This window comes from Mustela erminea, chromosome 13, assembly GCF_009829155.1.
Source record: "Mustela erminea isolate mMusErm1 chromosome 13, mMusErm1.Pri, whole genome shotgun sequence".
Classification (NCBI taxonomy): domain Eukaryota; kingdom Metazoa; phylum Chordata; class Mammalia; order Carnivora; family Mustelidae; genus Mustela; species Mustela erminea.
This window is the reverse complement of record NC_045626.1, coordinates 43,046,884-43,335,241: the sequence shown is the minus strand read 5'-3', so window position 1 is coordinate 43,335,241 and position 288,358 is coordinate 43,046,884. Positions and strand designations below refer to the sequence as shown.

The window sequence follows — 288,358 nt, the reverse complement described above, 5'->3', positions numbered from 1 at the left end:
TATTGTTGGATTCTTTTCTGCTGGAAAATGGGAAAAATGTGAGCAACTGTGAAATATTCTAGTGTCCTTGACAGACAACATACTAAAATAGAGAAGTATCTGGAAAATGAGTAACCCTGAACAGCCCATTTGAAACACAGAGGCAATCACAGAATTATCAGAATTTGGCATTTGAGTTTATTTATTTAACTTTATGAACTCCTGATGATGACTCTTTCACTGATATTTTTATAACACCCATATCTCTCTGACCCAGTTTAAAGATAAGGCATAGAAAAGGTACAAGGAGAAAAACAGAACCCTAGACAAATAAGGAAGGGAAAGAGAAGGTGATGATGGAAATGCCCACCAGACAAAGACCACCAGGAACACACCTACATTTGAATAAGTTGAATGGTTCCTTGCAACAAGGGAAAATGCACACGATGGGGGAGGGGAATGGCAAAGGATGTCTCAGTTAGACAGTGCTAGAAAGTATTGGGGTTTGTGTGACTGATTTGGAGGAGGTTTGAAGGACTTAGGTCTTTGTTCTGAACTGGATACTCTCAGGAAGTGGCACTAATATCATGATTGGACAACTTAATAAATCTTCTCTAGAAAGAGGGAAAACTAGACCAAGGATGAAGTTGTAAATAAGGAACTTCTTACAACTTTTACATTAGCCAGTCATTCATAGTAGCCAGGATGGGGAAAATGTTAGGTCATTTTTGATGTGTGGTTACTCTTTATGTGTTTGTCTGTAGTCATAAATGGTTATGGACTGATTTTATTTTTGTCTCAATCCAGTATGGTCAGAGTGGTTTTGTCTAGTCTCGGTGTTCTGTGAAATAGCTTACACCCAACAGGAGAAGGCTTAATTGTGAGTGTCAGGCTAGCTCCTAGATCCCAAGGAATGCTCTTCTATCTTTTGGTACTCTGCTTGTCTTCATTTGTCACATAGTGACACTTAGTCATGGAAAGCACAGATGCCTTGTCCAGAGTCATAGTGTTAAATAGATTATAGAACTGGCCATCCTGCCCTTAAAGCCTAGGTCCCAAAACACAGTATTATGCTTCCATCAACAAAAGAATAAATATTTCTTTTTCTTTTTTTTTTTTTTAATAACCATATATTTTTATCCCCAGGGGTACAGGTCTGTGAATCACCAGGTTACACACTTCACAGCACTCACCAAAGCACATACCCTCCCCAATGTCCATAATCCCACCCCCTTCTCCCAAACCCCCTCCCCCCCGGCAACCCTCAGTTTGTTTTGTGAGATTAAGAGTCACTTATGGTTTGTCTCCCTCCCAATCCCATCTGTTGCCACAATCAGCTTCAACATTCTGAACAAGTAATTTCTTTTGTGGTTCATTATCATCCAAGGGCCTTGCTCTCTTCCCTGATGCTCTTCGGAGCTCCTACTTTTCTCTCTCACTAGAGCATTTTATAATATGTACCCTCTCCATGGTGTCTAAAAAAGAGGAAAACCAATTTGGATGATTCTGCTATATAAAAAGTTGCCTGAAAAGTATGATTACTGGATCTAATGCACGTACACATACACACACAGAGAAATATAAGATGTCTAGTTAAATTTTAATTTCAGATAGTGAATACTACATTTTGGATAGGTATGTCCCACATATTATCTGGAACATACTTATCCTAAAAAAAAAATTATTTATTACTTATCCGAAATTCAAATTTAACTAAGTAGTTCCATATTTTAACTGGCAATCTGACCCTAAAAGTTCAGTGAAAATTTAACATTTTCAACCATGAAATCAATTTCCTTTTGCCATCTTTCTGTCCATGATAAAAAAAGAAATCATTTACTTACTCCTTGGAGGCTGAACATGGTACCATATTTATTTCTGTATCTCATTTGATGAGCATAGGTAGTCTATAGATATTTTTTAACTAAAGAAACTACAATCTGAAGTCTTCATGCACATATACATCAACATTACCATTTGATAGCTAAAGACAAGCACATGAGTACATGAAGTAACAAAAAAATAGTATTATATTCTTTTAAGATTAAAGATGTTATTCCTCGTGGACTCAATAGTCTTTTATGGGGCCCCAACTAAGTGCCAGGCTCTATCAGGCACTGGGGATACAAAGAGAACCCCACAGTCTAATGAAAGCTAATGGAAAAAGAGAAAAGATTAGCTCATCTAGCTCTTCATTTATCTTACCCATCCTTCAATAGAACATTTACTCATTGGTTTTGTGAAACAAATATGCTTTAGCGGTTTGTTTGGGAGAACATGTAATTAATTTTCTTCTTGGTCTCCACTAGACACACATGGATATCTGTGCTCTTAGCTGCTGCCTGTTATCAGAGTTTGGTGTGCATTTGCAAGCAAGCTTTTTCTGATTATTATTGCGTCTCACTCAGACCCGAATCATAAACTGGATATGTAAGTATTTTGACTTCCATACCACTAGGGATCATTTACTACCAAAGGATACTTTAAGGTTTGGTTATCACAGGATAGATTGATAATCTTCACAATGAGAAAGTATGTGATCTGAACTCATTTGTTGGAAAAAGAAAATAGCTGTGCTTTGTAATAGTCTCAATAGCAACTTTATGCCAAAACAAATGCCATAATCCTCTGTTCAAGAGGAACAAAAGAGAAAAAATAAGCTTAAATACAACCCACTAATTATTTTCCCGGAAAGCACTAACTAAATGTAGTAAGGTATACAATTCAGATTTATCTTCCTAGTTTATGACACATATGGGCAGCATCGCTCTGTGAGTACTGAATAGTATTTGACTGCCTGGAACATCTTTGTTAATTAAAGAACAAAAACTTCCAGCAGCTCCTTTTCATGGAGTTGAAGGAGTTCTCTGGAGCAGCAGAAGTACCCAGGGTAGTGATTTGAAATATGGGAGGGGAAATTACAGTCCACAATGAGAAACTCATTGGAAAGTGACCAGCAACATACACCATGTGTAGAAATGTGGGAAAAGAACACTAAGTATTGAATGGATAGCATAATGACTAAGAACTATCAATGGATACACCTCAGTGTTGGATAAGTAGGGATGTAACATGATGAAAAAAGTTGACGTAGATTTGCTTAAAGTATCTGCAGATTGGTTCTCAGAGCCTCCATAGTACTCCAGGATTGGGAGATATGTACTCGCAAGTGCTTCAAGAGGAAAGGTAAGACTAGCCAAGGACATGGGACTCCTCTGTGTTGCTATCCTAAAAGTTGCACAATCAGACCTCTGCCCTCATTTGCTAATATCATTTGCCTGTCTTATTTGCCTGGAAGTGTTGCATGGTCCCTCTCAGTGATGTTTGCAAACACAGTCACCACTAGTAGGTACTGCTAGCTCTTTTGAAAGGCTCTTATACTCTTAGGTTTAAGGGACTTATGGCTATGACTTTGGATCATTTGATGAACAAACTCCAACAGGATTATAAATGGTCAGGTTGAATATTCGCAGCTTGTCAATAGGGTTGGGTCATATGAAAGACCTAGAAATACAAATGCCACCATTTGTTGTGGCTTTCTGACCACCGGACCAGTGAAAACACCCGGCCAAATGCTTCCTTGTCCAATCATGCATCAGGATATGGCAGAACTCCTGAGCTTTCCCTGGGTTCAAACTTAACTAGAATGTAATGTATGCAAGTTATCTATTAATATTCAGCGTGTCCTTTAGTGATTTTATCAATATTTTCCCATTATTCATCAGACCTTTGTCTCACAGTAATTTTAAAGCAGAATGTAAAAGCAATTCCAGTTTGCAATATAATAAATTGAGGTGTAGAAAATAGAAGTGAAAACTATAATTTATATGTCAGGCACTGTGCTTGATGTGTAAATACATTCTATAATATAATAGTCACAACAGTCAAGAAAGTTAGGAGTTATACCCACTTTCAAGGTGAAGAAACTCAGTCCCACAAAAGGCTATGGAACACGATTGGAATTCATTATAAACTGTGGCCCAAATAAAATTGCTCTAGTCAATGAATTGAGATTGTAACTTAGGCAGATAGTGTTTTGTTTTGTTTTTGTTGGTAGTGTTCATTTTGTTTGGCATCTGATGTATGCTAAGGTATATACCTGCATTACTTATTTAACTATGTTTGACCAAAATTGTCTGACTGCATGACATCATGTTACATGACTCCATGAAGAAAAATCCAAGAAATATGTCATGAATCAATTTGCTTTACAAAAATGCAATAGAAGTGTACTCCCTGGAAAAAGTCCAATAGTTTGGCCTCATATTTGTAGGTCCAGGGAAATTTCTAATATCTTTAATTTTAGGTTTTAAGGTCTCACCATTGGTAAGAGATCCAAGAAAGAGAGAGCTAGAACTGAGTGACGTTAAATTGCTCCCAGCTTGGAGATACAGTTTACTTACTCACACAACAATGCTGTTGAATCTGTTGAGAGAGTTTGTAATTCCTCCTTTTCTCCTTGGAGGAACTTCTCTCTCCAAAAATTTGATTTCTTAAATCCAGTACTCTGTCCAGTACTCTTTCATTCACTCGCCTCTGTGATCATGGCACTGAAGATGGGTCTGCCCTGAGCAGGCCCTTAGAAGCAGGGCAAGTGTGCCAGTGGGTTAGCCATTTGAATAATGGCTCACTGCCCCCTAAGGAGGAATTTACCATAATAATTTCAGAGGAATCATTATGCCCTTTGCCCCTTCTGTCTGGATGGGGTAAATCAATTTTAATGAAATCATTTCAGTTAATCTTTTATGTATAACTTGCTTTGTTCCATGGGTGTGAATTTCACCAGGTCAACCCCCAAATGCTTCAGAGGTGCTTAGGCTGTCAAACCAAACTGCCTGAAATAATTTGCCCAGCCAGGGTTACACGGAGTAGAGGACTAAGCTTAGAATGGATTTCCTCGTTCCTAAACCAATATTCTGTCCTCTTTCACTGCCTTTTTCTCCCCCCTAATAATACTGTTGTAGCTAATTGCTGGATTAGGAAACCTAAAGCCATATGAAAACATCCCTAATGGCAACAAAGGTTAAAGGGGGAAGTAGCAGGATGCATTTGTGTGCTGATTATCGTTGAAGGACAAAAGTCTTTTTGAAAATCATGTTCTTCTCCAGCAATAAGCTCTTATAATAGATCTCCACCCGCAGAGATTAAAAGGCTTCAGGGCTATACAAATAACAATAATCAGACCAGAAACTGTTAAAAGCGTAAGACAGGTAAACCCAATGAGAAGCCTTCAGAGGGAAGCAGATAAGCACTACATCAGAGGGAAAATGTCAGTGAAGCTATTTTGCTCTAGAAGATTTTTTTCTCTCTCTCTTGAAGAGAGGAGAAGGCACTGATTAGAAACAGAAAATATGTATGCATTTTAAAAAGAAAGAGGAGTGTCAACGGAGGCATATCTGCCTGGTAGACTCTTGTCCCTGAAAGTTTGGGGGCTTACTTTGCAGCCACGGTAGCTCGACCTTATCTTTTCAAAAAAGTTGAGACTCAAAAATATATGCCAGTCAGGTATAAAAATAAATGTTAAACACATTAAAAAATTTTAAATGAGAGAAAACATGTGGTTGAAACACATTCAGATTCAAAGTTGGGTGGTGGTAGGACCGTAACAGATAAAATGCTGATTTATTTCCCAATGCCTCACCCAGGTCGTAGAGGTCACCAAGCGTAAAGAGAATGGGGATCCCGTGGATTTGTTCTCAGTAATCCACCCACCCCAGAAGGCGGCCTGAGCTGGGCTCCCCCTTTTAACTTACTTCATGAGAGTCTTGATTGCATAGGAAAGATATGAAATGATTGCCTGATGTAGATAAATGGTTTTCTGCCTTGACATCAACACTCGTTTTTAATACTTCTCTGAGTAACTAACTCAATTTCTTTGACCATCAGTATGAAGGTACAATTTACATATCATACAATTCACCCATTTTAATTGGTAACTCAATGGAGTCTAATAAAGAGGGAGAGTTGTGTAACCATCACCTTAAGATTTTCTCTTTGTCTATGACTTTCTTCAGTTCAATTACACTCTGCCTTGGTGTCTTCTTTGGTATTCATTCCCTTGGATGTTCTCTGAGTCTCCTTTATCTGTGGTTTTGTGCTGCCATTAATACTGAAAAGTTCTTGACCATTATTGCTTTGAATATTTCTTCCACTCCATTCTCTTCTTTGGGTATTCCAGTGCCGTGTGTGTGCTCCTTTTGCTGTCGAACCATGGTTCTTGCATGTTCCTTTCTGGTTTTACTTACTTGGTTTTGCTCTTTCTCTTTGCACTTTCAATTTGGGAACTTTCTCTTGAAACTCTCTGCCAGCTCCCTACTTCTTTCTTTGGCTGCGTCTAGTTTCCTGATGAGCCTGTGAAAGACGCTCTTCCTTTCTGTTACTATGATTTTGACTTCTAGAATTTCCTTTTGATTCTTCAAGTTTCTGTCTCATCCATCACCCATTTGTTCTTGCATGTGGTCATGTTAATCATAGTTATTTTATTTTTTATTTTTTAATTTGTATTTATTTATTTGACAGAAAGAGAGAGCATAAGCAGGGGGAGTGGCAGGCAGAGGAGAGGGAGAAGCAGCTCCCTCCTGAGCAAGGAGTCCAGTGGGGCTCGATCCCAGGACCCGGGATCATGACCTGAGCCAAAGGCAGACCCTTAACCACCTGAGCCACCCAGGTGCCCCAATCATAGTTATTTTAAATCCCCTGTCTGGTAATTCCTACATCTGTATCATATTTTAGTCTGATTCTGATTGTTTTGTCTCCTCAGACTGTTTCTGTTGGGGAAAGGGATTGTTTCTATACTATTTTGCTTGTTTGTTTTTTTGGCCTTGTCATTTTATGTTCGAAGCAAAATGTATTGATAGTGTTAATAGGAGAAGAGATAAATAGGCCTTTAGTGTGAGGATTTATGGTAACCAGCCTACAGTACAGGCTGTAAGTGCCAGAGGCTTTAAACTCCTCTAAGTGTCCTTGTTTTTGTCTCAGTCTCTTGACCCTGGGCTTCCCCGAGTGTTCCTCTTTAGAAAGAGGACAACCTGAAAGGGCAACTCTTTCAATTGTCATCCACTGTTGTTATACTGGAATCCTTCAGGTGTGATGATAAGATACGAGGGGGGAGCATTCTGCTTTCTTACACTTAATTATCCTAGTTTTATAGTGGGCCTATATCTTCATATATTCTGAATACAAGTTCTTGGTTGAATATGGGATTTGTAAATATTATCTTCTAGTTTGTAACTTGGTTTTTTAAATTCTTTACAGATCTTACTAAATTCACTCATTGAACCATACCGTACTAACTAGTATAAACAGACATTTAGACAAATGGGATAGAGCAGAGACCCCAAAAATGAACCTCACATATATAGTTAAATGATTTTTGATAAGGGTGCAAAGGCTATTCAATGGAGAAAGGGCCATCTTTTCAATTAAATAGAGCTGTGAAGCTACATAAGAAGGAAAGAAATGAAGTTGGACCCTTACCTAAAACCCTATACAAAGATCAACTCAAATGGACCAAAGGCCTAAATGTTAATGCCAAAACTATGAAACTCTTAAAAGAAAACATAGCACAAAAGCTTCATGACTCTGGATTTGGCCAAGATTTCCTGGATGACACCAAAGGCACAGGCAACAACTACAACAAAAATTGGACTTCATGAAACTCTAAAATCCTGTGCACCAAAAGACATTACCAATGGAGTAAAAAGGAAATCCAGAGAATGGGGAAAATATATTTGCAAATCATATATCGGGTAAGGGATTAACATCCAGAATATGTAGAGAACTCCTAAAATATAACAACCAGGAACAGGCTAATTCAAAAATAGGCAAAGAGTGTGAATAGATAGTTCTCCAAAGATCTCCAAATGGCTATTAAGTACATGAAAAGATGCTCAACATCACTAGTCATTAGGAAAGTGCAAATCAAAACTACAATATAAAAAATAAAAAATTAATTAAATTAATTAAAACTACAATGAGATACCACCTCATACCCATTAGAATAGCTGCCATAATTAAATAAAGAAATCCAGAAAATATCTTGTGTTAGTGAGGATGTGGAGTAATTGGAACCATCCTGGATTGCTGATGAGAATGTCAAATGGTATAGTTGCTGTGGAAAAGTGTGGCACTTTCTCAAAAATTAAAAGTAGAACCACTATATGATCCAACAATTCCACTCCTGGATGTATATCCCAAAAAATTAAAAGCAGGGTTTTGGAGAGATATTTTTATACCCACGATCTGAGTAGCATTATATGTAGTAGCTAAAGCATGAACACAACCCTTATCTATTGTCAGATAAATGGATAAGCAAAATGCAGTATATACATAAAATGGAATATTGTTCAGTCTTAAGAAGAAGGAGATTTTGGGGGTGCCTGGGTGGCTCAGTGGGTTGAAGCCTCTGCCTTCAGCTCAAGTCATGATCCCAGAGTCCTGGCATGGAGCCCAGCATCGGGCTCTCTGCTCTGCAGGGAGCCTGCTTCCCCCTCTCTCTTTCTGCCTGCCTCTCTGCCTGCTTGTGATCTCTGTCTGTGAAATAAATAAATAAAATCTTTTAAAAATTAAAAAAAAAAGAAGGAAATTTTGACAAAGGCAACAACATAGTGAGCCCTGAGGACACTGTGCTAGGTAAAATAAGCCAGTCACAATGACAAATAGTACTGAGAGTAGTCAAAATCATGGACAGAAAGTAGAATGGTGGTTGCCATGGGCTAGAAGGAGGGGAGAGTGGGAAGTTACTGTTTAATTGGTATAGAGTTTCAGTTTTATAAAAGGCAAAGAATTCTGGACATGGATGGTGGTGAGGGTTGCACATTATGAACATATTTACTACCTTAACTATATACTTAGCTGTACACTTAAAAATGGTTAAGATGGTAAATTTTATATCGTGTGTATTTTACATCAGAAAAAAAAAAGATCACAATAACTAGAAAATTCCATGTGATTAAGAATTAACAAGCACTCTTTTTAAAACTGCTGGAAATCTTAACTGAAATAACTTCCTTGGAAAGGAAGTTGGCATTATGTAGTTAGGCTTAAAATGTTTATATCCTGTGGTCCCACAGTTCCACTTGTAGGTTCATAAGCTAGAGAAAATCGTGCATGTGTGCAGTAAAAGACATGCTCCAAATTGTTCAAAACAGTAGAGGCTGTGACAATAAAAAACTAAAAAGATTCTAAATGCCCATCAACAGTAGAATGGATAAGTTGTGCATATTCTATAATGGAATACTACACAAAAATGATAACTGAATTATACGTCTATAAATCAAAGGCAAAGATTTTAAAAAGTTGATATCATACTAATATTCATATGAAAATAACAAATATTTAAGAGTAGCCAGAAAAACACTAAGAAAGTAAGGCTATAAGGAAGACTACCTCACCAGACATTGAAACATATTGGAGACTCTAATTATGGGTTCAGCAGGCTTCCATGGCTCTACTCGGCTCACTGCTAAAGATTCTATGATTAAACCATTATACAGCACTGGCGCATGACAAAACAGACCAGTGGAATAAAATATATAGCCCTGAAATAGAACCAACTACATGTACAAATTCAGTATATGACAGAGCTAGCATCTCAAATCACTGGGACAAGATTGACTTTTATAAACCTGGTGTCAAGATAAATCGTTAGTTACTAGGGAGAAAATACAGGTAGACCTATATCTCATGCCATTCACCAAAATAAACTCCAAATGCTTTAGGTATCTACATGTAAAAAAATGAACCATAGAAGTTCAAGAGTAAAACATGGGTAAGTTACTCAGAGTAGATGAAGGCTTTCTAATTACTACTCAAGATATAGAGGCAAAAAAAACATTAAACTTGACCACCTAAAAATTAAAATTTCATGTGACACAAAGTTTCCAAAAAAAGACAAAATACAACTGAAAAAAGTAGGAGAAAATATTTGAAAAATATACTTCAAAGGGCTGAATGTTTATTATCTATACTTACATAATATATGTAAATATATATTAAATATATAAATATATAATTTAAAATTTGAGGGACAAAGGATCCAAAGCCTCAAAAAAGAGACCCAAATAAGCAATTCACACAGACACAAAGAATTTAAACAATCCTGAAACCTATGGAAGAAATATTTAAATTCAATCATAATAGGATATGTAAATTAAAACAGCCCTAAATAGAATGTAAGATCCTGGGTTGGAACCTGGAACACAAAACACGCTGGTAGAAAATATGGTGATATTCATAAAGGTCCGTCGTTAATAGCACTTTTCCAATGTTAGTTTCCTGGCTTTGATCACTAACTATCCAAGACAGTAACTTTAGGGGAAGCCTGCTGAAGACTATACTGTAAGGTGATTCTCTGTACCATTTTTGTAGCAGTTCAGTAAGTCTGAAATCTTTTCTAAATAAAAAGTTTTTATAAAACAATATATTTAGTTTACAACATCTTCAGTAACAATACTAAGAATCACAAAGGAATGGCAAGAATAAAATATAGACTAGTAGTTACATCTGAAGGTGACAGATGGGAAACAGATTGGGGAGGGTACTCAGGGGACTTCAAGAGTCATTTTAATATTACTGCTCTTAGCATAGGTGTGACTACACGAGTTCATTGTAACATGACTATTTTATACTTATTATATATTTGATAATTCTTTTGAATCAATGCAATATATTTAATAAATACAATATATGATCCTAGCAGAAATATAAAGTGTTTACATTGCAAAGAGGCTTTCTGTAGCAATTTGAAGTTGCGCTGCATTAAATCAATACTTCTGAAAAGGCCTTTCGATGTTAAAATTTGAAGTGTTAGGTTTGCTTACTTCTCCATCTGTAGGTCCCTAATGTGAGCTGGCTTGCGTTTAAGGATAGTAAAATCTTGGCAACAATGCAGTTCAGTTCTGAGTGTGGTATCAATGGAGAAAGGGAAACAGTTGGAATATTTGCCTTTGGATACAATTTTAAGAAGAACAAATGGAAGAGAGTACTTATTGGCACATACTGCGAAAAATCCCCCTGCAGTGAGTCTCAAGATACCCAATTAAGATAAAATTAAATCATGCAAATATTGATCCAGCTAAATTTGCCAGGGGTAAGTCTTATTATCAGTCAAATTTCTTTATATCAAGTAGCAAGGAACTGTAGAAAAGACAAAAATGTTTCAGATATTTTTTAAGTCAGCTGAACAGTAATAGTAGAGAAAAACATTTCATTACACTTTTATTACTTCCACTGGTTATTGATTCGTAGTTTTGGTTATTGTGACCAATTGCATTTGAAGCATCAGACCCTTTCTCAGGTGTTTAGCACTATCATAGGTAATGCTCTACCCTCAAAGAGCTAACATTTTTCTTTGAATAAGATGCACACATTTTAGGTAATTTGTACAGAGCTAAATGCATAAAATGGCCAGCAGCATACCCAGGAGCACAACAATGGCACATACACTCTGAATGTCCTTGGAAAGTGTCTATTAGTAATTTCATTGATCAAAGTAATCGGATTTACTTTCATCACAGACTGAAATCACCTTCTGGGGAACTCCATCCAGCTGTTGTAGCAAAATACGTATTTAATTCCACAACTTTGCTCTAATGAATGCAGGTCTGAATTTCCTTAGTAAGATTTTTTTTTTCCTTAAAGATAGTTTCCAAAAGCAAAATATGCATGCATTTAAAACTTTGCAATAAAGCAAACTTTAAAAAAAAAAAATTGCCTCCAGTAAGAAAGGTATAGACATTTGGTCATGAATTTTCCTAAAATTGCCTTCCTTGTTTTGGTCGTTGTTCCAAGTTGTTAGCCATAATCTAATAGGTGTGTCTGATAAGGAAAGTAGCTGATTTATTTAAAGCCTACCAATTTTGCATGTCTGTGTGAGTACAGACCACATCAAAGCACTCACCTTGGAGGTCATATTTACCATCGATGCCTACCCTTGACCAAAACATTTCTGGAGTTCCTCTTTTGGAATTGCTCTCAGACCTTGAGATACGCTTCAGAGAATCCTCAGTAGAGAATCTTAATCCTTTGATAATGAATTTGATTTTTGAAAAGGAAGTGATGTGGAGTTCAGGATAGTGAAAAAAATGGGTGACGAATCTGGTGAGTAGAATTCTGGGCTAAAAATGAGGCATGAATGTATTCAAGTGGATTGCACACAAACGGCACCTTAATTAAAATGAGCACATAAATTTGCAAAGAACCTAATTTGAAGAACAATATTCATTTGTTTGCCTTAGTTACAGTATTGATATTTAAACTGGGGGAGGTTCTTGTTTATTGTCTTAAATGTTGGAGGAGAGTTGCACACACCTCTGACAAGCCATCCTATTTCTGGTGGGCCAGGTCTCTTGCCTAGAAGTCACTTCAGCACTATTATTATGGGGGACTGCCCTGAGTTCCTATGTCTTCTTCTAGAATGGGTGGAACACAGAAGGTTGTAGCCACTCTTCTCTTTCCTCACAGAGCCCACAGCCTGAAGGAAGCCACAAATGAAGGCTGTTTCAAAGAGCTGGAGTAAATGACAACAAAAGCCACAGGGTTACCAAACCCCTCAACCCTACCAATTTGTTGAAATTCGATCAAAATGAAATGGAAAACAAGTTCACTAAAGGAAGACACACAGCCAAGAGACATGTGGGGAGCAAACAAGAGATATTTTCACCTAAGGCACTAGTTACATGCAGAGAACTCCGCTTCTGTCAAAAATAGTTGGCAGCAACTTCTTCTCTCTTCCCCGGACTGTAGCTTTTCTCCCTAACTTGCCGTTCATTTCCCCTCTTCGGACATCCTCCCCGGCCTCCAGCCTGGCTGTCCATCCCAAAGGCCCTCACAGTGCTTAGGGCAATTGATGGCTCCTGTGAGTCATATCCTGACCCCTGATTTTGTTTCCTCTCCCCCTCACGCTTTTCCAAAGATAAGATGAGGCCACTTTCTCTCCTCTGGCTGTTCAAATTGCTTTCTCATTACCTTTGAGGCCATACAGGAGGGCGGTTAAGTGCACAAGTTTGAATCTCCGCCTCACTCCTTAATAGCCTTAAGATCTACCTCACAGGCGAGTTATGAAGATTGAATGAGCTCCTGCTCCTAAAGCTCTGAAGGCCAGAATGAGCCCTCAGTGATGTGGGTTATGATTGTTCTTATTAACACGGACTTCACCGCGCTCAGCAAATGCTACCTCCCTGTGCAGCCCTTTAAGGACCTCGCTGGGCATATTCAAGTGTCTACCGCTTTCGGCTGGCCGGCTAGTTGCTCTGCTTGCACTTAGGCCTGGGAGGAGCTCCAGGCAGGGGGAATTCTGTCACCTCACGAGACTTTTATCTGGAACAGCCTTTATCTCTTTCACTGTGGGGATTTTCCCCCAGGCTCTTTTGTCCTCTCTTTCTGAGGCCCTTTTGCCTCCTTTTTGTGCTCCATTTGCTTAAGGGGGGGGGGGGGTAAGTTGGCTATAGGGGGGTAGAGTTGCCCTATTTACAAGAGAAGCTATCGCCATGGTAACTTGGTATTTTGATACAGGCATGAAACAATTCTGAGGGAAAAATAGATCCCTTATTTTTCAACTTTGGCACGTAGATGTATGGGAATCAAAATTCTTGCCCAACGTTATATAGCTGGTTCAAATGTCAAAGCAAAGAAACAAGTTTTGTTGATATTTTAAATAAGTATTGAGCAACCGCAGCATGCTATCAATGGAGCTGAACATTCTCACAATTAATTTCTGCCTCTGAGGCTCTAAACGCTTGAAGGCAACGCAGCATCTACTACTTTGGTGAACTCATTCTCTGAATGAAAAAAAACCGGGGACCCATGGTTAGACAAAGAATGGCTGTGTTCACCCAGATTGCAAAAGGCATTGTGAAAGATGTCTTTCGGAGTTGCTGGGATATTTTGATTGTTTATTGAGAGGGAACAAGACAGAGAATTTGAAAAATCAGCCTGTTCTGCTGGGTCAGAGGAACAGTGTTGCAGTGTATCCTACTTCTATACGTGTAGGGCCCAGGGAGGAGGCCGGTGTGGGTTACCGACAGCCAGGCTCCCTAGCAGGAACTGCTAATGTAGATGAGTGACTTGTCACTCCTGCCTTTGGCGCTCCTCATCTGCTGTGGAAACGAGGAATTCCAATGTCATGTGGGGTCTCTGAAGAGAGCTCCGAGAGGCTGTGAGAGAAGGAAAGAAGGCCTCCTAGAGATGAATTTTGAACTGTTTTGAAGGGTGGCCAGCTGGTAAAATCAGGTACTGGTGACACTGGTGTGGGACCTCTCTCCAAATGATGAGCTTCTGTGCTCCCTCTGCCTAGTGAGGCCAAGCCTCGTCTCTCCCTTGGCATATTCCGACGCCCTGGGTGTTCCTACGAGCAGGCTCGCTGACAGGCCCCATGTGAATTCCCATGTGCAGCTATTTTCAGTTTGCCAAATGCGCCACGTTTTCTCTGCCCTTTGCTCATTTCGGTCCATCTGTCCAAAATCTCCCGGTTGCACTGTGACTCGTCCTCTCACCATCCCACATAACTGCTTCCTCTTAACCAACGTTTGCAGTCTTTCTGGCCTTGGCTTCCATGTTTTCCCCTTGGATAACTTTTGCTGATGCCTGGAGGGTGGGCTAGCCCTCCAGGTTCTTTCTGCGGCATTCTCTACTTCCCTTCCATCGGTGCTTATAAAAGTGTCCTGTCGCTGCCGGTTTTCTTGTCTGGCTCTGGCAATTTCCCTCACTCCTTTCGCTCCCTTTGATGTTATGGCCATACTAGGTGCTGTTCCCTTTTGTGTTCCCAGGAACTAAATTAATTTTTATTAAACTGATGCACAGGGCGCCTGGGTGGCTCAGTGGGTTAAGCCGCTGCCTTCGGCTCAGGTCATGATCTCGGGGTCCTGGGATCGAGTCCCGCATAGGGCTCTCTGCTCAGCAGGGAGCCTGCTTCCCTTCCTCTCTCTCTGCCTGCCTCTCTGCTTACTTGTGATCTCTCTCTGTCAAATAAATAAATAAAATCTTAAAAAAAAAATAAACTGATGCACAAATGAAGAAAGGGGGGACATTGTCTATTCTAGGGAAGAAACTACGTTGTCTCTTAATACGGTTTCTTGGGTTCGTTTAAGAGAATCTTCCTGAAAGGTGTTTTGATGTTTTTGGTCATTCAGACTGAGTTCCAAGAGTTAAGTATTTTGCAACCAAGTTCTTTGTCCATAGATTTTTTTGACAATATTCTCTTCAAGGCTGAAGTCTGCCTATTCATTTTCTTTCCCTTATCTTCTGATGAGAAGAAGACTTTAGTTTTGAAGAAGCTCTCTAATTTGTCTTTTTTTTTCCTTTGTGGTTACTGCTTTCTGTGTCTAAGAAGACTTTATTTGCATTAGGAAAGTCTCCTTCAATTTCTGGTTTGCTAAGAATATTTTTAAAAGCATGAATGAGTATTGAATATTAAAATTTTGTTTAATTCTTTTTTTGCATCTATTGAGGGAGCTATATAATTATTCTTCTTTATTCGAATAATATAGTGAATGACATCGATTGATTTTCAAATATTAAACCAATTTTGGGATTAATCCTAGGTTTTCATGGAATATTATCCTTTTAATATACTGGAAACTTGATTTGCTATTATTTTCTTAAGGTTTTTATGGTGATGGTTATGAGAGATATCAGTCTGTAGTTTTCTTATAATGTCTTCACAAGGTTTTGGCATGATGATTATGTTGGCCTCAGAAAATGAGTTTTGAAATATTCGTTCTATTTTCTGAAATAGTTTTGTCAGGTGTGTATTGTTTTTTAAGTGTTTCTTTGATGGAAATCATAAGTGGAGGTCCCCAGGTGGCTCAGTTGGTTAAGTGTTTGACTCTTGGTTTAGCTCAGGTCATGATTTCAGGGTCATGGGATAAGGTCCCATGTTGGGCTCTAAGCTCAACAAGGAGTCTGCTAAAATTTCTCTCTCCCTGTCCCTCTACCCCTCCCTGAGCCCACTTGCTCTTTCAACCTCTCTCAAACAAATGAATAAATCTTTAAAAAAAAAAAAAAAGAAAGAAAAAATCACAGGTTAAGGAACCTAAATATGACATATTCAGTGAAGGAAGGTTTTTGATTATGAATTCAGTTTTCTTAATAAATAAAAGGATATACCATGTTTTCCTTTTATCATATGGTAGTTTTGATGAGTAACATTTTCAAATAATTCTTCTTTTTCATCTAAATTAAGGTATGTAAAGTTTGTAGTAGTATTTTCTTCCTATTCTTTGAAGTCTATAATCTATAACAGTATCACACTTGTGATGGTTAATTTTATATGTTGATTTGACTGAGCCACAGGTGTCCATTTATTTGGTCAAATATTATTCTGGGTGCTTCTGTGAGGGTGTTTCCAAAACACAATTTTGGATGAGATTAACATTAAAATCAGTGGGCTTTGAGTAAAACAGATTGAGTTCTATAATGTTGGTGGACCTCATCTAATTAGTTGAAGGCCTAAATAAAACAAACTAGTGTTTCCTGAGATAAAGTTCCATAATGTTGGTGGGCCTCATTTAATAAGTTGAAGGCTTAAATAAAACAAATAGGCTAGTGTTTCCCGAGCAAAAGAGAATTCTCTAGCAGATGACTTCTATTTCATCTACAGTATCAGCTCTTCATACTTCTACAGCAAACTAGCTTTGGACTTGAACAAGAACATTGGCTCTCGTGACTCTCCAGGCATTCTGTACTTGGCAGTATCCACAACTGCATGAGCCATTTCCTCATAATAAACAAACAAGATAAGTATCCTGTTGGTTTTGTTCCTCTGTAGAATTCTAATACAACTCATTTAATTCCTGATATTGGTAGTTGTTTTCTTATTAATCAGTCATGCTAGATGTTTGTCAATTTGTTACTCCTTTCAAAGAGCCAGATTTTTGCTTTATTAACTGTTTTTGTATTCTGTCTTTTTCCTACCTCATTAATTTCTGGTCTTCTATTTGTTCCTACTTTGGGTTTGATTTGTTCAAATTTTTATTAAGGTGGAAATGTAGATAGCCTCAACCTTTCTTCTTTTGTAATATAAACATTTAAAGCAACTTTTTCTTTCTAAACACTGTTTTAGTTGCCTGCCATAGATTTGGGCAAATATTTTCATTATCTCTTACTTTGCCATAATGTCTAATTTCTCTCGTGATTTCTTAAGCACATGGGTTATTTAGAAGTTTGCTCTTTAACTTCCAAATATTTGGAGTTTTAAAATATCTTATTATTTACTTCTACTTTAGTGTTGCTGTGGTCAGAACTCCTAATCTATAATGTTTTAATCTCTTGAAATTTGTTGAGACTGTTTTATGATCTGTCATATGATTTACCTTCCTGAACATTTCATGTACACTTTTAAGGAATATGTATTGGACAGTAGTTGACTATTCCATAAATATAAATTAGATCAATTTGTTTAATAGTGTTGTGCAATTCACTATTGCATCTTTTGTATATTTTTTTCCTGTTACTGAGAGAGGAATGTTGATATCTGACCCTTACTGTTGATTTATCTATTCCTATTTTTAGTTCCATCATGTTTTGCTTTTGTATTTTGCAGTTGTGTAGGTAGGTACATATGTATTGAAGATTTTATATCTTCTTGATAAATTAACCATTCCATCATACTCAAATCTTCCTCTTGTCTGGTGTTATTTTTTGCCTTTAAGTCTTTCCTTTTTCTTTCTTATTTATTTATTTATTTTTAAAGATTTATTATTTATGAGAAAGAAAAAGACAGAGAAACAGAGAGAATACGTGAGTGGAGGAAGGGTAGAGAGAGAGAGATGGGGAGAGAGAGAGAGAGACTCTCATGCAAACTCCCTGCTGAGTGCAGAGCCCAACGTGGGGCTTGATCCCAGGACCCCAAGATTTAGATACCTACATGTATCATTTACAGGGCTCTTTGTTTTGTGCAGTAGATCTGAGTTGCCATAAGGTGTTTTTCCTTTAGCCTGAAGAACTCCCTGTAGCATATATTATAGTGCAGGTTGGATGAGAAAGAATTTGCTCATTTTTGTTTATCTTAAAATAATAACCTTTATTTTTGAAGAATATTTTAACTAGATATAGAATTTTGAGTTGTTAGATTTTATTTTGGGGAAGTCTGAAGAATGTTGTTTCATTGTTTTGATACCACTGTTTCTGAATACCTGACTAAAATTAATATTTTATCTACAACGCATCATTTTTTTCTAGTTATTTTTCAAAATTTTTCCCAGTAGGCTTCTATAGGAGGCCTTGAGGAATAGATGCAAGGGACATACTATACCCCACTACTTATAAAGACACTTTTATAGACAAATATTTAATTGTGAATTTGATGTGATGTTGACATCTACCTCAACCATTAATGAAAGAGAAAGAAGCTCTTCTTAAAAAAATAAATAAATAAATAATAAAAAATTGCTGAGTTATTTATACTTTGGGAAGAACTATATAATAGTCTCTTTCTGATATGAGGAAAAGGGACACATCACTTGAAAAGTGATCACTTTCAAACTCTTTTTCATGAACTTATATACTAATTATCCAAACAGTAAAAGTAATAGTAAAAGTTGTTACTATATATTCAAGGCATTGTTGAAAGTACTTCATCTATATTAATTCATGTAATACTGAAAATAATGCTATGAAATAGGAATGATTATTAATATTTGTTTCCTGGTTGAGAAAATTGAGACTTAGCCAGAAATAAGCTGAAAATACTTCAGTCCTTATTTTTATAGGCAAGAACCTGCTCTGTGGGTACAGAGTGTAATCTCTCCTCCCGTACATATTTCTGGTACTGGTATTTTACCCTCTTCTTCCTCCTTTAGTCCTTCGTGTTTGCTTTTCACGTTCTTCATTTGACAGGATTTTAAGAGTTGTAAGTTATCCAAACTCTAATTTTTCTTTATCTTTAAAAATACTCTCCAGTCTTGGCAAACATTCACATTTCTAAATCACTCCAGTGAGTGTCCATTTTGTCTTTTTATCTTTCAGGCTTCCTGTCACGAATACTAATTTGACTTGACGAAATCATTCCTTTTCAATTACAAGAAGCAATAAGCCGTTTCTGTCCCCAGAACAACAATCCTCAAACTTCTTTCAATTGTCTGTCCTCCATGTTGAAGTATGTGTAATGATATATTGGTGTGACTTGATATCCAGTAGGGGATTGATTTGACTCTACCAATCTCCCAATCTCATTTCTTCTAAGTCTTTTAGGTGCTTCTAAGACCTTTTGAATGGGGATGATAGATCTTTTCTTTTGGCGGGGGGATTATCATGTCACTTTAAAATTTGAAGTTTTCTTTTTTGTAAAAGATACAGTAAAATTTTTTGCAGCCTCATAAGATACTCTATCAGAATAGAAATGAAAAACAAAAACAAAACACAACAGTGAGATGCCATACAGGAAGAACAATTAAATGATAACTTACAAACGTTTCAACATTGGGCATCATCTTTGTTCTAGTATTAAAAACTAGTAAGAGTCTTAAGTAGCTCAACATCTATGGGGAAGTTTAGTATACATTTAAATCAGTATTTTTAGTTCAATCTGCAGAGAGCTGGCGTTCACTGAGAAACATGGAAATGGAAACCAATAAAAGGGAAATGGTTTCCTTCTCTGGGCTGCCTATATGAGAAAATATTATTAACAATAATGGAGGTTAGTCATTCACATTGAGAGGGCACTATGCCCATAAGTGCTCTTGAAGCAACATGTCAAATTTGCCTGTTTCTAAAGTTCTGATTTATGTAGTGCCTTATCCGCTGTGTAATAATATCAGTCTCTGAAGTGCATCCCATAATTATACTGGCAATAACCATTTCTTTTTGTTTATAAAAGTAACAGCGAGTGAGCAGCTGAAATGTAATTTCCTGGAGCAAAGATCTAAGAATTGATAATATCTTTTTAACTCTCTTTCTACCATTTTCAAACCCCAGTTCAAAAGGTCAAGATTTTTGTTCATAATGATTTTGAAACTATGTTGCCCTGTAAAGTAATGGAATTAACAATGACTGAAAATCACAGATATGTTATTGATTAGCTTTCAATGACTAAAAATGTTAAAATAAAAGCAAACCTCAATTATTCACTGTAATATAAGGAACAAGACAGTCTATGTGAATTTGCTGGTTATGGGAAGTTTGAGTCATTTCTGCTAGATGTATGAATCAGTTTACTTAATTTGCCTCATTGAATCACTTTGTATTTTTTAAGATATTAACATTAATGAACCACCAGACTTGAATTCAGAAATTAAAATATTTATTGCATGGTCAATAGTCTTTAGAAAGTATTATAAAAACAGAAATTTGAAGTTTCCACCAAATCCCATAGGTGAAAAAGAATAATTTTTCCCATAAAAATGACTAATTATTTCAAATATAAAATTTAATTCAAAATTTGATGCCAAAAAGTTTTGCAAAACAACTGGATAATTTAGAATTTATGTAATATCATTTTAAGAGATGATAAAAATGCAAATATGAAATTGCCTTTGGCTCTCTTAGCTAAGAGAATAAATCCTAGTTGAATCATTTATCCCCCTTTATACATATTTATATTTTTGCTGTAGCCTGAAAACTTAGAGGTAAAAAGTAAAGGCCTTTAGAGGTATCTAGGATGCGATCGGTAAACAGATTAAAAGTCATGATATTTAGCCATGTGCCTTCTTCTGCCCCTTTCTCTCAGTGCCTGTGCCTATCTCCGTATGTGCCTCTGTCTCAAGGTAAGCACTACCTTATTTTCTCCCAAATGAATAAGAATTAAATTTAAATTTCATTAAAAAAATTTTTTTTTTTGCGATTTTATTTCTTTGTCAGAGAGAAAGGGAGCACAACCAGGGGGAGCAGCAGGCAAAAGGAGAAGCAGATGAGCAAGGAGCCTGATGTGGGGACTCGATCCCAGGATCCCGGGATCATGACCTGAGCTGAAGACAGCCACTTAACCGACTGGGCCACTCAGGCATCCCTAAATTTCATTTCACTCATGTAAGAAATTAATGCCACCTACCTGACATGCAGAATGACATGATTTGGGTAAACCGTTAACATGACATATGGCTTTCCTCTCTTCAAACGGTATAGTTATTTTGGGGGGTCATTGTATAAGAGACAGCAAGCTTACTAGAGATTTTTTGTACTGTCTCTTTATGAAAATTGATTAATATTATATATACAAGAAAAACATTTAAATGAAATTGACTTTTCCTTTTGCAAGAAATTTTTGGCCAGACACTTTGGGGATTATGAACCAATTAACCATTCTTGATTTGAGACTTTCTGGGTACTGGTTATATTTCTTAGGACTTGTTTGATTTTTGCTATAAGAAAATTGTTCTAAGGAAAGTCAAATTTAGTACAAGGGTGCAAGGGTGTCTTATTCTTATTCATTTGGGTGTCTTATTCATTTGGGTGTCTTTTGGAACCCCTTTTGCAAAGGGGTTGGTACTAAGGAATGTCTGAGAAGGAGGCACTGTGCTGCTATCCCCATTAGTTTTGCCTTTGGGCAGTTGCTGGGTTCCTAGCTCCTAGTTGCAAACCAGCTCCCTTTGTTTCTCAATTCATATGACACAAAGTGGGTATTTAATAACTCCACAATTACACTGCCTCCTTTGAGAAATGCCAAGATGAAGCTGAAGTCCTATTTGCAATGAATGACATATTTTCAGAGGCCCCCACCCATTCTGTCCTGAAGGTGGGATTGTGTTACATGGCCATAGTGGTGGTTGTTATAAATTGTGTAAATGGTGGGGAGAGCTTTGAAGGTACAATATTCTTTGATTTTAACTCTCAGATTGCTTCATAAAATTTTGACGTATTAGAGAGATAGATATGTATTGGGCCAACTGGTTGTATTTACTGATTTTTTTTTAATATTTATCAATGATCAGTTAGGTATCATTCAAATAAACCTAGGAAGGAAAAGCTAGAATTGGCCTATAGAATCTTACTGCTAGTGTACAGAGATGTTATCAATATTTGCTCATTCAGAATCATATTGGTTAGCAAGTCATATATGTTTGCTCTTTTTTTATTTTTAAAATAAATAGCACTAGACAATAGTATGAAAGAAAACACAAGCACATAGGTTCATATGTAGTTGTAATTCTTAAATGTTAATTGTTGACTCTGGCATTCTCTGATGTAATGTGGCTCATAAACATGAGGTCAAAAGGCAGGGATGGTAGAAAATTTGGTGAGATCATGGTGTTGTTGAAGCCAAGGTCAAAGGTGTGAGCTCCGTGTGGGCCACGTTTCTTAGAGAGAAAATGAAAAGCCTACATCTCCAACCTCCCTTATTCTCTATATTAACAACATACCATTAAATAGGAGGGAAACTGGTGATACTTAAAGAGATTTCTTTTTTTTTTTTTTTTTCTCTTTTTTTTTTTTTATTATTTATTTATTTATTTATTTATTTTTATTTCCAGCATAACAGTATTCATTATTTTTGCACCACACCCCGTGCTCCATGCAATCCGTGCCCTCTATAATACCCACCACCTGGTACCCCAACCTCCCACCCCCCGTCCCTTCAAAACCCTCAGATTGTTTTTCAGAGTCCATAGTCTCTCATGGTTCACCTCCCCTTCCAATTCCCCCCCAACTCCCTTCTCCACTCTAAGTCCCCATGTCCTCCATGCTATTTGTTATGCTCCACAAATAAGTGAAACCATATGATAATTGACTCTCTCTGCTTGACTTATTTCACTCAGCAACATGGACGGGACTGGAAGAGATTATGCTGAGTGAAATAGATTTCTTAACCAAAATACCTGTCCCCCCCTTACTGTATCTAATATCAACTTCATATATAAGGGGAGTTTCTTATTTAATCAAAAGACTGTCTTAGTTCAAGAGTGAATCCAGGGACGCCTGGGTGGCTCACTCAGTTAAATGCACCCCTTCAGCTCAGGTCATGACCCCAGGGTCCTGGGATCTAATCCCATGTCAGGTTCCTTCCTCAGCAGGGAGCCTGCTTCTCCCTCTGCCTTTTTCTGCTCACTGCTCCCTCTGCTTGTGCTCTCTCTCTCTCTCTTTCTGAAAAATAAATAAAATATTAAAAAAAAAAAGCAAATCCAGGAAATTTATATACTCTGGTTTCTATGGAAAGAGATTCTCTTTACTTTATTAATCTTAAAAAAAAAAAAAAAGGTATAAACACTCTGTGACCTAACAATCGTGAAGCCATTTCCATGGCCTAAATAAATCATAATGTATACTCTTCCTGAAATCTGTAACATTTCATGATTACTATGATTTTACTACAATAGCAGCTATTTGTTTGAATCTGTCTAATTCCAGTTCTTAGGTCAGAAATAGAAGAGGGAGATGAAAAGAGAGAGAAAAGATGAGATGGAGAAATAAATATTTATAACGTTCGAAGAAATATACGATTTGGGGGACGAATGTGATACTATGAGAAGTTAAACATCTTGTAACTTTAATCTATTTTAGATGCCCAGAGTCACTAAGTTTTGAAACCAACCAAAAATGAGTCAAAGGATGTTTCAAGAAAAGCAAGTTAGAAGTGTTTAGGAATTTTACAACGTGGTATTACACCTCAGTGTAGATATCCTTAGAAACCTGAAGTTACTCTTAACTATGATTTTCCAAACTCAGTTAAAAATTAACCAGAACTTACTAATTTTGATGGTACAGTGTATTAGCAAGGGCTAATGATTTTAGGTAGCTTTGATTGAAGAGCTTCCCCTCTTTGGGATCCACGTGGATAGTTTTGCTAAGATACAGTAAATTAAAGAAGAAGAGAATATTTTCCACTGATAAAAAGTGTAAGTGCTTCTCACACAGTTGTGAAAGGATGAGGTAAAGACAGACCTGCCTATACCCTTTCATTTTAATAAACACATAATAGGGTAAAACATACCCCAAACCATTGTGATGTCTCTTTCAATACAATTTTATTTCACTAACAGCAGGTGCAGCAAAGCACACACATATGAATATTCTAAGACTGTTTTCTTTTCCTCCTTCTGTCTGTGTCCATTCGGGGTCTGGTTTATACTGCTGTCTGTATCCATGTCCATTAAGCTAGTCAGTGGGTTGTGTCAGTTAACTCCCCATCACGTTCTGACATGATTCTAAGAGCAATCTCAGCGCCATTACGCTGTGATGGTCAGATTTCTTTTCAAGGCAGTGAAGGTGCCATTACGGCAACTAGGAGGACAGATTTCTTTTACTGGAATCAGAGTAGTCTATTGTCTCTTTGATACTGTTGGATTTTCTTTCAGGGACCCTTTCCAATTTTAGTATGATATCTCTTTCTACCTTAAAAATCCATTATTTTCTAACCCAACATGTCCCTTAAAGGGCCATACCGCAATATTAATAATCCATAATAAGATAAAACATCATCATAGCCAGTGCTAAACCACCCTATAAACATTAAAATATAGTGAAATAGTCACACTACTGTGCTTTCTTTGGTCATTTACCACAGGACTTTATGCAAATCACTTTATTTTATCTCATTTAATTCTGTTCCTAGCTTTATTGAGCTATAGTTGACATGTAACACTGTACAAGTTTAAAGTGTACCACCAGCTAATTTGATACGCTTAAAGTTAACCTCAAATAAGGTTATTTGAGATTTATCTTTTTTCTGATTATAGGCATTTATCACTATAAACTTCCCTCTGGGATATGCCTTTGCAGCATTTTATAGGTTTGGATATGTTGTTTTTTCATTTTTTGTTTGTTTCAAGATATTTTTGCTTTACCTTTTGATGACTTCTTTAAATCATTGGTTGTTCCAGAGTGGATTTTTTAATTGCCACATATCTGTGAATTTTGCAGCTTTCCTCTTGGTGGTGATTGCCAGTTTCATACCACTGTGGTCAGAAAAGATAGTTGGTATTATTTCAATCTTCTTATTTTTGCTAAAACTTGTTTTGTGTCTTTCATATGATCTACCCTGTAGAATGTTCCATCTGTGCTTGAGAAGAGTGTGTACTCTGTTGCTGTTGGATAAAAGCTTCTGTATGTGGCTGTCAGGTCCATTTGGTCTGAAGCACAATTGAAGTCCAATGTTTTCCTCTTGGTTTTCTGTCTAGATGATCTATCCATTGTTGAAAGTGGGGTATTGAAGTCTCCTGTTAATATTATAATACCATCTATTTATCCCTTCAGATCTGTTAGTATTTGCTTAATATATTGAGGCGTTCTGATGTTGAGTGATACATTTTTATGATTGTTACCTTTGTTGATCAACTGACCCGTTTTTATTATATAATGATATTCTTTGTTTCTTATTACTGTTATGGGCTGAAAATATGTTTTGTGTGCTATGGTCATCCCTGTTCTCTTTTGCTTTCTAATTACATAGAATATCCATCCCTTCATATTCAGTCTTGGTTATCTGGAAAGCTAATGTGCATCTTTTTTTTTTTTTTTTAAGATTTTATTTATTTATCTGACAGAGATCACAAGAGAGATGAGGCAGGCAGAGAGAGAGGAGGAAACAGGCTCCCTGCTGAGCAGAGAGCCTGATGTGGGACTCGATCCCAGGACCCCGGGATCATGACCTGAGCCGAAGGCAGAGGCTTTAACCCACTGAGCCACCCAGGCGCCCCACTAATGTGCATCTCTTATAGGCAGCATATAGTTGGGTCTTGTTTTCTAATCCATCTAGTTACTGTCTTTTGATTGAAGAAATCTACCTATTTATATGTAGAGTAATTATTGATAGGGAAGGATACCATCTTATTAATTGTTTTCTGTTTCCCTTGTTCCTTGCTTCCTCTCTTGCTGCCTCCCTTTGTGAGTTGATGATTTTACATATGGGTAAGTTTGGTTCCTTTGTAAACTTCTTTTGTAAAACTACTCTTAAGTTTTTGCTTTGCAATTGCCATGAGGCTTACATAAAACATCTTATAGACATAACCATCTATTTTATGCTGACAACAATTTAACTTTGATCACATACAAAACCTCTACCTTTTCTTCCCCCTCCTTTTATGTTTTTAATGTCATGATTTACTTCTTTTTATATTTTATATCCAATAATATATTATTATAGCCATAGTTATTTTTAATACTCTTGTCCTTTAAACTCTATGTTAGAGTTCAGTGGTTAACACTCCACAAATAACACTGTTATTCTGAATTTGACTATATACTTAAGTTGGCCGGTGTGTTGCGTATTTTCATGTTACTAATTCTGACCTTTTCATTTCAACTTTAGGAATTTCTTTCGGCATTTCATGTGAGGCAGATCTGGTGGTCATAAAATACCTTAGCTTTTTTTTTTTTTTTTTTTTTAATCTAGGAATGTCTTTATCTCTCCTTCCTTTTTGAAGGAAAGCTTTACTGTGTAGAGTATTCTTGGTTGGCAGTTTTTTCCTTTCAACATTTTGAATATATCATCCCATTCTCTTCTGGCCAGTAAGGATTCTGCTGAGAAATTTACCTTATGTAGATTCTCTTGTAAGTTACAGCATTTTTTTTTTCTCTTGTTGCTTGTAAGATTCTCTGTCTTTGATTTTGACGGTTTTATTATAATGTGTCTTGGAGGAAATCTCTTGAAGTTGATTTGGTTTGATGATATATGAGCTTCATGAACTTGGATATCTGAATCTTTCCCCAGATTTGGGAAGATGTCTACTATTATGTCTTTAAAAAAGGTTTTCTGCCCTCTTCTGCCTTTCTTCTTCTTCTGGGACTCTAGTAATTCTCAAAATGGTTTTCTTAAACCATCTACATCTCATCCATAGCTCACATTGATTTTCTTCATTCTTTTTTATTCCTTTTTTTTTCTTTTTCTTCTTCTTTGGCTGGATAATTTTGAAGTTCCTGCCTTTAATCACATGGAATCTTTCTTCTGCTTGCTCAAGTCTGATGTTATTGCTTTCCATTGCATTTCTTTTTCATTTGATTCCTTGTGTTCTTCAGCACCACCGTTTCTTTTTGGCTCTTTTTTAACGATTCCTATCTCTTGGTTAAACTTCTTTTATTTGTGTATTGCTCTGCCGATTTCATGACTTGTCTTTCTGCTTGTGGCTCTTTGAGTTTCCTTAAAGCAGATATTTTGAATTCTGTATCAGCTAAGTCACTGATCTCCCTATCTGGATTCAATTATTGGAAGATTATTGCGATTCTTCTGTGGTGTCATGAATCTTGGTTTTTTTTTTTTTTTTTTTGGTTAGAAGAAAAGTCTATGATTTTATTTTCAGTTTTTTGAAAATAGTTTTCAGGAAAAAAAAAATGATAGAACACAGAAAAAAACTTGAAATCTCTCATTGAACTATGAACTCAGCAGAGGAAGAGACTTTGAATTCTTCTCCTTCTGAAAGAAGAAATCACTTCCAAAATGTCCCTTGCTCGTGTAAATCTTTCCCAAGTTTGATGTACTTCATCTCATAAAAGGAACATGATTTTTTTTTTATCATTTAAAATGAAAGAAATAAAATAGGGAAGGTGGGTCTCTCGTGTTATACATTTTTAGAGAAAGGTTACATCTTTAAAGCAGCTTTGTAATCCTCAGAGCTGCGTCCTCATCTATTAAAAATTAGCAAGTTGTATTCATTCAAGTACCTTAATTCACGGTACTTCATATAGTTTTATAGATGGAAGGAGGCACAAACAGAAACAAAACAGAACAAAACAAAACAAAAACAGCTAGCACAGAGCTGTAAACAAAAAATAAAATAACTTTAAAATATTGATTATTATGAGGTGGAATCAAATGAAAATTAACGCTGGATGACAAAACAGATCTCTAATTACATAAATAAGTCCTATTATGCGCTGAAAATCTCCACTATCAGAATTTCCCGGTTACAGTAAGGAAATATGTAAAAGGGGAACATAAGTAAACATGGTAATTTGGTTCTTTTCAGGTCTACTGGTCCAACTGCCAGCCACGTTGAGTGTCCGGGTTTTCAACAAATCTTGGTTTTTCATACGAATTCCTTAAAGCTTTGAGTCACTATCCTCACATTTGAAGTAGTAGTTACCTCCTCTAGTCTTTACCAGCTTCTTTCAGGAGACAGACATCGTCTAGCCCTGCTAGAAATTTGGATGCTATCTCCCAACTTCCATGGGTACACTTGCTCCATGTTTCTTGCTTCTTGTGGAAGAATTCTTGAGCTCATTTGCTTTCTTTCCAGGCTGAGTGCTGACAGTTTCTGCTTTGTTTTTCCAAACACGGTGCTGAAGCTTAAGATTGTGGTGTCTCTCTGGCCTATAGGCCAGCTTTCTCTGCATACTTACTAGCAGTTTGCCAAGGTTCACCCTTGTCCCACCATTAGAAGCATTCACAGAGCACCAGCAATGGGGTGGTGGGGGTGGGGATGTGGGTGAGGTGCACAGAGTGCTGGACCAAGATCTGTCTACTTATTACTGAGAGTAAAAACTCTCAGGTCCCTTGGCATGTGGTGCTGGATCCTAAAATTCCCACAAAGGCTGTTTGTCCATGGATGGATGCCAAATTTTTGTTGGTGGTGGGGGAACGGGGAGAGAAACAAGAGACATTTTATGCTGCCACAATGCTTGATTTCATTTCATTTTGTTTTACCTTATTTAATTTATTTTTTAGTACAAAAGTCAGAAACAGAGTCATATCTACACTGAAAACAAGTGTGATCTTTGCTCTAAGCCTGTGGAATTCTATGGTTAGTCGGATCAGTTCACTCAAATCCTGAATATTGTCCCTATAGGTGGATTATGATGTGGCCTTGGCCTTTAGGATCATATCGTTCTTCAATTCACAGCAAGGATTCCAGCATTCTGGTTTTTTTGTTTGTTTGTTTGTTTGTTTTGTTTGTTTGTTTGTTTGTTTTTGTGGTGTTTTCTTTCTTCTTTTTCTTCAATAGAGAACAAGAAGGAGAGATTAACTATCTAGTGGTCATCTCTGTTTGGTTGGTTTGCAACAGCAGCCCTTTGGCATTAAGCTATTTTGAAATACACTTTTACTCTGTCACCTAGACTGACAGAGATGACTGTGGTCTGAACTGCCAGTCTGGAAACCTAGTAAATCTGGTCAATTCAGTGGTGACTAGTCTTTTTCTCTCTCCATCAACCATCAATAAACATTTTTTTGGCTTTATTGATTTTTTTTCTTTTGTTCTATGAATTCATTTGTTCAAACTATACTGAAGCTTCTCTTAAACTTGTTTAATCTCTCCATCTTTTTCCAGGCCCACAGACAAAGCCAACCATCTGTGACTTGGTCATCACTCTTGTGGACTCTTGCTGTGGATGTCTAACTTATCTCCTTCCTGGAGCCTTAGCCCACTGCTATGCCTTCTTTCTGTGCTGGGCTAAATGCTAGCATATAGGAAATTGAGAAAATAATTAAGATGGTTTCATAGTTAACATTTCAAAACAGCATTGAAATTAATCAGTATGAGAAATATCAGAACATGGTCAGCTTTCTACACATTTATTTTTATAATTTAATGTTGTTTTTACTTTTTACATATGGCAGAATCACCATAATATTGTCAATACATAAGAACTCTGAAGATTTTCTTTGGGTCCTGCAGACTCTATGGAGCTACTGGTGTGACTGCTCAAAAACAAACAAACAAACAAACAAAAAACCCAAAAGCAAAAAAAAAACAAAACACACTTACACACACACACACCCTTAAAGATATCTGCCCTTCACTTCAAGTTCTTCCATAGCTTTCTAGAACACAAGGCATAAAATTCTGAATTCTTTAGCATGCTACACAGGGCCGAACTTCGTATAAACCTGTCTTCACTTGTAAGTGAGCCTAATTCCTTGTCACTCCACCCTGTTCAGCCATTGTGTCAAATGGCCTGACCATTGCTAAACTGTGCCTTTTAATCACACACCTTGATGCTTTTAATTATGTTGTTCCTTTCTAGAATGTTCTTTTTCTCCCCTTTGGGCTTAAGAAAATTATCCTTCCACTCATATTAAGTAGTGCCATGATGAAGAGGTAATTCAAAATGGAGCTATGTATTCCTTTTAATAGTTCCAATGAAGTAGAGCCTATTTCTGATATGCATGTACCACTTTATGTAGTGGTCGGTCATGTGACTTATCTCCTTATTAGACCAGGGAGCTCTTGAGGGTAGACCCCAAGTCTTAATCCCTTTAGAGACTCAGGCTTGGCCTGGTGTTCAGCACAATATAGACCCTCGATCTTCATCCATTAATCAATGACTATGTATTTTTCTAGGTTAAAGGACAATGTGCAATGTGCTTTCTTAATGCTTTGTATCTTTTTTCTTGCACTGCAGGATTTGTTTTTAAGGATTAAAAAACATTTTTTAAAATTCCCATATAAAGTATTAAACCTAACAAAACCTATTTAGGAGACATCACTAAAAGCTGAACTCTTTGATTGATATGAATGACTATTATCCAGCTGCACTGTGGATGCAACTGTAATATTGGCAGAAAATAGATTACCTAGGGAAGGTCAGATATTTTTAGTTTATGTTTTTAATTTCACTTTGTCTTAACCATGGAAAACCAAGCTGAGGCTATAGACTCAGTTCATGGTCTTATTCATAATGAACAACTGCTGTGATAATCACCAGTTGGGGGTTAAAAGATCAAAATTAATATTTATATACATTTACATTTACTGAGTCTTTTCTATACGTTTTCTTTTTTGCTTCTCAGTATAGCTTTTTAAATTAAGTACATGGCAGGCGTTGTTATTATGACTATGGCACAGATAAGGATGCAGATGAGGCCAGAGTCTACATGGTTCCTCTGTTGTCATATCATTACTAATTGTCATTCTTGGATACTAACTCAGGGCTTCGGCCTTCAAAACTCTTCTCTTTCCACTAAACGATACATCTTTCTGTTTCCACGAATCTGACTCCCTGCAAACTCCTTCTAGAAAGCACAGCAGTCTAGTTCTCACTCATTCTTCCTTAGATTATATGTTTCTCTTTCTTACCTCCTCTTCTCCTGTTTAGAAGTAATTATTTCTGCTTGGCCTCAAAACAACTTGGAGTAGGAGGCTGACATACTCATTTTACTCAAAGTAATGAAACAATCAATTTCTAAAGATATTCTGCTTGAAAAGGAAACTTTTATTGATGCTGATTTAATACAAAGGAAAAGTGCAAGCTAAATAGTTAAATTCATTCAAATTCAAAACACAAAGTAAATTTTACATTGGGATAACTAACATCCTGCAATTCCATGTTTTAGTTCTCTTTGCCGGGAACATTAACAGCATTGAAATGACGATAAGGTCATCTTTCAAATATCTTAAAAGGCTGATGCCTTATCAGAACATGCAAAATTTAGAAGTGAAGTCTGAAATTTTGCTTTATTAGAGATAAAGCCAGTTTTTATGGGTATTTATTATAGTTATAATAAAAACTTTGAAGAATGTGTAGTAGTTAAAAATGGGATTTTAGAATTAGACATGCCTGAGTTTTCCTTCAAACTCTGTAATTCACAACGTGATTTTAGGTAACTTACTTATTTTCTTCAACATTAGTTTACTCAACTGTAAGACAGACTGATGTTTGGATCAAGTAAGATAATTTATTTACAGCATATCATCAAGTGTAAGACATGCAAAGTGAATTCTTGTTATCACAACATGACATTAGGCCAATTTATCTCTTTGTTATTTTTAATGTGTATTTTTAGCTCTTTAGTCAATAACCATTGATATGTAACCCTCGGTAACATGAAAGAAAAAATCTACACACTCATCTGATCTAATTTGCTCTCTAAATTCTGTTCACTGTTTTTCTAAAATACCTATGGTGTATACAACACAATGGTAGGATTAGGAGGGAGTCAAAGATGTAGGAACTGCATTTTAAGCTTCCTAGACAGAAATTGAACTAATAGCTGAGTACTTTGGTTAATCAAGAAAATGTTGAATCCAGATAGTCAAGTCAGAAAAACATCTGCTGTAAATGGAGAGTTGCAGCTTGCATTTATTTTGAAAACACCAATTTTTTAAACCTTCTTTAAAAGTGTAGACACACATTTGGAAAATCACACATGGTATTCATAAATTGGAGATATATATATAACTTGATAATATAGTCAATGTTTATAGACCATGTTTATCCTCACATATTTGCATCTTGATGAATTTTATAACAGATAATTCTTACCTCTGACACCAACATTATTAAGGTGATATAAAGTTTTAAGAGGAGAATGAGATATATCAATCTTTGTCTTTTCCCAACTGAAAGCATTTTTTCAAAGTTTGGAGGTTAAAGTTAGCTTTAAATTTGGTTTAGAAAATGCTACGTAATATATGTTAAAGGGGAATTAATTGTATGGTACCTCCTTTTATGCTAACAAATTACACTTCATTACTTCCTAGATTCTCTTTTTCTTGGGGAACCAACCTCTAGTATTTTTTTTAATTAGTTCCTTACACAGGACTAAACAGCATAGTGTAATACCATGTCTAAACTTCTATATGTATAATCTAATAGAATTAGGGCATCCACACCAATTAATTGGTCTACTAATGGCAAATACATGCAAATTTTATCTGCTAAATTTGGATATCTGAAGGAAAGCAAAGACAGTTTTAACAAGGAATTAAATTATTCAAGGGTCATATTTATAATCTAGATAGAAGGAACTCCTTTATTTCATTTCATTTCATATCATTTCATGTCATTTTTTGATAGAGTGAGAGAGAGAGAGCACACGCCCGCGAGTCGGGAGTGGAGGGCAAAGGGAGAAAATCTCAGGTAGGCTCCCTGCTCAGTAAGGAGTCCAACATAAAGCCCAGCATGGAGCTTGATATCATGACCCTGAGATCATGACCTGAGCTGAAATCAAGAGTCAGTGGCTTAACTGACTGAGCCACCTAGATAAAAGGAACTCCTTCAAATTGTAGAACTATATCCCTAGATGTTTACACAAAGAGTGTACCTTCATTTGTCAGAAGAAATGTGGGCTTTGGATCAGGTTACTTTTATTTCTTTTATCGTGTTTTCAGGAGTGCATTCTGCCTTTCCCACCCCTTTTGTTTTTTGGACTTCCTCTCCTTCCAGTGTAGCTGGAAGCACATTAAGTCCTAGTGACTTTTCCTCCATTTTCTTTGGCAGCCACCTGAGCAAGCATACAAGCCTTTCCATATACGAACTAATTGCTGTGGACAAAAGTTGGGAGTCATAAAAACAAAGCAAAACAAACAAAACACCTGCAATTTTAGCTATCTCCTGGGGTCTCAGTGTCCTTGAGAACTCAGTCAGTTATTTCTGTTTCAATCTGTCACTCCCACTGCACAAACATTTCTGCTGACTCTTTACGTGATTGCCACAAAACACCCAAAACACACTACGACAAAAAAAAAAAAAACAAAAAACAAAAACAAAGCTATATCTCCAAACTTTTGTATATGTCTTTTATTCTGGAAATGGAGGGGGGTGATTTATTTACAACAGTACACATTGAAATCGAATATCAAAAGTCCCCGGTACTAAGCATTTCCCCCACTGTTATTTAATCATGGATCTTTTCCCACCTTTACCTCTGTGCTCTGTCCTCCCTCCATTCCCCACTCCCACCCCACTCCTGTCACTTCAAATGTGGCACTCCTTATTCACCTCTTTTTTGCCCTCAGTCTCAATCCCAAGAAGTTATCTTCCTAAACGAAGACTTCGTTCTTATAAGGGGAATTCTTATACCGGTTGCTTCGATTTGTTATTATGCCACATAATGAAGTGGCTAAGTTACCAAAGTTAAAACAAATTAATAAGCATTCAATATGATGTCCCTCCCAGAACCTTCTATAGAACTGAAGAATGTATTTCCCCAGTTGCTGAGATTGCTGCTACCAGATAGTTCTACTGACATCCCTCACCCAAGGCTGCCTCTACTGAAGAGGGTCTACTCGCTCAAGGACAAAAGCCCTCCGAGGGTGGCATGCATCAAATGACTGGTCTATGTAGGTATGTGTGGCCCCTCATCTCAATTTGTAACTACCCTTAAGGGCCACTGTAGCTTTATATCAGCCTGAGATGTCAGCTGAGGTCTTCATTGAGACTGCAAGGCAGCCCAACTTCTTCTGCCTAATCCAACTTCTCCCTCTTCCTATCCATACATGTTGATCCCTAGAGCCCTCCCTGATAAACTTTCTGCATGCCAATTATCGCAGAATCTGCTTCCTTTGGAACCCATCCTGGGCCATGTTCTTAATTAGTGTTTCTCCATATGGTTACCAAGTGTCTCAGTCACAGTGCCAACGATGCTTTTAGGCAAACCAGGACAGGTTCTTCTCTTGGGCAAGCCTGCATGACAGGTTCATTTGCTCAGGCTGGGCCTTGGGAATATTAGGTTGGGAAACAAGTTATCAGTATTTTTGGAAGATCCTCAGGTACTAATGTATAGGCACCTTCAGGAATCTTCCTACTCTTCCTCAGGCTCTATACCTCTTTAGCTGCATTTCCTTCTTAAAGGAACCCTTGCTAGCTCTTTGGTGTTTTTGCGTCTGACCTAGGGAATCGTTTTATTTGATGCTCATCTGAAAAGCTATGCTTTTAGCACCCTGAGACTAATGGGTGACTTCACTCTTCTTGGCTGAGATTAGAGCTTCTCCATTCTTTAGGAATGCCATGATTTATTCACATATCCCATCTTTCCTAGAAGACGGGTGTAGTCATGTTACTGTACTGGTTTGATGACGGAAGAATCAACCCAACATGCAGAAATAGTCAAAGACATTATCTGCCAAAGGACAAGGAATTGTTTTTTCACACCATTGAATCATTTTATCCCACCATTAACAGGTCATGGTGGAGGTGGTCAAAATGTACAAACTTCCAGTTATAAAGAAATTCTGGGGATATAACCTACAACATGGTAACTAGAGTTAACAATACTGTGTTGTATATTTGAAAGTTGCAAACAAAGTAGATCTTAAAAGTTCTGATCAAAAGAAAAAAATGTGATTATGAGTAGTGATAGATATTAAGTAAACTTAATATCAGAACTTAATGTTGTGGTAATCATTTCATAATATAGACCTGTAGCAAATCACTACCTTGTATATGTAAAACTAATTTGACTTTACATTCCAATTATATCTCAATAATAAAAAGAAGTCATAGTTACAGTAAATTATTTGGAAAAATAAAAGCAACAAGCAAAGAAATCCTGGACCAAATGGACAAATTAATAGCTCTATTTCTATTCTGTCTTTCTGGGTTGTGACCTCAGTACATTCTGGTATAGCCAAGTACTTGCTTTTAGTACATAAAGAGATACATATTTGAGGCTTCCTTCTAAGTATCATCTTTTGGACAATACATTCACTTTTCTAAGTTATTAATTTAATATTTAAAACCTAACATTTATACAGCCCCTTGCAGTTTATAAAGTATCTTCACATCAGTTTTCTCATTTGTCATTCTTCAGTTGTGCTGAGTGACTTAATAAACCGGGTGATACCAGCATTAGGTTCTTACAAAAATGTAATCATGATTAACAAAAAGCAATTTGATATATTTGCTTCTATGCCCTGTATATCCAGTTATTAAAATTTAGTGTTTCATGATGACCTAATTTTTTAAAGATTTCTATATAAGCAGTCAAGGGCTTTAAGAGGGATGGTGCTATTAAGAAGGGGAATATTAGAAAGTGGATTTAGAATTAGGTGAGCCAAGCTAAAATGGATGATTCTGCTCACATAGCTGAGTTATGAAGTCTGTACTTTTCATGCCCAAATCCACAAGGAAAATCTCCAAAGTAATAAAGTTTGATCTCTTTAGAATCTATCATTTCCAGGCAACCGAATCAATTTTTAGAATTCCTGTAGTTCCAGGTTTCCTGGATATACCTGGATGTTTTTCCAGAGCTGATGATCAAGGAAACAAATCTGACAGGTGTTAAAGCACTCTGGTCCGTGCGATCTGGAATCATGCATTTTTGCTTCAACAAGCTTCCTTATTAGGGCCAAAAACATTACCTAAAATACATTTAATACTTCCTTGGACAATAGTAAAAGAGTTTACAACATAGAATGCAAAACTAACACAGAAATTTTCTTCAACTGGAAGAAGTAAGGACTCTTGTGAAGGTAAGTATGCATTAAATGCATGGAAAGAATTATGTATTGCAGAATCATGAAGTTCTTATAAAAATTCTGACTGAACCTTGACAATCATTTTTGAAAAAGTAACTAATGACAGTAACTTAAAGTGGAAAAATTTTCTGAGAAGGAGAACATTTTCTTCTTCTGTAAATTATAAAATGACATGAGTATGGAGATAAATATGACTGTGTCTTAATAACAATAGATAGACGTGGCTTATTTTTCCAGAATGCTTACAAGCTTCCAGGTCACGAGCACTGTCTTGTGACGGATCCTAAATTTACAGCCAAGGTCACTGAGAGGTCAAACAAATTATCAGAGGCCATGTAGCCATTTAGGGGCGGGAGGACAATCTGAACCCAGAGAGAATCAGTCTGTGCCTTCTGGTAAACTTCAGTCTCTCCTCAAGGCGCTTGGGGTTGCTGCTATGTTAGGGAAGGCCACACGTTAGTATATTGGAAAAACAAACCAGCCATGTTGGATAAAGAAACAGAATAAAAGATTCATCTTTCTTCGTGGAGGAGAAAATGAGTTTCTGCTGGCCGACTAAATGTTCCCCTAGAGCCTGGAAATGTTATTTTGATTTCCAAAACTGTTCAGCTTACAACTAGAAAATGAAACGTTTGGGCCTGAGACGGCGGGCAGGTCTTGTTGAATGTATGAATGAGAGAGATTGTCGATCGCGGCTGAGAGCAGAGAGAGGCTCTGAGTAGCTTTCTAGAGCCTGAGGTCAACAGAGCACCGTGCTGTCTGCCTGGGACTGAGGAGAGATTGAAGAATAAGAACGTTAAGAACATGTCAGTCTCAGGGTCAGCAGTGAGGGAAAAGAATTTAATAAGTCTAAGAAATTATTAGATTTAAAAAAAAAAGAATTCCCGCTCATCCTAGCATCTCTGATTCTTTCATGCCGCATGCCTCCTCGTGAATGTGCGGAGTGTTGTGTAGGATATGTATGGTTCCTGGTGAAATATACGGTTTAGTTTGAAAATTCAGGTTGAACTCATTTAAAAGTTTAACTTAGAGATGGAAATTAAAAGATTTGCCCGTCTTGACGTCTACGAATCGGTGATGATTTATCCCAACTTCACAACGCTACTGTGCAACAGAGCAGCTTTCTCCTTTCTTCACCAGCCCTGTGGTTTTTCACTCCACGCCTGCTGCAGCCAACGGGTAGACATTACGTGTGAGTTCAGGAGTCAGAGAGCTGGGCTTAAGTCTCAGCTCTGGCACTGACCAGCTGAGCGTCAGTGGATGAGCCCCATAACTTCAGCTGTGGCCTCTCCATCTGATGAAATTGGACAAAATGAAAGCGATCTGGCCGTTCAGTACGTATTTCAGACTCCAAGACACAGATGCTATGCACTATTGTTACTGAAAGGTATTGATGTAAAAATTTCACACAACTACCACAGCACTGCGTCACCTGGCTGGGACTTACTCAGTCGTCGTGTGATGCTCCTTGATCTTAGAATGGTTCAATTGTGGGAAGAAACGGCATGTCCAAGAGAAGGGTGAAAGAAGGTAATTACTGGAAGGATTAAATGAGCTAATAGGCCAAGTGAATGAATAGAATCGTTGCACATAAAAAGAACTCAGTATTATTGAAATCTAGCCACACTGTTGAATGTGTGTACATGTATGGGTTTATTTGAGACCGCCCATAGTTATTAGTTCATATATAGTCTATGAGGCCATGTTCTCTGCAAGTACGAAAGAAATCAACTTCAATATATAATGTTCATAACGGGGCTGGGAAGCAGAACATTGACTCAGTTTGAATTACTCTGAAGGTCCCAGAGATCCTAGGGCAGTGACAAGAGCTAAGTGCAGAAGGTGAAAAAACTCTGGGGCAAAGGGAAGAAGTTTCTTTGAGTCTGTGATTGTTGATGCCTTTATTGATACTTAACAATCAACATGGATTTGAAACAGGAAGATAGGGAAAATATCTAATGAAACAAGAAAAACACGATAAAATACAGTTTATGAAATCATCTAAATTAGAAAATATTCTTATCCAGTATAGTCATATCTCTCCTCTGACCTCAGATGTTATACAATAAATGACTTTACCACAAATACCCTATTAGAAAAAGGCAACAAACTCCAAAATTCTGTTATGCAAACTAGCTTTCGCAAAAAGTAGAAACTGAAGAAACAAACTCTCACTGACAAATGTTTATATATGATGTTTAAGATAAGTCAACATTCTTAAACTTGAGCTTTCTTATTCCGAGTATGTTAGTCACAGAGAAAGATTAAGAAAAAAATTACTGTAGAAGAGGACCGCCATTCAGTAATTAAGTTGATCATACATCCCTGAACTTAGAAATCCTTTTAAGAATCAGTCTTGAAATCAACATGTTCAAATTTTAAGAAATGGAATATATGAATCCAATATATTAAGTATATATTGGTTCTTCTAGAGAAATAGAATACCTCAAAACTATCTGCCCACCATGTTTCTGATTCACAAAAATGTTTTTCTTTGAGAAACCTGCTCTACCCCTCCCCACTCCAACCCCATCTAAAAGTAGGCACTTAAAATAATCAGTAACATAACTCTTATGTACACCTGTTTTTCTAAAACAGCCCATAGAGAATGAATATATTCTCCAACTTTAGCTGTACTTACAGTCAGCACAATCATTTGTTGGAAGAGAAATTAAGGGAATCTAAATTACTTTACATCTACAAATAATCTCTCCTCCAACTCATTTCAGCTGCTGCAGCATCCATCATCTCTTCTTCCACCCACTGGACTCTTAATCAGAATGGTTACTAAACAGAAAAAAATGGAGATATAGGAGTTTTTATCGATCTTGCAGAAGCGCTAATGATCAATTAAAAAGTAGTATCTATAGTAAGACTGAATTTGCTGCATCAAGAAAAAGAAAGAGAAATGGTCTTGCTGCCCTCCCTTCAAATGCCATCCTAATGGAGGTCAATGAAATGCCATTTTTCTAGGAAGGAGGGGTTTCATTTGTTTGTTGTAGAACACATGGTAAAATACCACCAGGCATTTTATATTTGTTTTATGTCACTATCATTCTGAATGAGTTCAGCAAGATAGTATGACTCTCTTAGGTTTGGTCCTCCAGTTTTTCCTCTAAATATGAAAATGATAACTTTTTTCTCCTAATGAGGAAAAATAACACAGTGGATTTTAAATAAACAACTAACTGTAAAGCTACAGGTATGATGAGGAGGGAAAGAAACCTGGCTTTTTCGTGGCTTTACTATTCTTTACACCACTGAGGTCAATTCACATGCTGGTAGCTGGGAGATACCCTAAAAAGCAGTGTGAGTGATTCCTGAGAGTGATTTTTCACATGCCGAGTCCGCGGAGGTCACCCTAAAAATACATGAATGGAGGTTACTGACTGCAAAGAAAGTGAACTGCAAAAACCAAGTCATTATGGAAGATTGATGTTTTGGCCAGTCCTCTGTTTTCGTGCCTGTTTGAAAATGGCAGCAATGTAAAAAGAAATTAAATTAATATGTTGTTTCCAGAGATACAAAAGGCAAAATTATCCAAAAGCCTTCAATAAAGAGACGCACCAAGCTTCCTCAGGCGAATGCTAAAAAAAGAAAAAGAAAGACGGGCATGGATATACAAATATTCATACCAGACAAAATGGATTTTAGAGCCAAAAGCACTAGAAGTTGCCAAGGAAGATATTTCCCATCGATAAAATCTGCAATCCAAACTTGAGGATAGAACAGTTTTAAGCACATATCAGTATGACCTAGAAATACACAAATCCAAAACACTAGTGGGAAATGTTAGTAAACCTCTCTCAGGAACTGATAAATCAAAGATTAATAAAACACCAATTATTTGAAAACAAAAGTTACAGAGTTAGAAAAATGTATGCCCTCTAAGCAAGTGAATATTTTATATCAATAAATAAAACAGCTGGTTCTTTTAACAGAAAAATAAATAGACACTCTTAACGGCTCTGCTGAAGAAAAAAAGGGAAAAAAGCAAGAGAAGAAAAGGGAGAAAGTTATACAACAGATCTTTAAAATATTGTATGTAACATTCTATGAATAAATTTTTTAGAAGTTACATAAAATGGACAATTATTCAGGAAGATGTAAATTGTGAAGATTGGTTAAAAAGAAGCATAATGCCTGAATACACCAATTCTTATTAGGGAAAATTTATCACCACAGTGGTAAAATTGTAGGAGAATTCTAAAAATTTTCATAAATAGATAATCCCAGTTTATATGAACAATTTGAGTGCAGAAAAATGTGACAGTCTTCCTAATTTTTTATTTGAGGTTAACCTAAATCTCAGACTAAAACTGAGCAAGAACATTAAAAAAAAACAAAAACAGAAAGTACAAGGAAGACACATATGAATTATAATTCCTAAGTAAAATAACAGCAAATCAAATTCATCAGCCCATTAAAAGAATAATATTATAATCACGATCAAGTGGGATTTATTTCTGAGATGCAGTGGTGGTTCAATATTTGCAAAACAATTTACACATTATATCACATCAAAAAGAGAAAAGAAATGATCATCTCAACAGATGCAGAAAAAGCATTTGACAAAGCACAATATCCATTCATGATAAAAACCTTAACAAGTAGGTTGAAAGGGATCATACCTCAACATAATAATGACCATATATGAAAAACCCAGAGCAAACGTCAGACTCAACTGTGAAAAACTGAGAACTTTCAAATTACAATTAGGAACAAGAAAGGATATCCATTCTCACCAGTTTTATTGTACAGAGTACTGGAAGTCCTAGCCACAACAATCAGTTAAGAAGAAGGGGGAAAAAAGACATCCAAATTGGTAAGGAATTGGTAAGGAAGAAGTAAAACTTTCACTATTTGCAGATGACATAATAGTATACATAAAAAACCCTAAAAACTTCACCAAAAACCTACTAAAATTGATAAATGAGTTTAGCAAAGTCACAGGATACAAAACCAAGGTACAGATATCTGTTGCTTTTCTATACATTAATAATGAAGTAGCAGAAAGAGAAATTAAGAAAACAATCCCAATTTTATCAGACCAAGAATGATAAAATAGCGATGAACAAACGATGAAGGGGCAATGGACCTGTTCTCTGAAAACTGTGAAACATTCCTGAAAGAAATTCAAGATGATGCAAACAAATGGAAAGATAGTCGCTGTTCATGGATTAGAATTAATATTGTTAAAATGTCCATACTACCCAAAGCAATCTACAGATTTAATGCAACCTTATCAAAATAACATTTTTTCACAGAACTACAACAAACAATCCTAAAATTCGTATGGAATCACAAAAGACCCTGAACAGCCAAAGCAATCTTGAATAAGAGCAAAACTCAAAGTATCCCATTACCAGATATCTGGATATACTACAAAGCTGTAGTAATCAAAAGAGCAAGGTACTGGGACGAAAATAGGCATGAAGATCAAGGGTATGGAAGAGAGAGCCCAGAAATAAGCCCACAATTATATGGTCAATTATTCTCAACAAAGGAGGCCAGGATGTGCCATGGGAAAAAGACAGTCTCTTCTATAAATGTTGTGGGGAAAAATGGGTAGCAGCATGCAAAAATAAAATAAAAAAAGAAAGAAAGAAAGAAACTGGGCCACTTTCTTACACCATACACAAAAATAAACCTAACATGGATTAAGAACCTAAATGTGAGATCTGAAACCATAAAAATCCTGGAAGAAAGCATAGGCTGTAATTTCTCTGACATCAGCCATAGCAATATTTTCTAGATATATTTCCTGAGGCAAGGGAAACAAAACCAAAAATAAACTTATCGGGACTACACCAAAATTAAAACCTTCTGCACACAGCAAAGGAAACAACCAACAAAACTGAAAGACAACCTGCTGAATGAGTGAAGATATTTCCAAATGACTTATCTGATAAAGAGTTGGTATCCAAAATATATAAAGAATTTACACAATTCAACACACACACACACACACACACACACACACACACACACACACACACACATAATCCAATTAAAAATAGGCATGAATAGGGGCACCTGGTGGCTCAGTGGGTTAAGCCTCTGCTTTCGGCTCAGGTCCTGATCTTAGGGTCCTGGGATCAGGCCCCATGCCGGGCTCTCTGCTCAGGGGAAGCCTGCTTCCCCCCTCTCTCTCTCTGCCTACTTGTGATCTCTGTCTGTCGAGTAAATGGATAAAATCTAAAAAAAAAAAAAAAAAAAAAAAGTATGAATAGACATTTTTCCAAGGAAGACATACAGATGACCAACAGGCACAAACTGGAAAGGATGCTCAAAATCACTAATCATCAGGGAAATGCAAATCAAAGTCACAATGAGATATCTCCTCACACCTGTCAGAATGGCTAAAATAAAATACACAAAAAGCAAGTATTGGCAAGGAAGCGGAGAAAAAGGAACCCTCTTGCACTGTAAGTGGGAATGCAAACTGGGGCAGCCACTGTGGAAAACAGTACAGAGGTTTCTCAAAAAATTAAAAACGCAACTACTATATGATGCAGTAATTCCACTACTGTGTATTTACCCGAAGAATATGAAAGCACTAATTCAGAAAGATACATGCACCCCTATGTTTATAACAGCATTATTTGCAATAGCCAAATTATGGAAGCAATGCAAATAAATGTCCATTGATAGATGATTGAAGAAACTGTGGTATACACACACACACACACAGAAATATTACTAAGCCATAAAAAAGAATGAAACCCTGACATTTGCAACAACATGGATGGATCTAAAGAGTATTATGCTAAATGAAATAAGTCAGAGAAAGGCAAATACCCTATGTTTTCACTCATATGTGGAATTCAAGAAACAAAACAATGAATAACAGAAAAAGAGAAATAAAGAAACAGACTCTTAACTCTAGAGAACAAACAGATGGTTACTAGAAGGGAGGTAGGTGGGGGGGCGTGGGTAAAACAGGTCAAGGGGATTACTAGTACACTCACCATGATGAGCACTGAGTAACATGTATAGAGTTGTTGAGTCACTATATTGTACAACTGAAACTAATATAATACTATATGTTAACTACACTGGAGTTAAATTTTAAAAAAATTAAAAAAAAAAAAAAAGAATAACATATGACCAAGCCAGGTTTATTCCAAAAAAGTTTGGTTCAATATTAGAAAACCAAAGGCATATAGAAATTTTTTATAAAATTCAGTATGTATACTCATAAAATCTCAAAGTAATCCAGTTATACCATGAAATATATTTATGTCTACAGTAGGTATTATATATAATGACAAAATATATAAAACCCTCCTCCAAAAGTAAGAAACAGCAAAATGCTTATGATCATTATTATTAACTACACAGAAAATGAACTAAGTATTAATCTTAGAGAAAACAAATTGTCATGATTTGCAGCATGATTATCTGTCAGGAAAATCCAAGAGAATCACCAAAAAGCAATTAGAACTAATAGAGGAATAAAGTAAGACAAATAGAAGATAAATACATAAAAGTAGAAAAATTTCCACTACAGCAGTAAAAGAATTTATTCAAGACAATGCTGTGAAATGTAGATCTCACTCATTATATTAATTAAAATCATAAAAGTGTGAGAAAATGTTTAATGAAACTCTATGAAAGTGTAAATTAGATCTGAAAAGTGAGAGATTCACATCTTATTGGATGGGATAATAGATGAAAACTACTAACTTTCATAACTTAATAAAATTTCCAGTAAAATTTTTTAAGGAACTTGGTGTTTCTAAAATTTATGCACAAAAGACAATGTGGGAAAGAATATAGAACATTTTTGAATAGAAGAAAGGAGTGGCTAATCCAGCTGGTGGTCTGGAATAACAGTTTAATATTGTGCAGGAATTAAAGATCAATGGAACACTGTAAATCATCTCGGAACATACATTTAGTGGGAATTGTGTGGATGATGAATATGTTATTTCACATTATTGGGTTCAGGTTGGATTTTTTTAACAAGTGACATTTAGAAAACAGATCATGTATCTAGAATTTTCTGTAAATGTTATATTTCTACCTTATACAAAGGAATTTCCAAGTGAATTAAAGAGCTGAATAAATCCAAAACAATTTTAAAAACCCCAGAAAATACAGGATAATAACTTTCTAATTTAAAGGTGGGAAGAACTTTTCAAAAATCTACAGTTGAAAATACTGAGAGTAAACCACATAAAACAAAAATTTCAGTATTTAAAAACACCATAGACAAATTTACAAGATTAGCAAAAGACCAGGAAAAAAAGAATGCATTTAACAAGTTCTTAGTAATTAATTGGAAAAGCCAAGTAATTCAATAGAAAAAGAAAAACAGTTCAAAGAAGCACAAATGGCTAATACACATAAGAAAATAAATCACCATCCTGTCTTACTAGTAATCATTAGTAATTAGCTAATTAGTCATAATTAGCCTGAGATATCTCTTGCTCCTCATATTGGACATTATCATGTTGTAATGTCCAAGACGGCTGAGGGTGAAGGTCCACATGTTGTTGCACAGTGTTGGTGGAATGTCAGTTGGTTTAGTCTTTATTACAGCAACTTGACTGTTTCATTAAAATGTAAAATGCACATATTTTACCATAGAAAACAGCCTATTGCACAGAGATTTCAGCACTGCGTACACCTTTTTTTTTTTTGGTAATGTTACCGAAGAGATCCAAATCACTAGAAACAAGCTAGTGAAACACGTTTTTGGATGGGGTCCATAAACCACGTTCACAAATATGGTTTTCAAGGTTTTATTACATCACATGGTGACAGTCATTTCAGAGTACTTGAAACCAGTACTGTTGCCTGACTCAAAGACTACCTTCCAAAGAAAAAGAATAAGGCCTTGGTTAGGTTGTCTTACATTTTGTGGTTACTATTTTGAGCCGCATAAAATCCCCTTGCCAGAAGAAGTTGTTGCTGGCTTTTAGAAAACCTCATCTACTTTTAGCTAAAAGTCAATTCTAAATGACATTAAAATACTTATAATTTTGGTCATATTTAATTCATTTCTCTCCACATTTTTTAATCCAGCATTTCCATCTCCAACCATCTCATTTAGAGAAATACCCCATGGGAAGTCATATGTCAAAGAATGTTAATTGTAGCATTGTTTTCAGTAGCAAAAAAACTGGAAAATGACAAATTACTAAGGAAATGGCTAAGTTACCCATATGTCCATATTAAGGAATGCTCTATAGCAATTATATATAGGTTTATATGTATGTGTATGTATATATGTATTATATATACACACAATTATATATTATATATCTATAATATATTACAGATATTATAAATGTATTATACACACACACACACACACAAATATGGAAAAATTTCCAAGGCACATGGCTTAGTGAAAAAGGCAAGTTACAAAAAATATGTAATATACAAACCCACTTTCATGAAAACCAAACAAAATAGAATCTTAATGGAAATGTGTTTAAAGATACCTATTGGAAAAAAACTAGAAATTACACATCAAAGAGCTAAGGAAAGTTATTCCTTTATCAGGGTAGGGGTGGAGCTTCCACTTTTTATTGGTTTCCTTTCTGTTTGTTTTGAAAAGTGTTTTCACAAATAGAGTCATGTATTACTTCTAAATATTGTTTACAATATTTACTGATTGTGAGTTTATAGAATGCTTATTAATCATGCTTAAAATGTATATATATATATATATTAGATATGATCTCTGACTCTATGTCAACAATAAATAAATAAATCTGGAGTGTTTGTTTACCTAAATGAGGCTAATTTAAGTTCTGTGTTTGAATTAAGAAAAATAGTTCAGTATTCATTTGGGTGTATAGTGGCACAGCAGCACAGACTAAGAATCCATTTTTAAAAAGACTATGCCAATTAGCAAATTTGGTAAGTTTCATTACAGAAATTCCCAGAGGCAACCTCTGGCATTTAATGATTAGAAAAGTAACAAGAAAGTATTGCTTACAGAGTGAATCAATAGAAAAGTGAATTTCCCTAATATAAAATAATCTTTATGTTAAGCAAAAAGACATAGAGCTAATTAGAAGAGGTATACTGTATAAATGTTTTTTTAACTGAACAGTACAATCCAGTGTGATAATCATCACGAAGCAAATAGAAAACAGTGAAATGTTCTTCAAGTCTCTTAAAGTTCACTTCTGAATCATAGTAGGATCCATTCATAATTTTACAACATGTAGTAGGTTCATTTCCCTTTTTTGTTCTCTGTGACTCTCTAGATAGGCCTAACACTGTTCTGTATACTCAAAATTTGCTAAGACAGTCCATCTGACGCACACACACATACACACACAAAGGTAACTATATGAGGTGATGGATATGTTAATTAACTTGACTGTGGAAATCATTTCATAACGTCCCCATATATCAAATCATCATGGTGTGGTTCTTAAATATATGCACTTTTATTTATCAAGTATATCTCAATGAAGCCAGAAAGAAAGAGTCAATGAACACAAGTACCAGAGTAGGGTTCACTACGAGCAGAAAATGGCTTCAGTGAATTACCTGAGATACTAGGTCTTTCAGAGCCAGTCCTCTACCTTTTCACCAAGCTTTTCCTAACGTGGGTGCTCGAATGGGAAAGGCCCGTTAGAGTCGCTGTAGCCACGAGCTTGAGTGGAAAGGAATGAAAGCCTAAGTGATACGAAGAATTATACAAAGTTCTCTGAAGTTACAAACGTCCTTTGTATACCAACAACAGCACAGTCTCTTCTGGATGTTTTTCTTCTGTGCTGGTAAGATCCGCGGTGAGTCTCTCTGTCACGCCCTGGCCACGGCTGCCACGCTAAGGGTTTCAGTTTTGAGTGGCCCAAGAACAAATGCATACTTTGGTGAAACTGTTGTTCTCAACAAAACTCCAATACCTCGGATTTTCGCAAAATTTATAGCAGCTCAAGTAGAAAAGAAAAAGTTCAAACCAGTCACCAGATCCAAAATTAGCATTTTATTCAGAACGCTGGGGTCAGAGGTGTATCATTTATATTCTGGTACACAATACAGAGGCAAAGCTGCTGTCAGAAGTCTCTCCAGTTTAAAAGCTTGTTTTTTTATTCATTTTTTTTTTTAAAAAACACAGACTTAGTAGTGCCTCCAGTGTCAGGCCACCCCTTTCTCTCTTTCCTTCCTTTTTTTTTTTTTTTTTTTTTTTGGTACAAATTATGTAAAACATTTGTGCTAAGAACTTTTCTCCCTCCCCAAACAAAAAAGAAAATAAAAAATAAAAAAAAATTAAAAAATTAAAAATTGAGTATTCTAACTACAGCTCAACAATCGAATCAAATGTCACTTTGTTTTGTAAATACTTTATCCATAACGAAAGATATAAACATGCAAAAAACCTGAATCCATAGTCCAAATAATACATACACATGTTCTGAAGTTTCTGCACTTCTCCATAGACTATGCCAATAAAACATTATGTACACATACCATTTTTACAGTGAAGTGGAAAAAATACAGTAAATAAAAAAAGTGTACATGGATTAAGACCAAAATGTATCTAACATTCTAGTTTATGAAAAAATTCAATTTTGCTACAAATTGGTGATATGAAAACTCCCTTTATTTGCAACCAGCTGCGTAAGTTTTAAGATTTTAGTGAAAAAAGAAAACTAAAGTCTAAAACTAGAAGTCATGTACATTTTCCAATCTCATGGTCTCATCCCCCAAGATAATAAAATCGCTCCATGAGTTTTTGCTTTTTGTTTGTTTACTTCTGTGTTTTAATAAAAGCAAATGCAATGTAACAAAAGCGTATTGAAGCCTATCATGGTTTAACTTCCTGCTCCCACCACAAAATATTTTGTCTTTTACTTATCGTTTCAGAAATCAGTACCATTAAAGCCTTAAACATAAAACTAATTCCAATCTGAAAAAGGTACAAAAAGGCACATAAAATCCCAGTGCTTCTGTACTGTAAAATTCAAGTGTAACTGAGCTCAGTGTTTTTCCAAACAGTATTGGATCACTGATATTCCCTCTGAGCCCAAACTGGTTTGCAGCCTATGCCAAAGCCTCCAGCAAGCACTGTGCTAGTAGACTACAAAGTTAAAGCCTAGCTTCTGAATGCTTTTTGGGAATATCAGTTGAAATCGTTTGTCCGTGTCCGAAAACCACGTTCACCCTGAAGTTCAGTCGTCGCCTCCGCCGTACATGTCAGCGAGTTTCTTGAAGCGCGGCCCCCAGTCGTTCAGATAGTCATAGTCCTGCTCGCCACCACTGCTGGAAGAATGAAGGGAGCTCAAGGACCCAGCAGTGGAGCCGCTGCCTTCATAGTCAAAGACGAGGAGGGAGTCATACGGCGGAGCTGTGGGATCATTGTCAGCAGCTTTAAGGCCCTACAGTTGGGAAAGACAAAGAAAGAATGTACAGAGGGTTAGAATGTGCAAGCCAGGGGCGCCTGGGTGGCTCAGTGGGTTAGGCCACTGCCTTCGGCTCAGGTCATGATCTCAGGGTCCTGGGATTGAGTCCTGCGTCGGGTTCTCTGCTCGGCAGGGAGCCTGCTTCCCTTCCTCTCTCTCTGCCTGCCTCTCTACCTACTTGTGATCTCTCTCTGTCAAATAAATAAATAAAATCTTTAAAAAAAAAAAAAAAAAAGAATGTGCAAGCCACCAGCAGATCCCAGGGGTCTAGCAACCCCTGTCTTGGGGTCTTGCAGATCCCGGGGGATGAAACACTTGTTTGTAAGTCTCCACCTGCAAAAATTTTCAACCTGCAGAAATTGGGGTTATCACTACGTTTAAAAGTTGGGCAAAAACGAACGTACGCCCTTCCTCTGCAGGAAAGAACTGAGGAAGTCTAGCTTGGGGAGGCTGAGACGTACTGTGGGAGAATGTCCTCGACAGGTGGCAGAAAGGAATGGCCAACTGCTTGAGGCTCAGAAGGAAGGATCTCAAACTCTGGTAATGCGTCTCTATCACAGTGCACTTGAATGAGTTATTACTGCTGGAATAAGCTACATGAGATCATGCAGAGGGCTGTGAAATCAGGTCATACGCGACGCTAATCCGGAGTCAGAGTTAACGGTTTCTGACGAACAAGAATTACACATGCAAGGCCAAGGCAGAGATAGACAAATGGGGGCCATGTGGTCCTTGCCCCTTGACAAGCTTGTAATCTAGCATAAAGGGCATTACTGTAGTATCACGTGAAATAAATGATAAAGAAGTAATAAAACTACAATGTAGAGGCAAAAATAAGAATGCTAAAAATAAATAAATAAATGAATAAATAAAAGAGGAAGAAAAAAACCCCAGACTACCACTGAGAGCTAGGAGTTCAAGGAGGACGTGGTATATATGGCCTAAATGTGGAAGGAAAAAAGAAGGAAAATCAAAGAAAAGTGAAGGAAAATGGAAAACTGGCCAGATGTGATTACAATGCAAGGAAAGTTACTTGTTAAGTCATTTATGTTCTTCATTAAACATAAAACGTTACATTCATTGATAAACTGCGATCAGGTCTTATTTTTTAAGAATGGAGTGACTGACTTCTAGTTCCCATAGGCCCTATGGAAGTCATTATCTAATGTCTGTATGTAGAATAAATACGGGGGCCGGGGGACTTGATAATTTAAACTAAAGACTGTTAAAAAACTAAGAAGCAACGAAATTATTATCTATATATTTAACTCTTGCAAAAACATGCTTTTTAATATGTGATTCATGTATCCACAGCCAATTCATGATTACACTTTATAGAATCTTAAAGGTTTAATAAATTTAATAAATTTGATAAAGGTTTATTAAAGGTTTAATAAAAGGCCCTTTTGGTGTTTTCTCTAATTTTCCCCCACTTCTAGTACTCCAAGATATACCATCATCTGCTTTTTACTCTGCTTTTTTAAATGCTAATGGGTTATGGTAGCCTCCCTTATTGTCCTATATTCAACGCTTCCAATCTACATGTATTTGATGAGTATGTGTATGTGGGACTTTTTAATCTGTATGTGTTCACCTAGTTATTCTTCTGAGTTGATAGAGGAAGAAGAGAACAAAAGAGCATGAGAATTAAGGTAAGACTAGCATGTATACCGGTTAGTGGTGAAGAGATCAGACTTTTCACCCACTAAAGGCTGGGGTCACCTCAGCTCTACACAGTATCTCTGTGGGATTTCAGCTAAGTTCTACAGGCTTCGTTTCCTCATCTGCAGTTATAATAACAATAATAAGATTATTATGAAGACTAAATAGAATAAAGGCACCATGGGCTCATCACAGTACCCGCTCTGTTGGGACTCAACGAAGATTAGTCTAAAAAAAAAACTTTTAAGTTTAGAGAAAAATTTTTTGCCTTGGAACCTGAGAAAAGAAAAATGTGAAGACATACTATTTTAAGAAACAAAATGGCAGCTGCTTGACTTCCATCAAAAATGAAAGAAAAGTACACACTCCCAGTTTTCCCATTCCAAAGTCTCTCTTACCAACCATCCTAACCATTTAATTAAACACCACTTTCCCTCATATCTGGTTGGACTATGTATAACTCAGAAAAGCCAGTGTAGAATAACATAAAGCACATCTTCAGCAAACTACTTCAATGTATAAAACATAAATAATTTTAGAAAGGACTTCATTTATCATATTTATAGAATAAGCTACCAGGCAATTTTGCTAAGGCTGAAAATCACAAACTACAATTTCTCAGAAGTCCTCATTCCTTTCTGTGGTAGACCCTGTTACTGTCCTCAATGATTCACTATCCTTTCCTTGTAGGTGGGTCCCGTGCCCACACTACCACAAGTGCCTCCCTGGAGCCAGAGTTTACTTCCCAAACCCACTGTCAGGCTTGGCTACAGGCTGGCTTTGGCCAAAACAACGTCAGCAGCAATGAAGAGGAAACTCTGTAAGACCTCCATCTGATGGGTTTCCACCAGTTCCTTCTTGCCCACTCTCCCAGGAGACTAGATTGCCCTAGCTGGGAGCTTTCCTCCTGCCTGGATCCTGAAACAGAAGACACAAGAGGACCCAGCCCTTGCCAACCCCACAGGGAGCACAGAGTTCAGGCAAGAAGTAAACCTTTGTTATTGTAAGCCACAATACGTGGGAGTTGTCAGTTACTGCAGCCTTAGTTGGTAAAAATCAAACAAAACCCCTTCGTTTGTGTTTATTTATCCAACTCAAGATATAATTATTGAATATGTATATTACCATGTACCCTGCTTAGTGGTGGGGACACAGCTATTAAGAAGAGAGATCCAACTCCTGTTCTCACGGAGTTTATATTCAAAGGTGAGCATGTGCCCTTTTCCCTTTTCCCAACAAAATCTAGCAACTGCAAACGTAAGCGATAGGTGATTCTTTTAGTTCAGCATGGGTTAACTTGGGGCCCTCGAAGAGCCAGACCCCAAAAGATCTGAGGGGAGATCAAAAAAACAAAGAAAATCCTGATGAGGAGAATAGGTTTCTGAAGACAAATGCAGGTTTTCTGGGCCTTCAGAAAGAGCATTCATGAAGATGAAACCTTCGAAAGCTGAAATGGCAGAATGCAAAGAAGCAATTACCATTCGTTATAGGACATTTTTTGAGCATTCCCAGTCCCCAAAAAGAATGCCTCTGAGGCTTTTCTGGTGCCTTAGAACACATGTTGCTAACAGATGCCCACGATAAATGGAGATGAAGCAGAGATGCTCAGAGCCACAGTTCAAAGCCAAGCAGCTGGCTGCGAGGGGCGGGGGGTAGTTCTGGGGAAGGAGCCCGGCGGGGCGCTCTCGCTGCCTGGGGTAGCACACTGCCTTTCTAACAGCTCCCTGCAAAACAAATGCTGTGCATTATTTTTCACTTTCCACCTTTTTTCATAAAAGCAAACTCTTCTTTGGATTTCCTTGGTGAAAGCAAGCACAGATGTAGGTCTTCCACAGAAGTGAAGCGGCAGAAGGCGGACGGACAGATGTTTGAAAAGCGGCGTGGACCAGCATTCATCGGTTTCCGTCATGACCTTCAGTAAAACTGCTTTCTAATGTGCAGAACAGAGACGCGGCGGATCAACGTCACCATGTTCAGGTCATTTGCTTTTATCATGACTCAAAATTTAAATAGAAATACAGGGGCTGTGCCCAGTCGTTATGGTGTCGGCACCAAACTGGAAATATGAAAAGGTTACGACTAAGATTATAAGTCCTAAAGAGTCAGTGGCAGGGCGTCAAGTGTTGTATGGATTCAGTGGAGAGGAAGCAATGGCCTGTGTTTACTAAGACTTAGGGACGAATGCGGGACGCTGTCTGGTCTTCACTGGTGTATGGAAGGACCAGAGCCTCTTCATCGCATGTCTATGCCCCCTGATTCAGCTCCTTAATATAAGCACAACACTGCTGAAAATCTAGTCCCCTCCTCACTACGGAGATTCTGAAATATTTTCATTTCTTCTAAATTTCTTTTAGCTCCTGTCCTTGTTTTTTTGGATCAACCTGGTCATTTTTTGTTTCCTCCTTCCTCCTTTCCTCCCACTACCTTCCTACCTTCCCTCCACACTGTCTCAGGTCTTAAGTACTTAATTACAAAAGATAAAAAGAAAAAAAAAAATCCCTGGACTTTTCAAGAACTCTTAGGTAAGCCATCTTGCTAGGCTGAAAGTTAAGTATCCTAAGCCTCCTCCACTTGGAATAGCACTGATTTTTATCTGAGAATGAATTACGACTCTTCTGGATGAGGTATTCTATAAATTCTGAGTCCTGTTTTGGTAATTCTAAAAAGATCCTAGTTAGGTTTGGAGAGACTGAAAATGACAGGTACACAGGCAGAGTGAACGTGCTGGAGAAATCCGGTGGGCCACGTACCCATCTGGTCCTCCCTTATGCGATTCCTTTATTCTTAGGTGTGGACACCATTTCACATAAAGGGTAATGAACTATTGTCAGCTCTGCCAACTATCTGCATGGGTTTCTCTTCTCCACCTGGTTTGACTAAATCTGGCAGAGTAGGTGCCTATTTCACCTTTCCTGGAGGGGCAGATCTTGAACTCTGGATAAATCTGAACTGTTTTCTATAGTTTGAGGTGTCTCTGTAGAATGAAAGAGCCCGTGGCTCCGGCTGAATTCTTGCTGAGCTTGTATTTATAGACTTCTGATCCTATGCTTTATGGATGGAGATATGCTTTTATGGGAGCTATAAAAACCCACATTTTTCAGTGAGGGAACACATGAGGGATATAAGAGGAAAGAGGTCCTATTGATTCTCTTACATCCTGCCTTCTGTTAGCTCAATGCCACCTGCCTTAGTTCGGGCCCTTTTTATATCCTGCCTGGACCACAGCAAAAGCCTCTCTAACTGGTCTCCCGGCCACCAGTACTTGTCCTGCTTCTTTCCTACAATCTACTAGTTTCTCTCTCAGACGTTATTTGAAGTCGCTCCCCCAAGTAAAACTCCGATTGCTCTCCATCCCCTACTGCAGTGTTTCCTGCATAAGGAAGGGGTTCCACGGTGGGTGGGCAACAAGATTTTTACTGGTGCGTGAGCACTTTACAACAATCACCTCTATTTAAAAAAGGAAACTAAAAATTGATTAAAAGTTTAAGTGAATACTAGAAGAGGTATGTGGATATGGGGAAAACAAGCAAACACACAAACAACGAACTAGAAGGCGTTACTCAAATGCTGGAGGTCTGGGTAACCTGTAGGCTCAAGTTAAAACTCTTTAGCAGATCATGCAGTGAACCTGGAGTGTTCATGCACGTTTTCCATCTCAGCCATTCTCAACTTCAGCAGCCACAACTAAATTATTTACCAAAATTCCAAATCTAAAGATGTCATGTTTTTGTGCACCCTATGTTATTTGTATATTCATTTTCTGCAAGCTGAAATATGATTTTCTTTATTTGAAACTTCCTCACTCATAATTTTCACTTGGTTTACATCCATCCATCCATCCATCATCATTTAAAGCCCATTAAGATGTCACTTTCACTGCATGGATTATTTCCCCCCGTCATGACTGGGGGTCATTCCCAAGGTCCCCTTTACTTTCATTGCCATGTTTTGGTTACACTAGATCGTGACACCCTTTTCTGCAAAGCATGTGGATATTCATTTCATATCTTACTGTCTACCCCAGTGCCTGACATCCAGCAGGCATCCTAGAGGGTCGTTTGGTACTGCTGTCCCGGACTTAGGCTCTCACCTCATCACCTTGCTCATCTCCATAGACACTCCTTTCAGAAGAAGCTAGGATTTAGATTTCAAATGCATGTGGACATAAAATAAAAGTATGCTAGGTTTACATTACAGTGGAATTCTGTAACTTAATGCCAACATTACTATGTCCTTTCTGAGAATTTCAGTTTATCTAAAGCAAATTTTTTGGAGGGAGATTTTGTTTTATTTATAACTGGAGAACAGTAACTTGTCCTTTAACTAATAAAACACTGATAATAATTAAGAGATTTTACTATGTGATGGGCACTATACCAAACACTTTGTGTGGAGTATCTTATTCGGTCCTTACAGAAATCTTAAAAGAGGATTTATTATTATCCTCATTTTATATATATATATGAAAGCTGGAAATCAAAGAAGCTAAATACAAGGCCCTTGACTTTGTACAGGGTAACAGAGCTGTTAGGTGAAGCAGCTGGCTTTGAACTCAAACAAACGCCCGACTGCTCTAAGAAGTGGACAGAGACATGTTAAAGAGGACAAATAAATTTAATACTGGAAAAAAGGCAAAAGTTCTATGCTTTAGTAGTTTCGTGCAAGTTATTTAAGAAGCACTTTCTGTAAGTTTTTAAATATCAATCAAAAGTTGGTCTTTTAACAGAAATATGTCCTTGGTTTTTGTATTTTTGAGATAAAGAAATATATAGGATTAGTAAAGTTATTGGAGGTATGTTAATATCTACTGTCAGGCTGAGATTAAATGAATTTGTTTCAACTTTTCACCTTCTGAAGGTCATATTTAAAAACCTCAAAATAGAATGAAACTTGGCAGTTGAAATTTAAAAATGTGTGATTTGTTTTACTCTATCTATCATACTAGAAACATAGTATATTTTTGATAGTCAAGGCAATATTAATTGATTATTTAAATAAACAAACTAGAAAATGTTCTCATGAGCTTACTTACTCCGCACATTAGAAAAACACTCCATTTATAATCCCACCATACTATTCTTCCTTTGAAATATTTGGTACTGTGCTAAATCAAATAACACCTGGGGATAAAGAAATTTGTTTGCATTTTACATGTAGTTATAAAATATGCTTGAATTGTTTCTAGGTGTCCTCAACTTTTAAAACTTGCCATGAATGTATTTTTATCTGTCAGTTATAGAAAGATAATGAATATGTCTTCATGGGTGTGTTAAGTGGAACTATCTACATGGTATACCTGATGTTACCTGTCTTAGGCCTTTTGATGGTTTCATCCCCCTGAATTTTCCCACAGACCTGACCACCTCATTCCTAAACTCTCATTGTAGTTTATTCTGTGACACCTTCACCTCTGTAGACCTTCTTCCTACGTCTAAATGTATGGCATTTCTAGTGTGAATGTTTGGTCTTCTAACTCGTCCACATTTCTCCATCTTATAATCCCATTCAGAGTCATGGATTCTGTAGTTATTTGGAGAAACATTTCCAAATGTGATCCAGTGCATTCATGTACTCATCAAACCAATGTGTCCCACACTGCCCCCAGGGACATGTGCACCCCTTCCCCTGGAGGCAGAAGCAGACCCTGAGATAGGAATCATGAAGGAAGATGAGTCCTGGATATGATAGGATGTCACCGGATGGCCTACCCCAAACTCTGTGTGCCTGACCTTCTCTGAGTTGATAAATACTTAATGAAGGAACTAACATCTAGAAAAAGAGGGAAGGACACTCTATGCAGAGAGGACAGCATGGGAACAGGTACGGATATGGAATTACGAGCTGAGCCTGGGAGGCAGAAGTAGAGTCCCTGTCCTTAGCCTGTAAGATGCAGGTTTGGGGCGGGGAGGGCGCTGAGATGAAACTGTAGAGCTAAGGAAGGATTACACCCAATGGTGTCTGGCAAAGGAAGGCGTCGGATACTAGAATGTTTGCCTGGTATAAAGACTATGCTTGCAGCAAAGTAGGGAGTAAGCACAAAGAGAATCCAGGTCTAATTTATTTTCTTTCTACATATTACTAGTACAAATATGTACACACAGGAGATGTTCAATAGTTATTTGTTCAATGAATGACCCTAAACCAAGCTCAAGATCATTTCAAATGAGCCTTTTTTAGCCAAGGCAGACAATCCTCAAATTATGAACTGACTGCATTCTAGAAGTTAATTTGCAAGTCAGTCGTTTGGCACCAAGTTTTTCATAGAAGTACTGAAACATGTTCATTATGGTCTCGAGTTACTTTTTAGGCTGTGTATGTTTTAGGTTGAGCACTGTTCTAGGAAGAGGAAATTACAAATGGAAATTGTGACTGGAACTCTTTCTACTGTGCCATTTGAGGGGCTGCGTAGCTAAATTTAACTGAATCTTATTAACTAATCTTCTCTACCTACTGAAGAAAATCCAGTTCCTGTAAAAAAGGTAAATGAATACATACATAGACACAACCACAAAACACGCACTACAACACAACTTAGAACAATCAATATCCTATTTTCTGAAGTTTAGTCAGCTCTAGTAGGGTAAAGGCCCAGACAAAAATCCCAATCAACTGCACATCAGGTGGTACTCATCACTTAACGCCCTATACACCTGCCACAGCATGTGGATCCCTTAACACAACAAAACCTAAGAGCGAGGCAACACACTGGGTTTGGAGGTTACTCAAAAGATGAACAAGATAAAGCCCCCACCCTGGAAAGCAGGCACAGGCTCACGCAGGAGAGAGAAATGTTGACAGTTACACCTCCGTGGCTGGGCTTATCATGCAGGAAGTGTCTTGTTAACTCTTCCCAGAGGGATCAAAGAGGGCCTCACAGAGAATGGGGTGTTTGAGGTGAATCTGAAGGCTAAGGGGGTGTTTTATTGATGGTAAGAAGGTAAGGGCTTTGCAGAAGTTACATTATAGTCAAAATTGGGATGATCTGAGGAACTGCAAATAGTTCAACGGGGCTGCAGCCCTGGAAGGAAATGTCATGGGGGAAGAGGGCAGGAGTCAGATTGGAACAATAGTCTTATACATGACACCTAGCGCTTGACTTCTTGTCACTGAGAAAAGAACAGTGCTGTGGTTGGAATGGAATCCCACAGAATACTGACACTTCGGGGAGGCAGGAACACTCCGGTAAGTATTTGTTGAATGACACTGAAGCTAAAATGCTTGCTCTAAGAAAGCCCAGTTCCTGCACCTCCATTCAAAAGATTCACTGTATCTCAAACCCCACAACCACAGGGCTGACACAACGATTTTTCGTGACAACAAATGCTAAATTAGAAGTAAAATCATCAGTGGTGCCTGGGTGGCTCAGTGGGTTAAAGCCTCTGCCTTTGGCTCGGGTCATGATCTCAGGGTCCTGGGATCGAGCCCCGCATCAGGCTCTCTGCCCAGCAGGGAGCCTGCTCCCCTTCCTCTCTCTCTGCCCGCCTCTCTACCTACTTGTGATCTCTGCCTGTCAAATAAATAAATAAAATCTTTAAAAAAAAAAAAAAAGAAGTAAAATCATCAGGCATTCTTAACTATTCAAAAAAGATCTATGTAGTCATAGATATAAAATTCCTTGCAAATCCCCTAACCAAGTCTCTATACAAATAAGTGGAAAAGTCAGGGCATATTTTTATAGATAAAGAAGTTATTGGGACTCTGTGGGTTCACCTTCCATCTGTTTTCAAACCGTGACTAAAACAAATTAACCTATTACCTGTTTAACAGAGGTGAACGCATTATGTTCAGAAAGCAGTGTGCATTTCAAAAATAGACAGTAATGAAGAGTTGTAAAGGGAGAGAAATACTCCAAGCTTGTTTCAAAACTTTTTTTTAACAAACGATAACTGCATCTGAAAACCTAAAGTAGTCTGATTGTGTATATATAATATAGGACTACAAGGAAGTCTGGGAAATAAGAGTGTTATCAGCACATGACAGAAGGCTATACATGACCGAAGTATTCCACCTTGTAATACTCTGAGACCTATTCTGATCTTAGAGATACTCAGTAGCAAGACATGGCCAGAGAATAGGAGTCCCACCACAGACTCGCAATTGACATCAATAGGTATCAACAGGTATTGCTCTCTTATACTTAACACGAAACATTCAGAAGGAGAATTGCAGTAGAACTATGGACACGATCAAAAGAAGCAGCATAAATCATTTTACTTCAAAACTTAAGTATTAAATGTAGCAGAACTCATGGTCAGTAATGAAATAAAAGAATGCCCATAATAATTTTGACAGTGGGAATCATATCTGTTATATTCAACAGAGAATTAGCTGCCTCTTGGAGAAGCTCTTAAAACTCCTCAACTAGACAAGTATTTAAATCACTTACATAATATTTAATTTAGCTCCTCTTCCTACTAATCTCATTTGATGGAACTCTAGTCATTGGGTAGGCACTGAATTCTCAACATTTGTGGGATCCAAAGGGTACAGTGTGAGGAAAATGAAAATGAACTATTATTACATTCATCAGTGCTAATAAATGAAATTAGAATACAGTATAACAGTGTTAGTCTATTTATTACTTGTAATCTAGGGGAAAAAGCCTTTTGGAGATAGTGTGACTAATACTGATATGTATATGAATGTCATTTACAAATACAGAATATTAATTGACAGATATGCTTTTCTGGCCCATCAAACCAATTATATCTTTCTGTTATTGAAGCCACATTTGCTTTAACACGAAGGGAAGATCAAGAAAATCAAGTGTGCTTTAACAAACCACATAGCTGTATGCTAAGCAATCTAGTCTACATATAGCTAACTGTTAGCATAAAATAAACACCCTTATAAAGAAAGTGAGCTTATCTCTGCACCTCATTAATGAAGTCTCCAATGTCTCCAGGGTGTGGGGCTGCAGATCGGACTGGGTACTGGGGCTCGGCGTGGATGGGTCTCTCATCCAATCGTCGGATTCCTACAGGCTTGATGGCATCAGGTTCCACGGTATCAGGCTGCTGGAGCTGGCTCAAGTCATAATCCTGCAAAAGACAAAATCAAAAACCCATGGTAGATGGGCATAAAGATGGAAAATTACAACCTTTGTTTTTAAACACATACCCAGAATGCATAGAAATGAGTGAAATTTAACATAATGGAAAAGTTGCCACCATGAGTTTTTCGTGTTATGATTAAATATTTCTTTCACACAGCTCTTTCTTCTGTGCTTTTCATTCCTGCAGTCTGTGCTCCATCTGCTTTCCTATGTTTCTCATCAGTTTCCAATGGAAAACAGCAGTGAGATAAGGCCCCACTCTAAAATGACTAAAAACTGCCTAGAAGATAGAACGGTACCATAGCAGCCAAGCTACTAACTTAATGTGGGGTTCGAGACCCACTACCCTAACTTAGAACACCTTCACATATTAGGTATTTCAAGTTGAAAGAATAATTAAAACAAACAAACAAAAAAAAACAACAACAAAAAACCAAAATCAACAGCAACAAACAGCAAGTAGGAAGGTCACTCTAACTCCCCTCACCCTTGCCCTTCTTCCTTGAAACAGGTCATAAAAGCTCCCACCTGAAAGGTCCCCTTCCTGTACCGGGAGGCGGAAGGAAGACACTCTTTTCATCAGAGACAGAGACTTTGGGGCCAAGGAATCTGTACCAATAAACCTAGTTAGACTAACCTTTATTTCCCTAATTACTTCTTCACCATTTACTAGCCCTCACCCAAACCTTTGGTCCGTCAATTCTCAGAAATGTGTTGTTTCTCTGTCTAAAAGGTATAAAAGCTTCCCGCTCTGCACACTTTGGGTCTTCATTCTCTTGCAAGGCTCCCACGAACATATTTAGAAGTTTAATGTGTATGCTTTTCTCTGTTCATCCATCTTTGCTAGTTTAATTTTCAGACCCTGAGAGGGTCGAGGAAGCCTTTTTTCTTTCCTACAATGTCTTTAACATTAAAATTAGAAAAAAAAAATGATGCTGATGTGTTTTCCTTAAAGAAAGGCATTAGTTCACCGAGGTTTCAAAACCAATCTCCACTCGTCCTTCCTTTCAGCGGTCTAGAGTTGGCGAATTATGACAGTGAGCTTCATGGAACCCATTTCCTATTTTTCTCAAAGAATGACTTTTACTTTTGTAAAAGGTTATCTAAAGCAACACTAACAACAAAGGAGAATATACCACAGAAACTATACGTGGCCTACAAAGACTTATATCAAGCCTTCTACAGAAAAAGTTTGCTGATCTCTGGTCCCATGGTGTGAGGTGAGGGGGAGTAGATTCTCTTCCAGGGCAGCGCTCTGGGAATGTTCCAGAAAACCAGCCTGCCCACTTTCAGAAAGACAGAACACTCATGAAGAAGGATGCTCTGAGCCCCCCAGTTTGGGCCCTCAGAACTATTTTTGGCTTTAACATCAGCCAGTGAGACAGGAATAAAGAAACGGACTATAATGTGGAAATGCATCAGTATTTTGGGTTTGGGCAAATACTTTGTAGTTTTCAAGCTCCTAAATTCTGATGATAGAAGATTCTCCAATTTAATGTGGGCATTTACAGAGAGTGCAGACTTTCTGGGACTCTTCATAGTTCAGACTTCATCTTTTTGTCTAAAACCAGCTTGGCACCATCTGAAATATCTCTACAGTGGTTTTGATTTATTCAACACTTGAATACTCAGCCCGTACTGGCACTAGCCTTACATGTGTTCCCTCACATCATCCTCTGATCACCAATGATCCGTCGTCAGCTTTATCATCCCCACATAAGAGTTGAGATGGAATCTCAAATAACCCAAGTAACTACGTTCTTGGTCCCAAATCTACTAAGACTCAGAGATAGGGCCCAACTGACGCATGTGAGCCTTACTTCAAAGCCTCGCTCTTTGACAGTCACCTAGGAGAGTGAGTCAACTCCAAGCTCTGAGGCCAGAGTTAAAAAGTAACAGATTAGGGACTCCTGGGTGGCTCAGTTAGTTAAGCTGCTGCCTTTGGCTCAGGTCATGATCCCAGTCTCCTGGGATCCAGTCCCGCATCAGTCTCCCTGCTTGGGAGCTTGCTTCTCTCTCTGCCTCTGCCTGCCACTCTGCCTGCTTGTGTGTGTGCTTTTTCTCTCTCTCTCTCTGACAAATAAATAAATAAATAAATCTTAAACACACACACACACACACACACACACACACACACACACACACACACACAAAAGGTAACAGATTAGATAGATTGAATATGGAGGGCCAGGAGAGCTGAGACACTCTCCTCCTGACTCCCGTCCTGGAAACAACTCCTTACCAAGAGATTCAGCTAACCTAACCACTGAAGGCACCGAGGAAAAGCTCTTCCTCTCAGAGGATGTATAAGGGGCTACGGGGCATGAGGAGACAGGTATGCAGGGCAGGACAGGCCATGTAAACTTTGTATATTGCAAAGTACAAAATGCTCAAGGAGAAAACCTGTGTGAGGTTTGAAACTTGAACAATCTACGTGTGTGAGAGAAAAGACACTTCTGGGATTATCAACAGCATAAGCAAAGATATGGGAATGCTGTTTTCTTGTCAGGATAGAGGACTTCAGACTCTCCATATAAAACCTGAGTGAAAACAGCTCGATCGTTTACAAATGTGCTCCATTTTAAATTTTATGGGATTTATGAGCAATTTATAGACTATCTTGGAGACATACAATGATATAACAGATGTGAAGGCCTTTGAAATGCTAAAATCCTATACAAAATAAACACAAGGATTTATTTAGAGAACTCTGGATGCTTACACACCAGAAGCATGTTTTCCCAGGTCATGTTTAACTGCATAACTCCCAGGTATAATAGAGTGGGATTAAACCATGAATAACTGTGTCTCCTGACTGTGACTGAAGCTTTACATAGGAAGGGAAAAATAGGTTGTAAGTATACTGATAAGAGTTAATAAATATTTTTATGCTGAGGATGTAAAATATTTTATAAAAAGTCTGAATTACATGAAATTAAATAATTGAGTCTTATGGTTAAGGACTGTCTTTCACCTGGTGACAAACCCCTTGATACTCAGTATCTTGTATGATAATTCTGTATAGGAATTTTCTGGGCATAACTAGAGACAAAAGAAGTAAACGGGCTTTGCTCATGCTATTCCTTACCTGGAAAGAACCTGTGGTCCCTGATTGCTTATATAGCTTCCACTATACCCAAAGGTTACAAAGTTGAATGCATTTTGACCGGCCAGCAAAGCCTTAACATTTTTCTAATAAATTGCCAGCATTTAGACATAGGGATAGTTTACCTGAAAATGGGATGATCTGGCAAAATAGAGCTTAAATTCTGACATAATTTGTTAGACCTGACTGCAGCTATCTCCTCTGGACCAGGACAGCATCTCCACCTGGCCTGCTTCACTTATTAGGGATATATATAACAGCATATTAATTTATAGGTTTTTTATCTTTCTTTTGATATCCTTTTCCTACCACCTTAAGAACCAGAGAGCAGGAATAGCCTTCAAAGGTTTGTACTGCTGTTCCGTCCTTTCCACCATCAAAATGGCAAGCCTGTGGAAAGCACTCATTAAAAAATGTGTTGAATAAAGTCTTAGCGATGATATTCATGCCAAATGTTCAAAAGAGCAACCAATTTAAGAAACGTGCCTTGGATCGCATTCTATTCCATCAGTACGCAATGGGGAGGGACAGAAAGACCCTCCCGCCCCAAGTCCCGTCACTGAGATTCATTGCCCTGGTGAGTCCCCCACAATGATGGAAACGTGTCATGTTCCTCAGCTGTGATGGTATCAAAAAAAGAGGCAGAAAACCACTGATTTATGGGAAATTAGAAACTGGCTTAAAATGGGTGGCTTAACACTTCTCTGTGATGGTTTCTCCTGCCTATTACAAGCACAGAATATAAAAAAATCTGATAATGCTAAGGAGTGCGCAGAAGTGTCTTCAGGTCACAAGGACGGGTTTTTCTGTCCACATCCATCTGTGTTATATGGCAGAGGTCCTGACCTCAGGGTCCAATTTTAAGCCTTTTGATAAGGGGTCACTCTGTGCAAACCTCCTAAATTATACATCTTTACAATCCCATAGTACTTTACTTAAACACACAAATTACAACATGTAGGATGAGAATTAGAAAGACAATTACAGAGACTGAAAACATCCTCAAGGTCATTGGGTTCATGGTCTTACTTCTGAAGATTACAAAGAAACAATCCAAGAAGAAATCTTTTATTTTGATTCTAAAACTCTAGAGAAAAAGTAGATCTGAAAATTCTCTTATGATTGTCAACCTTTATTTGCAATATTAACTTCCTGAAAAAACTGAATTTTCAAATGAAGGCCAAGGAAAATCTTGTTTTAAAATATTTGGAACATACATTATTTGGTAACAACCATTAGAAGTAGGCATGGAATTATGGTTTTTAGAATATTAACATTGCAATTAACTATTTTTTTTTGTCCATCTAGGATTTAAAATATCTTAAGGGTGATACAATTATGGGAGAGTTACTAAAAAGTTAGTTAGCAGCTAACTCTGGTTTTGGCTTTTCTTGTTAAATTCCACTGACTTGCAATGATTTATAATTGGTTCAGTAAAGATACCACGAATCTACCCTAAGGCATTGGTTATGTTTAAATAAATTAAAATGCTGCATCAGTATAGATAGAATTCTGGAACCAAGGTAAAAATTTCAGGGAGCTAAAAAAAAAAAAAATCAGAAGCTACATTGCTAGCAGCATCTATAGAATTGTGCAATTAAATCTGGTTTAGAGAGTGATGAAAACACTCATTTACTGTTTCACAAGTATTTAAGGAGAGCCTACTGAGTGCCAGATGCCATTTTCAGCTCAGGGTATGTATGAAAGAAGGAAACCAACCTTCACCTGGTGCCCGTCATCTGTCAGGAATGACACTGCATGCTTTCTTGAGTGATAACTTCACGTACTCTGAGCACAAATCCTTCCAAGTGTGTGTTGTTCTATCCCATTGATTACCATAGGTCAGAGAGGTTAATGATTTGCCCAAGGTCACAGACTCAGGTAGGCAGTGTGGAAGGATAAAACAAGAGACCACCAGAGCAAGCGAAATTTAAAAAAAAAGCTCTGTGTATCATTGATCATTGCCCCAGGGGCCATGAAGACATGCACAGGACAGTTTGCTGAGGTGGGAAACATGAGGGGGTTTCCCATGCTAGAAGAAGCGTTCAGGGAGGTTATGCTAAGTAAGCTAACTAGGCGCGGGGATCTAGCCCTCTGGCCTGTGCAGTTGGTTCAACCGTGCCTCGTTGAATTTTAGTCAGAATTTAGGATTCTTCATTTAGGATTTAGGTCTGACATCAGGAGGGCCTGTGCGGAGAGCAGGAAGGGAAGCACTGAAAGTTCCCGGTCGTTTATCAGCTTCCACTGGGGAGAAGAGAAAAGGAACACAGCAACCAGCGTCCCTATCTCCTAAGCAAGGGCTGGTACAAGTGGAAAACTTTCCTTTTCTAGTAGCAAAGGCAAGGAACTTTCAAATTCCCGTATAGATAAGGAAAACATTTCTAATGTTTCGAGACTGAGTGACTGAGAGAAGTAAAAATACTAACATGAAAGTAAATGGACCAAATTCTGAAGGGAAAAAAAAAAAGAAAGTTATCTGGAAAAAATCTGACTGTGGCACAGGCAAAAACTCTTCAGACAGACACAAAAAGGAATGGAAGATGGAAGAGAAGAACATTATTATCTCACCCTCTATAGCTCCTGGCATTAAAATAATTGAATAAAATAGTGATAAGGTGTCAACACATTACCATACCACTGCTGACAAGTCAGTCAAATACCCTTGCAAGCTTTATGTAAATGATGATACTCCGTGATTTTCCTCCACAGTGAAATATAGCTATGATGGTAACTCCCTACCCAGGCGAAATGATGTGGAAGACTAAGTAGATTCTACAGATTATGAAAGCCCCCGAAAACAAAAGATTTGCTAAAAGCTTTTCTGGTTTGAATCATGAGCCTTACAGAGATAAAATAACTTGGGGGACAGCTGAAGGACTTCTATTCTCTGCTTTCATATACATCGTAATTTCACTAGAGGACTAGTTTCCCATTTCCCACCAGGAACGTAGCCCTGTCTCCATGAAGAGGGAACACATTCATTGTTTCTGCCTCATGGTTTACTGTTAAAGCTGCCCTGCCACAGCTTCTTTCAAAATTCTCTCAAAATTCAGTCTCCAGAATTTTGAATGTGTTGAAGTTTCACTCTTTGGTGCAAAATGATGATTCTGTTGTAGAAAACTGACATTGCTGAAATTTTATCACAGCTTAGTCCCTATTGTAAAATTATGGCATATCTCTTGGAAAGATGTTGCAAATCCCGCTCCATTAGATTTGATTCAACAAATAGTTTTCCGGAGAGTCTCTTGCCTCACAGACACAGTTGCCCATAGAGCTCTCAGTCTGGTGACTTTTAAAAGAATGCATTCAAAAATGATGAAAACTAATATAATGCATATATAATTACAAAAATATGGGAGGGGAAAGTGTGAGCTGCTGGGGGAATAAAGGCTGTGGCTGTGCGGGGCCTGGAACACGGAGCAGAGGAACAGGGCTTCAGAAAGACGACATTGCTCCTGAAATCTGACATTTATTTTTTTATACTAATGTTTGTCATTTCCCACCCTTTCAGTGCAATTCAGTTATAGCCCTATACTTCTTAACCCATTCAAGCATGTCTGTCTGGGAGACACACGGTATGCTTTCTAAATCTGTCTTCAGGCCATGCTCCCACCTCAAGCTCCAAATTCTGACAAAAAATACGAATGTCACCATTCAGACAAGATCAAAGCCATTCGATGTTAGTCTGAACTAGTATTCTATCTTGGAGGAAACCTAAAAATAGGGAGGATTTGGTTGAGAATACGGTGACAGAGCCTCAAAAATCCTTCTCCACTTTAAGTCACATTGTTTTAGAATTTCCTAAGGAGAACTAATCATTGCTTAAGATAAACGTACACAGCAAGGGAGTGTACTACAATGACTGCAAAAGATAGAGTCTGAAATCAAAATGCCTTGATTGCAAACCCTGACTTTACCATATCCAACTGGATGACCTTGGGCAGGTTCCATAAAGGTCCTGTGCTATCGTTAAGAGTGTTTAAACTTCAGACAAAATGCTAATGAGGGCTCCATACCCTCTAACCCCTCAGGGGTTTAGTTAGCAAAACTTTTTTAGTAAGGGCCAGAGAGTACACATTTTAGTATCTTTGGGCCCTATAATCTCTATTATAGGCTCTCAACTCTGCAGCTACCGCATAAAAGTAGCCACAGATAACACGGAAACAAAGGACAAGGTGCATACATGGTTGTGTTCTAACACAACTTTATTTATAAAACCAGGCAGTTGGTGGATCTGGCCAGGTGACCAAACTTTGGCAAATGCCACTTAGTGTCTTAGCTTCCCCCCCGCCCCCAACCCCGGCCAAGGCACAGTGTTAACGCACAGCTGGCATTCAAAATCCTTACCACTGTTATTACTGGGATATTGGGAACTTTCTATTCCTCTAAAACTGAATCTAATAAACTTATGATTAGTCAGGAAGAATGAATATTAAAATGAATTCCAGGAAACATTTTGTTCTTGACAAATAACAAATAAAAGGTCGGGTGCAAATCACATGCACATTAAAAATACTTCATGCCCGGTGGGGAATGAACGGGCCCAGACCAGCTGAGAATATGCCGCTGGTCGCCTGCCGATGTGCGTCACCTGCCGGTTATAGTTTTGAGAAGAGCTAGCACAAAGGGAATGACAATGTACTAATACAATCCCTGGTGAAACTCCTCTCGTGAAACCAGTATCAGCCTTTGCATAACTAACATATACTCGTATTTGCACGTGGGTATACGTAGATGAATAACTGGAGAACGTAACAAGAGTGTGCTTCAGCCAACAATACAATCTCCACAGTTGTGGAATGGTCTCCACAGTTGTGTCCAGAGTCAGCCATCTGTCAGTTTGCTTACACAGCAGAAAGATTTTGTAAAACAATTATCTCGGAGAATCAAATATACTATGGTTAAATTATATAATTTCATTCTCTGCTTGAGTCAGAGGGCCTGGGTTGGTTGCCCACACCAGGGCTGGATCCTGAGATTGGCAGGAAGTACAGGGAGACAGATCTCCCCACCGCCCCACCTCAAGCCAAGGTCCCTTGACTTGGGGAGTGGCTCCTTTGCTCTCAAGGGGCTTTCTTCTACCTGTACCCCTTCCCTCTGTCTAGGCATCCAGCCTGGATTTAAAATTTTAGCTCCTCTCATCTAGATTGTATACTTGGATTATTTTTTTTTTTGGTAATAACTTGCTTGCTGAGATTGCTTCTCCAGATTCTGACTTTGTTAACGTCAAAATGTGCTCCATTTTGAAAGCCATGTTTAAAAATTAAGTGAGTCTTACTCTTTCTCTGTTCTAAAGCCGGATTACCAGTGGTCTTCTAACAAACCATGGCTAAAGGCCCAGCCTCACTGGTCTTGCCAGTATCACCTGTGTGCTACAAATCAGCAACACCATATACAACATCCGTCATATGACCGCTGGCAAGTGCATTAGGAGTTTGGCCTCAAGTCACATGGACCTTGGGTTCAACTACTGGACTAATAGCACTGTCTACTGCACAAGGTAGTTGGGAAGATTATAAACGAAATGCAAACTAAGGGCACAGCACAGAGCCTGATACAGCGCAAGTATGCCCTCCCTGGTTTTTGTGAGCCTTACGTACAGTGTCTCATTTTTATGAATTATGCACCTCCTGTGTCCCCTGTGAGCACACCTCTTTCTGGCATATCTGCAGCAGTCACAAAAACAATGCACATGAGCTAGCATTCTACTGTGGGAGGGCCCTAGGAGGAAACTCCTCTCAAAGAACCTCAGAAAAGATTCTCCAAACTTAAGTACCTATCAGGGTGGGGCAGAGACTTCCAGCTGGTCACCGAACCCACTTCTTCTTCTTCTTCTTACTAGGTACCTAGCCAACAGGTTATTTCCTAGGCAACGGAGAATGGAAATCATGTGCACCAGGCCTATCCCATAAAAATCTCCCACAAATCCTCCTCCTTGCCCTTTGGTTATTCAAGGATTGCAGGTATGGATGGCTGGGGTGACCCTAGAAGCCACATGAAGTAGAGTGGACCTTCCCTCCCCACCCCCAATTCCTATGACCTGAAACCCAGTGACCACGGAATAAGTGAGAATTGCATTTCAAGCAGGCTTAGGTCCCTGAAATTTTAGTTTGTTACTGCAGTTGGCCTATTTTAACTTATTCATCTAAATATGTTTATGGTGAGTCCACTTTCTTTTCCTCTTTTCTGTTAAAAAACAAAACAAAACAGCACTACAGAAAATTGTTCCATGGTTTCAGAACACTGTGGTATCTTCTCCTTGTAGAAATTTGTTTTTTGTTAATCCAATGTCTAATAATTATTATATAATTTAATCAGAGTCAGCAAAAATACATTTCTATAAAGGATTGGTTTATAACATAAGTTAATAAAGCTGGCCTGGGATGAAAACAAGAAAACAAGAACAACGGTCAGAACATATCTGCCTCGCTTAAAGAGAGACGCCTCTATTTGGTTTCCAGTGATTGTTGTCAAGGGTGAATGCTGGCCGTGTTTCTAGATCTTTCAACTTTCTGGAGAGGCTTGGGAGATCCAAAATTGGTATGAATTTTTTCAATTTCTACACCTTGCAAGCTATATTAAAAAGTCCAGACACACCTTCCCTCCCTACCCACAGTTAATGAAATATAACTTTTAGAAGGAAAGGGAATCCAACTGTCAGACATGCCCCCCGAAACATGAGGGTTGACATTAGGCACTTTCTCTGAGAGTTCAGAACCATCTCCGATGCGAAGGCAAGACTCTAAAACTTAAGACACCAAATGTGGGAATTCAGATAAGAGTCCTCACAGTTCTGGAATGTGTATTCTCCTGAGTGCAAGAGGGGCTGGGCCTCTTCTGAAGAAACCGAGAGACAATAATCTGGCCGATGATGATGTTACACTCGGCAGCAGCTGTGTGGGAAGACAGACCGGGTACAGGGGAAGAGTAAGGATCCAGAGTCCAAGAGATCACTGATGTGGAACCTTTAATTAGCCACTCACATTTTCTGTCAAGACCAGCTCTGACCAGCACCAGCTTTCATCTTACATGTGTTTTTCTGTGGAGAGGGCACTGCTCCCTTAACGCGTGCTTTGAACCAGCAGCCATGGCCCAAACCTTCCCAGTGTCCACTCACTGTCACCTCTGAAATTTCTCCACGTGGCCAGCAGCAGCCTCTCTCACAAACCCAGAGTCCCCATAGGAGTCCTTCAGCCCCAAACTCAGAATGGGAAAATTTCCAAGTCAAACTTCAAGAGCAGAGGAAGCTGCCGGATGTCCCAGAGCCCATTTTAAGGAAGGGACATCTTCTGACGAATTCAAATGACATTATGAAAGGTGCGGTTTTAATCGCCTGGTTGAACCTGAGCGTTGCCAAGGATGGTACAGGATCCGGGAAACACACCACTTTCTTTGGAATCAGATGGACAGGGACTTAATCTCCACGTCCTTACTTTTTAACGTGTGCCGTCTCTGCTCTACTGTGGGAGGGTCAAATGAAATAATGTATAAAAAGCACTTACTACAGTGCCTAATTCATAGGGTACCTCAAACAATAGGCTTTGCTATCATTATGAAGAATGAAACTGTGTAATGGTAAGTGATGGAGACAGAGGTTGTTTAAAGTGAGCACCAGTGAGTGTTGTAAACATAATACACACTCCATAAATGTTTATTTAATATAAAAGCAATCGTAATTAAGTCTAAGCTTTGAAGAACAGGAAGCTAACAGTTTCTGTTTCCTATCCTGGGGCTAAAAGGAGGTTTCCATGAAAAGCAAGCCATTGGCGATATTGTACAGATTTTATTAGTGATGCTAATATGGAGGCCACTCACTGCAAAGAACATTAAAAGCTACACAGCATCTGCACCCAGCCCCACTGGCCAAAAGAGCACCGATGAACATTTACTAATGAGGGCGATTAAACATGACTTGATAACCACCCAACGACCTGATGGTAGGGAAGTGAAGCAGATAAAGAAGGAACCTCGCCCTCTGACAAGAGAACAGACATTATACTAAAAGGGTCTGTCCAACAGCCAGAAGGCGTCTAACGCTAACTTCAAATATGGGACCCACTTAGGGTCCTGACAACCTAAACCAGAGCAGAGTATCGATACGCGCTGGTATGTTGTTGTTTTTCTTTTCTTAGGCTTCTGAGCTACTCTGTTAGAGAAATTAGCAGCCTGTGTCCTGGCACGGAACTAAGACAGCCAAGGATGCTAATCAATGGCTGGGAAGATAAGGGCTACCCTTGCAAAGGGCTGCTTTGCTTTGTTTTCTTTCTAATCAGTTAGCTTCTCAAGAAGGATACTTTCTGTTGGCAGAAGAAACAGGAATGCTGGCCGAGACAGCCTGAGGCTGGGTCTTACAGCCTTCTCAGCTCAACTGTCTTTGCCTGTCACCACAGACACTACCCGGCTTCCCCAATGGCCTAAACTACCCTCTGAGACCTGCACATCTTTTGCTAAAGCTGGTGATTCTTTGGCAGCTGAGACATCAAGCAGACCCTGCCTGACTATGACAAGCCATGTCTGCCTCGTATGGTACAGTCTCCAATCCACAGCTTGAGGTAACACATGTTCCATAAAATTCTACCTACGTGTAATAAAAATCAGCTAAAACTTGTCTAAAATGTACATGGCAGCAATCCCATTTCCGAAGGCTACTTGTGTAAAGAGATAATATCTTTCCCCCCAAAACTAATAAAAATGTATGATTCATATTCTACTGCCAAAAAGACTTAATGTACACTACAAAGAAACAAGTCATGGGAATAAGTCTTGGGAATAAGGCACAGTATATGGAATACAGTCAGTGGTATTGTCACAGTGTCCTATGGTGACAGGGGGCAGCTTTGCTTGTGGTGAACATAACCTAACATACAGACTTGTTGAATCACTAGGTTGTACACCTGAAACTAATGTAAAATTGTGTGTCAACAGGAAAAAAAAAATAAGACTGTATAACAGAGGGTCATATGTAAATTATGGAAAATAGAAATAGAATGTATTTCACAAAGCTGCACTTCTCAGGAACGGACCATAATTTTAAGATTTAAAGTATTTGCATCTTGTTTAGAAAATGGAATAGTGGGATGTCTGGGTGGCTCAGTCATGAAATGTGTGCCTTCAGCTCAGGTCATGATCCTGGGGTCCTGGGATGAGCCCTGCCTCCCGCTCCCTGCTCAGTGGGGGAGCCTGCTTATCCCTCTGTCTCTCCTCCCCACTCATGCCCTCTCTCAATTAAATAAATTAAATCTGTTTTGAAAAAGAAAATAGAAAAATCTTTGGATTAAATTTACTTAGAAGTAAGAGTGTAATATAAATGGTTTAGTTTTTCTTAAGGAAGAAAAAGTAAAGGAGAAATTCCACCAAGCACTTTAATGCAAATCTTGATGAATTCAGTTGGAGAACAGATGCAACTTGATGGAAGAGATTGTAGAGGGATGGCAGTGAAACAGAACAAACAGTACAACTCAGGGTCGGGAGGCCGGCCTGCAGACGCACGTGCACAGGGCTGCCGGGCAGACGCCCACGCTCAGAACCACCTGCTTCGTGATAAGTGGACCTCAGCAGTGCAGTGGAGAAGGGTTATCTTTTTAGCAGCAGGGCCGGACATCAAGGGAGAAAACAAAAAAGAACTCTGATAAATATCTCATGGCAAATGAATAATCCATTAGAGAGATCACAGACTTAATGTGATAGGTAAAAGAATAAAGCTTCAAGAAGACACTATGAAATTTTTTGTTTTTCTTTAATTTTTTTAGGGGGAGAATTCATTACCTCAGAGTCGACAAAGTTTTCTTAAATAAGACATAGATGTACTAACCCAAACGGAATAAAACTGTTATACTGGACTTCATTAAAATTAAAAATTTTTGTTCACCCTAAGACACCATGAAGAGAATAAAAAAGCAAGCTATGGGTTGGGAAAAGATATTGACCATACATTTATCTGACAAAGAAATGATATTCATAATATAGAAGGACTTCATACAAATCAATAAGATAAAGACAGACAACACTAATATAAAAGTGGACAAAAAAAGCCAAACAGAAACCTTGCAAAGATGTCAAAATGGGGGGCACCTGAGTGGCTCAGTTGTTAAGTGTCTGCCTTCAGCTCAGGTCATGATCCCCTGGACAGGGTCCTGGGATTGAGCCCCACATCGGGCTTCCTGCTAGGTGGGAAGCCTGCTTCTCCCTCTCCCACCCCACTCCCCCTGCTTGTGTTCCCTCTCTCTGCGTCTCTATCAAATAAGTTAAAACAAAAACAAAAACAAAAAAAAGATATCGAAACAGTACATGAGTCAGTAGGAACATACTGAGATACATGCCATCAGAGTGGCTGAACCTGAAAGACTGGAAAAAGCCAAATGCTAGTGAGGATGTAGGTGCACTGGAATTCTCATGCACTATGATGATGAGGGGAGGGGTCAACTTTGGAAAACTGGCTGCTTGTGCTAAAGCTGCCCACAGACACCTTCTAGGACCTCGAGATTTAATCCCTATGCACATACCAACAGAAATGCACCAAACCCTCCCCGCACCCAAGAATGTTCATAGCAGTTTTATTCATAATAATGCAACTGCATGAACTCAGTCCAAGCATAGTAGAATGGATGAAGAAAATGTGGCTAATTCCTACAACAGAACACTTTTCAGCAACTATAAAAATGAACTACTTCTGTATATAGCATGGATGAAACTTACCGATATAAGTTGAGTAAAGGAAGCCAGACACAAAAAGGACCTACTGTATGACATCCATTTACATAATGAAATCTAAAACCTGGCTATGCTGTTCTATGATGATAGAAATAAAAATACTAGTTACTTTTTGGCAGAGGGCATACTTCCTGGCAGGGGATACAAGGAAGGGTCCCGGGGTGCTGGAAATGTTCTTGCTGATACGTATGGTGGTTATACTCTTAAACCTTACAGGAAGACTTCTGCTTCCGGTTGGGTTGTCGAAAGTCATGAGGCTATTATTCACATTCTAATGCAAAGAACAAGCCAGATAAGTGACCAAATCACAGATTTCTGAAGCCATAACTGAGAACATAATGTGGCTAACTGAATAAAAATAAAGAAGCTAACAAGCTCTAAGAGAAATAAGACCCATAACTGCTTTTATCTCTGGAGGAGGAGAGAATGGAAGAAGAAAGGAATCTGTCATTAAGGAGGTCCAGGCTTCCAGTCACGGAATGAGTAAGTCACGGGGATAAAAACCACAGCGTAGGAAATATAGTCAATGATACTGCAGTAGTGTTGTATGGTGACAGATGGTAACTACACTTGTGATAAGCACAGTGTAACATAAAGACTTGTTGAGTCATTATGTTTTATATTTGTTGAGTCATTAGTTTCATTAAGAAACTAATGTAACATTGCATATCGACTATATTTCAGTAAAAAAGGGAACACTACTGCCAATAAGGAAAATATTTTTAGAAACTATGTCTTGACCCCAAAAAAGTAGAGAGGGGAGCATAAGGACAAATCACTAGACTTGCAAGGAAACTTTAGTGGCCAGGTGTGGACAAGCCTGATGGATTTGCATCTTGAGGGAGTGTATACTCACCATCAACTCTTTCCCACAACCCTCTATCTGCTCCCTAAGGGACTGTACCAAAGGGCCAAAGACCTGTCATGCCAAGGAGGAAATCTGGATTTAATAATTTCCAAAGAGCTGCTGGGGAAGTGAAGCCAGAGACAGGATGTTCATTAGGATGCTATTACAGGACAGTGATGATTCTGATCTAAGTTAAGTTGAGGCAGTGGCCTTGGTGATGGAGATAAGCAAAGGGATTTATTTCATGAACCACTTTACGTATAGACAAAACCCTTGTTGGTGTAGCATTCCCACACTGCATTTGTATTCTGCTATTATGAAGTAAGTCACAGAATGAATAAAAAACCCATTACGTAATTTTGTCACAATTTTGTTTTCAATTATTTATTTATTATTTATTCATGTTGATAAAAGACCAGTTTATTTTGCTTCTTAATCCACCTGGCCTGCTCCTTCCCTTAGCCCTGTCACCTCAATCTATCCTTTCCAATTTTTTAAAAGACGTATTTATTTGAGAGAGAGTGAGAGCACATGTGGTGGGGGAGGGGCAGAGGGAGAGGAAGGGAGAGAATCTCAAACTCCCAGCTGAGCCCAGAGCTCAAAGTGGGGCTTGATCTCAAGACCCTGAGATCATCAGCTGTACCAAATGAAGAATCAGATGCCCAACTGACTGAGTCACCTAGGCACCCCAACTTGTCTATAGTTTTCTATAATGAGAATTGCAAAAAGAAATCATGACAGAGAAACCAAGATGGACAGAGGCTTTTGATCTAGTTGAGCATGGCTTCAAAGAACCAAGAGGCTAGCTACCAAAAGGAGCTATAGGAAAACCAGTACTAAATAAAGAAAATTAGACACAGAGGACAATATAGAGAAAGTTCCAGAAAAATCCTTCAACTCTTGGGGAAATGGGTAGAAAACAAAACATTTGTGCCTAACAGCTTATCTGGGGTCAAAGAAAATTTCAAAGGTCAGTAAAAGAAGAGGCTGAACATTTATGAGGATGACTTTAATAAATCTTGCAATAGGTAAGTTTGACTTCTTGGATCTCAAGAATTAATCTAAGTGGATAAAGTCAATAAAGGCAGTCAGTCTTAGCTAAAATAGCGACAACAATAAAACCTCATTCAACACTTTTGCTCAAAGGAATTGGTGGGAAGGAGGGTTTCCAGGAGAGCAAGCTCAGGTAACACCGAGTGCCCTGGCCCAGACTCCCAGACGTTGGGAATGATCTTGGTCCTTGCCTCTGGACCTCTAATTTTGTGAAACACCCAGTTAAGACTGGTAGCCTTCCAGTTATTACTATTTCTACTGAAGCTTCATGGAGTTGGGTTTAGATTTATGCCTAGAAAATTATGCACAATGACATGAAAAATAAAATACTGAAAGTAGAAGATTTATGAGATAATGTGATCAATATACGTTTGCTGATCCTGAACACAGCTCAGGAAAGTGAAAGGATAGATTAATTAAGGATTAAGCCAAACATGAATTTTAATATCCAAAGACATTTATAAGCAAGAAACCCTGGGGCATATTTATAGAGCCACTTTAATTAGTCAGTATTCAAAGAAGCTTTACACATGAGTTAAGTTTTCAACATATTTTAATAGGCATCTCTTCTACATGCAAGAGTTGAGGTGCCATAAACCAAGTACGGAATCTGGAATCAGAAAAGGTGGACCTCAGTTTTGGCTCTGCCAGTTACAAACTCTGAGAGTTCATCATGCAACTGGCTACAAACGGAACATGAAGAACTCTAGTGGGTTGCCATAAAGGCTGAACACAAGAGTGGATGTGAATGTGCTTTGGAAAACAGAAAGTGATATAGGGGCACCTGGGTGGTGCAGTTGGCTGGGTGACCAGCTCCTGGTTTCAACTCAGGTCTGATCTTAGGGTCAGGAGATAGAGCCCCATATCGCATTCAGCTTGGAGTCTGTTTGAGATGCTCTGTCTCTCTCTCTGCCCCTCCCCCAATGTGTATTCAGGTTCTCTCTCAAATAAATAAATAAATAAATCTTTGAAAAAGCAAAAGCAAAAAAAACAAAAAACAAACAACAAACAAATAATAATAATAAAAAAACCCCACAACACCCAAAAAGTGATCTATTATTTCCTCAGAGAAAGGAAAGAGAAAAGACGTTCATGAAAATTTGCTTTTACTCAAATTAACAGTCTTATCACTAATTGTCTACATATATAATTAAGACAGTACATTTGAATTTACTGATGATAATCCATGACCCAAGAATTCTGAGTTCTTTTTTGACTATCGTGCTGAAGTTTGTATTTTTAAGTTGGAAATAACATAATTATCAAAGTATTTAAAATATAGTGACCTGTCATGGTGACTTTTTGTAGATTACATTAGTATCTTCCAGCTAATTACGAGAGGTACGGTCTCAGGATGGTTAGTTTAGGCTGTGGCATCAGACAGACTTGGATTCAAACTCTGTGGCCATCACTTCTTACTTCTGTATGAGAATCCAGTCAACTTTAGCTTTGTTTTCTATCACAAAAGGGGAGATACTCACAGTGTAATATCACAGGGTTTCGAAGATTTAAGAGAGACCAGCTTTTATGACACCCAGCAGAATGCCTTGTATGTGGTACAGGCATTATAGATGTGAGCCATGGCAATACCTAAAATTTGCTTTCAAGCACATAAAGGTGCTCCACATATTGGTCACCCTCATCCTTGAACATGTATGCAGTTCCTTATGTACACAGTGATATAGAAGCTCACGTGATTTTATAGCCAAATGGGAACTTCCACATGTATGACCCAGGCAACATGAAAGACTCTACTGATACAAAGAAGAACTAGATATGGTCTCCAACTTCAACTACTTCTCAAGAATTTAAGACTCTTGAGGGCAGATATTTGTTGGCTCTGCCCACTTCTGTATCTTCAGTGATCAAAATGGTGTATAGAATATTGAACTTGCTTCGTAAATGTTTATAGAATGAATTATCTAGTGCTTTTCCTGTATATTTATGTATATATAAATCCCCTCGTAGAAACTAATTTTACTGATACTTTAGATATCCAAAGAAGAAAAACTATAAAAAAATATTTTTATTAGCATTACTATAATTGGAACTGGGTTTAAATCCTAGCTCCTCAATGTTAACGATTTTCTTGCAGAAAAAAATACGACGACATTTGGCACTTTGAAAAACAAAAATCAAGAAATGTGCGGCACATCTAGGGAAGAATTCCCCCCAAGTATTTGATAAAGTGACAAACAGGAAACTTGAGACCATTTCCTTATTTCTTGTATGTATTAACATTTGTCCTACCCCTTGAATTACGTGATCGCAAAATTTCATCTCAGAGGTTTAAAATATAGCTCACCTGGTCTTCTTCTCCTCCACCTTCTTCATCGTATTTTAAGATATTATCTCTTACATCATCTTCTGGATCAATTAAAAGTTGCTTGGCCTGACGTTCTTTATCCCGGCGTTTCATCCATACCACAAACATGAGAACAAGGACTAAGTAGAAAGAGTTAAAAAAAAAAAAAAAGTGTCATAATTTTAAAAACATGACCTTTTTAATCACTGCTTTTCACACTAATAACATATTATCTGGGTCAAGAGCATGTAAGGCCTTTCTCAGTCTGTTCCCTCTCTCTGGCCTGCTGTGAAGAAAGAGAAGGCTGTGCTGGGGCCGGAGCGCAGGACACAGAGCCTGAAACCTTGGGTTCCAGAACCTTGTCCCTCGGAACTCACTAGCGGAATGCCTGGCCTCCATTTTATCATTTACCAACGGGGGACAATAACCATGTCTGTCTCTGACTTTGGCTTGCTGGAGGATAGGACACTGCTAATATAATGGTTTGTGAATTCTAAACCAACAAACAATAATAAGTTAATTGTTCCTTGTTATGCGACTGCTGTGTCACTGAGGTGGGTCAGCCATCATGATCCTGTCCCCCTCAGAGGGAAGAGCACTGCCCAAGGAAGGAAGGTGCCTACTAGGATGACTCGAGTAGTAAATCGGAATTGGGTTGGCAATTGGCTCTTGAGGATTTTTGGCTCCCAAAGGCTGGTGTTTTTCTCCTGTGCTATTCTGCATTCCCTCTCCTACTAAAACGAACGTTTCACTGAGAAGCTGACGGGATTCGTTTTGAGCGCTGAAATAACGTTAAGCTTTCCTGTTTTACACGTTTGTGCCAGATCTGGCACCGTGATTTTTCCAGAGGGTTGACGTTAAAATGAGCACCGGTTCATTTTCTTTCAAAATGCTACAGTCACTCCTTCACACCATCATCCATCATATCAAAGTCTTTCTTGATAAGGTTGGCATATATGCCACATTTTAGTTCAAACTGAAACATATCCCTAAGGGCACATCTAAAGAGGGCGTTCTCTCTCTCAAATCTGAGGATATCGGTTTACATCCTGAAGCAAGAGATTTAATGACTCCTATTTGAGCACATTTTTATTATTGGCCATAAAAGTAAATATCCTCCTTTTAAAGCCAGATACATGATCTCATTTGCCATTGTTCCCGGGCTAAATCTAGCAAGTGGATTATTAGTATAGCATGCAGGTTTCAAATTATAGTCAAAGTAGTCTCCACACAGGAAGTAAAAAATGCCCAGGCTTCTATAGTAATTGCTCGGAATAAAGGGACAGAATTCTAAATTGCCAGAACACTTGTAAATGGAGAAAACATAAAAGAAATGGCCAACATTTTCAAGGAAGTGATTGGTGCATAGCATGGTCGCACAATAAGCTAAGTCCTGCTGCTATTTAACAATAAAACACAGGGCCCCGGCAATTTATCCCTTTAACCTGCACGCTTAGAAGTGGCTCCTAAAGTACTTTCCAGTGGTTAATTTCTTGCATTCCCTTGAACCAAAGATTTCAAAGTGTCTGAAAAAGGAGCAATTCCTTAATCTAAACTTGCTCTAAAGACAGACAATTTATTGAGCTATGCAATCACTTCTATTATCAAACGTGCTGTATGAAGTACAATCGCTCACTATTTTACGTACCCTTCAGTAACAAATACCTTGATCCCTGCCTGACCGGAGTCGGCTGCTGACTGTGCTTTATACGAAGGCAAGCCAAGGAAAGCAATATACTTATTTTCCTAAATCATCAACCAAGTGCCATGAATCCATACTCAAATCATAAGCTAAGAGCTCACACTTAGAACCGTCTAACATTTTTCTATGAAAAGAGTTTGCTACAGCTCCCCCCAGCCGTCGGCTGCAATGGGTCAGGGGCGAGGAGGTGGGTGGGCTAGATTTGCTCTAAAGCATGTAAGTGCCCCAGGGATTTTCTCACTCTGCGGGGGACCTGACTGTCCCATATACGTTGGCCAGAATGCGTTCAGAGGTCGAAGAGAATTGTCAGATGATGTCAAAAGGCAACAGCAAGAAATGACTTTGCAAAACATCTTAGGGGGTTGAAGAATTAAACTCTAGGAGACAATGTCAGCACTTACTGAGCAGGATAATGATGCAGAGGAGGATGGCAATAATGGCCCCCGTGCCCAGCCCTGCGCCCACGATTCTGTCCACATCGGTGCAGTCCCCGTTGGAGTCGCACTGGCAAACCTTCACGCGAAGGATGGAGATATTCGATTTGGGGGGATTCCCCGAATCTGTGATTATGATCGGAACTTCATAAATCCCAGCTTCAAGAAATTTTATCTTCAAATTAAGCTGAGCGAAATCACCTACATGAGAAAGGAAGAGGTATGGTGGGTAGTTAATACATCATACGGTAAAAAAACACGCAGCATTTTCCAGAGTGCATTTACTACTTAAGAGTACATATCAAGCAATACAACTATGCTACACTGTGAAGACATTTTTTTAAGCTGTGAGAGTTTTTAACATCTTACTTAACTTTAAGTAGCTTTTAAAATATATTTAATGAGAATATTATAAAGCACCTAAAATTAACTTCTCATATCAGGCTTCAAAACCTCTCAGCTGCACCTATCGTCAAATAATTAACCTGTTCTTACCATTCAGCCGAGTGATGGTCCAATTTCTCTTAATAGTCGCTGGAGACAAAGGAAGATCAAAAGCAAATGGTCCAGCATTTGGATCGATGTCATAGTCAAGTGCTGTGATGTTAATTGAATTGGGGTCTGGAGTTTCGCAAGTCTCTGCCTCTTGAGGTAGCACTTGAGGGGCATTGTCATTAATATCAAGTAAATAGATCTGCAGTGTTCCTGTTCCGCTCATAGGGGGTATTCCTTCAAAGAAGAAAAATCACAGAACAATGCTGAACAGGTCTTTCCTTTGAGTCTCCATTACGGTGGAATTCTCAAAGCTTCTAGCCCGCTTCCCCTCATCACTGTGTAACCTTGGAAAAATCTAGTCGCCACAGCACCTAGCAGACTGTTTCTCCAACAAGGCCACTTCCTGCTTCCTTTCTAGGATGACCCTGAGCTGCCCCTTTTGGTGTGCCCAACTGAGCACTGGGACAACGCATGTCCCTGCAAAGTGCGATCCTGCACCTGCTTTTCCCTCACTGACCATTACATGGGGCCCTGTGCATACCACGTTCCTCTAGCCACTGTGGGGAATACAAGAGAAGCAGAACATGGGGCTTAAGACCTTGTGTATTTTTTGGATGGAGAACCAGGACATGCATGAAAAAGTGTGAGAATGCTTTTAAGGCTCAAACATAGCTATGAAATATTCAACCAGTCTACAGATGGGTAACACAGACCCACAGACCTCATCTTGGGAAGGAATGCCACGGAGAAAAGAAATAGGATTTATGGTTCAACCAACTACCTGCTTGACCAAGAATTAGGCTGCTCTATATACATTATTTCATTGTAATCCTACGAAGCAGATTTAAACAGATGGAAAACCTATAGCTCTGTGAGTTGCTCATGGTCACACACTCTTGGAAGTGGTGGGGTTACTACTCAAGATGGGTCTGCCTGACCCCAAACCCGTTCTCATTCCACACTAAAAGCTATCTCTACTAGTTTTTGTGATTCTTTAATCTGGTCATTTGGCCTCTGCTGTATTATATGTATTTTCAGTATTATATTATTATATATAAATAACGAGGTAATTATTTTATTTCATTTAATTACATAATTTACATTATATGAATAGAATAGAATAGAAATAGAAAAAAATGTTAAAATCCTAAATCTGAGACCCAGAAGTTTCAGTGACCTGCCCAAGAACATGTGATTAGAACTGTGCACACATCCACTGCTGAGACAAGGAGAAATCTCTTTGGACCTGTCTGAAGAACACAGACGGTTCTGGGAGCAGGGAGAATAAAAGTCGCAGGGTCAGGGGGCGAGGTGGCTGCGTACAATATTCTAATAATGAATATAGCACCAAGAGCTCAGTGATAGTCCACAGTTTGATGAACTTTCACACTCATGATCACACATAATATCATTTGACTCTCATCACAACTTTAGAGAATAGGCAAGCCGCTAAAATAACTTATCAATAATGAAATGAAGGCACAGAGAGTATAAGAGCTTGCCCCATCATTAAGAAGCAGAACCAGGGCTTCACATTCAGCCTCGATTAAAAGTCAAGTGCCTTGTCAAACATCAAGGCTAATACAGACACAACCACCCACTTCTCTCTCCTATCAAATGTCCTTTCAATTAGAAAAATATCCACCTTGGTGAATGACAAATCTGGTTGTAACGCACAACCAACATCCATACATATAATTTTACAGCTCTTTAAATCTTGACATAATGGTGCAAGATATATTGCTTTAAGTTCCCTCATAGAAGAAAGCCACCACTTACATGCAGTGAGAACATAAAACAGACACTCATGCTGTGCTCTGATGTGCAAAGGCAGAAGCTGTCCCTACTATGTTTCAACTCCAAATATTTGAACAGTAGGTCTAACATTAGAGAGGATAAGAAATATAGCTTTGACCCTCTCACCATGTAGATTTATGATAAATAATCATCTCACTGAATCTTACTATAGAGGATTCAGAAAGGTCCATTGAAACGGTTCTTATCAAAAGTGTCTACAAGCCACGTTTTTCAAACTGCTCATCTTGACGACCAAACTGAAGCCTGCTACTTTTATTAGATACTAACGTTGGTAGTCTAGGACTGAACGATTTTCAAATGTGGTTGTGACTCAGTTTTAAAACTATTAACAGAAACATTTATTCGAGTCTTTATGTCAGGCACTGTTTTAAAAACTATGTGTACAAAACACCTTATCTTCCCCAATACACTATGAGTTAAGCACTGCTGCCATTATCCCCAGTAAAGAGAAAAAGGAAAGGAAATATTTAAAATCTCACTGCCAATCCCACAGTTAGGAAGTAGTAGATCTGGAGTCTGGGTCCAGATGGTCAGGCAGACCTTCAGAGGTTGTACTCTTAAACACATGTCATACTGAGGGCTGACAAGGCAAAATAAATCCATCACCAGGTTTACGGAAGTCATTTTTGTCTTATATAACTAAGAGAGAGAGAGAGAGAGAGAGAGAAGAAGGAAGGAAGGAAAAGAAAAGAGAAAAGAGAAAAGAAAGAAGGAAGGAAAGAAAGAAGTCTATCTATTAATCTCAATCATTTAGAATTTGGCAGAGACCCAGAAAGGGGAAAAAAAAAAAAGGACTAGACTTTATGTTCTGAAACTAATATACAAAACTTGTGTACTCACTCACTTTACGCATGAAATTATGAGTTTCCTATCCATGGCAGAATAGAGGCAGAGAATTACAAAGAGAAAAAAATGCTAGAGACTGACCACCTGATGTCAGCAAACAGACTGATCATAACAGATATAAAAAGATCACCCAGGGGCGCCTGGGTGGCTCAGTGGGTTAAAGCCTCTGCCTTCCGCTCTGGTCATGATCCCAGAATCCCGGGATCGAGCCCTGCATCAGGCTCTCTGCTCTGCAGAAAGCCTGCTTCCCCCTACCCCCACCCCCGCCTCTCTCTCTGCCTGCCTCTCTGTCTACTTGTGATCTCTCTCTGTCAAATAAATAAATAAGACTCTTAAAAAAAAAAAAAAATCACCTCAGGAACCAGTGTCTGGGCCACTGAGGCACGAGGCTAGACTCAACTTTCAGGAAGGAGCAGTCAGTGTGCCACAGGGCAGAAGAGCTACAGAGGTTTGTTGTCACGACACGAGGCTACCACTGAGGGCCCGTGGACATGGCGAACATTCATTATAGAAGTTAGGGAACATTGAGAACACCCAATGGAAATGGAAAATAGACACAGGGGCCACAGATTCATAAAGGTCAGTTTTCCAGACAATTGAGCTTGAGAGAAAACCTCATTTCCCGATGATGCATTCATGATGAGGCTCTACTCTCTTTAACGACATATGTGGTAATACAGTGACCATATTTAATTACGTACCATTGTCAGAAGCAAGGAAAGTAGCATTATAGATATTGTTTTTCACGTTTGGTGATTCTCTGTCCAAAACAGCGATTGTTGTTATTTGCCCGTTCACAGGATCTATTTTTAGCCAATTGGCAGGATCAGATAATTTTGTGTATCTACAAAATGAAAGCATTAGTAAGTTTATTTTTTTAAATATACTTAAAAAAATAACTACACAGAACTACACTCTTCAAAGAGAGTGCCACTGTCGAAGATCATATAAAGTAGATGGATATGTATCAGTAGGTTTATCAGCATAAACTCCTTTTTATTCTGCACGGAGAGGAAACTTCCAAGCTCAGATAACCAATATATAGACTGGAAAAAATTTCCTGTGTTTTGAAAGGTGAAAGTTGTAGGAGTTCAATACACCTACTAGTTAGCTATTTATCTATCTTGATATCAATGTATAGAGAAATGAAGAAGACACGCAATTATCTGTTAGCAGCAGTCCTGAAAGAGGTTAAATTATCTATGAGCTAATTTAAAAAATTATCATCACCGGCAATGGAGAGGAGTAATGTGGGGTAGGCTCTGCCAATGATCTACTCCCTCATCAGGAAAGATAAATTAGATTTTGCTGAGGTTGGAAGTCTTACAGATATGTTTTATCAGCCCTATAACTACTGTACAGGTGAGGCAAAAATAATTAGCTCTTATATCTTGTTTTTGGCTTGAGTTTCCTTTTTTCCTGGTGTGTGGAGAAGAGAGAAATGTTACAGCTTCTAAGAGTCCCCCACTTACTTGCAGTGAAAACTTCTTGCAACGTTCGGCATAATAGCACAGGCTCAGTTATTATGAAATATGAAGAGATAAAAGGGGGCAGAGAAAAAAGAGGAAGGGAACATTTTTTTTTCTTCAAATAATACATGAGTAGATCCATTCTTCTACTTCCTATCTGATGTACACTCACTGATCTATTTCCTGACAGGAAGCTTCATCAAGGAATTAAAAATAATTCTGTAAGGAGTCGTTTTAGTTCCAGTTCAAATTTCTCATTCAAATGGTAGATTAATTTTGTGCACAACACAGAACATGAAGTAAATTTTTTAAAAAACGCCACGGGTGGCATTTGATACCTAATATTTTGCTGCATATATCGATCTGGGTCCTGAGCGGTGAACGTTGTTAACATGGTACCAGCATGAAGGCCCTCTTCTTGGCGAATGATCTTGGGGTTTGGGGCAAAATAAGGGTTTTCGTTCACATCAATGACTGTGACAGACACTGTTGCAGTTGACTGAGGTGGATGCTGGATACCCTTGGCTAATGGCACTTGATTTTCAGCAGCGACAGTGAGGACAAACATCCTATTTGTTTCAAAGTCAATTGGCTGAGAAAAAGAAAGGAAACCATATTTTTGCAGGAACTAAGAATATTTGCATTCTACAGTTTTCAACTCCATTTCCCAAACATTAATTTTTCATTCATTATACCATAGGTTCCTCTCAAATGTCTGGAACACATGCATTAGCACTGGCCAATGACTGAAATATTTATCACAATTGAGCCTGTTTGTAGAATAGATTTGTAAATCTCCGATACTTCAATGATTTATGTTCACAAAATAATGCATATGACTATTGCACTGATTGCATTCATTCAGCAACATCTTAAAACTTGGTTATTCTTAAGAACAGCATTATTAACCAAAAATACTAAATAGTCTGAGGTCAAATGAGAACCCAAATGTCTAGATTATACTCTAAAACGTTGGGATCAAGATTAGTCCTCATCCGTCTGTGCTGAAGGCCAAAACAAACAAAATAAAGCCCCAAACTATAAAATCTAATTTTTTCATAAAAGAAAAACTTAATTCTATTTAAAAGTGTCATTCATAAAACTAAAAAAAAATAAAAGTATCATCCATAATTTGAAATACATTTTAAAGTACAGACATGTACATACACTTATGAAAAAATAACAGTATTTGTAGGTGGAAGGGCTTTTTCTTGTTTTTTTTCTTATTCCTTTACTTAGCAAACTAAAACTCTGGCTGTCTCCCAAAAAAAATTTAGGTATTCTACCAGTTTGTAAGAATCCCTAATCTAAGAACAACACTTTAGGTAAAGGTAATGCAGAAATAACTCACAGTGTAAATATTAACTTCCAAATTTCCATTGAATCCTACTGTCAACAGAGAAGTTACCAGGGGTCAAGTGATCAGACTGGACTTTGATTTCACCCTTGATTTCCCCTAATCACCTTCTAGTGTGGGTGCAGATTACAAATTATTGTGCCATAAGAATTTGAGGGAAAAAAAAGAACTTAGCGATCTCTCCTGACCTTAAAGTTGGTCTAGGAAGGATTAGGAGCAAAGCTAATGAAAATGTCCCATTATTAGTTTCCTACCCTAGACCACTCCTTAAAACCTTCAAACACAGAGTTTCTTTTTCTCTCACTCTAAAGTCACCAATTCAACTTCCCTTTCTCAACTATTTTAAATAAGACAGTATAGAAGCCAGAAAGTAAAATAGAAAAAAGAAAGAAAGAAAGAAAGGAAGAAAATAGAATAGAATTCTTTCAGTGATTTCATTAGCTCTAAGCTATGTATTTATTACACGTGAAGTTAACATCCCCTTGCTTCCAGCACTCAGTGTTTGTTTTGTTTGGTTTTTGACAATTAAAGATCAAAAGAACTAATTTTTTAAAGTCTTGAATATAGCATTTAAAAACAGGAGTATAAATTCACAATATTTTCCAAAACGCAGGCACTGTTTGTCCCGACTCATCCCCTTTTACTTTTGTGATGATTTTGGGTTTGTCCTCTGAGTCAATACTCAAAGGGCACCTTGAGAATCATAGGTGTGCAGCATCCTTCCTAAGAGCTATCAATCGGTGATTGATACTTCAGGATGCAAAGACTGCGGGGAGGATGGCAGAGGAGGAGGATCCCGGACTCAGCTCTTGCAGCGTGGTTGCCTGGAGAGCACCCCCATCAGCATAGATAACCCGGAAAGCAACCAGGTAGGTGGGAGAACTGACTTTCTGAGGCCTGACAAGACAAGAGGCCACAGCAAAGCAGACCCACCTCCTCCGATCGCTCTTGGCAAGTTCCATCGAAGCACTGCCACAAGCCTGACAGTTTGTGAGCAGCCCAGAGGAGGGCCACCCACTCCAGAGACAGTCCTGCCAGGGGAGAGGGGAGGACAACCACATGCCAGTCTGCCTGCTGGCCCCACCCACCACCAAAAGCTTCTCAGGGACAACACAGGGAAAGTGCCGGCAGTTCGGGGCTACTTCATCTCTGGTAAATGCCTGGTCTGGCTCAACTCAAGCCCAGTGTGGCCCCTGACTGGCCCACTAACACCACAGGGACCAGACTCTGCCCACAACAGGCAGAGAGCCATCACAGGCAGGATGAAAGCAAACATAGGTCCACCACAACGGTAGGACACCCCTGGGGCAGCACACCTAGGAGACACCCCTGAAGTGCCAGGTTCTGGGGAAAAAGGGGCATTGCATTGTGGGACCTCTTCATCATTAAGCCACTACTTCCAACTGAGGGAGACGTCACTGACTTTCCTAACACAGAGAAACAGACCCAGCAATAGACAGAATGAGGATACAGAGGAGTATGTCCCAGATGAAAGAACAGACACAAATCACAGCAAGAGACCTAAGCGAAATGGAGATAAGAGACATGTCTGATACTGAATTTAAAGTAATGTTCATAAAGATCTTCCACTGGAATTGAGAAAGGAGTGCAGAACCTCCACGAGAGCCCCCACCAAGAGAGAGCAGCCTTTAAAGAACCAATAGAGCTACTGGACTCACCAAATGGAAATAAAAATAGACCACCTGGAATAAATAGCAAACAAGAGGAAGTAGAAGAATGGATCAGCCACCTAGAGGACAGGGTCTTGGAAAGTAATCAAGTTGAGCAGATGAGAGGGGAAAAAAAATACACAGAATGAGAACAGACCTAGGGAACTCAGCAACACTATCAAGCGTAGAATTCGCATGATAGGGATCCCAGAATGAGAACAGACCTAGGGAACTCAGCAACACTATCAAGCGTAGAATTCGCATGATAGGGATCCCAGAATGAGAAAAGTGAGAAAAGGGGGCAGTTTTGTCTGAAGAAAGAATAGCTAAGAACTTTCTGAACCTGGGGAAGGAAAGAGAAATCCAGATCCAGGAGGCACAGACAACAAAACCCACCCAAAGCGGTCTGCACGAAGACACAAAGTAAGTAAGGTGGCCGAAAGTAGTGATAATGAGAGAATTTTAAAAGCAACAAGAGAAAGGAAAGCAGTGACATACAAGAGAAACCCCATGTGGCGATCAGTGGCTTTTTCAGCAGAAACTCTACAGGCCAGAAGAAAGTGGCATGATAAATTCCCACGGCTAAAAGGAAAAAATCTAGAGCCAAGAATACTCCATCCTGCAAGGCTTTATTTAGAAGAGAAGGAGAGGTAGAGTCTCCCAGAAAAACAAAAGTTAAAAGCAAAACTAGCCACATTCCTGTCACCCAGGATGCCATCGACCTATGGGTCCCAAATTCGCAGCCCAGTCACCCTCCTGCCCGAGTGAGTGTGCAAGGCCTGCCACCTGCTCAGTGCCAAGTCAACACGCCTTCACCACAGACGGACGAGGACTCACACGGACACTTCTCCCCTCAAATTCCAACCCCTGTGCTCAAGCCTGTGCACAAAAGTGGGCATCAGTGGAAGAGCAGAACGAAGCAACCCAAACAGTGACACCGGAACTGTGGGATACATCATGGATAAAAGGAGTGTGCTTGGCTGAGGACACGTCCAGCAAGGCCACCAAAGAACAATACGCACGGCACGATTCTGGTTAGTGAAAGAAACACACCAAGGATAAAGAAAACAGGATGAAGAGACTCTTAAGCATAAGGAACAAACTGCAGGTGCTGAAGAGGAGGCGGGTAGGAGGAAGGGGTACCTGGGGGGTGGGCATTAAGGGCGCCCTTGATGGAATGAGCACTGGGTGTTCTATGCCTCTGATGGATCACTGAACTCCACCTCTGAAACTAATACTATACTATATGTTAATTAATTCAATTTAAATTCAAAAAGGACCCCCCCCAATACTTGAGGATGTGCCGTACCACAAACACATCTAACTACACCTACAGTCAACACTGTGGAGGACAGTCCTGTCTTCAGAATATTACAATTGTCCAAAACGATTGAAACACAACTGTCTCCCAGAGACAAGGTGAGAATATCTATGTTGGCCTCAAGGTAGCATCCACGTAAACTGAACCAAAAAACACCAAAAAACAAATGGGGACTCCCCAAAATATATTAATTCCAGATTTAAAGCTGTCTGAAGCGGCGGTGGGGGGGAACCTAAAATTCAAAAGGGAACTACAGGCTAGGGAGCACGGACTGGTCGATGCAGGCTGCCGGTCAGAGAGATGAGTGGCCCAAGGGCACTTACTTTGACGACGGTGACCAGGCCGTCATTGCTGTTTGGGTCCGTCTGAATGGCAAAGCGCCCCGTAGGATCCCCGCCGCTTATCCTGTACACGGCATTCCAGGCCGGCGTGTGGGGCTGATCCTTGTCCGTCACAGTTAGATTCGCCACTATGACATCTACCCTGTTTTCAGGGACTTCACCATAGAACTGCAAGAAAAACAAACCTCGGTCGAGAGGAGCGACGTGGACCGGTGAAGGACAGGGCGTCTTGATGACCACACTGCCCTGATTTTACTGCTCCATTAAATCTTTATTACCCACACTAAATGAGGAAATCGGTAATACAGGTAATCACAGCATTTATGTTTAACTTTTAAAAATACTATCACTTTTCTCAGCAGTCAAAATTTCTTCCAAATGATGTTATAGTTTCATTAATATTAAAATTAGTATCCATTTGTGAGTATCTGGGTGATTAATTCAGGGCTGGAGAAAAGGACTTGTCTGAGGGAAATAATTTTCCTCAAGAGATAATGTATCTATATGCTTGACAAAGTGGCATAAATCAGTCATGTAATATCCGTTCAGTTTCCGGCACCTGAAAATATTTATAAATTTTCTGTTATAACAGCACAAAGTATTTTTAGGCCATTTCTTCCAGGTGGCATATTTTAACAACTTCATCAGTGGACCTGGGAGACTTGGAGAAAACAAATTACTTAGGCGCCTCATTTAAAAGTCTGGGTGACAGCAAACGTCTGAGAGAGTAGCCAATCTACGATGAGGAAAAGCAAATTCCACCTCTATTTAATGCATTTATTATTCATGACAAAACTTCTCAGGAATGGACCACAGACCTAAATTCTCTGAGTGACAGTCTGTACTTACTGTCATGGCAGTAAACTCTGGAGGATTGTCATTGACATCTGTCACCGTGATGACAGCCGTAGCCGTGTTTGAAAGGCCGTATGTGGGATTGCCTTCCATGTCCGTAGCTTGAATGATTAATGTATACTGTTGCACTTTCTAAAAAGACAAAAAGATCACATCTTAGATGAAACTAATTCCTCAAGAAGACACAGCAGTTGTTTTGTAAGTAGCTCTTTATTACACACAGAAAGCTCAGCATCATTCATTCTGATTAACATTGCTTGAAAGTTCCCAAGTGGAGCCGACTTTAGCTTGAGAAGCAAAGACCTGGTTTCTGTCTGGAGAGAGGCGACTGTATGTTTTCACCTTTACTTGCGGAAAAGATCACATTGCAGATGTGTGAAATTCACAGGGAAGCTGACACTTCCATCTGATCTCAACCTCCCCCCTTCACAACACTGTGATCAAGCGTTCAAGTCACTTGGTTTGTGTTTACTTTCTCATATGTTAGTTTCTACCCAGTTTAGAACACTCCAGACAATGAAAAATCTTGATTGTGTGTGTGTGTGTATGTGTGTACACACACATTTCATTTTACATTTTCATTTCACAGATTTCATTTTACAGATTATGCTTTCTTTTAAGATGGTCTCATATATGTTCTATTACAACAGGATTATAGAGTATTTTCTCCTACTTTCCACCAGTACATACAATTTACAACTAACTATGCAGAGATATATTCTTAAGTGAAGTTAAAACCTAATTATAGGGTTTATGTTTATGTCTTTATTTGTAATTAAGGAACACAGTAGTGCTTAATATTTGTACACTCAAAAGATTTCCATTTTGGCCTAATGCTCCTTATGACCATATACCTATGAGGGACACAGATACATCTGCGTATATACAGTCATTACTCATTACCAAACAGGTATCACTACTTTTAAATTCCAATTGAATTTTTTAAATTATTTATTTATTAGTTTATTTAAGAGAGAGCTAGCAGGGAGAGAAGCAGGGAGGGGGTGAGGAAGAGAAAGACAATCTCAAGCAAACTCTGAGCTGAGCTCAGACCCTGATACGGGGCTTGATCTCATGACCCTGAGATCCTAACCTGAGCCAAAACCAAGTGTCAGACACTTGATGGACTGAGCCACCCAGGTGCACCATCCGAACTGAATTTTTAAAAGGGGGAGCCAAATTAAGCTGCACTCTATCTAACAGAATATCTGGAGACTGTCTGAGAAGTCTATAGTACTAACTGACAAATACACTTTATATTAGGACAACTTAACCAAAATGATTTTCTAAAATCATTGGAAATCTCTGTGGAAATTGGCACAGATAAAAAATATAGATTATTTTTTCATAAATGTTAAAGCTTTCTCAACAACAAAACTCACTTCTTCATACAAAAATAAACTGTCACGACAAAGTACAGTTTTCCTTGATTCTAAATATAAGTAACATTATGAATGGCCATTCTTAAGGGACTTCTGGAGCTTGGCTAGAACAGACAGAAATTGTAACTTTTGATTTAGTTGTTAGTGGGAAGGGCAAGGAAGAAGAAACGGGTAGGAGAAAAAGCCAAACCCCACACATCTGATTTTAAGTCTCCTGTCCACCCAAATGCTAAAATCTAGCAGTTATTCATTTGTCTTCCTAAAAAAGAAAATACCATTTATTCGAATTTAAAAAAAACAAAAAAAGGAACAGTGCTAGCTGAGCTGTTTATATTTTTTCTTAACCCATAACACCTCACCATAATGCTTACATAGACTAAAATATTTCTCAATGATTTCCTTTCCCAATCAAGTGTCATTTCAGCTTAATGTTCTCATGGTTAGTGAGAGAATTTTATAGGGCACTCAGTTCAGCTTCCCAGCTGAAAATCATGAAAATAAAAATTTGTTATGACTTTGAAATGCCATTTCTGTTAGCTGCTATTCAAAGAAGCAGATGAACATTTTCAAAAAAAGGAAGAGGTTTTTCTTACTGTTGTTGTTAAAGAAGATAAAAAAAAAAAAAACCCACAGATATTGTATGGAAATAGAGCTAACAATGTCTGCTCTTTAAATTATAATATCTACTTTAAAATTATATAAGCACAATATATACAATTTTCCACTGAGATGAAATACTGGGATCAGTACCTAATATGTGAAATTTCCTACCACTTTAAGTTAGTCTTAGAATCTTTAAGGTACAAAAAGAACATTGTTATTTCTAAAATACAAAGTCTCTTCAAAAAAAAAAAAATCCAACTTGGTAAATAATATGATCTCCATTTTCAAATGCTTGGTTGGTAAAATGCTCTTACATTTAGTAAGAAAGACACGACAGCCTGTTTTAGACAACCAAACTATTTAGGGCTGCTTGCCTAATTTAGACCCTGGGCATCTGGTTCTAGATGACTGACATTTAGATTCCATAATAATTTGACTTCCCATCCTCAATCCCACATCTGATCAAGGGGACTTTGCTTAAAAATGTTTCCTACTTCCTCTTCTAGGTGGGTAAAACCTCGACTCAACTGTTTGCTATCAATCCTACTCTCCCTGTGACTCATCTATTTAACTTATCAAAGTTATGTATCACCCTTTATCCACTTATTCTACACCTTCAGTTCTTTGTATCTTACTTTCAAATGCCTGTTGTGACCCTACACCACTGCCTTCCGTATTTCCCTCAGGGTAGAATGGTGGTTCTCAATGGAGGTAATTTTGCCCCTCCCCCGCCAAGGAGACTTTTCATTCCTTGGACATTTTTGGTTGTCACAGTTGGGGGCTGTTACTGACATCTAATGGATGGCCATAAAGGCAAGAGATCCTACTAAACATTCTATGATATACAGGACAGGCCCCCACAAAAAAGATTTATCCAATCCAATATGTCAATAGTGCCACAGTTGAGAAACTCTGGGCTTCAGTCCCCTTCCCGTCACCCTGAGCCTGGCAAATACAAAACGGAAAAGCCACCTCAGAGATGACTTCAGACAGTCCTGGAGGCAGAGCTGTTGGACTGTCATGTATACACCTCTATCACTGTTTCTAGTTTATATGGCTACTCCCCGTCCATAACCTCCTGGTTATGTGGACACAAACACATACCCCTTCTCAGGCCCCTGCCTTGTCAACGTTTGTGTCATTGGTATACAGCCTAATGTCTGAACAGAGTAAGCAAGTGATAAATGCTTTTGACTTGGCGGTTGGATGGGTGAATGGATGAGAAATCCTGGGCCTTGTCTTACACTATAGAAATCCTTCCAGGTTTGGGGGGGAAAAAAATACCATCTTATTTACATGGCAGCTGTTATTTACTCATTAAATCATATACTGGGAGTAAAAACTAGCTCAGTTTCCCAAACTACAGTGATTCATATATCATCTTCCCAATGCTGCCATATCCTCATATTTCTATACCATGAGTCACTTAACATTAATCTTGACATTCACTCCCTTTTAAAAAACTTAATTTATTGTTAAATTATCATAAATAGAAGACCAGCATCACCTCCCATAAATATAACTATAAAAATAAATACAATATAATCCTTGCACTCTGGCAGTCTCTACCTGATGGAGTAGCATCTGAAGACTTGTGGTCTCCATTTTTCTCTAGAGGCATCCCTCCATGTATCAATAAAAATCATCACACCTGGGCACCACACTTTGAAACACTGAACTAAAGTGATATGAGTGAACGAAGAAGTGAGAGTAGCGGTCATTCATTCAGTTGACACACATTTCATGAATGTCTACTAGATGTTGGGTGATGTAGTATTTACTTGGATAAAATAATGAGTAACCCCAGAGATGGCCTTGATACCCTTAAGTGATGAAGGAAGCCATTAATGGATCACAGGAGCAGACGTACAAAGCATCTGTAGTAAGAGTTGGAAAGTGTGATGCAAGGACTTCAATAGGGCATGCAAAGCAGTCATCAGAGTCTGGGGCAAAGAATGAATGCAAGATACATTTTGGAGGTAAACTGAAAGGAAACGGATCACTAAATTTATTGGTGGATGGATGGCAGTGCATGGTAAAGGCAGGAAGACTGTGATCTTGGGGAGACTGGGATGGTGGTATTGGTCACATGAAATGGGAAATTGATCAGGACTCATAGATTGAGGGTGATGATGGATTGCTTTTATATGCACTGAGTTAGGGGATGGACAATTAAATAATAATGTCAAGAGAATTTATAAGTACAGGTTTGTGATCCTGTTCAAAATTCGTAAAGGCGAAGTCCTAGTTCCTTCACCTGTGAAATGGGGCTGATGGCTGATGGTACCATCTACCTTGTGTTTCTGGAGTCTAAATTCTTTTTTTTTTTTTTTTTTGAATGCTTACAGTATGCTGACAAGTTTCTGGGACCTTGATAAGAAAAAAAAAATAACATTTTTTTAGACTGAGTACTAACTACATGCCAGACGTACTGCTAAGCAGTATACACTATCATATTCAGTCCTCACAATTACCTGTAAGGCAGGTGGATTTTTTTTTTTTTCAATCCTCATTTTCCAGATAAGGAAACCAAAGCTTAGGGAGGCAGGGAAGCTTGCTCAATGACACCCAGCCAGAAGTAGAAGAAGTAGGATTTGAACCCAGGTCTCTGTGAGTCCAGAGTCTATGCCATTAATTGCTCCACTATATGAGTGCCCTCCTATGAAGTGAGAATATGTGCATGACAAGGGTGCATCCTGAGTGGGGCAGGCAGGCAGAAAGCCAAACGTCAAGATGAGGAAGGAATGGGAACTGAGCAAGAGTGTGGGCTGTCCTTTCAAGGACTCTGTGTGGAAAACAAGGAGAAAATCACATAACGTGAACATTTCTTCAGGGTTCCTATTCAGGGTAAAAAAAGAGCACATGAGCCTCACCAAATACTGAGAACAAGAAGGCAGATATAATGTCTATGTGACATAGTCTCTGCCCATCTCAGGGAATACAGAGACTATTAGGGGTGCTCAGGGAGCAGTTGGGGACTGGCTCTCAGAGTCCCCCTGCTCTAAAGAGATGGGAAAGGAGCTCTTCAGGCAGAGGAAATCACAGGAACAGAAGATTTGTACAAGGAGTTGTGTGTGATTGTATGAGTGTTGGACATCATTTGCTCCTCAAGAGGAGGCAAGGAACCCCAGGAGGTTAGACCAAAGAAGGCTTTGGGACCAGTGTCATAGAGGGTTTGGAGCGCCATGTTACAGAGCTCTGATGTCATCCTAGGGGTGGTGGGGAGTCTTTTTACCACAGGGGAGACTCAGCATGTTTACAGATTATGAAGCTACTATTGGGTTTTAGAAGGCAACCTGTAGGGAAGAGAAGACCAACACAGTGGAACGCAGAACATGAAGCAGAGAGCGCAACGGAAAGGATCAGTAGACGTGGAAAACAGGCAGTATCATTCTATCTTTGCCATGATAGAATGTTGGGTGATGTAGGAGGAGCCAAAATGATAGCGCTCACCCAGTATGCCCAGGCTGGATTTATGATGGTAACAAGGGAAAACAATAGCTAATATTTAATGGGCACAGTGCTGAATGCATTATGCCTTGTGTTACCTCACCCTTACAACCATCCCATGAGGGAGGTAATATTTTTATCCCCATTCACAGATGTGGGAACTAAGGTTTCAGGTTAACACAGGGAAGGTCAAATAGCCCATAACAGGCAGTCCCAGGATTTACACCCACTGAAGCAGAGGGCTAGTCATCAGTAGTCTTAGCCAAAAAGGGCAGGCGATAGACACCAAGAGAAAGGGGTAGAGAAAAGAAAGTGCCAGGAAGAAGCACAGCCAAGTTAAAGCAACTTGAAGAACTGATATTTTTTTAAACCCACAGATTAAAGTAGAATAAAAAACCGAATCTCAGTAAGGATTTCAACGATTAGGAGTTCAGTCACTTATAGGTGTCATATATCCTGGGAGAACGACAACTGAAATTACTTCTGACAGAGAGAAAACTGTGAATTCTAATAGAAATAAAAGAAACTCAGGCCTGCACCAGGCCTGAGGAAGCCAGAGTAATTTATCCTTGGCCTCAGGCAGAATTACCATAAACCATCCGAGATAGATACATTTTTTTTCCCCGTTAAATGACTTTCAGAAAAGGAAGGTTTTCTGTAATTTTCTCTGGTAACTCATTGTTGTGTTTAATAATTTCACTGTCAAAAAGCTATTTCTCACACACGATTCTATCGTTTCTAATCCATTCCCACATTCGTTTCATGTGGGGCACGGCGGCTTCCGTCCCCTGCGAAATAGACCTAACCACGATTAGGGTACGACGTCAGGCTTTCATCCGCTGAACTAAATGCAGTCCTTCTGGTTTTTAAATATGGCCGGTCTGTGGGCGTAAAACGACCTTTAATTCTCAGTGCCTCTTCCTTGTCATCCAACAGCCCGGCTCGATGCGATAAGAATACCGCGGTGTGCAAACATGATGAAGCCCCATTTCTGTATCTCACGAGGACCGTGTGAATGAGAGAGAAGTATTCCTATTGGGGCATGAGTTATATACCTCCACAGTATGTCAGCAACCTGGCATTCAGGGGAGAACGTTAAAAAATACCCTCTATTCTTGGGGGCACCTGGGTGGCTCAGTGGGTTAAAGCCTCTACCTTCGGCTCAGGTCATGATCCCAGGGTCCTGGGATCGAGCCCCACCTCAGGCTCTCTACTTTGCAGGGAGCCTGCTTCCTCCTCTTTCTCTCTCTGCCTACTTGTGATCTCTGTCTGTCAAATAAATAAATAAATAAATCTTTTAAAAAAAAATCTCCTATTCTCAAGTGAACTATGCACACATGCTGAGCTCACTGGCATTAGGAATTGTGAATTATACAATATTGGAAGAGGTGAAAAGACACACATGTTCCAAGGATCATGGAACAAAAGCACTACCACAAATACTAAATTTCAACTATCTCCAACACAGATTATTCCTGGAAAAAGAATCAGTCACACCCGTAAGTTAATAGGTACAATGTTCTAGGTGTACATCTAACTCCTAAGTAAGGCTCTCAGCTCAGTTCAGTTGTGAATAAAGTAAACTTTATTTGTTCGTACTACTTCATTAAAGTGCTTTTAGCACTATCTTGCGTATATAATTAATTGCAATAGTAATGTTTTCTTCGATCCAATTCAAGTGAATGCTATTGAGGCAAATAAAACATCATAAAAACCAACTCCTGAAATCCCTGTCAATAATATTTATTATGGTAAGCATAATGTTTCCTTTTGACATACATAATCTGAGTTCTCATTACTGTAAAAGTGGGCTTGGCCAGAAACCTACAAAGCACAAATGTCTATGAGTTAAGTACTTTGATAATTCACTCACATGATGATTACTGATGGTCAATAATGACCTTGAGAATCTCTTAAGAAAATGGCCAGAACAACATAGAGAAAGAGTGTAAAAGATTCATTAGGAGCGGGGTTTTAGGGAAAGGATAGAAGTGTGGATTAAATTGAGACATGAAGAAATGGAAGGTTCAAGAACAAGAAGAAGGTGCAAATCATTCCTGGTGGAAGGAATGTGGGTTGAGGTCTGTCACAGTGAGATGAGCATTGGGAATTAAGAAAAGCCCATCCCCTTTCAGACTGTGACACTACATGGTATTTCAATGCTGTTAACATTTTATGCCTTTTCAACAAAAATCATGCCAGAAGTCTGTTTTTCTCCATTTATACCTTTAAAGGCTTGTCAGTAGAATTAATGCCATTGCTGGTCTTCAAACTTGTTAAGTAAGTCAATTTTAGAGTTAAGGGGCAAGTTCTAATAAAGGAGATAATCTCTTTTTACTAAACCGGGCTATCCAGAAAAGCTACAAAATACCTCAACACACACGTTATTTGTAGCCTCTTAAATATATGACTGTTGGGCGCCTGGGTGGTGCAGTCGTTTAAACACCTGACTCTCAGTTTCGACTCAGGTCACGACCTCCAGGCTGGGGGATCGAGCCCCAGGTGGGGCTCCATGCACAGAATGGAGACTGCTTGAGACTCTCTCTCCATCTTCCTATGTCCCTCCCCGCCCCCACCTGCAAAACAAATACACAAATCTTGAAAACAATAGGGCTATTAAAAATTATCCTAAATGTATACACACATTATTTGTTCATGGATTTTAGTTTAATTGCTCACAAAAACCTTTGACTGTAAGGGAAAACTGAGAAAATGGCAAGGATTTTAAAAATTAGGTACCAGATACATCTAATTGACTTGGTTGATTACGCACGAAATAGTACACGGGCCAGCACGATCTATCCAGTATGCACACATCACTTCACCAACTTGAGTCTGGTCAAAACAGCACGACAAGATTTCTTTGAAAAATTGATATTGAATGATACTGTCGACGTCTGATTACCTGGAGATAAACTGCATGGGATACTGTATACCCTTAAGATTAAAAACGAATTCAGATAGTTTTTGGTTGGCTTACTTCTCTATCAAGTCCAGCTGCCACTGTGATAATATCACCCGTCTCATTGTTGATTGTAAACATGTTGGGCGAAGGGGTGCTTGGAGCCTGGGACAGGATTCTGTACCTCAGCATTCCGTTTAGGGCATTTGGATCATCAGCATCTATAGCAGTGACTGTCATCACGTATGTTCCTAGAACAGGACATGTGGAGAATGAATGGTCACCCTGCAAGTCGGATCTCCCAAACAGATATACCCAAGAGGTGTATTTGCCTTTTGGGTCGATCTTAATTTCACTTTCTCAAAACAAACATTTGTCATTTAGATTGAATGAAAAATGCTACGGATAAGAACGGCCCTCACCTTAAAAAAAATACAAAACATGGTTTAGATCCTCGAAAGGAAAATTATTAAAAATGTATACATTTGTAAACACTTATTTTTCCCCATAACCTAGAAGTTCACTATGCGATTCAAAGAAAGTATCACTTCAGACCTTTATTCGTATAAAAGGCAAATAATAGTACAGATGCTATTAGCAATGTATTTTACGTCCACTAATACTTTCCCTTTGCCGTATTTTCCTCTGTTATACAATAACATCGAAAATGACATGCTGAGCATGATTCTCCTCAAAGCCTAAGTCACTTTCTGAAAGTAAGCTGTGTGCGTAACGATGCACACTCCATTTACTCAGGTCATAAGGAACCATTCCATGCATTGCTGTTTTGGTACATTGAATCGGAGTTTGGCACTGTGGTTCATTATTTCCTAGGAGATTACAAGAGTGCTGTAACAAACTCAGGGACTTCAATTTATTAGATATTTTGGAAAGGAAATCAACAACGCATTAGAATCAAATAAGTTCAAACTAGCTACACACACTGTGTAATTTAGAAGTAGAGAGGAAAGTAGTTACTATTTAGGAAGGTCTGTTCCGTGGTCTATTTATAAGAACTAGCATATAAAATTTTCCATCTCTAACCCACCTTCCTCATGAGTGCTCTGAGCTCAGTTCTATGTTAGAACCTCTCTGTGCTACAGTTTTGCCCCAGAATTCACGAAGGGTTGATCACGTTATTCGAATCTCTTTCCAGAGCTTGTCCCTTGAGTGAGACACTTTTGACTATGTGCCCATTCTACACCCTTATTTTTTTTTTTTTAAACTTCATTGCATATGTGCTTGCTTCCTTGGTTTCTATTTTTCTCCCCTACTAGAATGTAAGCTCCAGTAGGGTAGGGTTAGGGTTTGGGTTTAGGGTTAGGGTTTAGGATTAGAGTTAGGAACTAGGGTGTCACTGCTGTGCCCAGAGCAGCAGAACAGAGTGACCAGCATGCAGCACAGACTCTGTAAACATTTGCTGCATGAACAAATGAATGGTTAAAACAAAAAAAGTATTTTCCGGGACATTGAACCAAAATACTGATTACAATGCTGTTTAATTCAAGATCCTTACAGAATGATTACTGGAAATACATGCATGAAATGTCTTTAGTTCTTATGAACATTGAGTCTTGTATTTAAAGGATGCTTTGGTGGAAATTCATAATCAAATGCATAATACATCTACCTTTAATGGTTCATTTTTGACAATTTTCATGAAGGGGTTCTCTTAATAAAGTTAGAAACAACAGAAGAACAAATGAAAGAAATGATTTAAAAAAACAACAAAAAATAATTACCCCCCATAAAAAATCTTTATCTTCCCTTATATTTAGAATATATATATATAGGTCTTGTGTTTTCATATGTGTATGTTTTAATATTGTTTGATTTTATTGTATTTTAAAATCCCAAAGAAAGCTACTCTGGAATGTGACTCAGGAGGAGCCAAAGATGCTGAACTTCCCTCTCCAGCTCCCCTTCCCCCTACCTGAACTTCCTTTCTGAGGATACAGACAGGTATATTTGGAGCAAGAAACAGTGCCAATCTAAGGCATGTGTGGTTTTATCTATAAACTGTGTATACATAAAGGAGCTATGGGCATAAACTGGCATAGGTGACAAAGGTAATACATAGTACTATTTTAAATGGTGAGGCTCTTTTAAATACAAAATAAAAATAATAAACACATAGCTAATTAAATCTCTCTAAACACCAAATCAGCTCAGGGAGGCTGGTGAAACACTATCTTTTCCCATCTCTCTACCCACTGTTTTTCTTTTCCACTAGTTTTTCAAACCAAATTGGCCTTCATAGCCTTGGTCTTCTGAAGTCTACAATGTTTTCTGGACAGGAGTCTAAAATTGTCGTCAAAGATCCCTGCACGATGATGAAAGGCTTTGGCAACTCCTGTTTCTAGACTAGGACACTTTCCATGCCACTGGTCTAAAAGTGTGGACTGCAGAAGACATTAGGATCATCCCAAAGTAAATATCCAGTGTAACTACAGCTGTCTCCAAGCCCCCTCTCTGTTTTTGGCTTTACCTCACTGTCTAGCCCAGGAATACCAAGTACCTTTCAGACTCTCCAACCGAGTTTTACTTGCTTCTCCGACTAATATGATAAAATCTGCAGTTTATGAACAGAAAGCCCTCGTCTTCTGGAGTTTTTTTTTTTTTTTTTTTTTTTTTTTTGGCCACACTGAGTTTATCAATGACAGTAAAATGAAAGGATCCCACAGATCCTATAATACAGAATCAGAGACTATAGTGTATATATTTTAAAAAGTGGGAAGTGATGTTTTTCTGCTTTGTCTCTTCTATCAATTTTTTTTCCTGTTATCTTCTTTTTTCCCTAAAATCATTTCACAAGAAAGAAAATAACACCGAAAGGTTCACATGATTTCTTCTCTTGTTTATAACCAGTGCTGACTTACATGACATTTCTTGAATCTTTAAATTATTATGTTTAAACTCACCAGGCTTTGACCCCTCAGGAACTGTCCCATTCCAAACCTGGTGTAAGAACTCTGGTCTGTTATCGTTCATATCAATAACATTGATGACAATGTCAATAGGGTTCTCCACTTGATTTCCATTAATATCCACTGCATGTGCCCTCAACTGCAAAAATAATTAGAAAACAGAACTATTTACTAATGTATGTCTCACATGAGAAGGTAAAATATACAATCACCATGCTATGAAAATAACGAGGGCGAACAGAGAAACTGAAGAAAAAGCTACTCTCCCCATCAAAATTTAAGTTAGCCAGGGGCACCTGGGTGGCTCAGTCTGTTAAGTGTCTGTCTCTTGACTTTGGCTCAGGTCATGATCACAGGGTCCTGGGATCAAGCCCCGTGTCAGATTCCCCTCAGGTCATGGAGTCTACTTCAGATTCTCTCTCTCCCCCTCTGCACCCCATCCCACCAAAATAAATAAAACCTTCAAAAAAAAAATTAAGTTTGCCAAACTTCATGTGATTAGGATAGATATAGCAGTAAGAGCTAACACTTAGTATTTGCTAGGCATTCTGCTCAGGTTTGTGGATTTCAACTGGTTTGATCCTTATACAAAAGAAAGAGGCAGAAATGATAGGGGCTTGAAGGTGAAGAAACTGAGCTTTAGAAAATCCAAGTAACTTTGCTCTGTCTCTTGACAGAGCCCATATCCAAAGCCAGTTATGTCCAGTTCCCAAATCCTTTTGCTAAATCTGTACATATGAGTCAGGGTAATTAAAAATGTACTGGGCACAGAGTAGTCGTAGAGATTATAAGAACAGAGGAGAATTTAGAATTAAGTGTGCATAGGGAATTTTGACACTAGGTGGGGTCTTTTAAATTGTACAAGTCACTCATAAACATTAAAAGTGTGTGAGTATGTAAGATAATTGTTCCTCTCCCAAGCTTGAGTTTTATGGTATTCTAAGAATTTTATCTTTTTTTTTCCTTTTTAAATAAATAGTCACTCAGCTACTCTTGGTAGAATAGCCTCAAAATCTTTTAATCCAGGGCATAGAGATCCATTACATTTTTTTCAGTAGCTGTGTAGTGTTCCGTTGAATTGCTTCTTTTTAATGGGATGCTTCTGTGGTTTTTCTGTTAAGTATGATGCTAGCTGTTGGATTCTGTTGGGCATGGTTCATCAAGTTAAAGAAGCATCAATATATCGCCTTTTTAAAAAAAAATTTAGAGGTTATCTAATATGAGACAATGCAAATTTTTATTATTGCCTTTCAACAGCTCTAAAATAATCCTTTTTCTCCACTTATTTAATATATCACATATTAATAGATCTTTACACTGAAACATCCTTGCAATTCTATAATTGATTCTATTTTTTTATGAGTGTTGTTCTCTCTGTCCTGGCGGTAAGACTCTGCAGCGCAAGAGTTTACCCCGAAACTGACCTGAAAATAGTTATTTCTCATTTTAACCACAGGAGTTCAGATAATGAGACTTCACACAGGAAGAATTATCTAGAATTTTATATTGATATTCTTTATATTCATAAATCTGAGACACTAATTAGAGACTGGTCTATCATGTGCTATTTTTATAAAGTTTCTGTATTAATGACAATTTGTCTTTATGAAAGGTTTGGAAGTTTTACTTCTTTCTTTATAGTTTAGAACAATATAAAAAGCACTAGCATTAAGTGTTCCTGAAGGATTAAAAAAAAAAATCCTGGTTGATGAAATGGTTGATGAAACAATCAAGTCCTTTGGAAAAAGGGAACGTTGAGTAGTACTCAAGTAGTACTCAAGAGTTTAAAAAAAATTTCTTTATTTTTACACCTACTGTGAGGCTCAAACTCATAACCCCCCAATCAATAGTCAGATGCTCTAAAGACTGAGCTAGCCAGGCGCCACCCACCCTTTTTAAAGAACAACTCTCATTTTACTTGTTTAAGCTCTACATCCAATATGGGGCTTGAACTCACAACCATGGGATCAAGAGTCACATGCTCTACCCACTGAGCCAGCCAAGCACCCCTTAAAAACATTTTAAAATTTCTCCTATGCTTATTCATCTATTTAGATCTATAGGAGTCTTGCTCTACCACAATATCAATATTTTAACAATTTTCAAAACTTCAATAACTTAAGAAGTTTTTATAAGTGCAAAAATTCAACAAATATGTTATTGTGCAGTGTAAGAGTCTAAAAACAAACACACAAAAAAGTTTTGAATGACTAAGTATCAGTGATAAACTACTGGGAATACTAATTCATTACATGAGGCAACTGGCTATCTATAAAGCAAAAACAAAGTACATCTAGATACTGCTCTCCTTTTAGTAAAATACACTTCACGGAGGTTAAAAATATAGATGCCAAAATAAATAAATAAGTACAACAGATAAAATTGGGGAGATTAGAACAATCTCTAAAACTAGACTTTATGATAAAATTGAAAAACAATTAATTTTACAGTGCAAGAACTATAGCAGGGTAGATATTATTAACAAAGTTGAAAAACAAACAACAAAAGAGGAAAATATATGACAAACTAAACATTAACATCCCAAATAGATAAGAGGTGCTTAATAGTAAGTATAAAGGGTAAACAATTCCCAAAGAAAATTCAACAGAGAGGGGCTCCTGGGTGGCTCAGTTGGCTAAGCATCCCACTCGATTTAAGTTCAGGTCATCATCTCAGGTTTGTGAGACTGAGCCCTGTGTTGGGCTCCACACTGGACATGGAACTTGCTTGGGATTCTCTCTCTCCCTCTCCCCCTCCCCTCCAGAAAATCAAAATTCAACAGAGAACAGGAATAGGGAATTCACTTTGATTAGATATTCAGATTAGGCAACTTAAAGCATTGAGATAATTTCTTTGCCAATGATAATTTGGTAAGTAAATAATGCCTGGAATAGATAATAGAATGGAGAAAATATATCTCCTATACAGTGGGCAGGCAATGCAAGATAATACAACCATTCCAGAGAATAACTTCACTATATTTATTAAAATAATTCCAATTTTAGAAATTTATTCCAAGGATATAATGGGCAAATGTACAGAAAAGAAGTTCATTGCCACATTATTTATAGTTGCAAAGTAAAATAAAAAAAACAAATTACCCAAATATCTACCCATAAGTAATTAGTTAAAATTATATTACATTCATTCAACAAAATCATTTGAAGCAATCAAAAATGATGCTATAAATAAATAACTATTTACTGACACGGAAAGATGCTAAATCTTTTGATTGCAAAAGTGACAAAAGCTGGTTTCAGAGAATGCTGCCAATTTCAAAGAATACATTTATGAATCTATGCAAAGAAAAGCATCTTACAACCTATCACCAAATTGTTTAAAAAAAAAAAGGAAAAAACAGGTTGGTTTTATGTACTGACATTACAAATCATTTTACTTTCTCATTAGTACTGCATTATTTGGAAGTTTTTATAATGTGCATATATTCTGTCTAAAAAATGATAATTTCATTGCAAATTTTAGTTATTCATGCAGAAATTGGAGAAGTAATAAAGACCAACTTAGGTTTCTATATTAAACTCATGAAAAAATTGTTGAAATCTTGTTCCAGGAAATGTGTAAGCTTGGCTAAGAAAAAAAGAAAAGAAAAATGCCTCCTGGAATTTGATTAATATTAGGCAATTCTTGAGTTTTAAAACACTCACTTCAATTAATATTTTTAAATTGGAAAAATCAGTTTCAAATATATACGTATTTTTAAAAATATGAACATGATAATTATATACAAAAGTGATAACTCAATAAGAAAATGAATAAAACAGAAAAATGAAGAGTGTAAAAATGAACATAAGAAATATAATAAGACAATATATCTAAGAATATATCTAAGAATAGATTGCTCAGATTGGCAGATTGATGAAACCATGTGTTGGCTGGGTTATGAGAGAAAGGGAAATCTCAATTTCTGGTTGGGAGCATCTAAATGGCAGACCTTTCTGGAAGGAATACAGCCAACAAATAAAATATACATTTGCTGAGACTATTTCATGGTAACAATCAGACCACGAAGAATAGATAAAGATGACAAACATAGATGTCTACTGAAATTGTAAGAAATTATCATTAAATAATAGCCGACACGTTTTATGGAATACTATGCAATCATTAAAACTGTTGTGATCTCTATAATTCACAGGCAATAATCTTTGACTCTTTGACTTCCCTCATGTACATTTGTTCCTCTAAATCCTTAGCCACACCAACATGTAAAGGGTGAGGAGATTTTAGGCAATCTCACTTTCTTCTTTGGCACTGTTTTTGTTTGGTTTGGTTTTGTTTTTTTACCCTAAACATTCATCAATTCTATAAAAACCATGAAATCATTACAACAAATTGAAAAGCCTATTTTTGGTATTAAACTTGTGAGTATCAAATCTCTAAGACCCATATAAGAAGCGAATATTAAACTACACAGTTAGAAGGGTATTGATACAACAGATTACCAGCAGGCTGAAATCTTACATGAAACCGGGCTATCAGCTCACGATCCAGAGGCTTGGTCACGGACAGCTGACCTGAGATGGGGTTGATAATGAAGATACCGGTTGGAGGCTGATCAGCTCCGGGCCCAGTTACGCTATACCGTAGTGAAAGGTTTTTATCTCTGTCCGACCTGATCTGAGGATCAAGAAGACAATCATATTAAATGAGAGACTAAGTGAGCTCATTATCACAGACAGAACAGGCCACACCTCATGCCCTTTTTCAGTTACAAACTTACAGCATCTCTTCCCAGAAAACCAGTCCTGTTTCTCATCCTTGCTTCTCTGTCATAAGCTTCAAAAAGAGATGTCACCTATCACCAGAAAGACTCGGAACAACACTGATGTCTAAAAGAGCAATCACTAGGAGCAGGGCCAAAAAGTCAAAATTAAGGAGTGTCAGTTTTTAAACTGTATCAAATTCTATCCACGGAGATTGTAGGTTAGAATATTTAACACAGGAACAGGTGTCCAATTGAATTGAAATAAAACCTGTTTACCTTTTTGATTCAGTTAGGAGAATAACTGCCTAGGCCATTGTGTGAAACAAACTTACATGAGAATTCTAATATTATGGTTGAGCTCAGAAGTCAGATTTCTGCACTTGTGTCTTACTGACATTACTCACTGCAACCAAAGCTCTCCATGTTATTTTAAGGTGGTATCTATTACTCCAAATTCTTTATTAATAACAAAACACATAAGAAATCATTTTATAATACATTTATTTTTTGCTCTCAAAAATTACATCCACTCTAGGCTCACTGCCTTTCCCCCCAAATATAACAATTCCCCAGAAAAATCAGTTTATAGGTGAGAAATCATAGGAAAAGGCTACAGAAAAGAAAGAAGAACAGCTCAAGGAGAGGGCCAATTGGCAATACTTTTGCAGGTGATAATAACAGATCTTTATGTATTAGGTAAATACACTTCACCCAGTAACAGAATCTGGTTTATTAGTTTTCTTATAAGGCAAAATTCTCTTTTTACTCATTGTCCATTAAAGTAGGGGGGGAAAAAGCGCCTTTATTTGGGGGCCATGTTGTTCATTGTTAAATTGAATTATAATGTGCATCAAAATAAAATATGCAATATAAAAATGACTTATAAAGAATACAACTTTCAGTAAGTACGTTTTGGAATGCTAAATTAATCGTGTACACAAACATCTAGATTCAAATAAATAAATACACAATAACTTTGTCCTTTTTCCTTTTGCAATAAAACAATGGATTGATAATTTTACCAAACATGTACACATATCTGTGATTTTTTTTTCTCCACATCTGATGGCATACATTTGGAGTAACTGAAAAAAAAACTACTTCTCAGATTTATAAAAGCCTATGGTTTTGCACAACCCCAGGGATTCTGTTAATGGTAGCAGAGGTCACTTCCTTTTTTCTTTTAAAAAACTCTCAAATGCACCTGGTGCTGGCATTTTTAGCAATGATTGCCCCTTTATTTCTTCTTTGGCTCAAAAGCTATCTGTAGAGGGCAAAGATCATCATGGAGAGCACAGCTGTCAGATGGGGAAGTGAAGGAAGGGTGTGTATGTGTGTGTGTGTGTGTGTGTGTGTGTTTGCGTAGCGAGAAAGGGTATGGTCTGGTTGTGGATGTATGTGGGAAGTACATATGCACACGCTCAACAAGCTTCACTGTCCGTGGTGGATGGGACCCACAGAAAGCTCTACTTATACATAATCTGAGATAATAATTAAAAAAAAAAAGTCTCTGCACAGCACTATAGACATTTCACCTATATCAAAAAATAAATTTTTAATATATGTGGTAAAGTCTGTCTTGTGATACAAGAGACAAAAGCATTTCTAACATACACTTGATGCATGCCATGGAGATAATAAAAACTGTGCCAGCCTACCCTGACAAGCTCTTGAGGAAAAGGTCCCCTGGAGTTTTCTGGCAAGTTGATTGGAGGGATAACCCAGTCTCTCTTCTGCCTTTGTAGGTGGCCATTGTGCTTACTCACTTGTCTTGGGAATACTATTTCTTCAATTTCTTGTGATTCCTTTGCATTAAAATACAAGACATTGCTGAGTACTAGGAAAAACATTTTCTGAAAGACAGCAGTATCAATGCATACCTGACAGAACAGGGTTCACTGTTATGAACAAGAAAATACGCCTGGAGGCCCTGTCTTCATCCCCCTATTAAAATAATAGAAAACACCGTAAAATTTGGGGGTTACACTGATCATTGAAGAATTGAATTCCAAACAATTTATTATGTGGCACAGCTGCGTAAACTATTAGTAGTTTCTATAAACCACCTTAGATAGGAGTTAATATTGAGCAAAATTTAATGGTATCCTTTTATATATCTCTCATTAGTTTAAACCACAGTTCAGGTAATGTGCTACTGTACATTAAATTTAGATCTTGATGTGCTAAAATATAATTTGAATTCCAAGAGAAGTTTAATACATACTGCTAAGGCATGTCTCAAATATTTATGACCCTATTAAATCCCACAGAATTAATGCTGTAATTATTCTAAACCTATGTCAGCCATGATGGATGCTGTAGATGACCCACTTTGCACATTGGGTATTAATCTCTGCTGGATGTCAACATTTTCTTCTGTTTCTCCTTATATCTGTAGACATTTTAGCCATTAGCCCTTGCTGCTTCAGTGCAAATATCCAAGCTAGTTTGCTGGAACACAGCAAATCATCAACAACAAAAGCATCTTTTCACTCAATTAGTTACCAGTTTCTTACTCTGTATTCCCCAGATGACAGGATTTCCCTTAACAGTTAATAGATTAATAAATTATATTTTACATGATAAAAGTCTAACATTGGGGCAAGAGAAAAATGATATCTTTTCCACTACTACACTTATACATATTTGATTATGGGTGTGTATGTTACACTTAACACTAAATAGCCAAAGCGAACGTGTGTATTCTTACTTCCCACAGTACAATAATCTACAAAGTGTAATAGTTATACTTCATGAAATTACAGACTTCAAAAATAAATGATTGTGGTGCCTCCTTGTATTTGTTTCAAATTAACATGAACTAGAATATTCAGAAACTAACAGTGTTATCATAACTTTACTGAAGAAATTATTGCATATTATTAAAAATTCCTAATATAGTGATTTATACGAAATAAGTGCTCAGTAAATGTTTGCTGAATTTAATCAAACTGTACTTTGTGGGAAGTGTATCTCTTTCTTTTATCCTGGTTCATAGCAGCTTCCACCAGAGGGAGTATATCATTCCTTAAAGTTATGTCAGTTATATAAATAATTCATACTCCCCAATTTGATTATTAAGGGACAAGAACAAAACCCAATACTCTACACTAGAAATGCTACAGTATATCTGTACTTCCCATTTAATAGACTTGACTAGTGACATCTTGCAAAGAATTGTTTATTTGAGGGTTACATTTAAGAGCTTGTAAAGCTTCAAAGAAATTTAAAACAAACTCCTAATTTAAATTAAGTTATAAATCTCGAATTATAAACAGCCATTTCAAACACAATTTCAGATAGCTTACATATACATCTAGTCTAAGTATCTTGTAAGATTAAAATTACAACAACAACAAAATACTATTTGAAGTGGCTGAAGTTGATAAAAATTCAAATACTGGCCAATGTGACATAAAGCAAAGCATCTATTTAGTCCCAACTGTATGAATCTAATTTTTAAAGGTAACTCCAAAGCCATGTTTGGATACTCTACCTTCACTGAATCCTCAGGGAAGGTAGGCTTGAGGCTCAATTTTACTGCTACTTGCCACTTTTCCTGAGTCTCTTTATCTTGGGCATATACCAGGAACTTGGCATGCTCAGAGGAGAGGGGAAAGCTTCTCACGGCGTACACCATGCCGTCTTCATCCACCTTAAAATCTGCTGGCTCACTGCTTTCATACTGGACTTTCCGTTTCCCATTGCAGTTGCTGAACTTCACTGTAAGAGAAAACAAACATAAGAGTCTGGTGATAATATAAATGCAGAAACATCTAAGTCTGAATCCCACGTAGGTTAAAGGATAAAACACGGTAAGCATAAAACACAAAAACTTTAGTTTTACATTATTAAAGAGATTCTTATACTAGAGAATACCAGATTATGGATCCGAGTTGTTCCCCAGAATCTCCTTAGTTCCAAAGCCTTCCCCCTCCCTTCACGTTCCGCTGGATCTTATAGCTCTTGGCTACACCTGCTTTTTCTGCCATGCCTCTCCCTGGGATTACCTGCTGCTCCCTTAGACACTCCCACTCATCCTTCCGGTCCTAGCTCGAGTCACTGAAGGTGGAACTATCCCTTGTTCTCTTTCCTCATGGAGCCATCTGAACCCACTGCCACAGTTTTATAGCCATTCCTGACATTCATGGTGAGATGAACATCAGGGACAATTCTCTTAGCTATCTTGAATACTTTCCATATTTCCTGGCACATAGTCTTAATTTATACTTTTTGAATAAATTCTCAAAGGAAGAAAGCAATAACTTCTATTAATGCCCACTACACTCTAGAATTACAAGACGGTAGTAGTAATTAAAAGGGGGAATAATTTGCAATTTCTAGTCCTCATAGTGCTTATAATAGTTCTATGAAGGAGCAGCAATTTGTAAATTTTCAGATAAATAAAAATAAAGATTTATCTCAAAATAAAGTTTAACTAAAAATATCTATGTCTTAAGAATAGAAAATCAAAAAGATTTCAGTATCTTATCTTTATCTTACATGTAATGACTTAAAATAGAAAAAAAATTAATGCTTTCTTAAAAGCAATGTCAATCAGCTTATGTCCCATTGGGTAACAACACGAAAGTTAAACCACATGCTTATAAATGTAGGACTAAACATGTTCAAGCCAGAGTAAAATTATAAAATAATACAAATATTCTCTAAAGAAGATGATTTCCTTTGAAACCCTTAATCATTCTTTATGAGGAAAATTTCTCTGGGCATAGCATAAAGGAATCAAAGAAAAACCAATTTTTTAAAATTTCTATAAATATGTGGTGTTATGCCCTAACCACAATTACACAGGATATATTTTGGAAAGCAATTAATAGGCACACATTACAAAATAGAATCATATACCAGTTTTTGCATTTTTCAGGTATCTAAGTAAATTTTTTCAAACTCCCACTCCACATATGAATTGATGAGTTCTTTTGTTTACATTAATATAAATTCACTGTGATGTGCAGAAGATCACAGCCAAATAACATGTGTGCTTATTTCCCTTAGTAACCATAAGATCCTTGATAACAGTAATAAAATACTTCAACTACTGAATATGATCTATGTGGGACATAGATCATTCTTCATTTTTCAAACATCTAAAAAACGAAAATACAAGTTATATCTCACAATATATTATGTTATACCAAAATATTTGTCTTTGGAGTAGAAGTATCCCAAAAGATACTTATTTACCCTATCTTACTTGCCATGTGATTAAAAAGTGAAAAATGCGTAATCTTTTTTACAGAGCGATGCCATCTACGGCTAATCTTTCATTAAAGAAAAAATGAAAAGTAAAATTGATTTCAGGGAACCCTGCCGAAAAAGCAAAGGACTTTTATCATCTTTCTGTATAAAAACACCTTTTTATATCAAAGAAAAAAAACGGTATTTGTGAACTTAAAAACATAGAACCTAGATCAGACCTTCTGCATGTTTTTGTCCCTTTTCACCACTCTAGAATGGGCCTCATCAATTCCCACCTAGATCGTTGCATCGGCCTCCTAGAGGTTTTCTCCCTGTTCCAGCTCTCTGAGCATCTTCTCCTAGACTAAGCATTTGTTGCTCAATCAGTTCTCCTTCTCGGTTACTATCCACAATATTATACATCTTTTTTCATCTGGTATACCATGTTCTTTCCACTTTTGGTCACTTGGTCTCTTTGGGTTTTTTGTACGTCATCTTCTAAAACATATTCTACCCAATCAGATTTCTCGGTCATTCTCCCATCTCCCTGCAGCCCATATCCCATGCTCTGGAAAGTCCCTCCACCCCCATTCTCCATGCCACAGCGCCACAGCTCCACAGCCAGGCCGTCATTTGGGCAAACGGTCCACCTAGACGATCTTTAGAAGATAGCAGCCAATGCCTCATTTGTGAAGGCTTCACATTTTTTAATTTTAATCTAATCTAATCTAATTTAACTTTAACTCTTATTTGTTTTTACATTTCCTGTCCACAGAAGCACTTATTTTTATTAGAATAATGATTATAAGAACTAATGTCTACTTATTAATGGTTTCGTGTGACTAGATCTTCTCTAAGTAGACTGTAAACTTATTTTGGCTTCCTGACAGTGAGTCTTAGTTCTTCTGCTTCCTAGGACACCTCGCAGTGACAGAGACAGTATAAATGCTCATTAAATTTTCACAGACCAGTTGTATAGGTGATACCTTACAACTTTTAAAAAAATTTGAAAATAGGCAGGAAACACAGAAGAATGTCCAGCCTGCTCTGGCAATTTGTTGTGTTCAGCAATCACAACAAAAAACCCAGGATCTTTAAGTCATTGACTTTGTATTAGGCTTTTGAGAGTGAAAGATAATGAATTAATATTTGTTGCATGCCAGGCATTGAACAAGATACCGAAGATTAGCTTATCTATGTAAGCCTTAGCAATAACCTCCTGAAGTGGAAATCATTATTTCTGTTCTAGAAATGGGGAAAGAAAATTCAGAGAGCCATGCCAGGGAAAGAAAATTCCATGCCCATGGCTGCTTGACTTTAGAGATTCTCCTACCAAAGCAAAAAATAATCCAACTGAACTCATGACTCCTAAGTTATTGAAACCTAAACCTTTAGTAAACAGAAAAGACAAAGAAGTTCGATAAAAGCTCGTGAAGAGAATGATGCCACATTTAGATCTCCAAAAGTACCACAGTAAAGAGCATTATTATAAAGAAGTCTTTAAGTTGGGGTGTACCCTACATGTCCCATAAAGGGGAGTAGCTGGGCCCCCGCAGGGGAGGTGCAGGTAGGTGGGCGGAAGGAAGAAGGGGAAATTCATGGTTAGTGTTCCAGTGCCTGTGGATTCTGTTAATTTGGTACTCAGTTACCTATTTGAATTCAGGTGTCAGAATGATGCAGGAAAGGGAAAGAAGGCCTTTAAAGAAAAATGCATTTGCAAAGAAGGAAAAAAAAAAACACCCAAACCGTGTCTTTCCTATAAAGGATCATGGAACATCCTATGAATGAGAAGTGGTTGACTTCAGAGAGTCTGACACTGGGGAAACTCTCTGAAGGAAATTGCATAAAGGTCAATTTTTTAAAGTCAGTAAGTTTTCAGTCACCCCTGCTCCTCACCTATGACTACTATGAGTTGGTTTAACATATCTATTATTAAATTCTTCTGGGTTTTTTAAACAAATGTTAATCCGCATTTACTCAAATGCTAAAATAAGCAACACTTTGGGGGAGTATTCAGGTTTAAAGAAGTGTTTTTCATTACGTAATTCCCTTTGTACATTCAACCATTAGAGTCAACACCTTGACTGAAAAAAAGTCCATTGCCAACTGAAAAAAATCCTCCTCGGTGAAAGCCTAGTCCTGACTTCATCCTGTGGTTGTGAGTTAATGCGTGTAGAGTGCCTGGTTCATGGTGACATGCTTCGTCCGTGAAAACCACATTTCACTATTTTCAAGTCACACAAATTAAGAGGCTTACTAATTTCAATGGGTGTTCCAAACTGAACTGTGCTCTTCAAAATTCCTATGTTGGAGCACAGACTCCCAGTACCTTTGACTATGACTGTAATTGGACATGCTGGTCTTTATTTATTTATTTTTTTAAAGATTTTATTTATTGGGACGCCTGTGTGGCTCAGTTGGTCAAGCCGCTGCCTTCGGCTCAGGTCATGATTTCAGGGTCCTGGGATCGAGTCCCACATCGGGCTCCTTGCTCGGCGGGGAGCCTGCTTCTCTCGCTGCCTCTGCCTGCCTCTCTGCCTGCTTGTGTGTACTCTCTCTCTCTATCTTTGGCAAATAAATAAAATCTTTAAAAAAAAAAAAAGATTTTATTTATTTATTTGACAGAGAGAGATCACAAATAGATGGAGAGGCAGGCAGAGAGAAAGAGAGACAGGGAAGCAGGCTACCTGCTAAGCAGAGAGCCCGATGCGACTCGATCCCAGCACCCTGAGATCATGACCTGAGCCAAAGGCAGTGGCTTAACCCACTGAGCCACCCAGGCGCCCCTGACATACTGGTCTTTAAAGTGGTAATTAAGATTTACTAAGCTCAAATGAGTCGGCCCTCATCCAATAAGACTAGTGTCCTCATCAAGGTGAGGAAATTTGGACACAGACATGCACGAACACAGAGGAAAGACCATGTGAGGACACAGCAAGAAGGAAGCCATCAGTAAGCAAAGACAGGTCTTGAGAGAAGTCCAATGTGCTGTCATCCTGGTCTTGAACTTAGACCTTCAGAGCTGCGAGAAAATCATTTCTGTTGTTTAAACCACCTCGTTTGTGGTCTAACACAATGGATAATGTGTAGATTCCAATTATTAACCACTGGTTGGTGTTTATTGCCTATTATCTTGTTTCACTTACAACTTAGATGCAACTAAGAATATTTTCTCAAATTTGACAAAATTCTCTTCTTGAAAGAACCACTGAAACTTATTCAAGAGGATTTTTTTTTTTTTTTTACAGAAACATAGATATTAATGAAAAAAATAGTGGGAAATGGCTGTTACAGAATCTTAGTTAAATCACTAATTTAATTTATAAATTAAATTTACTTATAACATTTCAAAGGAGTTTTCGGAAGGACTATAAAAAATTTGTGTATAAAAAAGCTGGTTAAAAATAAGAGAGAGTAGGTAGAAGCCATTTATAAGGAAGAAGGAGACATCCAAGGGACATGGCTTGATTATTAAAATTAGATTTAAAATTTAAATTTCAAGATGAGGAAAAGAAGGCAGGCAACAATCATAGACATGTTACTATTGTTAGAATACATAGTTCACTGGAACCAAGGCGTTCCTGTTATTAAAACATTTTCCTAATAAATGGTAGGTAAGGAACTTTGAGTAACACAATGCACACAATTTTCAACTTTCATCCTCCAAAACATGAAACAGTTTAATCATTTTTTAATATATGGCTTTTTAAGAGAAGATGATAAATTTATGTTGAATTAAAATGCATTCTTAAGCAGTGAAACTATTCTGTGTGATAGTTTAATGGTGGATATGTGGCATTCTGCATCTGTCAAAACTTGAGGAACGCACAGCAGAGAGAGTGAGTCCTAATATAAACTATGGATTTTAGTTATTCATAACATATCATTATTGGTTGCAACAAACGTGCCACCCTTATGCAAGATGTTAATAATAGGGAAAACCTCCTTGCTGGTGATGATCTAAACTACTATATTATTAGATATTTGAAAGGGAAAATTGTCAATATCCTCAGTCTCTCACAAACACGAGTTCCAGTGAATTGCCTCCAACGGATACTACTTGGAGCTATATAATATAACTAAATCAATAACTTGACATAAATACCTCTGGCATGGAGATGCTGAGTTGGTGTTCCACAAAAGTCATAATTTCCTATTAGACATGTGTAATAAAGCAGAAATTCTATTATTTTAAAAATAATCAAGGAACTTGAAATATTTTTCCAACAGAATAATCTCCCTTACATTAAAACATTAAATACTTAAATACTCCCCTAACTCAAAGTAGAAACTCCAGAATTTTGTAACACAGGAGAAGGAAATAAATTTCCTTAGAAAACTAAAAAAACAAGCTTGATCTATGGGATTATTCAATTTTAAAACAACTCTATACACAATTAAATATCTGAGGCTGAAAACATTACAATATTAAACAAGAAATTTATTATTAGAGCTATTGCACAGTTTTCCTATTTAATATGTAGTTACTGTGTTCTAGCCTACATAAAACTTTGTTAACATGGTTAATACAAAATTAAACATCAGGGAAATAATTATTTTAAAGTACTTTTTGACTCTTAAAGCTATACCTCAAATTAATTTTAACCATAAAGCCATAATATCTTTATAAAATATTAACAGGAAACCACAGATCTTATATATTAAATGCATTACCACTTAATAGCGCTGCATAAACCATACGAATGAAAATGTGCAAAATACTCACCTATGACTTACAATTTTTGCTCAAGTAGAATACAATTGTAAGAGAACACTGCAAAATATTTTTGTTCCTAAATATGTCTTCACCTTATTATTGTTTTTTTTTCCCCACATTCATTGTTACTTTTGAAGCATGTTGGGACAACAGAAATAGTTTCACAGTGCCAAGAGATTTCTCCTTCCACAGAGAAAGAGCAGTATTAATTAATGAACCTGACATCTAAATGTGAGTGCAGAAGGTAGGGAGGAGCTGTCTCAACAGTAGGGATTTCGCTGTGCTTTTACTTAACAGATTCCAATGGAGAATGGTTACCACGTGGCAAGTTTACTTACAGATATGAAAAACCTGCTTAGATATTCTTTTGCCACCCCAGGCCCTTCCTGAGTTTCAATCCGGGGAACGACTCTTCCTGCAACCCCTTTAGTAGCCATTTCAGGGTGTACCAACCCCGTCTGTACCTATATAGTGGGATCTTCTAGAGGTAGCACGGGAATGTCCATTTGGACCTTGGTGGAAAAAGTCATTACATGTTCTTTATGGCATATAATTATAAGAAGAAAAATGAAATACAGAAATTTAGTTACACATATGGACTATTAAACATACATAAACTTCCAAAATCCTTTAAAATTCTTTAATGCTCGAAATCTGAACTTGTTTTTGTGAGATACCTTTTTTGTAACAAGTCTTATGATTTGGATATCAAATTCTTGATAATTACCACCAATGAAAGCTTTATTCCCAAAAGTTGGCTGTAGCAAATGATAGCAAAGAATTCATCACTTTTTCTCCAACTGGCAGAAAGTTCTTTCTTGGCACGAACCATGAGGATTTATTAAATTTCACGGTCCTTCCTTTTCTTGCACTGACAAATATAACACCGACATTCCTTGTGGAAATGCAAAAGCTTTTCAAATTTTGTCATATTAAGTATTTAAAAGTAATGATATAACGACTTCAAGAATACACAGGTATTGCTCTAATAGTCTTAATAATTTTTCTCTATGGTTTAAAAATATAACACCACCTAAATATCACAAATGAATCATTTTAATCCTCTTTCCAGCGTTGAATTTTTGCTTCAAATCCATAAATTCTGTGACTGTGTGTAATATTTTTTGCACGGGTTTTGCAGTTTTCAATTAAGTTCATTCAGGTGCTCCAAAATGTCAGGTAAGTAAGCTATTTTCTCAAGTGAATAACTCTCCTTCAACAAATCTACAGTGAACAACATTTGAACACACGGTCATTTTTCTATTAGCTAATAAACTCCTGAAAAAAAAATGTGTCCTTTGGACAGCTCATGCACTTTGCTATATATCAGCAAATATGGTATTCCCTTATCTTTGCACAAAGCTGGAGCCATTTATTTTCATAATATCAGTTTATGTGGATTTAAGATTTATGAGCAATCTTCTATGTACAAGAGCTTTTACATGAATAAAACCAACAGAATCATGAGGTTCTCAGATTAAACTCTTGGTTTTTACATCTTCATGCCATTTATAGCTTTTTTAACCTTTATGTCATTAGGGCCTCTGCATCAGCCTTGTGTCCTGTTTGCTTACCATCCTACTATAAAATATTCATTTGTCTCCTTGAATATATAATTAACAGAAGATTGTTTTGCCTTTTTTAAATCCAGAATAGAATAATGCTTTTCAGGGAGTCTAGCTGCTGCTATTAACTGATATATTTTTTAGTTCCTTAAAGTCATCGACGTGGAACTATAACTTTTTTGATTTAATAATCTTTTCGATTAATGCTGTCACTACTATATGTGATGTGCCATCACCACTCCTCCTAACTGTAGTATTCAAAAGTGGCTCATTTTCTACTTCTCCAAGTGTTGATGATGGGTACATAGGCTGGTAAAACAGGGATTCTGCATGTGGCTTAAAGCATCAAATAGGAAATGCTATAAATGACTTTAAGAGCTTGATCATATAGTGCTGTACTCAATCTCATGAGGAAATGTTCTCCTTCCTGTATAAGAAAGTGCAAAATTTCTGCTGCCCAAAATGGCTGGTTGGGGATACAGTGCCCACAAATTTTGTCCTGCATGTGGCTTCACGTGATCATTTCATATTAAGATGTTTAGACCCAGTGTGAGAATAAAGATAAGAGCACATGAATTCCAATTATGGGGAATTATTAGGGAATTATTATTATATTATCTAATTAATACCTTAAGTATTTGAATGGGTTCTTTCGACTCTGAAGTCCTTCAAGCTTTCATCCCAAATTATCCATTGGGTTGGGAAAGTAAAGATATGTAAAAATGCCATCTAAAAACAAACTCTGGCATGTATAACTTCAGAAACCTATTTGTAAAATAATATATAATATACATGTAACAAATATAAATAATGTACTAAGTAATATTATGAAATTATATAAAACAATATGATATACAAAAAAGTATGTAATATACATTATGTGTGTGTGTGTGTACACATATATAGATATGGTCTTTTGTATTTTTAAAATACTTTAAAATAAAGACAGGAAGTATGCCTGGGTGGCTCAGGCAGTTAAGCATCTGCCTCAGGCTCAGGTCACGATCCCAGGGTCCTGAGATCAAGACCCTCGTTGGGTTCCCTGTTCAGCTGGGAGTCGTCTTCTTCTCCCTCAGTCCCTCCTTACACTACTCTTGCTCTCTCTCTCAAATAAAATCTTAAAAAAAAAAGACATGAAAAACTTCAAAAACTAAACATCCTGTAATCTAAATTAGAATGTGGAGTATTTATATTCACGTCTTTTAAAAAGTATAGAAAGTGTCCAAAAATATACTCATATATATGGATAACCAAAAAATATTTTTGAAACAATCAATTTCTGGAAACTACAGTCCTCTTTAATAAAATAGTAAATTTTATATCCAGAAAAAAATTATTTTAGCAGATTTGATTCTAAAAACCTATATAAATTTAAAATAATATATATACATTAATTCTAAAAATCACATAAAAATTCTTGATTTCCATCAAAAATAAGACTTTGACTAATTGTAACCTTAAATCTAACATAAAGAAAGAAAAACAGCAAAAGAAGAAATACAAAAAAAGAAAAAGAGGGAGAGAAAAAGAAATAAGCCACTGAGAAAATTAACAAAATTGGCCCCTGAAAAAAACATAAAAAGTTAATTTACAGATACCTTCTATTTTAGAATCAAACCGGGGAAACTAGGAGTAAAAATATAAGCAAGTGAAATGGAAAAGATAATTAAATGGAAACTCGCATAAAAGCTTCACTTAGGATAAGCACACAGATACAAAAGTAATGACCAGAAAACCAGATTCTGTGGGGAAGGGGACATTTTGTTCCAGCTCCTCCAGTGAGGTCTTGTTCAATGAAAAGATCTGGGGAAGTGCTATGTGTAGACTTAGGTCTACATAAGTCTTACTCAGCCAAACAGAAAATAATAAAAGTAATAAAAATTGTCAGCAAGTTTTTAGAGAAAGCCATAAAGGAGCTTTCAAATATAATGTTAAGTGTTGTGAGTTAACTTACTGAACTGTTTTATTATAAAAGTGCCTTCACATCTTTTTGAACATTATAAAAAAAGTTCAACCATGTGTATGTGTGATACAATGTTACTCTATTCTTGGCTTTGTGGTTGGGAAACACTGATTTATTTTGCCATACTTCTAAAATAGTAAGTCTGCCATAGGCATTACTAATTGATCACCAATATTTTCAGTTTTTCTCCTCTTCATGGACATTCAAAGAGAGGATACTCTTCATCTCCCTTGACCTTAGGTATGACCATGTGGTTTGCTTTGGCCAATAAAATCTGGGGACTGAAGTGACTTACATCACTTCTCAGCAGAAGCATTTAAAGGTTGATACCCTCTTTCCCAGCAGTGGCAATGATTAAAGGTGTTAAATATGTATAATACAATACCCAATTCCCCGGGATGGGTGAGCCACTCTGTAGGGAGCTTCTCTGGAGAGAAGGGCGGGGAGGGGGAGTAGGTCACCTGTTCCAAAATGGACTTCCCATGAAAGAGAAAGCCTACCATGTCTGACAAAGCCTCACTTGCAGTGACCTGAAAGCTTCTTAATGCAGTAGAACTAGAATGAAGTTGTCTATGAAACAAAATAAATTGGAATCAAACTTAGTGTAGATTAACACAAAAATACCTCTTATTCCTGAACCTCTTGGTAGTTCCCTACCAAAAGAGAAAGGTTTTATTATCATGTTCTCTAAAATGTTATGAAATCTCTCAGAGAAACTGTTATTTCATTTCTTTTCTAAGTAAAGGCATGTAATATTAACTAACATCTGTATGTAAGTTGCCACAAATAAAAGGAAGGAACAGAGCTTTGATATGAAATTGAAAAAAATCAAAACAAGCAGCAGAAATGATATAGAAAAATGGTTATGACATTAAAAATATGAAATTTGGGTTTTCAGCAGTCCAATAATGATATGCATGTAATTTTATGTATTCCACTATTGGAAGAGCAGTAAGATCATTGCATTTTCCTTTGCATGCATTCTAATAACTCAAAAAATTTAAAGGTTTTCTTCACTTCATTGATATTCTTCCTCTAGGCATCTCTATGCATGAAATTCAATGAAAACATTTTTTTTTTTTTTACAGACTCCACCTAACATAAAATTATCAGTGCTCAGGCAGAATGACTCTCCTTTTTCTGCAGAGTGTGCCCATTAACAAATTACATTGAAATATCACTACCTCTAATTAAATTACTCTGACAGAGCACAGGTTGTGTTGAAGTTCCTTTTCCCAACTATGTGATTATCAGTCTCTGAAATTTCATGCAATTTAGTTCTTCTAAATTTAGTTATCAGGCTACTTATGTCAACAAAGAAGGAATTCTGATTCCTTATTTTTGTGATGGGTTTCTACTAATTTTTAAAGAAAACAGAATTTCATCATAAATTTTACTGAAAACAGAAGTTCTTGCTAAAGGAAAAAGCAGAACTAAACTAGTCGCATATCTAAATCAATTTCGAAAAAGTGGCCTTTCTTTGTGCCCCAGAAATCAGAAAGAGCCAATGTTTCCCCAGAATGCCCGGCTTGCTGTGGCATGGAACAAAAGGATGTTATTTATATGTTTTGTGAAACTTGAATAAAAGAACGAGGTACACAGAACCTAATGTTCATTAACCAAATTAACCCTAACGGTATTACATGATATCACATTAACTGAAATTAAAATCCATTGAACTACTGCACTATTAAATCCAAAACCATTTGCTGATAGTAAAGTTATAAAACAAATAGGGTAAGATTTTATCCTAAGCATGTAAAACAATATAAGGAATACTACTTATTCCTTTACTGGCTATTAGGAGAAAAAGATCACATATGAAGAAATGACAATGTATTTAAAACAACTCTTTTTTAAACAAAGAGATTTTATTCATTTACTTGAGAGAGGGAGAGAGAGCACAAGCAGAGGGAAGGAGACAGCAGAGGGAAAGGAGAAGCAGACGCTCCCCCTGAGCAGGGAGAGTCTGAGTCATGGTTTGATCCCAGGACCCTGATCCCTGGGATCATGACCTGAGCTAAAGGAAGACACTTAACTGACTGAGCCACCCAGGCATCACTAAAATAGCTCTTGAAAGTATAACATAAAGACACATAATTCAAAGTTTAAAAGCTAAATTCCCAATTACTACTGCCAATCCACATGAAAGATGTATCAGCTCCCCAGCCACTATAAAGAACTGTATAAATAGTAAAGCTGGACTTTCTACAGAATACAAACTACACAAATATAACAAAAGCGTACCAAAACCCACACGATGTTACACATACTATTTCTAAAGGCTACTTATACTTTCTGAACTAGCAACATGATATGTATTAAGTATTTTAAAAAGGCAGGATCCCATAAAAATTTCATCATTTACTACTTTTTTCATAAATCCAAGTTATCAGAAATAATTACATAAAACCCCTAAGTTGGCAATAAAATTTAAGTAGAAAAACAATTAACAAATTCTAATAAAAATTCAATTAATGTGTTTCTGCTTGAGAAACCTCACCATATAATCTGGAAAAAAACATGGTCTCCCAGTGGAACCCAAGCAGCTCAGGCGGTTGGGCATCCAGCTCTTGGTTTCAGCTCAGGTCACAATCCCAGGGTTGTGGGATCAAGGCCCGCATCGGGCTCCACACTCAGCACTGAGTCTGCTTGTCCCTCTCCCTCTGCTCCTCCCTTGACCTGTGCACACTCCCTCTCAAATAAACTCTTAAAAAACAAAACAAAACAAAAACATAGTCTCCCAGTCTATCCTATTACTATTATCTCAGTAATCCACTGTCTAACTTTTTAAAGAATTCCTTTATAAACCCTAGAAAGCTGTTCCAGGAACATGAAAGTATTCCTTCAACAACCAATACAGATAACATTTCTTAGATGCAGTTCAGCTCACTCTGGTCTGTCACAAAGAGTCACAAGGAAAATAAGGGCAAGGAATCTATGACATATAACCTAAAAAAAAGGCTATGTTTTTAATGCGTTAATATAATGGTAATAAAGGACTCTTTGAAATTAAGATTTTACACAAATATATACACACTTTAGTTGAGTAATACCCATTTTAAACTTGTATTTATTTACATATATTTATATATTTATATTTACAAATACATTTTATGCTTATTAAATGTTTATTAATGTGTCCCAAACTGTGATTCCCTTCAAAATGCTGTCGCTTAAAACAAACAAACCAACAAAAAATAAATCAAAAAATACTTTCCCAAACTGTTCTCTCCCTCTGTTGCAGCTTGAAATGATCATCTACCTCAGGGAACCCACCAGCTCAGCAGTCTGAAGAGCTGGGCAAAAATCTACCGCTTCAAATGACATTAATAAGCCTCATCCTCATTAATGGGTTGACATTTCCTCTTGGAGAAATGATTACGTTTCTATTTCACCATTCTCATTAATTATATCAAACCGAATGGGATTAATTGTCATGTATTGTAACTTTATGACCATCTCACGTGTACTCCACACTGTACAACTTATCTAGAAACATTGTAGGTGCATGAGTGTTCTGTCCAGGAGCAATACCTCGTACCAGTCCCTCCCCAAATGAATCCATAGCACTCACAGTCCAACCCTTAGGTATACTTATGAAGGGTCAAGATAGCTTTAGAATTTTATAGAGATAAAAGATCTTGCACATTTAATTTACCCCATGAAAATACATGAGCATGTATTATTTTCATTATATTAACCATGATGATGTCAAGGCAAATATCCTGTGCTCTTATTATTGGCTTCCAACTTTACCATTTGCCAATCTGTATATATTAGCTATAATAAATCGAGTTAGGCTAAAACAATATCCTTAGCCTGTCCTGAGAAGCAGATGCAATAGGCAGACTAGTCTGAATTATATCTTTTGCCTAAAAGCCTCAGCAATACTAATGCTTTAGGATAATATATTAAAACCCTATTTTTTAAAACATTAAAATGTTTTAGATACCGGACTTTCAGAGGCATGAAAGTGAAGTAAAACAATAGATGTAAATAAATGGGACAATGACAGAAACACACACACACACACACACACACACACACACCTAACAGTAATAATGAAAGATGTACGAAATGTGAATTTTTCATTAAAAGAAAATCCTCATTTTTTAAAAAAGACAGGTATAAAAACCAAGAGCCAAGAGAAATGCAAGGTGTGAGGGAGATTCCGAGAGCAACAGTGTGGCACTGGGTCCATGTTTTTGGTGCACTATCTTTGTTCCAAATACATAGCCATCATAAAGTATAAAGAGTTTAAACAAAATGAGATAAAATCCAGGCAGGCTCAAAAACAAGATGAATGTCACAATAGATCAGAAGTGAGCTTAATGTGAATTGTCACCTGGACAGGAGGCAAGCAGGGATAACCAAAATGCAGCTTCTGTGAGGTAAAGGCACTTGAGTGTGACGAGGACATCAGAACCTAATGCACCAAATGAAATTATCTTCATGGGCCATTTTGATTTCCCAGATCCCATTTCCCTTTCCTTCTTCTCTGGAGGATGCTTCAAGGATCAGGCTAGGACCTTCACTTCTCTACATTCTCACCCTAGGTGATTTCAACTCGCCCCAAGGTTTTATAAACCACCTGGACAAAAATGAATATTGATGTATCCATAAACTTTGTTCTCCTGAGATCTAAACTCCTATATCCAACTTGCCATCTCCAGTTGGATATGTAAAAGGCAACTCAAACTAAGCAGGTGTCAAAGCCAACTCTTGGTTCCCTCCTGCCCCCCAGAATGAAGCATGGTGAACAGTGTCACCCCACACCCAAATAAATGCTCAGACTGCAAGTCTAGCTGTTGAGTTTGACTCCTTATTCCCAGTGGATCAATCTGAAGATCCTATCAGCTCTACTTTCAAACTATATCCCCACAATAGCTCCATGGCTATTGTCTTACCATTAGCCATTATCGATGACTCATGACTAGAGCCTCTAGCTGGTCTATCACTTCCACTCTTCATAATACTTACAGTGGCCTTTTAAAAATATGTTAGATCATACCCAAAGGCTTCCTATCATACAGAGAATAAAATCCTTAACAAAAGTCCTCGGCCCTGCAACCTCTCACCTTCCTTTCCTCTTCTCCTCACTCACAAGACCCCTGTCTTGTGATTCCTCCAACAAGCTTCAAGTCCTTGTTCATATGTTTGAAATATCACACAATGTAGGAGAGAAAGAAAAAAAAATAAAACAGGAAAGAAGCAAGACAACTTGGAAAACTAACTGTCCAGGTAAAAGATCATCAGGTTTATTTTGGTCTTTTCATAGGCTTTATTATTAAAGTTACCTTATTTTTCCAACTTTCTTCCCTTTTTTTCCCCCTTTTCCATGTCACCACTACCAACAAATGATTAGAGCTGACTTTTTTCAATCAGACCAATTAATGATTAAAAGGTATGTAAGACCCTTTTTCATTCATTAGCTGGTTTAACGAGAGATAAGTGATATGAATCATTGAATGCATAGGGAGGGGTGTAACATATCATGCATTTTAGCAAGAGCTAGGCAAATACAGGGCAGCAAACAAAAGTGTTTTGATGTTTGTAATCTAGTAAGGGGGCTAGCCACCAGAACATGAAGCCACAGGTGAGATGTTACAGATCACCCCAAGCCCGTGTTCAGCTGCACCACATAGCCTCACAAACAATGCTGGAGTTTGAAAACGTGCAGGAGGAGTGAAGGAATTCCAGCCAGCTTGATGACTTGTAGAAGGAATGGAAGAAATTCCAACTAGCTCTTCAGTAGTAAAGGACAAGGTCAAGTACAACAACATTCCAGTGTTGAGCCAGGGTTCATTCATATGCATATTAAGTCTTCTCAAAACTGGGAACTGGGAAAAATTAACATAAACCTGTGGCCTAGGCATCTCAACCACCAGTTATAATCCTGCTTCAATGAGAATGTGTATACCATGGCTCTCAATACAAGGAAACAAAAGCAAAGGTGGATATTGCACCCACTTCCACAGATCTAGCAGCAAAGGGTAATTATTACCACCTACACTTGTTGCGTATGTATGTGTGAATCCATCTATCCGTCTACATGGAAAATGAATCCATCTATCCGTCTACATGGAAAAGGAGAGCTTAGCACTAAACTCTGAACAAAGCTCCTCGTCAGCTCTCTCATTACTGCTCTTTCTAAGTCAGGAGTTCAGGGTTCAGAATGTTTGTGATCTAATATCCTCATTTGGATAGCATGTCGAATGATCCAAATACTTTCATGTCCTTTTTTTTACCCCCCTTTTCCTGTTTGTACCATGGTTTCCCACCTTTACACATAGGGAAACAAAAGCCTACAGAATGTGAGTGACCTGGTCACATGGAAAGTGACGGCACAGCTGCCTGAAATTCTGGGGGGCAATCTGCAAAGAACACATTCTAGTTTAGGACCAATGGAAATTTCCAGCTCTTATTGAATTGCCTGCACTGAATAAAATTTAGCCAAATGATTCCCAGTCTTACCATCTATGTTGACTACAGAGATGGAAATGACAAGATCCCTGATGTCTAGGAGTCAAAATTTAGGAGGAAATGCCTTTAATAACTAATAGTCAAGTAAAATAATATAAAACAAGGTGGGCTAAGCCAAAAGCTCTCAACAATTATGTTTGAGAGGAGGAAGAGAATTTCACTGAACACAATGCAAATGGCAGCAGACTTCTAATCTGAACATAGAAGGAAGCACAGGATTCCAAAAGGCTGTTGGGAACAGGGAAAGAGTGGTGGCTTCAGCATGAATGGGTCATGGATCTCCAGCATGATGGCCCCTTCCCAAAGGCCATGATGTTGATGTTAAGAGCAGTGCCTGGATCACAACTGTTCCTCACTCATTGCCTTTGTTAAAGATAAGTATTTGTAAAGGATTTTTTCTAGGGCAAATCTGTTTGGCAAGGTGTTTGTATGACATACTATCTTTGTGGAGTAGGAATATTTATGGACTCGAGTCTCTACTGCAGTATTCAGGTAGACTGAAATCCATTAGGTTGAAAGAAGAAAAGTCAACACAGGCACAAACTAAAGATAAAATTACTGATGCAGATGAATTGGTTTACAGAAGTTAGGGACCGTGTGTGTGTGTGTGTGTGTGTGTGTGTGTGTGTATAAGACGTGTATCTGATAGTAAGATTAAGTGTTAAAATGTAAATGTCATCGTAGTTTAGCATTTCCCCTTTTCCTGAGCCACGGGTTAGATCTATTAATATGAGGAAGACCGTTAGTGGTACTTTTTAAAACACAAGAATTATTAAAGAATACACAATATAATATGCAAGATGTGATTATAAAGAAATGGGATTAATTCCACAAGTCACACAGAAAAATCAGATTCATTACATAACAAGCACGCCTTGTGTAAATTAGAGTCCAACCAACGGGGCACTAAATATGCACTTTAATTTAGAGTACAATACAGAAGTAACTTTACCATCTAATGAGATGAATTATTAATGAAGCTAAAAGATACTAAAAAAAAAAAACCCTGCTTGTATAAAGGCCAACTCTAATCTCATGTATTTTATAAGTAATCTTCAATAATACATTATCGTTTTATACTCAATTGAACCATATCCTCAACTAGTCTGACATAGTGTACTTTCCTCTGAATGGGAAGAAATCGCATCAATAATGAGATTTTTATCATTTTGTTCTTATTTGGTGCAAAAAAATAAAAATAAAAAGAGCAGCAGGCTATAGCCAGTAAATTGAGTTCTGGTTGTGGTTCTACTAATCCCAGATAATTCTCTAAAATGTTTGCATTTTCATTTCGGCTGTAATGGGGGAGGGGGGCACTTCACTCAGTCACTCCTAATATCTTTTACGGCACTAAAAATATGCAGACACATAGTCTAAAATTGGGGATCGTGACAAGTTCCAGAGTGATTATCACCACTGAAGGTTGTACTCAAGTTATTTTGGTTTGTTTTTGTTTTTCTTATCATTTGAGCAGGTTTGCACTAAAATACAATGGCTTCCGTGGGATAAAAAGCACAGGAAAACTCACACAGGAATAAATTTCTTTTCATGTGTTTTTCTCTAGTTTTTTTAAAAGTTACCAACACCCCAGCAACGTTACAGTCCAGTATCACATCCCAAGTAATTACAGATGAAGGAGGCAGCGACAGGAACACTGCTAATGCTCACCACAATTATCTAGGGGATGCTCTTCAACAGGTGAACAAGTTACAGTTAATGAATTGTCATTTATAAGCGAGGTGCTTTTCTCTCGCCAAACTTTGTATGCCATCACAAAAAGCAAAAGAAACTCCAGTTATTCTGTTTGAAACACAACTCTTCCTGGAATAGATTCATCACCTTTCTTGCATGAAACTGATTTCAGTCACCGCAGCACGAAGTGTCACAATGAGTATAAATCTTGATGATCAAAAGATACTCTCAGTATTTCAAGTTACAAAATCTGTGGCTCATCCCCCTTAAGTAATGAATGTCAACGAGGAAGTAAAACTCAAACTTCCTTAGAACAATTCTTTAGAACTATTTAGTAAGGAGCACAAAATTCCTGTAACTCTGCAAAATAAAAATACGCATTTCGGACAACGGAGGACACGCGGTCTCCTGAGTTTCCAGGCTTGATGGGATAAACGTTTTTCAGGAATGATGAACTGAAGTTCCTTGGGAGATTTACGGCCAGAAAACCAACATGACTGTTTCAGGCTTAATTAAAAACAGGAAAAAAGTTACAGCAGAAAAGGTGCTCCTCTAACATTTATATGTCATATTTACTTTGAAAAGTATCTAATAAAATAAACTCTGTAGTTGTTACCAGAGACGTCCTCTATTCCGTTCTTATCATAATAGCCACACATAAACATTCCACTGCAAGTTTGGGTTTCTAATGAGTAGCATTCTGTTTCTCAGGTTCAAAGTCATTTTCTTTAAACAGCCTATTTTATATGCACACAGAACCTTTTGATATTTCTTTAATGGATTACAGCATAGACTTTAAAACAAGCAACTTTGTTGAATACCTTATTGTTTTTCTAGGCGGTTTCAAATCCCTTGATGTTTGGCAAATTTTTGCAAAATTAATGAGGCTAAACTTCATTTTTCAAACTTGCAGAGTTACTTTATGTTAACATAGACCTCTTTTTTTTAATTTTTTAAAAAAGATTTTATTTATTTATTTGAGAGAGCAAGTGAGAGAGAGAGAGAGAGAGAGAGCGTGCGCGAGAGCGAGCACGAGCAGCGGGGAGAGGCAGAGGGAGAGGAAGAGGGTGCAACAGATTCCCCGCTAAGCAGGGAGCCCCAGGCAGGGCTTGATCCCAGGACCCTAGGATCCTACCTAAGTCGAAGGCAGACGCTTAATCAACTGAGCCACCAGATGCCCCTAACATAGACCTCTTATTTAGAGATGACTCACAGCTAAGGACTTTTTTTTTTTTTTTTTAATTTATTTATTTGACAGATCACAAGTAGACAGAGAGACAGGGAGAGAGAGAGAGGAGGAAGCAGGCTTCCCGCTGAGCGGAGAGCCTGATGTGGGGCTTGATCCCAAGATCCTGGGATCATGACCTGAGCTGAAGGCAGAGGCTTAACCCACTGAGCCACCCAGGCGCCCTGATAGTTAAGGACTTTTAAGTTTGACTTTATTTTGGGGAACATCTACTGAGCTCAAAGTAGATCCTACTCTTAAACACATTTAGGCAACTACATACAGATTAATCCCACTTAAAATAAATTAAATTTATGAAAACACAGACATACGAACTTAAAGAGACATTAATAATGTTTTTCATCTCATAAGGCTCCCTTCCATAGCTGCATGTTTTTCTGCCTTGTTCCTCCTCCGCATGCCTGAAAATATGTGTCTTCATACAAGGTAAGTACTGGGAGAGGAGCTAGGAATATAAAAGTGAACAGAGCCTGGGGTCTACCATTACGAAATCAAAGTCTCATCTAAAAATTTCTCTAGCAAATTACGTGAATTAAAATGAAGAGTTACAGAGTAGGGATGAGGGAAATTAGGCCAAGAATTTCTAAAGCTGAGGCTGACATTTAATAACACGATTGAACAGAGTATCACCAGTGGTATAAAATTGCCACAAAAATATATGGTTTACTTTAATTTACTTGCAGTTTGCAGGAAAATGTCTGCGGTGTACAGAAAGGGACAAATGCAGGTTGTTTGCAAAGTACCCCTGTTCAAATTTGAAAACACGCCCCTTATTTTGAAACGTAAATGTGCAATTCACTCTAAAGAAGGCCAAGTGGAAAGACAGCTTTCAAACATCCCTTCCCTAAGCCACCAGTCCTGCCCCATAGAATATATTTGCCCAGGCTTTTTGTGATTACGTCCTAGTCTGGTTTCAGAATAACGGAAATTCACAGAATCACTGAATTTTTTGTTTAAAATTAAAAAAAAAAAAGCTTTGTACATGAGCCGCCTCGTATTATGTTACTTTGTTTCCCAATCTAACTAAATCACTGTCGGAGGGAATGAATCAGGCGATTTTTGCTACCTGAAAGGAAAACACAGGATTCAGCTTGGTTCCTCACTTTCTCAGTGAAGATACACACATGGCTTTTTAATAAAAACATGCCACTGAGTTTCCATTTCCCATAATTCCTTCTGCTTAGTGAACAAAGTCATAATAGGTATGTCAGAATGAAAACAGGGATAAAGTTCTTTCGAGCTGACGGAAATGCCTATGCAGCCTTTTATAACTGGAATACTGGCGGTCAGCAAAACAGAGATTGGGTGGCTCAAACAGAGCCCATATTACATCTGATTCACTGATCCCTTTCAAATTCTCTGCCCCCAACCTCAGAGCAACACAAAACCTTCCTGAGCTCTGGCCGGTCCTTTTGTCTGTTTGCAAAACAAAATACAACACAAGAATAAACTCTTAGGGGGTAAAACAGCCTTTCTATATGGACAATTATCTTCCTTTGGCTACCTTAAGGTTCTTGTTCTTTCTAGTTTTTTCACCTAGTAACCATCCATCACCTGTTATTTAGTAATCTGCTAGGTAAAAAGATCCGTAGCTCTCCTAGCTTTCTCTAAAGAAGCAACTTAAATGGAAAGTCAATAGCAAATGTGCTCTGTGTACCCAGCAGCCCTCGGAGTGCTTATAAGATAATTAGGGCTGGTAAGGAGTCATTGGTTTTACACCTTAAATTGAGTAAGGATTCGAGATTAAATGTCAAAAGAATGTATCTGAGAATACTTGCTAAAATAAAAAAAAAATCCATAATTAAAGATATGCGCTCCATAGATCAAAGATGTTGTAAGTGCAAAACATGACTTAAAATCATTTTGCTAATGGATAGATAGGAGATTCCCACAGGGTGCTTTTCCTCCCAGAGTTCTGTAGACATTAAACACACCATGAAACTTTATGGGGATTCAGATAGACGTCCTCCAGGAGGGCAGAACTACTTTTTACAATGGCTTATTGCATGTGGTGTTGTTCTGAAAACATCCCCCTTTCAACTATTAACTTTCCAGTCCACGCCATACACTAAATAGTCGAGGACAGGACAAGAATCTTGTGGGAACCTGTGAGAAAGACAACAGAAATACTCTGGGTCCATGCCGAACCCCGAAGGGTTCTTAGAGGCAGTGATTGGAAGAAAGGGGATTCCAGTGAGGAGAGGAATGACTGAGCAGGATAAAGGGCGGATGAGAGGCCCAGGGAAAGGCAAAAACCAGTCATTGCTTAAAATCTAGTTCATATAAGGAGAAAGTGGAAAATGCATTTCTAAATTTAGTATGGAAAGGACTTGCAAAAATTCATGAGATGGGTGCTGAAGGCTTTAGGGCAGGGGAAGCACACAAAGTTTGGGGACAGGCGACCTAACGTCCACATCAAGGCTGGAATTATGAATGAAAACCCAAAGACTGGCACAGCACCAAAGAGGTAAGCGCTGGAGGCCTGAATTGAGGATTTGAGCCAGAGCGGTGGCCACAGGACTCTCAAAAGGAGAAATATATGCCCAGAGAGAGTGTGAAGACAGAATCCGGAGGAACTGGTAACAGATCTGATATACAACTAAGGACTGGCTATGAAAGGAAAAGAAGAAGTCAAAAAGGATTCCAGTGATTGGAATCTGACTGACTAGTGGGAAGATGAATGGAAATGTGCTCAGCTGGAAGGAGGGTACAGTTTACCAAAGATCATTTTTTCAGAACTGCTGATTTAATCTGGCATTAAAACATATATATGAATTGTGCATCTCTGAGTGTCTGCCATAGGCAGAGGTGTGGACGAGTCACCCATGACCATCCCTGGAGGAGCGCCTAGGCCAGTGACAAAGATACACAGAAATCATTTGCCTAGAGGAAGTCACTGGAATGAAGTGAAATCTTCCAGGGAGAAAGTTACGTCTAATCCAAACTTTTCCTGCTGAGACTACCTTGTTTACTTGTCTTACTGACAAAAGACACCTGAAGGGCCATCTCATTGGTACCTCTTCAAAAAGATTTTTTAAAAATGCACTGATTTCAGCCCTCGTCTTTATTTTTTCCTCCGTATTAAATGCATTACCTTCTTCCCTCATGGACCTTAGGCCATTTGTTCTTCTCTCTCCGCCATATTCAAACAAGCTGCTACCTTTTCAAATGTAAAACTTACAAAACCAATCCCTTAAGCTCAAATGCGGGTATGCAAATCATTGCCCAGTCAACAACCTCCGAATATCCACTGAAAGGAAAATACTTTTCAGCTCTTTTGTAACTCAGCTCTGCAGACTCAGTAATTTTTGGTAAGCTTAAAAATCTTTGGACATTTTCATGGTAAGTGAGCAATGTGTATCCCATCTCTGGTATTGTACACGGGACAGTGGCCACTACCAGTCATCCTTAAGGCTCTTGGTCCCTTGCTTGGCACTCCCCCAGATGGATGCCTTGGGTCTCATGTCATGAACAACCAGTCCCCTCCTTTCTCTCCTTTGCACCGCCATTGGAAGTTGTCCCCAATAAACTCACAACCTACACTACCTGGCCTCTCCTGTGAATCCACACTTCCGACATCCGAGGATTCTGAGGCTTGATGCAAGGGTGGGGGGATAGGGGACTTGGGGACATCATGATGTTTGAGATGTCAGGTGTCTGCCTTCTGGGCACACAGCCACTCTTTGCTCCCTGCATTTGTCCAGCGTTCCTTCCAATCTGTTCTTGGATTTAGGAGAGTGGTGTTGAAACTTCAGTGACTTCACAGACCTGATCATATCTGATCCCTCACTTCAATCTGAGTAGGCAGCAACTCATATTTCCATTTTATAAATGAATTAATTACGGCTCAGGGAGATTAAGGAACCTGCCCAGGTTCTACGACTGTCAAAGAGAACAAACTACCATTATTAGGGACCAATGAACTACAAATAATGATGGCTTTCTAGCTCACATTTAGTTTATGGCTTGTTATAATTACCTATTTTCTGCTCTAGCACTGCCAAGTCTGGACGTCACAATCTGTATCACATGTTTTTTTGTCAAGTTCTTCTCACCGCTAATTTGAAAAAGATCGTTTCTTTCCAATTCTATTAGTTGTGGGGATAAGCAATTCCACAAAACAGTCTTGTGTGACTATGAAACAGATCTTGGTATTTTAGAGTGATTCTGTAAACACAAAGAAAACAAACTTAAGGTCACCACTAATTTGTAAGGATAATTTTCTTCCCACTCTACTAGTTGTAGGGATAAACAATTCCACAAAATTTCGAGTTTTGTGTGACTGTGAACAGATCTTGATATTTTAGAATGATTCTATAAACACAAAGAAAGCAAACAAAGTCAGTCAACATTAACAGTTCAAGAAAAAGAGAGTATTAGACAACCAACCACGAGTCAATGTCTTCTGAACTATTTCCTGACGAGAACGCATATTTTAAGATTGGCGACAACTGGTAAAATGCCAAAAACAGAACTAAACACAAATGAAAGTTGTGAGTAGCATTTATTATGATAATATCTTAAAATGGTGTTCCTGAAAGATAACTATTTTCTTATAGTGGAAGTAGGAGATGCTTATTGAAAGTTGACTGAGCATTTGTGCACAGAGCCTTGGAGGGAAGAATCCAAGCAAGTCACTGACACAGTCAGTCCTTTCCCCTTGCTTTGCTTCACGGTTAAGACACTGCTCTTTAGCAAATGGAATGATATCGTCATATGGATTACTGTCTGACCAGGACAACAATAAGACCACACAACCTCATTGTTTCAGAGCACCTTAACAGTTACACAACTGCACTTCTAGAAGCCGAAGGCAAATGATGATTTCAGGTGTGCAGTACTTGAAAAAAACAAAAACAAAAACAAACCAATCACCAAGGGGCAGAGCCCACCACATCAGCAAAATAAATAACTCATTTCCAAGTCGTGAAAATCCTGTGATGGACAGATCATGCTCGTTTTCTCGGGTCAGTGCTCAGATAGAGATTGTGATCCTGCCATCTGCATTCAACACAAAAACTCTTAGTTTTGCCTCCTGTTAACAAAAGTGTCAGGGACAAAATTTTCTATAGGTAGCAAAGCTGGCAACTGCTCGAAAGCCATTAGATGTAGAAAGCAAAGAAAACAGAAGAAGGAGAAGCTGAACCAGTGAAGTCCAGCTGAGCTCTGAGGTCCGACTCTGCAGACCCTCACTTCAGTCCACACTGCCCTCACTAAGGGCAACGATACTACACAGGATATCAAGACAGATGACTTCAGTCCTGGCCCCATCAGAGACTCACGATATAATGAAGGAGAAACAAACACCAAGGATTTAATTCATTATTCTCATGATGATAGATCTTTGGTCCATTGACTCAGCAGTTACGCCAAATATGGCTCTCCATATACTATCTCATTTAATCTTAAGGACAACTATAAAAGGGAGATGTTATTTTAGAGATGAAAAAAAAAAGTTATAGGGACATAAAGTACCAGGTCCAAGGTCACACAGTGGTAAAGCCAGTAGACACAACCGTGTGATTCCAAAGCCAAATACATGTTTTCAAAATGCTTCCCTGCTTATAGTTATGGGAGAGGAGTCCATAGTGAGCACAAGTTGAGAGTAAGAACATGAGCCGTGAATTAATATCGTTATGAATAAAAATGTCTTTCCCTTAGGAATCACATTAGATTATACATTTATAGAATAATGACATCTTTATCATTTGGTGCATTCTTGAAACAATTTTTGATTTTTTTAATTTAATTTAATTTAAACAATCTTTTTAATTCGCCAGTTTATAAAAGTGGTTTCCTGAAGTAAAAACCTACCGATTCTACTTTAAATCCGGTATCTGTAGGCACCTGGGCTTCCTAAATATCTGATTTTTCTATGGGGGAAAAGAAAGAGAATTCATTTAATTTCTCACTGAAATCACACATCAAATTTTATATGAAATAAGAAGAATAAATTTCCATTGAGTGCTTTCCACTTTAATCAAAGCCTGAATCAAACCCAAGACTCGCCAGGCAATGTGAAAAAATGGACAATCAGCAGGCGTCTGTGTGTTTTCAATGGATAAGTGTCCATGACAACAGGAAAAAATGCCACAGCAGTGCAAGAACCACTGTGAGCAGGCTCAGAGAGATTAGGAATAGAATCAGCCTAGAGATCAATCAACCGCTCTCCCTTCCTTCTTCTAGGTGAATCATTCTTAACAGAATTTGGAAGCATGGCTGGAGCATGAACCTACTTCCATGTTACTTTTCCACCTTTTTCTGAGCCGAAAGAGGGCCTGGGTGCCAAGGGCAGCTCATCTGGCACTTTTCAACAATCCTACAGTTCACATATCTTTCATAAGCAACTTACAAAGTTCCCAATAACAGAAATGAATGAAATGAATAAAAATATAAATTTATTTTCTAAAAATGAATATGTAATGGGGTGCCTGGGTGGCTCAGTGGGTTAAGCCTCTGCCTTCGGCTCAGGTCATTGTCTCAGGGTCCTGGGATCAAACCCTAATTGAGCCCAATCCCATCAGGCTCCTTGCTCAGTGGAAGCCTGCTTCTCTCTCTCTCTCTCTCTCTGCCTGCCTCTCTGCCTACTTGTGATCTCTGTCTCTGTCAAATAAATAAATAAAATCTTTAAAAAAATAAAAATAAATATGTAAAAGTGTATATTCCATTAAAATGTTCCCTATTACCTTAAAGATTTTACTTAAATATATATTTTTTAGCTCATTGAGGTATAACTGACAAAATTGTCAAGATATGTAAAGTGTACATACAACATGACGATTTGATATATGTATACATTGTGAAAATATTCCTCTCATCCAGTTAATAAACACATCTATGACCTCACATATATGTATACACATACACATACACACACACACATATGTATTTTTTGGTCAAAATAAGTTATAATCTCCTAGAAAATTTAATTTCAATTACACAATACAACATTATCAACTATGGTCACCATGTTCACATTAAATCCTCAGACCTTAATCATCCTATAGCTGAAAATTTTTAAATACAATTTATTGATGAAAGAAATGAACTAACAAGGAGAAATGACTTTCCCTTTAAATAGTTGTCAGTAACTTTTGTTATGCGTTTTGTAGTTACAACTGAGAAATAGCTCTGCACTAGGAAAAAAATCATCACCATAAAAACAGGAAGTAGGAAAGCTCAAGCTGGTATATTTGAAATACCAAACTGTAATAAGTATTTTTTAGTGACAACATATGTGCTTTTATATTTTCTTAACACATTTTATTGTTAATTTTTTTGACTGTATGTATGTGGGAATCTTAAAATTGGAATATTATGCTTTTAACAATTGATATTTTTTCTGTTTAGTCATAAACAAGATTTTCTGCTTTTATAATACTCAATAATGTAACATTGTAATTATTAGAATAATGCTTTTTTTTTTTCTTAAACCTTAAGAGTATTCTAGGTTAGAGATTCTTTGGTAATTCCACAATTACCCTGCCTCAGATGACATCTAGAATGATCTTTTTGATATTTAAACCCACTCTTTACAGATGATATTATATTTGGTATATCACACTGATGGTCTGACATTACACTCCCAAAGCATTTACAAATCTTAAATTTTGATAAATTATGCTCTATTTTTCATGTTGAAATGAGTAGACAAGACATTTCACTTGCCTTATAAAATCAGTCATTTAATCAGCAATGAGTTACTGAGCACCTACATGTAGGCATTGCTATGAAACCTAGGGATACAGAGGTGAACAAAAAAAAAAAAAGAAATACACACACACAGGCACACACACAACATTTAAGAAAAATGAAGGCAACAACTGCATTGTAAAACAAGTTATTACAGGAAATTAAGCTTTTAAAAGTATGATCTTGCCTTCTTTCTGCTTGAAGTCTATGAAATGAAAAGATTTCACCATTTTCCAATAAAGAAGAGGAAAAAAACAGAGTCATAAGAACTAGTGACTTTTAATAGGAAAGAAGACCTGACGTGGGAATGGAAGGAAGCTCAGAGCTCCTTCCTCTGTAGAGAGGAAATGTGCATATTGGGACAACAGGTTCGATCTGGAGAAGCTGAGGGAAACGTGATTTTCAAGGCTGCTTAAGTAAGTTCCTCAGTGGTTGATGGCACTTAGTTTTCATTACATCTCATTTCACTTCAAACTTTGAGGTTTTCCTCATGAATAAGCATTCCACCAGCATCACTCTTACAATCAACATCTTTGAAAAAGATCATTTTTATGTCAAGTTAACAAATTTAAGTAAAGTTGAAGAAATGGTTTCCCTAGGTCAAAAGTTGGACAGAGACCTGAAGGACCTAGAGATGCCATGTTTACAAGTGAATGATCACCACTGACAGGATCAACAGTGAAGGCCCCACACAGGCTGGACTGCTCATGTTTCTCAGCCTCTTGGTATTTTTCAACAGAGATACAGAAACACAGGGACCTGCTGATAATGTGTTAATTTTTGGCTGTACCCTGAAGGGGAAATTCCACAAACTGCTCTACTTCTTGGCTATTGACCTCTTTGTTTCTCCGAGATTTTCCTGGTATTCCTCCAATAACAATCTCGTTGGCTTGAGTTGACTTCTGTTATTTGCAACCAAAAGAACATTAATATTATATTCCGTCCCACTGGTCCACTTCGTATGTTCACATCCTTTTTTCTCATCATCCTGCTGAAAACTTTCTGTTTCCTATTGCTGATAAGATAAAATGAAATCTACCAACATTCTACTCTTCCCTGTATGATACTCATCGGTTTTTAAAGCCAAGTCTAAATACACACATACCTTGCTTCCCCTTCTTACTAAAAATGATACTGGAAAATACCAGTGAATGTTACTTTAATCATATGCTTGTGATCAAATGCAAATCAAACCAAATCACCAAATTATTAGATGTGGAAGCTTGCACAAATTTACTGCTGTAGGCCTTACTTACTCTTTGATAAAATGAAGATAATAGTATTTTGTTCTTAGAGTCATGTTAATGATTTAAAAATACTATATGTAAGCAAATAAGTAATTTCATCTTTTTTATATTTTATATTTATAATCATCTAGAACAAGGCCTAACACAAAGAATGTTTTCAATAAATGAGAGTTATTTTTATTTCATTATGACTTAAATCTGTATCTCTAACCCAAAACTCTTTCTTGAGATTCAGAGACACAGATTGAAGTGTCTCCATTACCCTGCCGTGTGGACACACCTCAAATCCCAAATTCAATCTGTACAAGGGAAAAATTAACAACCACATTCCTCCCAACCTGGGTTCTTCTCCATCCCTTACCTTGAAGCGTGATACCATCATCTGTCACAGAGCTGCAAATATGATTATTTTAGAATCCTCCCTCAACCAACTAGTCTCCATGTCCTGTAGACTTTCCCTTTTAAAATCTAGACACATCTCTTCCTCGCCCTGGCACACAGACCCTCTACCCTGCTCATTACGCCTCCAGGGGGAGCTTTCTAATGGATATATTTTGCCTTTGCTCCACTCATCAAATCTACCTTCTCAACAACTAATGAGTCTTTCTAAAACTCAAAGCTGATCAAGTTTAAATCTATTAATTGCTCTCTATTGATCAGAAAATGAAGATGTACTCTTTGGACAGTTACACATGTCATTGACAATGTGGCCATGGCCTAGTGTCTTAATTCTCTCATTATGTCTTGTTAGTGAACTCCACTCCAATCAAATCCACCTGCACCCATCAGACTGTGTCAGGCTTCCTTTGCCTTCTTCGTGCTGGTCCATCTGAGTGGACCGCCCTTGCTGCTGCACCTGGCAGGTGGTTGGTTACACATCTTTTCAGGGTCACTTCCTTGATGAAGCCCCAGCTGATATGCCCCTCCCCCGTGTTTGTGCTCCAGCTATAACACTGAAAAATGCTTTTCTCATAGCACTCACACTTGTGTTTCACATGCTTGGCTATATATTTTCCCAAGCTGAAGGGCAAAGCTGTGCCTTATTCCTTGAGGGGCTCTGGTGCTCTGCTCAGGGTGGGTATGCAGCAGGCCCTTCCCTACGTGCTTGCTGAATGAACAGAGGTAACGGACAGAAAGAGATGGTTAAGGGAATTTAGAATTCGAATTCCAAGCATGAGAAGCGAAGTTCAGAGTATGTTTCGGGATTTGTAGACATTCAGTGTCACACAGGATCCGTTACAATACAGAAAATGCTAAGTGTTCATAATTATGATTTCTAGTAATTAAGAAAACAGTCCGTCATAGCTATTCAGAATACCCGATTTCAGGTAATCAAGTATGTGGTGAAGCTGACACATTGTTCCAGAAGGGGCTGAGGCAAGTGCTCATTTTTCTAAGACAGCTATTGCCCTTAAGTGACAATTTGAGAGCATTATAAATGCTCTAAGTCTAAATAATTTAAATATGATGCATTATTGAGAGACAGCATAAAATAGCTTACTACTGTCTAGTAATTTGTGGCCATCTCCTATATTGTTAGGAAATTTGAGCAACTTTAATAAATTTACACATAACTTCCTTGGTGAGTAATGAAATGTTCAGAAAAAACCTGGAAGATAAAAACACACTGGGAGAATCTGCTTAATAGCAGGTTAAAATACAGAATTATTTCTTCAAAAACGATGGTAGCTAGGCCGTAGTGAAACATTAAGAGTATATGCAAAGATGTTGTCAGAAATCAAAAAATAAGAATGTTTTTTGACATAAACTGATTCAAGTGGGAAGGGATATAAATATAAATTGAAGTTTAGAGGAAAATCTTATATTACAGAATCAAATTAAGTTCTAATATAAGACTCACTACTACGAAAATGCTCTGCAAATTTACAGAATTCAAGTAATTCTGTAACAGATTCAAGTAACAGATGTAATTCATGTAACAGATCTTCTACAAAATACTGTTACAGATCAGAATAAAATTGATGCAATTTATCCATTAATTTTCAGCCTAATCAATAAAAAAAAACTAAAGGAAAAAACAAACATTCTGATAGATACGTAGATGTTCTGCACATTCAAACTTTAATGAACAATCTTTCAAAAAACCAGTGTTCTGAAAGTTTGGCCTTTCCAAAGAACTTCACTCAGAGCAAAATTGTAATTTTGCATTTAAAATTTCATTTCTGCTGAGCTGCAGTAATGGATAAAAGTGACAGGAGTCATGACTGATTGAGTACAAGTAAATTTCTCCTTTCAAAGCAGCCTTAAGGCAGGTACACCATATTATCTTTGTGAAATCAAGGGGAGGGTTGCAAAAGGAAGACTATGAATTTCAAGAATCATGCATTACTGGGATGTGTTAGAAACCAAATGGTTGTATTTGATGTGATTCCTACAGGGATTCCTTTATACTTCAGATCTTCGGTGGCCTTGTGATTGGCCATGCTCCAGGCAGTTCACAAACAAATTACCATCTCTTCCCTAGGAAGTGGGTTCCTGGCTGTAGAAAAAACAAGTAAGTTACCAAAAAAGCACTAAGAGATTTAAATACCTAGAAGCTTGCCAAGAGCTAAAAAGAGATGAGATACTGATAAAAAGTATGTATCTGTCATAGAAAGCCTTGGTCCTCTATATTCATAGTTGAGCAAGAAAACATCAAAATACTCTTCATTTTACATCTCAAGATGTTTCAAGACCAGAAGTTAAGATTAGCCTGTCAAGTGTTCGGCCAAAAGATTGAAGTACTTATGATTACCTTTTTAAAATAAAGGGGTAAAGAAAACCAACTTGCAATGTGAGACCTGAATTCAGCAGGTATCAGGAAAAGAAAAAAAAAGTTAAGTTTTTACTGGATTATTCAAGCTCTTATCTTAAAAGATTTTAGATTGACGTATAAACAGATCATTTCTGTAGGAAGAAGAAAGCCTCGTATATTTGAACTGTGATATATTTTAACCTTTATTTAGTGTCTAATACTAAAAACTGAAGGGGGAGGGAAGCAAAAGCAAAATTTGCCACCACATCTGTGCTTCACTTACCTGCTTTTCACTTGAAATTATGGGCAGAGATTTTATTATGTGACATGTATACAAAGACCCAACCCAGCACAAATGTACCTCAGTCAGTGATAAATGAAGATTCTGGTTGTTATAAAGGATAACCGTACTTGGTATGTAATGTGGGGCAAATGCCCACAAAGCATTCCAGGTGGGTACCTGGAGACAGACAGGAAAGTTTCGCGGCATTTCTTCAAGACTACGGTGTTACTCATGATGCCACTTCCCGGTGCCCATGAAGGTGTTTCTGCTTTAGTCAATCTGGAGCACCATAACCATGGCATGAATTTGAATGTAAGCCGAGAACGCCACACCCCTCTCTAAACGCAGCAGTCTCTCCACGTTAGAATAGGCAAACACTGCCAGCAAATCAACAAACTAAATTTTCTGCTGAACCAAGAACGGCAGAGCGTGAAATAGCAGCCTGCCATCCGACATTGGGAGCCTGATTTTTACCCACAGCAGATGAAACAGCCCTCGCCTCCCACTTCTGTATGGGGTTGGGCGGGGGGGGGGACAACAACCCAGAAAACAGACAATACCATCTGCATGCAAGCAGGGGGACAGACCTTGTCAAGCTAAGTCGCAGCACTCCTGCAGTCACAAGTGCCTCTTCAGGCTCTCTGTCATGGCCTGACCCCATGGGCTACTGCTTGTCACTGGATGGTCAGAGGAATCCATGGCAATTCTTGAAAAGATTCTGCTGGTGTCAAATCATCTATTGGAAAAGTTTTCAACCAGAGGGCTGCTGATTGATTTGTTTGGGGTCATGCGGAGGTAAAAGGAAGAGTTTGAAAAAATTAAGGACTTCAAAGTGGCGAGTGGCGAATCCCACAAGCCAGGTGGATGCATTTCAAAAGCCCCCTCCGTGACGGAGCCCCGACATCGCGCTGTGGGCCTGTCGCACTCGCACCGGAACGACAGTCCGTTACGGTCCGGACAGCTCCTGCCGATTCACCTGTTACAATGCTAAACACGCTCCTGAGACCGTGCCTTCTGTGAGAAAGGAAACTCTTCACACAGAGATGAAATGAACAGTGCAGCTACACACTGCGGTAGTTCTGAAGCCCAAGTTAGATGGAATAAAGCAGGTTGATAAAACAGGTAGAAAACGTCTCCCGCTTGACTAGACTATTAATGGGACCAGAGGAGCATCAGTGTGCTACAGAAATATGATACGCATCTGTTCATCAGGCCCGGTGTATGGACCATCAGGAAGCTAAGTTGGTAGATTAACTCATAACCGAATGATATCTGTCGCATGGCCATGTGCACATTAAATGTCAAAAAGTAAACAACTAGCAACAACAACAACTACCAAAAACCTTCCCAGCCACATCCTGTATACCTGATCACTGCTTTTAGAGACCCAATAGAGGGGCACCTGAGTGACTCAGTGGATTAAGCCTCTGCTTTCAGCTCAGGTCATGGTCTCAGGGTCCAGCAATCAAGCCCCACATTGGGTTCTCTGCTCAGCAGGGAGCCTGCTTCCCGCCACCCCCCCCCCCCGCCACCTGCCTCTATGCCCATGTGTGATCTCTCTCAAATAAATAAATAACTTCTTTAAAAAAAAAAAAAGAAAAGAAGCCCAATAGAATTTAAACTGATTGCAATTCATGATTATTATTATGATGGAAATCATTTCAATAATTTGAATTATTGTACAGCAAATATTCACTAGCTTCCTCTTTCCACTATGAGCAGAATATACTTTCCCATTCCATTGATATTGGGCTTGGAAATGTGTCTCGTTTTGGCCACTGGGATGTTCGTGGCGTGGCACAAGCAAATGTTCAAAATGTACCTGTACATCGAGTCTTGCCTTCTTGGAGGATGCCATCGCCACACAGAGGAAAGTGTACTGGCTACCCATTAGTTCAGGAGGGTGGATGGAATGGGGGCCACACCTAAACTCAATCTATGGCTTGTATCCAAGCCCAGCCTGGATCAGCTGAGCCCTGATCCAGCCCACCAATGCAAGGGTGATCCAGCCCACCAATGCAAGGATCATGATTGCTGCTCTGGCCACTGAGTTTTGGACTGGTCTGTTAGGCAGCACTGCTTTTGCAACAGCTAACTGAGATTAGCTAATATTGCTAATGGTCCAGCTAACATAGCATCATAAATAGTGCCTATATATTAAATACATGATTTAGGATGAAATGCAAATACGGAGATTTCATTATTGCTGATGGAATACAGTATAGTTAGAAACCTTAGAAAAAGTGAACCTCCTTAAGTTTTACCCCCTCCCACTTTCTATCCAGCTGCCTAAATGAGCTGCTACCATTTACTGAATACTATGGCTCAGCGTCTCAAGCACTAAAATGGTCACTTTCTATTCATTTGTCTCTTAAAACAATTCCCATAATGTAACTTTATCCCCTTTACTGATAAGGAAATCGAGACTCACAGAGGTTAAGTAATTCAGACCACAGAGTTAATAAGTGGCAGCTTTAGGTTTCAAGTAGGTGCTTCCCTAATACTTACCATATTTCAGAAAAGTTTTTTTTTGTTGCTTTCTATTTAAAAATGTTTAACGGAGGAACAGGCCAACTGCATAGAGGAGATATAATGTCTTTTTCACTTTTGTTGCTCTGTAGGGACTCATCTGGCACTAAAAGTACCTCTCCCATTCCCACTCCCAGATGGTCCACTTGACAAGGAGAGGCCTCTGGGGAGGCCTGAAAGCTCTCTTCTTGCAAAGGAGAAGTACAGCCTAGAAAATTCCTAAAATAGCTATAAGTTTTCGCTCAAGAGGATACCTTTAAAAAAAAAAATTTACTTCTTTTCATCTCTGACTTTTAAGTTAGTTCAGTCTTGATAGAGACTATGTAAAAGAAAAATCAGAGTTGTTTCTGGTATTTGTTTTTATTTAAACATACATCTCAGGGGCACCTGATTGGCTCAGTTGTTAAGCATCTACCTTAGGCTCAGGACATGATCTCAGGGTCCTGGGTTCAAGCCCCGCATAGGGTTCCCTGCTCATTGGGAAGCCTGCTTCTCCCTCTCCCAATCCCCCTGCTTGTGTTCCCTCATTGCTGTGACTCTCTCTCAGTCAAATAAATAAATAAATAAAATCTTAAAAAAATAAATTAAAAAAATACACATCTCCCTAACCAGGTGTATTCCTAATTAAGTCATGCTAAGAACTGAAAACACTTAATTCTCTCAAACAATTTCCTTCCCCCTCAGTCTTTCTTAGAGAGAGAGCGAGTGAGCAGAGGGGGAAGGAGAGAATCTCCAGCAGACACTCCACTGAGCACAGAGCTTACTTGGGGCAGGATCCTAGGACCCTGAGATCATGACCTGAGTCCAAATCAAGAGTTGGATGCTTATCCGACTGAGACACCCAGGCGCCCCTCCTGTCCTGATTCTAAATCTTAGACATATTTAAAAAAATCAATAACTATGAATATTTTTCTATGAATGTTTTTCCTGAGGTTGCTTTTAAAAGATGCTGATACAGAGGCAGTCCTTCTAAGCATTATATTGGATTATTAATATTTCTATTGCTCATATAAGCTTTTATCAGACAGATTTGCTAAAATGTCAGAGTAGTCAGGCTACCACTATTTCAAGGTAGTGGAAACTAAAGTATAGCTAACATGACACTGGGCAAAGATCTTTCAAAACCTTAAGATGTGGTAAAACTAGACATAATGATGAGGAGTAACAATGACCTTGGGAGGATGCCAAGTGCACTAAAAAAAATAACCCCTGCATAATTAATAGGATGATGTTATCTCTACAGACAGTAATATCAGGCTTGCAATTAAAGATGTCTGCTCATCCTAGGAAATGCAATCTATAAAGAAAAAAGGAGGAATTTGCATGTAAGAGGGTACATTCTATGTCAGAATCATCCCAATACCTCTCAGGAGTGCCTGACTTTTAAAAATTAAAAAATTCATTGAGAAACATTTTCCAAAAAATTAAGATAATTTAACCTTTTGCTACAAATGGATCATACTTCAAAATGCCTCCTACCAGCTGCAGAATTGTGATGCCCTTGACATAAGACTCTTTATAAATAAGTTTCCCAGTACACATTATGTGAGTCCTGTTAGGAAAAAGCCTCTGTGTCCATAGGAAGACAGACGACATGGCTCAGCCACTATAATGTGGTAAATACTGTTACGTACTTTTCTAGGAAATCAGTTTGTAACAATGGTAACTCTGTTGTGGCATTAATTTTTTACTGAGAATGATTATAAAATACACAAAAAGAATAGTATAATGAACTCGTGCTGATTATTCAGATTGGACAATTATCAGAATTTTACCACATATGCTTCATCTGTTCCCTTTTTTGTCACCGCCTAACTACTTTAAAATAAATTCCTGATCCCACTGGTACGTGTCTCAAAAACAAACAAACAAACAAACAAAAAAAAAAACCAACAAAAAAACAAAAACAGGAACACTTTCTTAGAGACTCACAATGCCAGTAGCCCTAACACATTAATGATTATTGCTTGGCATCACGGAATAACCACTCTATGAAGGTTAAAGCAAGTTTGTTTTTCCATCATAATCTATTTTACAAGGAAAATTATTTCTATTTCCCAAACACTATACTAGCTTTCCCAAAGGAAAAATGAAGAGAACATGATTAGAAAAATCACAATTTCCATTTTTGCTTGTTACACATGGGAAATAATTTGTGTAAGGGAGTTACAACTAAGAGAAGACACAATATCAATATGTGTATCAGCTTTGTAAGTTAAGCAGATAAAGGAAAAGAAATCATTACTTGAATTTTAATTTATATTTAGGCTATAGCAATAGCAAATTAAATTTAAACTTCTCAGTGTTCATTGTCATTAATAGGCATACACAAGTGAACTCCAAAGTACCTCCTTTCTTAAATTTATTTAAAGAAAAGCTAATATCTTATTTAATGGTTTGCTTCTCTATAATGTCCTACTCATATTTATTTGGAAAGGTAAAAAAATTCCAAAGATCATAGAGAAGTGTTTTAAAGTTATTAAATAATGCTCTAATCTCAGTGATGCCAATGCATAAAGAGAGAGCGCACATGGGAACAAAACAGAAGCTGGCAAAGCACTGAAAGTGAAAATATATGCCATGACGAAGTGGCCGACATTTTCTGAAACTAGCAGACTTCTTTCTTGAAGTTTAAATAATTAATCTCTCCCTTTCAGATTACCATTTCATGTGTTGTAGGCTGCATTTTGTCACGCCCAAATTCATATGTTGTAACTCTAACACTCAGTACCTCAGAATGTGATGGTATTGTGAGAGAAGACCTTTAAAGTAAGGTGAAATGAGGTCATATGGGAGAGTTCTAATCCATCATGACTGGTGTCCCTATAAGTAGAGAAAATCTAGGCAAATATATACAAGTACACAGAGACAAGACCATGTGAGGACACAGCAAGAAGGCGGCCATCTGCAAGCTTAACAGAAATCAAACCTGCCAACACCTTGATCTTGGACATCCAGCCTCCAGAACCGTGAGTAAGTAAGTTTCAGTTGGTTAAGCCAGCCAGTCTGTGATATTTTGTTATTATGACAGCCAGGCAAATTATTACACTATGCAACATCGAAAACTCTAAAAATTGGCCACTGACTTCATTTATAATCAGGCAAGTTAGTAGGACCTTAATTTTTTGAATGTTAAGTATTAAACATTTTTTAAGATACTACTATCTGTCACACCTAAAAATAAACTATCATTCATTAAAATTATCAAATATTCAGTAAGTAATCCAATATCTGTTTGATCTAATCCACGGTTATTATTATTTTTTTGGCGGGCACGGAAAGTGCAAACTAATTCACAGATGATGTTGTGTATCCCTATCAGGAGGAGATAACAGATTTTCTTTCTTTTTGTTGTCGGTGATCATTGCTTAGACCCACTATCGCAATAAGAGATGCAAAATGGTGATGATCAATTTCTACAAAACCTTATTCATTTATTAGCCGCATTACTTCTATAAAAAAAGAACCCACTTGCATCATCTACTCATTACAGGGTTACTATGAAATGCTCATGATGGAAAAAACAATATAAATACATTATTTCCCCTTACTTAAGACTTGTCAAAACAGTGACCAAAATGGGTTTTTCTTTTCCATTGCAGTTACTAACCTTGTTAACACCCACAGTGACCCCACTTGGAGACACCTTTTGATAAAACTAGTAATTGTTGATAGCTATGTTGGTGTGTGGTAGGGCAACATGGTATTCAGGTCACCTCCTATACATTTTGCCATAGACATGGAACCGGCCATTCCTTCACAGAGCTCTTCTGGCGAACTTCAATATGGGTCTCAGGGCTACTCATTGTAGATGGTCATTGTTTTCAGGCATCTTTGAACGGCACAAATCCGTAATTTTGTAAAAATTTATTTTGATACTTGTCATTCAAATTCAGGAGGTCAGGAAGTCAGTAACACCGATTCTACACCTCTATCTGCTTCCTCTTTCTCCAGTCAAAAGCATGGCTACTCACATGCTTTACCCTGCAACACAGACCGACAACAGTTTCTAAGAGTAACACTATTACCATATACAACTGTTAAGACAATTTAAAATTTTGCCTCTTTTATTTAGATCTCAGAGTCTATCCTAGTGAGGACCCACACCCAGATTTCTGTGCCTTAGTACCATTTGAAATGATTCTTCTCTGTGTTACTGGTTATATCAGCAACTGCTTTATATGGTGAAGCCTTTTTATTTCGTCTTTAATAGTTGTCTTCATTTTATTGGTTTTGTTTTATACTTATGTAAAATATGGACACATTTCAGGGTGCCTGGGTGGCTCGGTCGTTAAGCGTCTGACCTGATTTCTGCTCAGGTCATGGTCTCAGTTTGTGAGATCAAGCCCCGTGTCGGGGCTAAGTCGGTTAAGCGTCCGACTTGATTTCTTCTCAGGTCCTGAGATCAAGCCCCGTGGTGGGCTCCGCCCTGGGCAAGGAATAGAGTCTGCTTAGGATTTTCTCTCTCTCCCCTTCCCCCCCTCTCCCAGCTCGTGCTCTTCTACTCTCTCCCTCTTAAAAATAAATAAATAAATAAAGTATTAACACATTTTCAGAGTCAAATCCACAAAACACTTGCAACTTTAAATAGCGATGTTCATTTAAGTACACTTTTCCTGGGCTGTGCTGCTTTCACTTAATAGGTTATCGGAGAGATCTCTCCACAGCAGTTTACAGATAGCTCTCATTCCTTTTTAATCTGCAGAGTGCTTCCTCAGATGGTTGTATTATAATCTGTTCAACCAGTTCCTAACTCATGGTCATTTGGTTTGTTCCAGTCTTCAGATTTGACAAACAGCTACAATGAACAAGCCTCGTTCTTTGCAATAAACAAGTGACAATCATTTTTGTAGCCATGTTTCTATTTCTTTTGTAAAATTTAAAATGTGGCTAAAATAATTTCAAAAGGAAGGGGATATAATGCAATAGGATAGACTACTGACAACTATTCCTGTCCTTGTCCGCTAACTGAATGAATTTAACGACTTTTCTAACAGAAAATATATAACTTATTCAACTAAGGACCATGATTTATAATCTAATATATTCCACTTGAGTCAACAGAGTCTCCGTTTTGTGTGTCCTCCTTATTTTTATAGCACACTGTAGATGAAAACTATTAAAGCTCTTAAGCTTTTTAAAAATTATAAAAGCTTTTTTAAAACAGCTCCTGATACTGTAAATCAAGTGGTCCACATCATGCGACTGAATGAATAATGCAAATATTCACCACACTAACATGCAACCAGGAGCTGCAACTATAAAGACTTTTCAAATTTTAACAGTACAACATTAAGAAAAATGGAACAAAACAACACAACTCTCATCAAAGCCTAACAATCTCCTGGATTATGAAAACTAGATTATGTTATGTTAAAAAAAAAAAAGCAGTACTTTAGAAAGCCCCAATTATTATCATTTTTTTAAGATTATTAATTTATTTGACAGGGAGAGAGAGAGATCACAAGTAGGCAGAGAGGCAGGCAGAGAGAGAGGGGGAGGCAGGTTCCCCGCTGAACAGAGAGTCTGATTCGGGGCTCAATCCCAGGACCCTGGGATCATGACCTGAGCCGAAGGCAAAGGCTTTAACCCAGGCACCCCTAGAAAGCCCCAATTAAATGCTAGATCTGAGCAGCACTGCACAGCCCTCCTGAGTCATTTGTAGGGTGATTTTTAAAAAATAAAAGCATACAGCTTTGTAAAATTCTATTTCTTTGCTTTAAGAAGTACTTGACAAAAGTCACACCTCAGAATTATTACAGGGGCACAGCAACGTTTGTATCACTTTCCTTGTATTTTGAATCTGAATCATGTTCCTGAAGATCTCACTACTATAACATTGTCACTATTTGGAGGGGTTTTTTTGTTGTTGTTTTTGTTTTTGTGTTAAAGCAAAGGCAAGGGAGTCAACAGCCAACAACCACGGAAAAAAGTCCATTGACTGAGCAGAGTAGAATACCCTATTGTGTGGAAGGGAGAGGAGGGGCAGCAGTCTTTCTCTCCTGGAGCAAAGAGAAATGGGGCAAGCCAGCTCGTTATTTATGGTGGAACACACCCACAACCAGAGCAGATCTCCCTCGCCCATTGCATTGAGCACGAAAGCATCATTAACACATCCTAATAAAAACTTTTCACAGGGGCTCCTTTCTCATCTACATGCAAAACCTCAGCAGGAGGCCTAGAGCTTCAGGAAGCCATAAAGTGAAGCTGGAACTCAGTAATGATCTGCAGCAGGATATCTACTGAGACAAATTGACTTGACTAGGACAGATCTGACAGCATAACAGTGTATATGTAAAACTTCACACCATTTAAGCTACACATCCCTGGCATCTGTAGACAAAAGTATCCTCTTTCACGCTTCAAAAGTGCATTAACCGCCTTTTCTATATTTTCTTCCTCAAGGAGCTTCCAATGATTATTGGTAACCCACCTATATTCTAGAATCTTCAAAAATCACTAGCAGCACAGTATACTGCATATAACCAGCCCCAATTTATTCTATCATTAAGATAAACTTAGACAAAGGAAAAAGTAGTATAATATTTATTGCCTGCCTGAGAGGCGTTAACAGCCAAAACAACTTAAAATATATGCTGTCCTTCATTTATTTCTCCAGACATGTCTGGATGAGAAACATCTGGAGATTTCATAAAACTATGAATTCCTCAAGGGGGGGAGCAGGGCAGAGGGGCAGCGGGAGATTTTTCTCTCTCCTGTGTCAAAAGGAACCTCAGGTCTGAAGATGATATATGTATGGAAGCAATTCCTGGGGATCTGAACAGTTTCTCTCAACCCTGTTCTTTTGCTGGCTTCCTAAACTAGTTACGTTTTCCATGAAGCACTAGCCACAGCATGTGAGAATATACCAGGGTGTGATAAGAGTGAAACATATGGGTGCCAGTATAAGAAAAGGGCGGGCGGGCGGGAGGATAGTGTGGAAGGAAGAGAGGAAAGAAGGAAGGGAAGAAAACAGACAAATAAACAGGGATGAATGTAACTAGTCACCTCCCCCAGTTCTGAGGTGGTTTGAAGAAAAAGAACAAATAAATGAATGTGCTGAGCAAGCAAACCAGAGTATTCAGAAACTCGGAGCCCTATTTAACAAAGGTACAAAATATAAATTAAAGTATTTACTTGAAATGAGAACTAAATTACTGGAGCCTTGAAATATTCAGGTGTCTTTCTTCTGAGATCTCTTCAGGCAATTTACCAGAACTGTTTCCAGATGATAGCCTGGCCTGTCTTTCTCTCCTAGGACACCCTGAAATAACTCCCACCAAAGTCCATCACTCAGGGCCTAAAAGTGATGGGTCTCAAACTTTCAGTTTCTTTAGCTTCTTGATAAATCTGCCTCTGTTGTCTCCTATTCCCTCAGCTTGTCTCCTCCAAGAACCACAGATGTTCAAGTCCTTTCCTCACAGCAGCAGTTTCACCATAAAGATTTCTCATACCCAAGAATGTCACAGATGAAGATGGACCACAGTTCAGATCCAGTGTTCAGTGGTTACTAAAAAACTGTACATTGCAGTGACTACCCAGTTTTTAGCTCACTTCAACAGTCCTCAGTCCTGCTTATAAAGGGAGCTCTTGGGAGCTGAGCCAGAAACTCAGTCACCAAGGGGTTTATCTCCTGTTGATACCTCATCGTTCACAGAGGTGACAAGATCTCAGGCAGAATCTTAAGCAGGGTCCCAACTCTATGAGGCTTTCACAGTTTATAATCTATACAACACAGCACCCACGTACCAGGAGGCAGGTAGAAGAAGGCTAATTAAGGAGTATCCAAAGCAATATTTTCCTTATAGAAGATGTCTTACCAGAAAAAGGCACCTGAGTTACAGGATAAGAAGAATCCATTCTAGAGCAAATATAATAGAGAAATCTCTTGAAAGGACTGCTATTTTCAACTACAAATGCCTCTATCTCCTTATATGGAAAAGGGATTACTGTTCCACATTCTCAGACACTGGCTCAAGTGCTAAGAATGCTGTTACAGTGATAATCCAGTCATTGTCAACCTCTAAGGAAATCCATGGTCACTTCTATAGAATTGGTTCTTTGTTGGCCCCGGGTGCTGACATTATAAGAAATATTACATCAACCTCTTACTTCTCCAACGTTGTGGCCATCACCATCATCATCATCCTGCCTACTTCATCATTGTCGTCATCATTATCATCACAATTCTCCAGTACAAAGTTCTATAGAAGTCTATAAGCAAGGGGACGATAGTAGTACTCTGGATGATGATACAATTAGGAACTCAGAAAATCAGGACAACCACCACCATCTGTTTCTTTAGGCGATACCAGACTTAAATGCTAGGGGTTTGAAGAAGATCACAAAATTAAATTTCACATTCCCTAGGCTCTGATGATAATGTACTCAGATAGGTACCTAATCTGAACAACAACAATAAAAACAAAAAGGCATCCTGGGGCTTTCTAGTTAAAAGTGGGGGTAGAGAGTGCTTGGTCTCAGGCTATAATCCCTGTCCCCCCCACCCGTTTTGTTCAATGAATATTTAAGAGCCTCCTATGTTTCAGGACTTCACTGTGAATTTATACCACACTCTCTTTAATAACCATGCAAAAAGTACTTAGTCATTGCCTTTAAAACAATTATTCTTGAATTTGAAGTATTTATCTAAAAAACTGTAACTCCGCTGGCTTGGACTGGACAGCACATGTGAATTGCACACAGGAAGGAGGAAATACTTAGCCCTGACATACACTTACTCAATATAAAATAATTTTGTCTTCAAAATTAACTACACATGAACTTCATAAATGCAGATATTTCATAAAGAGAAATACGGGTTTTACACTATTAAAGTAAAACTAGGGTTTCAAATCAGACTATTATTAGATTTTTAAGGTTGTCACCTTTAGAGCAAGAGTTCGAACAAAGGCTCTTATGTTTAATGCATCAACAATTTTTAGAATAATTTTTGATAGCAAGGCATGGAATTGTATTGACAGCCCCCTTCTCCAAATAGACCCCTTCACTTTTCAAAGGCAAAACTCTCCTTTTCTTACTGCCTATCAAACAGACAAGCATGTAATTAAAACCATTTTACTAATTCTCTTCTTAGTTTAGGTGCCACTGAAAAGCTGGTACTACTCTACTGTTTGAATAATGATTTCTATTATAGTCATGTTGAATCTGATTTGTACAAAGAGTAAGTTTTACTACTGGATCAGAGGGTAAAAAATTTTTAATCTGTAGGTTACACAAATGTTTACTGTCAGAATCTGAAATCTACAACACAAGCACATTTAGCATTCAGAAGAAGACTCACTTCTTAAAATATTTATATATATGTTTCTCCAACAGGAAAGAACTGGCAAACCCCACAAAATATAAAAACCTAAAGAAAATTTCAAGTAACATTGAAATAAAAGCCCTAAAACAAGAACATTGTAGAAATTTAGTTTTCTACTTGGATCATTCTCTTCATAAACAAACAAACTTATGAAAACAAAACTTCATAAACTGGAGAGGAAAAAAACTCTACGAATGAACTTACACATAAATCACATAGCTTTATATATTTCCTGGTAATGGGAATAATCAGACACTTATTTTAGTTCACAGAATCTGAAAGCAAGTTTTGGTAAACTCATATTGATTATGCAGTGTATATCTTTAGGTGTTTGGTTTTGTCTTGGTTTTTCTTTATTTTGGAGTGATATTGACTATTTTAACACCTTTATTGAAGTGTAATTCTTGTATTATACAATTCACCCATTTAAGGTATACAAGTTAACGGGTTTTCGTGTATCTATAGACTTGTACTTCCATTACTACAATCAATGCTAGGACATTTTTATTTGCCAGAAAGAAACCCCATTTACTTAGTCATCACCTCTGTTACCACCCCCATCTCAACTCCCTACCACCCAACCCTAGACATCCACTGATTTACTTTCTGTGTCTATAGATAGAGTTATTCCGGACATTACATATAAGTAGAATCATACAATCTGTGGTCCTTTATAACTGGCTTCTTTCACTTTAGCATAATATTTTCAAGGTTCATCCATGTTGGAGCAAAGTATCAGTATTTCATTTCTTTTTATGTCCGAATAATATGATATTAGATGGATATACTACATATTATGTGTCTATCTGTCCCGTAGATGGACATGTGGGTTACTTCAAGTTGACAGATTTTTCATCTAGTTAGAAGAACAGTATTTCTTACTTTTACTTTTTTGACTAAAGCTATTCATCCCATCAAGCTCTTTCAATAAAGCATCCTCTCTTCAAAATAAATTAATTTACTTTCTGTTCAAGATTATGGATGTACCAAATGTTCCTGAGAGTCAAGTTGTAATATTCATGAGCAAGACCCACCACCTTATATCATTCTTCTCATTAGTGAAATGGATTCTCCAGTTAAAAGTGATTTGAGTTTCAAGTTTTAGGGATCTATCTGGAAGTTGATGTTCATAATGTACTGTAAAGAATTATCAAAATAAAGCTGAATAAAACCCAAATGTAGTATGACAGTAATCTAAAGGTGTTCCACAGGAAGAGAGAGTGGTACATGTCTTGATTCACCTGTTCTCTCTTCCTCCAACCTCAGCCAAGGATTGCATGGACTAAATCCACCTAGAAACAAAGGGCAAAAGAGCCCACTGATGTAGACAACAAGGTAAGCCTCTTGGGGCGGAAAAGTCGATCCAGAGGAGCAAAGAGAAGACATCTGGTCTCCAAGCACCACAAACAGCATTTCAAATTTTGAAAGCTAGAGTAGAAGAGGGAATAAAAATACCAGAGTTGCTAGCTATAAAGTCTCAACATTATTAGCATACACAATAGTTATTTATAAATACAAGGAATGTTACAGAAACTCCAACCCATTAAGTAATCAGTATGTATTTCTGAAGTTCCAAGGGAGTGAAATTAATGAATGCACACATCCAAACACTCACAATGTCACAACAAAGAGCATTCTGAACATTCTGGTAAGACAAATGGAAAATGTTCCTGACCGGTTTAAAACTTATCAACAAATTAAAAATAAACTGAATTTACTCATCCAGCAGATAATGCAGATACTCGGTATTAAAAATGGAAGAAGTGTTAACAGTTTGACCAAAATAGCTTCATCGGGTCTTGAGGAAAGGTTATGACACCTAAGGTCCATACATGAAGATAATAACATTAGCTACTATCAGTCAGTACTAGCAACCGTCAAAGACTAAACTTGGTCTCCAAAAGGCTGACAAGAAATGCCCTCTAGCTAAAGAAGAGCTGCTGAACCAAGAACTATCTCATCAAGGTGAACTAGATCCCATGCCATTCCATCAACTAGAGACTAATTTGACACAACCCAATAGGTGTTATGCTGGTGAAAAGTTATTCAGGTTGAGATCTATTTAGTAACATGAAAATTTTTAATTAAACAAGAAAGGACAAGTCATTCCCTACCATATAATAAACCATCTTTATTCTTTTTCTCCTTTGCTATTTTTGGAGACTAGAAAGGCACAGCGTTCTCACATGTTACACAAGGGGCATATTCCTGGTCTCTCTGAATTCCAAGATGAAGCCTGACAAATGAGTTAGGATATTTCTATTCACCATTATGAAGTGGAACCATCATGAAAGCTCATTCAGTTCAATCACTTTGAAACTGCAGTAATCTTGACATATATATATATTTTTAATTTGGGAAGATGCACATTACTTCAGATGCCCAAAGTTTTATATGTATCCTTATAGAATAGTATTTGCAATTTTGGAAACTCAAAGGTGTTAACCTTTGCTTGTCCTGTTAATCTAGAATTTTCAAAAATTTTTGAGGCAACAATCTGCAAAGGTCTATATGATTACACTTTAAGTGGCAAAAATCTATTTTATTTGGAACCTCCAATAATACTCCCATGCAATGGACATTGAATTTCATTCTTCCCAAAGGAACTACCTTCCTTATTTTATACTCTTTCTATAACAGTAATTCAGGTTTGTTGTTGGTGTTGCTCCAACTTTCAAATGTCCAGAACCGAGAGACTCAGTGACAACCAAGTCACTTCAATGTTACTTTCCAGGGTACCTCAGCCTCTTTCAGGAGATTACTTTAGGCAGTCCTCCCCAAGATCTTAAAAATAAAAGACAACCTTTGATATCTCACCTGTAGATGATCAGTACCCAGTCTCTGGGCTCTCACAGGCTTTGATGTCTGTTATTATAGCACATACGGAAGAAATTAGCTGCCCCATCAGAATATGAGACACAGGAAGGCATCAACCATGTTTTGAGACATGTACTTCAGAAATACAAATACATGTAGGAGTAGAGACACCGCCAAAACGAGCCCGAGCTGTATTCAGTGCTGACTCTTCAACTCATCTGGACACATCTTAGGAAGGAGTTGCTTAGACCTTGACCCCTCCATCACCCCTAAGGTTCCATTTCCCTGAGAATGCTATAAAAAATGTGATGGAAGCAGCTTCCCAGCAGAGAATAATGCAGAATAGTGAAGGTCTACTTTATGGCCTCCAGTCACCAATAGCCACAAGTAGCCCAAGAGGCAGGGGTGGGTCAGGAGATTAGGACCCAATCTGCATAGGATCAGATATGGGGGGAAATTGGGGTGCAGTTTGGGGATGTGGCTTTGAAGCAGGCAGGAGTTCCAGAGGCCAAAAAAATCCATATGCTAAACGTACATACAAATACCCCAAATCTTCTTTATATAAGGCATCTTGCCAGGAGTGAGAGATGCTCAGGAAGTATAGTATTTGCAGCTATTGTTCTGTTCTCTTACAAGTCCAACTACAGCCACCACCTTCGTAATTTACAAAGTACTCTCACCGTTATTATCTTATTTGAGTCATCTTACAACTGAATGAGGTAGGTATAATTACCCTATTTAATTTCTAAGGCCTGGAAAAGGGAGTAAAACGGGCTAAGGTCCTTTGTGGGGTGGAGCGGAGGTGGGATTTGCACTGGGTTTTCTCCTGACTACCAGCCAGGGGCTCATTCCATCAGGCCTCAGGACACTACTATCAGCCAGCAGAGAAGGAAGCCAGGGACAGAAAGCAGGGAGCGAAGTGCTGAGTCAGCGCATCAGAGAAGCGAGCGCTTCTCTTCCAGCCTCCATTCCTCACTAGTCAGACCAGGTCTGCAAAATGAGAACTGCCTGACTTGCTCTAGTGCACAAAGGAACCTTCTGAAACACCTACTGTGCGTAGAGCAGTGAGCACACAGTGGGCCCAGTCCAGTCCCCAGAGAGCTCAAGGCCATACTGGAGACAACAAAGTGTAAACAAGTAATTAAATGTCATAAGATAAATGTTTTAGTAGAGACAGCAAAAGCAGAGAGGTGAAATATCAGGAAATGGTAAAAAGCACACCATGCTGCTAATCAAGAGCAATCCATTAGTGGTAGGATTTGGATTAAATTACAACTAGATTTTACTTATTTATTATTCATGAGACATTCTGTTTTTCAATTATTTTTTTTTTTCTCCTCCACATTAGCCCACCCATTTTAAAGCCTCAGGCATTAATTTGATTTCCCGCCAATAATTTGAAGATAATGATTTGTGTCTTGGTTCTGTCTGCATGGATCTTCCTCTGATAATTTGGAGAGAAAATGATGTGTATCTCCCCTCTTTTCAGACAGTGGCCTTAGGGATTTTATTCATCGTGGGGGCAGGGCCTCAGCTTTTCTGACAGATTCAGGAAACAGGAAGATGGAAATCCAAAACGGAACAAATCTGTCAAACTCATTTTCTTGCAGGGTTTTCTGCCAATTTTTGCGCACGCTCTCTCTCCTCCCCTCTCCGACCCCCTTCTTTTCTACTTCTTTTAAAAAGGAAGAAATTGGGAAAGTCTGCTTCTCCTGATTCCTAAAGGAACGGAGTAAAAATGTTAGTGAGCAGAAACGCAGGTGTGCACCAGCTGGAAGGTCACTCTCTGCTCCTTGGAGAACAAAGCAGGAAGGTAACAAGGACAAGTGTGAGTGCGTGCAAGGAGCAGAGAAGCAGGCGGGAGGGACATGTGTCCATAACTGTCACTCCATCACCATGCCTCCACAACAGAGACTGAGGGCAGGAGGCTGACCTCATCCTTCTTGGGACTGCAGGACTTTGACTGGCCCTCCTCTCCCTCACCTCTTATCTTCCCATTAGCCCGAAAGCCAGGAAAGAATTAAACCTTTTTTATTGCTAAATAATTAACAAAGCGCTGGCATGCTGACAAGCTGGCATGCATTTTCTTAATCAGGAACCCACCCAAGTAATTTTGTTTATAAGCGACTTAAGATAAATCCTGTCACTTAAATACTCTAGATGAGCCCAGAACACTGTCCATTGCTTTGGAGTAGTTTGAGTAAATGTTTTCTCCCAGCGTTGCTCCTCATTCCAGCCCATAATTTGGCTCTTTTTCACACTCAGGAACTATACTGGTAACCCTAACCGTGGCGATAATTGTGCCTATGGCCATTCCACCATCATTAGGAGAAATGATTACATTTATGAGATTTTCTTATCGTACCGTTCTGAGATCCTAGAAATTCAACAGACAATAGTGATAACGAACTACCTCTTGGTAAGGCCACAAAAGTCTGCTTAATTGCTAAAGTCCATGACACTGTAGAGTGCGTCTCTCCTTTTTTTTTTTTTTTAAGATTCATTTATTTGAGAGAGAGAGAGAGAGAGAGAGAGAGCATGTGGAGTGAGGGGGGGGAGAGACAGAAGAAGAGGAAGAAAAACCCTAAAGCAAACTCCCCACTGAGCACAGAGCCTGATGCAGGGCTCTATCCCAAAACCCTGAGATCATGACCTGGGCCAAAATCAAGAGTTGGACACTTAACCAACTAAGCCGTCCAGGTGCAGAGTGCTTCCTCTGAAAGAAACAGCAGTATTTGACATCCTGGGTCTCTGATTCCTTCTGCCTAGAAGCTGCCCCAGCCCTCACCAACCTAGCCCCGGTCATCACTCTCTGCTGTCCTCTCCCACTTTTGTCTCTTCTCCTTATCAGTCTCTTCTACCCCTCTCTGGAGCATGGGGGTGCCCCAGAGCTCCCCAGTTTGAATGTCCTTTAAGTGCTCTAAAGAGGCCTTTGCCTATCCCAGCAAATGCCCCCATCTGCCCCTGCACTAGCCGTACACACAGCTGCCATACCGCAAGCCTTCCAGCCTCTAAATAGCGTCTACACTGACGTGGCTCTCTCTCCTTTTCAATGTTCCCATCCCCATTTGACTAAGGCCTCCTCAACCTTAAAGACCCCACCTGGCACAGGTCTCTGTTCTCACCACAGTTTGGGACCCTGTGCTTCTTAATTGTCCCTCTGACCCACCACTTCCACCAGGCAACTGGGTCTGGGACTCTGTCCCTCTAGTTAAGCCCTGAATTCCTGTAGGACTTAGCAAGTTACTACTAAAGAGTTCTGAGTATATAAATAAAATAGATATATAGATATGATAGATATAATAATAACAGATATTATAATAGATATAATAGATAATATTATAACAGATAGATAATAGATAAATAATAGATATAATAATAGATAAATAGATATAAAATAGATATATAAATAAAACAGACTAGAGGATCATATCCAAATGATAGAGACTAAATACAAAACAAACCAAGAGATTTCCAGGAAGCGTTTACGTGGAACACAGGGAGACTTTCTGAGCTTTAGGATATATTTTCTATTACAATATATTATTCTCTAAACAAAAGTAATCACAAGACCTTAAATAATTGTGCCCAAGGCTATAAGTTCTGCTCTATGAAAAGTAATACTTGAACACATTAGTGGTTATCGTAAACTCAAAATAAAAATCCATCAATGTTCAAAAGCGTATGAACCTTATTTGGATTTGAGGGTTACACACATGGTTATGTGTGTACTTATCTAACTATATACACATGCCATCCCAGAGACACACTCACCTAGAGTTCCTGTTTCTGTCTGGGCTATCAGTATACTAACTGTCAATAATCTAACATAAATTATATAGATCGTGACACAGAATGTTTTTTCAAAAAAATAATCATTTTATAAATGCATATAAGCTAGAGGGTACTGCAAGAATATCAATGAGAATCATTATGCCTGTAATTTGGACAGCATTTCCTTCAGTTCTCCAGTGTAAACAAATCTTCTCCCAAATAGCCCTATTAGTAAATGAAATATTTACTGCATCAATAAATTTGCCACAAAATTTGCTGACCAAAAATGTTTTTAATGTAGAGAACTTCATTTCACAAGGCATTTAGTTCATATCCTTTGTCAAGGTTCACATACAATGGAGGCCTTTAAAAAGCTTAACAGGACATTTTCGAATGACATTTTTTTTTTAAATTCTTATTTTTAAAAAAATCAATATAAATAGAGGAGCCCTTATTTGATTGTTTTTCTTTGAAAAATATAAATCAAGCTCCTGAAACTCTAGAAAATGAAAACACTATTTTAAGTTCTGCTTTTAAAATTGTCCCTTTATGAGTCTTGAAATGCTTCTATCTTCTAAGGTGTGTGTGTCGGGGGGTTGACTCTTACTAAAAAGGTGACCTTGAGCCTTACTACCTTACTAAAGGCAGATGACAGTATCACTCTGCTGAGACTGTTATAAAGATTATAATACAGGGGAAGCATTTGGCCTGCTATTTGGTGCACTGGAAACTATACCACACATATTTATAGAATCAGGGAAGAATTAAAGCTTCTGGTGCAGGTATTATAGGCTCTGGAGTGAGAGCACCTGGGTGGAAAATCAGTTTGATTTTCTATCATCTGCTGACTTTGGAAGGAATTTTCTCATTATGCCCAAGGTCCAATGTCCTTACCTACAAACACAGTAGAACAAGACTACCTAGCTCCTAGGGCTGCTGCAAGATTCAATGAGATAGTGCACAGAAAGAGCTTTGCACAGCACCTAGACATTGTCTTATTATTTCCATTGCATTAATTTCATTAGGATGTTGACAAGAGGGAAAGGCAGGGAGATGTGGCCAAAGAATTCTGGGAAACTACAAATTCTCTCTCTACATGAAAATTAAACTTTTGCCCTTATTCACATGATAATCTTTGGAGTTACCAAGAGTACGTGATGACCAACTGTGTCCACATGTACAAAATGATACCAAGCAGTGATAGAAAGGTGAACTTAATAATATATAGATGGTACTCTCGTCAAGCAAAAGTGAAATTATACCATACGTTCATGTATGACATTTAGACATAGTTTGAATAAGGAAAGCAGTAAAAAAAAGTTGGTTGGCTTCAGATACAGGAATACATGAGAATACTGAACCCCCTAGCATAACACAGACACACTTTGTGTAATAATAAATAGTTTCAACAAAATGTCATCATCCCGGACAAGGAATCAACACTCAAATTCCAATTTTTGTCTTTTTAGTTTTTTTGCTGTATGTTTACAGTTACTTTGCTTTTACAATTACATGAGATGTATTGTAAGAAAGGTTTTAACTAGTTTTTGCACACTTAGAACGACCAAGATACAATTTACATTTTCATTGAAAGAGGCCCTTTCATTTATCAAGCTTGAGAAACACTGTTTTTAGGGAAAGCATTGATTTATTCATCAGATCACTCACAAAATTATACCCAACCCTCTTTGCCAATCACTGATAGATGAAAAAGCAGAGAATTGTGAAAATTAACTGAGTTAGTGCACAAGAAGAACTCCATGTCCTATCTGTCTCTTGCCCTCCATAAAGGTATACCACTATCATCACCACCACCACCACAATCACCACAACTATTGTCATCATCTACAGCAGCATCTATCATCATCATGGTCATCTATATCATTGTCATCACCACTGCCACCACCACAATCTCCACTAACCACCACTATTGCCGTCATCTATAGAAGCATCTATTGTCATCATCATCATCATCATCACCATCTATACCATTGTCATCACCACCACAATCACCACCACTGTCGTCATCATCTATAGAAGCATCTATCATCATCATCATCATCATCTATGCCATTGTCATCACCACCACCACCACCATGATCATCATCTATAGAAGCATCTATCCATCTTCCATTCTGAGAATGAAATCTGGGTGCTATTTGCATCAAATAACCAAATGACAGTACGTGTTAATTTCACCTTTCCTATTTTACATAATTATTGTTTTTTCTGGTATATCGGCCACATACTTCACTGTTTTAAGTATGTTAAAGATGGTAAAAACCAAGCAGTTGAGTAACAGCATATAATTCTGCTTATTTACAATGGCAGAAGCCATGCTCTTTGGAACAAATATTAAATGGATAAATCACATCAGAGATTTATTGAATTTTCAAATAGAATAAAATAAAAAACTTACAAAGGAAGTTATTATCAAATTACAAATTAAAACAAGAATTAAGGACTTTCCTTTAATAAAGGCAATTACTGGTACAAAAACACCAAAAATCCCTGCTTACTTTAGAATGGGACTTTTTCCTCCTGAACATTAATAATATCATTTGCCTTATTCTCTCATCAAAGGGTAAAACCCCCTTGATCTGTAATTATCTGCTTACCTGGTTTTACTAATGGACTTCCAGTTCCTTAAGCCTACACGAATATTTCTTAGTTATCTTTTAGCTAGGAACTTAGTAAGTCCTAACACATATTTAACTAAATAAATAATTAAAACAGTCCAACATTTAACTACCTAAATTGTCAAAGATTCTTTCCTAGGCTTAGTTTAATTCCCCCAAATAATGTGAAGTTGAAAAGTCATTCTCCTCCTCCTCACCGTCCACAAATGGGAACAAGCAACACTTCTCATCCTTGCTCCAGATTATAAATACTCTTGCCCTCCACAATCAATCTCTCTATTGTTTAATTTCCCCATCAGTCCTTAAAATACGGCAATATATCTTGCAAATAATATTTTACAGTAGAGGCACAACAGAGAGTTTACTTTATTTGTGTTCTTGTAGGGGTCTGAGTCCTGTCTATACACAACCAAAAATATACATTCAGGTTTATTTTGGGTCTCTCCGATGATCTGTGATTCTATAAGCTGTGTCTTTCCATTTGAAGCAAGTTCTTCCACTTTTTCAGAGGGCATAGCTTAACGTTTCCTAATCCCAATGAATGATTTTTCCTTTGTAGGATCAAATAAAAAAGAAAGAAAGAAAAGAAGAAAAAGAAAGGATGTTTTTGGTCAATGTCTTGAAGTGGTAAAAATTCCCAATTCTGGTTCAGCTACCAAGTCAAAGGCAAGATGACACGTCCTTGAGAAAGGAAGAGCTCTATCAAGCGGCACACTCTCCCCAAATCCCAGTCCTGCTTGGCTAGGGCAATGTCCTATGACTGAGACTTTAATTCTAGCAGACAGAGTGGGTAGTCTTTTTGAAAAATGAACATTCTTTTTTTCCAGAGGAAAAAAGTCATATGCCATATGATCATAGGGAATTAATTTTTTAAAAACACTTTTTAAAACTGGCCCGTTGGGACACCTGGGTGGCTCAGTTGGTTAGGCAGCTGCCTTCGGCTCAGGTCATGATCCCAGCGTCCTGGGATCGAGTCGCACATCGGGCTCCTTGCTCAGCAGGGAGCCTGCTTCTCCCTCTGCCTCTGCCTGCCATTCTGTCTGCCTGTACTCGCTCTCTCCCCGTCTCTCTCTGATAAATAAATAAAAAAAATCTTAAAAAAAAAAAAACTGGCCCGTTTATTTTATAAGTAACAAAAAAATAAAATTTTAGCAAAGGGAAACTCGAGGTCAGAAAAATACCTTCCTACCTCTACCACACAAACTGAAATTCTCCAGAATGCTATTACCCACAGTCTGATCCAGAGACCCTGAGGAGCTTCAGTGATGAATGACAGATTCCTCAGAAAGAGGACGCAGGACTGATATTCAAAAGAGACAGAAGAATATTCTGGTAATTAATTTACCAGAAGGTGGAGGAAAGACAAGACCCTGAGGGCAAAGCAAAAACCAAAAAGGCACTTGCTCTAAGGCAAAGGAGAAATTAACAATGAATATCGAAGGTCACTACCTGAAAATCTAACACAGAAGTAAGGGCCTCTCAGTGATATTCTGAAAACTACAAATAATACCAGAATATAGTAATATCAGTTTTTATTTCCTGCTTAATAAGGCAACTTGAAATATCCCTTATTCCTGTTCAAAAAGAAGTTAAAATTTTATAGCAGCTATGTTAAAACACAAGTATATAATCCTAACTGGTTGGTTTGTGCTGTAAAATCCCTCAATTTCTAAATTTTGAAGTAGTTAGAAAATATCCCATAAATTTAACCATTAGGTCTTTCAGAAATAAACAGAGTCCAAGACAACAAAAAGAAAGGAAGTTCTTAAAATAACAAAAACAAAACCCCTGAAAACTTGATCAAAGAATGCTGAAACACATTTTCACAACGTTTGATAGAGTTTAAAGGCATGTTGTTCATCTAATACCACTTATTTGTGAAATCATGTTTATGCTAAAAGTCTACCCAATGACCAGCCTAACTTATGTGTTATACAGTCAGTTGGCAGATTTCTCAATTCTCCTTCATTCAATCAGCTAATGTAACTGGGCACTTAGGATCTTCCGTGCTTTGGAATACAAGGGAAATGTTTAACAGTAATCAGAAAGGTCATGCTTCAAACCTAAATCAGATGTCCAGTCATGTGCAGATGCCTTATAAGCTTTCACCTACTAACTCCTGGAAAGCATGTGTCTACCTTGGTGTCTTTTATTCAACCACTCCTTCTACCTTGAATGCCTTCTTAACCCCAAAACGAGTCACTGAGAGACTTTGTGAGAAAGGGTAAAAGACTCATTGAGAAAAGGCCTCTGTGAGGCCCCGCCTGATTTCTTGGACACTACAAGGCTCACTTACACAACCTTTCATCATTCTAGAACCATCGCAAGGTGCTCTTTGTCCACCTAGGTCAGGGTAATCCCTCCTATTCTGAAATCCTTCATCTCTTAACAATTTAGCGTTTAATTGTTTTTTAACTGTTAATAGTTCTCCTCAGATACATTTTATTCCTTTAGGGCAGGTCCCATACATTATATCCGGAAGCATTTGGTCCAGTACTAGGCAAAATAAATATTCGCTGATTCATTTAGTGTTGAAGCCCAGAGCAGAGCCATTTAAAGGAATTTTTTTTTCAAAAAGCAAATAGCTTAGATACTAAAATTAACTTTTAGGTAATGTTTTAAGATTATAAGGAATCCCTCGCACACAAGCTATTTTAAAACTTTTTTAACAAACTAGTTGTAGTGTTTGATCTGCTAACATTTTGCAAGTGCCAATATTATAAATCTTAGTTCTTAGATCATACTGTAACAGTAAATTTTCTCCATCATATGAGTGAAGTACAACATTAATTGTACTATTTCACTATCATGTGTAACAGTGCTTCATGAGGAAAATACCATCTGGCCTCAGGGCTGTTCATAAGACTTTCCTGAAGAATGATTACGCTGCATTTGCAAGATTAATTATTTTCTATGCTACAAGCATCAGCACCTGTTGGCATGGTTAAATGGTTAGCTTAGTGGCCATTGAACATCACATATAATTCAGCATGAAGGTAATTGAAATACATGTGAATCAAGTTTGTCAAAGGTGAAATATTTTAGGTTGGGATATTTCATTTGATCAAAATCCATGGCATCGGCAGGTAAGAAAGCAAGAACTTATAATTTTCTTCATTGTCTTTTCTTATATAGCACTTTTTTCCCGTATCATATCCTTGAGTAACATGATCAAGTCCAAGAGCAGGATTATAGCCTCATAAAACCTTGCTATGAACTACTGACAATTTTACTGTAAACAAATGATGGATCCAAATATTCTGTACTTATTATAATAAGGATCACATTCACCTCAAGGTTTTGCAAAAAGCACTTAAAATGGCAGCCAAAACTTGGGAGTTATAGTCAAATTTCTTCCCTGGAGACTCCATCATGCACACTGATGTGGACTACTAGCCAAAGTGGGTCAAATTCCCAGTAAGTATTTTTGTCACACAAAAGATTTTATGTGGCACCCCCATCTAGAAATTAATTTACATTTTTCCCCACAAATTGTTCCAAGATTCACAAAGCAATCCTTATCATCTCATTAATCCTATTTTATATTAGATTATAAAATGGTGTGTTACACATGGTGTTTTACGGCCACACAGCTGTTCCTTAAATGGTTGTTTTCTTAATTGTACTTAGTTTCTTGAATCTAGCACAAATACGCTGTAAAAAAATTTTTTTTTCATTATTTAGGGCACAAGTTAAGAAAAGAAAAAAAAAAAAAAACAGGAAAATTTCTGTCAGTACCCACAGGCAGGAGTGCGCACCCAATTTTCAGGGGAGTACGTCAACACCGGTGTGGGGGCTGGTCTGCACCAACTAAAAGGTTCTTTCTCACCTTGGTCTCTGACCACAGGAGTTGAGTTTGTTCTTCATCTTCACAGTGAACGAAACTTAAAGAGTCTAAAAATACTTTGTGAGCAGCCTAAAAGCAAGTGACAATTTATGCCAACTGAGCAGAAAAGGATGCTGATATTAAATTTGCTGCCTATGGACTTCCTACGGGAGAAGGCTCAGTAAAACACGTTTGTTGCTGTCGATCTGTTTGCAGAACCATTCCCTCAATTAGCTCCTGGAGACACAGACAGTGTAATTAAGTAACTAAAGATAACATCCCCCAAGAAACTCATTTTCAGCATCAGGCCTAAGACTACAGCAATATCTTGTCTAAATTTCATATTTTATTGTCCTTGCCCACCTTCTACTAGAGGTGCTAATGAATAGACAGAGAGCCCAAAAGCCACACCATAAAGAGAAGACAAAGAATCTGGAAAGGAAGCACTTGCATCCAGCAGAAACCTGGATACTCTACAGTTGGACCATAAGCACCATCGTCCACACAAAAAAGCAGGGCCACTTTGCCCTAAGTGGGAAAGAGTGTGGGGGGGGGCAGTTATATCTCTTAAACATAGCTTAAAAAACTATAAATTATTAAAAACTGGGGGGGGCGATCTTAAAGCCCACTTTATGGGTGAAGAAACTAAGACCCCAAATATAAGCGACTCACTCAAGGTCACAAAGCTGGTTAGTTGCTTAACAAGAACAAGAACCCAGATTTTCCTTATTTTCAGTCCCAAGTTGACTCACCAAGTCCTCATGCCTCATTGAACGTTTATTTCAACTTGCTCTCTCGTTCCTAAGAGGTAGCATGCATTTTAAAGCTGACTGCAAATGTACACACACACACACACACACACACACACTATAGTCAAATGAATTAAACCATGGGGTTTTTTTTGAGGCAAATGGAAACAGGCACATGCATCATCAAGTCAGGGGTTGGCAATCACTGTCCTAAACTCAGCATTTGGAGAACATGGAATGTTGGCTGTGTGATCAGCCATCACCTCACATTTTTGCATGCGGGTGTGATGGTACATGTATTGGTTTAGTGAGCTCTATGTCTATTTGCCTTGCAGAGCTCTGCAGAGAGCAATTTTGCAGAGCTTAGAGAGCTGTCCCCCAGCTTGGTTCACACATAATGAAGCTTGTCCTGGGTAACCAGTAAGCAAATCAGCCATGAAGACTTTTGTCTGACAAATTCGAATTACCAAATACCAACAATACATGACTCGGTGCTAGCAGCTAGCATAAATGAATCCTATTTATTGAATTCTCTGTATACCTATCGGCCTCTGAGTCTTTACAAATACTACTCAAAGGCAGTACCTACTATTTTTATGTCACCTGAAAGCTGGCCAGCAGTTCTAAAGACAAAAGTCAACCCCTTATTCAGAATTCTAAGGACACCAATGGGGCTGGTTCCGCAAGAAAGTCACTAAGCTCAAGCACAAGGGGGAAGCAATTTTCTCATTCTGTTTATTGTAGTTTCTTTGTTTTGTTTTTACAGGAAGACGCAGGAGGGGGCAGCTGGATGGCTCAGTCCTTAAGCTTTCAGGTCACAATCCCGGGGTCTGGGGATCAAGACCCACATCGGGCTCCTTGCTCGGCAGGAAGCCTGCTTCTCCCTCTCCCGCTTCCCCTGCTTATGTTCCCTCTTTCGCTGTGTGTGTCTCTGTCAAATAAATAAACAAAATTTTCAAAAAAAAAAAAAAGAAAAAAAGAAAAGAAAAAAGGAAGAATCAGGAGTACCAAAGAACAGCAGTAGGAGTTACCGACATTTTAGGAGTTGCTTTTTTATGTTTATCTGAAAAATGCCAGAGACTCTCCCTGTTAATCTGGTTTCTCGAAGCCACATAGGAAGGAAGCCAGTTTCAACACTATTTCACAGAGAAGGAAGGGTACTGGGAAGCAAGGGGTCGTGCAGCACACAGATCTCACACACACACACACATCAGGCCACCCTTACCAGCTTCTTGGCCAGCTTAAAATTGTTTGCTTCCGTTTGTCCTGATCCTTCAAACCTCATCCATCCCGCAAAAGCTCGAAAACTGGGATCAACAGAGCAAAGTACAGTCTTGCACCCAGATGCAGGGAGCCCAGAGTTTCTGGAGAAAAATCTTATAGCTATGCATCTTCTCCAATGCATGCCTCAGGTCCTAACGGAGTGACCAGTATCTGTGATTTTATTTTGTTGCTGTCCTGTTATCTCTCTTCCTCCCATTCCCTCAGGGACCATTATGATCCTTCACTAGACTCGGCCCCACTTACAGGTAACTTCATCAGGCCAAAACAACATTGCTCCTGGGACGATGAAGGCTATCAACCATGGTCAAAAGTTCAATTCCCCACTCTGCATCCAACAAACCTATCAGGGGCCACACCCATTTCTAACTCTAGGGGCGCCACTTGGAAGTCCTTCAGGACTGGCTTTCCGATGGTGTGCTTGACCCTGACGTCCTATAGAGTCAGCCTCTCCTTTTTCAACATCTGTCTTTATACTTTCCTAGTACACAGGACATAAGCCTGTTAAAAAAATGGTCATTTTTCTCCCCAGGCCCGATCTTAATGCACTTTGTTCTGTCAGTTTCTGCACCCACCCCTCACACATACAACTCACGTGTATTTTCAGATACACACCCGCACAGCTCAAACGCGCTGAGGAAAGATACTCCTCCACCTAGCAATCACAATAATCTATTCTACTTATTCCCCCTCGCCTCTCTGAATAGGTTTGATTTCCCATCTCAGGCTCCTAATTTTCCCCCTGCTCTTTAAATCTTCATTCCCTGGGGCATGATTTCCAATGCCCTGGATCTTCTGAGACACCCCGTAGGATTTCATCCACCACCCCCTGCCATTAACAAACAACTTCCTACTGGTAGCTCCCAGATCCCGACCTCGAAGCCTAGATTTAACCTCCGTATTCAGAAAACTATAGCCGGTGATCTGCTTGGCCCTTGCCTGATTTTGCCATGTTGACAGGCATCGGAAAACTCAAACTTCTGAGGGAACTTTCTTCTCAGTCTGGTCCTGTATCTATCCCTCTTCCTGCCACTAGGGTCATCACAACCCTGGAATCCATACTGTGTTAATACCACTTTGGGGACGGGACTTACTACATATTTAATGTGCTGATGAACAAACTGATTAATTACCTCAAATATTATAATATCCTACAAAATTAGCATCTGGGTCATGTGAATAACATGACAGGCAATGCCACAGGACACAGGTTATAAACTCCTGTGCTCATCTTCTCAAAGGGTAATACAAATATCGTCCAGCCAGAAGCATGTTCGCCACTGTATTATAAACTTGTTTCAGAAAGTAATGATAAATTAGTGACCAGGCTATAGCGCCCTTGAGACCATGTTAATTTCTGCCTAACGCAAGGGAGAAGTTCAGCATTCTGGCAGGTAGAAACAGCGAGGCTAAATTTACTTTGGAACAACCTGGTTTGCAATTGAGAAGTTGATGCAATTAAGAAAATGTGTTTATACATTTCCAAAGGAGGGATTAACGGGGTTCCTATTTTCTTAGCCTAATGAAGTAGCTTTTTAGTTCCAGAATTACCCCACAACATCAGAATTAGATCCTTTCCAACATCAGGATTCTGTAATTTCTGTTCCGCGTAAGCAATTCCTCCACTTCTGTCTTAATTCCTTAAGTCTCCTGGTCAAACTTTCCTAATTCCCTTTATTTATTAAGCCGTTATTTTTTCTAAGTAAAGATGTCTAAAGATTTCTAAGTAATTGATTGATTATCATTCAGTCACACTTGAGGCCTTTCATGTCCCGCTGAGAACAGACTGGACATAACAGAAATCTTCCGAATGTGCTCAGGAAGAGAAGAGCAAAGTCCCTGGGCCAGCCTCACATCCTGTCAAAATGAGGACCCTACAGCTCTGTGGGGACATTGACCATGGTTCTAAGCAGCATATGAATCTGGACAATTACAAATGTATGTTTTTGCTTTTTGCTCATACACAAGCCACTCTAGGGGCTTGCCTCAAGTTCAATGGCTCCTTGTATTCAGTCGGTTTCCCAGCCCATGCTCTCATCTCATTAGAATTTCTGTATCCTCTGGTCTTGCAGAGTTCCCTTTACCTTCTTTTGTATCAGACAAAAGATGGTAATTTACGTCTAATTAACGGAACTGAGTCATAATGAGTTCTTTTCTCTTAGACAGCATTTGAATGTCCAAAATAACCAGCAAGATTGGGCTTTTTAGTCTCTCTCCAGCTTAAGGTTTTATAACACAATGCTCGTATTCAGGCCTCCTACTTTGCATACAGTCAGAGGGCTGGAGGTTATCCACATTGTGAAATTCTTTGGCTAGTTATGCCCAGAGTGATTCAATGGCATGCGAGGCAGATTTAATATTTTCTGCTAAGCAGATCTGTTGAAACAGTCAAGCTTACGATCGCATCCTTTTTACGTCTCTTCCTCAGACTTTGAAATGATATTTTTTGCCAGTTGATGAATTTGATAGCATTCTTTATGAGATCAATTTCCTTGCCAAAGATACAAAAGACAGGATGAAAGACAAGTTTGATGCAAAGCCCACAAAGGGCTGTGCATCTGTGTGGAGAGAAGCAAGGGGAAGCATAAGGCGGTGCTCCCCACACCATGAGGAGGGACAAAGATGAAACGACATAAACACAACAGGACTGCCTAAGGAACGCAGAAGCTCATGGTCTAACAGAAACAGTAACCAGGATAAAGTACTCAAAGCATCTTCTCCGTCCCTCACATGCCAAGGTATTTTAAAATGCCCACTATGGGGGCATCTGGGTGGCTCAGATGGTTAAGTGTCTGCCTTCCGCTCTGGTTGATTTGCCCTCTACAGGGCAGGCATGCCCACACAAACCAACCACAGAGTCTGAACGCCATCGACATCATGTCCTCCGGCAACAACACCGATGCGACCCATTGGGTTTTTTACTCCTGGGACCATCTTCAACCCATCTCTCTATTACATTGGGTTAAAAAAAAAAAAAAATCCTCTCTCTACACTTGGACTACCCCAATACCCCAAAACAAATTCCTTTAATATGATATCATTTAATTTTTCAAGTGTGGCAAGACCACTTCACTCTCATTGCCTTCTGCTGCAATATACCTTCTGCTCTGTTCCAATCTTAAAATCAAGAAGAAAAGAAAACCCCCAGAAAACCATGCTGACCAGACCTTTATTATAGGAGCCCTGGACAGGGAAATTACAGCTGTGTTACACAGAAGTGTAGGCGAATCCAGGCTACCAATACTCAATTTTTTGTTGTTTGTCTCAGCCTTTTTCCTTCCCCTGAGAGAAGATAAAACATAAAATTTATAAACACAAGTTCCTTAAGTAGACATGCTTGATTTTTCAAAATGGAAAGATGATTCTTTGGTAACTAGGCTGCTTGGCAAAAATATTAAACCAGACAGTAAGTCAGAGAAAATTAAATGCTACCTTGATTAATTAGGCTTAATGGGTAAGAAGCAACTAATTTATAATGTTAAGCTGACAAAAATAGGTTAAAGAAAAAGAGACCTTCACATCAAATTAAAGTATAATTTCTTTTCCTTTTTCGGGAGGGGTGATAGACGGGTACTCAAAAAACAATCTACCTTTTTGAGCATATAAACCAAAATCTCTGAAATCTCTACAGGCACTTTTAAGCAACTGTCCTTTGCTAGTATCAGAAATAAGCCACACATAAGAAGCCCTGAACGTGCAAATGGCTTTGAAAGTTAATTTTTAAATCTGACATTTGAACCACAAGTTTTTCGAAACTAAACTGAAAATCATGGGGACGTCTGCAATCAAGGTCGAAGAATCTTTTCTAATCTAGAGCAGAGTGAATGAATAGCACGAGGGACCTCACAGCATCGCCAGCTGTCTGGTGCCCTTGAAGGCATGCAGGCAGAGACAGGGGGAGGAATGTTCTGGGTGTAGGTCTATCATAGAGGGCTCTGGGGAGCTGGGTACCTTCCAAAGCCAGAGGGCAGGGGAATAAAGATTTCCAGCGTCAACAGCGCCCCCAGTGGTGGGGAAGGATCCCTACTGGGCTGGGTCGGTGGGGGTGGGGATGTCCCATGGTGGCCACCTTTGCAGCAAGCCGGAGTGTTTCTAAACTGGGGCTCTCTACTTATCAAAAGATAACCACAACTCAAAGTAGTGTAAGTGAAAAAAGAATGAAAGCAGATACTGTGTACCATGAGAGAAAGCACGAGTTTTATACTGGGTGCTGGGTAAAGAATAAAGTGCAAATTCAAAGGGGGGAAAAAAAAAAAAAGAAAGATAACTGAAGGAAAAAAAAGTATATATATTATTATTTTAAGTATAACTTCCAAAATACTAGTGCTAAAAGAGCTTTGCAAACAAATAAAAATCTACATGCCTGTGACTTAGTTTGACTCATTTGTTCCTTCTCATAACTGAATATACACAGAAAAGAGAAGAAGTATGTTCCCTGTACTTGCCACTCAAAAGCATTTATACACTCCAGAAGACTATTTTGTAACAAGAACTGAAAGAAACAGACTGTATAAAATCCTAAATGCCAAATAAACTTACTTTGACTCTAAGCAGATCAGGACACCATGAACTGATAATTTTGTGGAAAAAAAAAAAAAATAGGACTTCAGATGAAGGAGTCAAAACACCACAAAAGTCCTCCCAGATAACAATTACCTCAGAAAAATCAAAGAGTAATATTCAGTCTCAACTTAGAAAGTACACGCAATGGCATATATTTCTTCACATTACAATTATTATTATAGTTAACATCATTTCTTAGATGTAAGGAACTTTTTAAGTGTTTATTATGTCTCTATACCTAAGAATATCTAGATTTTCACAATCTCTTTTCTGCAAAAAGTTGTATATAAGTTGATAAATAAAGCCATACTGTAAATGTCCTCAAATTATTTAAATAATATAAAACAATTTCAACTATAATTTTGTTCAAGTCCAGTAATCTTTTCTAAAACATGTGATTAATAAACCTAATTTATTGATTGCCTATTTGGTTATGACTTTTTTTTTCCTTAAGGAAAGAAAGATTAGCTGAAATTATGATTAGTACTCTTACCAGGTCTTACTGCAAGGGACACAGTCAGCAACACATTTATTTATTAGGCACATAGTACCAAAACGTATATGAAAGATGCCAGGAGTACGGGGAAACAAGACAGAGTCTGGTTCCTCTCCCAGTGGAGACCTCCACTCTTCAGATCCATGTCTGGTGGACAGATAGTCTTCAATACTGTAAACTCTGCTTTTACAAACTCTTTGATTATATCCTTTTAATTTATGTTTGAGGTTTCAGTGATAACAACCTAAAATGTAGTTAGCATGCTTCAAAAAATTATTGAATGCCATAGGTATAAGGGTCCTAGAAAATTAGCCTGGTTCTTCCCTTCTCTTCTGAATATAAGTACTATTTTTTATTTTAAAAAATTTTATTTAATTATTTTGAAAGAGAGAGAGAGAGAGATTGTGGGGATGTGGGGGGAGGGGGGAGTGGGCAGAGGGAGAGAGAGGATCCCAAAAAGACTCCATGGTGAATGTGGAGCCTGTCACAGGGCTGATCCCAGGACCCTGGGATTGTGACCCAGGTGGGAACCAAAAGTCAGATGCTTAACCAACTAAGCCACACAGGCACCCTAAATAAAAGGACTGTTTTTCAGTTTACAAACAAAACTACACAAATTTACAGAACTCTGTGGATTCCCTCGAACTTATTAATAATTGTTCTTTTTAGCATCTGTTAACTAAGATAATACATAATGGAAAAAAATACTTTAAATTTAGCATGTGTTTAAATACACGTTTAGGGGTGCCTGGGTGGCTCAGTTGGTTGGGCTATGGCCTTTGGCTCAGGTCATGATCTTAGGAGTCCTGGTATCAAGTCCCGCATCAGGCTCCCTGCTCGGCGGGGAGTTTGCTTCTCCCTCTGACCTTCCCCCTTTCATGCTCTCTCTCTCCCTCTTTTTCTCCCTCTCAAATGAATAAATAAAATCTTAAAAAAAAAAAATCCAAAAATGTTTATCACACTGATCTCAGTAATATTTAAATTAATTTGAAAGTGAGGCCCATTAAAGGAAAGAACCAAAAATTTTATCCACTTTCTATACTTAATGCCAGAAGTGAATGAACCATCTTCCCAAGGTCACACCACTGGCTAGCAACAGAGCTGATCTGGCTACAGTGAGATCCACAAGCTTCCGGCTAGGTAGTATCTAAGAACACTGCTTAGGTGCTACCCACAAACTTGCTGACAAAGAGTACACTTCTCTTCTGCCTACAGAATTTTTTTTTAATATTTTATTTATTTATTTGACAGAAATCACAAGTAGGCAGAGAGGCAAGCAGAGAGAGAGGGGGAAGCAGACTCCCTGCTGAGCAGAGAGCCAGATGTGGGGCTCGTTCCCAGGACCCTGAGATCATGACCTGAGCTGAAGGCAGAGGCTTAACCCACTGAACCACCCAGGCGCCCATGTCTACAGAACTTAAAAGTAAACTCTGTGTGCATTTATTACAGCACCATCTACTGCATTCCAGCAAACTCTTGGAAATGCTACATATGCTTTTTTCTTCCCAAACTTATGGTAGATAAGAATTTAAAGAAAGCTAAAATATAACTTCAGGGCAAAAGACAAATTTTCTTTTATTGTACTGTAGAATGTTGTATCTATCACAGCCTAAAAACACCCAGAAGCTAGTATAATATTTCTAATGCAACATGCATCTTTCTGGTTTGGAGAAGGAAAGAAAAAGGACTGTTATTCCTTTTCACTCTGCCTACAACTAGAACACTGAGATAATAGAGATTAAGCCTTAAATTTCTGTATCCAATAGTAGTAGAATCACAAGAGGCCTGAAAAAACATTTGTCTCTACAAGCTAATACCCAATATGTTAGTCCTTTGGGCAGTTTACATCGATTTTGCATTTAATTGCATAGACTGACTTTCCCATATTTTCAGGACAAAGTTGTAAAAATGGTAGGAATTTGATATACTCTGATACGAAGCCAAGAAGAAAGTAAACTTAAGAGTACTTGTTTCTGTAACACCTCTAGGACTACAAAGAGGTGGGGTTTTTTGTTTGTTTTTTGTTTTTTTGTTTTTCCTACCAGGAACTGACATCAAGACCAAACTGAGAGCAGATGTGATAAACCGTATTTTCTCCCCTTTCCCTCATTTCCCCCACTGTCCTCAAATTACTTTGAGAAACAGGAAGAAAATGGAAACAGCCCCTGACACTTTTCACCTACTTTGTAACTAATTGGGTTTAATTCCCTCTCCTTCAGTTAGCCAGTAGACTTTGTCCTTCAGTCTGCCTGGCAAATATTTCACAAACCCTCCTATATGTTTATGGAAAGTGTTGGGACAAAAACCAAACCAAACAAAAACCTTATTAATTTTCGTTACCATCAAAGAAGATAAAATAATATTTTGATGGGAATGAAGCAATTAATCCTCATGATTAACTCAAATTATTTTTTCAAAGTATAGGTTTCTTGAAGCATCACAGAAAAAGATACTTTAAAGACAACCTACTGATCTGCTGTTCGAAGGAGCTACCATTGGAAAATTAATTAACAAAATACCAATGGTTTTAGGGCATCCTCAAAGGGATTATGAGGAAGTGATATTAATAAAAACTTGTTTCGAAAGAAAATGATAGATCTATTTTTTCATTTGATTAACTCAGCTGTTTTGATCACTGTTTAAACAAAGCCCCCTGCATTGGTTTGCCAGGACGGCTATAACAGAATACCACTGACCGGGTAGCTTGAACAACAGACATTTATTTTCTCATAGTTCTGGAGGCTGGAAATTTGAGGTCGAGGTACCAGCTGGGCTGGTTTCTTCTGAGGCCTCCTTCCTTGGTAAGAGATAACCATCTTCTGCACATGTCTTCACGTGGTCTTCCCTGTGTTTGGCTGTGTCCTAATCTTTTCTTATAAGGACTGAGGTCATATTGGATTAAGGCCCGCCCTGATAACCTCAGTTTGACATAAATACCTCTGTAAAGGCCCTTTCTCCAAATACAGCCATTTTTTGAGATCCTTGGATTAGGACAACGACAAATGAATTTGGGGAAAATAAATTCATCCCACAATATCCTCATAAACCAGAAATTAACCCTTCACTTCTGAGTGGCTCTACATGTCTGATGTTTTCAGCTCAACATTGTTTCTTTGTCTCCAAGGCCAAGGAAAGAAGAATGTGGGAAAGTCAGAGAAATTACAGACCATGACATCAAACCAGCAACAGTTGCTGTTAGTAGTGTTATAACCTTAGCCTTTTTAATTTTTGTTTTTTTCCTGAGAATTTTTAAATTGAAGGAATGATTATGTTTGTGTTTGAATTTCTTTTTTTTTAATTTCATTTGTTTATTTGAGAGAGAGAGTGAGGCAGAAAGAGACAGAACTCACCCAGGCAGAAGGACAGAAGGAGAGGGAGAAACAGACTCTCCACTGGTCAGGGAACCTGACATGGGGTTCGACCCCAGGACCTCAGGATCATGATCCAAGCTGAAGACAGACACTCAACTGACTGAGCCACCTAGGAGCTCCTAGGTGGATCGAATCTGTGTTTGAATTTGAAGTGATCATTATTAAAGGGAACATAAATAAGTCAGAAGACCCACTGGGCACATAAATTCCAGTCATCACCACTCAAAAGCCCAGTGTCATTAAACAGCACTCAATCCAATCAAAATTCCATCAATGGCCCTGTTTTCAAAAAACAGGAATAAAACATTGATCAGATGAGGAAAAACAAAAACAAAAGCAGGAAAATACTAAAAGCCTCACAAAAACTAAGCAGTTGAAAATCCTAATTGTATAATATTGTTTTATTAGAGACTCAATCTTTGAAGAAACCCCAGCAAAACAAAATCCGTAATTTGGGGGTGGTATCAAATCATACCTCTAGTATTTATTTCTAATTTTATTTATATTCCAATGAATGAATGAAATTATGGAAGAAAGGCACACACACTAAGATTTTCACATCTATCGCCTCATTTTAACAGTGAGGGATGAGGTCCGTTACACAGAAATTTTCTTAGCCATCAGGTGGAAGCAATCAATAGTCAAGCCTAGGACATGTCCTCTCCGTCTCATTACATGCTATTTTGAAAGGCAATCAATGAGTTTGAATATTTTTCTTATTATTGGGCAAATTACAAGTGTAGGTAACACTGAACTGTGATTTCTGTCATTCTGAGGGACTTGTTTAAAAAGAAAATGACAAGAAAGTTGTCGTCATTTCCTAAATTACTGCATCCCAACAGATACTGCCTCAAAGTTTGGGGCAAAGATTCTCCTCATGATCTTTTTGTTCGAGGACACTTTTGAGAATACTATTGATGATGCTATGGACCCCTTCTCCAGGAATAAAAAAATACACACATACACAAAATTTGGTATTTCAGGGAAATCAAATATTTCCCTAAAAAGTACTCAAGAATAATAAAAAAAAAAATCTCCACACATACCAAAACAAAGCCCAAGTTAGAAGATGTTACGTGGAGTTTCTTGCCCCAGAGCCCTCATCTTAACTGAAAGAGATTCCCTGTAATAAATCCAGTAGGACTGCTAAGTTTTAATAATTCAGTGAAGAGACAATACAGTTTCAAAGGCTTCTTTCTGTCCTTTACACAGTCAAATCCCATGTGGAGGCTACTATGATAGCTTTGTCTGGTGTGATTAAGATAAATTTGTCTTTATCTTTTAAAGTCTAAGTAAAGTAGAAAAGAAAAGAAAACATTAGATTGTTCTCAAAAACAGTAAAACACTTGACCCTAAAGTTCAGATAAAGCATTGTGAAAAACACAATCACAGCCAGCCAGTTGCATGATTAATACAATTTCCTTGACATATTTTATTGCATTTCTTCACATATTATATATTATACTGAAACACTAAAACTCAAAACCCTGTAGTAATTAATCTAAGTCTTGATCACAAAGAGGATCAAGAATAAACCCTAAAAGCAAATTTCAATCTCACTTTTTAAAAAGCAAAAAGCTTACAAATGTAAGAATCACCACAGGCCCCAGATCTCTGAAACATTTTGGGAAACACACAGAGGATGAAGATGGGACAAGCCAGCCAGACACATGGTCACAGCCCATGTTTATGGGTGAATCTAAACTATTCTTGGATCTGATTAAATCTCTTAGGCTCAAATGTGCAAAGAGGTGTGTAAAGTTCTCCACCGTATTTATGAGGAAATCAACTCTTCTACATTTTTGAAATATTTTCTTTTTGGAAAAGCCCTCAGCTAGGCTGGGGAAAGTCACAACTGCTTTAGAGTTTCATTTCCTCGACTGTAAAAAGGAGTTTTAAATAGATGATTTCTGTGATCTCTGCCAGCTCTAAATACTACATTCCTCTGACAAAATTTTTAACGAATGAGGGTGGAGATTTACAATTGGCTAGGCCAATTTAACTAAAAATCTCTCAAGTTTGAGAAAATAACCTTTAAAAAATTTATAACGCTATTATATATTTTTTATAATTTCTAATCACTGCAGCCTTAAGGTATCTCAACCTGCATTTTTTAAGGCTTAAAAACCATCCTAAGCTCTAAACTCAGACTTCACACTCTGTTAACTACATAGGGCCCCAAGTTTTCCCCTCACTATAAATGATCTGGCCAGATTACAGAGACCAAGGTTTTTTCACCTATATATACTCCATACCCAATAAAGCTTAGGACAGCATTCAGACATCCAGTAAATGTTTGCTGAATGAATAAACAAACTTGGGCATGAAGAATTTAAAAAAAAAAAAAAGAATCTGACTGGGTTTCCACTCCTTGGGAAGCATCTAGAAGGGAAATACACAGGCACAGAAAAAGAATTAAACTGTCCTGGGATGAAGCCCCACAATGGAGAGGAAGAATAACTCAGAGAGGGACGGATGGATTTGTGAGAGGCAGAAGACGCTATACTGTGAATAACTGGGAGCTTTCCGATGTCAGAAAATTGAATTATTTGGGAATTCAGCATTTAGGACTAGCCCTAGCTGTTTCTTTCACAGGTCATTATGAGGGTGGTTCAGACGTGTCTTATTCCTTAAACTGTCTGCATCCAAGTGAGAACCCAATAGCGTGAGGTGCTATTCCCTCTCTACTACTGGGTCTATAAAAGTTACACGTTACTGGCTTTGTATTTTACATACACAAAATATATTTAACTTGGAATAACTCTATAAAGAATGGAATGGCCTTCATTGTAACAAAGAAAAGACTCTTTGAAGCAAGGATTTGGGTAAAAATTAGGAACAATGACTTTATACAAGACAAAATTCCAAAGTAAATACTATTAGAAAAAGATTGATCCTTGCTGATAATCAAAACTATCTATATTAAAGCAACCTTGAGATGCTTTTTAATGGCCACTAAGAAAGCAGAATTCTTTTTTATTGTTTTAATATACCATACATAATACACAATCATGAGGTAATACTTATTGTAGGGTTTACTATTAATTAGCAATTCAGTTTTGGAAGGCAATATAAAAATATATGACGAAAGCAATAAAGTATTTCCAAGTAGTTCCACTTGTAGGAATATATGCACTAAAAATACCCCACAGGAAATAAAACAGATATAAGCAATACGTTGTTCATTTGGCATTACATGTAATAATCAAAAAGTGGAATGGAATCCAAAATGATCAAATTAGAAAAGAATGTAAATAAAATATATCGACACCATCTAATATTATGTATTCAATCTAATATTACATACTTGATGATTTATGATCAAAAAGGCACTGCAGAAACAAACCAAATGATTTGTCAAGAGGAAACGTGCCAACTATGAAATGCCACATGTACTTTGTAAATAAGAATTAGATAGCATAAATCAACATTTGCTTTCTTGTAGCAGCAAGGCTAAAAATAAAGAAGCTAGACCTGCTCCCTACTGGAGAAAGATCATAAGCAAAATTAAAAATCTGCCAATGTAGTAGAACCATGCAAATTTATGGCGTTAGATAATTTCCCCCATGAACATAAGTCATCTTTCAATGTCTAGCACACATGCCGTTTCTTTGGGTGGGCAACACAGCAGAAAGTAATATTCGTTCCAGCATCTCTATTTCTAATGCATTCTGCATGGATTCCTCCTGAGACATGAAATCAGGATCTCCCTTGCAGCAGAAAGGTCTTCATGTTCCCTCTTCACTTAGCATCTGTCCCTACAAAGAATACATGTGTGACTCATGTTTCCTGAATTTAGATATCTAAAGTGAAGCTAGAAGAAAGAAACCAAATAGAGGTTGGAAATGGAGGTGAACAGTCTGAGTTCTCCTCTACACCTAAGGGTGATTATATTTGGAAAAAAATAAAGCTCTGTAGTTTGGTGTGTTTTTAAAAAAATAAAATAGAATTCACAATAAAATAATCAGACCAGCCTCTAACTTTTTCGATACAAAAGAGGCGGCTGGACTGAAGAAACCTAACATGTCTTAGTTAATCTGCAATTCTCTGCACATCTGAAATACAAGGCCTTGCAACTTAAATACATAAAAACACATTTGCTATAAATGACCCCCAAAATAAAATATAAAAGTAACTGTACCAGTTTTTTTCTCAAATTTCTGTTTTTAAAATTTGATAAAAATGGATAATTTGTTGTTAATTTCATCTTATATTAGAAAGGTCACAGAGTAATCTTGCAAAGAGCAAAAGTCTCAATTTGCATATTCCGTGTTCCAAAAATTTCACTTGCAGAAAATTTACCCTGAGGAAATAATCATGGATATGATCAAGATTAAGCTACAGGGATGTATATTCTAGATTTGCACATAGTAGTAAAAAGTTATTCACTAGGGGAGAGCCTAGTAAACATCCTCTGAAAGAATTATTAAATAAACTGACATCCCATCTGTGTGCTGTTCTGCTGCATAAATATTAAAATTAAGATGTTAAAAAGCACTTGACACAGAAAAATGTTAAAAATATACTATTAAGGAAAAATGCACAAATGTATAGTGGAACTCAAAATCTAAAAGAAGAAAATCACTTAAAGTTGATTTTCTTTTTCTTTCTTTTTTTTTTTTTTTAAGATTTTATTTATTTGACACACAGAGATCACAAGTAGGCATAGAGGCAGGCAGAGAGAGGAGGAAGCAGGCTCCCCGCCAAGCAGAGAGCCTGATGCGGGGCTCGATCCCAGGACCCTGGGATCATGACACAAGCTGTAGGCAGAGCCTTTAATCCACTGAGCCACCCAGGCGCCCTAAAGTTGATTTTCATTACCCCAGGAAGTTATGTTCAAAAAAAGTGTGGCAAATGCTGATTTAGCTAATATTTCTCTTGCTCCTAGGAGAAATATAGAGTTAGGATCCTGGAGCCTCTGGTCATAACATTTCCATTACCTGGTCAATACATAACCTTTTTGTATGTGTGTTTGTGTTTAAAAACACCTTACAGACTGTATACTGTCAACTCATTAACACTGAACACATGGCCAACAGTGCTATAGCTCATGCCTGAATGAAGCTTATCTAACACGCGCATTTTCTCCAAAAGGCACATCACGGTCTTTTTGCATTTAGGAACACTAGACAGCATTTTAGTACACCTGTGAGCCATTTTTAACAATAAAATCACCACCAAAGCACACAAAAATGTGAAAACGTGGCACTAAATACACTGCAGAAAGGACACGTCCTTACAGCATGAGAACCGCAACAAGAAAGCACTGTCATTCTGTTGGACATCTGTTGGGACGGTATGTGTTAGGTGACTAGTGCTTTCACCCCTCTGCACATGTGCGGGAATGACCTTGAAAGGTCTGCTGCAGATACTGATTTAGGGGTTACAAACCATTTTTAGGGAATCAGTTCCTTTACCAATAAAGAATCCATGAATAATGAGGGTCAGCCGTACGCGTACATGGCCAGATGGAGGACCTGGAGGGATCTAACTAATGGAGGAACAGAGGTGTCTTCCAGCAGCAGCGAAGTAGGTATCCCACATGGGATATTTTCTTCTTTTTACTCATCTGCTGTTTCAAAGTCAATGTACCATTCTCCAGCTATTTAAAGAATACAAGATTATTGGGGCATCTGGGTGGCTCAGTGGGTTAAAACCTCAGCCTTTGGCTCAGGTCATGATCCCAGGGTCCTGGGATGGAGCCCCACATGGAGCCCCACATCGGGGGGCAGGTCTCTGCTCAGCGGGGAACCTGCTTCCTCCTCTCTCTCTGCCTGCCTCTTTGACTGCTTGTGATCTCTGTCAAATAAATAAATAAAATCTTAAAAAAAATACATGATTATCTATTCAAATTTTCTATAGCAAACTTATTAACTTTTTGATCAGAGAAGGAAGATTATTGCTAGCAAAATCCTGTAAATTAGGGTACTTCCGTCATATTTTAGGAACTACATTACACTCGTTAGCATTTTGTAATACTGAGTTACTGATGTTAACCATCTCCCTTAACTACTGGCAGTATATATTCAGTAGGCACTAAAAGAAATGCAAGTAAAGAAAACTTCATAATTCTATGGTGCACGTATCAGAACAAAAGGAAAGAAACTTGTTACTAACAGAATATATAATTCATTTTCAAAATATTGATGTTGTAGCTCAGTTTTTATGGCTGTAGTCATATTACTGAGGCTGTCATCACTCATGGGATTTCAACAAACACTTTTACATCAATTAAGATCTGAAAAGTTATCTTCTACATAGTAAAAGTAAAGGCAATTGGCAGGAAGCCACTGGAAGAAAGTAAATAAAGGCCGAACGAACCAAAACTAAAATGAATTCAGGTGAAGAAAAGATAAATACTAAATATAAATAAATACAAAGACACAAAATGAAATAAACATATTAAATACTTCCTTGATAAGAAGAAAAAGAAGCCATAAGAAAAATTGAGAGGTAGTATGATATTAAAGTAAGAAAAAAGACATGTAATTTCAGAGAAGAAAAAGGTTTAGATCCTTTTGAGTATTCTGGAGTATTCAAAAGTAGGAATCACCTTTGGCTTGACTCACATGCTGAACACCAAGGCCAAATAATACTAAAATTCAAACAAACACCTGTGAAGTTATAGCTTTTTTTAAGCAGCAAAAACAGAAGTATTTCCAGATTTAGAAAATGGAAACATACAATCTTTTAACGTCTGTGATGGACATACATTCGTTTATCCATCTATACCACAAACATCAATCCACCAATATTTATTGAGCACTGATGTTTGTAGAGTACTGTCCTGGGCAGGGACAGATACCATTTGTGATGGTTAATTTTATGCATTAAATGACTGGACCATAGGGTACTCAGGAATTTGATCATTTATTACTCTGGGTATTTCTGTGAAGGCATTTTTGGATGAAACTGACATTTAAATAGGTAGACTGCGTAAAGCAGACCGTCCTCCCTGCAGTAGGTGGGCCTCATCTGATCAGTTGAAGCTCTGAGAACAAAAAGGCTGACCTTTCCCTGAATACAAGAGAACTCCTCCTGTCTGAGTGCCTTCAGACTGGAACATCAGCTTTTTCCTGCCTCCGGACTGCAGCTGAAACACTGACTTCTCCTAGATCCTAAATCTGAGGGTCTTTGGGCTAGAACTACATCATCAGGTCTTGTGGGTCTACAAATTGCCAACTCACCCTGCAGATCTTGGGATCTGTCAGCCTCCTTAATCACGTGAGCTAATTCCTTATAATAAATCCTACACGCATCCACACCTCCACACAGCCCCACACCCACCTCCTATTGTCTCTTTTTCTCTGGAGAACACTTAACAAATACACTGTGATAGACTACCATAGTACATAGGAGCAAGCCAGAGTGGGTCCTAAGGTTCTCTAAACCTTGTATTTGGCACAACTTCTCCTTGGTGCTTAGTCTGGCTTGGCAGATTTTTCTACCATGAGATAATCCCACATCACTCATGAAAACATATTCCCAAAGTTTTAAGAAATTTTTAATAAAACCTAAGATTTCTTTGGTGGAATTTTAAAAACTTCAATTTTTAGAACCTCTACAGTTATTACAGGAAATTTGACAAGCTAAGTCATGACAGGTCCTGGTAAGGCAGTGACATGTAGCAACTCACGAGCTGAAACATTCCCCTCTCCTCTGTTCCACTGAACAGGAAGATCTGAATACAGGTGAGTGAGACTAATGCCATGAAGAGGAGTAAACTGGAGTTCACGCAGACAAATGCTTTAAAAAGAAGGAATTTTGTAAAATTTCTTAACAAGTATTAATATCATATTTCTTATGGCATATCACATATCCCAACACATATGTTCTAGGGACCTCCCGTGGAGAATAGACCATCTACTGTACACCATGACTTGGGAAAGGGAATTATATTTTACCTTGAACTCAGCTACTGCTATGACTAGAATTGATGTGAATTCCAGTTACATTGTATCTAGACTACCTTAACAGTTTGCTTTCCTACTTAACATTTTATATATCCAAATTTTCATTCCAGGTCACTCCAGACCTTTCCATGTTTCACAGTTTTTAGGTACACACACATAACCTCCACCTCCTTACCCGTGTCATATGACCCCTATAGCTATTTATATGACCGCCTAATGACACATAGCTTGATTTTCATCTACCATACTGAAGTTAGTGGAAGATTCTCCTGCCTTTCTAAGTCATTTTTGTACCTATATGCATTTCTTCACCAACACCTTATTAACTTATATTTCTCCAAAAGCCACCTGGAGACTTAACTGTGGCCACACCTATGATTTATAAACAAATACACCCGAACCCATTTGGGAATTAAATCTCGCCTAGCTTATTTAATACCTATGTGCAATTTAATTTGAGTAACATGTTACGTTTGCTGGAAATAGCAGTTCTTGGGGATTCCGAGTTTTAAAAAGAGAAAGAATTGATTAAAGTACAAGTATAAACTTTTCTGGAATCCAGGAAACTAAACTGCATAGCTTGAAGCACACAATAGATTACAAAAATCTGCCCTAAGCATGAAAAGGGTTTCTAATTTCCTCGATGGCTTAGGAAGGTTTCCAAATGCACGGAAGTAAAAAAATGAAAATTTAAAAAAAAAATCACTTCACCCTAAAAAGATTTCTAACTTCGGCCTTTAATGAATATCTTATCAAAGCCAAAATTAGCCACTTGTGCACCTGTTCCAGTTCTTCTCTACCCTCTTCATTTTTACCTACATATCTTTCTATTTCTCAAATTGCTCAAGAGGAAACGGAATGGCCATGCAGGATGAGAAGCTGAATAGAGCACGTTCCCATCTGCAGAGAATCTGCAGCCATCTGCAGAGAATGCACACAACTCGACTCACCTTTATCACAGAGCTGAAGCCACCTCTACTATGAAATTGGCCTACTCCTCCAGTGAGAAGAGAGCGCGTGAAAGCGAGAGGTTCCTCCCTCTCTTTGGAGGAAACTGTTATGTTTTCTAGAAACCAAGAAATCATGAGTTAATTTTACTAGGAAAAAAAAGAATGCTGTGTGTGCGTGTTTTTACTTTATCAAATGAAGAAATAGAATCCCAAGTGTTTGGAACTGATTGACAGCAAAGGGCCTAAAAACTCAAGAAATGAGGAGAGCCTGGGTGGCTCAGTGGGTTAAAGCCTCTGCCTTCTGCTCAGGTCATGATCCCAGAGTCCTGGGATCGAGCCTCGAGTCGGGTCCTCTGCTCAGCGGGGCACCTGTTTCCTCCTCTCTCTCTCTCTCTCTCTCCCTGCCTCTCTGCCTATTCGTGATCTCTGTCAAATAAATAAGTAAAATGTTTAAAAAAAAAAAAAGACTCAAGAAATTAAAATTTCAAGTATAGTCTGGGTATTCTGATCCATCTCTGCAGAATCGCTTCTTGAAATGTTCTGTTCTGTTGTAATGAGAAACACAGGGTAGGATACCATAGGCCAATACTGCCTGTGTCCTGGTTCTACCTATCCAGTCCCTCTGCAGGATGGGAAGCCCCATTCCACACTGGCTATCCAACAGTGAATGACAGCCGTTGGTACCTTGGGGAAGAGCCATTGCAGAGCAGAGTATTTATTTTTTAAAAATGAATATGCAGATCATTCCCTTGCCTTTTTAAGTCAAGGATTCAGGCACTTAATGTAAATTTAATATAGAAAAATTCTAAAATTTATCTGATGCTTTAGAATGAGTTAATGTCATTATAGGCCTCCTTTATTTGGCTTATTTGTGGGCTACGTGACCAGGGGTGGAAGTACTGGCTCCAAACCACTTATCTGAGAAACTGAAATGCAAATTAGAGGGAAACGTGAGGTATAAAAATAGACTATCAGTATAGAGTGAGTAAATGCTAAATACCTAAGAATCCCTAGCACTGCAGCTGAAACTGGTTTGTAGATTATTAAAAAAAAAAAAAAAAAATCCATAGCGGAAATCTGAATCAGGTAATATATATGCATGCATACATACAGCAGAACTGATTATAATCATCAAAACATTACTTGCCTAGAAAGAACACTGTTTTCACTAGTTACTTAACAGTAGGTACTTAGAGTAAGTAGGTACTCAGTAAATAACCAGTTAAAAAATAAATGAGTGAGGCGCCTGGGTAGCTCTTGACTCTTGATCTCAGTTCAGGTCTTGATCTCAGGGTCACGAGTTCAAGCCCCATGTTGGGCTCCACGCAGGGCATGGAGCCTACTTGAAAAAATAAAATACAAAAAGAATGACAGAGTAAGGATCTCAAGCCCAACTGATAAGCTCTTATTATCACATACTTCTATATAGAACCCCTCCCACCTCCCCGCAAAAAGTCAACAGGATTTTAAAATGCAGCTTTAAAAAATGTTGGCTCTATAATAGGAAAACAGGCTGCACACTGTGAATACCAATGACCCAGGAGAAGTTAGAGCAGCACTTTTTCTGGCAAACCCTGCCAGCTGTGGCCAGAGGCACTGAGCTCTTGCAGTACCTTCTTGATGCCAACTGGCTGTGACTTCTTCCTGTCTGCCTCTCCAAGAAAACAATCAGTGTTAATTCCAGTTGGTTATTTTATTGATTTTGGTTACTTAAACAGATTTATAATGAAGGAAGACTATAAATAAGGTTATCAAGAGTTTCTGTTGGTTCTCTTGGTTCTATTATGACTGTGAAAATATTTATCATACATATTCATTAAAAGGTTCCCAAAGCATTTGCTTGTGAAAAAATGAACTAAAAGAAAGTTAATTAAAAGTGCACAGGTAGGGGGTGCCTGGGTAGTTCAGTTTGTTGAGCATCCAACTCCATTTTGGCTCAGGTCATGATCTGGAGGTCTTTAATCGAGCCCGATGTCCGCCTCTGTGCTCAGCGCGGAGTCTGCTTGAGAGTCTCTGCCCCTCTCCAGAGACTTTGCCCCTCCTCGTCTCTCTAAAATAAATAAACAAAATATTTGGGGGGGGGGGTCGGGTATTTGTTCTATACCATAAACTCTGGTTACATGAAAATTGAGATTATCACTGTTGCTATCCTAAAATCAAGGGCCGTAAACAGGCAATATTTAATTTGCATCCTTTTCAACTTTTTTTTTAATCACGAAGTATTCCAAGAATTTAAACTGTTTTACACCGAACCCCATTATGGAGGTGTTATGATCCTTAATAACAGTCCTAAACTGGGTCCAGAACATAGTCCTAAAACTGGGTCACGAGAGTAAGTGAAATTATCTTCATCCAAGCAAAGTTATTCTCATTTTTGTAATTAATTCACAAATTGAATTAAGCATACTTTAATAGGAAAAAAATTAGCCACCTAAATATACACGGAGATGCAAAACTAAATTTACCATAATAAATTATAAAGTATACTTAAATAATAAGTGTACTTAAAATTGACTCCCTTCCACCAGCTTTATACCACACAATCTTTTGAAAATTACATTACTTTACTGGAGCAAATTTTCCATAATAAAAATACATGACCTGGAGCCCAAAGTCCAGGGTTACAGTCGTTCCCATACTACTCTTCAGCTGTGTGTCCTTGGGCAAGTCATTTAATATCTCTGGACCTCATTTCCTTCGACTGTAAACTGAGAAGGTTGTGGTTGCAAGACTCTAACGTTCCATCCTGTTCTAACAACCTATGAATCTGTGAGAGAGAAAGTTCATAAATATTCCATAATCTTCCTTTTACCAAAATGTTACTTCCAAATATAGATAACCTTTCATGACACAAAGCAAATGTTATGACAAGGTACTTTTCAATTAATGCAAATTTTAAAGTTACTATTTAAAACAATTCAAAAATAGAGTAGACTCTATCAAGATGTTGTGATTTCAGACATTTCAGAACAAAACATAGGGATCGCACGCCAATCAAAAAAATCTGAATGAAGCAAATTATTAAGTGTGAATTTTAGAGAATTCTGGAATACTTCCAAATTCCTTGTATCCTTTTCAAAATAAGCTTTTCATAAGAAGAAACACAGTAAACTCTTAAACAGAACCCATCAATTATGTACATTTAAAGTTTGAAAAAAATTTTACCCCAATCTTAGAAGAAAAGTTCAATCTGACAACAGAACGAATTTGTATCAGTCACTCAATAAACATTTTTCCCTCTCCTCTAACTTCTGGGGCATGGTCTGTGTCACAGAACTCTACAATAAAAATTCAAATTGAGGAAAACATTCATCCAGGTCAATGAAGAGTCCTTAATTAAAAATACAATCACACTCATTAATAGTGTTATTACAGCCAAAGTATCCTAACACGTTGTATAAAGATATTTAAAAATAGGGGACGCCTGGGTGGCTCAGCCAGTGAAGCATCTGCCTTCAACTCAGGTCATGATCCTGGAGTCTCAGGACAGAAGCCCACATTGGGCTTCCTGCTCGGCGGCGCGTCTGCTTCTCCATCTGCCCCTCACCCCACTCATACTCTCTCTCTCTCTCAAATAAATTAATAAAAGCTTTTTTGGGGGGGAAAAAAAGATGTTTAAAAATAAAACTTGAATATAAATGGATTCCTGGTTAACCCTTTCATGACTTAACCAGAAAAATACCCATACACTATGTGATTAATTAATTAAGAATTTATTGTAAAAACAGGAAATACAAACTGCAATGGATAGGCAATGGGTAGAATACGTTCTCTTTAATAATAGTCATAACATTACTTCACTGAAAGGGAAGATCCTTGAAGGGAAGGATCCTTGAAGGGAAGATTTTGAATGTAAGATCCTTGAAAATGTTTATTTCTTGTCAGCAGTCACCATCAGCAAATGCGCGTAGGAAAGTTTTAGTATATGTATCTTATGGGTATCAGTTTACAGAGGTACTTCTTCCTCATAGATAGATGCTTTGAACTTATTTTTTCATCGGAAAAAGAAAAATAAATCATCTACAGGAATTACCCACTACAGTTATAAATGTATAGATTTAAAAATATCGTGTAAAATCCAACTATTAGACAGCAAGGAAGCCCATAAGATGAGCTACTTATCTGTTTCTGAGTTCCAGGGCATCTACCTCATTAAATAGACTCCTTTTTCTGGTTCAAGAAACTGTTGTTTTAAAAACTATTTTGGTATAGAATGGTACCTTACATATCAGCATTTTAAAAAATCAAATTCAAGCCCTTACAATAATTTATAATTTTGACTTAGCATCTTATTATTTATATCATAGGGAGCAAGAGATAATTATCTTTTTTTTTTTTTTTTTTTTTACAGTTTATCTAGTTACACAAATGTTTAGTTAAAACTGTTTTGGGTGTAAGAACAAAAATCAAAACTATGTACAAAAAGGTAAGCTGACAGATTAGAAAACACACACACACGAGCTGAACATTCATTACCAACTCCACGACAAATATTTTCTTAGATGATGAAAAGTCTGGAAACAGTACAACTGAAAAATGCGGTTGGTTTGACAATTAAAAGCAAGCAGAACTAGAATGTAGTACTACAGTATGTTTGCTGTTGAATATCTTATGAAAACCTGGCATCATTTTAGATGATCAAATTGAAGTTTATCAAGAATAATATATTATCTGAAGTCCCCTAAAACTAAAAAAAAAAAAAAAAAAAAAGAACCTGAATCTACAACAAACCATACCCAATACCTACTGATACTGAGCTTGAAATGTTGAAAAATTTGTTGATTCTTGGAGTGACAATTCATGGAATGAGAGAGACGGATGCCTATAGAAACTGTTGAATAGTGATACGTGTAATACAGGAGACCATAAACACTATTACCTAGGGCACTTAACATGACATGAAACAAAATAAGGAAAAGCCCATTGTAAAATAATATAGAAGAACTGAATAAATAACTTCATAGGATCATAATATATATGTCAGATCACCGATTAATATTGGTACAAACCTGGCATTGACAAGCAGGGTTAATTTTCCTAATATTTAAGAGTTACAAAAAAGCACATGAGAGTTTTCAGTTGTGTCAAGAAGCAGTCAATAATACTAAGAAGGTGGCAGGAGGAGTGTGGACATTCAGAAAGGCAGCTGTCAAAAGAGGTATGTTTCCCCTTGAGGGGAAAAAAGTAAAAGTTTTTATGCATTTTAATTAGCCTGCTTGCAAAAGAAAAAGCAGGTGAAGGCTACTAATTATCACCTTCCAGCCCCACTAACACTTTGTAGTCTAGCAAAAAGGAAAAAAAGGGAACTAACTAAATAAATAATAAAAAACCAAGCAAGAAAAACACCCTCCCACTCCAAGCCATTTAGAAAAAAAAAAAAAAAAAAAAAATCAAGGCTTCCTCCAGCACCCTTCCAGCAGCTACTGACAAGATTTATCTTCAAAGAACTTTCTTGTTTACAATACAAATCTTCCCCTCTGTTACAAATTAAACCCAATTATCTGGTGAACAGTTTCTATAATAAAACCTGATAGACAGAGGAAGCGGTAACCTTTCCATTTTTTCCACTCTCCACTTGATAGCCGGCAGGTTTCAAGCAGCAAAAACCACTCCTACTTATCCCATTAACACATAGGTGTTGAGAGGGCGCAGAAACCCCTGGAAAGATAAATGGCCTCATTTTCCTTGGAACAGGCTTTTGAGACAACTTCCAAAGATCGGAAAAAATGCTGAAAACTCTCAGTTGCTTATTTGATCCATAAATTTAAAAACTACTATGGGAAACATAACATCTACAGAAAAGCATCATTAACTCTGGTCAATGGAATCTACAGTCATTGGGAGAGCTAGTCATTGCTGAAGGACAAAGCGCAAAGACTCTACGAAATAGATCCATCTGTTGAGATAGCAAATAGATGAAATGCAATCACAGACGCTTGAGTCCTGGCCAATTCTAAGTCACCCTGACAGACCGGGGCTCAGCCTTTAATCAGACAGCTGCTCAAAGACACATTTGTGTCCCTTTAACAGTCAAATACAACTCTTCCCCGATGAGGAACTACCAAAAATCAATTTTATTCTAAGACCTCAAGATGCATTTGTGCGTGCCTGATATACACAGGCCTCGACTACAAAGTTAACAACTCTAGTTTATTCTCTGATAATATTTTGCAGGATGCACATGACTTCTCAGAAGGGTTTTTTGTTGTTGTTGTTTTTTAAGATTTAATTAATTAATTTATTTGACAGAGAGATCACAAGTAGGCACAGAGACAGGCAGAGAGAAAGGGGGAAGCAGGCTCCCAGCTGAGCAGAGAGCCCAATGCGGGGCTCGATCCCAGGACCCTGGAATCATGACCTGAGCTGAAGGCAGAGGCTTTAACTCACTGAGCCACCCACGCACCCCAGGTTTTTTTTTTTAACTAGCATTTTGTATGGATGTGTGCTCTGCTATGAGAAAATATCAGAGGTACTCTAAAAACAAAAACAAAAATAAAAACAAAAGGTCACAGTTAGAATAGAATGGCTTTTCCCAAATTTTCTTCACCTTAACTAGAAGGAGGGGTAAGGTCTAAAAAAATAACAGAAATTTCCCTCTCTTCCCTCGTGGTCTGCAGAATTCCATTTAACTGACCATCAAGAAAGGCAGAATAAAAGAAAAATATCCAAGAACTGTCAGAGCTCAACAAGCTTTGTTCATGTTCAACATTAAATAATCCTTTGACAACATGACAGCACCTTCTCCAGTACTAAAAGCATTATGATTAATCTTATTAAACCAGCATCTGAACCATAGCCACCATGTGATGGGCAAATAATTAGATAACTAATGACATAAATACTACATCAACAAATTCCTATTACTAGAGCTAATAAGGAGCACAAGAGGAGATTTCATTCTTGGAATGCCCAATACAAAATAAGAAAATTTTCAATAGAAAGGAAATGAACACAAAATAAATACAGTTTTGGTAGACTGGCCTGTGACCCTGACTAGCCTTTTCTTTTCTTTTAGTTTTTAACACTGTTATGACAGAGAAGTTCTACTAATTTACAAAGAACTGACAAATAAAACATGGGATGCCGTGTAGTTTTAAGTTGGAGAATTCCTATATCCCTACATGTTTAGAAATAAACATCCTTACACAGTTCATGAAAGATTTAAGATGAAAGGTTCACTGAGCCTAAGGAAAACTTCAGGTGAAATTCATTGACCACATCCCCTTTTAAGTATAATAATAATGAACAAAACAATACATGAGCTAGGTATGGAACAATCACATAAATAAGACACTTCGGGCTATTAGTCTTAAGAATGGGGGAGTGATTTATTACGCGCAATATTATGTGCACATTTCAGTATCACTGTAGACAGACAGAACAAAGTCTTAGTTTCAAGGTGATTTCACAAATAACTGATGTCAAAATCTTTGACACTTTTCCCTACTACTTTGGAAAATGAAACTCGGGGGGAAAAAAAAATCTTCCATGTCTAGATAATCAGAAGATGAGGAGGAAAGCTTCTTCTACTGTTCATACAATTCATACATACAGTTCATACAATTACGTTTTAAATCTTATTATCATTAAATGCACATACATGATGCCAACACTTACAAATCCTTTCTTATGCCAAAACAGTGTTTTGAAAAATGCTGGTTAAAAAAATGTAATTCCCTTCCTTTTTTGAATGATTGGCCAAGAATTTACATACCATGCTTCTGGAGAAAATCATTTTTGACAGAAGGAATTGTCATGGCAAGAGTATACAAACACAGGGCCATATGGTGTCCTTTCTTGAGATAAGAGGAAAAAGGCAATAAACCTGACACACTTAGGAGTTTATTCCCTTTCTGAATTATGAACTTGATGCTGTCCATGTTAACGCAGAAAGTAAGACCATGCTCACACGGTACTAATTACACACAGGACCTGTGCCATTATGTCCACTGTGCAGCACAATCTTCTGGTTAATTCTGCTTTGTTGTAGTTCCAGTCAATGACTAACACAAAAACACATTTCCCTACATGGGACTCTCAATCAGCCACATTCTTTTACTGCATCAAATTTCTTCATCTTCACTTTTGCTCCCCAATCCAAAAATAATGGATCTGCTCTGCAAGCTCGTGGGACATCCTCTCTGAGCAATAGGACGTATCAGGAGAGGAATAACGAATGTACACCCTACTGAGACCTAAAGGTAGACTGACAAAGCCCTTCTGCTGGTAAAAGGATAGTGACAAACATAAAATAAATGTGCAAAGTGCTAAAGCGAACGTGTTATTAACCGTTATTTACCACATCAAGAGTTCCAAGGAGAAAGATGCTTATGGTTCTGCAGGCTGCAGTGGAAACTGAGGCCAGAGGCAGATGGCTAGACTTGGCCAAGGGTGTCCAGCTGAACAGGACAAAGCTGGCTGTAGAACCCAAATCACTATTCTCCAATCTGTGACTTCTCCACAGTCCATTTTGTAGAAGCAGGAGGACTCAAGGTAAGTCCAGCTGAACTAGGTTAGTATGGCAGAGAAATGGACAGACAGTCCGTGCAGAGTCATAGAAGGTGGGCCTTCCTGCTTAGTTGCATAAGGGGAAGAGAGTTCTTATCAACTCCCCTATCAATTCCCAAAGCTGACCTTCAGTGACTCTCCTGGCCTACTTACAGGCCTTGGAAACAGGCAGGACAAATACTGCCGGGGAAGAAAACAGCAGAGCTGGGCTTCTATTATCAAATCTCAGAGCCTTGGCAGGTTGGCCTCAGCCTCACCCTCACCCTCGCTCCGGAGCTTGCCTGCTGACCTAGATGGAGACGCATCAGAGCATGGGATCCGCATGCGCCTGTGGGCGTGCGCCCCTCCCCCCCACCCACCGCAGCAGTCCAACCGCATGTTCCTTCTTTTCTCTTTGCTTTCATCTGGAGTTTGAACGTTACTTAACACAACCTTGAAATAGAAGTTGCTTTTTTGAAGATTAAAAACATATGTGTTTGAGGTAATAACACTGTCCACGTTAAAAAAAACACAACAACTCTGTCCTATAATTTGTGTGAGCAAAAAGAATCTCGGGAAATCATCTACCCAGGACCTATCTTTTCATACCTGAAGTAACAGAGGACCAGAGAGGCAGGTGCTGTTTCTTTGAAATTAAAACCACTGAGTTCTTAGATGTCTTGATCTGCTCGTCACGTTTTGAGTGAGGAGAGTCAAGTGCAGTCAGAAAGAACGCTCCACTAGGGTGTCAGAGAGTCAAGTTTTGGTTGAACCCATGCTGCCCGCTTGCCTGGAGACTCGAAAAACATGTTTCCTTTCCTTAAAAACAGTTTGCCAGTAAGCAACAATGAAAGATGGAGAGCTTGGAGGAGATACCTTTAGAGTCTTCTCCCCCAGACCTAAAGTTCTGTGATTCTGTTATGCACTGAACAAGAGTAAACAGGAATAAAGTGTAAAAGCTGCATTGCATACATAACAATTACTTTTAAAATTCTAAGAAGGGTGTTACAAGCATACACTTATTTTTTACATATTACTTCCCCAGGCTCTGTGACACATACATATTTTTGTATCTACAAAACCAGAAGGACAGCATGACCTTAGCATTTACGGGTAACGGACAATGAGCCTGACAGACAATTAGCTGTTAAGAGTTAGATATATTTAGCATTTAAGAAATGTACTATCAGTACACTGAAAGTATTTGGAAAGTTTCGTCATCAGTAGATAGAGCATGAATCATGTCTGTGTCACTACCCAACCACTTGTCTAATCTCTTTCACTGTGAGTGCAAGACGCCATGTCTCCAGAGCTGGTTTGTTTCATATTTCAACCCCATGGTCACAGACAAATGCACTGATCCAAAAGAAAACGGACTTTCTTTATTCACTGTCCTCAGATGGGTCAGTGATGTCTGGGCCTGCGGAATTCCACACCGGGATCTTAATGAGCAGGAAAGCCTTCCCTGCAAACCTCTGCAGAAAGGACACCAAATGGCCCCTGAAAGCCCAGGCCCAAATTCCTTTGAAGGAGGCACCAAGGTGATGCATTTGACAAAAGGCTGCAAAGTGTATGTGGAACTTCACAAAATCTTCAAACACTCTGAAATGACCAGTCTGGTTTCTGGGGGGAGGGGGGGAGTTTCATAGTGCTCCTTTGGTCATCTTCTAGTTTTTAATAACCTCTTCTTCCATGAAGTGAAGTATGTGGTTCCTTCCAAATGTCCTCTAATTGTTAACTCAAAATCCATCTTAAAAGAAAAAAGGGGAAAAAAACAAAAAACAAAAAACAACTTCCAGAGGATCCTTGCCCACGAAGTAGCAGATTTACAAACTCAAACAAGTAGATCCCTGTGAAACCCCACAAAACCCCAAACCCTCAGACATGCAGATCAAAGCCCATACTCTAAGTCCCCTTATCTCTGCAGGCTGGTGAGCAAACAAGACACAGCCATTGGAAGTGTGTCCACTAATTCTCTCTCTCTCTTTTCAATTGTGTTATGTTACTAACTCTCTTCAGGAAGAAAAGTCAATGGCAGTGAGATAACACAGGAAAGAAAATCAAGGAGGCCAAATTGGTGGAATAAACAAACAAAAAAAAGTGTTTAAATAGATACAACTTTTCGTGTTAAAATTTAAGACAACTAGAGAAGTGGGTGAAAGTATAGGGAAGTAGTCACAGAATGTGAAGAAAGTATTCTTTCAACACAATCCATATCGACCTGGCCTTGAAAATACTGAATCTGGATGCAAAAGGGCAAAAAAAAGTGGAAAGCAGAGTTCAGGGCAGTGCTGCCCAATGGAAATACTAAGTAATTTTAAAGTTTCCAGCAGCCAGTTTAAAAAGGTGAAAAGAAACAGGTGAAATTAATTTATATAACATGATATTTAACCCAACATATCTAAAATAATATCCTTCCTGTATGTAATTGATATTAAAAAAAAAGACATTTTACATTCTTTTTTTTTATACTCGGGCTTCAAAATCTGGAGTAGCCACATTATAAATGCTCCAGAGCTATAGCTACTGACTGTCAGTCATACTGAACATAACATTTAAATACATAGACAGTTAATTACCTGCAAGGCAGAAGTGTGCTATGATAAGCCAGGAAAAGGAAGGAAAAAAGAGAAAGAAAAAGAAAAAGCATATATTTACCAAAGGTGTGGCACAATTACTCTCTGCTGCCTGAGAAAGGAAGGTAACAGAGGGAGAGATAAGGCAAACGAAAGGTAAATGATTTAAATTTAGACATTAGAAAGAACCTGATCTCTAGTGGGACTGAAACATTTTTACTGCAGGCATTTACACAGAATCTTCTTGGAATACTGTATAAAATGAGCATGATTTTTAAATGTAACTCTGAATTGGCTCTGGGAAGAAGACAGGGAATATGGAATACTACTGCCATCTACTCCTTCAAGCTTCTAATGATGACTTCCAACACATTTAAAAAGGTTACCTTCCATAAAAGACTGAGGCAATTTATACAAACCCCAAAGTAACAGAATGATGATAAGCATTTTCCTTTGGAAAAAATAAATAAATAAGGAAAAACATCAATCTATTGAAAAGGAAGAAGGGAAAAGACTATGTATAACAAGAGTAGTCATTTGGAAAGAAATCAGATTCATAGTATTTAGTACTATTATCCTATGCTCCCCAACAGTTACGATGGTATGTGGGATAAGAGAGCCAGATTCTAAAATATTTCCTATTTATTCCAGGCCTGTTTATCCACCTACTAATTATTTTTTCCATGGATTCTCCAATATACAATTTGTACAGATACACGTGTTTAGTAAAAAAAAAAAAAAAAAGTGATTAACTATTTCGTATCTGGATTGCTTAAGCTTTTATTTGAACTTGTTTTTAAATTTAATTGACAACTGACGAGCAATAAAGTGCACTTTTGTTTCATTTAAACTGTGTTCTTCTCCTTTAAGTTCTAAGCCATGTAGCTGTCAAAGATGTTTTTGCTAATGACTCACCTATCAAGCTGTAGTTCAGCACTGGCATTATCTGGATTTGGTGTCAGTAAAATACTCAGGTTACTATGTCATGAGAGGTTTGAGTTATGCAGCCTCTAAATTTTGAGGCCTTGAATCTGTTATTAATAGGCCATGACCTTAGGCATATTGTGACCTTTGGCTCAATCTGTCCGTCTTCTAAAAATATCAGTGTAATACTCTCCATCTAAATTGTAGGCTGCCTTCATAAAGGAAAGCATATTGTTGGAAAATATCTTACAATGACCAGTGTTAAGGTTAGCTCCTGTTTGTCAAAAATGTCTCAGCTTCCAGCGGTTCTCAACCATTTTCTTGCCTAACTCAGCTGAGGATTTGATATGACAAATCCCTAAGAAGAACAGGGAGGCCTAAATGATAATTCAAAGTGATGATGTCAAAGGGGACAGTGCCATCCCCCATGCTATCACTCCTAGAGAATGTATCTTATCTGTTAAAATTTACTGAGTCAAGAATCCAGGCATGCCGGGAGCCTTCAGCCTCTACTTGAACCCTGGGAACCAAAGTGAAAGCCTGGGAAAAAACTGGGGCTACATGGAGAATACTGATTCCCGTACAGGAGTTATGGATGAAAGATCTTAAGGAAAGTTCCTGGCAAAGATCACGCTACACACAAGATGCCACAGGGATCACTTCCAATAAGAAATACCATGTGGGAAGGGGGCATGAGTTATAGCATTTTGATTCCTGCCCTATTCTTCATGCCCACTAACCTGGAAGATGCAGGATTATCCTCAGTGTGAATCACCATGCTTCTCTGGGGCTGACCATTGTGGCACCCATAAGGGACAAGGGAGAGGAAATCAAATTAGTCACCACCTAAGGGTTCTCAAACACAAGCCAGGATTTCCCACCAGCTGGTGACAAAGCTTCCCACTGGTCACTGGTATCTTTCTCAGAGAATTTCCTGATATCTGGGCCTCTGGCTGTATCATCCTGATGATCACCAGAGAGTCAGTAAGAACCACCTCTCATTAGAACCACACCAGAATCATTCCAACCAATTCACTGGTCAGCTTTCCAGTTTGCCCAGAATATTCCAAAGTCAAGTAAGCGGGGTTAATATGTTTATTCCCATTTATACAAGCATGCTTCTATGAATCAGAATGTGAACAAAGACCTTTTCTAAGTGATAAAACAGATGGGCCATCTGAACTCCATCTCATCTTGTACGATGTGGTTTAGATCTGTCAGACATGTGTCAAGAAAACCAATATTGCATTTTTATGGGTTTCCATCCCTATTCCTCCTTGAGAAGGCTAATCCTTTACCTGGATATTTCTGGTGTTAAATGGTGATAACAATGAAAACGTAAAGCAGTGGGTTCTCCATTGTGGGTGATTCTGCCCTCCAGCTAACTTTTGGCAATCTTTGGAGATATTTTTGGTTATCACAACTGGGGCACCTAACGGGTGGAGAGCAGGGATGTTACTACATGTCAATGCCCGGAATAGTCCCACACATCAAAGAACGATCTATTTCAGAATGTAAATAATGCCAAGGTTGAGAAACCCAAGCAAAAGTCTTCATTAGGCGATTTTTTTGAAATTTCACTCATTTTTTAAATTCCAGGGACCTGAGATTGCTAGGCTAACAAGGACAAGTTGTCAGGAAGAGATGAACAGTTGATGGAGTTTAATAATCAAAGAAGTTTTGAACTAGATAACTTTGAAACTTGAGTTATCTGTAAGAATGATAATAGACGATCTATCTACACTTTGTTTCAAATTTTACTACCTGCGTAACTTATTTTCTGATCAAACTCTATGTATTACTTTGAATGTCCTTTTATGGACCAAATTTTGGGTCAGACGACATGGACCTTAGTACAAAACGGTTCCTCAAAGAAATAGCTATCCTGATAAGAAGTGAGTTCCCTATCACTATATGATTTTAAGGGGAGAGGGAATGACCAGGCATGTGCCTATTTTAAAAGAACTCCCAAAAGGCCCAAGAAATAACTGAGATGATATCAGGGGTCACCGACATTCAAGGTTTTTCTATAAAACCAATTAATAACAAAGACTGTATGTTTCACACTTTTTCAAAAAACTCTGACACTTGTGAAGTTTTCACGCTACTTGTTTCTGATCCTGAGCCCAGAACCCATGTGATGACAGACACGGAAAACATAGTTTGAATGACTCCTAGTCTGAACTCCTGACTTCATGAACCAAACCAGACCTTATTAAAAGTAGCTGAGTTCCCTAACAGGGTCAAGACAGGCATACTCCAGGGGAATAGCTGTTTGTTTAATGGACTAAGTACCTGTCCTCGGAATGAAGAAAGAGTCAGCATTTCATCTTTTTAAAAACTCGATTACTAACATTTTGTAGGCGGCAGAGGATTCATTATTAAGTAGCTTCATCTCCCACAACTGTGCCCACAATCTGGTTTTCATACTTCCCTTCCTGGACCAATTACAGTGTATTTAAAATTAATCCTCTGACTTCTGAAGTTTGAAAAGTGGCTTGTTTACTCTTACTCATTTCTTTTTCACACTGATATTTAATATTCCCCTGAAACTGAAATTGATTGTTACTAACAAAAGGGGAAGCAATGACACATAGAGATCCATTTGTTAAAAAGACCAAATTGGTCTAAACAAGATGAGTTGAAACTCAGATTAAGTAAACCAAGTCCATATGGCTAGACATGTGATCCAAGGGGACGATGGCTGAAGTAAAAATATACAACTGGGACAAATGTTCACAACCAGCAGGTCAGAGACAACCCTTCCAGGCTGGCCAGCTGGCCCCTTAACCCACAGAGGATGCGCAACTGCAGTGCTCCCCCAACGGCTTCACTCAGGAGCTGGTTCAAGGAGACTCTAGAATGCTCCTAAAACACACTAGCAGCAAGGGGCCACATGCCAACACCCCAGGACTAGAGCTTAACATTGCTAGGTCATAAAGTTTATTCATGAGCAGTTGAAACCCTCAAGAAAGTTATGCAGCCCTAGGACAAATTATATAGATTTGGGCGCCAATCCTGCCTTTTTTTTTTTTTTTTTCTTAAATAGGACACGGCTTCAAAAAATGCTGATGTTTTTTTGGTTGCTGTATTTTGTGTTATCTTTAAGATAAAAGGGACCAGTGCCATGCTAATCACGGACTTGAGTGCAATCTTAGTAGTCAGAGTGCAAGCCCTGCATTTTACAAATGAAAAAACAGGCACCAAGAGATAGTACACACCATAATAGGGTTACACGGAAGTTAGGAGCTCAGATGACCCTGAAACCCAAGTTTCTGGATTCGGGGATGATTGCTTTCTAGCACGTTAGGCTACCTGTCACCTAACTCATACACACAATACCGAGGGAAAGTGTTTAAGAGCTGTCATATATCCCAACCTAAGCATTTCATTTGACTTAATATATTAAAAATAAAAGCAAAGAATAGGGATATGATACCTCCATCTTTATTTAAACCTTATCTGCCCTCCCGACAAGTCTGGGACAACACAGACATTTTCCTTTTCTGTTTTTTCTCTGTTGAGTTTTGTTTTTTCCCAATGACATGATTCTACCCATATCATAAACCAAAAACTTTAAGAGTTGCCTATATGATAATTAATATTCACATGCCTCTATATTAGACATAGAATAAAAGGAGGTTGAAAGAAGAGTAAGAAACAAAGGGACAGAAATGCAATAGGGAAACAGGGATTAGGAAGAAGTACTGATTGTGCCCCATGTACTAAAGCATATTTACAGCCAAGTAAAATGTTCCCTCTTCTAGTATACATGATTTTTTTAAAAGTTTATTTTTCTTTAGTAATTTCTATACCCAATGTGAAGTTCGAACCCATGACCTCAAGAGCAAGAGTCGCATGCTCTACCAACTGATCCAGCCAGGCACCGCTATTACACATGATTTTTAATAACATTAATATTAGTCCTCACTATTCTAATGTAATCAAAGAAAATGATAACTCATTTCAAAAGAATACTGTTTAAAAAAAAAAAAGATCCAAAGTTCTCATTAAAGAATGACCAAAAAAGAAAGATAAAACTGGGTGAACCAGTGTTCTCTTGTTGTTTTATAATGCGGCTTAAGGTTTGATTAGTAAGTGTTTGGCTGTGTGTGTGTGTCTGTGTGTGTATATGTTCTGACTTCAGGTTGTGAGCAGTATGAAGGTCACATAAGGTTTGCCAGGGATTTTAAGAATAAAACCCAAATTGTGCACCTAAGGAAGGCTTAGTCAGTATACCTTAATTATTTAGTTACTGATGTATGTAATATGCATTAAAACCAGCTTTTTATTTCTTAAAGACCATTACAAAAATTCAAAAGTTACACTCTGATTAAATAAGAAAATTTTAAATCTGATTTAAGAAAAGAGAATATTCATAATTACTAGGTAAAATAATGTTTTATGGTCAAAAGAAGGAATTTTACAAATCCTGAAAATTCCTTTTTAAATAAGTACCAATAAAGTTTCTTTCCTTGTTCCCAGACATACCCATTGATGACATTGGGGGCAACCTCATAATCCATCAGAAAATTCAAAACCAAAAAACAATCCAAGGATCATAAAGAATTTGAACCTTTAAGAAATTTTCAACCTTTGCCACAACAAGATCAAGAGTGGATCCTGTTCAGGGAATATGGTGCAGAGCAGACTCTGAGTGAATGAGGAAGAGACTCTGGAGCAAAGATCCCTTGATTTCCACCAGGTACAGTCATCATTGTCAAGGCCAGGCTTTCACAGGGGTGTACTCACAACTGTAAAACCTTTATTTTTTTTGACATTTGAATAATTTTTTAATTTTTATTAACATATAATGTATTATTAGCCTCAGGGGTATAAAACCTTTATTGCTTAGAGTTTATGTCCAACTCATCTTGTATGCCATGCAATGCCTGGCACAGGGCCCTCCCTTAAGAGAGCTTCATAAAGAACTGAAATGAGTGAATAAATAAAGCAATATTCAAGGAGTAATCAGACACAGACCACCCTTAACCAGCTAGGAAACAAACAGATCTCCGTCAGAAATTAAGGGTCCTCTACTGCACAACCCAAGTCCCCGGAGATTAAAATTCTGGACTCTGAGATCATCAAGTTTTCCAATTGAAGGAGATGTCTTATGCATAATTTATAAACCATTCAATAATGCCTTAGTATCGAGCAATATTGAGTGGACATTCAACAAATGATCCATAATAATGTAACTATAGAAAATGGCATTTCTGCTATTTACATGCACCAGCTCTTTTGTGCCCTAGGACAAAAATTGTAACCCAAAATCTATTCTTACCTACTTTCAAAGTAAAAGAATTTTTAGCTGGGCGTACTGCCGCTCAGAATAGAGAGTTCATTTCCCTGCTTCCCTTAGGTTGTTGTGCCTTAGAAGAAATCTCTGGCTAATGGGACGCCAGGGTGAGTGACATGTGCAACTTCCAAATCACGCCTTTAAAAAGAAGGGGCATTCTCCTCTTTCCAGCTGCTTAGACTGTGAACTTGACTACTAGCCATCTTGGAATGCAAATGAGAGCATCACTCTAGGAAGGCAAAACAGTGACAAAGAGGAAACCTGGATCTGTGGATAAGTTCACGGAAGAAAGCCCCCTAACTTCCCTAAATGTTGATGTCCAAATGACCACCTGTGAGAAAAAGAAACTTCTTTCCCAAGTTACTATTATTTCTAGGTCTTGTTTCACACAGTCAGATTTGTATATTACCTAATTCATAAAGTAAGTGAACAAAAGCCACTTCTTTTAATTATTCCTGTGGCTAAGTAATTTCTCTCTCTCTCACACATACACATGATTGGAACAATGGACAGAGACACACATATGTCTGTACTATGTGTGTGCATAGGTCCAATCATTTTCAGATGCCGTATCTGGCCCATACCAAAGGCCCATACCAAAACATTTCTTAAACTCCCTCCCCCTTAATGCATTCCTCTGCCCTGGAGGCTAGAAATATGGCAAGTTGAGAATTTGAGCAACGAAATTACAGAATATTCAATAATAGAAAAGATACAGATTTTGATACATAAGTTGTATGCATCACTTAGTTTTTCCCTTTAGTTTTGCTGTTATGTAGTCCTAGACATAAAACAAATATATGACTGTTTATGACCAAAAATTGGTATTTCATCCAATAGTAGATGGCTAGACAGAATGTGTATATTTAGAAGGTGAGACATACCATAATAAAGAAGATAGATGAACAGGAGTATAAAAGAGATAGATATAAAAGGAAGGCATGATTTATGCCCAAGCCAGACAGAAAACCTGTGGTACTTCATCGACCTCATCTAACCCGTCCTAGAGTGTAACCTAAGAGTGAAAGCACAGTATTGAAGAAATACTCAGACACAACATACACAGATACCACCCAGACTATCAAGAAGTGGTCTTCTTGTTGTTATTTCCTTTGAGAACAATTTCCTGATTAGAAAGTTAAAATTGTTTATCAAGGGTTTTGGCCCTTCTCAAGAGAAAGCGCCTTTGGCCACAAGTGTAAACTTTTACTCACGGAATCCGACTGTCCCCACAGGCACTGTCTCAGCTGATAGCTAATAGGCTCAGTTCAAGTCAAGGACAAATAGAGAAACCCATGGAAACCACAGGGAAATACTAATGTTATTCTGCGCAGTTTCACCTAAGTATTCAGTACTTAGACTATGGTTTACTCAATAGCTAGCTTTCAATCAGCTAAAAATGACCGCAAGAAATCCTCAACCTTCTGATTACTCAGGGGTGAAGGGTCAATAGAAAACACCTAAATAAACTGAATTGTCCAGCACATCATTACAAATGACATATGAAAACATGTGAATGTTTTCTTAAAGAAACACATATTTTCATCTTAACCACCCTATTTAAACTATTCTCAGGGGCCTCAAAGACTGCCCCTTCACCAGATGCAACCTTTTCATTATGTCTCATTTTTCTTGGCTTCCCTGCAATATTTCAACTCTTTGGTCATTCCTTAACTGTTCAGATTTTCTTTGTCCTTAACTTATGTTGTGCTAATTTCCCTCTAACCTCCTTTAGCTCCACATTTGGGTCCCATGATTCAGTCTTCCACATTCTTTTCTTTTCTCTAGACTCCAATCTCAAAGGGCCAACTCAAACTATAGATTCTCGAAACTCTTCCCCAATTCTAGTAAACCCAAGCCACAGCTGTTGGATGTCTCCCCACCCCCTTAGTTACCTTTCCAACAATCGGAATTCTTTATCCTTTTTCATCAATCCAGCAGAAATTTGAGTATTGACTGTGTGCCTGCATTAGGGTTACCAAGAAAAACAAGGTCGCTCGAGTACCGTAAGATGGAACCACACTCACATTACTGAGGTCAACCATAAAGGGTTGGACTGGGGGTAATGAAAGCACCTCTCCCCATGGGGGTTCAAAAAGTTTCAATATTTGACCTGGGTTTTATAAAATTCACAAGCAGAGGAATTAGCAGGACAGAGTGGGAGAGAGGGCTACAAGGGTACCAGTGATATGGACAAAGGAACATCAATGACAGAGGGCAGGAATTATACAGGTTTACTCAGCAGAGCTAGAACTCAAGATGCCAGGAGGGGAGGATGGTCTTCCTTTATCATTCTCGATCTTGAACCCTTGCTGCTTCTTTCTTTTAGGTAATACTGTCAGTGCTCATCTAGTTTCTTCTATCTTGAAAATCTTAAGCTCCCTTCTCCTCCTGGTACCTCATGCCCAACAAATCCCAAGCAGAAAATCCCAGTTGGTTTCATCTAATTCATGCCTAAGTTCCAAGGTCAAGCTCAAGTGCCATGTCTCTAGGAAGCTTTTCCAACCTCCACCACAGACACAAGTAATCACTCCTTCAGGGATCCCTAATACTTCAACTCTCTGTATTCATCCTCAGCACCATGATTTGAAAGAAAGATCACAGAACACGTATCTATGTCTAGTCACATCTGCATTACGGTGTTTTTACACAGTACATACTCAAAAATGTCACCTTTTCTCCAAGCAGTTTTTAAAATTTACTATTCATCTTTACACTGACTCTTATTATGGAGAGTATTTTAACACTTTCATATTACTCTATTAGCAAAGTCATCATCAATTCAGTTAGCTAAGTTGTCTTTTATTATTATTTTTTAATTAAAACACTCCATGGAAGGAAGGGGTTCCTAGGCCATTTGCCAAATTCCTTCCAAGTCTAAAATTCTCGTATTCCATATTCTTGTAAATATGGTTAACTAAAACTTATCAGTGTTAAGATTTCTAATTTTAAGACACTGAGAAGTAACTTTTAAATCAACACTATATAAGGAGATTTCTCCAAACTTTTTTCTTTCTTCTTTTCTCCAAACACAACTCCTTTTTGTTTTGTTTTGTTTTGTTTTAAGATTTTATTTATTTATTTGAGAGAGAGAAGGAGAGCACAAGTAGGCAGAGTGGCAGGCAGAGGGAGAGGGAGAAGCAGACTCCCCACCGAGCAGGGAGCCCAATGTGGTCCTGGATCCCAGTACCCTGGGATCATGACCTGAGCAGAAGGCAGCCGCTTAACCGACTGAGTCACCTGGATGCCCCAACCACAACTCCTTTAGCACACTAGAAGTCATGCACCTCATTCCTACCTAAGAATATAAATATCATCTTACAACCCTTAAATGGAAACTAAACAATAGAAATTCTCCAATGGGCCTCATATTAATGATTTAACTGTAGTCTATTAAAAATAAGCAATTAAAAAAAAAGCAATTCCTAATAAATAAGACAACCTCTATCGAGATAGGATTTTTCCAGCAAAACCACCTGAGGACATTTCTGGGTGAGGATGGAAGTTCATAAAAAACACACAAAGCTATAAGAGCCAACAAGGTGACAAACTGGGCTTTAACACCTTATCAAGGGATCAATTTTCATATCTTCGTTCCGTCTATCGCAACGCCAAGTGTTAGAAAACCGATATCCCAAACACTCGAAAACACTCCTCCACAGAGCTCTTTAAAGCTAAGATGAAAGCTGCTCAAAAGTCTAACAGCAAATCCTGAACAAAGCATAAAAACCCAGAAAGAAAGTACAATAGCTTCCAATTTGTTTTATTCATGTTGCATATAAATGAATCTATGTTAAAATTACAGTTGACAGATTACCTCTCCAGTGCTATGATAATCCATATACTTTCCACAATCATGCTGCTAACCTGTGGGCATACTTTCATAAAACGAAGGATTTTATTCAAAACCACTTAGCAGCAATCATCTTATGTGATTAAGTCATGATATTAACTGAAACAGTATTTTGCTGATACTCGGTTTTTCTTTCCAGAATCACATGGTTTCTCTTCATTCCTTCTTCATTATTCTAGAGGATGGGTCTTGGGACAAATCAGGGGAGTGAGCTTTGGGGAGCCTGTCTGAAGGGAGCTCCAGCATGTTGCTCTGTCCTGGATAATAAGGGAAAAAACCCCAAAATCTCAAACGTAATTGTGATTGTGCTTTGGAACAGGAAAACAGACACCTCCCTAGCCCAACAGTGGAGGCAACTCTGGAACACAGACTTCATTACACTGTATTGATCTCACTAAATAAAGGGTTCTAAATGTATTGATCAGCTTGGATTAAACCCCTAACTGTTTGCAGGACCATGCACCATGTGAAGGCCAGTTCACTGAACAAGGAAGAGCACAAAGCACTTTTGTTCTTGGAAGGCCACAGAGCAGTATTTTACACTAAGTAGTAGATTAACATGATTAAAATAATAGACAGCATTCAGATAGAGGACAGGCAGGGAGATAAAAACTGTATGAAATTCAAAGATTTCTTGGTTTTAAAAAATGATGTAGCAGTAACTTAAAGGTAACACGACTTTTGAAAGAGGAATATTTTCATATTTCCAAACAGAAAGGCAATTCCGCCTCCTTGATACAGTTGTGCCCTTGAAAACCCCAAAAGATGTTTGCAGTGACTTTTTTAATGATAACGATGCAGCGCCTCCCCCGACCCTGTCACTTTCACTATTACTGTAAGATGGTGCACGCAAGGAAGGGCAAATCCTAGATTAATGTTAAGGTTCATTTTGTACATCTGCTCATTTTCATTTGGAAGAACATGATTTTCTTTAGTCAAACTCAATTTTCATTCAAAATAAGCCTGAATATGCTGCGAACTTATTACAATAAAATGTTGCTGCCAGAATTTCCAGGAGGCTTTAATCTCAGAAAAAGAGAAGCCATGCCCCTTTATGCTGGTTTTCAGAATACAGGCCGAGCATGTGCTTCCAAATTTTGTTAGTGTTCACCTTTACACTTTTGAAAACTTCTCAGTTTTAAAACAATAAAAGGTTTTCTAAACGTCAGTCCAGGGAGTATTTCCAGAAAGTTTTTCTACCTTCCTTCTAAATTCAAAGGGTTAAGTACTCTGACATACGACCACATTTACCCATTATTCTTACTCTACCATTACTACTCCAATATTTTGGTATTTAAAAGAGGATGGCAATAATTTAGTATTAAATCACTACATTAATCTCTCCAATATTTCTTGTCTTTTCAACCTCACTGACTAATAATGATTCAAGGATGACTCACTTAACGAAATTAAGTAATTGGTTGTAGCTGAGAAGGGGGGTGGGAGGGGGACCAGCCCAGGAACTGAATTCAAACTTGAATGCAGTCCAGATCTTGGTTTAGCTTCCAAAGAGCTGCACAGTACAGTATCAGGCAAGTTGCTATGCTTATGAGCTTCTGTATTATGGAGCAGACACTGCCTACACACTGGGTTGGTTCTAAAGTTTTAAGGTAATTATTTGAAAACATCGTTAGAGACAAATATTATTTATTTTTGAAGCTGCCTACGGTTTAGATTCTAATACCTTTATGTCCACTTTATCTGGAGAATACCATAGCTGTTACACAAATATTAAGGACATTATAGAAGGGCAAGAGGAGAAGAGAGACTTCTACTTTAACATATATGTTTCACTATATCACATGTGAGGAAACTCTTCAAGTTCCTCCCTGTGAAGGTCAAGAAGCCAGAAAACCAGTACATTACTGTTCAGCCATTGATTTTTAACCAGTATTTCCAAAATACCTAGAATGAATAAAGTAGCTGTTGTTTCTCAATTAATACAGTGAATGCAAAAACTATCTGCAGACAGTAATTCAAAAGAGGACAGGAGGCAGAAGGAAGTAAGACTCAAAGACAATATTTAAATTCACTTTTTTCTTAAAAAGGGGGCCAGGATTGAGTAGAAATACACTACAAAGGGGCAGTAAGGAAAAGTGAACTCAAATGCTTGCTTTATAACATGGACTTATTTACCCTTACATGTTAATTTACTAAAAGTAACCATTAATTGACTCAGTTTCTGAAAATGCTTCTTGTTGAAAAGGAAAGAGTGGAGGAAAAAAAATGCTAAATTATCACCATGAATATTTACTTAGCATTTACTACGTGGTGGGCATTATTCTCAGCACTTCATAGGTATTAACTTATTTACTCAGCCTAACAGGCATGTAAAAAGGGATTGTCCTTATCCTCAGAAAACTGAAATTAACTGAAGGAGCTAACTCTTGGATATCGTTGATGACCTAGAGCTCACAGCTCCTGATTATAAGATATATGCACTTACATTTAAGAAATATTTTGGGGTGTGGAAAATATGAAAGATAATTTAATCATTTTCCTTAATTTGGCACTGAGAATAGTAGGGAAACTGAAAGCTTCCCTTAAGTATTTTCTTATATAAGATTTTATTTTTAAGTCATCTTTACACCCAGCATGGGGTTCAAATTCACACCCCCAAGATCAAGAGTTGCCTGTTTTACTGACTGAGCCAGCCAGGTACCCCCAGGTGTGGTATCCTTATCGAAAAGAGGGTGTTCACAATCAACTGCCTTGTCTAACACCTGAACTGCTCAGACTGACACAACGATGGTTCACATTTAATCAAAAGACATTGTTAAAAGGTCATATATTGTTATTCTAGAGGAAACACCCAGATGCCTATGCTTTTAAAAGTGGTCAAATATTTTTATTTTGGAGATCGTCAACATCCTAAGAAAAATGGACCTTAGAAATCCGTAACTATTTGCTCAAGGATCTACTGTTCTCAAATGGGAATAGGAAATTAAACTTAAGTAGAATAATTGGAGGTTGTATGACTACATAATAAACTTTTAAAAATCAAAATGAATTATTTCTTTAAAATACAGTACAGTGGGGTGCCTGGTGGCTGAGTGGGTTAAAGCCTTTACCTTCAGCTCAGGTCATGATCTCAGGGTCCTGGGATTGAGCCCTGCATCAGGCTCTCTGCTCAGCAGGGAGCCTGCTTCCTCCTCTCTCTCTGCCTGCTTCTCTGACTACTTGTGATCTCTGTCTGTCAAATAAATAAATAAAATCTTTCAAAATAAAATACAGTACAGTGGGTGTCTGGGTGGCTCAGTCAGTTAAGCATCTGCTTTCGGCTCAGGTCCTGAACCTGGAGTCCCAGGATGAGGCCCCACGTGGTGGCGGGGTTGGGGAGGAGTTCTGCTCGGCGGGAAGTCTGGCTCTCCTTCTCCCACTCCCCCCTGCTCATGCTCTCTCTCTCTCTCTCTCACTGTTTCACCCTCAAATAAATAAATAAAATATTTTTTAAAAAATAAGAGTACAGTGTATATGCAAGCCTTGGGAAGATGATATGTAGCCTTTGGAGAAAAACATGGAATCTTCCATATTAATAGCTAAGTTCTCCTGAAAATTCTCTAGTTTTTTCTAAATCTGTTTATTCAATCCCTTTAAAATATATATAAAATATACCCTAACTGCTGTTATAATTAAGCTGAATAACATGTCTAAAACCCCTTACAGTGTCTGGAACTCAAGCAAATTTGGTGCTTTCACATCAATATAAAACACAAAGGTTTCCAATGTCGTGTCTTCCAATAAATACCTTTGAAAAAAATCTTAAGATTGGTAAATATCTCCAATTTTCTAAACTTTGAAATAAAGAGAATGAGTGAGTGATAGCCATCACTGATTTCAAACATTGAGTGTGCTGTGCTCGGCACAGGAGATAGAGATGGACATAAGAGGCCATCCTAGCAGAATGCAAGGTGAGTACGGAAAGCAAGTTGCTAGAACTGAGAGGTGAGCAGAGAGGGCTAGTAGGTTCTGGAGAGGCAAATCGGCACATGCAAAGATATGGCAATGTGACCAAATGGTGCAGCCGGACCCATCAATTAATAGGGTTCTGGGTGGCCAATCGGTTAAGCATCTACTGAGGTCATGATTCTGGGGTCCTGGGATTAAGCCCTACATCAGGCTCTCTGCTCAGTGGAAATCCTGCTTCTCCTCTCTCTTTTTCTCTCTCTCAAATAAATTAATAAATAAATCTTTAAAAAATAATAATAATAGTTGCAGAAATGAACCCAGAATGTCCACAGGGCTAAAGGACACTGTGGACCCATGTAGGCCCATCGTGAGCCCTTGGGCAGGAGACAGACAAATTCCTGCCTTGTATAAAAGAGTCTAGCAGCGGTATGAGAGAGAGAGAGAGCTTGATGAGGAATTGCATAATTTCAAAAATAATAATAATAAAGTACTATTACTTATTAAATCATCTTCTTTTGTATAGAAAAAAAATTGTCAAGTCACCCAAATTCACCACACTGATATGAAGGAAATAATACCAAAATCTACAGGGCTTTCCCCCAGTTCCCAGAGGAGCAGTTATGGATTTAGTTGATGGATTCAACTTTGGAGTGGCTTGGGAATTTATAAGCTTCCCCTTAATAACAGCAAATTTAAATTCCGGTAGCCATAGTGACAGGTTATTACAGTCCTATCTGAAATTTGGGAAGCAACCCACAAAGCAAGGCCCTAAGGTAAAAGAAAAATACTTTTTCCTGAACAATGGTGAACAAGTATTCAATATATACTCAAAAATACATTTAAGATTTTATTTAGCCTTATCAAAATAATGTTCATTCCTTTTTAATAAGGAAAACAATATATTAGTAGAGCGCAAAGACTGATTATGATACAATAATATAAGTCATGCCAAGAGAAGAAAATGTACTACAATTATATATAGATAGAACTAGATCTGGAAAAAAAAAAAAGTGGGGTTTAATTCTGATTGGAGGTAGAGCTACCCTGACACATACTAGTCCTTCAAGGCTACTTCAGGACACATGCAATCAGAAAATTATTTCATAAAGGAGCAAAAATATGTAACATTTCCTCTTTCATTTCCTACATGCACATGAACTCAGCTAACTGTATGGCTAATATATTGCAAAGCTTTATGTGCTTAAGCATCAAAGTATACCATGATGCTGGCCAAAGAGGACAGTGCACAAATATTCTGCCAAGCTAAAATATTACCCAGTAACTTATAATCCGAAAAAACTGCTCAGTTACAAATACTTTTGATAATGAATGAGAAAATAAAGGAGTGACTGATGACTAGTTATCTACCATCCTGGGACACCTCCAATATTCCCAGGACACACAACTAAAGGAAACAGTGAAACAGTATTATGAGTATGCCAGGATCCAAACTCATTATTACACTTTTGATATACTTTAAAAATGTTATCATGAAATTTCTTATCAGTTTTTTCTTTGGTTTTTCAGTAATCAAATACAAAATCGAAGTGGATTTTTTTTTAAAAAAGTGAATAAGCCACACCAGAATGTATAATTAGGTTCTCAAAACTTTTTAAATTGTAACAAAGTCTCATAACCTTATCACTTACATTATTTCATAGATGATGCATCAAGAATTCTATGTGTACAATATAAGTGTGAGCTTAAAATATCAGATGTGTATATATTTATTTCTCACGTATTTGGTTCCCCTCCAAAGAAACTTGACTGCTAAACTATAATAGCTAAAGGGTTATTTTAATATGTCTCAATGGCATCCATGGATTAAGAAGTTAACTTTAGGCTGGGTTTAACACTATCCCCATTATCGACGTGGCTGCCTCCCACAGAAAGATACAAACACACAATAAATAGACGGAGCTTTGCCACACGTTCAACACACACAGTATTTATTCAGTTTTGGCAGATACATCAGTGGTACAAATCAAAGCCTATCTGAATTGTTGTTTGGCTTATATTTGAAGGTAAAATTTGTAAATTAATTTCATATGCAGCCCTCACTGGGTGGGTCACTCCCATAATCTCTAATGACATTTACAGTCATTACATGCAGGTTTCGGACATCTCCTATCCAACTCCAAACAAGTGGACATCATATATTACGTGATTGTTGTCCCTTTTACCTGCAAACAGGCATTGGAATTGCCATTTTGTGATCTGGTTAATAGCTACTCACCTGAAAATTATAATTGTCTTTCAAAACATCAGAGTCCAAGACTAACATATTCCTAATGCAAAGCTATTTTCACTTAGAAAGAATTTACTCCCTTTGCTTTAATACTTCTAAATCATTACTTTAAAGATTTTTAAGTTCAAAAAGAAAATATAACTACCTGCATATAAAAACTATGTACTTAAAGTTAAGCAAATATATGTTAATTGTGGTGATCATCAAAAAAAGTAGAAGAAAAAAATACATGAAAGTAGTTGGCCTTGATGTCTTTGATAAGCATAACTGAAGATAATATACCAAACTTTATTTTTCTCAAAGTCCAGCCTATAATTTGTAAAACATATGGGTACCAGTTAGACTCCAGTTCTGGCCACAACTTGGAAAATGCAAAGTATTAACTATGAAAACTGAATGATGATTTTCTATGTCAGCAATCATAATTTATATAACTTCCTTATTACTGATTTTCAGGACCTTTAGAACCTCATGAGGAAAGTGCTACTAGGTCAAAAAGCAAAATTTTGGGGAAAATGCAGCATTAAACAATGTCCCTGTGCTTGGCTACTTCCTTGGCAGAATAATGAACCGCTCTTTTCATTTCTAAAATAGATGATACGCAATCATAGTGCTCACAAACTAACCGAAGACAATGAGGCCCACAGGTGCTAATTCACACACTAAAATTTTCATATCCAGTACACAGTGTCCAATAAATAAATATTAGAAGCATTAGGAACATTTTGGGATTGTATTAACACTAACAGAGAGACCACGGCATAGGTGGGTATGTCATAGCCAGTTATCAGAGGTCTACTTCTACTGGAAAGACACAGAAATCTCTGTGGCTGAGTACTTCCTCTACCCTAGAATGCAGAGCAAAGGCAATGCTTTTCAAAGCACAGATACAACAATAGATTATTAGTATCATGTAGGATGGAATGAAATGGAAAATGGAGTACATCACCATCAATGGTAAATATATTGTCTTGTGACATATAGATGCATGGTGTGTATATATACACCCAAAAGACATTCATACACACACACACACACACACACACACACACACATATGTAAATAAGAATAATGATGTGAAATGTATTTCTGACAATGTTTCCCAGGCATAACAATTTGAAATCTAGTACTCTAACAGACATGAGCCTATACCCACCCAACTAGGACATCTGTGAAGTAATCACACCACAACTAGCTAAGGTCTCTAAGGCAGATTAATGGGCAGAAGTCCTGAGATGACAGAGAGCTTCAAGATGTGAGCACAGCAGCTGAGCAGGCCTCTTCCAGGGAGCCCCATTGGAGAGGATTTGGGCTCCGTCCCCAGTGACTAAAGTCTAAAATTGTGTTACCTCCTCTGGGGGCGCAGAGAGCTATATTGCTGCCAATACTTTCCAAGGTGGAATTTGACTGTGAGAGCAAGCACTCCTCCAGAAGAGTGAAAAGAACTAAATTTCGATGGGAAGCTGAGACTTCAGTAATCCCAAATTTAGATAAGCTCCCTTCAAGAGTTAATTAAAAATTTACCTTCAGACACATACATGGGCACACACATTCATCCATTCAATGGAATCTTTTTATTTCTAAAAAAGGCTCTTTACACCATTTCCTTAGCTAACCAGACATACAACCAAAAGCAAAACAAAACAAAACAAAAACCAGTTCCAGAATTCTGAGACAGGAAATGTAATTTTTGGACCAATGAATACCACCTAATTTGTCAACAGAATACCTATGCAAATTAGCTCAAATAAGATATTCTGAGTTCTACAGTATTTGACAGTGATAATTTCAAGTTTCTTCTGCCCTTTCCACAGATCTACTATTATATAATCAACTTTTTTTTTTCCCCCCAAAATACTAAAATGTATCTTTTCTGTTAGGGATTTGCTATCCATTGAATATTTGTGGCTACCCAAAATTCTTACGTGGAAACGTATTCCCTGATACCTGGCATTTGGAGGTGGGGCTTTTATGCAGTGATTAGGTCATGAGGGGGGATCCCCCACAAGGGGATTGGTATCCTCATATTTAAAAAAAAAAAGAATAAAAAAAAAGGTGGGCTCCTTCAACCCTTCCACCTTGTGAGGATAGAGTTGATAAGACGGCTGTCTACACACCAGGAAGCTGGCCTTCACCCAATCAGCCACCTTTGGATTTCCCAGCCTCCACAACAGCGAGAAATAAATTTCTGTTGTTTATGAGTCATTCAGTCTATGGTATTCTCTTGCCACATCCTGAATGCACTAAAGGAAGAAAAAAAAAATTCTCAGAGTGAATTTTCTGTCAGTTTTTAAAAATCTAACACTCTGAACAGCTTTTGTATCCCTACTTTGTAAGAAAAGAGGCCACAGGAGCAAAAAACGATCATAGCAAGGCCCCAATGCAAGCACACTGCAGGTTTTTAATGTCAACACCTCCCTTCCCACCTAGACAAGTTACAGGAACACTTTGATAGAATCTTCGCATAGCAACATCTCTCACTGCCATGGTGATTTTCTATTAAGATCTGACCTAGAAAAAAACCTTAATTTTTCTTTCTGCTCCATCTTACAATATATTCTTAGAAGAAAATCAAAATATTAGGGAAGACATTTAGAAAAAATTGGTCCATTTGAGAGAGAGAAAAATTAAGGAGAAAGAAGAAATTGTTCCCAAAGCAGTTTTGTGTAGCCTAAATGGTGTGATCCTACGGCCTAGTTACAATTTCCTTTTACCCAAACACTTCCCACCAATTCACAAACTATTACCCCATTTCCACCGTTCTAAGTTACTAAGAACTTTACTTTCCTTTTAATTTCCATATAATTCCATGCAATAGATGATACTCTCCTTGACCTCATTTCCTTTTTCTCAGTAAACCACCAAACTGTTGTTCACACACACACATTCATTCACTTAATCTCCCAACTAATGTCTCGAAGGATTTGTAAGGCATTGTGTCAGGGACTGGGGGTACTGGATAAATAAGTGACACAGTCCCCACCTCATAGCAATGACCATTATGTCAGGCCCATGGCAGAAAAATCACAGACCCCTGATCAAAGCAACCCCTTTCGTTTCCTTACCTTGATAGTCCCCCTTTCTGGCCACAGCCACGTAGATGAGCTTCTTGTTTCCCAGAAGTTATGAAGTCTGTGCTCCCATTGTGACTGAGACCTTCAGCAAAACCCACTATCAGCTAGGATGCAACTCCCTGCCCATAACAGAAAGCTCATCTCATGCTGCCTTACACAATTGATGGGGCTTATCAGCTAACATGACCAGAAGTCCAGGAATAGGAAAAACTCTGGATCATATTAATTCAGCTGTTCAGTAACTGCAACAAGGGTGAGGTTTCTTTCCTTCTCTCCACTCTGCCAGGAAGCAGATGACAACAAGAGCTCTTGACATGACCTGCTTCCTTGTACCCATACAGGGAGGGTGAGAACCGTGGTCCCCATCCAGGTAAAGTGATGGAGGGAGGGGGCAGATGACATGAGGGGGAAAAGATCTAGACACAAGTTGAGAGGGAACAATATTTCTTTCCTTAAACTTGAGCTCACTATTTAAGCGTTCCACCATGGTCAGAGGAAGAGACTATGACATCTCTTCCCTAGAACCAGAGGCGGACTAAGCTTCTCCTAAAGGTAGGAACCCTGTGGGGTTTCCAGGAGTAGATACCCAAAGAGTAACCGAGGAAGGACTCTCGGGGGGAGGCCACCATGATGTCTATTACAAAACTGACTTCACACAAGACATGAGTCACCTACTGTTTACAACCTTTAGAGTCAGCTTCATCCATAACTGTCCTCTGCATGATTTCTAATTCTTCTAACTCTCCTTCCCAGCTCTAGAAGCCTCCTACCTCATCAGCCAACTCAATCCCATCCTCTGGCACTTGAGGGCCCTCAAGACTTGGTCCCATCAATCTACAATTTGGGGAAGTAATCTCCAGTAAAAATCTTCTTCCCATGTCAATCTGATCTCACACACATATTCCTTATCCATCTCTCTTCCTCTACCTAAACTTCCACTCTTGAAAGTGTAGCTCATTTGCCTCTCCATGAAGTCATCCCTACAGATCTGGTCCCTTACCGATCTACATTTTCAGGCACACCCTATGGAGACAGCCTGGTCTATCAGGAAGAGCACAGGAATGGAAATCATATAGACCTGGGGTTAACTCTTGGTACCACCACTTGCTAATAGTATGCCTTGGGTAAATCCTGTTAAAATTGCTTACTTCTGAATTTCCTTACCTGCAACACTGAGTCACTGTTGCCAGGCCATTTTATCAAGGACCTGGTGCATAAAGTAACTTGATAAATTAAAAAAAAAAAAACTATTAATATTAATGAATCATGAGATCTGCGTGTACGCAGTCTTCTGGTTCTGGTTTCCGTTCATGTTCTCCTATACCAGGTCTTCACTTAATAATCTGCGGCAAACAAGAGCATCATCTCTCTCTCTATGCCCAGCTAACAGCCAGCCACTGGGTCTGGCAAAACCAGGATGCTGCATCCTGGGGGCTACATTTGTCTTCTATCCTCTTCCATAGAAATGAATTGCTATTTCTTAAGTAGAAAACATTCATGGCATAAGAGTATTCCGGCTGAGTCCAAAAATGGAAGAAAAAATATAGAACTCTGGGTGCACTTACTAATACCTTAAGGAAACTGAGCAAGGTTTTGTGATCATTCTTGGGAAAAGAAGAATGGTAAAATGAACAGGCACTGGCAACATGGATTTTAAAAGACCAAACAAGCAACAGAGTACTGGCCAGTAGGGGAGGGGAAGTTGAAGGTACATGAAATGCCTTGTCAGAACCAGCCTTTCTGAGAAGCACTAACCTCGAAGGTCTGGAGGGGAAGGACTGTATAGTTGACAGAAATCAGAAGAAAATATCCAGACCACATTCAGCCACTTATTAATCTTATGATTTTAAGTGAATCACTTCACCTCTGTGAACTCAGTTTTATTATGTGAAAATAAAATTGTCCCCACCACACCCCCTCACCCTACCCCCTTGTCCTACTTGACTCAAGAGTTTGCAGCAGCTAAATAAAATTTATTCAATTTCTGAAGAAGTAGAAAGGGCCATGCAAATGTAACACATTTATTAAAAAAATAATCTGAATGCCGAAGGTAAAGACGATCCTCACAAATCTCTATAGAACACTGATGAAATGTCCACATTGAACCCACTAGCATCATATATGAATAACCAGCAAAACAAAGGATGCATCTGTTCTTAATTGTCCAGTTTATTTAAACAGCTGCCTGGAAGATGATAAATTACAATTATTATTTGAGACGCGTTAAACAATTAGGATGTTTCAATGGAAGACTACCAAACCTCTGTCAACAGGGCACTAATATGGCCTGAGAATTCAGCCTGTCTGCTAATTTGCTAATCATTAATGGAGTGACAATATCCTACTCGGGCTTTATCAGTTTGAGTAGTTAGTGTGAGATTACCTCATAAGGGACCATTTTCCTACAACATAAATGCAACAAGATGCTTTACTAACTGTCTTCGGCATCAATAGAATAGATGACAAGTCAACAAAAGATGCCATCGCAGATCTAAGTGACTGAACTGAAGGAATAATTACATAGATACATAATGTGAAAATCTGCAGGATTTAATTTCACAAAGGAATTAGGAGAACAAATATTCAGCAATGTTGGAGATTTTTCTCTGATTATTTCATTAAGGTGGTCCATTCTTTTTGGCCTTGAAAACCACACAGATTCTACAGAGAAGTATTTATAATTTAATGATTCCCATAGATTGAGACTATTTTCCCCACCACCACAACTAAGAAGTGTTAGCTGGGCACTGACATTTTCCGAGGTGATGTACGCTGACTTCCTTGCACACGCCAGAAAACAAGTATTTGCTCAATCAATGTACAGAGCACAAAGACATGCCAGGCTCTGAAAATTTCCATATTAACATTTCCTTAAATTCATAATGCCTGCTAATCTGGAGCAGTTAATTTAAAGTGAATTTCTGAAATAAGACAAAATAATAATGAACTGACCCTTCTTTATAGGGCTTTAAAATGTAATTCAAGGGGCTCCTGGGTGGCTCAGTCAGTGGAAGGTCTGCCTTTGGCTCAGGTCATGATCTCAGGGTCCTGGGAAGGAGCCCTGTGTCTGGGCTCCCTGCTCAGTGGGGAGTTCACTTCTCCCTACCACTTCCCTTCATACAGACTCTCTCACTCCCTCTTTCTCAAATAAATAAATCAAATCTTAAAGAAAATAAAATGCAATTCAACATTCTGCTAAGTAAAGTCAAATGCCAATATGGAAGGATAACCTCAGGAAGGCCTGCTGATGTCAGAGGAAAATCAAATGCAATATATTGGTGCTTCCCCTCTGGACAGATACACCTTTAGTTATACCATAATATCAGCAAGTAAATGAAGCAGCCAAGAAAGGAGGAGATTTCACTAGGAATTAACTGGAGGTAGAACCTATGAGCCACTTTCTTTGCCATATTTTTTTTTAACCAGGTAAGTACAGAATTAATAGTCTATTTATTCACACTTAAACTAGAATTTACTAGCCTCTTTACTTGAGCATCTGGTGAAATAAATATCAAGATATTTAAAAACAAACAAAAATGCAATAATAGTATATATAGTTATGTTACTTTTTTAAAAGATTTTATTTATTTATTTGATAGAGAGCTAGAAAGAGAGAGTGCACAAGTAGGCAGAGTAGCAGGCAGAGGGAGAGGGAGAAGCAGGCTCTCCAATGAGGAGGAAGCCCAATGTGGGGCTCGATCCCAGGACCCTGGGATCATGACTTGAGCCAAAGGCAGACACTTAACAACTGAGCCACCTAGGCACCCCATATAGATACGTTCTGATCAAACATTAACATGAACAAAGGTTTCACCAATGTCTATTTTAAACGCAAGTAGTATTTATCCAGGAACAGAAAGCAGGCTTCAATATTGAAAAAAGAAAAGAAAAAAGACAAAAAATGAGGAGGTAATATACAACCTCCAAAGTATATCTCTAAAAATCCATCTGATCTGTGTTTCTGTCATGAAAATACACACTAAATCCAACTATGTCTGTTTGGTGGAAAACCATTTTTATTAGAATCGCCTGGAGTTCACTTGTAATAACATGTGTTCTTAGGACTAAGACCTTAGACCTAAGACTTAGGATTAAGACCTTAAAATCTGGGGTAGGCCTTAGAATCTGAATTTTAACAAGCTCCCCCCAGGGCAACTCTCAAGCACCCCCAAAATCTGAAAGCCAATGACACTGGCTTTAAAAAAAAGTTAAAACAAGAGAGTGTTGTTAGAGTTATTGCCTGTACTTTTTAATATGGACACTAGGAACAAAAGTTAAACTCGAAGTAATAAAAGCATATAAATAATACAGAACCATGCAACAGTCAATTTAATAGACAGTTGGATTAAAGTCTGATGAGTTCTTTTGATAAAGGGATACCCTCTCATACTACTGGAAATCTCCAAATGAGGTGAAATGACACACTGTCGCAAAGAACTATCTGCTCCTATGGGGGGGCACTGGGAACGCACGACCTGGAGTAAGAACACACACCTTCGAAAGAGGCTTCATTCTCAGTTTCATTCTTGATACAACTCAGATTATGAATATTAGCATGGAAGATGATTCCAGGGGTGCCAGGGTGGCTCCATCGGTTAAGTGCTTGCCTTCAGCTCAGATCATGATCCCAGGGTCCTGGGATCGAACCCCACATCAGGCTTCTTGCCCAGTGGAGAGACTGTTTCTCCCTCTCCCTCTGCCTGCCACTTTGCCTACTTGTGCTCTCTCTCTATCTCTATGTCAAATAAATCAATACATAAATAAATCTTTAAAAAAAAAAAGATGATTCCATTTGGAAAAAAACCCTAAAAGACGTTTTCTCCCCCAAAACAACAGGAAAGTAAAGCATCCATAAAAGGAACCTCATCCACTGGAAGAAGAAGTAATAATAGATCAAGGGACAGTGACCTTCCCTTTGAAGTGAACAAATCCCAACCCGGTGTGATCTATAAAAGATTCAACAAGGAACAACTGAAGAAAGAAACCTGAAACTCCTACCGAGACATGATTCAAAACACAAAGTTACCCCCAATAGTGCTCAATTTGCAAATGTTATGGATTTGCCATAATGGGCTCACCATTCAGTTTAGGATTCAGTTTAGGGGACAACCATTTACTGATACAACAGTCCTCAAGAAGAAGCCGGAGACTTTGTAACAACTTAGATGTGCTTTAAAAGAGGTATGCATTCTTGAAAATAGATTATTCTTTACTCTTTGTTAAAGTTAGTGAAATTCATTTTTCAGCAGGAATCTGAAACAGTAGTAACTGGGACAATCTAAATCCCTTGTTATTTATACCTTCAAATATCTACAATAGGCCTTTTCTCCATTGCCTGATGTTAAGAAGTCTTATTTAAGAAAATCATAGGCCATGAGCTGAAAAATACTCTTAACATATCTCTTGAAGTTGCTGCAGGCTGAAACTCATCAACCGCTTTTTGGTCATTTAACAGTTTAAAGTGTGTGTGTGTGTGTGTGTGTGTGTGGTTTACGCCATCGATTTGGCAGCATATGTCATCCAAAACCTGTAGATGTTATCGTACACCCTTTGTTCAAATGAGGATTTAAAGTAAGTACCGGCATTGATTTCTGAGGCTACTATGTGTTTGGGTTGCCAGTGGGGTCTCCAGATGATGTTGAAACGAGGGCTTTTTTGAAAAAAGAATCAACTTACAGGTCTAACATTTGAGTTTAAAAATCAATTTTACAAGTGCAAGATGGTAAGCAGTTCATCTGAAAAACACCCAGGAGTTTTAGTTAACCACAGTCTTCACAGGAGCCAACAAAATCATGCAGCGGGAAACAATGCCGAGTCCACCTTGGGCAGCGCTGGAAGGGCCGCGTCCACATCAAAGGCAAGAAGGCCTCTACAGCGTGGGCAGGATACAGAAGGTAGGAGTTCAGAGGTGGAGGGAACCTCGGTTTCCTCTACTGAAAAGCAGGCGTAGACCAGAATGCTCAAATACCACCGAGGAAACTACATGAAACCATGTGATGTTCAGCCTGGGGCAGACAAGATTTAAGGAGCAAAGGTGACCGTGTGCAGGTACGTGAAGGATCTCTACAGGGTAGGTTGCTACCACAGGGGTCCCGCCTATCTTGTTGACCACCCCTGCCTGCTCCTTGAAAAAGGCCTGACATCTGACAAATGTTCACAAATACTCATTGAATGAAAAATGATGAAATGAATGACCTCAGAGTGTAAGAGAACATACATGCTGTTCTGTGTGGTACCAAAAAATGAGACAGGCACCAGTGGGTAAAAATCTGAGGAACATATGCTCCAGTTAAACTTTTTAAGAAACCACTTTTTAACAGTTAGAGCTCTCCAAAGACGGAGCAGACTTTGTAAGGGAGTGATCTCCTCCTCATTTGGGGGGGAGGGAGCAGCAGTGGTATTCTTGCAGAAACTGGATAACCATCTGTCAAGGATGCTACAGCAATGAAAACACTGTTTACATCATCGAACACCACAAGGGTTTCATTTTTATCCTATCTGCCATTTCTGTAGAGCAAACCTTCTGCTGACATGAAATCATCAAGCTGGAATGAAGGATTTTAAACCATTTTAGGAGTGACTCAACAAAAATGTGTTAGAGTGGTTCCCAAATGCAGGTACATAAAAACATCTGTGGAGCTTGTCATAAATACAGGTTTCTAAGTCCCACTTGATCTCCTTTCTCTAGTCTACTCCGTGACATTGTCTTAGCAATTAGCTCCTCTGTTCAGCACTATCACCAGCCCCCCTTATTGGAATATGTGCCCCATCATCATATAAACGTGACACTCCCCTCTTTAAAAAATATCCTCGATTAACCCCACATCTCTCTCCAACCATCACCTAACTTCTCTTCTTCCTGTTAAAGGAAAACTCTATCTGCATCCAGCTTCCCTCCTCCACCTGACAGTTGAACACACCCAAATAGAAGACACCAGTTACTCCATGTCATGGAATCAATGGTGAATTTCCAGTTCTCATCTGAGTTCATCCTTCACAGTAGCACCTGGCCCAGATGATCGTGCCCTCCCTTTAACACATTTCCTCACATGCCTTCGAAGACACCACACCTTACTGATTTTTATCCTACTTCCCTGGTCACTCTTTCTCAGTCTCCACTCCTCCTCTTAATCCTGACTTCCTAACACTGGAGTGCTCAAATTCTTGATTCAAAACCATTTATTTACTTTCTCGTTGGTTTTCTCCTCCTCTCACTGGGCTGACTTCAGCCTGAGTATTGGTTCTACTTAACTGTTTATACACTTAGTACTTCCCATTCTGCAGCCCAGTTTACTTCACTGAACCCCAAACCTTCATTCAAATGTCCCTTTGACATCTCTGATATTCTTCTCCACATAGTCACACCAAGTTCCTGATTTCCACACAACAGTGACTAACATCCTTCCCAGGGTTCAGACAAAATTAACAGAGTCATTCTTGACTTCTGTTTATACACTATCCACTCAAGCCATCAAATCCTGTCAGCTCTACTGTCAAAAGAGATTCAGAGAATAAACTAGGACTTCTATCTCACACCACACACAAAAATTAACTCAAAATGGGTCTATGGCTTACATATAAGAGCTAAAACCATAAAACTCTTTGAAGAAAACAACAGAGAAATCTTTATGAGCTTGGATTCTGCAATGGATTCTACACTTGATCTTAGCCAAAAGGCCGAGAAGCGATTGCAATGGATTCTTAAGATAGGACACCAAACACAAGAGCAACAAGATAAAAAAAAATAGGTGAATTGGACCTCATTAAAGTTAAAAACTTTTGTGACTAAATGCACATTGCCAAGAAGGTGAAAAGACAACCTAGAAACTGGGAAAAAAAATGTTTGCTAATCATGTATCTATTAAGGGTCTAGTATCCAGAATATATAAGGAACTCTGACAACAGAATACAAAAAAAAATTCTAATTTAAAAATGGGCAAAGGACTTGAACAGACATTTCTCCAGAGGAGACACAAATGACACATATGAAAAGATACTCAATATCAGCACTCATTAGGGAAATGTAAACCAAAACCACAAAGTGGTACCATTTTGTAGCCAGTAGGATGGCTACCATCAAAATAAGTTTTAGTGAGGAATGGAGAAAGGGAATCCTTGTATATTGCCACTGGGCATGCAAAATGGTCCAGGTGCTGTGAAAAACAGTTTGGTAGTTCCTCAAAGAGTTAAATTCAGAATTACCATATGACCCCTCAATTCCACTCCCAGGTATATACAAAAGAAATGAAAAACAAGTACTCGAAAAGTCTACGTATACTACATGTTCATACCAGCTGTATTCTCAACAGCCAAGAGGTGAAAACATCCCAAATGTCCATCAACCAATGAATGAATAGTTTATAGACAAATTGCAAACCATATACATATTTACATACATACAATGGAGTACTAGTTGGCCATGATAAGGAATGAGGTACTGACACAGGCTACAATGGGATGAACCACCGAAACATGACTCTGAGTGAAAGAAACCAGATAAAAAAGGTTTATGGGACTGGGTGGAGGAGGAAGATTTGGGAGAAAATGCTTAATGGATAAGGGGTTTTGCTTTTAAGTGATGAAAATGATTCAAAATGATTTGAAACTAGACAGAGGTGGTGGCTGTAAAACAATGAAATGTATAATCCATTGAATGTTTCCCTCTAAAATGGTTAAGTTTATGCTATGTGAATTTCACATCAATAACTTATTTTTTTTTAAATATTCAAAATCCAACCTCTTCTCCTACCTCTGTTGCTTTCTTCCAAGCCACCATCTTCTCTCACCGACATTATCACTAGTCTCCTGAGTGGTCTCAACATCCCCTCTTATCTCCTTTGTTTTTTCTCAACACAACAGCCAGAATGATGCTATTTTATCAGTCAGTCATGTTTTTCCTCTGCTGAAGGCCCTCTAATAGCTTTTTACCTCCTCACAGTAAAACCCAAAGTCCTTACAGTGGTCTACAAGGCCCCACACAGTGTGGCCCATTACAGCTCTAACATCATCTGACCTCATCCCTGACTACTCTGCCCCTTCTTCTAGATCCTACCACGGTCCTTGCTGCTCTTCCAGCATTCCAAACACACTTCTGCCTCAGGGCCCTTGTACTTGATGTTTACTCTATTTTGAATGCTCCTCCCCTAAATATGTATGGTTCTTGGACCATCTCCTCCAACATCAGTTCTTACTCAAATATCTCCTATGCAACGATGTTCCCCGAAGCATCCTATTTAAACTGCAAAATGACACATTCTCCCTATTTCTCTTCTCTGCATTATTTTTCTGCACATTTTTTTCTGCACGTTTTCTGCACTTATAGCATCTGACATACAGTAAATTTCACGTGTTTACTATGTCTTTCCTCTATTCTCCACTAGACCTTTACTAGAGAATCCAAGGGACATTGAGAAAGGGCCTCTCTGGATCTTAGAAGGTCAGATTTTAAACCACTTGGGTGCCTGCTTGCTAATATGTCTGCCTATGTGAACAGTGACTTACTTTCTTTAACACAGACCTGGTTGCAAGCTTGTGAGAGCAGGCCTCAGCTACTCCAAATCACTGAAGGCTATAAATAACTCTAAAATGACCAAAAAAAAAAAAAAAGAAAAGTGACCACTCGAACTGCCTTATCTTGGTTTGCAGCAATGCATTAAGAAAGATGGACCTAAAATACATCAAAAGGGATGCAAAAAATTCCCAGTTTTAAATAAAGTCTAAATGAGATGATGAAAACAAGAATGATATTTCTTAGTTCTTATGTTGATCTTATTACATACTTAATTGCTCTTAAAAAGAAAAAAAAAAAAAACCACAATAAAAAACTGTCATGCAGTATTAAAACAAGGTCTCCACCCCTGAGAATCCACAGGGCTGCATTTCATTTGTAACTCCTTAGAGCTTATCATAATATCCAAGAAAACAATCTCAGTACCTAGTGCCTTTTCCCACAATCATTGGAAATCAATTAAGTTCAAGTCGCTAGCTAACCTTATAAATACGATGTTTATAAACCTACCTTCCAAATATTTAAAAACATTTACACATTCAGTACCCAAAAAAAAAAAAAAAGTCAGAATAAAAAAAAAAAAAAAAAAAACAACAACAAAAAGAACAGAAAAGAAAGCCAAGGTTTTCACAACAATTCCATACAAGCCTCGAACACAGCGAGCTACTTAAAATAAGGATGGCTTTCCAATTCACATACACAAGAGTACTCATTAAAAAAGTAGTGCAGGGAGACAAACCATAAGAAACTCTTAATCTCAGGAAAAAAACTGAGGGTCGCTGGGGGCGCGTGGGGCGGGGGAGGGACAGGGTGGCGGGGTGATGGACAGTGGGGAGGATACGTGCAATGTGGAGTGCTGTGAATTGTGTAAGACTGATGATTCACAGACCTATACCCCTGAAGCAAATAATACATTATATGTTAATAAAAAAAATGTTTTAGAAGTAGTGCAGTTGTGAAGTCCTGCTAAACTGATAAAAAATATTTTCGTACTCTCCTCTAAAGATACCGTACACTACAGCTTCCCCAGAGCTTCTTAATGCAGACAAGCCTCAATCAGTAAGTAAACTAATCTAAATCAAATTCCCTCCAGTTGAAAATAATCATCATGTCCTGCCCAGAGTTGGTGAGTATAAATGGATTACTGAAAATATTCTTGGTAATTGCAGGTTGCTATTTATGTTGACCAGAGTTGGAGGAGTTTACTTAGTGAAATGTCTAAGCACGTAGACCACCAATGTGCAACACGCAGGAAAATCACTCTTGACATCCACACGCAAAACAGCCTGGATGCTCTTTGCAATGTCACGGTGTGGCTGTGATTTCATAGTGTCAGAGACACTGCTGGTGGCAAAATGAAAATTTATGATTGCAGTGATTTTATTTTCAGGTAAGATGCTACCATGAGAGATTTTTCTAGTTCAGCAGAGTAGAAGTTAAATACTAAAGACTAAATATTACTTTGCAGAGCCCTAGATTTTGCTACTTGTAAACAAGTACGCACAAAATACGAATGGTGACAGTAATTGAAATGTCTTTTTTAATTACAGAGAGCTCTGGTTGCTCCATAGTCACCAATTCCCAAATATGTCTTGTGGCACACAGTCATGGTGTGAGGTGGGAATAAGGAAGACCAGCTCTAAGATGAACTTGTCACAAGACACCTGGCCAGTTAGGCTAGCTCTCACTAGCTCTCACTCTTCCCTGGATTATACCATAATGTTTTGTTTTGTTCTTTAATCATCGCTGTCATCGGGATTAAATTAGGGTTCTAACTCCAGATCTGCAGCTAACCATCTAAAGAGCTGTATAATCACAGGAAAAGCCTATACTCTCACTCTGAGCTCCAGTCTGCTCATCTGTAAAATGAGGGGGGTGGTAATAAATGCTTTTAAAACAGAACAGAAAGGGGCGCCTGGGTGGCTCAGTGGGTTAAGCCGCTGCCTTCGGCTCATGTCATGATCTCAGGGTCCTGGGATCAAGTCCCGCATCGGGCTCTCTGCTCAGCAGGGAGCCTGCTTCCCTCTCTCTCTCTCTCTGCCTGCCTCTCCGTCTACTTGTGATTTCTCTCTGTCAAATAAATAAATAAAATCTAAAAAAAAAAAAAAAAAAAAACAGAACAGACAAATGCAAGGTAAAAAGGAGTACCTCAACATATTACAGTTGATCCTAACTTATAAAGGCAAAAGCAGAGAATACACAGGAGGAAAAAGGAATGTTTTTCACTCCAGAGAGAAGAGGAAAATGAAAAAATTATAAAATTAAATGGTCGTGAGGATGTAGAAAAGAACTAACATACGTTTAGCCTTGGAAGGAAGTGTCCCACAAAAATGTAAAAAAAAAAAAATACTGTCAATAGTCTACGTTCCCTTTGGCCTAGTAATTCTACTTTTCAGTATACATCCCCCTAAAAAATATCCCTGAAGAAAAATCAAAGTTCTCTAAAAAAGCATCTCCATAGCAGCACTCTATGTAAGAGAGAAAAATTGGGAACAACCTGGAAGTACAAAAATAGAGGCCCAGTTAAGCAAAATCTGGCTTTGCTAACAAAATGGAACGAAGGTCTACATGGCCACTTTTTAATACTGAACTATTCTCAGAAGAGTGGAAATATTCAACACGCTATCACACGAAATGTAAAGGCTGATCGCAAATACATTTGTCTTCTTTATGATTTTAAAGAAGACATACCGATGACAACCGGAAGAGAAACTGGAGGGTTGGAACTAGCTCACTGGGTTCATTCTTCCTATGCAATTCACCAGAGCAGCAAAGCACAAAAGGTGTGTGGGAGGAAAGGATGCTCTGCACACTCCAGCCCAGCTTTGACATTTTTCTGTTTCTTCCACATAGTGTTTCACTAACGTGACCAATACCAACTGGATATCCATCTAATGCTTAATGCATTCCAATCACTTTTCACAAAGATTATGGTGTTTTATTGTTCGATAAATCATCATCATGCATGACACCTCTACAACAAAATGTCAGAGTTTGGAGCAAAGACTAGTGCACCAGGGGTATATCCTATGAAACCATACTATACATATGACTGTATGCCCCTCTCCCCAAATGTCATCAGTGAGAAATCAGAGGAAGCATCAAGAGTCAGGAGCTATGATTTCAGGAGGCTTTCAGACTCTACTGTAAACTTTAATACAGCAGGGCTTACCATGAGGCAAATGCTTTAGAGGACTCTAATACATATCTTATGTCCAATTACTTCTTTCCTTAAACATCATAAATCACAAAACTTGACAAAAGGTAGGCCTACATAGTACATAGTACGTACAAGGTAAATGAACTTACAGCAGTGCCCAGAATTCATGAACACAGTCCCGGCATGGTCTTTGGGTTCGGTGTATAGATGTACTAAGAACTCCAGAAAGATATAACAGGTAAAAACATAGACTCCTTTTAAAAAACAATTCTCCAGGGGCACCTGGGTGGCTCAGCGGGTTAAGCCGCTGCCTTCGGCTCAGGTCATGATCTCAGGGTCCTGGGATCGAGTCCCACATCGGGCTCTCTGCTCAGCAGGGAGCCTGCTTCCCTTCCTCTCTCTCTGCCTGCCTCTCTGCCTACTTGTGATCTATCTCTCTCTCTCTCTCTGTGTCAAATAAATAAATAAATAAATAAATCTTTAAAAAAATACATAAATAAAATAAAAAAAAATAAAAAACAATTCTCCAAAGGAAACACAACTGGGGACAACACTCTTGTAAAAAATGGATTTTTCTCAAAAGCCTGTGTAAGTCTTCTTCCTCACCCCAAAACATCGTTTTCTACTGACCAATATTTTGAACTTTATGCTTTAAGCTCTCAGATGCTGGTGACCTTTCACATATTCTATGAATGATAAAGAGAAAAGTAATGGTGTGGCATGAGAGAAATAGTTTGAAAAGAAAAAAAAAAAAAACGCTTAAGGATAAAGAAGGTAACAACTGGCCATACCGAAGCATGTAATTTCTATCGGAGATTATGATATATACTTCTCCCAATGATGGCGAGAGCACAAAGTCAAAAGTAGTTTCGACCTTTCACATTTACAACTCAAGCAAAATCCCAGCGTCTAGGTTATACTAAAAACACCCTGGCAAGCCACTATGCCCAATTTCTACTCTTACCGGCATTATCTAATAGTCAGAAAACAAGTTTTCATTTGCAAAACCATCCAACGTGCCAATGTACTTCATCTTAAATCCATGGTTTCTAATGACAGACTGTGTGTTGATCTTTAACCAGCAAATTTCAACAAGGTTTTAGGAAAAGAGACTGAGAGAAAGATTTATCCATTTAAAAATGAATCTCAGAAATAAATGGCAAAAATGCAACAATTCCACTGACATTTTTTTTTCTCTAAGTTATTCTAGAAAAGCATCATTGATGCATTTTTTTCAGTATTCAAATGATATTTACTGGTCACATAGATCCTAGGACATCATATAATAATTCACAGATTTAAAGAAAATGACAAACGTGCAGAAGAACTCCAAGACTCAAAATCTACATTTGCGATTTGATTTGAATTAAACCTTTATCATGTCAACCATCACCCACTAGATGAGCAATTCAGTGTGGAGAGAGACTAATTTAACATTTACTCATTAAAATACCATGTAATAAGGCAAGGATAGAAAGGTGTCTTAAAAAAAAAAATCAACTACAGAAAGAATACACAGGTGTAAGCAAATCACAATTAGAATAGAAATGAAGATAAAATGATAATCTTGCACTAAAGAGCCTTCATAGCTAAGAGGCCATTTACATTTCAAAGTCCTCTGTCTATGGTCTTCTTAAGTATTATACCACTAAGGTTTGTCAGTGTTGCAGGGACACATTAAGGCTGTGTGGTAGAGCCCTGTGTAAATTAATTAGTTGAGGCTGCACGGATTTTCTAAAAGGAGCTCTCTAAAAGGCGTTAGAGATATGCACGATTTGTGGGGAATAACAATTTAAATACAACTCACTAATCAATTCTTCTTGCTTTCACATTTCAATGACATTTTATGTAATGATAAATAAGCCCATGAAAATACTACTAACCAAAATTTTATTTGCCTGAAGGCAAATAAATATATCTCTTTATTAGAGACAAAGGAAGGGGCTTTCAATTTTGCTTAGGATACTCCAAGTTTTATTTCAGATTTTACCGAGAGGTACTGACATGATTACCACAATGAACTTGACCCACATGTCAATAGATATGTCTATATTGGAAATTCACATATGTTAACAGCTGAATTAGCGATCTAGTAATTTCTACGAGCAGTGTCATAACAAAAATACGGATCTCATGCTCCTGCCTCAAGATTTAATCTGCTAAGGCCTTTATGATAATTTAGCTAAATGTTAAAGAACTTTGACAGGTTTTATCAAAGATAATACTATAGTAATTTCTTTATTTCTTTAATTCAAAATGCTAAGTGGATTTTTGCCATAAATAATTTCTAAAACCATTGGAATCAGATGTTTGGCACATACCCTTCAAAAAAAGTAAAATGTGCGCAGAAAAATGGTAAAAATTAATTACATAATGGTTTCTACTATAAATGAAAAATGGAAGAAATCTGATGTTTTCAAGAGATTAGGATCCTTCCAATTATGTACATAAGAGATTCATAAGCTCTTCTGTAATCCTAAAATAAAGTCCCTACAGTCTCATTATAGCGATTGTGAAAAATTCCTACTTGTTATACAGTAGAGATGATTTTGAGACTTTTTAACGGCTAATTTGTTTCAAGAGCATAGACACTGTATGGACAAATACATCTTTTGAGATAGTACCATTGAGAAGAGGCTGTCCTTCATGCACATCCTGTGATAAGACTGCACTGTAAACATCTTCAGGAAATCCAGTCTTGCATAATGCGATCTCACCAGAAGCCTCTACAGACGCCTGCAACACAAGAAAAAAAATATGTGCAATGATTGCTACCTCCTTCAACTGAGAAACATTCCACTTGGCATAAAGCCTCAATTTTTCAGCTATCTTGTACAAACAACCCCTTTGTTTCCGAACGGTTACAATTAGAATGTAGAGGGCAAAGGGTTAATCTTTTTGATAACTGGAGTAGAAGAAACAAATCCCACTTGTCCTGTCCAGTAAAATCCAAATAATACACATTCTAGTTTCTTCTAAAGACCACGCATTTCCATTAAAATGGGCATCGTCCCTGAAGAATGGTAAAGTGGATCGGGGGCGTGGGGCAGCCAACTAGTTTTCAGGATCCACATATCACCATCACCAACTTAACTTTTCAAGAAAAACGTATACATTAAGAATACAGATTTTTACATTCTCATCCAGTCTCCAGCTATGAAGTTTGTTTCGATATACCAGGTTCATTAAAAGACAAAACTGCGATATACTTACTGCATGATATAGAGTATTTTGTACCAAGTAAAACCAATCAATCAAAAGTCTGTATGTCTCTAATTTGGAGGGCAGGGACACATTAAAAATATAAACAAAGAGGAATACAATTATGTTCCCTTAGGAAGTCTCTCTTGCCTTTTTTTTTTTTTTTTTTTAAAGATTTTATTTATTTGACAGGCAGAGATCACAAGCAGGCAGAGAGACAGAGAGGAGGAAGCAGGCTCCCAGCCGAGCAGAGAGCCTGATGCAGGGCTCGATCCCAGGACCCTGAGATCACAACCTGAGCCAAAGGCAGAGGCTTTAACCCACTGAGACACCCAGGCGCCCTGTCTCTTGTCATTTTTGTCTCTGTTATCACATACGCAACTAACTGCCCAGTGCGGTTGTAACTTAGTCATACCAAGTGCTATGCACTTACCCCCCACAAGTCAGCTTCCCTACGTCTTCCGGCCCTACTGACAGCATCATCGTGCTCAACAGAATTCGTGCAGCGTTTACATTAACCAAGATGGGGATGCATACACAGGAGGAGGAGGAGTGGACACGGCTGCCAGAGGGAACGCAGTAGCTGCAGGGACAACATGAGGCGTGGTCTGCGCTGGGGAGGAGAATCAGATACTGGGAGGAAAGAAGAAGCGAAGTCCCACAAAGAAGGAAACCTGTAAGCAGGTGTCAGAGCAAGCCTCACAGCTTCATAATTAAAGGCCTACCTGGATTCTGCATGAGAAGTTGTGCAAATACTAAAGTCATAAAAATCCACGCTAATCTAATATTTAAACCGTTCTTTTCTGATCTGGAAAAATAAAGAAAAAAGTCCATTTGAACTTTGTTAAATACTATAGTCTTTAATCTCAAAAAAAAAAAAAAAAAAAGTATTAGGCGCAACAGTGAGAGAATAGTTCAGACCCTCCAAATTAGCAAACAATTTTAAGTCTGTTATGGGCAAGAGAGGACTGCATCTGGTCAAGGGTCCGGAGTAACCAACCCGATCGTACAGGTGTTCATGGAGCTGGTAAGGGCACATCGGGAGTGCAGTTTGGAAAATTCTTGTAAAGATGTGGAATATACCCAGCCCACATGCTGGGTATATTCCTGTGGAAACTCTCCTGTGGGTGCTGCAGTCAATAGTGAGGGCATGTTCTCACGTCCACCACGGCATGGCTATAACAGCAGGGCCTGAAGACTACCTAAACAGCCACCAAAATATTCACATCACCAAAAAAAAAAAACCACCCTACAGCATTAGAATGGAATGACTGCAGCTACATTCGTCCACAGGGTTACGTCTCCAAATAGTCAGTTTCTTTAACTTTCATACAAGACTGCAAGAGAAATTTAATTCTAAATCCACCCAGGGAAGACTATTCTTCTTAGGTTAAGTTCAGAAATCTATTTATGCAACACATCAAACTCAGACCACAGACAAAGCATTCTATAACTTGGATATTGAAAAAAATCAGAAACAAAATTAAAAGCATGATTTAGTACTCCATTTGTATATGTAAAGTTTAATACAAAAGATGTGATGTTACTGACACTTATAAAGCAAGAATATCAAAATGTCCAAGGTAGTGATAAACACAGAACTGAGGACAATGGCAACCTGCCAGTGGGGTTGGGGGGGCAAGATACAAAAGGCCTCAGGGAGGGTGGTACAGGCAGGCGGCTTTGATTTTATTCATAATAACTCACTTCTTCCAGTAAAATGTGAAGATATGCACAGGAACATGGGTGCAAATTATATTATTCCTTATTTATCCTGTATGCTCTATTATTTCCTAGTAAGAAAGAAAACATTAGGGACTAAGTGAGAAGTAATGAGGAGAGCTTCCAACACCCATCAAGTTTGGGACACTGGATGCTATTTCAATTCTTGCCAGCTGGAAATATCTAGGAATTTGCACTGGGTCCGTCCGGCAAAGAGCAGGCACTCAGTAATAAGTAAAAGCTTTTGCTTTGAGCTAACCGAAACAACTGAAGGGAACGCCCCGGTGCACCAGACAAAATGGACCAATGTGTTGTAACTCTGCATCCCACTGATCGGTCAGCAGTTGGCCTACCCCTACCCCTCCAGTCCAGGCTTCTGCAGAGGGAGGCCGTGGCAGGGTTCCAGCCAAGGGTGAGTGGGAGCACAGCTCTGGAGGGGCAGCAGGGCGGATGCAAACATGGTCAGCACGAAGTAAACCGGGGTGACATTCCAACATGGCCATTCGGGTTAGGGCAGCGTGCTGTTGGATAAGCACCCAGAGATCCATGACGTCTAACTACTAGAGGAAAACTGGAACCTTTTCTTGATCTCCACACGGCTACTGTCTAATTTTCCTGGGAATCCGCCCTAAGGTGGGAGAAGCCCCAGGAACATGCCCCTCATCCAGACCCACAGGAATGGAATTTCAAGGCCGAATGAAGTCACTGTATGTTCACTCCTTAGTTTCATCTCCAGCTTGCTTCAGAGAAGGTCATTTCAGTCTGCAACAGGTTACCTTTTGCTCAATCTTTCTGCTCAGCTTCCTCGTGGAGGAAAAGGGGCCTACCTGTAAGAGGCAGCTGAGAGAATTTCTGCAATCATGTTTGCAAGGCACATCTCTAGCAAATCCTAGCTACCAATATTAAATACTCATGGGGGTCATATGTTATTTTATGATATTTTCATACTCATTTTTTAAAATATTTTATTTATTTGAGAGAGAGAGAAAGCGCGCATAAGCAGGGGGAGGGTCAGAGGGAGGGAGAGAGGGACAAGCAGACTCCCCACTGAGCTGAGCGGAAGGCAGACGCTTAACCCACTCAGCCACCCAGGCGCCCCTTCAGACTCATTTTAAATAGCTAAAACTGTTCTAAATTCTTCTTCTAAATGGATTCATAGAATAACATGCTGTTATGCTATAATGTGTTTTCTTAAAAACAAGCTCTAAAAATTACTCAACGTATGGACACATTTTTGGTTGTGGCCGCTGGGAAGGGGGTGCCATTGGCCTTTGGTGGCTGAAGGCCAGGGTCGCTGCTCTTCAACACACAAGGCACAGGACAGAGAATGACTCAGCCCAAAGCGTCAATAGGGTCAAGAGTGAAACACCTTGTTCTTCAGCAACTCATGAAAACTGGGTGTCCATCCACCCTTTAACCACCCTCCCCCCGTAGTGGGGAGTTCACTGACTTTTCAAACTGTCCTTCATAGCCTTATAGGGACATCTTCGTTTTCAGAAAACCAAAGCCGTGCCCCTGTGGTTTGCCCCAACGTCGACGGATCACTCTGCCCGACCCAGGATGAGGCTCCAAAAGTTCAAAGAGAGAAACTTTCCCCTCAAAAAGTACTCTGTGGTTCAAGGAGGCAGCTGTGAATCATATGCATTTTCCTAATATTTGAACAAGGCAGGGGTCAGCAAACATTTTTCTCTAAGGGGCCAGATAGTAAATATTTGAGGTTCAACAAGCCACAGTAACTCTGTTGAAATGACCAAACTTAGCGACTGCAATGCCAAAGCCCTAATAGACAATGGGAAAGGAATGAACTCGGCTCTGTTCATTCAAATAAAACTTTATAGCCACTGAAATTTGAATTTCATTTAATTTTTGAGTGGCAAAAATATTTCCTTTCGACTTTCTATAAGCATTTAAAAATGTGAAAAAAACATTCTTGGCCATACAAAAATGGGCATCAGGGCTGTAGTCCGTGATCCCTGGAATGGCATGTTAAGATTTATAAACATTACTATCTCACCTGATTCTCATAAGAGCCCCTTGTTGGGGGTAGGGGAGAATGGTGAAATTATCCTCATTTTACAAATGAGCAAACAGGTCTCACTCAGAGTGGTAAAATACTCTCAAGACCCACATCCAGGAAGAGGAAGAGGCAAGATGCTAACCCTACAGTCTTTCCAAGTAGAACAAATAATTACAACACAATTCCTTCCAGAAACTTGTACTGAGTATGCATTTGCCAATGGAAACCCAACCAGACACCCTCACTGTCTTTAAGAAGTTCAAGGCTTAATGCAAGTACAAAATAAAGAAGTGACTGCAATAGAAAGTGACGACCAGGAGGTAGAGACCGACAGAACCCAGGGCAGGGGTTCGGGGGCCTCCCACACAGAACCCAGGAGTGGGAAGCCATCCCAGGCGGTCACTGTTGGGCTGGAACAAGGCGGCAAGAAACAGCAGACTGCCTGGAGAATTACAATGAGTTCAGTGTCACTGGAGTCCAAGAAGCAAGGCAGGAAGTCAAAAGTTGAGGATGGAGAGTTAGACAGGGTTAGATCATAAATGGTTAGGGGCTTGGGGTTATCCTGTTGCCTATGGGGACTCGGACACAGATTTTAAGCACAGGCAGATTGCATTTGATATAGAAGTCTCTGATACTTCGTGGGAAAATGTTGGGGGGGGCATGACGGTGACAAGTGACAGCTGGGGTACAAGTCAGGACACAGACTTGAATCAGACAGGGGCTGCAGGAAGAAGGAAGGGGCAGATTGTATCAGTATGCAGACAGTTAAAACTGAGAGGCTTAGTGAGGGCAGGGATTCTTTGGAGTGGAAGGGAGGGAGGAAAGGAAGCATGCTCTCCCCCACGTTTCCAGCTGAGTGATTGTGAACTTGAGTGGCACAAACTAAGAAAGATAATCGCAAAATTATAACACCAGGAACAAAGTGCTAAAGAAGCAGAAAAAATGGGATGATAAATCTGCCTGTAGAAATCAAAGAAGACTCCATAGCCGAAGTGACATTTAGGCTCTGTCTTTAAAGATGATTAAAAAATTTGCCAGGAGAAAGAGGAGGAAGTGGGAAAGGGCATTCCAGGCCAAAGGTGCAGCATAGACAAAGGCTTGTTGATTTATATCGAGCTGGTAGACAACCCAAACAACTCCTGATCTTTTTTACCAGAAAACTATTAAGTCATGGCTTCCAGTATCTTTGCTGCTGACTTGGGGCCCCGAGAGGCAGCAATTTACATGTAACCTTACCAGATTTGATCGTGATAAAATAATAATTCCACCTAGATTTAGTCATTTCCCCACCCCTCCAGCTCTCTGCATTAAGAAGGCCTGAGATACCACAAAGTCTTCATAAAGATCCTACTCAGATACTAAAGACAGGTTGGGACACATGCCCAGACATCACCCTTCCCTCCAAACTGGAGCCCTAAGGCAGGCTTTTAAGAAGGGCTATCTGATGGGGGTCTGGGGGGCTCAGTTGGTCAGGCATCCATCTTCAGCTCAGGTCATGATCCCAGGGTCTTGGGGTTGAGTCCTCCCTTGGGCTCCCTGCTCAGCGGGGATTCTGCTTCTCCCTCTGCCTGCTGCTCCCTCTGCTTGTGCCCTCTCTCTCTGTCTCTCTGACAAATAAATAAAACCTTAAAAAAAAAAAAAAAAAGAAAAGAAAAAAAGCTATCTGCTGAGCAGTGCAGACCTCAGATTTTCAAAGTGCCAGACTTCAGTAGTTTGAATCCTACCCCATCAGTTACTGTCTCTGAGACTTCAGAGACGTCACAGTTCCCCATCTGTACAATATGTACAGTAGATATGTACAATAGAGATAGCACCCACCCAGCGGGGGTGAGGATTAAATGAGATCATATGTGTACAGCACTTGGGATAGTGTCTGGCATGTGGTTCTCCAATGCATCAGCTGTCAGTAATAGTATTAACACTATGATGACAAGATAAAGCCAACCCCCGCATGTCTCCTACAGCTCAGCGGTTCCCATACTTGCTCCAGTATAGCAAGGAACCTGGAACCCTGATCTATAATCCAGATTCTTGGAACTAAATCATGAATCACTAAAACAGAATTTCAAGACATGTGGTAGATAAACCGGCACACTTAACCAGTGCCTCCACAGCACGGGGTGGCCACACAGCCAGCCCCCATCTCCCGCCTGAAACCTCTCCGCACGCCAGGCACAGCCCACCTGCGTGCCCTAGCCTTCGAGTCCGAGAACCTAGCAACAAACAGCAATAAAGAAACAATTATTTTCCCTGGTTTTAACAATCCCATGCTGTCTCCTAGCTACCGTGTGCATGTGAAAATTGAATCTGCAAGCCATCCTTTTGTCATTACCGGTTCCAGAAATTTGCCCCAGGTCGGCATAGGGCTCTCTATTCTTTTCCCCGAAAACTATGCTTTCTTGATTTTGCTGTTGGCTTTGCTCTTAATCGGGCATGATCCTATCCCTAATCCGTCTCCACGGTTCTTCCAAGATTACAAGCGAGCAGCAAAAGTCCGCTTGGCCCACTAGGATGAAATTCATGCTGGCCGGAGGAGCGGAACTCATTCAGAGCCGCCCCGCGCCGTCACACGATCAGTTCCCCTATCTTGAGATTCAATTTCCTCTTACAAGTATTTGCTCTACTCTTCCCAGGCTGAAGATCGACCTCCTTGTCTAGAAAGGACAAGAGTGTAATAGGAGTTGAGGAGGACTGCTTGCCTGTTAGGATTAGTCTATCTGTTCCAGTCCTGAACTCCCAATGACGTCACTTTTGTTCCCGTTAGAATTTCCTCCGTAGTCTCAATACTGTGAGCTTGGAAGCGCCGAGTCCACTACTCTTTCAGGTCCCTGTTATCATGATTCTTTTTTATAGTCCTCCTCGGTCACTGGCTCCGCTTTCCAATTTCCTCCAAATCACTCCTAAATCCAAGCTTTAAAATATTCTACTGAAGCCACAGTGGACGTTCAGGCCCCTGGCCTCTCCATCTTCTTCCTGATCGAGATTATCTATGATTATTGGCTAAAAATTGCACATCCGAAAGCAGCCCAACGCTAATGGAATCTTTATCTTTTCTTTCTGCCTCTGAAGGCTGCCTAACTAAAACCTAGGCTCTCTTGCTTATCGAATTTAGTCAATTGGATGTTTTCCCCCAAAGCATCAATCTCTTCATTTTTTCTTCCCTTCCAGATACTCTATGGTCAGAATCTAGTAATCATTTAAGTTCTGTGAAGTAGATTATCTAATGCAGTCTACAAAGCTGGAAACTTCCTTTTTCTTTATGTGTGTCTCTTACTCTGTATGGAAATAAAGGCAGTAATGTGCACAGTGGTTAAGACTCAAGGCTCTGGAGCAAACCTACTGAGGTTTAAACCCTATCTCCACTCACTGTGTGCCCTGTGTGAGCTTCAGAAGCTGCAGAAGTTCACCTGCACCTCGGGTTCCTCTTCTCTACAACCATGCACTACTACGCTCACTGATCGAGTGCCAGCCTCACGGGACGGCTGTGAAGCAGATAAAGACCTTAAAGAGAATACCTGATTCACCACAAGACCAGGGATAGCTATGATTATGATACTGTTGTGGTTTTTTTTTTCTGTTATGAAGACTTTTATTGTTTTGCTACATGAGTACCTGAGAAATATTTTTAAAGCATCTTATAAAGTAGGAATTCGGGGGGGGGGGGAGAAAACAGCAACAACCAAATGACAAAAATGCATTAGTGTGCAAAAGAAACAGGTGGAGGGACACGTGGGTGGCTTGGTTGGTTTATCCCAGCATCCTGGGATCCAGCCCCGTATCAGACCGAGAGCCCCGTGTTGGGCTCCCTGCTCAGTGGGAAGCCTGCTTCTCCCTCTGCCTGCTACTTTCCCTGAGTGTGCTCATTCTCTCTAGCAAATAAATCAGTAAAATCTAGAAAGAAAGAAAGAAAGAAAGAAAGAAAGAAAGAAAGAAAGAAAGAAAGAAAGAAAGAAAGAAAGAAAGAGGAAGGAAGGAAGGAAGGAAAGAAGGAAGGAAGAAAACCAGTGGAATCCTTTCCCTAACGTGTATCTGTGAGGTGGGGGTGAGCAGTGTTGGGAAAGGAAGGGGGACAACTATGGTAATACTTTTATTATGTGGTTAGGGTCTCCAAATGTTATATGCAAAACTAAACAACTAGTGAAGACATTTTTTAAGTGGTTAGTGGGGTACACGGTACTAAAATAATGGACCGTTCTGGACCAAGTCTGCATGACTAATTTTTGCATTTCTAAATCCAATTCATCACCAGACAATTACATTTGCCAGATTCTCTACATTTCACAGGATTCCATCCATGAGGTTGGAGGCTGCGTTAAGAAGATTATTCAAGAGCTGCTGCCACTCTTTAAAGATTTTTCTCTGTGTCAGCCATGCCATTGATGACACTTTGAATTTCATATCCCTGGAAACATGCTTGAAATGTGCAGAAGTTTAACCCTGCCCTTTGATATTTTTGTTTTGCCAGGTACTACTCTGGAGGGAGAGCCCAGCATTTTGAACTGGTTAATTCTTTCTTGACTTTATGATAGAATCCAAACCAGCTTAGACGCGAGGAATCCCCGACCAAGGCCACCCACGGCGCTCTATGACCCACCTAGTAATTTCCACCTTCACCTCTATTATATTATTAGGATGCATCCTTGAATATCTCTAGCATCAGTATTTTTATTATTCTAATTTTCATTTCTTTTAATGGCAAATAATCAAATACCAGCATCGATGCTGGCCAGGAAGCCTGACCACTCTGCTGAGGCTGAACTCAAAGCCGGAGGACAACACCAGCGCACAACGGCCTGAAAGGCAGAAATCTGTGTTCCATATATAAAACGTAGTTTAGAGAGTCAACTTCTCAGGAGCTGAACCTATGAAAGCACAAACATGGAACAAGTCAAGTCCGGGGAGACCTGTATCACCCCCATCTCGTCAGCCACGTGAGAAGAGGCTTCCGAGGCATCGAGGCTTTGTGGAGTGCAATCCCGAAACACAGCCAAGAGTTGACCAAGGAGTGCCGTGGATTTAATGTGATGGGTCGCAACTCTACAAAGACTCGTGGACTGGGCTTGGGAAAAAAGAGTAGTGTTATCAAGAGGTTGTGGCTCAGGCCGCTCTGCAATTAAACTGCCAGGAGAAGCTCCACAAGTGCCCAATGCTATTCCGTAGAGACGACTAGTCCCGGCTTACACTGATTTTGCCCCGTGAACCCATTACACTCACCAGCGATCACAAGAGGCTTACACACAATGTTCAACATGTCATCAAACAGTATATTACTTAGCCTTAGATGGTGTTTATAACCAACTGGGGAATTCATCTGACTAAATACACTGAGTATGACTGATTACTAGTATTTATGGAGTGCTTACCACGTTCCAGGATCCACACTCCAATGCTTTCCACGCCTTATATCCCAATAATCCTCACAACAGCCCTATGAGGTAGGTACTGTAATAGGGCCATTTTGCAGGCAAGGAAGCAAACTAAAAGGAATTTGCCCTAGGTTATTTAGCTAGTCAATTTAGGGATAGCATTCAAAGCAGCACTAAATGGCTTTGGGGACCAGCCTCCCCCACTGCGAATTGGGGACAAAAACATCAGGAAGTAACCACACACGATGACACATATTACCTAACTGGCTAAGGGTTGGAATTGGTCCCCTATGAATTAAGACCAAGTGACAAATCTACTTAATTCCATTGTAAACTTTTGCTGAAACGATTCTCACATATGATTGTGAGAAGATAACGGTAAATCCTTTTAAAATAATTCCAATGTTTCTGGAAACTAGGGAAAAATAAGAGAGAAAGAGACATCAACACAAACGTGTATAAACATCTTGTTTATTTTAAGCCACCCAAACCAAAACCCCTCCACCTCCCTCAAGCTCTTCTAAACGTACATGTGGAAAATTATCAGCAAATACATATTATAGCGAGTATATGAATTTTCAGTAGGTGATACTGATGAGGAAATGATTATCGTCCATAATAGAGTCTCCGTGCACTCCCCTTACTCCAGTCTCCCTTGTATTCATCTACAATTAGGCCCGTTTCATAAAACCTGGAACAGGGTTTCACTTTTTTTTTTTTAATGGTTTCACTTTTTAAAAATGGTTACAGATATTTACAGTCCCCATAACTCTGATTTAATTTGAATAGTTGGCCATAGTGATTTATCTAATTCTAAGTCCTTGATAAGATAAACCCAACCCAATTATACCATTATTCTTGTGAGAAAATAACATTCACAGCACAGCTTCCAGAAATGTGCTGCAGTGAGACGGGGGCACTGTCAATAACATCAGAGTTCAAAGTCATTCCTGAACTCATTCCCCAAGCAGCACCCTGCCCAGTGGTGTTCTAATAGGTTAAGCAATAAAGAAGCAAACCCACGAGCCCTGCATGCTAACTCAGAGGTTACAGAGCTAATGTCATCAGTTCCGGTCTCAACTCGGGGGCTGAAGACTGGCATTTTTTCCACCCATGGCCATGGTGAGTGATTTAAGACTGGCCTTTGGACAGTTCCACTGTGTAACCTGTGGAGGGGGAATGCTTCCTCCCCTTCCAGAAATTTCTTTCCATGTGGAAGGAATGCCGCTACCTCTTAACATTCTCACCTCTTTCCACTCTACCAGTCAGTCCTACCCTGAATGGCAGTTCTCAAAGTGTGGGCTGGGGAACACTAGGGGGTCCCCAACATCCTTCCAGGAGATGTCAAAAGGCAAAAACTCTTCTTCTAATATAATAACATTATTTGTCTTCTCACTCTCAATCTCTCACAAGTGTAAAGTGGAGTATTCCTGAGGTCAGGTGATGTGTGATACCGAAACAGAGCAAATTCAGAAGCAGACAAGCCAGACACTAAGGAGATGTACAAAAACATATAAGCAAAGGCTACCCTTCCCACTAACTTCTCTCTTCTGTTTTGGAAAATACAGCTATTTTTCATAATAACTGGTATTTATGTTACATATATAATGAGTTTAATATTTTTAAGTGAATTAAATATATTTTTTTCTCAGTTTAATTTCTAAAACGTTAAACACCAACAGAGATTACCCACATTACAAAAGCTCACTGGGGCACTCAGTAATTTTTAAGAGCGTAAAAGGATTCTAATACCAAGAAGTTTGTGAATGACTGCCCTAGAGAGAAGGATGGACTGAACTTAATCTGAAGGCTGAATTCAGAAGAACAATGTGGGCAGCTGGTGCCCAGGCCTGTCCCCTACTCCTCCCACTGGGGAGCCACAGGCCTGCAGAAAACAAGTGTGATGATCTCATTTTCCATGCTGGGAGTTCACAGATCCCCTGCAGCATTTGGGGGTTGGGGGGAGGGTGTCCAGAACTGCCTGCAACTGAGTACAAACGTTTGTGGGATTCTGGGGCTCCCTATTAGCAACAGACAAAAGCCATGCCCTCAAACCCAGCCTTTATCAGAACCGCAGGATACCCTCCTTTCCCAACTGTTGGCTCTGCTGGCTTCTATTTCACTTGGTTCAGAACTTGGTTTGGGAGGAGAGGTCCTGCTTATTGGACCCCTTCAGAGACTTGCGTTTGGTGTGGTATCTGGAGATCTTGGCAAATAATAAAAAAGGAACCCAATTCTGGGGAAGAAAATACTCATGGAGGTACCCGGTCCCTGGGTAGGGGTGAAAGGGTGTTTGACTACAGCTCTGCATGTTTTTCAACTTGGTGGTTTGCAACCTTGATTGTGCAGTGTGGCTGGTTTTTATAGTTGGGCAGGTAGCTTTTAACATCAAGAGGCTTTAATTCCTAAACCACAGGGTATTTTGATCTTGATGTGTGACCACAACTTATGGTGGTTATTCTCCAGGAAAGTGGCTGTTTACAGAGCTGGGGCCTAGAGCAGGCAGGGGGCCTCAGGGAAGGCTATCGGCCAAGGATCTCAGAAAAGAGGCAGGACATGTGGGGCGACCTTAACCCAAATGACAAACATTTTTGAGTGAGGGCCACTGTCGCTTGGTCCCTTGGCAAAGGCCTGAGGCAGCTCTAAACTTTTGCAGGTGCCCATGGGCCCTGGGCTGAATACACAGAGATAGCCGAGGCACAGAAAAAGGAGATTATTTCAACATCCACTGCCTAAAGACTATCGAGCAGAGTAATATCTGCCATTTTTTAAAAGACAGTGAATTCCAGAGCCCTGTCAAGGTTCTCTCCTGAAATCACTGACAAGTCTAGAGGGCAGGACTGGATTGGCTGTCTCTAATTCTCCTCTGCATTCGGAGGCAAAATAAGGCACCTCCTTAATTTGCCCACGGGCTCCAGGATCAGCCCCCACCAAGCGGTCTGGACGGGTCTTTACAGATGAAGGAGAAATCTTGCCTTGCAGAGGGACTTTTTGGCTAAAGCAACCCCACAACAGGTGGCAAGAGACTGAAAACACTTGTTCCCAGGACAGTGTGTCCCACAACTATCCACCAGACAGAGCCCACGCTAGGGACAGCCCCAGCCTGGCAGTCTCTAGGGGCTCACAGGGAAAGGCAAAGTAGGATATTTCAGTGTGCTGGTTGCAAACCATTTGAAACTCATCAGGGAGAGGCTCCCAGGGGGAGTCCTTCCCTCCGCATAGGGGGTTCACCCACGCATTCTGGATTTTCCCTGAGAAAACTGGCACTTGAGATACTACCCCTCTGTGCGAGGTTCCAGAATAGCCCATGGTGGCAATCTCTGTCCTCTTTGACTTCCATCCATCAGATTCAGTATCTTTAAATCTTCATTTCCCCTTTGAACTCTGGGCTTAGTTCAAAGGTCATGGATTATAGACAAGAGGCTTAGCCTGATTAGCAACTGGGGAAGCTAAACTGATGAAGGTTTTCTCCGCCCACGGTGAGTCTTTTCCTCAGATATCCTGGGCTCCCCGTCATGGCTTTGGGACACTTAGAGACAGGCCACGGGGTCTGAACTTCGCCTGGAATAAATCTTTTAGGGTGGCAGTGGGTTTGCCTTCTAACTTTGTAGGCTGCACCACTACTGCTGGGATCATCTCGCATGCCTCATTAGCTCTGAGAACTCTTTACAGAGTAAACCTATTGATCTCCTGAGGCTTCACGAAGTTGGAAGCCAGGCTTTCCTGACAGAGGCCCATCTTCCCCTGATCAGGGGACAGTCGCCAAGCTTCTGCATAAGCACGTTTGGTGGTTAAGAACATAAACTCAATGGCTAATCCAAAATCTGGGGAAGGTTTTCAGGAGCCCTTACTCCCCACTTTCAAGTAGAGGGAGCTACACTAGCGATAGTACTCCTGACCTCTGTCAACCTCTCTGGCAGGTTGGTCGGAAACAAATGGGCATGCAGAGTTCAGTACCTCCATCACCTCAGTGCAGGTATCACGATGCTGCCGGGAACCTACGAGAGCAGGGTCCCCAGGCAGGAGGCTGGCATTCACGTGGCGCCGCTGAAGGTGGGAGGTAAGGGGGGGGGAATGGATTCGGAGATCCTACATACTTAATCCACATTCTCCACCCTCACCTTTGTCAGTAGTAAAGGTTGTATTTTGGCTATCTGCTGATGCTTTTGTCTTACTTGTCCAAAACTTAGATGGATAAGAAGCACTGTTTACTAGGTCTCTTCAAAGACACCAGAATTACAAACAAAGTCTCAATATTACTGAATATCCAAAGGCCAAGACTCAAAGATCAAAAAGGCCAGACTATATGACATCCTTTTACCACCAGCAGGGCCACAAGCTCACCAGGATGCTGAACACTGAGGGTCGGAGAGCAAACATCTAAGTCTCTTTAAGTGTTTGGGGGACCCCAGGTGCTAGGAAGAGAAAATCGCATGTACCTCTGGATTGCTCGGTAACTACGGTGCTGGGCCCAGCCAGCCTGAAGTCAGAAAAAAAACAAGGCAATTCAGAGAACTGTCAACCACTCATGAGTTACTTGCATCTCTTAAAATCACCACCAAGGGGCCATGTGGCCAGTGACAGAAACTACCTACTTCCATGATATCCTATCCAAATGCCGACTCAGTCTCATAAATTTTCCTATTCTTAAGGCCAAAAGTTACTCTCTGAAACCGAGACCCTTAAAGTCTGGATTCTAAAGTCCAAATCCTCCTCCAGGCTTCAATCTTTCCAAAATCTAGAACAGACAAGCTTATTTTCTTCCCACCGCATATACGCTTGCAGACTTCGAAGGAACTGGTTGTTACCAGCAAGGCAAAACCCTGTTCAGGTCCCCTTTGGCCACATCCTAGAGGCATGTCTTTCAGTGAAAGGATTAAGCGAGGCTTCAGGGAGACATTTGTAAAATGGATAGTGATGAAAATGCCCACCTTATCTCAGGGGGCTGATGTGAGATTACATGAGACAATGCAGGTAAAGGGCTTGGCCTGGCACATAGTAAGCACTCAGCAAATATTAGATTTAATCACATGAGTCAGCTTTCAAGAAGGCTCAATCCTTGGCAGCATCCCACACAAGCCACAGGTGAAAATGTTAAGCAAAAAGAATAGGCAGTAAACAGTCAGGCCAAGCTATAACAAATTACAAATTTCATCAGATTGGCTAGTGTTCATTCAAACACCTCAAGGAAGAGAGAAAGGCCACAACACACATCAAAACAATCTTCAACTCATTATGCAGTCCACTAGATTGTTAAAAATTTTAAAGTTTGGCTATAACACATATGGTAAAACTATGGAAAAACAGAAATACAGACATGGTGCTGGTGGGCCTATTTGGAAAACATTCTTGTTCGCAGCCCAGCAATTCTAACTCCCTGGTACATACCTTAGAGCAGCCCAGCATTCTATCACCTGGGAGCTTGCTAGACAGGCAAATTCTCAGGCTCCACCACAGATTTACTGAATCAGAAGCTCAGAGGGCGGGGCCAAGAATCTCTGTTTAATGGGCTTTCTGGTGATTCTTACACAACCTCAAGTTTGAGAAATGCAGTCCTGGGCTATCTCAGACACATAATGCCCAGGTGGCAAGTACAGCAATGTTCACAGTAGCCAAATTCTGAAATCACACACACAAACCCATCAACGATAAATTGAACAAGTGAGTTCTACCATATTCATAGCATGCAATGCCCTAGAGCAGTGAAAATGAACAAATTAGAGTTACACAACTCAAATTAATGAATCTTAAAAGACAAAACAAGCAGAAGCAGCAAATCACAAAAAGTACATTATGTGTGTATATATATATATATATATATATATATATGCACATAAATACACACATATGTACGGTGTATTTATAAATGCATAATACACACACATTTTCTTAAATACATCTCTTCTCCCGCACATATATGGAATATATACATAGACGGTAACACTACAAAGAAAAGCAATGAATAATTAATTAGAAAAATGAAGACTGTAGTTGCCTCTGGGGGTGAAATGAGGAATTGAAACAGTATTCTGGAGACTTCCAAGATCCTGGCAATATTCCATTTCTTAATCTGTCTGGTAGTTTCACTGACATATTTGTATACTATAATTATTTTTTAGCCTGTGCATATATGCTTTATATAGTCCTCCACAAGGATCACATTTTACAATTAAAAAAAAAAAAAAAGACTTTTTTTTAAAAGGTTGAACTTCATATATATACAAAATAGAACTGGATGTCAACCCAGCCTTTATTTATTTATTTACCTGCATTCAAATAAGTACCAAACCAGAACACAGGCTCTGACATCAGGCTGCTGGTATTTGAATCCTAGTTCCTTCATTCACAAAATTACTTTGGGTACCTTATTCTAAACTATCTGTGCTTTGGTGTCCTTGTATGTAAAATGAGCATAATCTTCTGTGAATTAAATGAGTTAATACGCTTAAAGTACTTAGAGCAGTGCCTGGTGCATAGTAATTACTCAAAAATGATGTGCTATTATTAGGACAGGATGAAATTGAGTTAAAAGTAACATTTCCTGCATCTAATCGCTAATAAATCATCAGCATCTACAAGAACAATGAATCTTCACTCAGTTTTGGCAGATTCTGTGTTGGTATCAACCAACATTGCCTTCAACCCCCTCCTCTCTATGAGGTCCTCATCATCATGTTAAAAGGATTCAGAGATGAGTAAGTTACTCGGGCTACAGGCTAGTCTCAACACATGGACACACACGCTTACATCAATATCAGAACATTAAAGAATTAAATCACAGAAGCAAAGAGACAGACTTGGAAGACAGGAGAATAGCTTCTGTTCGATTACCTGTAATTCCCAAATCAAATGGCTGGCAGAATAACACTCCATATATATTAACCTCTTTCCCTAATCCTATCATCCTAGACAACATCTGTTAGAATTTAAAGAGGAATGTTAAAATATGTGTCCTTCAATTGTGGTTTCCCAGTGGGGCGGAAAGGACACTCTGGTGGTAGTCTGGTGGTAACTTCAGAGTTACAAGTTAGCTGGCTATCACACCAAACGTAGAGCAAAGCTTTGGACATAAAAGAGCTCAAATATATTCAAATCATTAAATTATTCCTTGATTGTGTTTGTGTAAAACAGTGGTAATGGCTATGCCCCAAAATCTTCAGTTAAAGAGCTTATACCTTGTTTACCATATGAAAGCACTTTTCTAAGTGATGTATACATATTAACCCATTTACTTTTCATAACAGCCTTAGGATAGACCATTATAAAAATGTCAGTCATCCAAGGGCACTCAATACCCAAGTGTCAGAACTAGGGCACAAACACAGGTCAACCAACTCCAGAAACCAGTCTTACCCACTGTGCCTCACTGACTCTCTAGGCAACCAAATCAGTACAACTGGAAAGAAAAAAAGGACAAGAACCCAAAACCTAAGGAAATGTTAAATGTAATAAAGGCACCATTTCAGATCAGAAAACAAGCAGCTTTATTTGACAAACGACAGCCATTCATGTGTTAGTCTGTGTATTTTGTGTATTACATATTAATGGGAGAAACTAAACAAGAGTCTCTACCTTCATACCACACTATACTTGAAAAGAAATTTCAGGTAAGTAAAAAAAAAAAAAAAAAAAAAGAAAAATCAGCTAAGTAAATATCTAAATGTGAAGATATAAACAGATATATACAATCTGATATAACGTGAGGTTTGAGAAGACTGTGTTTGGAGGTGCACGGTCTCAATTTACATATCGGCACAACCACCAGAGCAGTGCTCCAGGAACGCGTCTCATGTATGAGTATATGTATGTATATATGTATGTGTATATACATTTAAGTTATGTATACATTTAGATTATGAAGGACTAAGACTTAGGAAAATAAGGAATAAGAATCACGGCACTATCCATTACAAAGGCAAATACTAAAAAAGTAACCTCACTGTTTTCCAAAATATCTTTATTTTAGGTCATAAAATGTTATGAGCCATCTGCAGATAGTCCACTGTTATCTACATTTAAATATACCAGGATCCCCCTTTTATTAAACACAGCTCCACAGAGATGGCCTCAAATAAAGGGAAGACCATAAACCAAATCACGGCTAATTCACTTTCTTTTACAAAGAAGTTAACTATAAATCGATTTGTAAATTAAATCAATGATTATGATGTTCTCCCAAATGTTCTTAGTATTTGCCAAACAGAAAAGACAGAACTGTAAATAAAAATTGAATGCCAAAAACACAAACACCGAACATAAACAGTAACTTTTATGGGAGAAAAAGTATGGGTTGGGGCGAAACACAAGTGAAATACGTATTACCTATCAATAAGCTAAGGCCTGGCAAAAAGTACAATCCCTTAAATACTGAAAAATGAAGTCCACACGTGTAAGAACATTAAACAAAATATATATATATTAGAGCTGCTTTGAAGCACACAAATCCTTGGTGAGCTGGAATCTGAGTCCTCAGTCCTCCTCATCACCGTGCATGGAATCCTCCACCAAGAATCTGGTTCTACTACACAACCGCAGAGAACGGCGAGAAAAGGCTTCTAGAAAGAAAGATCTTGGGACAAATATGGCACTCTGCATCCTTCATGGCAACCTTTCAGATCTTTAAAAAACCTACACAAACACGAAAGAGGGTCAACTATTCCCAAAGATGCACTGAACAGCTGGAAAACTAGCAGTTTATGGCATTATAACCCTCCATTTAACCTTTTTTTAAATTAAAATTAAATCTGGGTAAGACCTCTTGGAGAAGTGGGTCACCAGTAAGCTCAGAGAAGGTATTAAGAAGCATCACGGAAAAGATTAGAATCTGTTAACACCCAAACCCGTTGCTTGAAGAACTCAGATCAAAAAGACATTTAGTTCTTTGCTTCTATCCTCCTTCTGAAAGAGGCTATAAACTACAGTCTAAATGTTTCTGGCTTGTGGTTAAACAATACTGCCAAATTAAAAGAAAGAAAAGTAGAAAAGAAAAGAAGAAAAGAAATTATACAGAAAAAAAAATCTGAGTAGGAAAACCCACAGAAGGTGTTTCATGGCTCGACCAACGACAGATAGGCAAGCAAATTTTAGCTGCAATGAATCACTCCATTCTTTTTCTTTTTTAAAAAAGAACTTCCTTAAATTCCTGGATATTTCTATGACATCCATGAAACTTTCCTAATTTCGGACTATTAAAACACATATGACACAAACATATGGACATTTCTAGAATTGAGTGGAAGATGCCAGACATAAAAGGGAAAATACTATAGGGTTTCATAAAGTACAAAGACTCCATAATATAAGCAAAAGTAATAGATGTTCCTAGAAGTAAAGTAAATGCTCAGCATGTGAGGACAGTTAAAATTGGAGGAGGGTAACCCACGAGGGGCTGTTGAAGCTGTGTCTTGACTGGAAGCTGACTCAACAGTATGTTCAATTTATGAACATTCAACAGGCTCTCCACTTACATGTGCACTTTCCTGTATGCATTTGATAGTTCCATAAAGTGTGAGTGTGTATGTTGGGGTGTGTGTCAACTCTGCATTTTGAATTCCCTAAAGTCCAATTTGTGGAAGCCAAACATTAGAAACTAATTTTGAGCATGTCACCACCAAATGGACTCCACTGGGGGGGAGGGGAGCCAAAGGAGGTGCAAAAGGTTAATATTTTGGCCACACAAAACACATTTTTTTCTTTATTTACTGGACCAGAAAGCCGTAAAGAATGAACTTCAGACTTTGAACTGTTGCGTTAACCAATTAAGACAACAAAAGAAAAAAAAAATTAAAGTCCTCACGGTCTCTAGTTTATGACAGATTTATGTTAAGCAGAGGGAGTGGATTATATCCCCATTAAACTTAGTAAAATTAATGACTTTTTAGTCATTTATTTCAGAGTTCACGTAACAGCTTCCCAATGAACCAAGAAACATTTTATTGGAGATTATGGTCAAGCCAACTGAATCTGCCCAGTTACAACAGGTCAAATTACAAGCAAAACAGTTCTAGGCTTTCTCCTTGGCAAAACAAGGATTTGCCAGAAAACACTGTCCCTCCACAAAGCATTCATGTGAATCTGCTTTACTAGTTCCTTTTGAGATGCGGACATATAATTTCATTTTGGGAGAAAAAGTAATTCCCATGATTCAAATGTGGAAAATGCGCCACTAAACATATATCAAAATTCGGTGATTTAGTCTCTTGAATTTATTTTCACAGGAAAGAAGCTGAAAAAACAGTATCAAAAGAAAAATAAAAACGCATAGACTGAGGGCTTCTAGGTTCTTAGGAAGTATCAAAAGTTCTAAGAATTCGCGCAAAAAAATTATTTTTGAGAATTTATCAGCATGTTATTTGTTGATCGAGACAATCTGAAGAACATTATAAAATGGATTACGAATCATCTCCCTACGATATTTTCTCCTTTCTCTAAGAGAACATATTTTAAAAATGAGTGATAATCCTAACCAAGATTTACATTTTGGCTTCAGAAGCCAAAATAATTCAAAGTATTTAAGGTCAAATTAATTAGAAAATATAACTCAGAAGCTCACTACTTAAAAAAAAAATCTTATCAACTCAGTAAAGAGGAACTGAAATTCCTCTCTAATGTGATATTCATTCCTTGAGTACAATTTTATTGAAAGGGTCCCCAGTCTGCAGACGAAGGATGAAAACCATGTGCTTTGTAGTCAGGCTCAATCTACTCTAACAGATACCATTCACTCTGGATTCTCAGAAAAACTACTCAAACTGAGTTCCACTTTCATCATCTCTAAAATGGGAATTTTATTTCACAGGGTTATGGATAATTAACTGGGATAACATAATCGTTCTCTTCACTGAAATTAAAAAATATGTTATTGTAAAGGTTTAGTACTACCAGACATTAGTTTAAAAAAAAAAAACAACACATTCAGAGAGGTGGCAGCAAATATTAAAGTTTTAACAGTTTTCTCTGGTGTATGTGCTTTTCTGAGTTACATGAATGACCTACTGAGAATTAATAAAAATAAAATAAATTGGGAGATGTCCTAAAACTGCATATGAGGAAAAAAACCTGAAGGGCCAGGCTTACAACCGTTACTGAAAGCAGTATCAGAAAAGTTCAATATTTCGGAGCACCTGGCTTTGTTCAGTCAGTAGTGTGTGTGACGCTTGACTTTGGGGTCCTCCATTTGAGCCTTATATTGGGTATATAGACTAGCTAAATAATTAAACAAACAGACTTTTTTAAAAAATTTCAATATTTAATGTAACAGAAGAAAGCTGAATAAACACAAAATTTATTTTAATACTGAGGGGAAAATGGCCATTTCACATTTCCATTTCCAGTAATTTCTGGAATAATATTCTAAGACATATCCCTTCAATTAACTTTTTTTTTTTTTTTTTTTTTTTTTTTTTTTTTTTTTACAAATTCCTTTAACTAATCCACTGACACATTAAATAATATATCAGAATGGGGGAGAGGGAATCTGGATACAAATATTTTCAATTATGATGGTTAAGTAAGCAATTATTTTTAAATTAACACAAAAACCAATATTAAAACTAAAAATATATAAATACTCTATGGTAAAGTAAATTTTTAAGTTAACATAAAAACCAGTATTAAAATTACAATAATAATATATTATTACTCCAGCACTTATTTATTTTTGTTATATGAAGGTATATTTTGTCAAAGAAAATTGAAGAACGGATCATGGATCAAGCATGTCTCCAAGCACATCTCTATATGATTGTCATATTATATTTATAATAGCACTTCCTTTTAAGTAGCTCAAGCTGTTTTAAAGGCATTATACAATTAATTTTCCAATGCTACTTGGGAAAAACCCAAGTTAAACAGTTTATTTAATCAAGGCAGTAGACCAGAACATCTGATTTCCATACTAAATATTCTTCTGTACCTTATGTTCTAGATAGTAGTAATAAGGTGTTTAGACCGCACTTTTGCCACCAGAAATAGAAGGAAAAATTAAATATTCAATGGAATGTAAGAGATATCACAATTGTTTAACGAACTAATGTAATCCCTCAGGCACAAATAACTCAGCAAAGTATGGTCATTTTATGATGCAACATGGAACCGATTCTATTATTTAACTACCCAATCTTCTTTAGGCCTAGTTGTAGCTTAGCCTGCTATAGGTTGTTCTCAACACGACGTTAGGATGTTCTACTGTTACTTTAAGTCATCTTCATCCTATTTCTACATTGTTTGATCTTCTATTCTATCATTATAGCTTCTACTACGGTCTTCATCCAATTTCTCCTCATTTGGAAGCCCTGAAGTCCCACTGGTCATATCCGCTGTCCCTCTCTGATGCATTTCTAGGTACGTGACTGTGCCAAACATTTGGTGGTTTAACAATCACTTTCTTGATCTGGAACTAGAACTAAAATGCTTTACTCCACACAGTAAGGGCTCTCAAATCTGCATGCATATTACACATGATTTATTAAATCAATTTCTACTGATGACATTCAGAGTTCAACTAATCCAATCCTTTGTAATTACAAGTATTTTAATACATATCGTTATACACGCATGCAAACATATGATGTATGCATCATGGATTTATACATTATGACTATATACACATCATGATTTATACATCATGAATACCCACATATCTGTAGAAAAATAACTTGCTAGGTCAATGGGCTATATTTTTAGTGTTGACCCATATCACTCAATTCAAAGGTTCTTGTGGAAGCCGTCTCCTTTCAAAGAAACACTGAAGTATAAAAGGAATAATTTTTATTCTTAGTAGTATCATATTCCCCTTTCTTTAAGTCTAACCCCCCAAAATAGTTTACTTTTAGTGGTAAAAGAAGCACTGCCAATGAAAAAAATTATTTTAAAAGTCAAGCATATAAAAAATACAGATGACTTCTAACCTACCATATAAACTATTGTTGATGACCTTCAAAGTGATATTCTACCACTCTGAGTATGTGGAAATCTTTGCATTTCAGGTTAAAAATTAAAATCATTCCAAAGTCTTTGAAAAGGAGTCATCTGGGGGATTTTTTTAAAGAGCCCCAGGAGTCCCAGAACTGGAAAGTGCCTTAAAGATCAACTAACCCAACCAGGCCCAGTATTTTACTGTTGAGGAAAATGAGGTCATGAGAGTTTAAGGGCATAAACTACATCTGGACTAGATTAGAACCCCAGGTTCTTCCTGCCCTTGACACTAGCTCTTGCCCTTGACACTATGTAACATCAGCTCATTTGCACAGAACAAAATTACTACACCCTTGGTACCCAAATCACCTTGACGGCAAACACAAATTGTGATAAATGTTGCAGGAGATAGCAACCTTCAACATCGGTTAGATAACAACCCTCAACATACATGTTGTACATACACACACATACACACACACACACACACACACACACACACACACACACCAAGGTCTTGTGGACTTCTCTAAGTACAAGGGAGGCTCAGACAAGGAAGTGCACTGAGTATGAGAGAATGACCAAAAATAAGAACTGAGAAGCATTTATTTATAACCCAAATTTTCCTTTCAAAAACTCTGTTGTACACAAATCATAATCTTTAAATCCAAATCTGTTAAAAGGTCCTATTTAGCTCTGGAATTCACCTTCTTTGACTTTAAAGACATCCCTCTATCTAGGCAGAAGATATAGCTCTAACTAAAACATTCATCTGTATATACCTCTTCCTTGGAATGAATAGGGTTGTTTAATTAAAACTGATCTACATTTAGTTAAAAACACAAAGACTAGCATCTGTTCAAATTAACTGATATAATTTGCTATAAAATTAAAACAAAAATAACTTTTTGGTAGGAAAAGATAGAAATGTGAAGCATAATGATCTGTTGATACAAATTACATTTCAACTTACAGTTCTTAACCCAACTTGAAAATGCTTAGGTTTTTAGAGGGTATACTAATGGCAGATATGAAATACTCAAACAACAAAACCCAAACTCCAAATCTATCATATTTTTTAAATGGTTGATAAAATTCACCACCAGTCTGTGCAGTGCTTAAACTTGATTACTTTTTGTATTTGAGCCAAAAGAACAAATTTGAATAATGTTAACTTGTGCAAAACGGTAGAGTATATACACAAACACTACATTTCTTAAATTACATCTAGGATTTTTCTTTAAAAATCACTCTTCTAACTTAAGAATATCCCTTTGAAAACGGAATGGGGATTTGAGTTACTTAGGATTTTTTTAAAGGCATTTTAAAGAAAGATTAACTGTTGCTTTAAGTCTTGACATTTCCTGATTAATAACCTAAAGCTTAATGAGGCACAACAGATTTAAGAATTGAAAATTTTTAATGAAAAGGGAAATTAAGGACAGTTTGGTGCAATACACTGTCACCAAAATAATCTGTTCCAGGAAGACTTTAGTCTCTTTATGAAAAAAAAATACAATCTAAAAAGAACTTCCTCTTAAAATCTGAACTTTTAGAAGAAGGTCAGAGCAGACTTCAGGAACGTTTGAAAGTCAAAAAGTACAACCTGTACATAAATTCTGAACTTGCAATTGGGGCTTAAAAAATTATATAGAGAGATGGATATAAATTATCTATCTATCTATATCTCCATGCATATATATATTTAAAATGTGTTCATAAAATATTTTAGAATGCACAAATTATTATTTTTCAAATCACACCTAAGATGCTTGCATTGCACCACCTATGAGTAATGACCACATACCACAAGATAAGAAAAGGGCAAAGTTATGAATAACTAGGGCCACTAAGTAGAATAAACTGTGAATACCAACTATGTTGATTCTCCTTACTCTCACAATAAGTTGTTACAAGACAATGAAAATCAAGTAAACATTGAGAATAAATATGCTTTATATCTAACATGATTACTGCGTACTAGATTTCCCACATCCTAAAAAAAAAAAAAAAAGCTTCTTCTTCTATGTTTCATGTATTGAATATTAATCCTTTCAAAGTGTTTACACCTAACAGATGAAAATCACGTATGGTTTATGCCATCTATTTTCAGACTTCCTCACCAAGGGTTGAAAGCAGGACCTATGTGATAAGACTAAGAATCCAGAGTATCTATAAACATTAAGGTGATATCCTTGATGCTTCATAACCCATACAAGTATATTTGAATTGGAACAGTGGAACTATGCATTAAAGTGTGAACTAGAAAAACAAAGCAGGTTTCTAGTCTAGTAATTACTGGGTAGGGTTTAAAAGTAAAATTGATTTTTTTTTCTTCTCTTTATTATTATTATTATTATTTTGGCCTGATGATAAATCTCTTGAAGTCTTTGAAAGTCACTTGTATAATTTAAAAGAAAAGTTTGTCCTAACTTTGTGATATCCTTTGACCCCTGAAATTTAATGGTTAAATTTGACTTTTTTGTTTTTAGTGCAAAAGAAAATGCGAATGCCCTAAGTTAAAATGAGGAAGAATTAGAGAAAATCTTAAAGCTGAATATCATAATGTGCAAAATTCACTAGGATTGTGTAAATGTAAGTTAACAGAACTAAACTAATAAGGAATCTCTCAAAGTAAAAATAAAAGTGTTCAAAGTATAACAAAGAACACTTCAGTTAACACATAAATGCATAAAGTCCTATTGAATATTTGTTCTTCTTTAATCGGTCTGAAAAAATAAGGCTGCTCTGCATCTATACTAATAACCTATTCATCCTCTTTCCTAAAACTCTTGTCTTCTTCATCTGACCTTAAAAAAAAAAAAAAAAAAAAAAAAAAAAAAGGCTTGAATAGCAGATGACTGCAGAGGGGCCATTTTCACCTTGCAGATAGATCTTTGTTATTCTGGTGTGTAAAGCAGGCCATTAGCACGAAGTCATTTCTAATCTCAGTTGTACAATCCACATGGCGCATTTAACCCTAAAACTCATGTTGCATAAACCACTGTTCTTTCACTCCTAATGACCTTGCAAATCATTCAATGTGATGGCTTAACTTGCACCCAGGAATCAGGAAACCGCTAAATAACTTGCTGACAAAGTTATAATTTCCCTTTTCCTGAGGGTTTACAAATGTCAACATGACATCTGTCTACAAGAAACTGAGAAAGAACATGGGATGGTAAAGATAAGCGCATTTTTTTTTAATGCTTTAGGAAATGACTTAGAAAGTTCATACCTGACTTCAAGGCAGATGACTAAGAGAAAATGAGACTGCTCCAGTGGTACCACACTTAGTCCCACGATATGAATGACCAACAAATATCTCCTCCTGTCCTAACTTCACTGCAGTTTTCAATTAAAACTTACTTTCAGATCAAAAAGTTAGTGAACATAATACCATCTACCGCTGGTTTCACACTGAAAATTTATGAAAAGTTGTTTGTGAATCAGTAAAACCACTCAAGGATGTTCAAAATTAATGTTTTTAAAATATGATTTTTTTTTTTGATCAACGGCATTTTCTTTGTTGAAAAAAAAGTAAAATATCTGATGTCCATAGAATTCTTGAGTTTATCTTGCCCTCCCCCTAACTTCAAACCACTGAAGTAGCATTTTTTTCCCTCCTTTCCCTTCAGCCTAACCCCTTTAGTAAACCCTATTTGAAAAGAAGAAACAATAAATGAAGTGACAGGAGGTGAGAGAATGAGGACTGCGCACTCCAAGAATAAAGGGCGGTTTTATAACAGGAGATACTTTTGTTAGTAAGTGACTGACGGGTCTCCTCCCCCAGTTAGAAGAAATTCCATCCACTTCTCAAAACTGCAGAGACCAAAAAACGTCTAGTCTAATAGTTCAGAAACCCCAGAGTCAGGAGAGCCGAGGGGGGCGGACTGGCGAGTGGGGGAAGGGGAGAGAGACCAGCAGGAGACGAAAGAACAAAAGGAGAAACCCAAGAAAGGAGAAAAGACGGGACCCGGGCAGCCACGGAGTCAGGGAGAGAGAGCGAGAGCTTGAAAGCGGGAGAGCACGACCTGGGGGGAGAGAGCGCGGAGCTGGGCAGGGCGCGCCGCTCCACGGCGCACCATGGACAGGGCTCCAGCGGCCTCTTGCCCACATCCCTCTAGGGGGCGGCGGGAGAAAGAGCGAGACCGCGGGCGCCGACCCCGTCCCGCCCCCGGCGCCCGCAGTCCCCCACCCCACCCGCCGCGGCCGGAGCGCGTCAGGCCCTGACCCGTGAAGACCACGGAGGGGGGCGATCCGCACCATCTGTCCCAGCCCGGGCCACCACCGACGCAGCGGCACTTCCGAGCCGCGCCCGCACTTTTCAGAGCTGCCACCCGCCGGCCACCCCCAGCTGCAAGGATGAGCAGGGGGCCCCTTGGGCGGATTCCCCCGGAGACCCTGACCTGCATTCAGGGCGGACACGCCCTCTCCTGCAGCCGCTTTGGAACCCCATCGCCTGCGGGGGCCCATTCAGAACGTCCCCCCCCCCCCCGGCCCCCGCTCTGCCCCAGCTCGGCGCGGGGGTTGCGGCTGAGCAGCGCAGCGTCGCTTCCCGGGACCCCGTGGGCAGCCGGGAGGGCCCTCGGCATGTCCTCCGGCCGGACGCCACGGGAAAGTTGGGCGGTCAGCGGGGCTGGGGGCCGGTGGCGCGGAGCGGCTAGGAGCCTGCGACCTGCCTGGAGCAGGTGCTTCCTGCCGCGGAAAAGCCTCCTAGTACCGATTCCATGAAGAGGCTGTCTGGCGCTCTCCCGAAGGCGTGAAAAGTGCGGAGGCTCCTCGCGAAGGCGTCCCTGAGGACGCACGCAGGGGAGAGAGAGAGGACAGAGGGAGAGAAATAATAGCCGAGTAACGGAACTTCTCCCCGCCCGCCAGGATAAGGGGCGTGCGGGGCAGGGGCTGGGTGCGGAGACCCCGGCCCGCAGACACTCTTCGGGGCAGGGGGACGAGGTTTTCTTCCAGGTGGGACCGAGACAGAATACAGGGAGGGCAAGAGAACAAGAAGAGAAAGCAACTCTGGGCTGGGGTAAAGACAATAGGACAGTGGAGCCCTCGGGCACCGGGAGGCGCGCGGGTGCCAGGGTGGGGTGGGGTGGAGGCACGTCCCGTAACTAAGACACCAGAGTGAGAATTCCTACTGCAAACTCGCGACCCATCCCTGCGGAAATAAACAAAAAAATTGGAGCAAAGTGCAAAGCGAGGAGCGAGAAGCGTAGAAAACTGCAAAACCTGGGAGCTATCCTGCCTCACCCTTCTGCTGCCTGGAGATACCCCCTACAAGCTCGCCTGGCCCGGAAGGAAGAACAGAGGGGGCCGGCGATCGGTCCCTTCGGGACGGAGCGGCGCGGGAAGACCAGCCGGCCCGGCCAGCCCTGTCCCTGCGTCCGGCCCGAGCCTCGTGCCTGCGCAGCTCCCGACCGCGCGGTGCGGCACCTCCCTTCCCGGGTGCGCAGCCTGGCCCCGCAGCGGCGCGGGGAACAAAGGGACCCGGCGCCGCCCGCCCCACCCCGCCCGCGGCCCGGCCCGCGGAGACGGCCGCGTACCTGAAGCAGGGCCGCCAGAAGCGGCAGCAGGGTCCGCGACGCTCCCACTATCCGGCACATGGAGGCGGAGAGGGGCCGAGCGAGGAGCCGGAGGCGGCGGCGGCGGCAGCAGCAGCGGCAGCACCAACAGCGGCGCGGAGAGACGGCTCCAGGCAGTTTCCACCCCCTTCCCTTCCCCTCCCCACCCCACCCCCTTCACCGCTGCTCTCCTCTCCCCGCCAATGGAGAGCGAGCTGATGACAAATAGCGGGCCGCGGAGTCCGCGGGACTCGCACCAGGAGTAATAAAACAGACCGAGAGATCAAGGAGCTGGGGAGGGGGCGGGGGAGAAAGCAGGCGTGCGTGTGAGGGTGTGGGAGAGAGAGGGAGAAAGAGAGAGAAAGAGAGAGTGTGTGTGCGTGTGTGTAGGCGGCCGCGGTGGCAGCGCAGGCGGCTAGGCTCCGGCCCTAAAGCGCAGCGGAAGCCGGGAGGGATGCAGGCGGCGGGGACCTTGGCCGGGGTAGGATGCGGAGGTGGAAGTGGAGCGGCTGGCGCTCCCGAGGAGCTCCGCAACGCGATGTTTCGGGCTCCTGGCTTTGCTTCCTCTGGGTCCCCTCTCCAGGGCCGCTCTGCAAGACGAAGATGCCGAAGAGAGCGCCGCGGGGAGGGCGCTCCGGGCCGAGCGCGCTGCGCCCACAAAGGGCAGCAGTCCCGCCGGCCGGCGCCTTCGCTGCGTGGGGGCTGAGGGCAGCTTTCCGGCTCCCCTTTCCGGCCCCCTGGGGACTTGGAGACTGTTCTCCGGCCTCGGCCGCGCGGGGGTGAGGCCTGGGCCGGCGCGGCCGCTACTGCCGCGGCTCCGTCCCGCGCAGCTGCCGCCGCGGCCGCCCCTGCTGCTTGCGCGCCGGCACCCGCCTGCCGGTCCTTGCCCGGCGCCGCTCACTCGCGCGCGCCGCCCCACCCCCTGTCGCCGCCGCCGCCGCCGCCCGCGCACCCCGCTCGGCCTCCGCGAGCGCGACCGACGCGAGCCGCAGCCGCCGCCGCCACTCTCCCCGCGCTCGCCGCACGCGCTGCCAGGCTGCGCGGCCCTCTCTCCTCTCCTCTCCCTCCCGCCGCCGCCGCCGCCCTCACCCCCGCCTCCCTCCTCCGCCGAGCTTCCCCGCCCGCGTCGTGACCAATCGGAGGCCACCGAGCTGCGGCGGTAGCCGGCCAGATCCACGGCAGCCGCCCGCCCCCGCCCACCCCCAAGCACCCCGTTTTTGCTGCAGCCCGCGGGGGGTCGCCGGAGGGAAGTCTGGGGTGCGCGGAGCACCGCCCCGGCAGGTGGAGGGGCTGCGGGCAAATAAAATAACTTGCACGGGAACTTGATGGTTGGCAGGTTCCTGGTTGGACCGCGATGGGGAATCAGAGATTAGGAAAGGGGAGAATGTCTCCTAGGTAGCCTAACACACGCTATTTCTGTTTTCTCATTTTTTTCGAGATAGATTATTTTTCCTGGTAGGGGCAGACACAGCACACTGGCGTCGCAGGCAGAGCCCATCCTGGCCATTGTTGTCTGAGGTGCTTGCCTTGAGCCACCTGCGGGCCGGGGAGGGCGGAGGCCGCAGTTTCTCTGTGGCTCTCGTACTTCTCCCACCTTTGCGAATGTGCTGGAACAGCCCAAGTTTTGTGTTTCTTGTTTCCTTTTCTTTTGTTTCCTCTGAGAGTTTGAGTGCGTGTTATTTTATGTGAAGTCTCCCGTGTTCTATTTCTAACTCGTGAGCATACTGTTCACAATTTTTAACCCACAGTTTCAGGGAATTTGACTTCTTCCCTACACCACCTCCAACAAAATCAACAAAGAAAAACAGAAAAGAAAAAGAGAGGGGGTGAACAACCTAAAAGCCAGAACTCGCTGTGATAGGATTACCTAAAAGAGAAAATGACTGATAGTTCACAGTAGAGGACATTTGCTTCCTTTCCTTAAGGCATGAACTTGGAGTGGTTCACAAAAAGTGAGAGACTTTACAAGTTTGGGTCACAAGCATTTGTGGAATAGAGGGAGGGGTGAGGAGTAATTGATTGGGCTACATAATACATTTTTCCAGAATTTATTTATTTTTAATTTTTATTTATTTATTTTTATTTTTTTAGGTTTTACAGGTAAATTAAAACACCGGTTCTTACTTAAGCGTTTCCACACTCTGGAGGTCTTGGAAATTCGTTGCAGTTAATGAACATTATTCTACTTTGGGTAACTGAAGTACTAACTGTCAGCTAACTAATTTCTTTGACATGAGTGATGCAGCTTTTAATAATGTACTATTGCTGGCTAGGCTTTTAAAAATTTAATATTCATAGGGAGGCTTATTCAATTTTAATTAAAACATAATATTGTAGGCCATTTTTAAAGTGAATCTCAAAAATAATTCCGGGATTTTCTTCTCAAAAAGAATACAGAAGGTCATGTTAATTAAATTTAGGGATAAAAGGCTTGGCTTGTTTTTTTTTCTTTTTTTCTTCTTTGTTAAATATTATTGTCACACTATTGCTAATCTGCCTAAAAGTTCTTGCAATAAGGTATTGATAAATTCCACTTTCCAGGAGCCATGCGTAATAGTAAAACATTCAGTAGCAAGATGGAAATATTGTTTGTCTTATTACCAAGTAGCGTTTGTAGATCCCATCTTCAGAATTAAGCTGTGATCCTGGACATGAGACCTTAGTTTATATCCTCCCCACTCCCAGCAGTAGCCATTGATGTTTATTGCCATTCTGATTAATTTAAAGTTAGAGGAGATTTCAGCATGAGTAACTCTATTGCTTGTTAGTATTATTTGCAAGAAGCTTTAAACATCATGCCCCTTATAAATTAAACTCTTATTATGACTTCAAAATCTGCTTTGGAATGCCTGTTAGCTAACTAATTCTCTGATTCCAATAGGTTTTGATCATACAGATAAGAACTTGCTGCATTTTTTTCTTTTTTTTTAATTTGGTCCAACTTGTGTGCCTCTCATTTTTCAATGGTTGTGAATTGCTTTGGAAACTTGCCTGAGATTAACTTGACCACGTGGTCAGCCACATCTTGCTAATCAGCCTTTTATCACAAGAAGGAATAGCCTAGTCAAAAATCATGTTATTGGAGACTTTGTGCATCTATTTGATGTTAATAAAATTAGACCCAGTGTTGACTTTGGCATCATAGTTAAAATAATCTAATGGGGCCCTTCATTTCTCTGGGCAAATGGTGACCAAACTCTTGGATTTTTAGCCTCGAATCACAACATTGTCAGTCAGAAGATTAACTTTCCATCAGCCTGCAGAGCTCCAGGGCTGCAGGGGAGTTTGGCAGTGACCCAGGGAAACAGCCAGGTGGTAGGGAAAGGGGAAGAAGACAAGAAAAAAATAAAAATTAAAGCTAGGCTCGTACACTGAAAAATCAGTCTAATCCTTTTGATTTCTGGCCCGTGGGCTGCTGCTGATTTGCTAAAGAGGTCTGCAAATTAAGTGTGTGCACCAAGCATTGTGGACACATGAGTAAACGACATGTCCTGCACACATAGGTGGTTTTCACAAGTATATAGATACCATGATGATTCATTTTTAAACATTTATTTCAAAGTAAAATCATAACAATTTTTTGTGTGTGTTGGTGCATTTTCTCAAAGAGGAGATGCTAAACCTACAAATACATCATTCGAGTATTTGTATGAAAGTGTCCTCATTTTGAAAACAAATGACAAATAGTAGTAGTCTATCTGTCGCACCCCTACCTGCAACCTCCCCTCCCCGCCCACACCACACAGCTCCCAGGCTTCCAGACTGACACCAGACTTGTCTTTACCCTATTCCTGGATTTTTCCTCCTTCTCTCCGAACCCCCATGGCAAGCTGGGATTGTCCCTTCTTCCTTAGGAAGTGGTCCTCACACTGCAAGTTAGCTTTAAGGGTATTAAAGCTGACCTTCCCTGGGTTATACCCCAGGTTATAGAGTGATGGAATGTTCTAAATTAAAATTAAAGATGATCTGTGCAACCCCCTTATTTTCTAGGAGCACTGAAGCTTAAAGAGGTACACAAGGCTACCCACTGGCAAGCAGGGAATCCTGATGAGACACGGGCTTTCTTACTCCCAGTCCTATCTAGGCTCTTTACATTAAAGTGTCCCTTTTAACTTTAGAAAAATCAATGATATGGAATAAAAGGAAAGTTTAACAACAACAATAACAACAAAAAAAAAAAAAGGAAAGAAGAAAAGGGAAAGGAAGGAAGGAAGGGAGAAACAGAAAGCTTAATAAGACTGGGCATTTTTCCACTATTCCTCTTAGCTATTTTGTTCTCTGCAGTATAAGTAACATAGGGCCCATAACTGCTTTTCTCCCTATAGGTCTCTGTTTCCATGTGCCATTTTTAGTGTGGTCATCTCACTGTATTTAGTGTGATTCAAAATTAGTTGTCTCAAAATTCATTTATTTTCTCTCTTTTTTTCAGAATTTATTTATCAATTTAGACCAAGAGATAGGGAGACTGGGGGGGAGGAGCAGAGGGAGAAGGTGAGAGAAAATCTCAAGCAAGATCCACCCTGAGCATGGAGCTCAATGGGGGGGGTGGAGGGCCTGGGGGTGGGGGTGGGTGGCTCTCTATCCCAGGACCCTGAGATCATGACCCGAGCTGAAATCAAGAGTCGAACTCTCAACTGACTGAAACACCCAGGCACTCCATCAAGATTCCTATTTTTTATACAATCTGGCTGCTGAGTACAAATCAGCCCTTCATTTGGTACTCAACCAGAGAAGTCATCATCTGTTCCAATATTAGAAGAAAAACTTGGGTTAAATCTACTCTTGTTTAGAGATATTATTTACCTTGCTTTCTGTCTTTCCTTTTTAAAAAATGTATGTATATATGTATGTATGTATGTTTTTTTTAAGTATTTGAAAATCCAACTTAATGTTTCCATGGAAAATATAACCATGTAAGTAACTTGGACTACTTATGGTCAAGTAAGTGAATAAAGGAGTTGTGCATTTCCATGACCAGGGAGGTAATTTACAAGCAGCCTTTATATTACAAGAAACACCCCTCCCTTTCCCCCCCAAACAATCCCTTTCTGGAAGCTAGAAGGGTATAATAAACAGAGTATGGATTTGAATTCAGGTGGACCTAACTATGAACTTGGGCGAGTTTCTCAGCATTTCTAAGGCTCCTTTTCATTATCTCTAAAATGTGAATAATAGATCGGTATTTCTTAAGAAAGCTTGATATGAGCAGAGTGGAACACGGTAGGGACTTGGCATTTTATCTATATGTGTATTAAATATTCTTACTTCCACTGAGGATTTGGAGTAGAGTTGCTGAGGAATCTCAGTGAATGCTCCTCTCACCTCCTCCAGTATTATCTGAAATTAAAACAAATAAGGCTTTGAATCAGAGTTTTATTTGGGAGTCATGAATTTTACAGAGGGACACAAAATCTCTATCATAAGCAGTAATGGCTGAATAAATATTCTACAGACTGACAAAAATAATAAATATTTGGTGGTGTTACAAGCTGCATAAAAACATCTGAGTATATGAAGTATTAGTAGGAAATGATCTTCAATATTAATGTATTGATTTTACATAAGAAAACAAATTCATTTTGGCATTATCTCATAAACTGATAATAGCAAGATCAGGACTAAGACTTACTTTGCTTAGAATCTTTCTCCAGTAAACCTGACTTCTGTCATTTCTCAAACCACTTTCTATGTGTTCCCAGAGTCAAGATTTCATAGCTGATTTCAGAGTCCTGCTTGAGCATCAGTTGTATTTAAGAAAATATAATTTGCATGATCAAGAAATCTATCTTATATATGGAAAGCATGGATGTTTATGGGATAACAGCAGCACTTTGGATTACTTAAGAATCAGAAGGCCTATTTCTCAAGATAAACGTATCTTCAGAAAATAAAACAAATCATGTTGAAGACTTTGGTAACATTAGCTGTGCCAAACTTTTGCCCTTGTGTTCTTTTAAAAGCAAAGATCTGCCTTCCGGAAGGTTCTGAAATACAACTGTCAGTGTTTAGAGGATACTAAAACATATTTAGTATCTGAGCTTCTACTGACTCTGTGCCCTTTCCTCCAGTGAAATTGTAGGCAGTTGATAAAGTATTCCCAGGACGCAGGACACCACTGTTCTCCTTCTAGATCTTTGACTGGCTGAATAATCTTAAACACGCTGCTTAATTTCTCTGCATGCATGTTTTCTTACCTGTAGATCCTAAATAATTCCACTTTCCTCACAAAATGCTGAGTAGTCTAACAAAATAATGTCAGTAAAGCCTATTTAGTTCTTTAGAGAAAAGTTGTAGATAAATACAAGGTGTTCTTTAACGCTGTGGATTCATCTCTCATAAAAGGAATGATTATTAGGTACCTAAAATTAAGTCACATTTTAATGATGTGGCATAACCAACAAGCTGCCTTGTGCTTATTAACCCCCCCCCACTTATCCACAGATTTAAAACATAACATATTTATCCTTCCATTCCAAAGGCAACACATGCTTTTCCATAGATACATAAGAAATTATATTCAGTTAAACACACCATAATCACTCATAGATGACTTCTTACATTGCAATACAATCTGGGAAGATTCTTGTCCAAGTTTTCCTTTTAAACAGTGAACGTAAAATAATCAACAACAGTCCCATTTATTACAGCATTTTTAATGTATGTCACTGTGATTCATTTTTTCCATAGCTCAAAAGACCTGAGTGATTATCATAAATAAGCATTTTCTTTCTGGGAGGTCTATTATTTTGAATCATCCTTGAGAAGCTCTTTCAAATATATGTTTGCAGGAGATGGGAATGCTCTCACTTCTGAAGTTGTTAGACAGACCATAATAGGCATGTATTTGCATTCCCAAACTACCTTATCCAAGCTATACGAAACTTCAAACCCTTGGAGGCCTACTAGCACCTGGGATGTCTTCAGTTGAGGGAAGAGTTCTGTGAGGATTCTGGTCCTCAGGGCTATGAGGGAAGCGATGAACAGCTGGCAGGAACAAATGGGCACAGCTGGACATCAGAAGAAGGAAAAGAACTAAAACAAACCTGAGGTTTGTGTTCTGTAATGAGAGGAGGGGCTCATGACGTGGACAAAATGTTGACTATGGTTAACCCGTAGGACTGGGGCAAGGTCGTAATCTTAGTAATTGCTCAATATATTTTTTTTCTTTCAGCTTTAGAAGTGAGTCATGCAAAACAGACAAACAAACAAACAAACAACAACAACAGGGAATTTGGACAAGAGCATGGGACAGCCTTTTCCTTTTAGCATCCAGAAGGGTCACACAGCAAGTCAACTGGTAAGTAACAGTCATCCAGGACAGTTCAGTCTGTCCTTTCCCAGAATTTGCACAGCTCTTGATAAGGACAAGTCATCATGAACAGTAAGAAAGTTTCACTCTGCGATGTTTGCTGGTAGGGATATGCGTAGCTATTCCCAATTCTCAAATGTTACTTTAACAAATATTAAAAACCTATTATACTTCAAAAATTCCACCTCTTAAGTTGTTTGTGTAAGGTTGGAAATACTATAAAATGGCTTTTTGTAATTATAGACTTTTTTAAAATTGAAAATAAACTCTATCCATATGTTAATGGGATAGTTTAAGCTTTAACTGAAGAAGATGTAGGTTGGCTTCTTTTTCTTATTTTCTGGATATAGAACCTCACAGATTGATCTTTAATTTTCTTATCTTTTTCATTTTTTTCTATGTTCCCTGCTCCCCTACATTCTCTCTCTTTAAAATACGTTTTCTGGGAGATTTCTTCAGCTTTTTCTTCCAGGCTTTCTGTTGAGAATTTGGTCATATTTTTGACTTCTAAGAGTTTTTGGTTGTTCTCTGATAGTTTTTTTTTTTTTTTTTTTTTTAATACAAACGTGCTCTTGTTTCATAAATGGAAGAGCTTCTCTTATCTCTTAACATATTGTTTTAAAAGTTTTCTTCTGTTCCCTGAATCATCCTAGTTTACCCTCTGTTGCATTTCTTGCAGTATTTGTTTTTGTCTCTGTTTTTCTTGTCAGAGGCTTTCTTGGGCAAGGGGGTATGTTTAGTACACAGAATTTAACAAGATCCTTCCAGTTTTCCATAAGAATCCTACTCTGCCTCAGCTTTGCTTGGGGGATGAGTTCAGAGACCATCTCTAAGACGTCAACAACCTTCTTCTCAGAACTTCTTCTAACCGCTGTCCTTTCAACTGTGATGAAATAGGGGTTGTTACTCCACCTCTTGTACCTCAAGGCAGAAGTATATAAACTCCCCAGCTGAGATGGACTCAAGCCACACTGCACTCTGCTGGTGGCTTGACCTTACTTTTCTCTGTCTCGATTGAATCTGTGGCTTAACTCCTTGACAAAGTAAAGATGGAGCCCTCAATGATTATCGGAGGTTAGGTGATTGCTGATACATTTTTCCCTGCCGGAGTTGGTCATCTAAAGATGAGATACATACTCATCAGTCTCCACTGAGACCTGAATCTCTGGAAGCAGCTTAGGACTCCCACTGTGACCAACCTTTCCTGAAGTTCATGAAGGACACCCCCTGTCATTTGTCATGTTCTGTGGGAAATAGTGTCACCTTCATATATTACCTAGTCCCAATTCATTGTTTTAACACCTGTGGTTTTCAGCTTTAAAAAAAAAAAAATTCAAAATCCTCTATCTTCAACATAATATAAATAATAGTTATGGAAAACCAATTCCAAGTTTGTATCACATCATGTTGAAGCTGTATTGACCCCTGTGTGTTCACTTGTATATGCGCTAGCTAAAACAATCCAGAACAAAGTACTTATCTATATAATATGGATAGATTTATATTTCTAATAGACAGTAATGAAATATACATTTACAATATTGGTAATCCAAACCTCAAATTTGGAGTAGTTGAGAAAGAAATACTTTGGTAACTAAAGTATCTAGTATAATTATCTTTAACCTTTTTTTTTTTTTTTTTTTGATGCTTGTCACACTATATGTACTAAAATATCCTAGAAAAAACATCTTTCATTGGAATGAAAGAAGACCCCTATAAATATATGTGAGTCAATAGGTGCCCTTACTATACCTTGCCCCAAGTATTGTGACAAATTCCTAGTGGGAAAACTCACACTTTCCCTACTAACATTCCTGCTATTGAGAATCACTGATTGAATATTTCATTCCTCTTCCCTTACACTTAGTATAAACATTCTCTCATTCATTTTAAGTCTTATGAGGTTGGATTTTATCATCTTGTTATTCAACAATGTGCCATCACTTCACCTCATAGGGATTAACAAAGATTTTATACACAGGATAATTTCAAGCTTGGAGTTAAAAGGGATACATTTAACAGATGTGTAGAAACTATTCACCATTGCACCAGAAGTTATAGTTCCCAAGAATTTCTCAAAAATTTATCTCTTCTGTTAAGAATATCCAGTGTATCTTATAGTAAAATTGAGTAGCTTACTATTTCTTAATAGCAACATAGGAGAGGAAAAAGCTTATTTTAGGTTATTAAGAAAATAATTTCCCTTAAAAAAGGGGCCAGGGACTTTTAAAACGATTGTGTCCAAATTGGATCATTTATCTGTGAATAGAGTGAAACACAATACTAATACTGCAAGCCTTTTTCTTTTACTCTTAGCTCTACAGAAGACTGGCAGACTTGAGAGCATCTCTGCACAGACTCTAGAATTTGAAGGAAAAGAAACAAGGGGGAGGTGACAGGCTGGTGGGCAGGGAGAACCACGGTGAGTAGGAACACAGACTCTTGAGGCTTCTGTGAGAGTTTCAAACTCCACGTGCCTGGCAAAAGTCAGCAGTGAATAGAGATAAATTGAGATAGAACTCGCCTAAAGAGGGGTGCCTGGGCAGCTCAGTGAGTTAAAGCCTCTGCCTTCAGCTCGGGTCATGATCCCAGAGTCCTGGGATCGAGCCCTACATCAGGCTCTCTGCTGGGCAGGGAGTCTGCTTCCTCCTCTCTCTCTCTCTGCCTGCCTCTCTGCCTACTTGTGATCTCTATCTGTCAAATAAAATAAATAAAATCTTTATAAAAAAGAAAAAAAAAAAGAACCCACCTAAAGGAAAGCAGCCTGCTTGGATCTGAATAAGCAGGAAATTCTTCAGTTTGTTTAGCAGAACCTAGAAAAAGATAACCCAAGACACTGGTTAAAAATCTTTCCTTTGTAGTACGTTTTTTTTTTCTCCTTGTTTTTGGTTTGTTTATTTTTAAGAATCACAAAAATCGACCTAGCTGCTTGCATGTTGCATACCGTTAAGAAGTCATTTTGCAGGGCGCCTGGGTGGCTCAGTGGGTTAAGCCGCTGCCTTCGGCTCAGGTCATGATCTCAGGGTCCTGGGATCGAGTCCCGCGTCAGGCTCTCTGCTCAGCAGGGAGCCTGCTTCCATCTCTCTCTCTCTCTCTGCCTGCCTCTCCATCTACTTGTGATCTCTCTCTATCAAATAAATAAATAAAATCTTTAAAAAACAAAAAAAAGAAGTCATTTTGCATTCCTCTATAAATCCTAAAGTTTAAATTGTTGACAGCATCTCCTATAATCAATATGGCAAAATCAGATTATTACCAAATTTAAAGTAAAAAAAAATTGCCACTTATAGTTTTCTAAAGTTAACGTTAAAAAAAAAAAAAAAACAAAACCCTGCCCTTAAAAAATCTTCACTAAGGGGTGTTTGGATGGCTTAGTCAGTTGAACATCCAACTCTTGATCTCAGTTCATGTCTTGATCTCAGGGTCATGAGTTCCAGCCCCACGTTAGGCTTCATGTTGTGTGTGGAGCCTAGTTTAAAAAAAAAAAAAAAAAAAAAAGATAAACTAAACTCAAATAAAAATTTTTAAAAATCTTCATGAACACTAAAAAACTCATGTGTGGTCCTCCAAAATGGTGCATAATTAATATTTAATAGTTTTCTCCAGAAATCAAATTCTTAGAACGTTTATGCAGTATTTCAAACATAAAAATAAATGTTTTACATCTTTAGTTACCAGTTTCCCATTTTTTATTCCATTTAAAAATATTTGGTTTTGACCACAGTTTTCTTCCCTAAACATTTCTCTACCTTTGTCCTTCTTTGAGCCAAATTTAGAGCAAATACTACTTCTTAGCTCTGTGTGATTGGTGCTATTTTTAAAAATCTGTATATCTCTGAGTCAACTTGTGATATCTTAAAAACAAGCAAGTGAATAAAAAAAGCCATAAGGAGGGAGTTGGTTGGGAGGAAAGAGCAAAAAGATACAGTTGTTCACACTGTTGACTTTTCCTATGCTTTGCTAAAATGTCTAATCCTAGAACCTATGTGGTGTGATGTGGCCCTGCTCTTTGAACCAGCCATTAGGAGGTGCTCATGTTTTGAACAAACTTTTGAAAACTTTAAGGCTGCTTATTGTCTAGTTTTTATGTTTTGTAGAATTTATCTTTAATTTTAGAAATTTCATTTCGCTTGAACTTCCTGCTTGTAAACATTGTCAGGCAGACAGCTCTGGAAACCGAAGTCATCCAATTAGGCCAAGAAACAAATGTTTCTATGGCATCTATCACCACAGAACACCAAGTGGCCCTTAGACAAACACATCAGGTTAAAAGAAAAACATGTATTTGAGAAGGAACAACTTCCCAGCTACTCTGCCTTCAGACAGATCAAGTTGATGATAATTGGTGTAGAGCAGTGGTCTTCAGGAAGTTTTCCCAAGGGCGGTATCTAATTTCGTACAATAGAAGGGTATGTTTGTATACTGAATATGCCTCCAGGGTATAGTCTACTTTCATAAAGCCGTTTCACAGCTATTTGTTATGGACACTGATGTGGGAAACAAAGGCAGGAAAAACATTATTAAATTTCCTTACTACCTACAGCCTACTGACAAGTCCTTGAAATAGGCATAGTGACATTCCTCTAGGGACTCAATGGCCTTGATGTTGACACTTTGCTAAGGGCAAAAGGCAATCCTAGCCACCCACCCACCCCCATTCTGTAAGTCTACTTTAACATATAAAAATTCCTTTATAAATGTCCTTATCTTTAAACCCCCAAAATACATGTTGGCAATCACCCACCCTCAAGCATATGGCCCACCAGATATATGTCTGAAGGGTCTCATGACTAAGGTCTTATTAGATGGTGGCAAATGACCTTTTCCCAACAACAGCTAGCCCCCTGAAGGTCCTGGAAACCTTGCTTTTAAAATTCCTTAGAGCCTTTTGCTACCCCAAACACTCTCCCCACTTGAAAGTATATAATGGGCCACTCCTTATGACCCCAGTGTAGCTCTTTCTGCCCAAGAGCCCTGTCCCTGTGCTTTTTAAATAAAACCACCTTTTTGCACCAAAGATGTCTCAAGAATTCTTTCTTGGCTGTCAGCTTCAAACCCTAACATCTTCCTACCCTGGACACTATTCAGACTGTTAACTATCTACTCAGTTTCCACCATCATTGCTTTTTATTTGCTCTGTCAAATCCACACTGACTGGCTCCTTGACAAGTGTTTAGCAAAGATACGAACATGTATGGAACAAAGAAGACCAAAGGGCAAGCCAGGCCACCAGGAATCTTTGGAAGGTTTTCTTTGCCTCTGAGACATGGTTTAGAGGAGAGAGAAAAGGATTTCAGCTGGTTATTTGTAATAGAAGTTATTGTTAATAGTTATCTGTACGAGTATAAAAGCTTTCGAATAGTGTGCATGAATTACTCAAATGACTTAACCATGGCTTCAATAATCTCACATCAGTTATCAAGTTCAGTGTGACAATCAAACATTTATACTGAAACATTTTTAAAAATTTCTATATTAAGGAAAACCAATACACAAAATTTAAACATTGTACAACTGATAAAATGGAGAGCCAGTTAAACAATATTGTTACCTGTAATTAATTCCAGATGAATAGGAACACTCATTTTACTTTCTTATCTTTGGCAGCCAACTCTGGAGTCCTACCCCATTGTGGTGGTGGTGGTGTTTTTTAAACCTACACTGCATAGTATAGATCGCGACACCTACTGGCAGCATAAAATTTTGCACCCTAGTTCCATAAGACACTGAAGGCCCTTGCTCCTAAGATAGGTATTTCAAAGATATTTCAAAGCTGTGCTTATATTATGAGTCAATAATAAACTCTCCTTGGGGCGCCTGGGTGGCTTAGTGGGTTAAAGCCTCTGCCTTCAGCTTGGGTCATGATCCCAGGGTCCTGGGATCGAGCCCCACATCGGGCTCTCTGCTCAGTGGAGAGCCTGCTTCCTCCTCTCTCTCTGCCTGCCTCTCTGCCTACTTCTGATCTCTCTCTCTCTCTGTCAAATAAATATATAAAATATTTAAAAATAATAATAATAAACTCTCCTTGAAAAAAATGTATCTTGGAGTATGACTCTTGGTTTGGATAGGCAACATTATGCCGGCTTACAAACACTGCCCAAAACTTGGTGGCTCTGATTAAGAAAGGTTTAATTGGCACACACTACATGTCTGTTGCAAATTATTAGTGATAAAAAGTGAGAAAGGGAGATTGAAAGTCACTTCCATTTCCAGCACCACACTTACCTACCAGCCTAATGTCCCCAGGAGACTCACAGACTGATTTGGGATATCTTTTTTTGTCCACTGAGCAGAGTCTTTCTGTATTTGCATCAATTCTGTGTTACTTTAATTATCACAGCTTTATCGTATGCTTTCTGTATGGAAAGATTTATCTCTTCTTCTAATCATTCTTTTAAAAAATTATTTTTTATTCTTACCTGATTATTCTTCTGGGAGAAGTTTAGTATGTTTTTTGTTAAATTACCACAAATCACATTTGATCTTTGTTTGGAAAGCATTAAACTATCAATTAATTTGTTAATAATTGTAAAATATTTAGTTTTCCATATATCTTTTATATCTCTCAAAAATACTTGTAATATTATTCATATGTTAAACATGTTTTATTAAAATTGATCCTTGGGATGTTATATTTTAGTTACAGTAATAAATGAAATTCCTTTACACAATTTTATTTCCACATTTGCTATTACTTACATATAGTTCTGCTGTTGTTTTTGTAATTGCTTTTATGATAAATAAAATAATTCTATACATTTTTCATATGATATCATCTTGCAGTTTCTTTAAACAAATCACTGTTCTGTATGTCTTGTATTGATAGCTCTTACCTTTGTGTCATGTCTTCCAGAACTGAACAAATAGTCTCCTAAAAAGGACATCATTATTGTTTGTGTCCATATTTAATGACAGTCTTCCATGGGTTTAACCATGAACTATATCACAGTGACTACTCTTTTTTTTTTTAAAGATTTTATTTATTTATTTGACAGACGGAGACCACAAGTAGGCAGCGGGGGAGGGGGAGAGCAGGCTCCCTGCTGAGCAGAGAGCCAGATGCTGGGCTCCATCCCAGGACCGTGAGATCATGACCTGAGCCAAAGGCAGAGGCTTTAACCCACTGAGCCACCCAGGCACCCCATCACAGTGACTACTTTTTAATATTGATGACATATTCTATGCCATTAATGTTTTCAAGAATTGTGACTGTTGAATATTTTCAATGTTTTGCTCAAAAATTATGGTTGTTTTTCTTAATTAACATAGTGCTTCAATGTATTATAATAATAAAATATGCAACATTGATTCTTTTTACATTCCTGAAATAAGACCTACCTGATGAATTTTTTATGCAACATCAAATTCTAGATTTTATTTGTGATTTTTAAAAGTCATATTTATTTGGACATATGTTGATATCATTGCCAGAATATGGTATTTTGTTTATTTCTAAAATACTGTTTATTGTGTTTATTACATAATTTTATTTAATATTTGCTAATTATGTTATTAGACATTTGCTGTTATTCTATTTTTCCAATATTTTTTAAATTAATTTTATTACCTAGTTCTTTCCTTTTTAAAATTGATCTTATTTTCTTTTTCTAAAATTTAGTTCATTTGCATTCTTCACAACACCTAGAAAATATTAACACATATGAATTCACTTTTGTTTGTCACTTTTGTTTTAATATTTTTATTACTTTTTATCTCTTCCTTGGTTCAATAGTTTTTTAGAGAAGTATGTTTTCATTTCAAAGAGGTTGAACCTTGTTTTCAGTAACAGAAGAATTTGTATTTTTCATTCTGTTGTCACTTAATATGGTGCATGATTTTGATTTCTTTGAATTACTGATATGCTTTTGGTTTGGTATCAATTTTAATACATGCTTCTTGCATATTTTATATGAAAGAAAGTTACTAATAATGTCAAGAACTGTGAAAGGTTGAGAATTTGCCCCGCTTGATGGCTAACAAGTGAGCTTCCATGGTTGTGAATGTTGGGAGAAGACATGCAATTCCTGGGTCAGAAAGAAAGGATTTTATCACTTACAGCAGTAGTGGTAATGAGAGTATCATCATTTTTATGTTAGCTCGCCATGCTGTGACTTCCATAGGACAAGGTAAAGAGGACAGGTGACCCTTACACACAACATGTTACAGAAGAATCCTGAGTTTAGGGAACCCGATCATTTTATAAATGGCAGTAAGCATGCCTCTCCTTTGTTCTGGAGAAACACTGTCTCCATCTCCAAGACTCTAAGCAAACCAACTCTTTGCTCCGGAGGGAGACATTATCTCTCTCTTCCAAGGTTATTTTCTATAAATTGCATCCTTTTGTTTTGTTTTGTTTTAAGACTCTATGTGAGAGAGAGAGAAAGAATGAGAAAGAAAGAAAGCATGAGTGGTGGAGGGGCAGAGGGAGAAGGAGAAGTAGAAGCATTTTCCTTGCTGAGCAGGGAATCCAACCCAGAGCTTGATCCCAGGACCCCAGGACCATGACATGAGCCAAAAGCAGATGCCCAACCGACTGAGTCACCAAGGTATCCCTTTATAAAAGCATCCCTGGAAAGATAGCATGAAACATCTTGCAGAAATGCAAGAAACTCATAGACAATTATCTCCCAACAGGGGTAGAGGATAAAAATATATTATTTTTTACCTTGTCCACTTGCTTATAGTTGTTTTCATCAGCTCAATATAGACAGTGATATAAACCAGAGAGATATTTGTTATGTCTACCTACTTATTTATCTAGAATGTTGTGATGTTTAACAAGATAAAGTTGTGTATTTAAAATAGTATTTTTTATACTTGTAATAATTTTTAAAAATATATTTTAAGCTATTCTGCTATAGGTACTCAGTATTTTTTGTTCTTTTACTGTTATAATAATCTCTTTTAGTCCCATTTGTGTGAGTTGCCACCTCTGCTGTAATTGTATATTTATTTAGATCTCCCTTTTAAAAGTATAAACTCACTGGATTATTTTTTATTCAATCTGATCCATTTTGCCTTTTTAATAGGGCAGTTTAAACTATATTCATTAATTTTTTTGGTCTTAGATAATTTTGTCATCTGGTTTTTGTTTGCTTACTATTTGGCTTCTGTTCTACAAGCTGTTTTGCTTAATTTTATCTTCTCAGTGGTTTTAGAAAGCAGACTTCCCATGTTTTATTCGGTTAATGGTTATTTCATCATTATTAAGATATATCCATAACTGCTTTTAGTAAATCAAAATAGTAACAAAGAGGCTCTTGTTTACTATTTAGGCTTCTTTTATCTATTTCTTTCTCTGTTCCATACTTCCTATAGTTACTTAAACTTAGTCATTACCATATCTATACATGTCCTCTTTTACATTAGAGTTTTTAATCTCTTGCATTTTTATTATCCTAATAATGTCAATTGTTTTGAATTTTCAGTTTTAGCTTTATTCTCCACAGTATTATTTTGCAATAGTTGTTGGAACATTATGGTCCTATGTTGAAGGTCAAGAGAAATATTCAATTCTCCAGTTTCTTTGTGCTACGGAACCAAGGTGAGAGTGAATCGGAATTCCAGTGGGTCTGGGAAGTCCGCTCAAGGGAATGAAGTTGACCCTTCTGCAAGTCCTAGGCAGGATGATAAAGGGTTAAGTGTTGCTGGGGAGGCTGAAATTCATTAAGTGCTTCTAAGAGCTGTGGGAATGGTTCCCTTCCCCTTCTCCAAAGCTTCTATGGGGAGTGGTGTCTGCTTCTACTCTTTCTTCCCTTCTTTTCTCCATTCTCTAACTTCCTACATTTCCAGTATCATTTCCCCTATTCTTGGCCTCAAACTTCACAATCTAATATATATACTTTTAAAAATAATCCAAGGGCATGAGAGCACTTGTCTTAGTCTGTTCCCATTACCCTAACAAAACACCATAGACTGGGTGCAATAGAACAAATTTATCTCCTCACAGTTGTAGGGCCTGGAAGAGATCAGGATGCCAGCATGACTGGGTCCAGTGTGGTCTTCTTGCTGTGTGCTCACATGTCCTTTCCTCAGTGTGTGTGCTTGACGAGAGACTGACAGAGACAGAGAAAGAGAGAAATCTTTGTTTTATAAGGCCAAAATCCCATTGTACGTGGATCCTACCCTTACCTTAATTTTCTCCTGTAAGTCCTATCTCCAAATACAATCATATTGGGAACTAAAGATTCAATATTTGAGACCTTCACTTATACTATAATCTGGGCCTGAAAGCCCTTCCCACTTTTTTTTTTTTTTTTTTTTAAGATTTATTTGAGAGAAGGAGAGAAAGAGAGAGTGTGCACATGAGTTGGGGGAAGGGACAAAAACGAGAGGGGGAGAATCCTTGAGCAGACTCCCCACTGACTGACACAGGGTTTTCTGATCTAGGACCTTGAGACTAAGCCACCCAGGTGCCCCTCTCCTGCTTTTCATTAAGTGACCAAGTTGTCTTCATCTTTTAAGACTAATTAAAGGTCACTCACTCCAGGAAGTTATGACTGAAACCTTTGTGGAGCTACAAACTTCAGTGCTGTATGGTCCCTCCATGGAGGGATAGCTCTCCCTTGTCTGTCAGGGTTGGATAAACTCCAGTTCACCATAAACTCTTCAGGGCCAGGGCTAGTTTCTTATTCACTATAAGACTTTACTGACTTGGACAGTGCCTGGCTCAGAGTAAGCCTTAATCACGGCTGGATAAATTTACAGCACAGATCCTGGACCACCTACATTCAGTAAGGCACCTGGAAATCTTAGGAAAGAGAAACGAAGAGGAAGGGAGGATGAGGAGGGAGGGAGTGGACCCAGTAGGGGCAGGGACCTGAGCCCTAGGTGACTGAACTCTGACCTAGTTGCTTGACCACCAGGACTTCTCAGGCCACTAGCAGAGAGCCACAGGTTTGCATCAGGTGATGAAAATTTAATCCCTTTCCAGAAATAAACATTTTGTGAATTAGTAAAAACTTGCCGCAAAGGGTGCTAGTCTGCAGTCTGGCATCTGGGAAATTCTGCTGCATAGCTAAGTTGCCCAGAGGACATACATTTCATAAAGTGGTAGAAATCAGTATAGCAAAACTGTCAAGGGTCTTTAGGGAATAATATTAATCTCCCCATGCAGTCTTTTTTCATAAAAATCTCTTTGCAGTAAAGAAGGCCTCATGATGATAAGCCTGTCCTTTATAGAGTAAACAGGGACTGATGATCCTTACATTTAGCTAGAAAATAATAATTTTTTAACTCTAGTACGATCAAAAAGATTGATGTGCCTTTTAAGAAGATAAAGATGAAAAAATTATCACCAGATTAGTTATTTCTACCCTTGTTTTGCATGCTATACATATGCATCATAGGAAAGGAGAAAGTTTGGGGGTCAAATCTTTTAGCCAGTCTTCTCTCTTTTGGAAACATTCTACCCAAACTGCATTCTTTCCTGATCTAAAAATAATACTAGACTTTTGATCAACAGATTTTTTACACTATGCCAAACATTTGGGGTGAAAGGAAATGTTCTTACATTCACTTAACAAAACTGCTCTTTTAGTTGGTTCGCATGGATTTATTTTTGAAGCCTGAATTGCTTGCTAATTTCCCAATTAGAAGCTCACAGAATTGCCACATTAGCATCCCCTTCTATTCCTTCTCTGCGTGCTCTCCTGGAAGCTGGTTTCTGCGGCAACCTCCCTGAGAACCCTGCCCCATAACTCCCCAGGTGTGACTCAGGCCAACCCTCACCACGTATCTGCAGTCTTGTTAGGTCACCGTTGGGTTGTTGGTGTGTCAGAAACGGCAAGCACCAGCAACATGAGCCTCTACTACTCCCTCAGCACATTCTTCCCCCTTCAACTCCCCTACTCAATTGTTATATCCCAAGCAGCATGGGGTGAAGAAAAGCAGAGTTCTTTCTCAACAGCAAAGTATGAAGAAGACTTAGCTCGGCAAGGCTCAGTGTCTTTTCAATTTCAGTGAAGATGGAAAGACTAAAATCATTTTAGTATAAAATACCATAATCTCTTTAAAGTATACTTTAGTGCTTTTATATTTCAGTTTTACTGCCATAAATATCTCATCTTGATTTATTTTTGTAAAGCCGAATACCTAAAGAAAATAACTAAGAAAAGAGAAATACATTTGGCTATATTATAGAGAAACTTTTTAAAAATTGACTTATTAGTCTATGATTTGGTAAGTAGACCTGCGTATGGAGTGTAATTTATAATTTACATCACTAAAAGAATTTTTCTATAGCTGGAGAATCTACTGAATGTGTTGACTGCTATTTTTTAATTTAAGTAAATCCTTCAGTTTTAGTAGTTTTTTTCTTGAAGCTGAAATACTAAATAAATGTAAAGACCTTTGGGTCAGAAGGCTGCTTTCGGTTCAGTTAACAATTTAAGCTAGACAATGAAATAGATTTTGCTGACACAAGAAGAGTTGTAACTGTGATTTTGATTTTACAAATAAAAAAGGACCAACTTCTCCAAAAATTCTTGTCGCAATATTAGTTCCATGAGGCTATTTTCTTATAATACAGCCGAGAAATAATTTTAGTAGTTTCCTTAATAAAAGATGAAAGAAAGACTCAGGTGCAAGTAAGAATTATTTTCTGAAGTGTTATAGTAATGATAAAAGTCTAGAGCATTTAGAAATATTTCAAACTATGAATGGATGCCCTGGAAAAATAGCCTTCATTGGCAACTGAGTTAATTATAGTAGTCCTATTTTTCAAAGCCCTATTATTTGGCTGTAAAAATCATTGTAGGTTAAAAATGGACTTACACGAGCTTTTCTACGGGTATACTATTTTACATACTTTTAAAAAATGGCCTCCTTTTCAAAATCCACAGAATACAGATAGTCTAAAAAATATGTATTTTCAAAATGGCACTCTGTGACAGAAAATCTGCATTGTTTATACTTATTCTAGACACCGTAATATATTTATTTCAGATTTTTAAAGCCATTTTATGACAATCAGCGTGGCCCTCATAGGAAAGCCTCAGGTCCACACAACTGAATGTGCATTTCATAAATTATATTTATGAGAGAGTGCTAGCTAATCCATGTCTTTGGTTGCTCCTGCAGCTCTCTGGGAGACCAGAATGTGGCTATCATGGAGTCATTCGATTTTAACAGAGATCCTTTCTCTATAACTAATTCAACGCATGGCTATATGGGTAATTTTGAACAAGTGGATCTTTCTCCAACCTGAAAGCCTGCCAGGAGGGAGAGTGAGTGAGAAAAAGAGGGTTTCAAAGGAGTCACAGAGAGCCACAAAGTAATCATGAAGCACTACTGTATTGGCCCAATCCCCTTACAGAAGTGCATTGAGAGGTGGTGATATAGAACAGAAGAGGACACATTATTTCAATAAAATACTCTATAATACTTGGGACAACAGTTGGAAATAATTTTTGTCATCAAACAGAGTGCACTGAATGGTAGAAAGTTTGACTCTCTCTGTGGAGAGAAATTTTTAAAGAGCTGTGATAGCCTTCCTGTTACTATAACAGAATTTCACATAGCAGCGAAGTCTGAAATACAGAAAATAGAAATGTAAAATAGAAACTGCCATTGTAACCTTTATGTTTCACATTTAATGAAAAAAATCCTTTAGCCAAAGATGACATTATACATGTATATAAATTATGATTACCCTAAATTTAGATATAACCATTTATGGAATCCAAAGTGTTGGAATACATTACTAAAGAGGGCTCAGTCTTCCAGCCCTGTGAAACCCTAACAAATACATTTTGGATTCTATCAGAGCACCAGTCCTATAGCAAATGGAGGAAAACTTGATTTTGCAAATGTCATTAGAAATAGTGTAATAATGCCAATAAAATGAATAATCCCAATGAATTAAAACAATATCATTGAATAGTTAATGCTGCCACTGTTGCTGAATTTCAGCATGAAATGGGATCAATTGATCAATGATCAATTCCCATTCAGAATGAATGGGAATATGATAAGGACCGATTCTTCACAATAAAGCAGAAACCCTATTGTAACAGGGCCCAATGGGCCATCGGAGTGACTTGTTTCTGAGTTTGGAGTTTTGGTCTGATGTTGCTTATATATTCCTTGCCAAGGGTAAGAACTGATGCCAGATCCTGGAGTCGGACAGAGCCCACAAATGGGGGTTATGTTTTTAATATGAATCTCTTTATGATGTAAATTAGGCTGAATATAATGGGAGTTGGTGATATGTTAGAAATAAGGTCTAATGCGAGAGTCAAGACCAGGTCAGGCATGGTTCAGAATTCATTCATTCATTTTCAAGCACTGTACATAGCCATAGAAATATGAATTTTAGAATAAGGGCTTGTTTATAAATTCTGCTAAAAGCGGCCTATTGAAAGAATCCAAAGAGGAAGATGATATGTTAAAAGGAGTGTTTTATGTGAATTAGTTTAATAGAAGGATTTTAGTAGGAGGTGATTAGAATCAGATAGTACGCTTAGAAAATTATCCGTGTTTCTAATTCAGGGGTAGTGTGATAATATCTTAAAATTTTAATTAATGTATTTGCTCTTCTACACATCCTTATACATCATCTTCCTCTAGTCAATCAGAGGTATCATTCATTAATTGTCTAAAAGAGTTAGGGTTATTAAGACAAAGATGCAAAGGACCAGTCAAGGCTAAGGTTTTGAAATTTTTTATGGTACAGTAGAATTTCAAGTTAAGGTTTTCAATGATTAGAGAGGACATTACTAGAGGATAAAAAAATAAGGTTTGTGTCCTGGATACTAGGTGTCTCAGTCGGTTAAGCATCTGGCTTTGTCTCAGGTCATGATCCCAGGGTCCTGGGGTTGATCCCTGCATCATGCTCCCTGCTCAGTGGGGAGCCTGTTTCTCTCCCTCTCCCTTTACAACAACCCATGCTTATGTGCTCTCTCTCTCTCTTAAAAAAAAAATAAATAAAAATAAAAAATAAGGTTTGTGTAAACAGCAGGGGTCTTATAAAAAATGGTAAGTGTACAAGTCGATGTGTCTAACCAGGATATATTTTTCCTTTCCATAGGAAGCACAGACAAAATAAAATAAAACAAAACAAAACAAGACTTCCTGACTGTGGAGGAGAAGGAAAGGAAAAGTAAAGAAGAGAACAGCACAATAAATTAAGGTTCAGGAGCCTGAGAATCTGGGCTTCCATCCTGCTGTCTCCTAAAATCAATCTCTGATGGGTTAAAATGATCAAAACTCCACTTCTTCTTGGGGGATTCCAGGGAAGAGATGCCTAGCAGATTCCAGGTATATTCCTCTTTTGGAGCTTGACTCTTCAGAGAAACTCCATCTTGAGCATGGAACACAAGCTGTAAAGTAGAAATGACTAGAAAACAGCATGCAAGACTGCTGCAAGCTCTGAGCTCAGAGCTGGCACTCTGGTCAGGCTAAGGAGAGAACAGAATGAGCACAGAGGTGGTCATGAACAGAGGAGGCCATTTCAGTCACCCATGCAATGAGCTAGGTGCCACAAAACCAAAGACTGGCAATGATCGCACCTCTCATCAGAAATCAAGGTGGGTGGGTGCTGATAACTTTGGACCAATGGTTCTCAAAGGTGATTGTACATCAGAATCACCTGGAGCCCTTGTTAGAACACAGATTCTTGGGCTCCTCATCCAGAGTTTCTGATTTAGTAAGTCTGTGTGGAACCAGGCCCAAATACTGACATTTCAAACAAGTTCTCGGGTGGCACTGATATTGTTGGTGGAGGACCTCGCTTTGAATAGTGTTATTCTAAATCAATCTCTTCCCTCTAAACCTAAAATGGTATATCGTCCTTCCCCAACACATACCTTCAGATTATCGATGGCCCCTGGAAAGACTTGAAAGAGAAGGAGAAGGGGACACATTGTGATACTCTGAGAAATTACTGAAAAGAGTTTCTAACTGGAAGTATTAAGTAATCACTGATTTGAGGGAGTAAGCCTCAATTTCCACATAAAATTCACCACTATCAGCAGAAATTGGGGCTAAATTCAGTTCAGTTGTGGAGGAATAAAGAAATTTACTAGCTGTACACCTAAGTTTTGTTCCTATGAAAACTTGAGCCCAGTCTGTTAGCATTTAGTACAACTTGGTACTGAGATATAAATACAAATTTAGGACTCCTGGAGAGGAAACATTCAGAAAGGATGCTTTGGTCTTTTGTTACAATGAACCTTTGTTACACACCATTTCACTTTTTCACTTGCATTACACTTACATTATAAGACGTTTCCACAAGCCTAGTAGCACCATTCTGCTCCTCATACCCTGGGCCTCCTCAGAGAACAGAGAAAATAGGAGCTATGTCTGAGTGGACAGCCCTTCTGAGAGCTATGAGGAGACAGAACATCTGTGTGCCTGGGAACACTGCTCCCACAGACATAGTTCTCCATCTGGGCCCCCCGCACGAACGGACTTAGTGTCCCATTCATGACTTGCTCCGGGTCCTCACACACCCATGGCAAATAACAACGTTCAGTCTCCTGTGGAGTGGGATCCTCTCCTCTCAAGGGTCCAGCCTAAAATGGAAGAGCCCGTCAGATGGCATTTATACTTTGGCAGCTGGTAGGGCTTCTCTCTTCAGTTGCACACTGGTCTAACCTGAAATTGGACTGTGCACCTTTGTTTTTGCATTTTCCTTTGCAGACAAAAGCTAGGTCAGTAATTTATAACTCTCACCAAGCTGAATGCACATTTATGAGGTTTAACAGAAATGAATCTATTACATGCTGCCTGATATCCCTGTGTCCTTCAGCCTCTGGAAGTCAATCTTTCCTTCGATACTCTCATATACAATGATGTGAGCCTCCATCCCAAGTAACTGATGGAGAATCAATGTAACTCTTGCCCAGTATTTCTAAGGATTCTTCAAAGCATACAGGGTACATATGCTTATATGCATGATGCTGTCTACACCACCTACTCTGAACTCTGACTCTTGTTTGTTTGTTTGTTTTAATCTACAGTTGCTTTATCTGTATACCTAGCAATCTTCACTCCTCATACTTAATCCCAGGCATAGGCAAAACATCATGTAGACATTTCTAAAATCTCCTTTAATCCATCCATTTATTTTATTTTTTTTTTAAACTGAGTAGCTACTATGTCCCAGGTGATGTTCTAGTCCTTGGATACAGCACTAAAAAAACCCAGATAGGTGTACTGTTGTACATTTCTATGTGATATGGAGATTTTTCCCAAATGTGGGAAGCTAATGAATGATGGTGGGAACAGGGAGCAGTAACAACTAACTCCTGCATACCAATATCAGAGATCACGATTTCTGATCCACAGGGACTCCCTTCACGGAATCCAGTTTTCCTTTGGGGACAGCCTTGTGCTTTCCTTGTGTTGGACTCATGCTCTCACTCTCTACAGATGTCTCTGTCTCTGTCTGTCATCTCTTTTCTTCAAGTTCAGGAGCTTCTCTAAAACTCTTCTGTCTTGAGCTACCAAAAGAAAAAGGAAACATTGATTTTTAGAAGTCAGAACAAATCATTTAGCTTACTATGTCTCATTTTAGTATCCTTTCATAACCAAAAGTCCCAGGACAGTATTTGCTCAAACAAACAAACAAACAAACTAACTAACTAAAAAAAAAGTCTTTTGGACAGGATTCATAAGAAGTTAAATGAAGTTTACATAGACCATTTGTCCATCCCAGAAAACGCAATCCACCACTATCAAGGTAGTAGATTGACAAAATGTCTAAAATGATCAAGTCTTGGGGATTCAATTATGACAGAAGGGCTGATGGCTGACCTATTCCTGAGATGAAGTGAAGATAAACTGCTGTCCTACTAAGAAAAACCAAATCTCTTTGCTATCCTTTTTTCCTTAATAGTAACTGATAAAGCATTTGCCTGATCAATAGCTAGATAGCAGATCTCAGTGATGTGTTCATTTATTCCAAAAAAGAGATCACAAAAAACAGCTGCAATTGATGTTACTCCCTGAATATGTTTATAATAATACACTATCTTTCTCTAGGGCCATCTAGTGAAGCCCTGGTCAAATAGACCAGTTACATGTAGATGTGACAGGAATCCTATGCCTGCCTACTTCTAGACTTGGTTGGGTGGCATGAATCTGTGCCATCCTTCAATTTACTTTACAGTTTGGAAGGGAAGAGATAGTTTCAGGGACTGATAATAATCCCGTAAGTCAAAGAACTAATGTGGGTCTTCTGGCATTGGCAATTGCCTGCTATGCTTTCAAAAAATGAAGAAATTATCTCATTTTATATAACATATAGTTACTATGCTTGGTAACAATGGACCCCTTCGAGGAATTTCTAGGAGGGTTCAGGGTTTATGATTTTGATACAGACATGGGCTACTCTTCATCCCCAAGGGTTCTGCATATGGAAATTGGGTGACAGTCCCCAAGTCTTTATTGTGCCCCAAATCTGAAAATGATACCTAAAATATTTTAAATTGTAAAAATCAAGTAGGTAGCAGGGAGTAGTTCTGTTTCAGTCCAGTGAACACTATGATCTATTTGCCTCCACCAATGATTTCTAGAGCTTAAGTCATTCTGATTACTGTTTTAACCTGTTGCCCACTTGGGGAATCATGCACACTTGTGTCTGGTCTTCTAGCTAAGAACAAGCACTTGTCCTCTGTCATTTTCCAGGATCCTCTTATCCTCCACTGAATTTAGGAAGATTATTTCAGTTAAGTTACTTCTTACAATCATGTTTGGCCTTACAGGGTGTTTCTTTGTGCTTTGGCAAAGGAATGTCCTTGGAGCCCATCCAGGTAACATGATGATGAGATGAGTGACAGGTCACACTAGATAAATCAGCACTAGCATTTCTATTTCTATCTTTCTTTGTGTACCTTTATCTATATCATACCCTGGAAACTCTTGCATTTCAATTTCATTTAGCCTTGGCCATCATGAAGCCCAAATTTCAGTCTACTGACCAAGTAATCTGGTGAACCACAATTGTGCACTCAAATATCAAACATCTTTAATTCACTATTTCTAGGAAAGTACGATCATGTGGTTAAATTAGCTTATTCTAACAACTTGTTTCTGTCTGTCTGTACTAGGACCCTCAGAATCCATTCATAACACTCTTTCCCAGATTTCCATTCATATAAACCAGAAAATCTTCCAGTTCTTTTGATGGATATGCTATCTTCTCTGAAGTCACACTCTGTACCCATTTGTCTGTGATTTGAGTGTAGTTATAGGTCTGGAAGCTGTGCAAGCTGATGAGGCATATCTCGTGGTGGATCAGCATCTCCAAGCAAGGTAATTGCCTCAAGTATAACCCTTATGGTTTCTTCAGCCGGGAGAGACTCCTTCTACTTTCAAGAAGGTTCAGTGGAATTTGAAGGTTCAAACCTGTAAGAATCCATCTCAAATCCCCTTTCCCAGTAAGTGTCCTAACTCTCATATATGATACCAAGTAAGGCTGTAAATTCAATGTGCTTTATAATTCTGAAATATGCATCTTAAGACTTTGAGTTCAGTTTTCAAATACTTCTGCCATATAATTGACTGTAAGAATAGGAGAAATTTTTGGAAGCTCTTTTGTTTTCTGAATATGCCATGGCCTGAGCTTTTAAATTTCTCTTTGTAAAGAGAAGTAGTGCATCAGAAGCTGTTAGGCTACCCCACAGTCCCTGTGGTCATCATTTATAACCCATTGTTTTATTATAGCAGCTTCTTTGTATCCCAATTCCTTGTCTTTAAGAGCCACCTCATTTTAGACAACTATAGTGAGAAGTTAATGATTATGTTAAAATCTTTGAACGTTATGGACCATGACATTGAGGTTATTTTATCTTCAAACTCAGCTAGGCACAAGCTATTCCACATCTTCTTCATCTTTAGAGTCTATTTTTTTAAGACACTTTCAGGATCAAATATTTTCTCAGAAACTTCTACCTGGACAAGAGCAACTTCTTGAACTATTTTAGACAAGGAAGGATGTAGTACGGAGCATTAGAAGCTTTCTTAATTGCTAGAATGCCTGGAGAAGCAAAGATCATGGAAGATCTCTGTTAACTCTCAGCTTCACCCCTACCTTAAAGAGAGGCAGGGAATTTGAAAAGGCATGAAAGATTACTAGAAATTATACAAGTTTTCTATAATGCCAAAGGAGGTGTTTCTCTAGAAAACACCTGGAGGTCACTGAAAAAACTCAAATCCATAAGAGACCATGTTTCTGCCCACCCTGATGTAGGAGCAATTATATGAATTCTGCTCTCTCTCCTGCACCTTTCACGTCTTGCATGAATGCCTCCCATTGGCAAAATACAACCTGGAATCCAAATGGTAAGAGATTCTGAGAAATGCAATGGTCAGGCTTTCAGTCACTGAGAATGGGGGAATGGTCTGGGGAAACCATGCTGGGTTGCATAAAGAGCAGAGACAGCATAATCAGCCTTTCTAACATAGTCTATGAATCTAATTTTTTAGATGACTTTGTATAAGAAGGAACAAAGGAAGATATTTATGTATTTCCATCTTTACCTATATGCCACACAGTCGAAGTTTATTTAAATGTTCACGGTTCAACTAACACAGGACAAGAGGCATCAGTGACTACATGCATCCATTCTAGGTTCATTTTTGCTAATGTTATTTTGTGATTAGAAAGGAAAATGGAAAGAATCACATCTTGGTTGGTTACAGTGACATAAAAATAAAATTAATGTATAGCAGACAATAACAAAAAGCAAGAGCAATGAAATACAACTAAAATCTTTGCAAAGTTTAGTTATAGCCTTTAAAAATGAAAAACCACATAGTAGAATAAATAAGGAATTAAATATTTGAATGAAAACAGACTAAGACTTTAGCATCCAAATCAAAACATTTCTGTTGTTTATAATCAGTGAAATAGAGTATATGTTGGCTGACTATAACATGAAAGTGAATCAGTCAAAGTCTTCCATGGCTCCATAGTCCCTTCTTCCATCCTTAGGAGACATAAAAGTGAAATATTGTATTAGTAACAAAATTAAATCACTTAATGAGAGTTCTCACAATTACCAGAATTTGTAATATGGATGGTTGTTTTGATAGTTTATAACCTTCAAGTCTGTATGATATCATCTAACATACTGCCTGGAACAAGTAAACACCAAATAAATATTTGCTGAATTAATGAAAAAGAATGTGGATGGTACATTTTAAAGATTATACCAAAAAATGGTAAATAGGCTTACTAATTTTTGTTTTTTAAGATTTTTATTTATTTGACAGAGAGAAAGAGAGAGCACAAGTAGGCGGAGCAGCAGGCAAAGGAAGAGAGGGAGAAGCAGGGTCCCCACTGAGCAGGGAACCCAATGTGGGGCTTGATCCCAGGACCCTGGGATCATGACCTAATCCAAAGGCAGAAGTTTAATGGACTGAGCCACTCAGATGCCCCTAGGCATACTAATGTTCTTAAGCACTAAGCTAGAAATCAAGAAAGAGGTGGTTAGTTTTAGCTGCCATGCATGAGTCAATTCATTGTGTGAACTTGAGAAAAATCATTTCAAATCTGTTGAAATCCTTATTTATTTTCATAATAATGAGCTCTCCTCCCTACTTCACAGAAATACCTTGAAATAATTGCTTTGAGTTCTTTGGAGGAACCATGAACCATAGTGTTACAATGTATACTGATAACAATACTACACTTTTGTAGCTGTAAACAAGCATGTGTGACTTTATATATCAGTGAGGTTTCCCTGTAAACTAAATCCGATTATATGAATATAAGGAAAAATTTATATTACAACAGATTTCAAAAGCTTTGGTATTAAATATAGAACATTGTTCATGTATTCAATAAAATTTCTCTTTCTACAAAGTCTGTTTAAAGCCCTGTTTTGTCTTTCACTTTTTTTTTTTTTAAGATTTTATTTATTTACCCAACAGAGAAAGAGATCACAAGTAGGCAGAGAGGCAGTTAGAGAGAGGGGGAAGCAGGCTCCCTGTTGAGCAGGAAGCCTGGTGTGGGGTTAGGTCCCGGGACCCTGAGACAATGACCCGAGCCGAGGACAGAGACTCAACCCACTGGGCCACCCAGGTGCCTCTGTCTTTTCATTTCTATCTCTCTTGTATCTTGCCCAGATCTGAATTCCATCATCCGCTATTAGGATATTGTTGGTACTCTAAAGTGGGCCGCTGTTGACCCATCAGCTAAAGGACAACCTTTTGCTCCCAAGGGTCTTTCCTTCTATTACTTCTCTATCTCTTGGTAGTGCTGAGGTGTTCTTAATAGAGAGATTTTCCTCCTTCCCAAGGATTTTATCATATAAATGTATTTTAAAATCCTCAATAATGTTTAAAAATTGTTAAATAACTTTATATTGACTTCAGTCGTTCCTTTAATCTACATTTCAAAGAGAAAAGTTCTAACCTCCCCAGTCCTCTGACTGAAAATTTGGTTATTTCCATGACTTTTATAATCATTCTTAGGAAAAAGAAAAAAATAATCCAAAGTCCTCCTAATTACCAAAATCTGAAATTAGAATATCATATTTCACATAAAATTCAAAACTCCCAAACTCAAAATTTTCCCAAGTTCCCAGCTAGGACCTGTTACAAAAGGAAAGCTGTTGGGGGAGAAGGACATGGCCAGTATTTTCTCTCTTTGCAAGATCCTCCTCCTCTAGCTTGGTAACTTGGATTTCTGATCCATCTGGGGTTCAATCAAGGGGTTGCTAGAAATGCACACTTAACTCTGTCTCTTCTGACTCACCACTCTTCTTTCTGCCATTGGTAGGGATCTGGCTCAGCCTCTGTCA

The 288,358-nt window shown here is 38.5% G+C and overlaps 1 protein-coding gene, 1 long non-coding RNA gene and 1 pseudogene across 3 annotated transcripts; 1 reads left to right on the top strand and 2 right to left on the bottom strand.

Annotated features, from left to right (window-relative positions):
• Positions 1 to 46,915: 46,915 nt before the first annotated feature.
• Positions 46,916 to 258,440, bottom strand: CDH2 (cadherin 2). The gene is made up of 16 exons (XM_032309845.1): positions 258,278 to 258,440; positions 230,135 to 230,246; positions 108,885 to 109,111; positions 107,047 to 107,193; positions 105,145 to 105,300; positions 100,657 to 100,801; positions 97,814 to 97,986; positions 89,393 to 89,530; positions 88,526 to 88,711; positions 84,193 to 84,446; positions 83,087 to 83,229; positions 79,722 to 79,955; positions 79,194 to 79,427; positions 77,091 to 77,230; positions 58,891 to 59,055; positions 46,916 to 48,328 (listed from the first exon to the last, which is right to left on the bottom strand). The coding sequence occupies exons 1-16, from the start codon at positions 258,335 to 258,337 to the stop codon at positions 48,122 to 48,124; spliced, it is 2,721 nt and encodes a 906-aa protein (XP_032165736.1). The 5' UTR covers positions 258,338 to 258,440; the 3' UTR covers positions 46,916 to 48,121.
• Positions 222,400 to 222,531, bottom strand: LOC116572583 (annotated as a pseudogene).
• A 4,316-nt stretch (positions 258,441 to 262,756) lies between the features above and the next one.
• LOC116571684 lies at positions 262,757 to 286,861 on the top strand. 2 transcript variants are annotated; one of them, XR_004277948.1, is made up of 4 exons: positions 262,757 to 262,786; positions 263,995 to 265,343; positions 265,467 to 265,592; positions 280,633 to 286,861. It is a non-coding gene; the product is annotated as an uncharacterized LOC116571684 (long non-coding RNA). The 2 variants fall into 2 exon arrangements; XR_004277947.1 differs by lacking the exon at positions 263,995 to 265,343.
• Positions 286,862 to 288,358: the final 1,497 nt, after the last annotated feature.

Bases quoted from the DNA above. Each gene is read 5' to 3' on its own strand.
- CDH2 (XM_032309845.1), bottom strand. From the start codon at position 258,337: ATGTGCCGGATAGTGGGAGCGTCGCGGACCCTGCTGCCGCTTCTGGCG. The intron at 97,987-100,656 runs GTGAGTTTAAAC...GTCCTGTTCTAG, and splicing joins TCCTGAGGGGTCAAAGCCTG to GAACATACGTGATGACAGTC. The intron at 84,447-88,525 runs GTAAGTGCCCTT...TCTTTTTCTCAG, and splicing joins GCCTGGTCACCGTCGTCAAA to CCAATTGACTTTGAAACAAA.